A 212,194-nucleotide genomic window follows, 5' to 3' on the forward strand; every position below is an offset into this window, starting at 1 on the left:
TCTGGCAAAAAAAATTTCCGTTATAGTGTATCAAAACTATAAATGACCTGAATTTGGCTATATTCCAGGACTCTGAAGTTTCTTTAATTGCTTGAATGTTCCTTTCCACAGGAGATGTGCCTTGTGTAGTGATTCTGTGGCCTAGGTACTCCATGCTCAGTGTTTGAAAAGTGCACTTACTCTGCTTCTGACGCAGTCCCACCTCCAAAAACCTTTTTAAAACTCAACCAGGTTGCTGAGGTGCTCCTCCTCAGGCTTATCCACAATTAAAATATCATCTAAGTAGACTGCAACATAAGGAATGTTTTGTAACAGGTTGTCCATTGTCCTTTTGGGCAATCACCAGACTGGAGAACAGACCAAAAGCCAAATGAATATCCCTGATCAACCCCTTATGCATGTTGTTGGTCATATACTGATTCAAATCTTCCACTAGTAAGAGTTGTTGACATGCCTGGCTCACGTTCAGTTTTGTAAATGTCTTTCTCCTACAAGGGTTGAAAATAGATCTATCCAATTAAGCACCTAGTTTGGAAACCTGACTAACAGTGTTAGAACCATAGAAACTATTCTTTCTGGATGTATCACAGCTTTTGTATGGCTCCTGCTCAACCCAAGACCACAGGAAACTACAAAAGGTCATGAACATAGCCCAATTCATCACACAAACCAGCCTCCCATCCATTGACTTTGTCTACACTTCCTGCTGCCTCAGAAAAGCAGCCAGAATAATTAAAGACCCCCCAGACATTCTCTCTTCCACCTTCTTCTATCAGGAAAAGGACACAAAAGTCTGAGGACACATACCAATCGACTCAAGAACAGCTTCTCCCCTGCTGCCATCAGATCTTTGAATGGACCTACCTTGCATTAGTTGATCTTTCTCTACACCCTAGCTATGACTGTAACACTACATTCTCATTTCCTTGTTTATGTATGGTATATTGTGTCTATATAACACACAAGAAACAATACTTTTCACTGTATGTTAATACATGTGACAATAATAAATCAAATCAAAATCAGAATCCTGAATTACATTAGCAGCCAGACTGGACCCCAACAATATTTCTATTTTGGCATAAATATATAAGGATAGGATGTTTCACTCAAGGAGTAATTCCACTGACAAATTAGAGATTTTTAATAATAAAATAAGCTTTATTTAATAACAAGTTTACCTATATTGCTAACAAATGAAACTGTTTAACTATTACCCATTGAACAGTATTTAAACATGAAAAGAAACAACTCTAATTTCTAATGTATCACTCTTTCAGTTCCAAATAAGCAACATTCTTTTTACAGACTCAAAAATCATTTTAAATACAGTTAGCAACCATTGTCAGAAAAACCCACTTGGTTCACTAATGTCTTTTAGAGAAGGAAATCTGCCGCCCTTACCTGGTCTGGTCTATGTGCAATTCCAGAGCCACAGCAATGTGGTTGACTCTTAATTGCTCTCTGAAATGGCCTGGCAGGCCATTCAGTTGTTCAAGGTTGTTCAATCTCTCCACCACCTTCTCAAGGGCAACTAGGGATGGGCAATAAATGCCGGTCATGCAGCAATGCCCATGTCCCACGAGTGAATTTAAAAAAAAACTTGCTATAATGTGTAAACAGCCTTGAAGCTTTCAGAAAGATTTTGTGCAGCGAACGGCTTACAGACCTCTGCCGGTGAACAAACCCCAGCCAGAACCTGAAAGCTGTCAATTATCTGCTGCATAACTAGCTCCTCCCAGTAACCATATTATCACATGACCTTGCATACTTAAACCCACTTTCTGTTTTTTTTACTAATTTAATATTTTGAACAGAGTGGCAGCATCAGGTTTAAACCCACTTTCTGTTCCTTTAATCCTTTTCTTTTTGTAAACAAAAGTCCATTAGCTCTCTCCTAAGTAAACACTACATGACTAAAGTGAATAATTAACCTTAGGCTCAAGCTTTTCTTGAGCCTAACTTTTCCTAGCTTTTGCAGCTGCTCCAATTGTGGATTTAGTTGCACTTGTTTAGAATCACCATAGTCCTAAGCCCTCAGTGACTGTTCAATGTTTCAAGTTTCATAATCATTTTCAGAAGACGAGATAGTCTGCAGCTCAGTTTGTTGCTGAATTATGCCAGCACTCTGAACATTGCAAGTTTGGAGATGTTTTAGAAGACATGCTTCAGGACAGACTAGTTTGCGGCATTAATGGACAGCATTTAGTGGTGTTTACTAAGAGAAGCCATACTTATTTTTAAGAAGACAAGAAATTTCACAGGGCATGGAAATGACTGCTAGTAATACAAAATATATTCGGAAGGTCATTGGCGGCATGCAGGTGGGCACTGTACATCAAATGAAGAAATATTATCCAAGTAAAAAGGTGAACATGCTGGAATGTTTTAGGTGTGGAGGGTCACACTATGCAATTCACTACAAGTTAATGGACAATGGATGGTTTTTGTCATTGTTGCAACAAGAAGGGTCATTTAGCTATGAAGTGCCGGGGTGGTGAGAGCAAATCGAAGGCTGAGTGGAGAACCTGAAATGTAAGGAAGCCTCAGTCCATGATGTATCACTGGGAAAGCTCAGACCAGGCAGACGAGCACTCTTTCGGCATGTTTAATATGAGTGAGGGGCATGCAGAGTCTATTTATGCTACAGTGGAGATCGATGTACAGAAAATCAAGACGGAGGTGGACACAGGAGTGTCTGCATTGATAATGAATGAAGAGATCTATAGGGAGACATGGGATTCAAAGCAGCCCTTACTCAGGCAGGGATCAACCTTTGGACGTACAGCAACGAGGCTGTACCATTGCTTGGAGCATTTGAGATGGACATTGCATTTAACAGCCAAGAAGTATGAGCATGGTACCTGGTGGTAAAACAGCATGGTCCTAGTCTACCAGGGTGTGACCGGCTCAGGAAAATTCTGTTGAACTGGGGTAAGATAAAGCACACAAAAGTGACAGAGAATGTCATTCAGAAATATCCTGAGGTTTTCAAAGACAAAGTGGGTACATTGCGCGGCACGGCAGTTAAACTGGGGAGGCGATGCCCTAGTGGTATTATCGCAAGACTATTATTCAGCTAATGTTCTGTGGACTTGGGTTTGAATCCCACCAGGGCAGATGGTGAAATTTGAACTCAATAAAAAATCTGGAATTAAAGGTGTAATGATGACCGTGGCACCACTATCAATTGTCGGAAAAATCCATCTGGTTCACTAATGTCCTTCAGGGAAGGAAATCTGTCATCCTTACCTGGTCTGGCCTACATGTGACACAGCCATATGGTTAATTCTCAGCTGCCCTCTGAACAAGGGCAAGTAGGGATGGGCACTAAATGCTGGTCCAGCCAGCAATGCCCATATGCGACATATGAATAAGAAAAATTGTTTGTAGATCTTCAGGCTACTCCTCGTTTTTTCAAACTGAGGACAGCGCTCTGTGCCACGAAAGGCAAAATGAAGGAGGAGTGGAGAATAAGGTGAAATCCTTTTCTGCGTGTTAGATCAACCAAAAGATGATGCCACCAGCACCACTACCTCCTTGGGAGTGGCCTGATCATCCTTGGTCGAGACTTCATGTGGATTTTGCGGGCCATATGTTTTTGGTCATCCCGGATGCACATTCTAAAGAGGATAGAAGCACGCATCATGAGCAACATTACAACTTCTGTTCCAACAGAGAAGCCACACTAAGGTTTTGCAACTCATGGGTTACCGGATTTTCTTGTTTCTGATAACAGTACAATATAGAAACGTCGAAGATTGGAGCAGGAGGAGGCCATTTGTCCCTTCGAGCCTGCTCCACCGTTCGTCATGATCATGGCTGCTCATCCAACTCGATAGTCTAATCCTGCTTTGTCCCCATAACCTTTGATCCCGTTCGCCCCAAGTGCTATATCCAGACGCCTCTTGGATACATTCAATGTTTTGGCATCAACTACTTCCTGTGGTAATGAATTCCACAGGCTCACCACTCTTTGGGTGAAGAAATGTCTCCTCATCTCTGTCCTAAATGGTCCACCCTGACAAATCCTCAGACTGTGACCCCTGGTTTCTGGGTGAGTTGTTCCAACAGTTGATGCAATGGAATGAAATACATGCTGTGCGTACCATGTCTTTTGATCCAGCTTCAAATGATTTAGCAGAGCGAGCTGTTCTAACACTGAAGGAAGGATTGAAGAGAATGGCAAGTGATATTTTAGGTATCAAGCTCTTGAGGTTCTTATTTCAGAATCATATCACAGCACAAACAACTGTGGGACTATTATTAGCTGAATTATTGATGAGTTGAAGACTGAAGTTTCATTTGGATCTGTTACATTCAGATCCAAGAGTGGGAAGGAGACAAGAAAAGCAGGAAAGACATGATTATTATGCTAAGATGAGATGATTTAATGTGAATGATTGTGTTTGTATCAGGAATCTTAGCAATAACCAGCATTGGCTATTTGGAGTTATCCTTAACTCCAGGATAAGGATATTATTAAACTAGAAAGAGTGCAGAAATGATTTACGAGGATGCTACCAGGACTTGATAGTTTGATTATAAGGAGAGGCTGGATAGACTGGGACTCTTTACGCTGGGGTGTAGCAGACTTAGGAGTGATCTTATAGAGGTCTACAAAATAATGAGGGGCTGTCTAGATCAGCTAGGTAGTCAACATCTTTCCCAAAGGTAGGAGTGTCTAAAACTAGAGGGCATAGGTTTAAGGTGAGAGGGGAGAGATATAAAAAGGTCCAAAGGGGCAACTTTTTCACACAGAGGGTGGTGAGTGTCTGGAACGAGCTGCCAGAGGTAGTAGTAGAAGTGGGTACAAATTTGTCTTTTAAAAAGCATTTAGACAGTTACATGAGTAAGATGGGTATAGAGGGATATGGGCCAAATGCATGCAATTGGGACTAGCTTAGCGGTTTATAAAAAAAGGGCCTTTTGGACAAGTTGGGCTGAAAGGTCTGTTTCCATGCTGTAAACCTCTACGATTCTTAACAAAAGTGATGCAGTGTCTTTGGGAGTGAAATTGAACATTGAAAGAGTTGTACACCATGACTCAGTGACAGCAAAACTTCCAGATAACACAATAGAAGAAAATGCTGCTGTGGAAATTCAACAAGAAGGAGTTGCTGTTGTACCAGGACTTCCAGTGGACTTTGCTTGTGGAGAGGGGCACTCATGCACAGATACTCAACCTACTCCTGTGCCCATACATTCAATTTAACTAAGTCGAGCATCACTAGCATTGATGGAATCACCTGTAATACTGCACAGATCACAGTGCACAAGCAAAGCTCCTGAATAATTGTTGTATAATTAAGGCATCAGTTTCATTGTATTTTCATTGTAACCTCAAGTAGGTTTGAAATTAAGGGGGATTGGGGGAGAAATGGGAGAAAGGTTATAGAGTCTTATTATTATGCATCTTATTTAAATCCATTGCTGATGTCATCTGTAAGTGTGTGATGTCAGTTGCTATTGCCACCTATGTATCTTCTCTTCCTTGTCAGTCTCTCAAGGTCGAGGGTGACTTGCTTCCACTCCAGGGAGGTGGGTTCTGCAGTGGTTGAATAGTCCAAACCTGGAGCTGCAGACTCTGCCATGGTTCGGAGATGGCTGGGACGCTCTGGATTCTGCGCTCTCTTTCTGCTGTTCACATTTGATTTCCACATGTTCCACCCGGTGACCCTCAAGGTGATTGACACCTTCACAATTGCTCCTTTTCCAGTTTGTGTGTTCTAATGCAAGCGATGCTACTTGATGACGGGGATGTTGCATTTATTTAGGGAGGTTTTCAAAGTGTCTTGTCGTGTTTCCTTTGCCCTCCTAGTGATTGCCTGCCATTGCGGAGCTCAAAATCGAGCACTTGTGTCAAGCATGCGGACGCCCACATCAGCTGGTTGAGTGTCTTAGGGTTGGATTAACAGACCTTCCAGTTGAGTCCTAATTTGATGTCAATTATCCAAAGAAGTCACTGATATATAAAGGGGCTTCAGGTTGTTGATGGAGAATTTTTTTGTGAAGTTGGTAGTTTATGAAGAAGCTGGACTCGTGTCTCCTTTACTGAGCTGCAACCTCGAGACTCAAACGGAATGTGAGCAGTGCTTCAGTACTGGATATTGGCCTGAGAGAGGATGTTCAGATTGGCACGTCTATCCTGCCAGTGGATTTGCAGGATTTTGCAGATGCAATATTGGTAATATTTCTCCAAGGATTTGAGGTGTCTGCTGTACGTGTCCATGTTTCTGATGCATACAGAGAGGTGAGGACCACGGCTGCGCTGTAGACCGTGAGCTTGGTGCTGTATTTGAATTCCCAGTCTTCAAACACTTGTGTCCCCCAGGCATCTGAAGTTCCCCAGGTACATTGAGGTTGATGTTGGATTTCATTGTCGATGTCTACCCCGTGCTGAGAAGAGGCTTTCGCGCTGTGGAAATGATCCACGTTGTCCAAGGACTCACCTTGGATCTTGATGGTTAGGGGGTAGTTTTGCGTAGCAGGAGCAGACTGGGAGAGAACATTTGTTTTCCGGATGTTCAATCTGAGGCCCATTCTGAGGGTGGCATGGTAGCACATTCGTTAGCACTGCTGCCTCACAGCGCCAGGGACCCGGGTTCAATTCCCAGCCTCGGGTCACTGTCACTGAGGAGTTTGCACGTTCTCTCCATGTTTACGTGGGTTTCCTCCGGGTGCTCCAGTTTCCTCCCACACTCTGAAAGATCTGCTGGGTAGATGCATTGACCCGAACAGGCGCAGCAGTGTGGCGACTAGGAGATTTTCACAGTAGCTTCATTGCAGTGTTAATGTAAGCCTTACTTGTGACTAATAAATAAACTTTAACTTTACATTCTCTTGTGTGCCTCAGTGGATGTGTCGATGATGGTTTAGAGCTCGGCCTGTGAGTGTGCGCATGCACAGGTGTTATCTGTGTACTGCAGTTCGATGACAGAAGTTGGGGTGGTCCTGGTTCTGGCCTGGAGGTACTGGAGGTTGGACAGTTTCCTGCTTGCTTGGTAGGTTAGCTCCACTCCAGCAGGGAGCTTTGAGGTGATGGGAGGAAGGTGAGAAGAGCATTGGTGTGATAATGCAGCCCTGTTTGACCCCAGTTTGCACTCATATTGGGTTTGTTGTGGTTCCACTGATGAGGATCAGGGCTTGAGTGTTATCGTGGAGCAGCCAGAGAGTGGCAACGAGTTTCTGCTGGCAGCCAGATTCGAAGAGGATGTTCCACAATCCTTCATGGTTAACAGAGTCAAAAGCCTTTGTGAGATCAAGGAAGGCCATGTGCAGAGGTTGATGCTGCTCCCTGCACTTTCCCTGGATTTACTGAACACTGAAGATCGTGTCCATTGTGCCTCTTGATGGGTGAAAGCCGCACTGAGACGCAGGGAGGAGCCCTTCAGCCACTGGGAGAAGGCGGTTGAGGAGAATTCTCACAGTGACCCTTCCCGTGGTGGAGAGAAGGGAAATCCCTCTGTAATTTCTGCAGTCGGTCCAGTCTCCTTTCTTGAAGGTGGCCACGATTAAGCCGAATTTGAGATCTCCCGGCATGTTCTCTTCCTTCTTGACAAGGGCGATGAGGCTGTGGATTCTTGCCAAGAGTCCCTTTTCCGTTTGGGACTTCTCCCTGTCCCTTCTGCCTTTCCCCTGCCTGGGACACTGACCTGTAATAGCTCTCTGCTCCTGAGTTTGCACACTGTGTTTCTTTTTGCACATGCGCATTGGGCCAAAAGAACTCAGAAGTGCAGAACTGCACATGTGCAGCCTATTCCTGGTCTGCACATGTTGGGACTTGGAGTTCCCGAGCTCTGTTTCTCCAGTAAGATAAGTGCAGCTTTTATAACAGCTTACAGAGTTTCTAGATAATCCCCTTGGCATATGGAACCAATTTGAGCCACAAAATCCTTCAAGACTTTGAACTTCCTCAAGTAGAATTCTAGCTTCTGTTCTTCCAGGATTTAGTCATTAATTCTCATCTGACAGCAGCTCTGAAACAACTCCATGGACACGATCTTCACCAAAATTCCACATTTCTGCAGAACCTCATCAACTCAGCTCATGACATTCTTGATGGCGTTGATCTGCCCAACACACCTAAAGGAAAGTAAATTTATTCATTAGTTGCAAGTAGGCTAACATTAACACTGAAATGAAGTTACTGTGAAAATCCTCTAATCGCCACACTCCGGCGCCTGTTCAGGTACACTGAGGGAGAATTTACCATGGCCAATGCTCCCTTTGGACTGTGGGAGAAACCGGAGTACTCAGAGGAAACCCACACAGACACGGGAAGAATGTGCAGACTCCACACAGACAGTGATCCAAGCCGGGAATCGAACACAGGTCCCTGGCACTGTGAGACAGCAGAGGTAACCACTGTGCTACCACGCCACTTACTTTTACCCTAACTGTGACAACCAAGAGTGCTGTAGGTTGGACTGTGGGAATACATTAGAAAACACTTCGCTATTGTGGGAGCAATATTCAAGTCTTGAACAGTCATCATTTTATATAATGCTTAAAAAAAACTAAGCATTTTGGAGGCAGTTTAACAATGGAAGAGATGTGTGAGTCATATTTAAGATCAGAGGAGATGAGTATTGCAGATGAGAAAGATTAACAGTGAATCAAGAGGGAATGGCATGGTAGCACAGTGGTTAGCACTGCTGCCTCAAAGAGCCAATGACCTGGGTTCAATTCCAGCCTTGGGTCACTGTCTGTGTGGAGTTTGCAGGTTCTCCCCATGTCTGTGTGGGTTTCCTCCAGGTGCTCCGGTTTCCTCCCACAGTCCAAAGATGTGCGGGTTAGGTTGATTGGCTATGCTAAGTCGACCCTAGTGTCGGAGGGATTAGCAGGGTAAATGTGTGGGGTTACAGGAATAGGGCCCGGGTGGGATTATGTTTGGTACAGACTTGATGGGCCGAATGGCCTCCTTCTGCACTGTAAGGATTCTATAATCTATGGATTCCATGATTAAGAGGAGATGACTGTTGGTTAGACCCAGAAGAGACTCGGAAAAAAACCTGTAAATAATTAAAAGAAACAAGGGCCACGATCCTCCGGTCCAGTAGGGCTCACTACCACTGCCAGAGAGAATGGAGAATTTGGTGCTCAGCCAAATCACAGCAGCGGGACTGGATAATCCCAGCCGCGGGCAATGTTGGAGAATTCCAGCCACAATTTTATTGCCTCATTGAAAAGAATGGACAAGATCAAGGGTTTTAGACTCCTGAGGCATTAAAGGCTGCTTTGCGCGGAGATGGAACCTCTATAAGCTGGACAGGTTGCACTGCAACAGGACAGGGACAAGTATCCCGGTAGGGTATTTTGCTAGTGCAGCGGGGGGGGAAGGGAGATGGTAACTTGAGAGTGGACTGGAAAGGGAGAAAAATAGAAGTAGAAAATGTGAGGCAGAAAAATAGTAAGCATGTTTAGAAGGCAGGAGAAAGAAAGGCTAGAAAATTAGACAGTGAGGGAGTTTGGCAGTGCTAAATGGTATATATTTCAAAGCTATAAGTGTCGGAAATGAAGCGGAGGAGTTGAGAGCACAGATTGGCACGGGGGAGTTATGATATAGCTTTTACTGAGACATGGCTGAATAAAGCACAGGAAGGCAGCTTAACATTCCTGCTTACAGGGTTTTCAAATGCAATAGTCAGGAGGATAAAAAAATGAGGGATGTTAATTGAAGAAATAATAATAGCTGTGAGAAGAGACGATATGAGAGAAGGATCATCAAATGAGGCACGAGGGATACGGATTGAACGGAAAAAGGGAATTATACTACTTCTGAAACACTTCCCTCCCCCATCCCCAACGGAGGTTTATGGAAGAACAAATGTAATTTGTTAATATTAATATCAATTGTGTAATTTTTAGTCACTGGAAGCATTCCTTTGCTTAGATTGTGCACTTAGGTCCTCAAGTGGGGCTTGAACCTTCAAACTTCTGACTTAGAGATGAGTTGTACCAATCCAAGCAGGTGCTGTCAGGTCAAGGTCATACATCTTTAGCATCATGGAAGGGATATCATCAGGGCAGAATCCAGAAAACAAATTCTCTTGGAAATCTAATGTGTCCATCGAAATCATAGAATGGTTCAGTGCAGGAGGCGGCCATTTGGCCCATCGCGTCTGCACCAACCACAATCCCACTCAGGCCCTATCCCTATAACGATATGCATTTATCCTGGCTAGTCCACCTGACACTAAGGGCCAATTTATCATTGTCAATCCACCTAACCCGCACATCTTTGGAGTGTGGGAGGAAACCAGAGCATCCAGAGGAAACCCGTGCAGACACAGGGAGAATGTGCAAACTCCACACAGACAGTGACTCAGGCCGGGAATCGAACCCGGGTCGCTGGCACTGTGAGTCAGCGGTGTTAACCACTGCGCCATTGTGCTGCCTCATGAAGGTAGAGAATAGAGTCATAGAGTCACAGAGGTTTACAGCATGGAAACAGGCCCTTCAGCCCAACTTGTCCATGCTGTCCTTTTTTTTAAACCCCAAAGCTAGACCCAATTGCCCGTGTTTGGCCCATATCTCTCTATACCCATCTTACCCATGTAACTGTCTAAATGCTTTTTAAAAGACAAAATTGTACCCGCCTCTACTACTACCTCTGGCAGCTTGTTCCAGACACTCACCACCCTCTGTGTGAAAAAACTACCCCTCTCGACATGTTTGTATCTCTCCCCTCTCACCTTAAACCTATGCCCTTTAGTCTTAGACTCCCCTACCTTTGGGAAAAGATGTTGACTATCTAGCTGATCTATGCCCCTCATTATTTTATAGATCTCTATAAAATCACCCCTCAGCCTTCTATGCTCCAGAGAAAAAAGTCCCAGTCTATCCAGCCTCTCCTTATAACTCAAACCATCAAGTCAAACCATTGCAATGGAGCAATGGAGGGAGGTTTTAATTAAGAAGATTAGAATTGGAGATGAAAAGTGAGGTCAAGACATGAGCAGGTTAGCTTCGCTTCTAGGAGAGCTCATAAGAGATTAAAAATGAGACAAAATGGTAGTTTTCATTTGGTATTCATTGTTAAGTCACTGAGGAGGACTGGATGTTTTTCAGTAAAGTTGCCTGTATTGCTGTAATAGTTTACTTGGCGAGGTTACAGATAGTGATAAGGTAGGCTTGGTTATTTCAGACTTGAGGAGAATTTTTTTTTACCAGAATCTGTAATATCCGCACATGAATGCAGCGCAAAAGAGGAAGAGTCATGCAGAGACTAACCATGCCAGTTCTAGAAGAGCCCACCAGCACAGAAAGAATGCAGAAAAGTGAAAGCAGAAGTCAGGCGTGAAAAAGAGTGTGTGATTTGTTGACAGCTTAAAACAAATATGACACTACAACTAATTACGACTGAGTTGAGGAGGAACTTCTTGACCCAAGGGGTTGTGAATCTGTGGAAATCCCTGCCCAGTGAAGCAGTCGAGGCTACCTCATTGGATGTTTTTAAGGCAAGGATAGATAAATTCTTGAACAGTATAAGATTTAAGGGTTATAGTGAGCAGATGGGTAAGTGGAGCTGAGTCCACAAAAAGATCAGCTATAATATTGAATGGCGGAACAGGCTGGAGGGGCCAGATAGCCTACCCCTGCTCCTAGTTCTTATGTTCTACTGCTAAAATTCAAAAGAACTCAGTAATGAATAAATAGCTACGGCGTAAGAGTTAGAATTGAAGTGTTGGAAAAAGATAATGATGAAAGGTCTGGGGATGGGATCAGAAAGTATCAAAGAGGTGCCACACATGCTGCAGAGTTACGGGATACATTAACAGGAGGTAGCAGATATTGCCGTGAATCACAGAGTCCTATGGTGCAGAAGGAGGCCATTCGCCCATCGAGTCTGTACAGACCACAATCCCTCCCGGGCTCTCCACCATAACCCCATGCATTTACCCTAGCTAGTTCCCCTGACACTAAGGGGCAATTTCGCATGACCAATCCACCTAGCCTGCACATCTTCAGACTGTGGGAGGAAACCGGAACACCCGGAGGAAACCCACGCAGACAAAGGGAGAAGGTGCAGTCTCCACGCAGACAGTGACCCAAGCCAAGAATCGAACCCGGGTCCCTGATGCTGTGCTAACCACTGTGCCACGGTGCCGCCCCAGTGGTATTTGTTTCTGATGATATTTGCAATGCAATTGATGTTTATGATGGAATGAAAAATCAAGGGTAGTTGATTGTCACTTCTACAGCAGGATAAGGTAGCTGGCAGAACCCAAAAGTAAGCACTTCTCCTCCCCTCCCCAAGTTCATCCCCATTGTCCTCATTCTCCACCCTGCTCTACAACATGTTGAGCTGCTGAAGTATGAATTGTTTAAGGTCCAAACGATAATTCAAAGGCAGCAATCTCATCTCTGAGTGGAAAGTTTGTGGCTTCAAGCTAACATCAGCACACAATCCGTGTCAATCTACTACTGATCAGAGCGTGGCAATGACCTTACCTTGTTAAGAGAATTGCCAGTAAAAGCTGTGATATTGATTGCGGTATAAATGGTAACACTTTGCTGGTTGAACTCCTTGTGAGCTTTCTATAAAATAGCTTGAACCTAAAGACTAGTGTGAAGTGTTTCTTCCACCACAACTACTTATCATGAGTAATGACCCTGACTGACACTTAGCGAGCAGTACTTAGAGAGTGCTGAATGGTTGGATGAGATATTTTGAATCTCTGCGTTAAGCTGTGGGGAGCACAGCAGTTAGCATTGCCATGGGTAGTACTGGGGCACAGTGGTTAGCACTGCTGCCTCACAGCACCAGGGACCCAGGTTCAATTCCTGGCTTGGGTCACTGTCCGTGTGGAGTCTGCACATTCTCCCCACATCGGTTTCCTCCCACAGTCCAAAAGACTTGCCAGTTAGGTGCATTGACCATGCTAAATTCTCCCTCACTGTACCTCAAAAGGCTCTGGAGTGTGGCAACTAGGGGGTTTTCACAGCAGCTTCATTGCAGCGTAAATGTAAGCCTTACTTGTGACATTAATAAATAAACTTTACTTTAAGCTATGGTCTCATCTAAATTAGGGAGAATTTGAAGATGAACAAGAGTGTCTCTCGTTAATGTTTATCTCTTAAATAAGAATACAAAGACAGATAACATGGTCATTTATCTCATTGTTGACTGTAAGACCTTGCTGTAAAGATATTGGCAGTTATGCTTTCACCTAATGATGGTGTTAATAATTGAAAATGTTCTTTGAGAGGTGAAGTAGTTTAGTATCTCCTTAAGGACTGGTAATTGCTCATATAAATGCACAATATTTCTTTATTTATTCCTTGAATCTTAAAGTTTCTTTTATTGTCACAAGTCAGCTTACATCAACATTGCAATGAAATTACTGTGAAAATCCCCTAATTGCCACTCTCTGGTGCCTGTTCAGGTACACTGAGGGAGAATTTAGTACGGCCAATACACCTAACCTGCACATCTTTCAGACTGTGGGAGGAAACCAGAGCACCTGGAATAAACCCACACAGACACAGGGAGAACGTGCAAACACCACACAGAGTGTCCCAAACCAGGAATTGAACCCAGGTCCCTGGTGCTATGAGGCAGTAGTGTTAACAACTGTGCCACCGTTTCACCTACAAATCTCACGATGGTGCTTTGCAGTACAAAATGAGTAAATTTTCATCTTGTAGCTTGCTATCCTCGGAGGAATCCAGCTTAACATCCATGAAGAACAGAGGTATGCCCTGACAACAATTGAAAAAATATGTAATTATCTGTGTCAATAGCTGATTTGCATATCCTGCACAGACAGAAAGACTAATGAAGAAGTGCTGGAAATGGCTGCAGAAAAGAGGAACCCAGTGCGTAACAGCAAAGGGAGAAAGATGCAATTCTTTAGTCAAAGGGCAACACAGTGGTTAGCACTGCTGCCCTCACAGCACTAAGGACCCACATTCAATTCCAGCCTCGGGTCATTCTTTATGTGGAGTGCACCTGCATCACTTTCCAAATAGGCACAGCAAAGCAGGATGAGAATGGGTGGCACAGTGATTAGCCTCACAACCCCAGGGTCGTGGGTTCATATTCCCGCCTTGAGTCACTGCACATTCCTCCCCTGGGGAACCAGGTGTTCCGGTTTCCTCCCACAGTCCAAGGATATGCAGGTTAGGTGGATTGGCCATGCTAAATTGCCCATTGGTGTCAGGGGGATTAACAGGGCAAATGTATAGAGTTATGGGGATAAGGTCTCGGTGGGATGTGGTTGGTACAGACTCGATGGGCTGAATGGCCTCCTTCTGCACTGTCAGTATTCTATGAAATCATTCTCAGCCTTTTGGCTAAGACCAAGCGTCAGATCAATCCCAAGATGGGGGTGCGATGCCTTCTCTCGTCAGCTTGGATCCTGTGGGAACCATGGATTGGATTTTGAATTTGGTTTTTGGAGCAAGCAAGGAATTGGATTTGTGTTTGCCCGGTCCATTGGCTTGGGAAATAAAAATTAGAGCTGATAATAGAGATGGAGAGAAGGTTAAAAAAAATTTAGGAGAGAGGGAAAGCAGAGGAGAAAATGAATGATGGATAAAATGGACTGGATGCTGTTGACTTTTGCGGAAATGTACAAGGGCAGCCCAGGATAGACAGAGGTGGAGATACATGGGAACCAATCTTCTAGAATTAATGAAGGAAACAAATCTACAGGTGAGAGTAAATAGTAATTGTGATTCCACTTACCAATGTTTTTGTTCCGGTATTAAGTCCCACTGACCATTCAGAGGTCAAAAATAAAAAGCTGGGCTTGTGCCAAAGTGGGAAAGTGAATTTTGAACTGCAGCTGCAGTTATATTACTGTCCAGCAGATGTTGCTACTTCATTTAGAAAAAAAACATTTTCACCTTTGGAGGAATTGTACTTCCACAAGGTCAGAACAGATCATTCTCTTCACAAATCAGTTACCAGCTGCAAACAATACCTATATGTCAGCAGATTCATTCGGTAAACATTTGGGCATATTCAGAAGGTCATCACAGATAGCTGTCAGGTGGTTCTGGAATCACTAACAGGATATAATATATCTCTGAGGGCATGGGACAGAAAACGTGACAGAGAGTGACTACACTTTAAAAGACATAGAAACAGAGAAGATAGGATCAGGAGGAGGCTATTTGGCCCTTTGAGCCTCCTTCACCATTCACCACAATCATGGCTGATCATCCAACTCAGTAGCCTAATCCTGCTTTCTCTCCATAACCTTTGATCATAAGAACATAAGAAATAGGAGCAGGAGTAGGCCGTCTAGCCCTTCGAGCCTGCCCCGCCATTCAATAAGATCATGGCTGATCTGAAGTGGATCAGTTCCACTTTCCCGCTTTCTCCCCATAACCCTTAGTTCCCCTGTCTATCAAAAACCTATCTACCCGTGACTTAAATATATTTAGCGAGGTAGCCTCCACCACTTCAACAGGCAGAGAATTCCAGAGATTCACCACCCTTTGAGTGAAGAAGTTCCTCCTCAACTCTGATCTAAACTGCACCCCCCCCCCAACTTGAGGCTGTGTCCTCTAGTCCTGCTATCCTTTCTAAGTGAAATCACATTTACCCCAAGTGCTATATCCACCCCCCTCTTGAATACATTCAAAGTTTTGGCATCAACTACTTCCTGTGGTAATGAATTCCACATGCTCACCACTCTTTGGGTGAAGAAATGTCTCCTCATCTCCAATCTAAATAGTCTATCCTGAATCCTCAGACTGTGATCTCTGGTTCTGGACTCCCCCATCATCAGGAACATCCTCCCTGCATCTACCCAGTCTAGTCCTGTTAGAATTTTATAAGTCTCTGTGAGATCCCCCCTTCGTTCGTATAAACTTCAGCAATAACAATCCTAACCCAATCAATCTCTCCTCATACGTCAGTCCCGCCATCCCTGGAATCAGCCTGGTAACCTTTGCTGCACACCCTTGAGAGCAAGAACGTCCTTCCTAAGGAAAGGAGACCAAAACTGCCCACAATACTCTAAGTGTGGCCTCACCAAGGTCCTGTATAATTGCAACAACACATCCCTGCTCCTGTACTCGAAACCCCTCGCAATGAAGGCCAGCATACCATTCGTCTTCTTCACCACCTGCTGAACTTGCATGCTTACCTTAAGTGACTGGTACACAAGGACACCCAGGTCCCGCTGCAGACTTCCCTCTCCCAATTTATAGCCATTCAGGTAGTAATCTACCTTCTTGTTTTTGCTTCCTGATGAATAACCTCACATCCAAACTATACCGCATCTGCCATTGATTTGCCCACTCACCCAACCTGTCCAGATCATGGTGAAGGATCTCTGCATTCTCGTCACAGTTTACCCTCCTAAAAGGACAGGTGGTGGAGGGGGAAGATATGGATGATGTGGGTGATTATGTTGAAGACTGCAGAGAGTTTAAGTAGGATAGGGAGATCATTGTCACAGAGAATGCCATTGGTGACTTTGACTAAAGTGGCCTCAGTACTGTGGTCTGATGGAAAACAGACTGAAAGCCATTTAAATACTGTGGCTCCAAGAGTGTGACAGAGGCTAGGAATTCTACAGAGAGTAACTCACCTCCTCAAAGTGTGTCCACCACCTACAAGGCACATGTCAGGAGTGTAACGGAGTACTTCCACTTGCCTGGATGAGTGCAGCTCCATTTCAAAGCCTTATTAGCACCCCATCCACCACCTGCAATGTTCATCCTCTCCACCAGTGACATACAGTGGCAGCAGTGCATTGCTGCAACTCATCAAGATCACCTTGACAGCACCTTCTAAACCTGTGACCTCTGCCACTAAGAAGGCACAAGGAAAAGGGTAGCAGATGCATGAGCCACCATCACATTCAGGATCCCCCCCAAGCCATACACCATCTAGACTTGAAATTACATCGCTATTCCTTCACGTCATTGGGCCAAAGTCCTGGAACTCCCTTGCAATGGGTAACACGGTAGCACAGTGGTTAGCACTGCTGCCTTACAGTGCCAGGGATCTAGGTTCAATTCCTGGCTTGGGTCACTGTCTATGTGGAGTCTGCATGTTCTCCCTGTGCCTGCATAGGTTTCCTCCGGGTGCTCCAGTTTCCTCCCACAGTCCAAAATGTACAGATTAGGTTGTTTGGCCATGTTAAATTGACCCTTAGCATCAAGGGAATTAACAGGGCAAATCTGTAGAGTTACGGGAATAGGGCTTAGGTGGGATGTGGTTGGTACGGGCTGAATGACCTCCTTCTGTACTGCAGGGATTCTATGAAGTATTCTATGAAATCATTCTCGGCCTTGTGGCTAAGATCAAACGTCAGACCAAGCATAAGATGGGGGCTCAGTGCCTTCTCTTGGCAGCTTAGATCTTGTTTGTCTCTCTTGTGGGGACCATGAATTGGATTTTCCTTCCACAGTCGGAAAGACTGTTTTAGGTAGATTGGTTGGGCTAAGTTCTCCCTCAGTGTACCCAAACGTGCGCCATAGTGTGGCAACTAGAACATTTTCATTGTAACTTCATTGCAATGTTAACGTAAGCCTACTTGTGACATTAATAGATAAATTTTAAACACTGTGTGTTTACCTACACCATATGGACTGCAGTGGTTTAAGAAGGTAGCTCACCTTCAAGGACAATTAGGGATGGGTAATAAAGGCTGTTTCAATCACTGACACCCACATCCTGTGAACATCTAATTTTAAAAAGTGCAGACTCGCAGGGGCAGTGAGACCAAAAGCAGGTGCAGCTAGGCCAGGCTGAAGGAAGGGACTGCTTTTGGGTTAACCACCCAGTGTAGGGCTGCGGGGGATAGAAGCCACATTCGAGGAAAGAAGGGTGGAGAAAAGTTGGAGACCGCAGAATCACCAAAGTGAACCTTACAATGGAGGAGTCCATTCAATTATGTTCAGAGGGTTAAGTGAAGGGGACTCTTTGTTTAAAAGGACACAGGGAAGATTCACCTGAGTGAAACAGGGAGAAAGAATCCAATTATTACCAGAAGGAGTTGGACTTTAAATTACGGCCTGGATTTTTCGGGTAGGGGAAAATTCCCAGCTGAGCACGCCCACCTCAGGAAAATGCACACAAAGGTAGGATCAATGTTGTTGGGTGCCAAGTCCAGGCTGGATTTAGGCCAGCTGACCTAGAAAGAAGTGCAGAAGCAGCCATGGGGCTTCCAGGTTTAGAGGCAGGCCCTTTACAGGCTCACCTTGGTACCAATGGGCCCTGTCCCAATGAAACAAAACACAAAGGTCCTCTAACCCTAGCCCATCACACCCCCTTCACCCTACAAAGCCCCTCCATGCCACTCCCTGCCCCCGATGTCAAGCTCTGTCCTTCCACTAACTGCCTACTGCCCTTCATGCCCCCAGTGCTAAGTTCTACCCTTCTACCCACCCCCTCAGCTCCCCATGCCCCGTACTCCCAAGCTCTAGCACTCCCATGTCTATTGACCCACTGTACACTTTGTAGAATGAATGGACATCAGCACATAGTGACATGTGTTTTAAAAATGTTTTGCAAGAATGTAATCCATTGGTTCTCCTATCATTGAAACAATACTGTGCTACAAACTAATGAAATTGTCAGTCGTCCAGTCCCTTTGAAGTTTCAAAAACCACAAACCCTTGAAACCACTTAACATGCGTTATCAAACATTGTGAAATTGACTGCAGAGCTCAAAGAGCCTGAACTGTCAATCAAACATGGTTTCCACTGGGGAGCAGATGTTTTAGTATTATAACTATTACAATATGTGAGGAACTGTTAAGAAGTTAAAGGAGGGTATATTTCCTGTAGTTTAGTGCATTAGTTTCCCAGTTTCCTGGGGCAGCACAGTGGCCTAGTGGTCAGCACTGCTGCCCAGTGCCAGAGACCAGGGTTCAACTCTGGCCAGTCACTGTCTGTGTGGAGTTTGCACATTCTCCCCATGTCCGCGTGGGTTTCCTCCAGGTGTTCCGGTTTCCTCCCACAGTCCAAAGATGAGCAAGTTAAGTTGATTGGTCATGCTAAATTGACGTTAGTGTCAGAGAATTAGCAGAGTAAATGTGTGAAGTTACGGGAAAAGGGCCTGGGTGGGATTGCAGTCGGTGCAGACTTGATGGGCCGAATGGCCCCCTTCTGCACTATAGGGGTTCTATGATTCTACTATGTAGTGTTTAACCTATATTGATTTTAATTTGTTTCTTAGTGTAAAAGTCTTAGAACATGAAATACTGTCAAGAACATTAGAACACACGAAATAGGAGCAGGAGTAGACTGCACAGCCCATTGAGCTTACTCCACCATTCAAAATGGTCTTGGGCTTCAACTCCATTTTCCCACCTGCACCCTATATGCCTTAATTCCCTGAAAGACCAAAAATCTGTCTATGCCAGCCTTAATTGTATTTGACCATGGAACAGCCACAACCCATGCTAATATATTATCCGCAACTCTGTGAGCCTTTATTTTGTCTATTGACCTTTGGTGCAGCATCTTCCAGAATGCCTTTTAGAAATCAGAGGCCGAATGCCCGTGACCGCTGAAGTGCTCGCCAACAGGAAGGGAACAGTCTTGTCGCGCCACAGCAATAAACCACACCGACCTCCTCAGAAGACAAACTCGGGACACGGTGGACAGAGTACCCTTCGTCGTCCAGTACTTCCCTGGAGCAGAGAAGCTACGACATCTTCTTTGGCGTCTTCGACATGTCATTGGTGAAGACGAACATCTCGCACACCCCCACACCCCTACACCCCCACATCCCCACACCCCCACTTCTTGCCTTCAAACAACCTCATGATCTCAAACAGATCATTGTCTGCAGCAAACTACCCAGCCTTCAGGAGAACAGTGACCACGACTCCACACAACCCTGCCACAGCAACCTCTGCAAGACATTGCCAGATCATCGACACAGATGCCATCGTCTCACGTGAGAACATCATCCACCAGGTACATACTCTTGCAACTCGGCCAACGTTGCCTACCTGATACGTTGCAAGAAAGGATGTCCTGTGGCATGGTACATTGGGGAGACCATGCAGACGCTACGACAACGGATGAATGAACACCACTCGACAATCACCAGGCAAGACTGTTCCCTTCCTGTTGGGGAACACTTCAGTGGTCACGAGCATTCGGCCTCTGATCTTCGGGTAAGCATTCTCCAAGGCGGCCTTCACGACACACGACAGCGCAGAGTTGCTGAGCAGAAACTGATAGCCCAGTTCCGCACACATGAGGACAGTCTCAACCGGGATCTTGGGTTCATGTCACACTACCTGTAACCCCCATGACTTGCCTGGGCTTGCAACATCTCACTTAATGTCCTGTCTGGAGACAATACACAACTCTTTAACCTATGCTTAATGCTATCTCCACTCACGTTGTCTGCACCTTGAAGAATTGATTAGCTGTAAAGATTTGCATTCTAATCAGTATTCTGTAAACTGTGTGTGTCTTTATATGCTCTGTTTGTGACCAGACCTCTCCACTCACCTGACAAAGGGGCAAACCCCCAAAGCTAGTGGGTTTACCATCAAATAAACTTGTTGGACTTTAATCTGGTGTTGTGAGACTTCTTACTGTGTTTACCCCAGTCCAACACCAGCATCTCCACATCAGTTTCTTTCACTCAGAGAGTGATGAGTGTCTGGAACAAACTGCCAAAGGTAGTAGTGGAGACGGGTTCAATTTTGTCTTTTAAAAAGCATTTAGACAGTTACATGGGTAGGATGGGCATAGAGAGATATGGGCCAAAGGTGGGCAATTGGGACTAGCATAGTGGTTAAAAAAAAGGGTGGCGTGGACAAGTTGGGCTGAAGGGCCTGTTTCCCTATCTCATTGAGACTTATAAGATGATGAATGGGATGGATAGGATAGAGGTGGAGAGACTCTTCCTGCTCAAAAAAGACAGTAGGACTAGGGGGCACAGCCTCAAGATAAAGGGGGGGCGGTTTAGAACGGAGTTGAGGAGGAACTTCTTCACTCAAAGGGTGGTGAACCTCTGGAATTCTCTGCCCGTTGAAGTGGTGGAGGCTGCCTCGCTAAATATTTTTAAGACGTGGGTTGATGGGTTTTTGATAAGAGAGGGGATTAAGGGTTATGGGGAGAAAGCGGGAAAGTGGAACTGAGCAGCGACAGATCAGCCATGATCTTATTGAATGGTGGGGCAGGCTCGAAGGGCTGGATGGCCTACTCCTGCTCCTATTTCTTATGTTCTTAACTCTATGACTATGACTCTGCCCTCTTGCTGCTATTTATTATGTTGAATTCATAGGCAGTGGTGGATATCACTATAAATGTGTTTCTTTATATGACATGCCCCCTGTAAATCCTACCTCCAACTACCTGTCATCACGAAGGAACTCACCCTTTCTAAGTTTTGTCAGTAAAAGTGTAAGTAAAATTATCAAACTGTTATACATTGCACATTGATGTGCTGCAGATTTCATCGAATTTCTATCCTCGATTCAGATTTTTACCACATTTGTGTTCATATATGTGGGACTGAAGTAATGAGACATTCCATGTAGCTAACAATGGTTCTGTATTCAGAGCATTTTACTGTCTACTTTGACATCAGAACAACACTTTGTGCAGCACTTCAATGACACTGACACAGACAATACGTCTGTTATTTATTGCATTACTTTTCATAACTAGAAAATGCTATCAATGCATTCCAGTTCAAGTTAATCATGTTGTTATTATGTGTGCGAGTTTTGGAATATACGTCCCTTGATTGTTGCTGTAGCTAAGTTGTGATCTTCATTCCAAACGTGTAGGAGTATCAAAATTTGAACAATGTATCATTGGTTAATACTTCCTTTGAGGATTGCAGCATTATTGAAGTCAGAAATATAAATCAAAATGACTTGTTTTAGTCGTTTGGAGAGTAGAAATGTAGAGAGGAGAAACATGCATTTGAGATGAAGTTAGTCTGTTCTGCTATTTATATCCCACAAGAGTCTCCACCCTTTCCATTTACTTCATCTCAGTTTTACAGCATATCCTACAATTCCCTTTCCTCTCACAAAGTTGACTAGATTTCTTGTGAAAGCATCTAAGTTATTATCTCAGCCACTACTTGTGATAGTAAGTTCTACATTTTAACCACTCTCTGAGTAAAGAAGCCTCTCCTCATTTTCATTGTAATTATGGTCCCTAGTATTAGATTCTCTCCCCAAATACAAGCATGTCCGCTACAACTCTCACCAACTTTTACAGATGCGCCATAGAAAGCATTCTTTCTGGTTGTATCACAGCTTGGTATGGTTCCTGCTCGGCCCAAAACCGCGAGGAACTGCAAAAGGTCGTGAATGTAACCCAGTCCATCATGCAAGCCAGCCTCCCATCCATCGAATCTGTCTGTACTTCCTGTTGCCTCGGAAAAGCAGCCAGCATAATTAAGGAGCCCACGCACCCCGGACATTCTCTCTTCCACCTTCTTCCGTCAGGAGGTCTGAGGTCACGTACCAGTTTCTTCCCTGCTGCTGTCAGACTTTTGAATGGACTTACATCGCACTAAATTGATCTTTCTCTACACCCTAACAATGACTCTAATATGACATTCTGCACCCACCCCTTTCCTTCTCCATGAAAGTTATGCTTTGTATAGCGTGCAATAAACAATACTTTTCACTGTATATTAGTACATGTGACAATAATAAATCAAATCAAATTCAAATTAAAAGTACCTGTCTTTTTTTTGTTATTCATGGCATTTGAATAGCAACGTCTGTTGTGCAGGAGTCCTTAATGAGCCGCCTGTAATGCTGTAGCTATAGGTTGAAGACCCTTGGACTGAGGTCCAAGTGGTGTTTCTATTTTGTCTCTCAAAGTGCACCACCTTACATTTTTTGAGGTTAGAGTTCATTTGTCACTTCCTTCACTGACATGTCTGCAAATTTTCTAACCTTGTCTTATGTTCCATTCTTCCCTTGTGTTAATTATACCTCAACCCCAGAGTTTATCATCTGCAAATTTTGGTTGAGTTCCTTGCCCCATATCCAAATCATATATGCAAATTAAGAATAATAGTGAACTTCCTGGAAAACTACCTTCTATATTCTTCCAATTTGAACAAAGAATATTACAGCAAGGATGCCCCAGGACTGAGATGATTGCCCACTAACAACCACAACCACCTTCCTTTGTACTCGATCTGACTCCAACCAGTGAAGAGCCACCCACTGATTCCATTCACTTCAGTTTTGCTGGGGTTCCTTGGTGCCTTACTTGATCAAATATTGCCTCGGTGCCAAGGGCTGTCACTCTCACTCTGGATCTTGGTTCTTTTGTCCATGTTTGGTCCAAGGCTGTAATGAAATCAGGAGCTGAGTGACCCTGGCAGAAACTAAACTGAATGTCTGTAAGCAGGTTATTGCTGTGTAAGTGCCACTTGTCAACGACACTTTCCACCACTTTGCTATGATCGAGAGTAGATTGATAAGATGGTAAGTTAGCTGGGCTGGATTTGCTCTGCAGGACATACTGTGCAATTTTTCCACATAGTTGTTTTCCACAACAGCCATTGTTGTGGTTGTGTTGGGACAGCTTGGCTAGGAGCACAGCTAGTTCGGAGCACATGTCTTTTGTGCTATTGCTGGAATGTTGTCAGGGCCTTTGCACTATCCTGTGCCTTCAGCTGTTTCTTGATGTCACGTAGAGTGAATTGAATTGACTGAAGGTTGCTATCTGTGATGCTGGAGATGTCACCTAAAGTTTATTTATTAGTCACAAGTAAGGCTTACATTAACACTGCAATGAAGTTACTGTGAAATTTCCCTAGTTGCCACACTCCAGCGCCTGTGCGGGTTAATGCATCAAACCAGCACTTCTTTTTGTAGCAGGAAACTGGAGCACCCGGAGGAAACCCACTCAGACACGGGGAGAATGGGCAAATTCCACACAAACAGCCTTCCAAGCCAGGTCCCTGGCGCCGTGAGGCTGTGGTGCTAACCACTGTGCCACCATGCCTCCCCACATCTGCCTGCAGAATCTAATAGCTGTAAGTTGGCTAAACTCTAAAAGATTAAGTAACCTAGTCATTTTCAGGTGTCGACCTACCTGGTTTCCACCGACCAAGAAGAGCTAAGTCGAATATAGAGTGTCTTTCCTATTTGTTTCCCTGTGTCAGGTTCTTCTATCTCTCCCTATCTGTTAGGACAGTATATTTGCACAGGCACAGAAGAATGGCCCATTGTGGCTGTGATGCCCACCAACATTAGGTGACTTTAACTGGAAGCTCTTCCAAAGTACTTTTTGTCAATAAATTATCGGTTTGATATGTTGTGTTTGTCAGAATTATATCAAGATTTTCTGACCTTAGTGCTTGCAACATAAGGGGGTGAAAAGGTTTCTCTGTGATGCAACTAACCACAATTACTCATCGCAAGTTAATAGTGTGTAGCAAAATTACACATTTACTTCACAGCCTGTGGAGGTTGAATACACACTCATGAAGTTATATTATGAAGTAACCGCAGAGAGCAATGGTGTTGCCAGCTGAAGAAACCTTCCAAGAGGGTCCAGGTGAAGGCTGGGATGAAGGCATTTTATCTGAATGCACGAAGCATTCGGAATAAAGTGGATGAGCTGGTGGCGCAGATCAGCACAAATGGATATGATCTGGTGGCCATTACAGAGACGTGGCTGCAAGGTGACAGGGACTGGGAGCTGAATGTCCAGGGGTATCAAGTGTTTAGGAAGGATAGGCGGGAGGGAAAAGGGGGGGCGCGTAGCTCTGCTGATTAAGGATAGCATCAGGGTGGTAGCAAGGGATGATATTGGAGCCAAGGAGCAGAAAGCGGAATCGTTGTGGGTAGAGATTAGGAACAGCAAAGGGAGGAAGACGCTGGTGGGTGTCGTCTATAGACCCCCAAATAATGATCTGGAGGTGGGGCGGGCTGTTAACGCGCAAATAAGTGCGGCGTGCAGGAATGGGATGGCCGTAGTTATGGGTGATTTCAATCTACATATAGATTGGTTGACCCATGTTGGACGTGGTGGGCTCGAGGAGGAGTTCTTGGAATGCTGCTGGGATAGTTTCCTGGAACAGTGTGTGTTGGAGCCGACGAGGGAGCGAGCTATCTTGGATCTGGTGTTATGTAATGAGGCGGGTAGAATTAGGGACCTTGCGGTGAAGGATCCTCTTGGGGAGAGTGATCATTGTATGGTGGAGTTTCTGGTGCAGATGGAGGAGGAGAAAGTGGGTTCCCGGACGCGCATCCTTTGTTTGAACAGAGGGGAGTACGGTAGGATGAGAGAAGAATTGGCAAATGTAGACTGGGGGAGCGCGTTGGAAGGTAGGTCTGCTGAGGAGCAGTGGAGGATCTTTAAGGAGATCTTTCTTGGTGCTCAGCGGAAATTTATTCCGATGGTCAAAAAGGACAGTAGGAGGAGAGGTAATAAGCCGTGGATAACGAAGGAGGTGAAGGAAAGTGTTAAATTAAAAGCGGAGGCGTTTAGAGTAGCAAAGAGTAGTGGGCGAGAAGAGGATTGGGAGAGGTTTAAATGTCAACAAAGATTGACAAAGAAGATGATAAAGAAGGGTAGGAGAAACTATGAAGCTGGGCTTGCGCTTAATATAAAAAAGGATAGCAAGAGTTTTTATAAATATATAAAAAGGAAGAGGCTGGCTAGGGTGAACGTTGGTCCCTTAGAGGATGAGAAGGGGGACTTAGTGGTAGGGGATGGGGATATGGCTGAGGTCCTGAATAACTTTTTTGTTTCTGTCTTCACGGAGGAGGACGTGAATAATTTGCCGGGTGTTAGAGATGGAAAGGTGGTAGGACTGGAGGGTCTTAATGACATTTCTGTTACTAGAGAGGCGGTGCTCGACAGACTGGAGGGGCTGATTGTGGACAGGTCGCCAGGACCGGATGGAATGCATCCGAGGGTTCTGAAAGAAATGGCGGAGGTGATAGTAGATGCCTTGGTGGTTATTTTCCAGACGTCGCTGGATTCCGGGGAAGTGCCGGAAGATTGGAAAGCGGCTAATGTTACGCCGTTGTTTAAGAAGGGTGCCAGGCAAAAGGCAGGGAATTATAGGCTGGTTAGTTTAACGTCTGTTATAGGTAAAATGTTAGAATCCGTCATCAAGAAGGAAATAGCGAGGCATCTTGAGAGGAATTGCTTGATAGAGCAGACGCAGCACGGTTTCATTAAAGGGAAGTCATGTCTGACAAATTTACTGGAGTTCTATGAGGATGTGTCTAGGGTGGTGGATAGAGGAGAGCCGGTGGATGTGGTCTTTCTTGATTTTCAGAAGGTGTATTGCAAGTGCGAGGTGGTCCACTTTGGTAGGAATAATGGTAGGAAGGATTATTACTTACGTGGCGAAAAACTGCAGCAGGCGACGGTGCAGAGGGACCTTGGGGTCCTTGTGCATGAGTCGCAAAAACCCAGCTTGCAGGTGCAGCAGGTGGTCAGGAAGGCGAATGGGATGCTGGCCTTCATAGCGAGGGGGATTGAATATAAAAGTAGGGAGGTCTTGCTGCGGCTGTATAGGGCATTGGTGAGGCCGCAGCTGGAGTACTGTGTGCAGTTTTGGGCGCCGTACTTACGCAAGGATATTTTAGCCTTGGAGGGAGCGCAGAGGAGGTTTACTAGGCTGATGCCGGAGTTGAGGGAGTTGAGCTATGAGGAGAGGCTGAATAAACTAGGCTTGTACTCGTTAGAGTTTAGAAGAATGAGGGGAGATCTCATTGAGACGTATAAGATGATGAATGGGATGGATAGGATAGAGGTGGAGAGACTCTTCCCGCTCAGGAAGGATAGTAGGACTCGGGGGCACAGCCTCAAGATAAAGGGGAGGTGGTTTAGAACGGAGTTGAGGAGGAACTTCTTCACTCAAAGGGTGGTGAATCTCTGGAATTCTCTGCCCGTTGAAGTGGTGGAGGCTACCTCGCTAAATATTTTTAAGAAGCGGGTTGATGGGTGTTTGATAAGCGAGGGGATTAAGGGTTATGGGGAGAGGGTGGGAATGTGGAACTGAGCCACGACAGATCAGCCATGATCTTATTGAATGGCAGGGCAGGCTCGAAGGGCTAGATGGCCTACTCCTGCTCCTATTTCTTATGTTCTTATGTTCTTATGTTTTCAAAGCCATGGCGAGGAAGAAATTAGACATAAAGTGGATTCTTACATATTACTACATAGAATGTGCAGCACAGAAAGAAGCCTTTAGCTTCAACATCTATGCCTACCATTGATTGCAGCATATAACTGTTCCCACTCATGAAAGGATCAAGAACCAAAAGACACAGATTTAAAGTAATCAGCCAAAAGGAGCAAAAGCATGAGGGCAGTAGGGCAGCACAGGGGTTAGCACTGCTGCCTCACAGCCAGGAACCCGTGTTTGATTCCTGGCTTGGGTCACTGTCTATGTAGAATTTGCATGTTCCCCCATGTCCATGTGGGTTTCCTCTGAGTGCTCTGGTTTCCTCCCACAGTCCAAAAATGTGCGGGTTGGGCTGATTGGCCGTGCTAAATTGCCCCTTAGTGTCAGGGGCATTAGTGGGGTAAATATGTGGGGCTATGGGGATAGGGCCTGGGTGGGATTGTGGTCAGTTCAGACTCGATGGGCTAAATAGCCCCTTCTGCACTGTATAATTCTATTAGCATTGTCTTTTTATTCAATTCTTCTTTGTGTCTTTGTCCGGCTTGCCTCTAAACATACCTATACTATTCACCTACTCTTTTGACTACTCTTTGTGGTAGCAAGTTTCGCAATCTAGCCACTCTTTGGGTAAAGAAATTTCTCCTGGTGATGATCTTATGTTTAAGGTTTTTGCTTTCCCAACAAGTGGAAACATCTTCTCTGCAATTATCAGGTCATCAGAAACATTTATATTCCAATCTGCTTTAGAACAGTTTGAAGCTCTTTACCAGAAATGAACAACTGATTCCCTTTTGTGTACAGAATTATCTTCCCCAACACACACATTGCAGGAAATCTGGTTCTGAAATGCAAATACAAGATCAGAAAGGTACTACTGGAATAAATATCACACTGAATTCAAATAAAATGACAGTGTAAGCAAATGACATATTCACAATTTAACAATGCATCATGTGCTGTTGGAACAATTAACATGTTGTTGCTGTGTTTTTCCACCCTTTTTGTGTTGGTTCTTCTGGAATTAGCTGACAGATAAATACCCAGCGATTTGTTGTGAAGAGGGCAGCACTGTGGCGCAGTGATCAGCACTGCCACCTCACAGCGCCAGGGACCCAAGTTCGATTCCTGGCTTAGGTCACTATCTGCGTGGGGTCTGCACATTCTCTCTGCGTCTGTGCGGGTTTCCTCCCAGAGCCCAAAAATGTGCAGGCTAGGTGAATTGGCCGTGCTAAATTCTCCCTCGGTGTATCCAAACAGGCGCCGGATTGTGGCAACTAGGGGATTTTCACAGTAACTTCATTACAGTGTGAATGTAAGCCTAAATTTGTTCACCACAAGTTTATTTTATTTATTAGTCACAAGTAGATTTACATTTACTGTGAAAATCCCATAGTCGCCACACTCCGGCACTTGTTCGGGCGCACTGAGGGAGAATTTAGCATGGCCAATGCACCTAACCAGCAGAGCTGAAATAAATGTATTTCCAGTATTTTAATACATTTAATCAGTGTAAGTAGTCAGCAGCATTGCAATGTCTTCTCATATGTTCATTCAAGACAAGTGACTGTTGAAACAAGCTAATTAAACCCACAAGGTATGGCTTTACATAATTTGACAGATGTAATTTCTGACATGGATGTGTGGGCTGGCTTGTGACACGTCTTAAACAGCATGGGCAAATTTGGAAAGTGGTGGGTAGGCGGGTGAATTTTAAACCTGTTGACCTGCCCCGCAGATAATGTAACAGAGGAATTTGAGTGTGGATTATGTGCTGAAGATGCGTGACAGCATTTGTAGCAAGGGACACTGTCACCAGCCTTGTCAGTGCTGAACAGAAACCTCATCCATCACTGTCAGCAGCTCATTAGTAACACCCTAGTGTAAACTCCACAGGTCAACAAGTTAGCGATCAATTCACAAATGTCAACAAATATGCTGAAAAAATGTCAAATTCCAACAAATGAAGAGGTAACGCTGAGTACCTATCCTGTTCACATTTCGTGTGTACCCCACTGAGGGAGCAGCTCTGTGTTAGTACACAGCCTACGTACAAAAGCACAATACATGCTTAGTTATTTTTAGATGCTAAATCCCTGGGGATATAAACGTCCTTGCTCTAGATTGGTGAAAGATGTTTGGTTTGTTGACCTGCTGATAATCCAACAGACAAAGGAGACATTTCAATGGTGACTGGTATGAGGTGGTAATGAAAGCAACAAGATCGTTCTCCCGCAGTACAAACCATGAACATATGACATAAAATTTGAGGCCTAGACATTTAATGGCACAGTGTCTGTTTTTCAGGAGCAAAATAGGGATCTAAGCAATGAAGGAAGTGGCCCGTTACTGGCCAAAGCTGCCAGTCTACTATTTACTTATTATTTAATATTGTCACAAGTAGGCTTACACTAACACTGCAATGAAGTTACTGTGAAATTCTGCTAGTCACCACACTCCAGTGCCTGTTTGGGTACACCAAGGGAGAATTTAGCATGGCTGATGCACCTAACCCACACAGCTTTTGGAGTGTGGGAGGAAACTGGAGCACCCGGAGGAAACCCATACAGACACGGGGAGAATGTGCAGACTCCATACAGAGAGTGACCCAAGCCAGCAATTGAACCCGAGTCCCTGGCACTATGAGGAAGCAGTGCTTGCCACTGTGCCGCCCCTAACCATTTTGATTAAGTCAGAAGAAGTAGTATCCAGAGCTCACATATCAGACAGGCATTAGACCCCATATGTATATATACAAATAGGAGCCCAACTTTATTTCCAGCCCCTTTTTGTAAAATTGGACTGCCCAAATGCAGTTGCTGCTGGACTGAACTGTGTCAGGTAATGACAGCCTGACCAGTGGTCCATAACGGGACCACATGAGGTCACCGCAGAATAGATAAGTGTTTTTTCAAAAAGCACAGGGTTTCCTCCGGGTGCTCCGGTTTCCTCCCACAGTCCAAAGATGTACAGGTTAGGCAGGTTGATAATGCTAAATTGCCCCTTAACGTCAGGGGGACTAGCTAGGGTAAATGCATGGGGTCAGGGCCTGAGTGTGATTATGTTTGGTGCAGACTCGATGGGTAAAACGCCTCCTTCTGCACTGTAGGATTCTATGATTCTCAGTGAGGCTGAGGTAGGAGAAGTGATCCCTGTTGTGTGTGGCCTCCTCCCGAAAATTTAATTTTGTTTATTTGCACTGTATCCAGTTGTCCCAGTTCAGTTTGAATTAAGTTAATATTTTCTACAGACTTAGTTAAAGAATAAGGACACCTGCGAAGTGTGATACATAGAGCAGTGAAGTTGGGAGTATGGCTCACACTGGGGTACACTTTCACCTGCACTCCAAACCGGGAGAACAGTTATAGGTTTTTCAGGCAAGTGTCTCCAATTATTTTCTATCCATTTATATAAATGGAAATGATAGAGAGGTTGCAATCCCTAATTCTCAATGTGTGTCTGGCCTTTCAAAACTCTTTGCAGGAATGATGAAGAGGAAAATTTGCCCAACAATAATTTGCATGTTCAGTTTTTTTTATCCATTCATGGGACATGGGCATCGCTGGCTAGGCCAGCATTTATTGCCCATCCCTAGTTGCCCTTGAGGGACAGTTCAGAATCAACCACATTGCTGTGGCTCTGGAGTCACATGTAGGCCAGACCAGGTAAGGATGGCAGATTTTCTTCCCTAAAGGACATTAGTGAACCAGATGGGTTTTTTCCAACAATCGACAATGGTTTCATGGTCATCAGTAGATTCTTAACTGGAGATTTTTTTAAACTGAATTTAAATTTCACCATCTGCCGTGGTGGGATTCAAGCCTGGGGCCCTAAAACATATGTATATATATATGTATATGTATATATGCTCCAATTCTACCACCCCAAACAGCCCTGATTTTATTTGTCCTGCCATTAGTAGCTATGCCTTCAGTTGCCATGGACCTAACTTCTGAGATCGCCATCCTAAATCTCTCTGCTTCCCTTCCTCTCTCCCCCATTAATTACTCTATAAAACCTACCTCTTTGATCATTTTTGATTGCCTGTTTTAATTCCTCTTGATATGGCTTGGTTGTCATAGTTTGTTTGATAACCGCACTTTAGTGAAGCACTTTGGTTGTTTTACTGTGTGAAAGGTTCTGTACAAATGCAAATTATCACTGTTATTACAAGGCAGTAACACGTCTAATATTGTAACAATACCCAGGAACAATGATAATACCATAACCTAAACAGTTTATTTAATGCCATCAGAACCTTTATGTTACAACATATGGTTAAATAACATCGCAGACTTACAACCGGATGGGTGGTTTGAGACTCCCACTGCCATCATCGCTGCACGCTGTGTAAAACAGAAATTGAGGGGCCTCAGAGTAGGTTTGATACCCACTATGTTGAATGTCTTTCAGACATCAGTTCAATTAGAGGGATGTCCAATGTTTATGGTCATTGGCCATGACAAATACGATGGCATAGTGGTTAGGACTGCCACCTCACAGCATCAGGGACCTGGGTTCCATTCCAGCTTGGGTCACTGTCTGTGTGGAGTTTGCAGATTCTCCCCGTGTCTGTGTGGGTTTCCTCCAGGTATTCCGGTTTCTTCCCACAGTCAAAGATGTGCTGGTTAGGTTGATTGGCTGTGATAAATTGACCCCAGTGTCAGGGGACTAGCAAGATAAATGTGTTAGTGGGCCTGGGTGGGATTTTGATTGGTACAGACTTGATGGGCTGAATGGTGTCCTTCTATACAGTAGTGAGTCTATGACCAGGAAGGAGGTCACAGCCACTCTTAAGGGCAATGGGGCATGGGGCAGAGCAAGGTGACCCGTACAACAGTCAAAAACAAAACTTTGTGCAGCGGGCATTGTTGGCACTGGGTGCGATTCTTAAGTAAATGTTGCACAGCTTTGAGTTGCTCTTTGCCAGAGAATGTCGATGGCTTAAAATCTGACCATGAACGTGGTGTTGAGATCTTAACGAAAAGGAGTTGTTTAATCCTGACATGTATAGATGAGAGAGGCAGGGAAGGAGGGAAAGAACGGCCCCACGTTTTGATGATGACTCTCTTGGCATCCTCCTCCAGGCTGTTTTGAACAGCAGACAGGAAGAGCTCTCTGTAACCCATTCAGCCTAGGAATTGACTTGGTTTATTATTGTCACATTATTACTATACAGTAAAAAGTATTGTTTCTTGCACACTATACACACAGAACATACTGCTCATAGAGAAGGAAAGGAGAGGGTGCAGAATGTAGTGTTACAGTCATAACTAGGGTGGAGAGAAAGATCAACTTAATGCGGGGTAGGTCCATTCAAAAGTCTGACAGCAGCAGGGAAGAAGCTGTTCTTGAGTCAGTTGGTATGTGACCTCAGACTTTTGTATCTTTTTCCCGACGGAAGAAGGCAGAAGAGGGAATGTCTGGGGTGTGTGGGGTCCTTAATTATCCAACTGCTTTGCCGAGGCAGCAGGAAGTTAAACAGAGTCAATAGATGGGAGGCTGGTTTGCATAATGGATTGGGCTACGTTCACCTTCGTTTGTAGTTCCTTGTGGTCTTAAGTAGAGCAGGAGCCACACCAAGCTGTGGTACAACCAGAAATAATGCTTTCTAGGATGCATCTGTAAAAGTTGGTGTGAGTCATAGTTAACATGCCGAATTTCGTTAGGGAGGAGGTGGCCGCAGAGGTCAGCAGCATGGGCATTGAACCTGGAGGCAATGCAGAAAAAGACTGAATGACCTCTTGAGATTAGCAAGCGTGAGCAAATCCTCATTAGATATATTATTAGGGCAGGAAGCAACAGGGAAGATTTGAAAATGTGTCTGGTGAGGATTTTCGCGGTCCAAAGCAGCGGCAATACCACTATTTGTGGCCCAAAGCCTCCCTGGAGGTGTTGTTGTGGTTCTGGGGTGGGGGATAGGATGCAGGGAAGTGGAGGGTGGCAGAAGGCTTTCGACATGAGAAAGGTTTGCAGCGCCCAGGCTGACCAGCATTGCGCAGATCGTTCATTCCTCTCTCACCTTGGAAGCGGGTTGACATTAAGTTATCCAAGAGTGATATTCGTTGCACTGTTACATCCACAACTCAATGGAAAGAAGCAGGACTGGTGGTGGAGTGCCCAATCTGGCAATCCATAGGCTACAGCAGGAGGGGAAAGACCTGTCCATCGGCAGAGGTGAGATTGTTGGAGGCTGGTGATGTTGAAAGGGCTGAAACCAGATCAGGGACACGGAGAGGGAACAGGCGTAGGGGTGGGAGGGATGGGGGTACTGATATCTGACATAGAATCCCTACTGCACAGAAGGACCCCCATCAAGCCTGCACCGACGATCTCACCCAGGCTCTATTCCCGTAACATCACATATTTACTCTGCCAGTCCCAATTGAAACTAGGGGCAATTTAGCATGGCCAATCAACCTAACCCACACGTCTTTGGACTGTGGGAGGAAACTAGAACACTCGGAGGAAACCCACGCAGACATGGGGAGAATGTGCAAACTCCACACAGACAGTGACCTAAGCCAGGTATCGAACATGACTCCCTGGCACTGTGAGGCAGCAGTGCTAACCACTGTGCCACCCCAACATGTTTACATGTATAGTATGCGTGGTTTATGCATTTAAGGGCAGTGGAGCTTTCTGTGGAAACACTGAATTTATTATAATGTGTCATAGTGATACTAGGTTGATTGGCATAACATATTGTCCCTAAATTATTCTCCCCTGAATCTGGTTTCCAATGGGGGTACCATAAGCATAGACACGGGTCGAGGGAGGTGTAGGAAAAATGCATTGTTAATATGGCGGCGTGGGCTCGTTGGGCCGAAGGGCCTGTTTCCCGTGCTGTGTTGTTCTTTGTTCTTTGTTTAATGGTGTTGAACATTGTGACACTAATAAATAAGCTTTTGCCCTACATTGTTTTGGGCTGATTAGGTGCTCCTTATTGTTTCTGATCCTTTTCCTACCTGAAAAAGGTCATTGTTCCACCTCTTTGTACTCTCAGAAGGACAATCTGAGGGTACACACCTTCCAAACTCACGACCACTTCCATCTAGAAGGACAAGGACAGCAGATACGTGGGAACGCCACCACCTGCAAATTCCCCTCTACGCCACTCACTGTCCTGACTTGGAAACATATCACTGTTACTCCGCAGTCACTGGGTCAAAATCCTGGAATTCCCTCCCTAACGACATTGTGGGTCAGCCCACAGCACATGGACTGCAGTGATTCAAGAAGGCAGCTCACCACCACCTTCTCAAGGTCAACTAGAAATGGGCAATAAATGCTGGCCCAGCCAGTGATGCCCGTGTCCCACGAATGAATAAAAAAAACCTCATTCGGGTCAACCTTAACATTGGGAAACTCAGTTGCTGTTCTTCAAATAGTGCAATGGGATCTTTGATAATCCGCTGAGAAGGCAGACAGGGTCAGAGCACTCACTCGGTACCGCATTAAGGCAGCCTAAACTTGAGTCTGTAGAGTGACGCTTGATCCCAAACCCTACGATTCAAACAAGACTGAAACAGAGTAAAAATATGGCTAGAACAACATGAAAAGAGAAGGAAAACTTTCATTTTTTTCTTTTCTGGAAAGTTCTATGATATTCAAAATTTAAATTACTCTTTATTGCAATACTTTAACCCCACCCACACAGTTCCCCTGCCCACTCACCCCCACCACCCCCCCCCCCCCACCACCACTTCCTGGTCTGATGTCTGCAGTTCAGATCGATGATAATGAGGATCATTTAATCTGCCAAGCTCTTCAATCGATTTATAAGCATAAAAAATCCAAATGAAGCATTAAAATATTAGTGTTCTTTCATAATGGCATCAATGTAAGAGTTCAAATAAATTCAAAGACCATGTTAATGCAACATCCGTAGCTGAACATTGAAAGGGTCATTTATTTGCTTAAGCCAGGCAGAATGGGCCATAAAGAACATAAGAACTAGGAGCAGGAATAGGCCATCTGGTCCCTCGAGCCTGCTCCACCATTCAATAAGATCATGGTTGATCTTTTCGCGGACTCAGCTCCACTTACCCACCCACTCACCATAACCCTTAATTCCTTGTACTGTTCAAAAATGTATCTATCGTTGCCTTAAAAATGTGGTTGAATAGTTCTATGATCTATTCTATGAGGTAGCCTCAACTGCTTCACTGGACAGGGAGTTCCACAGATTAGGACAATACCAGCTATGTAGGGCACTATGCTTTAATAAGTGTGTGGCTTTAACCCAGGATGGTGATCTAGTTTGAAAATGGCTTTTAATATATCTGGTTTTTCGTGAGCACTTTTTGTTTTCAATAAGATTAGCGAGGCCTAGGTGTTTTGTTTGGAATATTTATTTTAAGAATATTTGTACTGACAGTGGACTGACTTTCCGAAAGGATACTGCAGCATGGAAACATCACACTGTACACAACAAAGGCATCACAATCCAGCTGAAAGCAATGTTAGAAATAATATTTCTGCTTCTGCTTTGAGTTTCTTTGTAAAATGTTGTGGGAGGGAGGAGGAGGGGAAGTGGGGGAGCTTGGTGTTTTTTACAGATGACATATGGAGTGCATGCCTTCCTTTTCACCTTCTTGTCTCATCTCTTCTTGTATCTTTTTTTTCATTTAAAGCGATGCATTATATAAATCACAGGCGAGGCAGTAGGCAACAGCACAGGAAAACACTTAGCAAATATAAGCTATAACTTTTTTTTGTTTAAAGAGTATCCAAACAGACAGAAAAATATATACAGTAAGAAAGTCCAAAAGGCTTCCTGCTGTGTGCAGGAGGCACAGAATCAGAGTGGGCTTCTTTTGGTCTATATGAAAGCAAACTCCTGCAGATATCAAAACAGTCCAGCTCAGCCCATCTCCGACTTCTTCAGGAATGAAATGGACCATCGCTGATGCTGACCCTTCTCCCTTATGTTCTTCAACCTGCACCGAAAAAGTCACGCATTGCACCTAATCATCTATATCTTATTCCTCTCCCCTCCCCACCACGCTTTGTTCCTCTTACAGATTCCAGCAATGAACCAGCCAGCATTAGAAACTGAAAAAGGAGAAAAGAAAACAAGTTAAAAGAGAAATATCTGCCAATATGTTGGGGGAGGGCCTAGGTCTCCCTCTGTCACTAAGTCAGATAAGAGTCAATGGAATCAGTCGACAATGGCTTTCCAGAAGAGATGTTGGACATCCCCATCCCTGGTACAAGGGACGATTCACCACAACTTGTTTCTAATAAGAGAAATATAGCCTCACATCCGCAGAGGGAAACATTTCAGCAAACGGAATTCTACAGAGACGTTAAGACACAATACAGAGATCCGGCACTGGAACACAAGAGTTAACGGCAGCAGCGTGTGACTGGCAGCTACCTGCAAACATGCTCAGAACAAGGCTGGTCACAACCACTCCACATTTAGTTAAAAAGAGCATTGTGATGAGCAGAGATGATTGTGGAATTCACACACCCAGACAGAGAATGGGAATGACCCCGGTGCGCACCAAAGCAAAAAAGAATCTCAAGTTTGTTAAATATTCACAGTTTGCTCCCTCATTCCCGACACCGGTTTTAAAAAACATTTTCCTTTCGCTGAGCCGATGCACATTCGTCTCCCACGCTTCACTCTGATTGGCAATCAGTGTTGGGGTTTGGCTGGAGGTGGTAATTCAGTGTAAACAGCCACTGCCCTGCTGTCTTTACTCGATCACCATGCAGCGAGGCAGGTGCTGCGAATAATATTTGAAAAGCTCGGGTGTAGCGCCAGGGCAGTTGGTGAGTTCCAGCTCCTCCAAGTCTTGCAACTGAATCAAGCCCGAGAGGCCAGCGGTGGTGAGCAAAGGACACCCTAGCAAGACAAAAGAACATCATTATGACCTGACTTAAAAATGCAAACGCGCCACTTGCATGGGAAAATATTTGATAGGATTGATTTTGATTTAATTTGATTTATTATTGTCACATGTATTAACATACAGTGAAAAGTATTGTTTCTTGCACGCTATACAGACAAAGCATACCGTTCATAGAGAAGGAAACGAGAGAGTACTGAATGTAGTGTTACAGTCAAAGAGTAAAGAAAACTACAGCACAGGAACAGCCCCTTCGGCCCTCCAAGCCTGCACTGACCTTGCTGCCCGACTTAACTAAAACCCCCTACCCTTCCGGGGATCATATCCCTCTATTCCCATCCCCGTAGTTAGGGTGTAGGGAAAGATCAACTTAATGCAAGATAAGTCCATTCAAAAGACTGACAGCAGCAGGGAAGAAGCTGTTCTTGCATAGAGTCATGGAGGATTGCATAGTCATAGAAGTTTACAGTCATAGAGGATTGCGTTGAGTCATAGAGGTTTACAACATGGAAACAGGCCCTTTGGCCCAAATTATCTTTGTCCTTGCCAACCCTTTTTTTATAAGCTAGTCCTAATTGCCCACGTTCGACCCATATCCCTTTATATCCATCTTACCCATGTAACTGTCTTTTAAAAGACAAAACTGTACCCGCCTCTACTACTACCTCTAGCAGCTCGTTCCAGACACTCATCACCCTCTGTGTGAAAAAAATTGCCCCTCTGGACCCTTTTGTATCTCTCCTCTCTCACCTTAAACCTTCTAGTTTTAGACTCCCCTACCTTTGGGAAAGGATGTTGACTATCTAGCTGATCTATGCCCCTCATTATTTTACAGACCTCTATAAGATCACCCCTAAGTCTCCTATACTTCAGAGAAGAAAGTCTCAGTCTATCCAGCCTCTCCTTAAAACGCAAACCATCAAGTCCCGGTAGCATCCTAGTAAATCTTCACAACTGAAGATGAAACTGTTAATCCCAAAAAGAGGACATTATAATCTGCTCATAATCTCTTTTTTTGCGTGAGTTATGTAGCCTAGGTATAAATGGCCTCATTAAGTAACCTATTAATATAAATTAGTTCCTTTTTTTCCTGTTTTTCCCTTTTTATGGCCATCCTTTCAGAAGCCAGTGGAATATAATACCATGGTTACTCACTGTCCCCTGATACTTCACTTAATTGGCCATTCTTCACACTTGAGCCGACAGAAAAAAGCCTATTGGGGTGGCACAGTGGTTAACACTGCTGCTTCACAGCGCCAGGGACCCGGGTTCGATTCCCAGCTTGGGTCACTGTCTGTGTGAAGTCTGCATGCAGAAACCCCCGTGTCTGCTTGGGTTTCCTCTGGGTGCTCCGGTTTCCTACCACGGTCCAAAAGAGGTGCTGATTAAGTGCATTGGCCGTGCTCCCCCAGTGCACCTGACCAGGTGCCGGAGTGTGGCAACTAGGGGATTGCTCCGGGAGGTGACACCCAGCAGTGCTATCACTAGACCATTAATCCAGAAAAAGTTCTAGAAAATCTATTGATATCGTGCGCATAAAATCAAGACCCAATCATTCAATATGGCGGGTGATAGGCACATGCACATGTGGTATGGTGGCATAGTGGTTAGCACTGCTGCCTCACAGCCCAGGGATCCGGGTTCGATTCCCAGCCTGGGTCACTGTCTGTGCGAAGTCTGCTTCTTCTCCTTGTGTCTGCATGGGGTGCTCCGGTTTCCTCCCACAGTCCAAAAGACCTGCTGTTTAGCTGCATTGACTATGCTAAATTCTCCCTCAGTGTACCTGAACAGGTGTCAGGTGCGGCGACTAGGAGATTTTCACAGTAACTTCATTGCAGTGTTAATGTAAGCCTACTTGTAACACTAATAAACTTTTTTTTGTTTACATCCAATTCGATCCAATCAAAGTCGAATTCAGAGTCTCAGCAAGTGAGACATTCCCGATCCAAGCTGACAAGACAGGCCTCCCACTTCCTGTCTGGGGCTTGATCTATATGATCCAAGTTGAGCAGGCATTGCATCCTCTCCAAGGCTTAATCTCATTTGCATCTTAGCCAAAAGGCCAAGACGCCACTTTAAAAAATTGCCTCAAATGAAGCCTCAATGTAATCTCATGACTTCAACCAAGTGCAGGATGTCGATACTACACTTGATCTTAGTCAAAAGACCGAAACCTAACTAACTCACACCATAAGTGCACAACCCACTATACAAATAAAAGTTTGTGTGTACCATCTGGGACCCAAACCTTAACATAAAAAATAGGAGCAGGAGGAGGCCTTTTGGCCCATCGAGCGTGCTCCACCATTCATCACGATCATGGCTGATCATCCAACTCAATAGCCTAATCCTGCTTTCTCCCCATAACCTTTGATCATAGAACAGGCCTTTTGTTTATGCAAATTGGGTGCATAACACTTGTCTGAAACCCCCATTAAAGTGTTTTAGTCACTGATTTGAAGCAGGGACCATTAACAGAACCACAGGAACTTACAGGCAGGTTTTTTATACTTGGATAATTTGAATACAGGAGATGCATGTGTGTTCCTCAAGTTCCACTTAACTCTCTTGATCGCAGGCAAACACCACTTGCCTTCTCCCACTTCCTACCACCACCTTGTCCCACAGCCACTTCCAGACAGGGCATTCTGCCTCGGCTAACGTTCAAATTCGTTTACCTTCATTCTTCCAGGGATCTACTCGCTGCCTCTGTGGCCACGTCTGGTGACCGCAGTTTGCCAATGGTACAGAAATTGGGACAGTGGGTCATTCGGGGCAGTCCTGCTACCAGCATCATCACATACGTACAGTACTTGCTGACTTGGAGCATGCCATCATTCAGCAGCTGTTCCTTACGTGCGCTGTGCATCTCAACAGCTGCAAGCCTTTCAAACTCACTATCTCTGCTTCCCCCTCCCTTCTCCCCTCCAGGCATGCTGTACTGTTTTGGTGTTTGGGAAGAATGTGGCACATGATGGTGATTCCTCAAGAAAGATGTCATTTTCCTGAGGCTTCCTCTTCAGCAGCTTGCTGATCAGGTTCACCCAGATTTATTTCTCAAAGAAAGAAGAGTAAAATAGAGTTCAGATGGGTTTAAGAGGCTGATTATTTTTTATTCATTTGTGGGATGTGGGTGTTGCTGGCTGGCCAGCATTTATTGCCCATCCCTAATTGCCCCTTGAGAAGGTGGTGGTGAGCTGCCTTCTTGAATCGCTGCAGTCCATGTGCTGTGGGTTGACCCACAATGCCATTAGGGAGGGAATTCCGGGATTTGGATCCAGCAACTGCTAAAGAACGGTGGTACATTTCCAAGTCAGGATGGTGAGTGGCTTGGAGGAGAACTTGCAGATGGTGGTGTTCCCATGTATCTGCTGCCCTTGTCCTTCTAGATGGAAGTGGTTGTGTGTTTGGAAGGTGCTGCCTAAGGATCTTTGGTGAATTGCTGCAGTGTATCTTATAGTTAGTACACACTGCTGCTACTGAGCATCGGTGGTGGAGGAATTGGGTGTTTGTGGATGTGATGCCAATCAAGTGGGCTGTTTTGTCCTGGATGGTGTCAAGCTTCTTGAGTGTTGTTGGAGTTGCATCCATCCAGGCAAGTGAGGAGTATTCCATTATGTCCCTGATTTGTGCCTTGTAGATGGTGGATAGGCTTTGGGGAGTCAGGAGGTGAGTTACCCACCACAGTATTCCTAGCTTCCGACTTGCTCTTGTAGTCACTGTATTTATGTAGTGAGTCCAGTTGAGTTTCTGGTCAGTGGTAACTCCAAGGATGTTGATAGTGGGGGATTCAGTGATGGTTACACCATTGAATGTCAAGGGGCAGTGATTAGACTGTCTCTTATTGGCGAGAGTTATTGCCTGGCATTCGTATGGCATGAATATTACTTGCCACTTGTCAGCCCAAGCCTGGATATTGTTGTATTTGAACATGGACTGCTTCAGTATCTGAGGAGTCGCAAATGGCGTTGGATGTTGTGCAATCATCGGTGGACATCCTTACTTCTAACCTTATGACGGAGGGGACATTATTGATGAAGCAGCTGAAGATTGTTGGGCCTAGCACACTACCTTGAGGAACTCCTGCAGAGACATCCTGGAGCTGAGATGATTGACCCTCCACAACCACAACCATCTTCCTATGTACCAGGTATGTCTCCAGAGATGTAAGGCTTGACGGTGCTGATTCACCTTTTGCTGTTGTCTGAAAGTGCGGTTACTTGGCAATCACTCTCTGCTGAAAGGAGTCTTGTCAGTCTTGCCATCTCCAAAGCTGTCACTCTTGCTGTGCCCCAGATTTCTGTTGCCTCCTGCTTCATTTGGATGAGGGCCACAGTAACAGGTGTTCCTCCATTGCTCGCATCTCTTTACCTTCTGTCGTGTCCTGTCTGCTCCTGCAGGTACCCAGAAGGGAAGTTTGATGTTTCTGCATGTAATGCATAAGCTGACTTGGACAGTATGGTTGCACAGTGGTTAGCGCTGCTGTTTCACAGCACCAGGGACCCGGGTTCAATTCCCGCTTGAGTCACTGTCTGTGTGGAGTTTGCACGTTCTCCCCACGTCTGCGTTGGCTTCCTTTGGGTGCACTGGTTTCTTCCCAGAATCCAAAGATGTGCAGGTTAGATGGATTGGCTACGCTAAATTGCCCCTTAGTGTCTCAAAATATGTAGGTTAGGGGATTAGCAGGGTAAATACATGGGGTTACAGGGATAGGGCCTGGGTAAGTTAAAAATGGTGGGGTCAGTGTAGACTCAATGGGCCGAATGGCCTCCTTCTGGACTGCAGGAATTTTGTGTGCACCACAATAACAAAGCTAGGAGGAGTAGTGGGATTGCTGCTAGGAGATTGGGAAGGTGTAATTAATCTTTGGAAACAGAAGCCCCTTCACCAAATTCCCTTTATTTACAATGCCAACAGCAGTACACAGAGTGCTATCGGTCAGCAGTCTACTTCAGGAGTGCCAGAGGAACTGACACTCCTGGTTAGATACAAGGAGAAGACTCCCTGATTGGCCCTCCCTCCTTAATCAGGGAGTCCGTACCCCAGTAGGCCAACCTCAGTGGCCCGATTGAAATCATTGCAGAATGTTTGGAGAGGGAAGTAAATGGGTTGAACGTGAACTGACAAAGGACTCATGAGAGGAGTTGGTAGTTTTACAATTGATGTGAGTGGAAGCAGTAGAGGTCGCAGTGATCCCAACTCCAGGGAAAGGTGAGATCGAAAGGAGGTGCCTTGTGTTTGCTTCTGAGGGATGGGTTGCAGGAGTGATCTCTGCTGCTGCAAGTGCTGGAAGAGAGTAGGTGCAAGAGATGTTTAAAGGAGTGGCTGGACTGATCTTTGCTATACTTGTGAGATCATTAAAACCTTACAGAATAGTACCCAAGTGTTTGTGATGAAGTCCTCGCGATGGATCTGATCTGTGATTTCTAGCTGCACTTTCCTCACCAAATTGTCAGACACTTTCTTCCTATGTTGTTGTGAGACCCTTCTTGTCTTTACTTCAGTTAATAACATCTTTAGGGAGGCACCTGAAACTCAGAACTGCCGTTTCCCTCCATGCTTGTTATTTGACAGCTCCAAAAAATGCACAATTCAAAATCTTGATCTTGATATATAATGATACCCCTTTCTGGGTAAGTCATTCCTATAACTGTCAGGAATAATTTACCCATTCCTGATAGTTATGGAATCAGGAATTCATATTCCTGATATGCTCTGCCTGTTTTCCAAATTGTAGTTATCCATTTTTTATTCATTCATGGGACGTAGTCAAAGCTGGTTGCCCAGTACTTATTACCCATCCCTAGTTGCCTGAGGGCAGTTGAGAGTCAAACACATTGCCATGGCTCTGGAGTCACATGTAGGCCAGACCAGGTAAGGACGGCAGATTTCCTTCTCTAAAGGCACATTAGTGAACCAGATGGGTTTTGCCAACAATCGGCAATGATTTTGTGGTCATTAGTAGATTTTTAATTCCAGATATTTTTAATCAAATTCAAATTTCACCATCTGCCGTGGACGGATTCGAATCCAGTCCTACCATGAGTTTCTGAATTTATAGTCTAGTGATAATACCACTAGGCCATGGCCTCCCCCTATAGAAGCAGAGCAAGGTGTGCTCTGTAATAAACTCTAAATGTGACCTGGTGGTTTATTGTTTCACATTGTCATCCCTCAAGTGGAGCATACAAATATCCTTGTTTTTTTTCATTATGAAGTAGGTCACCTGAATAGAAATTTGGAGAAAAGTTCCTTTCACTAAATTGCCAGATATTGAAGTGGTTAATAAAACTGAGATTACTCACCTGCTAATGAAAGTAATCGTAAGCTCCTCATTCCGAAGAGATGTTGTAAACCAAAATCTTGTACCTGTGGAAAGAAGGATATGAATAAGTTATTCACCCAGATATTATTTCATAAATATGAATTGCATCGGCGTCTATTAGTATGGGGTAAGAATGAGCTAACATGAGAAATGTGCAGGTAATGTCAGGAAGCTCATTTAAAAAGAGCACATTCAACAAGAAAACTGACAACACTTCCTGTATCCTATCTGGTGGTGTCGCATCATGAGATGGTTTCCAATCCATCAACTCTCCTGCAGGTTTGCAGTAAATAAGGTATTTTGCATGGGTGTTTATTTTTATTTTTTTTATTCAATTATAGAATCATGGAATCATAGAATTCCTGCAGTGCAGAAAGAGGCCATTTAGCCCATCGAGTCTGCACCGACCTCAATCCCACCAAGCCCCTATCCCTGTGACCCCACATATTTACTCTGCTAGTCCCCCTGACACCAAGTGGCAATTTATCGTGGCCAATCAACCTAACCTGCACATCTTTGGACTGTGGGAGAAAACCAGAGGAAACCCACGCAGACACGAGGAGATTGTGCAAACTCCACACAGACAGTGACCAAAGCTGGGAATCGAACTCATGTCCGTGGTGCTAAGAGACAGCAGTGCTAATCACTGTGCCACCGTGCTGCCCACTGTGCCACTGTGCTGCCCTCTGTGCCACTGTGCCGCCCCATGGCATATGGCTGTCACTGGCTGCCAGCATTTATTGCCCATCCCTGGTTCATCTAAATCCAGATGTTTGGAAATAGCCTTTATTTATGGAGCAACATTTCTGCAAGTTCTTTCTTTCAATACCTGTCTATATTGGTATTATGCTGCCTGCCTGCTTTTTCCCCAACACTGTTTACAAGGCAAATATACTGGGCACATTAAATTACTGAAAATTCTGTGCTTACATTGATTCTGTCAGTGTGCACTTTGCTTATTACTGAATCTATCAACTTGGAAATTATCTGTATTAATACTCCCACTCTCAATGTTGCACCTTTTAATATTGTTATCACTTGTCTTCATTAACACAAGTACTAGGCGCACTGCCAACAGCATTGTACTATACATTTGTACATATCTTTCACCGTGAACACGGTACATTAATCATATCACAGATCATTAATTCCGACAGTGCTCAATCTTACTATGGTTAACAAATTGACTTTCTATGGCTTTTCTATTAGTTACCATTATATGAAAATAACTGAATGTGTGAATATCGTAATACTCACCTGACAACACCATCTCAGGTACAGACTGCGCAGGGAAGACATTGTAGAGAGATAGCCAAGCCCAGTGTCAGTGATCCGCACGCATCTACAATATCAATGGCATGTGGAATGGTTAGAAGGGGTGAAGGGAACAAACACAGCAGCAGCATTCAAGTGAGATTGACAAGGAACTATAATTAAGTATGATTGACAACTAGCCATTGTCAAATCAGATCACTATTCAAATGGAATGGAATGGTTTTCAATATTCAGAAGTACTGCGACATGTAGAATTCAACTTGATTCAGTTCAGAGGAAAGTGCAAGTCTCATATATTAATCAAATGATTCTTAAATACAGTAGGCAATAAGCCTGACAGAATTGCACAATAAGCATTCTGTTCGTATGTCACTTGCAATAAAATAAAATGCGGCAAAAAGGATTAAATGGTTCTTCGATATTAACATTCTGGGCATTGTCGAACTGCTCCGTCTGGACTCAGCCACTGGATTGCGGATGCATAACTGAAGTAAAATCGAGTAGAAACAAAGTTTACTTATTCATCACAAGTAAGGCTTAGTCACACTGCACTGAAGATATTGTGGAATTCCCCTAGTCACCACACTCCGGCTCCTGTTCGGGTACACTGAGAAAGAATTTAGCACGGCCAATGCACCCAATCAGCACAATCTTTCGGACTGTGGGAGGAAACTGGAGCACCCGGAGGAAACCCACACAGACATGGGGAGAATGTGCAAACTCTGCACAGATAGTGACCCAGATTGGGAATCGAACCCGGGTCCCTGGCGTTGTGAGGTAGCAGTGCTAACCACTGTGCCACTGTGAGTAGCCCTTCCATCTAAAAACTAATGCTGTATTATATTCTGCAGTCTGACAGGTGCAACATAGCAGGGGGGTGCCTCAATGTTGCTTGCAATTGCTGCAGTCGCCCTTGTTCTCCCAGTCGCAATCATCCAGCAAAATGGAGAGCATTCCATTATGTAACTGATTTGTGCCTTGTAGATGGTGGACAGACCTTGAGGATTCAGAGGTGAGTTACTCACCCCAGAATTGTAAGCCTGTGATCTTCACTGCGTCCAAACAATTTAATCTCCAGGCGAGAAAATCACACTTGCGGCAGGAAACAAGCAATTATTCATAGAATCCCTACAATGCAGGAAGAGGCCATTCGGCCCATCACATCTGCACCGACCACAATCTCGCCCAGATCCTATGCCCATAACCCCACACATTTACCCTGTTAATTCTCTTGACTCCAGGGTCAATTTAGCTTGGTCAATCCACCTAACCGCACATCTTTGGACTGTGGGAGGAAACCCCATGCAGACACGGGGAAAGTGTGCAAACTCAACGCAGACAGTGATCCAAGGCCGGAATTGAACCTGGGTCCCTGGCGCTGTGGGTCAGTGGTGCTAACCACTGCGCCACCGTGTCATCCTTAGGAAATTAGAAAAGATTCAGGGCAATGGTTTGTGTCAGGTATCATTAAGCAACAAGGTGGATTGCAGTCCTTCTCAATACAATGAAGCAGTGTTTATTCACCAGTGCCATCCACAGTGAACCAACGTGACTGACTCATGCCCAACACATGAGATTCACAGGCCCTTTCATCATTTTTTCCCCTTTCCTCCATCTGTTAAGTTTCCATTTACAAATGATTGTGTTTTTAAGATTCCGCATTAAAGCCATGGTACACACGCAAGCAAAATACTGTGAATGCTACCAATGTGAAACCGAAACACTCCACAGATGGTGAGAGAAGCAGGGTTAATGTTTCAGGTTGATGATCAATTCTGAAACTCCTTCTCTTTCCCACAGATATTGTCTGTGTTTCCATTAATTGAACTGAGGATCGTTGTTCAACATCAGTGACAAGTTTCCTATCCTGCAAAACAGAAAATAAGAACCAATATATTTGTGGCGGGACCTCCGGTGGCAGATGGCGATGTTGGGGGAGGGCAGAAAGTGGTTGATTCCTGTGGGTGCCTCCCTGCAGAGAGCAATGTTTGCGATGACATGAGGGAGAAAGACTAATCTGGGGCATGTGAGTGGCAGGAGTTTGAAGGCCCTGAGGGTTTATGAAGGAGCTTGGAAGGGAATTGGAAATCCTTTGATTTGATTTGATTTGATTTATTATTGTCACATGTATTGGGATACAGTGAAAAGTATTGTTTCTTGCCCACTATACAGACAAAGCATACTGTTCGTAGAGAAGGAGAGGAGAGAGTGCAGAATGCAGTGTTACAGTCATGGCTAGGGTGTAGAGAAAGATCAACTTAACGCGAGGTAGGAATAGTGTATTGTGAGAGAGTTTAAGAGAGTTAGAATAGAGTTTTAGAAGCGTAGAATGGGCACAGCTTGCAAGAAGTCATCATGCTCCGGCGCCATCTTGTGTAAAGGCGCCACTTTAAATATTTCCTTCAAGGAATACTTTCCCATGCAAAGGAATTTCTTTTTGGTCTAATTATCAAAGCTCCCAGAAAATAAATGTTGTTTCATATTTGCAAGGGGTTGGGGGGGTACAGTGTAAATGTTGCATTGATTTATAGATTTGAGAATAGCTACCTGGCAGAGATGACCTCAAGATATCAACACAGATTGATGAGAAAGCAACAGGAGGAAGTTGTTATTCTATATTTACTATTTCATAATCTGTTGGAAATCCCCTGCAGATAAAAGTTGAAAATCTAGTCGGTGAATCAGAGAAATAACACTTTCATATTCACTCATTAGATCCCTCCAACTCTTCATCAGATAACTTGACTTTTTAAATTATTATTGATTCGTGGGAATGAGCGTCGCTGGCTGGCCAGCAATTATTGCCCATCCCTAGTTGCCCTTGAGATGGGGATGGTGAGCTGCCTTCTTGCAGTCCATGTGTTGTGGGATGACTCACAATGTCGTTAGGGAGGAGTTCCAGATTTTGACCCAGACACTGCAAAGGAATGGCGATATATTTCCAAATCAGGACAGGGAGTGGCTTGGAGGGGAACTTGCAAGTGGCGATGTTCCCATGTATCCATGTGTTCCCATGTATTTTTTTCCAAGGGAAGCCACTAGGTGCAAGACCCATAACTTCCCTTTATTTATCCTTCCTCTTACTCGTTGGTGGTTGGTGGTATCTTCTTAAAGACAATTCCTGATTAATTCTAGTCAAACCAACTGGAAGCACCCAAGTCTGAGAGGCCTCAGGAGAGAACGCGTGAGAGAATAGGGCCGCAGCCAAGTGCTGGGCAACAGAAAAAGCCTAAAAAGCCTCATCGGTAACTGCATTGAGGAACCAAGGCCCTGCATAAGACAGAAACCTGGAGCCGTCAGCAGTGAATATTCTCTGTTTCTTTTTTGCAGTCCGTATGCTTAAATCACACGTTTCATCTGTTTAATTGTTCAACTAAATTTTATACAGTTACAGGGGTGTTGTGGATATTTTACAAATGATATGTGGCCAAAGGGACCGCCTAAGATGGCGATTTACAAAGCATGCCGGGACAGTTGGCCAAATACAGTAACAGACAGGTTGTAGCCTCAAAAGACAAAGATAACCAGGTTCCAGCTCCAGACTACAGAATACACAGGAAATAGGCCATCCCAAAGGCAATGGACACTCTCTATTCAAACGTACTTGTTTACTAGACAAAAGGGAGCCTTAACCTCTTATTTGGGAGGGAGGTATGTGACCTACATGCCTCCAGCATCTACAGGCATGGCCATTGGGTACATATCCAGAGATCGGTGTAGCAGCACCTGATTGCACTCTGACTGGTGATCAAACCCTGATCGATTGGTTGGTAATAATTAAGAGACAGCCCAAAAGGCACATAGGGAGGAAACACAGGACCACCCAGGAGAGATCAGTCTGGAATATGGGAGCTTTAAGAACAGCTTCTTCACTGCTGCTGTCAGACTTTTGCATGGACCTACCTCGCACTAAGTTGATCTTTCTCTACACCCTAGCTATGATTGTAACACTATGTTCTGCACTCTCTCCTTTCCTTCTCTGAATGGTATGCTTTGTACAGCGCATAAGAAACAATACTTTTTACTGGATACTAATACAAAAATCAAAGGTTATACGGGAAAGGTGAAGGGTGAGGTGCTGAGAGTTGACGGTAACAGAGGATAGGTCAAGGATGATGGAGAAAAGATCAAGGATAATGGATGAGAAGCCAGGGTGACTGATGGGCAGTTCCAGTGTGCTGGGGGGATGACCAATGAGTCATGGTGGGAAACTGTAAGGTGAATAATTCAGTGGCGGGGGCTTGCTGGGGTGGGGTAGATATAAGGTCTAACTCCTTTAAATTCTCTAACAGTGGTCTTTCTCTACACCCTAGCTCTGGGTGGCATAGTGGCACAATGGTTAGCACTGCTACCTCAGAGCGCCAGGGACTCAGTTTCGATTCCCGGCTTGGGTCGCTGTCTGTCTGAAGTTTGCACATTCTCCCCGTGTCTGCATGATTTTCCTCCGGGGAGGGAGGAGTGCTGGAATGGGGTGGGGGCAGAGGGGAAAGAGTATCACCAAAGGTAGGGTAAGCACGATAAAGCACCACACCAGACAGGTCCAGACACCATCATTGCTTCCAGATTCCAGCTAGAGTAATCTTACAAAAGGTCCGTGTGTAGGTGTCAGCAGATCCAGAGATTAAAAATCCTCACAAACGAATGCTGCTGAATGGGGGAAAGATGGATGCTGATTTCGGGTGCCATTCGGCCCCACTGGGTAGCAGCGGAGCTGGCGACTTCCTGGCCGTCCCTGTCACGTGATTGGCCAAGCCCCTCGTCTCTGCATATCTAATTGGCTGGCTGCCATGTGACTGCATGTGCCCAACTGCTCCACCTCCAGGTGGCAGTGCTGTGCACTTTCAGTCCTACCATCGGAATCCTGAACATGAGAAGATTTCACCCAGAGTACGCATTTAGGGTTATCTCGTTTGTTGCTGCCTCCTATTTATCGCTTGAGAAGCAGCAGGTTACAGAATGGCTTTCTTATATCGGGCACGTCTCAGTACTCCATGCGGAGAAATCAATTCACATAATGCTGAACATAGAATCATAGAATCCTACAGTGCAGGAGGAGGCCAGTCGGCCCATCAAGTCTGCACTGACCACAATCCCGCCCCCAGGCCTGATCCCCATACCCTATGCATTTACCCTAGCTACTTCCCCTGACACTCAAGGTCAAGATAGGACAGCGTGATTGGCACAGACTTGGAGGGACAAAGGGCCTGTTCCTTTGCTTGTACTATTCTTTGTTCTTTGGAGCCTGTGAAATGTTGCAGGGAATACACAGGCAGCACTTTTGGCACATTTGCTGCTTGCATCTCTCCGGCCGGTCTGTTTGGAACAGATTTGTTTCCAGGCTGCTCCTGTTTCTGCTTCTATAATTATCAGGAGTTGACCTTGAAACCCATCCACAAACACACTTCGCCTGAGAAAATGAGCCATTTTGTTGCTCCTTACACTGATTAATTGAGTGCTCAGCAGCAGACACTTCTGTCACACGATAGTAAACACAACTTTGATGAATGGGCTCAGGTTCCTGTGTGATTTATCCCAATAATTCTGACCAGTAATCCAATAATTGCTGTTTCTTCCTGCTCCTGCCCATTCTCTTTAGGAAAAGGACTGAGGAGGAGAGTGTTTTTGGCATTGAAGCTGGACAGGCTTTATCACAGGAACTTAATTATGTTTTTTAAGCGTACTGGTAAAAGCAATAGCTGTGCCGAGGAAACAAACATTTCAGGATTATTGATCATAAAACAATAATGTCTCATGAGTTTTTGCAAAGTAAAGCATGACATTATTGTAAGCCAGGTGCCAGAGTCGATAAAATTGATATTGAGACACAGAGAGAATACAGTCGACTTGAAGCTGTTTCATGCTACTTGCATGACCCACAGTACTCTTACCCCCGGACCCAGTTTCATCGATAACGGCACGGTGGCACAGTGGTTAGCACTGTTGCCTCACAGTGCCAGGGACCCGCGTTTGATTTCTGGCTTGGGTCAGCGTCTGTGTGGAGTTTGCACTTTCTCTCCATGTCGGTATGGGTGTCCTCCGGGTGCTCCAGTTTCCTTCTACAGTCCAAAGACGTGCAGGTTAGATGAATTGGCCATGCTAAATTCTGAAACAGGCGCTGGCGTGTGAATGTACGCCTACTTGTGACGAATAAATGTAAACTAAACAATCACTTTTATCCCTCTATTTCCCAGCTGTTCACGTGCCTATCCAGATATATCTTAAATGTGGCTAATGTATCTGCCTCAACCACCTCACTTGGCAGTGCATTCCAGGCCCCCAACACCCTCTGTGTAAAATACTTCCCCCGCACATCTCCACTGAACCTTTCCCCCCCTTACCTTGAACTCGTGCCCCCTGTAACTGTCATCTCTGCCTTGGAAAAGGCTTCCAACTATTCACCCTATCCATACCCCTCATAATTTTATAAACTTCTATCAGGGTGCCCCTCAGCTTCTGTCTTTCAGGGGAGAACAATCCCAGTTTATTCAATCTCAATTTCGGAGTGGCGTATCCAAAGCTCGTGCTACCAGATAACCTGTTGGACTTTAACCTGGGGTTGTGAGGCTTCTTACTGTGCCCACCCCAGTCCAACACCGGCATCTCCACATTCAATCTCCTTCCATTCAGGAAAGCTCATTCCAGATATTAATTCAGAATACACCTTTCTGCCGTTCAATTGCATCTTCAGCCACTACCAGAACTGCTTATATTTCTCTGATAAATCACTCTCTCTGACATAACATAAGAACATAAGAACATAAGAAATAGGAGCAGGAGTAGGCCATCCAGCCCTTCGAGCCTGCCCCGCCATTCAGTAAGATCATGGCTGATCTGTCTATAACGCACCAGCTTCTTACAGTAATATGCTGCGCCATACTCTCTAATAAAACATGATTCTTCCATGTACCATTCACAACATCTAATATAACATAGGGCCCGTTATAATGCTCACTTAAACAATCAAATAGGCATACACTCCATTTCCAAGATGGCGCCAGAGTGAGGCGATTTCTCGCAAGCTGTGCCCAGCACGCCTTCTAATTCTATCTTTTACTCTCGTTCTATGCTTCTAAAACTTCATTCTGTTTTAAACTCTCTGATCTTTCTCTACACCGCAGCTCTGGGTGACACGGTGTCTGCGTGGGTTTCCTCCATGTGCTCCGGTTTTCTCCCACAGTTCCAAGGGTGTGCACGTTAGGTTGTTTGGCCATGCTAAAATGTCCATTAGTGTCAGGGGGAGTAGCAGGGTAAATATGTGGGGTTACAGGGCCTGGGTGAGATTGTTGTCGGTGCAGACGCGATGGGCTGAATGAACTCCTTTTACACTGTAGGGATTCTATGATGACTGTAACACTACATTCTGCACTCTCTCATTTTCTTCTCTATGAATAGTATGCTTTGTCTGTGTAGCATGCAAGAAACAATATTTTTCACCGTATACCAATGCATGTGACAATAATAAATCAAATCAAATATAATAAACACCATCTTACTGTGATAAATGTTTATAATTTGTGAGTTTAATTAATTTATTTCAATGTGAATTATATTTTATTTAATATTCAATTGTGGAGTGACTTTGTCAATAAACATTAATTTCTTTTTAAATGTTTTCCCTTTGAAGAGTTGAATATACACAAAGAGTATCAACGTTAAAGAAAGGAGTGAACTGTATGAAGAATAGGAAGAAAAATGTGCATTTATACAGCACTTTTAACGACATCAGGTGACACGGTGGCACAGTGGTTAGTACTGATGCCTCACAGCACCATGGACCCAGGTTCAATCCCGGCCTTGGGTGACTGTCTATGCAGAGTCTGCATGTTCTCCCCATGTCTGTGTGGTTTCTTTCAGTGCTCCGGTTTCCTCCCACAGTCCAAAGGACACACTGGTTAGGTGCATTGGCCATGCTAAATTGTCCCTCAGTGTACCCCAACAGGCGTTGGAGTGTGGCGACTAGGTGATTTTCACAGTAACTTCATTGCAGTGTTAATGAAAGCCTACTTGTGACACTAATAAATAAACTTTAACCTGGCTGTCCCAAAGCAATGTACAGCCAAAGAGAACTTTTGAAATGTAGTCTCTATTGTAACATAGGAAACGTCAAAGTCCACGTGTGCACAGTAAAACCTACAAGCAGCAATGAGGTGAAAGACCAGAGAATCTATTTTAGCGGTATCGGTTTAGGGATAAATGCACACCGGGGAGACTTTTCCTATTCTTCTTTGAAGCATCCCTGATTCTAGTCTAATGGCACTCCTTCAGAGTAAGGAAAGTGCTTGCCATGGAATCCTAGAGTAGAGATCGAGAGAAAAAGAGAGTGAGAATGAGAGGGAGGGTAATAGCAGTGCAAGGTAGAGGAGGTGGTAAAGGGAAAGTAAAAGGCTAAGGGAGAAACGAAAAAAATCCAAAATCACACGCCATGTCGGCAGTCAGTTATTAGTCAGTCAGTCGGTCAGTCCATGGTCAATGAAAGGCTCTGACCCTTCTTAAGCTTCCTTCTTGCTCACGTGTCATCACCCTGTTTCAACACCAGCTACACATTGGTGAAACAGAGCTTGCCATCATGGGTGGTCTAGTGCACTCCCTTACCAGTTGTTTGCGGGGGGGGGGGTGCAAAGCCAATCTTCTTCAGTCCATAATGGGCACATGCACCGAGCCTGTCATTTGCACTCAGGTTCTCAATGCCAGCTACTGCCCTCAGAACAACACCTCTTTTGTTGCTTCTCCCTCTCAACATGCACACTGTGCTAAACTGCCTGACACACCTTTGGAACTCTTCAAGAGGGAAGACATGAACCTTTTCCCATTCCTTTTGTAGGAACACAGGTCAAGGGTTAACCTCAAAGAATGGTCCTCTTTAACTTTCTGCTGGGACCTTAGGTTCTCTGAACTGAAGGATCTTCTGGTTCAAGAAAATCACCAGATCTTGTTGCTGGTGTTGGTTGTCCTTGGACTGCCCATAACTGAAGTAAGAAGACAGAAACAACTATTGTCCCATTTCTGTGAACAGGTTGAGCCTGCATCTTTTGCTTCTTGGGGAAAACCACACGAACATAAAAGTAGTGAGAGTTCTCATAATGAATTTTCAATCCAATTTCAGTCAGATATCCTAGACATTATGGAGGAACCATTGCTAATATGGCAGAGGGCACACGTGGTACAGATTGAGTGCGTGTATACCACCTGCCATATTGGAGCATTAATAATCCATTTTAAACCCACTAAACAAGCACAGCAAGATACACTTTCTGGTGTTCCTGGACCAGGTACATTCTGCCTTTATCGATGAAACCAAAGGAAGATGGGGGAGATGTCATAGAGGGGAGGATCGCATAGAGACTTCAAATTCTAACAGGACTAGACAGGGTAGATGCAGGGATGATGTTCCTTCATGGTGGGGAAGTCCAGAACCAGGGGTCACAGTGCGAGCATTCAGGGTAGACCATTTCAGAGGGAAGTGTGGTGACATTTCTTCACCCAAAGAGTGGTGAGCCTGTAGAATTCATTATCACAGAAAGTAGTTGATGCCGAAACATTGAATGCATTCAAGGGGCAGCTGGATATAGCACTTGGGGCGAATAGGATCAAAGGTTATGGGGAGAAAGCAGGATTAGGCTATTGAGTTGGATGATCAGCCACGATTGTAATGAATGATGGAGCAGACTCAAAGGGCTGAATGGCCTCCTCCTGCTCCTAGCTTCTATGTTTCTGTATTAAGAGCCTTGTAATTACACAGGATGAGTTAGTGACAGAAACATGTATTGATTATTCACAATATTCTTTACTAACAATGGCACTTACCAGCTTTAGCCATTTTGACTCAGCAACTAATAACTAATGTAGAGGTCAGTGGAACACACATTATTGTAGAACTTAAGGAATTATTGTTCGCATTATGTTCACAGAATTATCAAATACTACAGTGCAGAAGGGACCCTTTGGCCCATTGAGTCTGTACTGACGCATGAAAGGTCCTGACCTGCACACCTAATCTCAGTTGCCAACACTTGGCCCATAATCTTCAATGTTACAATGTGCCAAGAACTCATCCAGGTACTTCTTAAAGGATGTGAGGCATCCCCCCTTCACCACCCTCCCAAGCAGCGCATTCCAGACTGTAACCACCCTCTGAGTAAAATAATTGTTCCTCAAATCCCCCCTAAGCCTCCAACCCCTCACTTTTAACTTGCATCCCCCCTGTAGTTGACCTTATTGTATTAAAGGGTGTACAGTCTAGAATCTTCAGGGAAATGAAAATAGCTGAGGCTCTGTTTAGTGATCTAAAGGATAGTATAAACTTGAACTGAGTCTAATTTCCTGGAGCAGAGTGAAGGTTATCTTATTATCTCTAATCCCTTGTCAGTTATACCGTTCCCCCTCCCTGGCAAAGTATGCACAACCTTGGATTAATTTTCAAACATCAACTCGGGTTCACTGCCCTCATCTTCTCCACCATCAAAACATTGCCCACCTCCACCTCATACCAGCCTGTCAAAGCTGAAACCCTCATCTGGACTCGTCACCTCTCGACTGGAATACTTACACTAAATTCGGAATATCGATCAGCCGCTCTTGGTGATTGGCACCTTGTTGGCCAGCACATCCAATTACAAATCTTTGTCCTGGTCTTCAAGTTCCTCCACAGCTTTGATCCCTCTTACTTTTGCCACATTCATAGAATCCTAACAGTGCTGAAGAAGGCCAGTCAGCCCATTGAGCATGCACCAACCACAATCCCACCCAACCCTTTTCCCCGTAGCCTCACATATTTACCCTACTAATCCCTAAGGGGCAATTTAGCATGGTCAATCAACCTAACCCGCACATCTTTGGACTGTGGGAAGAAACCGGAGGAAACCCACGCAGACGTGGGGAGAATGTACAAACTGCACACAGAAAGTGACCGAAGCCAGGAATCAAACCTGGGTCCCTGGCGCTGTGAGGCAGCAGTGATAACCACTGTGCCACCCATCTTACTCTTACCTCTGCCACATTCTCCAGCCTCGCATCACTCCTGTATTCCTTAGCTCTTTATCTCCGTCCATCTCTCCTTCCTCTACCCCAGTTGTGTTGGCAGAGATTACAGTCACGTCAGCCATATTTCCTAACTTTCTGTCAGCTCTGCTAACCTCTCTCCCATGGCTTGTTGTCCGTTTCCCCTTCTCTGTCAAGTGCTTTGGAATATTTTGTGTTCCCAAATAAATGCAAATCATCATTGTCATGGTTACCTTGGTATGCAAAATGCAGTAAAATATGGTTCAAAGAATTATGGGCAAATTATCTTTGCTTCTCTCTTGGGGAAAATGACGAACAACATTTATTGGAAAGCCATGAATATTCAAACTCCAAAGCTTAAGAGAAGCAGCCAATGTGGATTTAGTAAATTATTCTGATAAGTGTACTAAAATTAATCACTTAAAAATACTTGAAGCTTGAAGCATGTCGATGTAAATTGAGTACACAACTAAGGAATCTCAAACAAATAAGACTACAGATCGCTAGAATTTATTCCCTCCCTCCAGAAGCAACAAAGGCAGTGGGATTGGGTAGCATGCATAAGAACATAAAGAACATAAGAAATAGGAGCAGGAGTAGGCCATCTAGCCCTTCGAGCCTGCCCCGCCATTCAATAAGATCATGGCTGATCTGTCGCTGCTCAGTTCCACTTTCCCGCCCTCTCCCCATAACCCTTAATCCCCTCTCCTATCAAAAACCCATCAACCCGCGTCTTAAAAATATTTAGCGAGGCAGCCTCCACCACTTCAACGGGCAGAGAATTCCAGAGATTCACCACCCTTTGAGTGAAGAAGTTCCTCCTCAACTCCGTTCTAAACCGTCCCCCTTTTATCTTGAGGCTGTGCCCCCTAGTCCTATTGTCTTTTTTGAGCGGGAAGAGTCTTTCCACCTCTATCCTATCCATCCCATTCATCATCTTATACGTCTCAATGAGATCTCCTCTCATTCTTCTAAACTCTAACGAGTACAAGCCCAGTTTATTCAGCCTCTCCTCATAGCTCAACCCCCTCAACTCCGGTATCAGCCTAGTAAACCTCCTCTGCACTCCCTCCAAGGCCAAAATATCTTTGCGCAGGTGCGGCGCCCAAAAATGCACACAGTACTCCAGTTGCGGCCTCACCAATGCCCTATACAGCTGCAGCAAGACCTCCCTACTTTTATATTCAATCCCCTTCGCTATGAAGGCCAGCATAAGTCAGTGCGAGTTGTAATAGGAGTTCAAGGAGAGGCCCAATGGCACAGTGGTTAGCACTGCTGCCTCATAGCGCCAGGGACCCAGGTTCAATTCCCGGCTTGGGTCACTGTCTGTATGAAGTTTGTACATTCTCCCCGTGTCTGCATGGGTTTCCTCCCAGAGTCCAAAAAATGTACGGGTTAGGTAGATTGGCCATGCTAAACTGCCCCTAGTGTCAGGGGGATTAGCAGGGTAAATATGTGGGGTTACAGGAATAGGGCCTGGGTGGGATTATGGTCAGTGCAGACTCAATGGGCTAAATGGTCTCCTTCAGCACTGTACGGTGGCACAGTGGTTAGCACTGCTGCCTCACGACGCCAGGGACCTGGGTTCGATTCCTGGCTTGGGTCACTGTGTGTGTTGAGTTTGCACATTCTCCCCGTGTCTGCATGGGTTTCCTCTGGCTGCTCCGGTTTCTTCCCACAGTCTGAAAGATGTGCTGGTTAGGTGCATTAGCCATGCTAAATTCTCCCTCAGTGTACCCAAACAGGCGCCAGAGTGTGGTGACTAGGGGATTTTCACAGTAACTTCATTGCAGTGTTAATGTAAGCCTACTTGTGACACTAATAAATTAACTTAGGGATTCTGAGTACATAAGCCAAGTGGCGGAACAAATTTAATTAAAATAGCAAATGCAGCATCAGCGTGCGGTGGGGGGGGATATCACACATCAAATTGGTGGCACAGTGGTTAGCACTGCTGCCTCACCGTGCCAGGGACCTGAATTCGATCCCCACCTCGGGTCACTGTCTGTGTGGAGTCTGCACATTCCCTCCATGTCTGCATGGGTTTCTTCCGGGTGCTCCGCTTTCCTCCCACAATTCAAAAGATGTGCAGGTTAGGTGGATTGGCCATGCTAAATTGCGCAGGGGGACTAGCTAGGGTAAATGCACGGGGATGGGGCCTGGGCGGGATTGTGGTCGGTGCAGACTTGATGGGCCGAATGGCCTCCTTCTGCACTGTAAGGATTCTGTGACTCTACACTGTGAAATAACGAAACTTGCTGGTTGGACCCTGACCAACGAGCCATCTCGACACTCCAAGATTACACTGTTTTTGCTGTTGTTGTGAAACCACTGCTAGGACTGGAGCCCGGTGTCAGATAGGATCCCGTAAATAAAATGTTTCTTCCCTCACAGTGGCGCTCTCCCTTCCAATGTTACTGCAACAAGAGCTCTGGTTCCCAGTGGTGCCTGAATGGAACACGTTTCTGGGTTTTTGAACTAGCTGAGGAGGATGGTGGGCTGGAGAGGGAAGGAGCAGTAAGGGCAGGAACATAACAGGAGAGCGTGAAGCTAAAACCTTGTTTACAATTTCATGCATCCCATTCCTGTGCTCCTGAGGGCAGAATTTAATCACTGACTGAACACATTGTATTCTCTAAGGAGATAATTATTACCAACATTATTCAAAATACTAACCTTTTGTTGTTAGTGTCTTTTATGTCCCAGTTTGCTCATATGGGAAGGCTGGGCACAGCCCTTTCACATGAACAACCAAACAGAATAGAAGGGGCACACACAAATCCTGACTGCAGGGGGCACTCAAACCCTATTCAGTGACAGGAGCCATGAACAAGGGGGTGCTGCTTGCTGTGACTGGCACGTGGCAAATGCTGGGATTTTATATCCTTGCGTTTTTGTTTTCCATATAACACAGAACAAAGTCTCCATGAGAATCAGGGGAACCAGAATAACGAAAATAGACCCAAAGGAATTGAATCTTGCAATTAAACTATCCAAACGATCTGAAGGCGTGCCCAGTTAATATCAGAATATTGACGTCCACATTTCCTTAAATTTATGATCCCTCTTAATTCTCCACTTTCATTATTTACCTCCACAATTTCTTTTTTTAGATCCCCAGTCACATCCACATCCTGCTTTCTGGCTGTGTGCCATTCCCCAGTGGATGAAACAGACAGATGACCTGCATCAAATTCTGTATCAACGTCGCTCACACACTGGTCCAGAAGGAATACCAGAGCGCATTTTGACACACACATTTTTGTCTACAAGCTCACCTTAATTACTCACCACCTACCAATGATAGCCTCGAAAAGATTGAGAACTCACTGTGCACAGAAATTTGGGCACAGACCCAGTTTCTATCACTCCAATGTGCTGTCACAACTGTGCCATCTTCCCTCTAGAGTCCTTGAAGGTTCTCTTACAAAACAAGGCAAAGCAAACATATGCAAACATTGCATTTAATCCTCCGGAGTCATTTCTTTGTTACCAAATGTTCTGCTTCTCTCCTTCCCCTCCCAGAGGTCCCCAACCATCAAAGATGCTCATCTTTAGCTAATTCAGTTCATTGCATGCAAGAGCACGAAATGGCTGTGTTAACCGGACACAAAATCCCCAAAACAGACCTGTGCTCCTGAACTTGAGCCAATCTATTACAGTAAATCTATGTTTTGTATTTTTTTTGCCTCCTCTACATTTTCAGCAACGGATTGCAAAATTCAGATTGCAATAAATCTCCACAACCAATTAGAAACAGGGGTAGCCATTGATGTGGAGATGCCGGCGTTGGACTGGGGTGGGCACAGTAAGAAGTCTCGCAACACCAGGTTAAATTCCAACAGGTTTATTTGGAATATGAGCTTTTGGAGCACCGCTCTTTCATCCACTCACCTGAGGAAGGGACAGCGCTCCAACAGCTCAAGATTCCAAATAAACCTGTTGGACTTTTACCGGGGTGTTGTGGGACTTCTTACAATCAGAAGCGGGTCCTCCAAGTCAAGTCAATGCAAATCAGGTGCAAACATGTACCAGGAAGGCAGAAAAGCAAATCTTGGGCATTGCTGGTAAGGTCAGCACTTGTTGGCAATCCCTAGTTGCCACAGAGAAAGTGCTGGGCACATTCCCAGGTATCAGAAGGCCCATTTACAAAAAGCATGATAAACCCAACCCAACCAATTACCATCCTATTGCCTCTCCCAATCATCAATGAAGTGGATGGAAGGAGTTCCACCTCTGAATTATCAAAGCTTCTTCGCTACCTACATGACACAAGTCAGGACTGTGATGGAATATACACCATATTTGGATAGGTGGAGCTGCAACATCATTCGAAAAGCTCGACACCATGCAGGACAAAGCATTTGGTTTGATTGGTACCCAATTCACTTGCTTAAATATGCACTCCCTTCACCATCAGCCTAGTATGGCTGTCACATGTCCAACCTACAGGATGCACTTCATTCAGCATGTCAGCAAGATTTCCTCTGCAGCATATCCCAACTTCATCATCTAGAAGATCATCACTTGGGTTCATGTCACTCTACATGTAACCCCCACCATGTGGCCTGGGTTTGCAAAATCTTACTAACTGTCCTGGCTTGAGACAATTCACACCTCTTTAACCTGTATTTACCCCTCTCTTCACTCGCACTTCCTGTACCTGTAAAGACTCGATTACCTGTAAAGACTCGCATTCCAACCATTCTTCACATTCCAATCTGTAATTATCTTGTAACTGTGTCTTTGCCTCTATGTGCCGTGCTTGTGAACCCACCTTTCAACTCACCTGATGAAGAAGCAGCACTCTGAAAGCTCGTGATACCAAATAAACCTGTTGGACTTTAAGCTGGTGTTGTGAGACTTCTTACTGTGCCCACCCCAGTCCAACGGCGGCATCTCCACATCACACCTAGAAGAAGGGCAGCAGTTGTGTGGGAACACCATTATCTCCTCCCAGTTCCCCAAGTCACACATCATCCAGTCTTGAACAGATTTTGTCATTGGGTCAAAATCATGGAATTCCCTACTTTGCATCGCAGTTGTGGAGTATCTTCAGTACATGGACTTCAGTGTTTCAAGAAGGTGACACACCAGCACTTTCTCTATGGCAACTAGGGATTGGCAACAAATGTTGACCTTCCAGCAATGTACAAGAATCAATTTTTCTTCTGTCTTCCTGGTATCTGTTTGCACCTAATTTGATTTGGTTTTTTGACTTGATTTGATTTATTGTTATCACATGTATTAGTATACAGTAAAAAGTATTGTTCTTGCATGCTATACAGACAAAGCATACCGTTCATAGAGAAGGAAAAGAGAGAGTGCAGAATGTAGTGTTACAGTCGTAGCTAGGGTGTAGAGAAAGATCAACTTAATGTGAGGTAGGTCCATTCAAAAGTCTGACGGCAGCAGGGAAGAAGCTGATCTTTAGTCGGTTGGTATGTGACCTCAGACTTTTGTATCTTTTTCCCGATGGAAGAAGGTGGAAGAGGGAATGTCTGGGGTGTGTGGGGTCCTTAATTATGCCAGCTGCTTTGCCAAGGCAAAGGGGGAGTGTAGACAGAGTCAATGGATGGGAGGCTGATTTGTGTGATGGATTGGGCTACATTCACTACCTTTTGTAGTTCCTTGCAGTCCTGTGCAGAGCAGGAGCCCAGACCAAGCTGCGATACAACCAGAAAAAATGCTTTCTATGGCGCATCTGTAAAAGTTGCATCGACTTATAACTTAGAGGACCTGTTTCTGCTTGGTTCTGGAGATTCATTACAGTCTGAATTTTGCAATCCGTTGCTGAAAATACAGAGGAAGCAAAAAGAAGAAAAAAATCCAAATCATATTTTTTTCCTGCAATGCGACAGCCATGCAATGGGGGCGTGAATGTTTGAAAATCTGGCCTTTCACTTTGACAGTAGATGTATCCGGGTTGTATAAATAATTCAATTACCTTTCAGTCGCTGCCTGTAACAAAGCCAAACATTTTCATCAGTCTATTTGTGCTTCCAGTTTCAGTGCAATAGCTGGGAAGCAAATTTGCCCATAAGCTCGATAGTCAGCTTTGATCAGTAGTGCAGAATGGACGTGTACAGATGTAGGGGCTACTGCAAAGAGGCACCTGCAGGTTCTGCATGGGGAGTTTGTTCTCACTGGAACGACGGAGGTTGAGGAGCAACCTGATAGAAGTCTACAAGATTATGAGGGGCAAGGACAGAGTGGATAGTCAGAAGCTTTTTCCCAGGATGGAAGAGTCAGTTACTAGGGGGCGTAGGTGTAAGGTGCGAGTGGCAAGGTTTAAAGAAGATGTACGAGGCAAGTTTTCTATACAGAGGTGGTGGGTGCCTGGAACTTGCTGCTGGAGGAGGTAGTGGCAGCGGATACAGTAGTAACTCTTAAGGAGCTTCTTGACAAAAACATGAATGGAATGGCAACAGAGGGATGTGGTCCCCGGAAGGATAGAGGGTTTCAGTTAAGTTGGGCAGCATGGTCGGTGCAGGTTCGGAGGGCTGAAGGGCCTATTGCTGTGCTGTAATTTTCTTTTGTTCCAGGCACCCACCACCCTCTGTGTAAAAACTTACCCCACACATTTCCTTTAAACCTTGCCCCGTTAGTTGCTGAAAGGTTTTGAGGCACATTTTCTCGTTGGCTACCACGGGGGTAGAACCATCTCGTCCACTCATTTCTCACTCCACCTGAATCCGGTTTAAAGAATTTTAGCACGATTTGGTTGTATTTCTCTGACCAGAGTTCCCTTTGATTTGATTTATTATTGTCACATGTATTAGTAAACAATGAAAAGTATTGTTTCTTGCACGCTGTACAGACAAAGCATACCGTTCATAGAGAAGGAAAGAAGCGAATGCAGAATGTAGTGTTACAGTCATAGCTAGGGTGTAGAGAAAAATCAACTTAATGTGAGATAAGTCCATTCAAATGTCTTATGGCAGCAGGGAAGAAATTGTTTTTGAGTCTGTTGGTAAGTGACCTCAGACATTTTTCATCTTTTTCTCAAAGGAAGAAGGTGGAAGAGAGAATGCCCGGGGTATGTGGGGTCCTTAATAATGCTGGCTGCTTTTCCGAGGCAACAGGAAGTATAGACAGAGCCAATGGATGGGAGGCTGGTTTGTGTGATGGATTGGGCTTTATTCTCGATCAAAGAACAAAGAACGAAGAAAATTACAGCACAGAATCAGGCCCTTCGGCCCTCCAAGCCTACACTGACCGCACTGCCCGACTGAACTAAAACCCCCTACCCTTCTGGGGACCACATCCCTCTATTCCCATCCTATTCATGTATTTATCCAAATGCCCCTTAAAACTCACCATCATATCTGCTTTCACTACCTCCCTAGCAGTGAGTTCCAGGCACCCTTTACCCTCTGTATAAAAATATGCCACATACATCTCCTTTAAACTTTGCCCTTGCATCTTAAACCTATGCCCCCTAGTAATTGGCTCTTCCACCCTGGGAAAAAGCTTCTGACTATCCACTCTGTCCATGCCCCTCATAATCTTCTAGACTTCTATCAAGTCGCCCCTCAACCTCCGTCATTCCAGAGAGAACAAACCAAGTTTCTCCAACCTCTCCTCATAACTAATGCCCTCCATACCAGGCAACATCTTGGTAAATCTTTTCTCTATCCTCTCCAAAGTCTCCACATCCTTCTGTTGTGTGGCGACCAGAATTGAACACTATATTCCAAGTGCAACCTAACTAAGGCTCAATAAAGCTGCAACATGACTTGCCAATTTTTAAACTCAATGCCCCAGCCGATGAAAGCAAGCGTGCCGTATGCCTTCTTGACTACCTTCTCCACCTGCGGTGCCACTTTCATTGACCTGTGTACCTGTACACCCAGATCCCTCTGCCGATCAAAACTCATAGTGGTTCTGCCATTTGCTGTGTATTTCGTATCTTTATTAGATCTTCCAATATGTGCATTACCTCACATTTGCCTGGATTAAACTCCATCTGCCATCTCTCCGCCCAAGTCTCCAACTGATCTATATCCTGCTGTATCCTCTGATGGTCCTCATCTCTATCCGCAAATTCACCAATCTTTGTGTCGTCCGCAAACATACTAATCAAACCAGTTACATTTTCCTCCACATCATTTATATATATCGCAGACAGCAAAGGTCCCAGCACTGATACCTGAGGAATATCACTTGTCACAACCCTCAATTCAGAAACACACCCTTCTACTGCTACCCTCTGTCTTCTGTGACCAAGCCAGTTATTTATTCACATTGCCAGCTCACTCTGATCCCATGCGATTTCACCTTCTGCACCAAGGCCTTGTCAAAGGCCTCACTGAAGTCCATTTAGACAACATCCACTGTCCTATCCTCATCAATCATCTTCATCACTTCCTCGAAAAACTCAATCAAGTTAGTGAGACATGACCTCCCCTTCACGAAACCATGTTGTCTCTCGCTAATATGTCCACTTATTTCTAAGTGGGAGTAAATCCTGTCTCAAAGAATCCTCTCCAATAATTTCCCTACCACTGACATCAGGCTCACCGGCCTGTAATTACCTGGATTACTCTTGCTACCCTTCTTAAACAAAGGAACAACATTGGCTATTCTCCAGTTCTCTGGGATCTTCTCTGTAGCCAGTGAGGATACAAAGATTTCTCTCAAGGCCCCAGCAATTTCCTCCCTTGCCTCTTTCAGTATTTTGGGGTATATCCCATCAGGCCTGAGGGACTTGTCCACTTTAATGTTTCTCAAGAACCCCAATACCTCCTCCTTTTTGATCTTAACATGACTCAAACTATCTTCACATCCTTTCCCAAATTCATCATCCACCAAGTCCTTCTCTTTGGTGAATACTGACACAAAGTACTCATTTAATACCTCGCCCATTTCCATGCATAGATTCCCTCCCTTGTCCTTAAATGGACTAACCCTCTCCCTGGCTACCCTTTTGCTCTTTATGTATGTATAAAAAGCCTCAGAATTTTCCTTAATCCTGGGCAGAACAGGAGCCATACCAAGCTACGATACAACCAGAAAGAATGCTTTTTATGCTGCATCCATAAACATTGGTGCGAGTCGCAGTGGACGTACCAAATTTCCTAAGTCTTCTGAGACAGTAGAGGCGTTGGTGGACTTTCTTAACTATACTGTCGGCATGGGGGGGACCAGGACAGATTGTTGGTGATCTGAACACCTAAAAATTTGAAGCGCTCGTCCCCATTGATGTAGATAGGGGCATGTTCTCCACTACACTTCCTGAACATAGAACATAGAACACTACAGCACAAACAGGCCCTTCGGCCCTCAAGTTGCGCTGATCATATCCATACCTACCAGGCCTATCTATACCCCTCAATCCCATTAAATCCCATGTACTCATCCAGAAGTCTCTTAAAAGACCCCAGCAAGTTTGCCTCTACCACCACTGACGGCAGACGATTCCACTCACTCACCACCCTCTGAGTGAAAAACTTACCCCTGAAATCTCCTCTGTACTTGCTCCCCAGCACGTTAAACCTGTGTCCTCTCGTAGCAACCATTTCAGCCCTGGGAAATAGCCTCCGAGAATCCACCCTATCTATACCTCTCAACATCTTATAAACCTCTATCTGGTCGCCTCTCAATCTTCGTCTCTCCAGGGAGAAGAGACCCAGCTCCCTCAACCTAACCTCATAAGGCATGCCTCACAATCCAGGCAACATCCTTGTAAATCTCCTCTGCACCCTCTCAATAGCTTCAACATCCCTCTTGTAGTGAGGCAACCAGAACTACGCACAGTACTCCAAGTGGGGTCTGACAAGGGTCTTATAAAGCTGCAGCATTATCTCCCGACTCCTAAACTCAGTCCCTCAATTAATGAAGGCTAGCACACCATACACCTTCTTGACCACCAATGATGGCTATCCCCTTCATTTTGTTGACTTACCTCTGGTGAGGGAAATGAAAGTGTTTTAAATTCTCCCAGTTTGCTCAGTGTGATTGATTGAACTAGACAAAGAAGACCTGTTAAATTTTCAATTGCCCGAGGGCCAGATAGTTAAGATTCTGATGCGAGGGTAGTGTGGCATTTCTGGCATCCAACATTGCCTTGCAGCAATGACACATGATAGGTTGCAAGACGTATTTCCATCATTTTCATTGTTTGGTAATACACCCAACTACCGATGGGCAGTGTACATATTCCATATGCAACATTGCCTCCAGCAGGACTTCAAGGAAGGAGCTTCAGATGTCCACACTCCGGTGTAACAGGACGATATTTGGCCCTGCTAACTGTGATGTGAAATCAGTGACAACAGCCAACATTAACATTCAGTGGAAACACTTCCAATCTCATTTTTCTCGATCAGAAAGCAGTTGACTGACAGTTGTGCACCAACCTGAATCCACTTTAAATGGGCGCTACCTACTCCTTTACAGACATCGGGGGGAGGCTGTTAAAATATGCAAATCATGATCTATATGGGCAGCATGGTGGCACAGTGGTTAGCAATTGACCTGGGTTCAATTCCCAGCTTGGGTCAGTGTCTGTGCAGATTCTGCATATTCTCCCCGTATCTGCATGGGTTTCCTCAGGGTGACCAAAGCCCAGAATCGAACCCGGGTCTCCGGCACTGTGAGAACATAAGAACATAAGAAATAGGAGCAGGAGTAGGCCATCTAGCCCTTCGAGCCTACTCCGCCACTCAATAAGATCACGGCTGATCTGTCGCGGCTCAGTTCCACTTTCCCGCCCTCTCCCCATAACCCTTAATCCCCTCTCTTATCAAAAACCCATCAACCCGCGTCTTAAAAATATTTAGCGAGGTAGCCTCCACCACTTCAACGGGCAGAGAATTCCAGAGATTCACCACCCTTTGAGTGAAGAAGTTCCTCCTCAACTCCGTTCTAAACCGCCCCCCCTTTATCTTGAGGCTGTGCCCCCTAGTCCTACTGTCTTTTTTGAGCGGGAAGAGTCTCTCCACCTCTATCCTATCCATCCCATTCATCATCTGTGCTAACCACAGTGCCATCGTGTTAATAATTTTTCAGTGATTCCACTTGGTAGTCACCATTTATACAGCACTAAACTTTAGTATAACAATGAAACAGTTGTGAATTACAAAATGTTTTCTGCTGCCTGATTCGGGTAAATGGATCTCCACCTGTAAAACAACACTGCATTCCTTCATTGAGAACAATCTTTGCCGTTCAGTCATGTTCAATGTTGTACACTGCACAAGTGGGAGGCATAAATTTCCTAAGCCAATGTGGGGAGAGAGTTTTGAAATAACTCCTCAGAGTCCGGGGTCCTTTCACCAGATTCCCTTTATTTGCAAATTCTATTCCGCTGCAGGAATGCTCCAGGTACACAGTCAGAATCCGGAGCGCCGGTAGCCCTGACATTCCAATTTCCATATAGAGGTGAGGCTCCCTGATTGGACAGGCAATCATGACCTCAATCAGGGAACTCTTTCTTTCCCCAATCAAATAAACAAAATCAAATTAACTTTGGGACAACTCAAAAAGGGGCAGCTCCTTAAAAGGAGGGAGAACCACCCGAAACAAAAAACAAAGCAGAAAGGAAACTCAAAACATCAAATTAAAATGTGATTAACGGGGTCAGTAATATACCCCAGTCCCTGCGGTGCCCAGCGGGCATGGAAGGTTTCAACACTACCCTCAGACACTGCATGCTCCCTTTCCAGGGACACCCAGCCGCAAATATAGCCACGGTAAAGAGGCAGACAGTCGGGTTGGATGATCCCCTCGATCGCCCGCTGACTGGACCTCTGATGGCTCGCAGGAGCAGGTTCACAAAGAGGTTCCCCCCCCCACTCCCTCCGCACTGGGTGCTCATAGATCAGGAGCATGAAGTGCAAACAAAACATCAACAAAACGTTTTTGATGAAACAGAAAAAGTTGTGCAGCCTATAACATAAAAGACCTCAATCAGGGAGTTCATACTCCAAGAGGCCAATCACATGGGCCTCCTTGAGATCATTAAAAGTTCCTCCTCCCTAACCCAATTCTTCTCTGCCCTGGAAATGCCGCCACTGCCTTTATGTCGCACAAACCAGCCAACCGACTCTGCCCTACTCTGCCACCGCAGCACCGTGCCCCAACTGTTGGTATTTGCAATAGTTTGCTCCGGGGTTCCACCCTGTGAATAACCCTAATGCAGAGCAACACCATCTTTGCTGCAGAAAGCCACCTCCCTCCCTGTTGCTTGGCGCTGATGTGGCCCTGCAACACTCTGACCAAATTTTACCGGCATGCCCAACACTTACCCCCAACATCCCCCCCAATTCTCCGTTGGCCTCAGATGGGATCGTACGAACCTTGGGCAGACATGCCAATAAATTCTACCCTCTGATTCAGCGCTTATGCGTGTAGTGCTCTATCTAGGGGTGGCGTCAGCAACAATACAGTCTAATTTTAGCGGAAGAGACCAGTCTGAAAAAATTGCTCAGTTGAGAGTGTAGAACTTTTGAGGAGTACCAACTCCTCAATCCTAGGAGATCACCTAGAGAAATGGACAGCGAAGTGAAGAGTGAATGTTTATCCACAACTCTAAGTGGCTGAAAACAGTTGCAAATCCTGTCTGTGAATGACTCCCTAACCAACTCCATAAAATGTCATGATATTGCTGAAAACTCTATTGGATGAATATCATAGTCAATGGTGTTACCATTACTGAATCCCCCATTGTCAACATCCTTGGGGTTACCATTGACCAGAAAGTCACCTGGACTCACCACATAAACACAATGGCTACCAGAGCAGATCAGAGACTAGAAATACTGCGGCGAGTAACGCACCTCCTGCCTCCCCAAAGCCTGTCCTCCACCTACAAGGAACAAGTCAGGAGTGTGATGGAATACTCCCCACTTGCCTGAATGGCTGTAACTCTGGAAGCTTGACGCCATCCAGAACAAAGCAGGCTGCTTGATTGCTACCCCTTCTACAAACATTCAATCCCCCTACCACTGACGCTCAGTAGCAGCAGTCTGTACTATCTAAAAGATGCACTGCATCAATTCACCAAAGATCCTTAGATAGCGCCTTCCAAACCAACGAACACTTCCATTTAGAAGGACAACAGCAGCAGGAACACCACTACCTGCAAGTTCCCCTCTAAGTCACTCACCATCCTGACTTGGAAATATATTACTGTTTCTTCGCAGTCTCTGGGTCAAAATCCTGGAATTCCCTCCCTAACAGCACTGTGGATCAACCCACAGCACATGGACTGCAGCGATTCAAGAAGGCAGTTCACCATCACCTTCTCAAGGGGCAACTACGGATGGGCAATAAATGCTGGCCAGCCAGTGGCAACCATGTCCCAAGAATGAATTAAAGAAATGTACAAATGTGGCAAAATTACAATTGTCATAACAGAAGTCACAATTTCTAAAATAACCAATGATAACCATGGCTAAAACCTTACATTCTGAGGATGGGCTGTGTCGAGTAGACTACATTTCTTTTGAGTATGGAAAATAAGTGGGTGATCTAATGGGTATGATCAAAGTGATTTAAACAGTTGATCATTTAGGCAGAGAAACAGCATTTCCTCTGATGAGAATGTCCAGGATGAGGGGAAATAACCTTAAAATTAAAGCAGGGCCTTTTGGGGTGTTGTTAGAAAACACTGAACTCTCTCCCCCCAAATAAAACTACTGAGACTCGGAAGGAAGAGATAGAGAACCACCCCATGTCCTACCAATGACTAAAAAAAACTTCAAAGAACTAAACCAGCTAAATTGAATTGAGTTACGAATCAGCTACGATCTAACTGAATGGCAGAATGGGCTGAATGGCCTCGGTATTGCTAAATAATGGGAAAGGATGAATGCTCTAACTCACTTCCCTTCATGAAAAGATTGATTAATTGTCCTTTCTCTATCAAACCAAATTTGTGTGCACATTTCTGAAGGAGCAGTTGATGGCTAGTGCTGCATTACAGATGGAAATTATGCTTTCTACTTTCTGACCCAACTCAAATAACTCATTTTAATTGAATATGCAATGTCCACATTAAGGGAAATTTTTGTCTTTTCTCATGACCTCTGCTACTTCTCTGCAAAACCAAGCCCAGCCTCCACCGTTTGAATGGCGCTCTGAGGAATAAGAAGTTTATATTCTGGAAGACAGTTCTCATTATATTTGGTGGCAAATTTGTAGAACAGATGTTTAATTATGCTTGTTATCAGCAGAATGGAAGTTACTTTAATAACGAGTTAACAGAGGAAAGAACGTCCTCATTATAGACCCTTCATAGATGTGTGCGGGTTGAGTTAAGCTTCTGCATGGAAGTGTTTCTCTTGGCAAAATTAATCCCTCCTCCGCAGTGTGTGGCCTCCATGCTCACCTTAACAGATTGAATCCAAATTACATGCCTTCTCTTTGAAAAGCTTCTACCTGTTGCTGTACAGCTCAAGAAAATATACTTACTTTAAAAAATATTATTAACACATACTTGGCAGGACAAAGTAAGCTGAATCCCTTGTCTTTAATTCACTGGTGAGGACCTCAAAGATGTCATGGCTCAAATCCTTAAATATTTCAGGTTGCAAACCTATAGTAAGGCCATTCAGCCCCTCAAGCCTGTTCCATCATTCAACTAAATCATGACCGATTGTCTATCATAATGCTATTTCCCCGTGTTATCTACATATGCCTTGCTGTCACTGGTATAGAAGTTTATGAAGTTATAAAATCATGAGGGGTATGAATAGGGTGAACAATTGGAAGCTTTTTCCCCAGGGCAGAAATGACAATTACAAGGGGGCACAAGTTCAAGTAAGGATGGGAAATGTGCGGGGGAAGCTTTTTACACGGAGGGTGGTGGGAGCCTGAAATGCACTGCCAAGTGAGGTGGTCGAGGCAGACACGTTAGCGACATTTAAGACTTATCTGGATAGACACATGAACAAGTGGGGAATAAAGGGATACAGGCGGTTGGTCTAGATAGGACTTGATTGGCACAGGCTTGGAGGGCCAAAGGGCTTGTTTTTTTGTTGTACTGTTCCTCGTTCTTTATCCAGAAATCTATTGATCTCTGTCTTGACTCAGGGACTGAGCTTCCACAACCTCCTGAAACAGAAAGTTCCAAAAATTCACTCCCCTCTGAAAATGGAAATTCCTCCTCAGCTCAGTCCTAAATGGCCTAAATGGTTATTCTGGGACAATGTCCACTGGTTCACCAGCACCCCCCTCCTCTCCCAGCCAGGGAAAACATCCTTCCTGCTTCTACCCTATCTAACCCATTTAGAATTGCATAAGTTTCAATGAGATCACCTCTCATTCTTCTAAACTCTACAGGATACAGATCCAGTCTCCTCAATCTCTCCTCATAGGATAGTCATGGCATCCCAAAATTAATCTGGTGAGCCTTCGTTGCGGTCTCTCTATGGCAAGTATATCCTTCCTTAGGCAAGTAGATCAAAATTGTACACAATACTCCAGATGTGGTCTAATCAAGACTCTATATAATTTGATTTGATGTACTGTTGTCACATATATGAGTATACAGTGAAATGTACTGTTTCTTGTACACTATACAGACAAAGCGTACCGTTCATGGAGAAGGAAATGAAAGAGTGCAGAATGTAGTGTTACAGCCATAGCTAGGGTGTAGAGGAAGATTAACTCAATGAAAAGAGTTAGAATGAAATTTTAGAAGGATAGACCAAGAGTAAAAGATAGAATTAGAAGGTACACCGGGCACAGCTTGTAAGAAGACACCTCGCTCTGGCACCATCTTGGATGTGAAGACATATTTAGTGCTGTACTCGAATTCTCTTGTGATGAAGGCCATCATACAATTTGCCTTTCAAATTGCTTGCTGTATCTACATGTTATCTTCCAGTGACTTGTGAACAAAGACACCCAGGTTCCTTTTGAATCAACACTTCCTAATCTCTCCCTATTTAAAAAGTACTCTGCACTTCCATTTCTCCCACTAAAGTGGTTAAATTCATACTTACCCATATTATATTCCACCTGCCATGTTCTTTTCCACTCACATGATTATCTTTTGCTTGTAGGTCAGAGAGTGTATCATCTAGGAGACACATTCTGTCGCAAATGAGCTCTGTTCTTTGGGATATTGTACAGTGCTGGAGTTTTGATTGCATAGTTTAAAGTGCCCCTTGGGCTGTACTTATAGGACACCAATCTCTCCTGTTGGGACACTTCACATTACAGCACTGGTAAATCATTCTATTTAAGTTTATTTATTAATGCCACAAGTAGACTTATGTTAACACTGCAATGAAGTTACTGTGGAAATCCCGAGCCGCCACACTCCGGCATCTGTTTGGGTACACTGAGGGAGAATTTAGCACCTAACCAGCACATTTGTTGGACTGTGGGAGGAGACCGGAGCACCCAGAGGGAATCCTCGCAGACACGGGGAGAACATGCAGACTCCGCACAGACAGTGACCCAAGTAGGAATCAAACCCGAGTCCCAGGCACTGTGAGGCAGCAGTGCTAACCATTGATCCACTGCTGGGTGATTCAGGAATTACTTTCCCTGACGTGGATTGTCCCTGCGACTTTGTGACCTGATAAGCTGAACTTTGTCTTTTGTCCCAGGTTGTATTTTCTCCATTTAGGATGGTTCCTTATTGTCCACATGGCTCAGACAGTCAAAACTAGCTGGATTGTCTTGACCAGGGTAAGATTATGTTTTGCTTGTAGGTCAGAGAGTGTATCATCTGGAAGACACATTCTGTCGCGAACGAGCTCAGATTTTAAATCTTCATATTCACACCCTCTGCCATCTGGCAGAAATGAGAAATTTCTCTGGGCAACCGGTTCCCCAGGAGTCTCTTCTTAAAGTAAGAAGTCTCAGAACACCAGGTTAAAGTCCAACAGGTTTATTTGGAATTACGAGCTTTCGGAGCACTGCTCCTTCATCAGGTGCGAGGAGGTCTATTCACACCTCTTTAATCTGTGATTTTCCTTCTTTCCACTTGCATTGCCTGTACCCAAAAAGACTTGATTACCTGTAAAGACTCGCATTCCAACAATTATCTTGCAAATGTGTCTTTCTCTATATATTGCCATGTTTGTGAACCCAACTTTCACCCGACGAAGGACCAGTGCTGCAAAAGCTCATGATTCCAAATAAACCTCTTGGACCTTAACCTGGTATTGTGAGGCTTCTTACTGAGTCCAGCTCAGTCTAAGGCCGGCATCTCCTCATCATTCCTTCTTAAATTTAGCTCTTTTGAATATTTTGCTGTTTTTGTAAACAAAACTGAAATTTGAAGACATTTTTAGATCCTTTGATGTTTATTTCAACTTGAGATTCAACAAAATATTGGAAAGACAATATTCCAAGGAATATTCCTGAGTATTCCCTGGAATATTCCAGGGAAGAGATTCCCGGGAACCAGTTGCCTCCTTCATTTCTAATCTCTGCTGGATTATAGAGGGTGGCACAGTGGTTAGCACTGCTGCCTCACAGTGCCAGGGACCCGGGTTCAATTCCTGCTTGAGTGCAGAGTTTGCACATTCTCCCGTGTCTGCATTGGTTTCCTCCGGGTGCTCTGGTTTCCTCCCACACTCCAAAGATGGATTAGGTTAGGTGGATTGACCATGCTAAATTGGCCCTTAGTGTCAGGGGGACTAGCTAGATTAAATGCATGTGGCTATGGGGACTGGTCCTGATTGTATTCGGTGCAGACCCGATGGGCCGAATAGCCTCCTTCTGCACTGCAAGGTTCTATGACTCTGTGTGAATATGGAGATTTAAAGTCTGAACTCACTCGCGACAGAATTGGCATTGCAGATGATTCACTCTCTGATCTGCAAGCAAAAGATGATCTCACCCTGGACAAGACAACCTGACAAATTTGGCAGATGACTCAACAATATCGTGTCATGCAGTGATGTCATCTGCAACTGACCTAATTGAACAAAGAAGTGTGTTTACCCGTTCTGCTTCTGATTTTTTTATATAGACCTGAGGCAATGCTGTATCTTAAAAATCTTTTCTTCCAAAGACGCCAATTTTGTGACTAGTCTGGGCCACGAGTGAGACCCAGTGGAGTTGGAAGTGTGGATTTGTGATCTATGTTGAAATTTTTGAAAGCATACAAGATTAGAGACGTAGAAACTAGAAGCTGGAGTAGGCCATTCGGGCCTTCGAGCCTGCTCCGCCATTTAGTTTGATCATAGCTGATCATCAAATTCAATATCCTGATCCCTCTGTATCTCTGGATCCCTGTAGCTCCAGGAGATGTATCTAATTTCTTCTTGAAATCACACAATGTTTTGTCCTCACCTACTTTCTGTGGTAGTTAATTCCAAACATTCATCACTGTCGGGGTACTAAGAGCTTACAGACTTCCAACAAGACATTTCCGTTCACTGAAGAACAATGGGTGTTCCGTGCTTGCCCATTTTGGCAAACTGTGCAAAATGGTGGAGGCGCTTTGAAGCATAGAACCCCTACAGTGCAGAAGGAGGCCATTCAGCCCTTCTAGCCTGCACCAACAACAATCCCAGACCAGGCCCTATCCCCACAGGTTTACCCTGCTAATCCCGCTAACCCTGAGGGAGAATTTGGCATGGCCAATCCACCTAACCCGCACGTTTTTAGGACTGTGGGAGGAAACCAGAGCATCCGGAGGAAACCACGCAGACAAAGGGAGAACGTGCAAACCACACACACACAGTGACCCACGTCGGGAGTCAAACCCAGGTCCCTGGCACTGCGAGGCAGCAGTGCTAACCACTGTGCCACCCAGGAAGAAGAGTTTCAACAATGGATTGATTAACTGCCGACTTGTTTTAATCAGCAGTGTAACTTGGCAAGTGAGGAACCACAGGCTTGCTGTTCAAGGAATCAGACGGTCACAAGGTTCCTGAATTGAATAGATTAATTATTAATTTGATTTTCTTTCTGCTCAACTCAGAAGCCGCATATTGAGACCCAGAGAATTGGGATTAGCAACGGATTTCTTTCAAATAGTGCTTCTGACTGTCATAGTGAAAGGGGATTCTCAGAACTGGGTGGCACGGTGGCACAGTGGTTAGCACAGAGCCTCACAGTGCCAGGGACCCGGGTTCGATCCCTGGTTTGGGTCACTGCCTGTGCAGAGTTTGTATGTTCTCCTCATGTCTGCATGGGTTTCCTCTGGGTGCTCCGGTTTCCTCCTACAGTCCAAAGATGTGCAGGTTAGGTGCATTGGCCATGCTAAATTGCCCCTTAATGTCAGGGGGACTAGCTAGGGTAAATATGGGGTTGTGGGTATAGGGCCTACGTGGGATTGTTGTCAGTACAGGTTTGATGGGCTGAATGGCTTCCTTCTGCACTGTAGGGATTCTATGACTGGCCATAAGCGGGAAACTATAAAAATGTAGCTTACCCTTGCAGACTATGAACTCTGCTTGCTGATGCTGAACTTCAAAGGGAGATTTAGTGGAATTGTCGACAGAAAAACATTTGTTTTTTATCTTCCGGGGGTGCAAAGTCCATTTCAAAATGAGAGTCTTGAAAGGAAGGTATTAAAATACAAAGTGCTAGACTTAAATCAACAGTAATTCTGCTCAGACAATGGAAATTACCAACTAGCTACATGGATGCCAGCAGACACCTATGGAGGTCAAAACAACCCCATCTCCTGTAGGTTCCTACTATCTCAAAATGTGTCAAAAGTTTCAGAGATGAAAGACGGAACTGTGATTATTTGTTCGACAACACTGATCGCAAGATATGCTAATCAAATTCCTTTCTTAGAATATACAAACACTGATCGCAAGATATGCTAATCAAATTCCTTTCTTAGAATATACAAACAGGAGGCTTAAGAACTAGTTTTGCCAAGCCAGTCAGAGGGAAGTCATTGATGCCTTCTGGAAGACCTGCATTCGTACCATGACTAACCTTTTGAAACACTTCATAATGATGGATGTCAGAGCCACGGGATGATAGTCATTAGGGCATGCTGCCAGGTTCATCCAGGGCTTCCAGGGTGGAAGACGTGGTCTCGCTGACCTCTTGCTCAGAACGGGGATAGAATACATTGAGCTCATCAGGGAGGGGTGCATTGGTGCTGGCGATTTTTACATGCCTTCATCTTGTAGCCTGTTATGTCTTACAGACCTTGCCATAGTCAGTGGGAGTCCGTGTGGCTAATCTGGGACTCTAGCTTGATCTGGAATTGTCTTTTGGCATCTGTGTTGGATCTCCTTAGATTGTATCTGGCTTTCTTGTATAGGTCAGGGTCGCCTGATTTGAACGCCTCAGACCTGGACTTCAGCAAGCAGTGGATATCCCTGTTCATCCATGGTTTCTGACTGGAAAGTCATTGATGTCTTTCGGAAGCAGTAAGAAACCTCTCTCTCTCTCTCTCTCTCTGACATTTAGATTTTCTCCAGCAAAGCGCGATTATCTGAACTTCAATTCAACTCCAGGTTTTAAAGGAAACCAGTTAACTACGAATGGCCACAGCGTCAACAATCTATACCTCAGCGACAAGCAAAGAACTCGATCAACTATCCTTTTAATTTTTATTTGGACTCTAACTTCTGATATGTGTGTGTGTGTGTGTGTGTTGTGTGTGTGTGTTGTGTGTGTGTGTGTGTGTGTTTTCACATCTTTTATTTATCTTGCATTTAGTAACTAATAAACTTGTCATTTCTTTGACTCAGGAAAACCAGGTTTGATTGGATCCTTACTGAGAGGGGAAAATAAATTAAATAAAAACGTTTGTTGTGACCAATCAAGGAGGAATAAAGGGGAAACCAATTCACCCCTCCTCATCCAAGCTCAACACCACCTCAGTAAATTTCCAGATGGCAGGGCAGGGGCAGGCAGTTGTGACGGAGTTCCATGGAACCCCACAATTTTACCAACCCTGACTCACTTCGTTTCTATCTGGTGTGAGCCTGTAAAATACTGCCCAAGGTGTCAATTTTTTTTTCTTTTATTCATTTGTGGAACATGGGCATCACTGCCCGAGATGCTCTTGAAAAGGTGGTGGCAAGCTGCCTTCCTGAAACGTTGCAGTACAACTGAGTGGCTTGCTAAGCCAATTCAAAGGGCTGTTGAGAATCAACCACATTGCTATGACTCTGGAGTTACATGTGGGCCAGACCAGGTAAGGATGACAGATTAGTGAACCAGATGGGTTTTTCTGAAAATTGACAATAGTTTCATGGTCATCAGTAGATTTTTAATTCTGGATTTTTTTTTAATTGAATTCAAATTCCACCAGCTGCTGTCCAATCAGGACAAGCTCAAGAATATACTACCAAGTTACCACCAACACGTCTCCTGTTCCGCCGGAGGCCCAAACATCCCAGACCACTGCTACACAAATATCAAACATTCCCACCTCTCTATCACCCACCCACACTTTGGTAAATCAGATCACAAGTCTGTGCTCCTGGCTTATAATCAAAATCTCAAGCGGGAGAATCCATCAAAGAAAGTCGTGCAATGTTGCTCTGAGGAATCAGATGATCTCCTACAGGGTTGCTTGGAGTCAGTGGACTGGTCTGTATTTAAAAAGTCTGCAGCCAGTCTGAACAGGTACAGTAACTGACTTCATTAGTAAGTGTGTAGAAGACTGTGTACCAAAGAAGCAAATCCTTGTGTTTCCCAATTGGAAACCATGGATGAACAGGGATATCCACTGCTTGCTGAACTCCAGGTCTGAGGTGTTCAAGCCAGGCAACCCTGACTTATACGAGAAAGCCAGATACAATCTAAGGAGATCCATCAAAGATGCCAAAAGACAGTACCGGACCAAGCTAGAGTCCCAAGTTCGCCATATGGACTCCTGCCCACTGTGGCAAGGTCTTTAAGACATAATAGGCTACAAGATGAAGGCATATAAAAATGCCAGCTCCAACGCACCCCTCACTGATGAGCTCAATGCATTCTTCCCCTGTTTTGAGTAAGAGGTCAGTGAAAGCATGCTCTCCACCCTGGAAGCCCTGGATGAATCTGTATCTGGGGTCACCATTGCAGATGTCAGAGCAGCTTTCTTGAAGGTCAACCCACAGAAAGCGACTGGCGTGGATCAGCTAGCGAGGATATTCACAGACATCTTCAATCTCTTTTTACAACAATCTAAGGTCCCTATCTGCTTTAAGAAGACAACCATCATCCGGGCATCAAAGAAAAACCAAGCAGCATGTGTTAGTGACTATTGTCCGGTGGCTCTGACATCCATCATTTATGAAGCGTTTCAAAAGGCTAGTCAAGGCATGAATCAATTCCAGTCTCCCAGACTGCCTGGATCCACTACAGATTACCTACTACCGCAACAGATCCACAGCAGATGCCATCTCCCTGGCCCTGCACTCAAACCTGAAGCACGTAGATAACAAGGACACCTATGTCAGATTCCTATTTATTGACTACAGCTCAGCCTTCAACACCATTATTCCAATGAAACTCTCTCCAAATCCGTGGGCATTGGCTCTCCCTCCGCGACTGGATCCTGAACTTCTGAGCCCACAGACCACAATCGTTAAGGATAGGCAACAATACCTTCTCCACTATCATCATCAACACCGGTGCCCTACACAGCTCTGTTCTCAGCCCCCTTTTATACTCCTTATATATTTATAACTGTGTGGCCAAATTCCCATCCAACTTGATTTTCAAGTTTGTGGGCGACACCACCATAGTGGGTGGGATCTGAAACAATGATGAGACAGAGTACAGGAATGAGATAGAGAATCTGTTGAACTGGTGCGGCAACAATAATCTCTCCCTTAATGTCAACAAAATGCAGGAGATTGTCATCGTCTTCAGGAAGCGTAAAGGAGAACATGCCCCTATCGACATCAGTGGGGACAAAGTAGAAATGGTGGACAGCTTCAAGTTTTTAGGTGTCCAGATCACCAACAACCTGTACTGGTTCCCCCATGCCAACATTATAGTTAAGAAAGCCCACCAACGCCTCTACTTTCTCAGAAGAATAAGGAAATTTGGCATGTCAGCTACAATTCTCACCAACTTTTACAAATGCACTATAGAAAACATTCCTTCTGGTTGTATCACAGCTTGGTATGGCTCCTGCTTTGCTCAAGACTGCAAGGAACTACAAAATGTTGTGAACGGTAGCTCAATCCATCACGCAGACCAGACTCCCATCCATTGACTCTGACTTCACTTCCTGCTGACATGGCAAGGGCGCCAGCAGAATTAATGACTCCACACATCCCGGACATTCTCCCTTTGACGTTCTTGGGTCAGGAAAAAGATACAAAAGTCTGAAATCACACGCCAACCAACTCAAGAACAGCTTCTTCCCTGCTGCCATCAGACTTTTGAATGGACATATCTCGCATTAAGTTGATCTTTCTCTACACCCTAGCTACGACTATAATACTACATTCTGCACTCTCTCCTTTCCTTCTCAATGAACGGTATGTTCTGTCTGTACAGCACGCAAGAAACAATACATTTCACTATATGCTAATATATGTAACAATAATAAATTAAATCAAATCAAATTCCATGCAATAGTCACTTTTGTAGGAAAGCTATGTAAATACAGAAAAATATCATAGAATCCTTACAGTGCAGAAGGAGACCATTCAGCCCATCACATCTGCACTGACTACAATCCCACCCAGTCCCTATTCCTGTAACCCTGCTTATTTACCTTACTAATCCCCCTGACACTAGGGTCAATTTATCATGGCCAATCAACCTAACCAGCACATCTTTGGACTGTGGGAGGAAACTGGAGCATCCAGAGGAAACCCACGCAGTCACGGGCAAAACATGCAGACTCCACACAGACAGTGACCCAAGCCAGGAATTGAACCCGGCTCCCTGGCGCTGTGAGGCAGTAGTGCTAACCACTGTGCCACCGTGCTGCCCACGTTAAACCTCTTTCCAATCTCTTCCCATTGTACAGAATTGCAATGGAAATCAGTTTTTCTGGGGTTTATGAAGAAAGAACAAAGAATATTACAGCACAGGAACAGGCCCTTTGGCCCTCCAAGCCTGCACCAACCATGCTGCCTATCTAAACTAAAACCCCCTACCCTTCAGGGGACCATATCCCTTTATCCCCATCCTATTCGTATACTTGTCCAGATGCCTCTTAAAAGTCACCATCGTATCTGCTTCCACTACCTCCCCTGGCAGCGAGTTCCAGGCACCCACCACCCTTTATGTAAAAAACTTGCCTCGTACATCTCCTTTAAACCTTGCCCCTCGCACTTTAAACCTGTGCCCCCTAGTAATTGACTTTCACCCTGGGAAAAAGCTTCTAACCATCCACTCTGTCCATGCCCCTCATAATCTTGTAGACTTCTATTAGGTCGCCTCTCAACCTCCGTCGATGCAGTGAGAACAAACCAAGTTTCTCCAGCCTCTCCTCATAGCTCATGCCCTCCAGACCAGGCAAAATCCTGGTAAATCTTTTCTGTACCCTCTCCAAAGCCCCCACATCCTTCTGGTAGTGTGGCGACCAGAATTGAACACCAGAATAGTGCGGCCTAACTAAGGTTCAATAAAGCTGCAACATGACTTCCCAATTTCTAAACCCATTGCCCCGGCCAATGAAGGCAAGCATGCCGTATGCCTTCTTGACTACCTGAATTTGACGTTACAGCACAGGGTTAAACTTGCTTCACAAAACACTCATATATTACTGCTGCAGTCTCTCTCCAGGAAGCTGCAATAGCCAATTTTTCAAGAAATTCTGCTATTAATTTGGAATTAGTTACTAATAATGACACTTTTGCAGCATTGCCGAATTATCGAGTAAGCTTTAGCTTTGCAGTGCCACTTCTCTCAATAATAAAATCTATTCAAATCTCAAATTGTTTGAAAACGGAATTTCGTACGATCTGAAAAATCATCTTGATAACTGAAGAATAAGATCTTTCAGAAACTCGAGTAGGTTTTTCAAGCAAGGGATTAAGTCAGGAGTTCTGGTGAAGGTGTTAACCTAATGGCGGCAGGGTGGCACAGTGATTAGCACCGCTGTCTCAGAGCACTAGGGACCCGGGTTCAATTCCTGGCTTGGGTCACCGTCTGTGTGGAACATAGAACGTAGAACATTACAGCGCAGAACAGGCCCTTCGGCCCTCGATGTTGCGCCGACCAGTTAAAAAACAATGACCCTCTAACCTAAACCAAACCCTTTCCATCCATAAACCTATCCACGGATCTCTTAAACGCCCCCAAACTAGGCGCATTTACAACTGCAGCAGGCAGGGCATTCCAATCCCTCACCACCCTCTGGGTAAAGAACCTACCCCTGACATCCGTCCTATAACTACCCCCCCTTAATTTATAGCTATGCCCCCTCGTGCTAGCTTTCTCCATCCGAGGAAAAAGGTTATCACTGTCCACCCTATCTAAACCTCTAATCATCTTATATGTTTCAATAAGGTCCCCTCTTAGCCGCCTTCTTTCTAACGAGAACAACCTCAAATCCCTCAGTCTCTCCTCATATGACCTCCCCTCCATACCAGGCAACATCCTGGTAAACCTCCTCTGCACCCTCTCCAAAGCCTCCACATCCTCCCTATAATGTGGGGACCAGAACTGCACACAATACTCCAAGTCCGGCCGCACCAGAGTTTTGTACAGTTGCAACATGACGCTGCGGCTCCTAAATTCAATCCCCCTACCAATAAACACCAAGACACCGTATGCCTTCCTAACAACCCTATCTACTTGATTCCCAACTTTCAGGGATCTATGTACACATACACCTAGATCCCTCTGTTCATCCACACTATTCAGAGTCTTACCATTAGCCCTATACTCTACACATCTGTTATTCCTACCAAAGTGAATTACCTCACACTTTTCCGCATTAAACTCCATCCTCCACCTCTCGGCCCAGCTCTGCAACTTATCCAAGTCTCCCTGTAGACTAAGACACCCTACCTCACTATCTACCACACCTCCGACTTTGGTGTCATCAGCAAATTTACTAATCCACCCAACTATACCCTCATCCAGATCATTTATAAAAATTACAAACAGCAGTGGCCCCAAAACAGATCCCTGAGGCTCACCACTCGTAACTGAACTCCATGTCGAATACTTACCATCAACCACCACCCTCTGTCTCCTATCCGCCAGCCAATTCCTAATCCAATTTCCTAGATCACCCTCAATCCCATACATCTGCAATTTCTGCAGAAGCCTTCCATGGTGAACCTTATCAAACGCCTTACTAAAGTCCATATATACCACGTCAACTGCCTTACCCCCATCCACCTCTTTGGTCACTTTCTCAAAAAACTCAATAAGGTTAGTAAGGCACGACCTACCCTCCACAAAACCATGCTGAATATCTCTAATCAATTCATTACTCTCCAAATAACCATAAATCCTATCCCTAATAATTTTTTCTAAAACCTTGCCCACAACAGAAGTAAGACTCACCGGTCTATAATTCCCGGGGAAGTCTCTGTTCCCCTTCTTAAACAATGGGACAACATTCGCTAACCTCCAGTCTTCTGGCACTATACCGGTGACCAACGACGACCTGAAGATCAGAGCCAGAGGCTCTGCAATCGCCTCCCTTGCCTCCCAGAGAATCCTAGGGTAAATCCTGTCCAGCCCAGGGGACTTATCTATTTGCAAACCCTCAAGAATAACTAGCACATCCTCCTTATCAACTGCAATACTGTCCAGTTTACAACCCTGTAACCCAGTGTTCTCCACAGCTACATTTATGTCCCCCTGCGTGAACACCGAAGAGAAATATTGGTTCAATGCCTCTCCAATCTCTTCCGGTTCCACACATAAATTCCCACTGCTGTCTCTAACTGGCCCTAATCTTGCCCTAACCAACCTTTTGTTCTTAACATATCTATAGAACGCCTTAGGATTCTCCTTAATCCTATCAGCCAATCAGGGAGTTTGCACATTGTCCCTGTGTCTGCATGGGTTTCCTCCCACATGTGCAGGTTAGGTGGATTGGCCATGCTAAATTGCCCCTTAATGTCAAGGGGACTAGCTAGGGTAAATGCATGGGGTTATGGGGATAGGGACTGAGTGGGATCGTGGTCAGTGCAGACTTGATGGGCTGAATGGCCTCCTTCTACACGGTAGGGATTCTGTGATTTTAATGTACTGTCTTAAATGCTGACTGTATCTCCTCTTCAATTCCAATATTCTCCATTTTATTCTATTAACTTTTAATGCTCGCTCTTCTATTTCTATAAGAATATAAGAAATTGGAACCTAAAATAGTGTTGATCATTTTACATTGAGTGTCTGACTGCATCTCTCTAAAATTTAGTGCCACAAGCTTGTGTAGCTTTTGCGGGTAAGTAAAAAAGTGCATTTAATGCTTAATGTGTATCAGTTTCACTGACCTTTGCTGACCTGAGGTCAAATTCACTTCTAGGTGAAACAAGATCGGCCCTAATGGTGGAAGCATAATAGAAATCAATAGCATCTCAGTGAAGTGAGGAAGCATGGGCCCAAGAACTGCACAGGCTCAAGCTGCGATGTAATTTTAACCCAATGCATGGGACAGGAATCCCAAGGGATCAGGTGGAATGCTGGGATTACACTCCATCTGATATTATTCTGCATTGATTTTAAAGTGAACAAGTGAATGAGGAACATCAAACCAGTGGTATCCATACCCTCAAGTTCTCGATGGACAGGTTAAATTAAAATTGGCTCTATTAAGATTCCATATACCTTCCTAAGGGGTTAGTTTCTGATGTCTGATCTACCAAAGAACAAAGAAGATTATAACACAGGTACTGGCCCTTCAGTCCACCAAGCCCATGCTGACACGGGCTTGGTGGGCTGAATCCCTCTATTCTATCCCTCTGTTCACTTCCCGTTCATGTGTCTATCGAGATACATCTTGAACATTATTAAAGTGCTGCTTCCACCACCTGCACTGGCAGTGCGTTCCACCCTCTATGTGAAAGCATTTCCCTGCATATCCCCCCTAAACATACCACCTCTCACCTTAAACCTGCGCCCTCTTATAGTCAGCCCTTCCACCCTGGGGAGAAAGCTTCTGACTAGCCATGCTGACTATGCCACTCATAATTTTGTAGACCTCTATCAAGTCACCCCTCAGCCTCTGTACCAGTCACATTAATCTTGCAAGTCAAGCAGAAAGCACTATCTGCACACTTTGATTGGAATGGTATATCTCTTTTGTCTCTGTGTTACGACCGTTAGCTCCAATGATTCATGTACTCTATTTCCGAAAGCTGTTTCATTCTTGGTTATAATAAACACAGAGTTTTATTTCCCAGTAATCAACTGCAAACTCAAATGGCACCAGCCTAATGAAAACATATTTGGTAAACCTTTGTCAATTTATTTACAAAGGTACAACATAATGAAATGATGTAAAACACTATACTGTTTCATCGAATTCTCCCTGTAATGAAAACAATGTATTCTTATCTCGACTGTCACTAACCTGGAATTTAATTGTAAATAATTGTATTTTGTGCGCTATTTCACAAGGAATCTTTACAGTCTATTTCTGCTACACCCAGGGAAGAAAGAAACCTCCAAAATGAAGATAGAATTAAACCTGTCCTGAAAAATCCTAAGTAAAAATAATGGCTACACAGGAGAAGATTGCTAGTGTAATCTCATCACAGCATTCAGAGAGTTAATGTAAATGCCAGCTGGATCCTTGAGGAGATTACATTCTCGCAATCATTTTCAGATAGCCATTATTCTCTCAGTAATCTACATTCTGACAATCAACTACAGATTATTTCTTTCAGAACCTGCAAGATTGATATCATGACTGCTAATCTTGACCTGAGTCCCTTGATTAGAAATCTACTCTCTAATACCGTTATCCATTATCCCATATCTAATGAAAGCGGTAGAATGTTTTACGCTAGCTTTGAGTCAGGGAACTGATTAAAAGGTGAGGCAAAATCTAGTATCTGATCAGCTTTCTATCCTTAGGTCCAGTGTGAATCATGTCTTTGACCGTTAATTAGCCAGATTAAATTTATTTTAAATCTATTTAGGTTTATTTATTTATTAGTGTCACAAGTAGGCTTACCTTAACACATTGATTTGATATGATTTATTATTGTCACATGAATTATTATACAGTGAAAAGTATTGTTTCTTGCACGCTATGTAGACAAAGCATACTGTTCACAGAGAAGGAAGCGAGAGAGTGCAGAATATAGCGTTACAGTCATAGCTGGGGTGTAGAGAAAGATCAACTTAATGCAAGGTAAGTCCATTCAAAAGTCTGACAGCAGCAGGGAAGAAGAGTCAATTGGTACATGACCTCAGACTTCTGTATCTTTTTCCCGATGGAAGAAGGCAGAAGAGAGAATGTCCGGGGAGTGTGGAGTCTTTAATTATGCTGGCTGCTTTGCTGAGGCAGCGGGAAGTGTAGACAGAGTCAATGGACGGGAAATGAACTTACTGCGAAAGTCCCCTAATCGCCACACTCCAGCGTCTGTTCAGGTATACTAAGGAAGAATTCAGCATGGCCAATGCACCTATCCAGCACATCTTTTGGATTATGGGAGGAAACCAGAGCACCCAGAGGAAATCCACGCAGACATGGGGAGAAAGTGCAGACTCCACACAGACAGGTCAAAAATCGAACCTGAGTCCCTGGCGCTGTGAGGCAGCAGTGCTAACTACTGTGCCACCATTCAACCAGAATTAGATTATTGATCTGCGGTTGCACAGTGGCTAGCACTACTGTCACACAGCATCAGAGTTCCAGGTTCGATTCCTGGCCTTGGGTCACTGTTTGTGCGGAGTCTGCACGCTCTCCCCGTGTCTGCGTGTGTTTGCTCCAGGTGTTCCAGTTTCCTCCCACAGTCTGAAAGACATGCTGGTTAGTTGGATTGGCCATTCTAAATTGTCCCTTAGTGTACCCGAACAGGCACCAGGACTGTAGAGGATTTTCACAGTAACTTCATTGCAGTGTAAGCTTACTTATGACACTAATAAATAAAGTAATTACCCGGCTATAATTGTTGAGTTGTCCAGCGAGTAAAAGTTTAAGGGACATGTGTACATACAATAGGATACAAGCAATGTATTGGCAGGAGGGTATCATTTATATGCTAATTGGTTACCATCCTCTCGAGAAGATTCCTTGTTGTGTGCTAGGATTAGAATTCCAGGAAAAGCATGATCCATTTGGGTGGGATCACTGATCAATCACTTGTCTGCCCAACACATGAAACAGGTTCCTATTATTCTCCAGGAAAGCTGCTGCCAGTATGACCTCATTCATTGCGAAACACGATCATACATCATTATTTCATCAGCCATCACCAGACAGTTTCACATTTCCAATTAAAGTTAAAGTGAGAGTACAGAGGCAGACTAACTGCCTGCCTGCAAACACAATTCCACCACAAGGAGGACCTCTGCAGCTTCATGAACATCAAAGGAGGACAATACTTAAAGGATACATAGAAATGAGGGTGGCATGGTGGCACAGTGGTTAGCACCGCTGGCTCACAGCGCCAGGGATCCAGGTTCAATTCCCGGCTCCGGTCACTGTCTGTGCAGAGTTTGCACGTTCTCACTGTCTCTGCGTGGGTGCTCCTGTTCCCTCCCACAATCTGAAAGATTTGCTGAGGAGCAGTGTTAATGTAAGCCTTACTTGTGAGTAATAAATAAACTTTACTTTTCCTCCAAAAGACGTGCTGGTTAGGCCCATTGGCTAAATTGTCCCTCAGTGTAGATGAACAGGCGCCAGAGTGTGGCAACCAGAGGATTTTCACAGTAACTGTTAATGTAATTGTGACACTAATAAATAAACTTTAACTTTAACTTCTGAGTGCCCAGTAGGCTTGTCAGGAAATCAAATTTGTGTTGAAGAATACAATTAAATAAATCCCCATGCTTGAATTGTGGCACAGAAAACATTATGATTATTTTGATATTATTATCACGTTTTGATCGTGGCTGGTCATCGAATTTAATATCCGGACCCCCCCTTCCCCCAGTACCTCTTCATCCCTTTAGCCCCGAGAGCTATATCTATTTTTCTTCTTTAAATCACACATTTTGACCTCAACTGCTTTCTGTGGTAGTGAATTCCACACATTCACCATCCTCTGGGTGAAGAAATTTCCCCTCACCTCAATCCTAAAAGGATTACCCCTTATCCCCAAACTATGAATTCTAGTTCTGGACTCCCCCATCATCAAGAGCATTCCTATTTGTGACATTCATAAATAAACTTTAAACTTTCTTGAATCTATCCTGTCTAACCCTGTTAGAATTTTAAAAGTTTCTATGAGACTCCCTCTCACCCTTCTAAACTCCAGTGAATATAATCCTAATCAATTTAGTCTCTCCTCATATGATAGATAGACCTGCCATCCCAGGAATCAGCCTGGTAAACCTTCGCTGTTCTTCCTCTATAGCAAGGTCAGGTAAATAGCTTCGTGATCTCATGTTTTTCTGAGTTGGAGAATATACAACATAATGAAAAAGGCTGGTGCTTGTAGGGCTGTGTGACAACATGAGTGTGGTACCAGTCCCTTATGGATCCTATATTTGATGATCACCAGAGTAACACAAAAGCACAGAAAATATGAATAAGAAGGTCAAGTTCTTCAACAAAAATAAAACTCATAAAACAAAGAACTCGTATGTACCATGTTAAAACTACCTTTAATTCCTAGTATTCCAAATCTTGTTATTGAATCCACTACACAAAATTGTATTATCCAACAGTTCCCTAGGAATTCTTGAAGCTTCCCTCAAATTAATATCACTTTACTAACCCCATAGTAATTACAAAGTTATCTAGAGTCTATAGCTTCTACAGAACTGTGTTGTTTTATAGTTTCACTTATGTTTTAATAAATTGTTTAAGATTAGAAATGAGAAGTTAAAGTTTTTATTCGTCACGAGTAAGGCTTACATTAACACTGCAGTGAAGTTACTGTGAAATTTCCCTAGTCACCACACTCCGATGCTTTTTCAGATCAATATACCTAACCAGCACATCTTTCAGGATGTGAGAGGAAACCAGAACACCTGGAGAAAACCCACGTAGACATGGGGAGAACATTCAGACTCTACACAGACAGTGACCCAAGCCGGGAATCGAACCTGTGTCCCTGGCGCTTTGAGGAAGCAGTGCTAATCATGTGCCACCGTGGCGTCCATGTATATGTTCCAAAATAGTGTCCTTTACTTCCTGAGTACTTGCATATCAGTTCAGGTTACATGTATTAAGTTGTATTTTATTGGTAAACGGAACTCTCTTTTAGCTGACATTTTTGATTAACCAGCAAGACCCATTCCCCGTGCAGACCGTATGATAAAGATCCATGCTAAAAGTGACCTCTAGCAAGATAGACAAATGTGATAGCTGGACAAAAGATTATCGCTGTCTCGATCCAACCTCCTGTGCAGCGTCTGCACTATGTACCACGATGACTTTCAACACTGCCTTTCAACTTGAAGAACTGAAACCTTGCTTCTTTTCTTGGATAGAGAACGCAACAAGACAGCCAGTTAAAAACTAAAAAAGCGGCTAGCTTTAAAGCCTGAGGTCAAATCCAGCTGAGACTAAATGGAACTGTCGGGGAAATTGTAACCACTACTCACTGGATGGATTCCTGGTGGACAGTTAAAATCACCACTGGGACTCACTCACTGATGGCCCACAGTGATCCTGCAGCAGCCTTCGATTTTAACCTGCTCTACTCAGGGGGCAGCAAAGACAGTTAAAAACATAGAACAATAGAACGCAGTACAGGCCCTTCGGCCCTCGATGTTGCGCTGACCAGTGGAACCAATCTAATGACCCTCTAACCTAAACTATTAGCTGTGTCTTGTTGATAGATATAGTGAAACATTCACCTTTGTCCGCTCTGTCCATTTCTCTAAACTGTCTGTGCTTTATATGCTCTGTCTGAGGCCAGAACTCTCCATTCACCTGACGAAGGGACTAACCCCGAAAGCTTGTGAGTATATTATCAAATAAATAGCACCTGGCAGAAGTCAAGTGTTTAAATGTACAACTCAGGCCCTGACTCCTAACCCCACAAGGTGTAACCATCATCATACCAAATTTAATTTAAGCAACGTTGGGATACAGTGGGAAGATGGAGTTAAGATGGAAGATCCAGTGGTGATCGGATTGACTGACAGAGCAATAAGAGCCAAGTACCTTACCCCAGCTCCCATTTCCTCCATTCTTACTGCTATCTGTGATCATGAGATGCGGTTATTATCTTGGTCATGTGGTTCAAACTCTCAATTTGATTGGAATCAGGAATTAACCAATAAAATTATGTCAACCTGAAAATGTTACGTTTTGAAAATCAATCCGAATGATAGAACTGCAAGCGCCCAAAATTTAACGGTCTTTTTTTAATCATTTTACTTGGGCGGCACGGTGACACAGTGGTTAGCACTCCTACCTCACAACTGTAGGGACTTGGGTTCAAATGTGGCTTTGGATCAGTGTCTGTGGAGTTTGCACATTCTCCCTGTGTCTGCGTGGGTTTCCTCTGAGTGCTCTGGTTTCCTCCCACGATCCAGAGATGAGTGGGTTAGGTTGATTGGCCATGCTAAATTGACCCTAGTGTCAGGGGATTAACAGAGTAAATACTGGAGGTTACGGGAATAGGACATGAGTGGAATTGTGGTTGGCACAATTGATGGGCCAAATGGCCTCCTTCTGCACTGTAGGGATTCTATGAAATTGGGGAAGCAAGAGGATTTTTGACAATATCAGTCAAATGCTATCTTCACCATAGTGGGAGAGAGCTGAGACTGTTGGTCTCAATGAGGCACTGTCTGAAACCACTCCAGAAACATTAGTATTGTTGGTTACTGTGCATGTGTTCATTAACACTATGAGGAGAGGTTGGAGAAACTTGATTTGCTCTCACTGGAACAACAGAGGTTGAGGGGTGACCTGATAGACGTCTACAAGATTATGAGAGGCATGGACAGAGTGGATAGTCAGAAGCTTTTTCCCAGGGTTGAACAGTCAATTACTAGGGGGCATACATTTAAGGTGCAAAGTTTAATGGAGATGTAGGAGGCAAGTTTTTTACACAGAGGACGGTGGATACCTGGAATTCGCTGCCGGGGGAGATAGTGGAAGTGGATACAGTGATGACTTTTAAGGGGCATCTTCACAAATATATGAATAGAATGGGAATAGAGGGATATGGTCCCTGCTGTTCAGTCGGACAGCATGGTCGGTGCAGGCTTGGAGGGCCGAAGGGCCTGTTCCTGTGCTGTAATTTTCTTTGTTCTTTGTTTTAACACTGGCGAAGACTACTTCCCTTGCTGTTCTGTTAAACATCAACTGGGGGGGGGAACGGTGATGTAAGCATTTTTTCTATATCTACAGAGCTGGTGTTTCATTTTTATTATTGCCCAGGGGCTAAAGCTACTGCTACTGTCAGCATCATGATACATGACCAGCTCCCCATGTGGGCCCAATGCACCATTTTATTGCCAATTTCAATAAAGATGATTGGTGACTTTCTTTGATTTTGCCTCATGTAATACAAGCTCCCAGCAAAGCTGTGGCAACTATTGCACTTTATGTTCCACCACAAGGACTTGATGCTCAGTCACAAGGGTAGAATCTGATCCCCAACCCATCACAAGAACAGAATCTGATTCTGCAGCCTCATCGAAAGGCTACAAAGCCATCTTTATCTTCTCATCACATGAACTGACTCACATTTTTTAATTAACCAATCTGTTTCTTTACTTCTGTGTCAGCCAGCATCACATGGCTGGATTATAGCAAACCAGAACGAGAAACAATACTGAGACCCTTCTCTTTGCTTCAGAATGGGCTGATTTGACAAAACAGAACAGAGATTACAATTGGCACTGTTCTTCTGTGAGACTTGGAGTATTAACAGTGCAGCAAAAAGCAACACAGAGAGGGACAAATGTATTTAGTAATTACATGGCAATCACCATAATTCCTACCCTAATGAGTGTAACATCTCACACTATTTATTCCCAAACAGCAAAGAAAATTACAGCACAGGAACAGGCCCTTTGGCCCTCCAAGCCTGCGCCGACTATGCTGCCTGATGTAACTAAAACCTCCTACCCTTCAGGGAACCATATCCCTTTATCCCCATCCTATTCATGTATTTGTCCAGATGCCTCTTAAAAGTCACTATCATATCTGCTTCCACTACATCCCCCAGCAGCAAGTTCCAGGCACCCACCACCCTGTGTAAAAACCTTGCCTTGTACATCTCCTCTAAACCTTGCCCCTTGCACCTTAAACTTATGTCCCCTAGTAATTGATTCTTTCACCGTGGGAAAAAGCTTCTGACTATCCACTCTGTCCGTGCCTCTCAAAATCTTATGGACTTCTATCAGGTCGCCCTTCAACCTCCATTGTTCCAGTGAGAACAAACTAAGTTTCTCCAACCTCTCCTCATAGCTAGTGCACTCCATATCAGGCAACGTCTTTTCTGTATCCTCTCCAAAGCCTCCACATCCTTCTGGTAGAGTGCGGCCTATCTAAGGTTCTCCAAAAGTTGCAACATGACTTGCCAATTTTTAAACTCAGTGCCCCGGCTGATGAAGGCAAGCATGCCGTATGCCTTCTTGTCCTATTTCATTGCAAAATTTAATAATCACATCTATTAGGAAAATATAGAATTAGGAACAGGAGTGGCAAATTCAGCCCTTCGAGCCTGCTCTGCCATTCAATTGGATTATGACTGATCTTTCCCTGGTCTCAAATCCACCTCCCCCCATCCGTTCCCCATGTCCCCTTTTTAATTAAAAAATAAAATTATTGATGGAAGAGGTCTAAGCTTCGATGCGAAGATGCTGGCGTTGGACTGGGGTGGGTACAGTAAGAAGTCAGTAAGCCAAGTTCCGCACGCATGAGGACAGTCTCAACCGGGATCTTGGGTTCATGTCACACTACATGTAACCCCTACCATTTAGCCTGGGCTTGCAAAATCCTACTAACTGTCCTGGCTTGAGACAATTCACACCTCTTTTTAACCTGTGACTATCTGTCTGTCCACTCGCATTGTCTGTACCTGTAAAGACTTGATTATCTGTAAGTTTCAACTGAGGAGTTTTGCTATGATTCCACATTCACATTCCAAGTAGTGGAGATATGTCAGTCCAGATGGAATATGCCTCTCAACCTTCATTGAAACATAGAAACTAGAAGCAGGAGTAGGCCATTTGACCCTTCAAATCCACTCCGCCATTCAATATGATCATGGCTGATCATCAGATTCAATATCCTGATCCTCCTTCCTCCCATTTCCCTTGATCCCTTTAGCCCCAAGAGTTATATCTAATTTCTTCTTGAAATCACACAATGTTTTGGCCTCAACTACTTTCTGTGGTAGTGAACTCCACACATTCGCCACCCTCTGGGTGAAGAAATTTCTCCTCACCTCAATTCTAAAAGGTTTATCCCTTATCCTCAAACTATGACCCCTAGTTCTGGACCCCCACCATCAAGAACATTTTTTCTGAATCTACCCTGTCTAACTCTGTTAGAATTTTATAAGTCTCTATGAGATTCCCCTCTCACTTTTCTAAACTGGAATGAATATAATCCTAACCAACTTAATGTCTCCTCAAATGACAGACCTGCCATGCCAGGAATCAGCCTGGTAAACCTTTGCTGCACTTCCTCCATAGCAAGGACATCCTTCCTCAGATAAGGACACCAAAATTGAAAACAACACTCAAAGTGTGGCCTCACCAACACTCTATACAATTGCAGTCAAACATCCCTATCCCTTTACTCAATTCTTCTCGTTGTGAAAGTCAACATACCATTTGCCTCTACTGCCTGCTATACCTGCACGCTTACAATGAGCAACTGGGCAACGCCCATCGTACCTGTCATGATACCAGATGGTTGAGTTCATATTTGTGGTGTTTTTAAAATAACCATAAATCAAGTTGTGTGCTGAACAATATCTGCTTCCTTTAATTGAAGACTTGTTTGCTGGCTTATCAAGTGGGCAGAAATTCAGCAAGTTTGATTTTTCACAAGCATGTTTACAGATGAATGTAGCCACTGAATCACAACCGTTGCTTATCATTGTTCCTCATACGGGTCTCTTTCATTAAAAAAGATTGCCTTTTTGGCAGTCTGCCCTTTCAAAGATCAATGGATCAGATTTTAATTGCCTCTCTGGTGTACAATGTTATCTGGGTGATATTTGAATTATAGCATCCAGTGAACAAGAATAATTTAGAAGCAACATTGGAATGTTCCCAAGCATATTGTCTGTGAATCAAGAAAGAGAAGTGTGACTTTTTCTAGATATCAGCCTAGTATTTGGGTCATGTTATTGATAGTAAAAGCCTGCATAAAGCACCTAAAAAAAGGACACTATTTTAGAAGCACCACGTCCGATGATTTGACCCAACTGAGGCTCTTTCTAGAGTTAGTAAATTATTATGATAAATTTGTCTCTAATTTAGCTACATTATTAAAGCCATTGCATAATTTATTACATGTGAAACAGTCCTGGGATTGTACAACAGCTTATGAGAGAACATACAAGGATGTTAAAGATGTTTTGCAAGAGCCTAAAGTATTGATTAATTTTAATCAGTAAATGAATGGTAATATCTATTCAAATGGTGTATGATTTGGAGGGGAATTTGCAAGTGCTGGAATTCCGATGTACCTGCTGTCTCTATTCTTCTAGGCAGGATTGGGAAGCGCTGTCAAAGGTGCCATGACAAGTTGCTGCACCACATCTTGTAAATAGTACACCTGTGAACATATAAAGGGGTGTATGGCATATGGGCTGCTTTGTCCTGGATGGTGTCAAGCTTCTTGAGTGTTGTTGGAGTTTCACTTATCCAGACTTATCCAAACCTGCATCTCGTAAAAGGGGTGGACAGGTTATGGGGAGCCTAGACAGGAGTCCCTCACAGCAGAATACTCAGTCTCTGACATGTTCTTGTGGTAACTGCATTCATATTGCTGGCCCAGTTATGTTCCTGATTAATAGTGACCGCAGGATGTTGATGGTGAGGGGGTTAGTGAGTAACAAAGGGAAGATGCCCCACTAAGAAACCTTGAACACAATTTTGTGTAAAATTCATATGTAAAACTTTATGTGCGTATATCCATTATAGGAATACTACAGGTTCAACAAGAGTAAAGAGCGTCAAACAGAGGAGAAGCTATTTTGCTTTGAGAATATTTCATTCTGTTGCACATTTCCAAACTGAAGGAGATAATAGAGTGAAACTTTCAAATAAGAAATGATTAATGCTGAAAAAAGAAAAATGCTGTCAAAGCTTTCTGTTTTGTACTTATCAGGACATATTCACAAGAGTACCAATTCCAAAGGGAACAAGAATTTTACTGCATGAGAAGAGAGTGTTGACTGGTTGGCATGTGGACTCGGCAGAGGTTTTGCCATGGAGTATGCACTAAGTAACAGTTAACTGCCAAGCTTCTGTTTAAATTCTGTTTAAAATGCAGGTCATCCCTGACTGGTCAAGTTATTGCCATCGAGAATGAACCAGGGAATGGCTATCTCACAACTTCTTGTTTAGTTGATACTTACGTTCAGTGCCAACAAGCAACAGTAAGAAATTATTAAACAAAAGTTCTTTATTCAGCTTAGTTGGTAAATATTATAGGTGCAATACAGGGCTATGGGCCAAGTGTTGGCAGATGGGATTAGGTGGGAGTTCTGGTGTTTCTAATACGTTAGTGCATTCTCAATGGGCCTCTTCTGCACGCTATGATTCTATGATTCTATATACTGGATAACCTTACTGTAACACTTAATTATAGATCTTCCTCTTATTTTTGTATAAAAATGAAAATGTATAAATTAACAATTCTCTACAAAATGTTATAATTAGTTGCGCTGTATTCAAAGAGATGAACACAATTAAAAAATATGAGGCAGTTGAATACTAATTATGCATGACATATTGTTAATTATTATGCATGTAAGCTGTGTGCAGTTGTTCTAATCATCAACATTTTTCCAAGAACTGGGTTGATTTCTGCAAGGAATCCTCATTCAGTGAATCCCCACAAAGTAACAGTCAGAGTTTGAAGCGTATTAGACTGATGGACCAAAAGAATGCTCTGAACAGCGATGTCTTGGACAATGGGTGGAATTTAACAGTTGCCTCGGTGGGTTTGTCTACCAGCTGGATGCCAGTATTAATCTTGTTCCAGCCACTTCTGAGAACCTCATCAGGATTAGTTCCCAGTCAAGCTGTCAGCTGTCAGGTTTTTCTGGGTCCTGCAGGGGAATTTCCTGCTTCCAAGAGGCCAGCCAGAGTATTGTTTCTTGCGCACTATACAGACAAAGCACACCATACGTAGGGAAGGAAAGAAGAGAGTGCAGAATGTAGTGTTGTAGTCATAGCTAGGGTGAAGAGAAAGATCAACTTAATGCAAGCTAGGTCCATTCAAAAGTCTGATGGCAGCAGGGAAGAAGCTGTTCTTGAGTTGTTTGGTGTGTGACCTCAGACTTTTGTATCTTTTTCCTGACAGAGGAAGGTGGAAGAGAGAATGTCCGGGGTACGTGGGGTCCTTGGTTATGCTGGCTGCTTTTCCAAGGCGGTGGAAAGTGTAGACAGAGTCAATGAATGGGAGACTGGTTTGCGTGATGGATTGGGTTACATTCATGACCCTTTGTGGTCTTGGGCAGAGCAGGAGTCATATCATGTATGTCATATATGATATGTCTCCTGTTACTAAACAGCACTGCAGTCAGCTTGGCTCTTTGACAATATGCTCCAGAGCTTCTTGATGGAGGCATCCTAATGCCTCTTCCTTCATCTTCTGAAATTGTGACATTTTCCTGCACCATCTCATCGGTGAGCTTATCTGTGGAAAGATAAAATAACTAACATCATCAGAATTTGAACCTTGTATAGCTTTCCAATATCACAACAGCAATATATTCTAGGTGATTGACTACACGTAATTAACAAGAAATGATCAGTTGACTTTAACCGCATATTCTTAGTAAATATAAGTGATTATACATATTTTACAATGAAAATATCCATCTTTATTGAAAAGCAAGGCAGAACTTAGTTCACGACTTACCAGATCTTTCAGTGGCACTGTGGCACAAAGGTTAGCACTGCTGCCTCACAGCACCAGGAACGCAGGTTCAATTCTGGCCTTGGGTCTGCATGTTCTCCCCATGTGTGCGTGGGTTCGCTCCAGTTTCCTCCCACAATCCAAAGATTTGCGGGTTAGGTTGATTAGCCATGATAAATTGCCCCTTAGTGTCGGGGGGGTCAGCAGTGTAAATGCATGGCGTTACGGGGATAGGGCCAGGATCAGTACAGACTCAATGGGCTGAATGGTCTCCTTCTGCATTGTAGGGATTCTGTGATTTAACAGCCTTTGAGGTAAGGATTACATCATAGTCACGGTGCAAATGGATGATCAGGGCAATGATCTGCTCAAGCCTTGTGAGCAAATATCCTGGGCGGCCTTTTATTGTTCAATGATGTTGGTTTGATCTTTCTGAATGGTTAACATCATTGATTTCCTCCTAACAATCAATAGCATTTCCTGTCTTCAGAGCAATGATTCCCTCTTTAGTAATGCTGAGCTGTGCCTTAGCAATGGTCACGTGCTCTGGATCAAGCAGCATTGACTCTTAGAAAAGGCTCTTTCTCTGTATCTGATTATCGGGGATTATTCCCCGTCTCACTCCATGCTGCAGCATGACCCATGTATCATTTTGTACACGTCTTTACTGAGACAGATCACTTATGTAGGTTGGGTGGCTTATTTGCATAGATAAAACTATTAAACTTGTATAAATGAGCCAACATCTGTTCAAAAGGTTGCCATTTCTTTCAACCGCCTGCTGAAGGCAGACGAACCAAAACTGGGTACATTCTCTTTCTGGTGTAAAACACTCAAAGTGTTTGGCATTCTTTGCTAATTCGTTTAAAGTGTCTAATAGATTTAAAACATCTCCGATGGTCTGCAGTAAGTTAATTAGAAGAGATACGGAGAAACAAACTCGCTGATCCATCTGTGTGTGTTATGTTGTGGATAGAATCATAGAGTCACAGAGGTTTACAGCATGGAAACAGGCCCTCTAGCCCAACTTGTCCATGCCGCCTTTTTTTTAAACCACTAAGCTAGTCTCAATTGCCCATGTTTGGCCCATAGCCCTCTATACCTATCTTACCCATGTAACTGTCTAAATGCTTTTTAAAGGAGAAAATTGCACCCGCCTCTACTACTGCCTCTGGCAGCTCATTCCAGACACTCACCATCATCTGTGTGAAAAAATTGCCCCCCTAGACCTTTTCTATCTCTCCCCTCTCACCTTAAATCTGTGCCCTCTAGTTTTAGACTTCCCTACCTTTGGGAAAAGAAATTGACTATCTACCTTGTCTATGCCCCTCATTATTTTAACAACCCCTTAGCTTCCCATGCTCCAGAGAAAAAGGTCCCAGTTTATCCAGCCTCTCCATATAACTCAAACCATCAAGTTCCACTAGCATCCTGGTAAATCTTTTCTGTACTCTTTCTAGTTTAATAATATCCTTTCTATAATAGGGTGACCAGAACTGTACACAGTATTCCAAGTGTGGCCTTACCAATGTCTTGTACAACTTCAACAAGACATCCCAACTCCTGTATTCAATGTTCTGACCAATGAAACCAAGCATGCCGAATGCCTTCTTCACCTCTCTGTCCACCTGTGACTCCACTTTCAAGAAGCTATGAACATGTACCCTTAGATCTCTTTGTTCTATAACTCTCCCCAACACCCTACCATTAACTAAGTGAGTCCTGCCCTGGCTCGATCTACCAAAATGCATCACCTCGTATTTATCTAAATAAAACTCCAGCTGCTATTCATAATAGGATGAGCAGAACTGTACACAGTATTCCAAGTGCGGCCTTACTAATGTCTTGTACAATTTGAGCAAGGCATCCCAACTCCTGTATTCAATGTTCTGATAGTCAAAGGGGTTTGGATGTTTAACTTCCTGGTGTACATGACAGTAAATAGTAAGACATAAGACATTGAAACAGTAGCAGCGAGTATACAAGCACCCAATGCTCCTCTGTAATAAAATTAGAAACCGAAATCTAAGTCCATTTTGAAACAGTTTGTGAATATGAATATTTGTCAGCTTTTCCGTGTATTGTGGTTGTTGTTCCTCGTTTTCTTTACCAAGCCCAGAATCAGCCCCCCTAACTCTTCAAGTTCCCCAATCCACAATTGAGCTTCACAGACAACAGCAATTGTAAACCATTAAGCAAAAAAAAAGGTCCTGCAGCGACAATAGATACTAACATAGTCAACCACACAGACATGTGCCCACACAGGGTGAATCATGGGACAAAGAAATAACAAATGGGGCCAGTTATCTGTTGTTTTTTTGTCCATTTATGGGATGTGGGCATCATTGGCTGGGCCAGCATTTATTGTCCATTCCCAATTGCTCCTTGTGAAGAAGGAGCCTTCTTGAGCCTCTGCAGTCCATGTGGTGTAGATACACCCATAATCTTGTTAAGGAGGGAGTTCCAGGATTTTGCCCCAGCAACTGTTGTGGAAATCAAATTGTTAAAATTAAGGTTCCATAAAACTCTGCCAAGCAATGGAAAATGCTCATCCGCATGCGGGCCTTCAATGGGGTCAGTGCTTGCATATTTAGCACGAGCAGCTAATCTTCACCTGCATAAGTACCGTAAACATTCTGTTTTCAGCCTTCACCAGAGGGTGAGATGGACAGAAATAAAGAGCTGAAGAGCACAGGAGCGACGCGAAGCTGGAGAATGTGGCAAAGGTAAGAGTAAGATGGGTGGCACAGTGGCACAGCATTTAGCACTGCTGCCTCACAGCGCCAGGGACCTGGGTTTGATTCCTGGCTTGAGCCACTATCTATGTGGAGTCTGCACGTTCTCCCTGTGTCTGCGTGGGTTTCCTCCCACACTTCAAAGATGTGCGGGTTAGGTGGATTGGCTATGCTGAAATTGCCCCTTAGCGTCAGGGGGACCTAGCTAGAGTAAGTACATAGGATTATGGAGATAGGGCCTGTGTGGGATTGTGGTCAGTGCAGATTCGATGGACCGAATGGCCTCCTTCTGCACTGTAGGGATTCTATGAGTTTCTAGCGATAATACCATTAGGCTATCATCTCCCCTTAAACTCTTAACTCTTCACTGCCCCTCTGAAAATGGCCTAACGATATTTAGGTCATTTTCAGTGCAATAAGGGATGGAAAATAAATGCTGACCTTGCCAGTGACTCCCACATCAAATCAAAGAAGTTTTGAAAAATTCATTTAGAGACTTTTTTTCACCAGAAGTTAAAGCCCCCACAATCTGTTGCGAGGGTGAACCTTTACTCTGTGCTGATTCACATTTACTGAATGAATCATTTGAGACCCCGACTTAATGCGTTTTACTTTAGCCCATCAACTGCCCACATTATTACATCCAACGCAGATTTAGCCTTTGGTCTACCTGTCCAATATCAGCTCCTCTAGCTTGTGCAGATCGCAAGCAATGTACTCCAGCGCCATGTCGGTGATACGTGGGCACCACGAGAGGTCCAGGCTGCGCAGCTTCCGCAAGTTCTCCGCCACCAGCTCCACCCCGTCGTCGGTGATCTTGGAGCAGCCGGAGAGGCTGAGGGTGGTGAGGTTGGGCAGGCTGTGCACCATGTTCACCACGCCGTGGTTAGTGATCTCCCAGCAGGAGTTCAGGCGCAGCATGTGTGTGGTGTACCCTTGCTTGGCAGTGAAATAGGCCATGGCCGTGTCCGTCACATGATAGGCCTGCAAGTTCAGCTCAGTAAGGTTCGGCAGCAGCTGTGAAATGGCAGCGATGGCGTCGTCCGCTACGTTGATACAGTCACTGACGCTCAGGGAGGTAATCCGTGCGTTAAGGCTGGACCAGAGGCCGGCTTCTGTGAAGTCATTGCAGCCCGAAAGCTCCAAGTGAGCGAGTCCTTGCATCTGCTCCAACATTACCTGGAGAACAGAGAGAGCGGAGAGAGTATGAAATACTTTAGCAACAATTCCTTACCTGCACACCCCCAATCACTTCAAATTAGCACTGCACTTAAAAGTTTACTTATTCGTCACAAGTAAGGCTTACGTTAGCACTGCAGTGAAGTTACTGTGAAATTCCCCTAGTCACCACACTGAAATTTCCCTAGTTTCCATATTGTAAATCCCCTAGTCGTTACACTCCGGCACTGAGGGAGAATTTAGCATGGCCTAACCAGCACATCTTTCACACTGTGGGAGGAAACTGGAGCACCTGGAGGAAACCCACGCAGATACAGGGAGAATGTGCAAACTCCACACAGACAGTGAACCAAGACTGGAATTGAACCCAGGTCTCTGGCACTGTGAGGCAGTAGTGCTCACCATTGTGTCACCTCATTTCCTCTGAATTGAGATGATTACATTTCCCAAAACGAATTCTTTTCCTGGTACCTGAGTCAACCATGATCAGCTGGATCAGTGAAGGTGGTAACATTTGGAATTCTGTGTTTCTGATTCAGAAAGCTCTTGTGTGATCATACTCAGGGCCGTCGTCCTGTCTTACTTTAAGATTTGGGTTGATTTATTATTGTCACATATTGGGAAAAGTATTCAAATGAAGGTCAGAAAACTTAGGGATTAGTTTCCAATGTGTGTAGAAAAACTAACATTTTGTTTCTTACATTTAAGTTTAATCATCACTGTTCAGGTAATGTGTACTTTTCAATCCATTTCTAAATTGCATTAATTTACACAGACATAAATGCATTTGAAATTCATAAATAACTGAATCCACAAATTTATTTGTGAATCAATTTATAAAATTTCTAGAGCGTGGGGTGGCACAGTGGCACAGTGGTTAGCGCTGCTGCCTCACAGCTCCAGAGTCCCAGGTTCGATTCACTGGTTGGGTCACTGCCTGTGTGGAGTTTGCACATTCTCCCCGTGTCTGCTAGGGTTTCCTCCGGGTGCTCCAGTTTCCTCCCACAGTCCAAAGATGTGCAGTTTAGGTGTATTGGCCAAGCTAAATTGCCCCTTAGTGTCCAGGATGTGTAGGTGAGAGGGATTAGTGTGGTAAATATGTGGGGTTAAAGGGATAAGGCATGGAATTGTTGTCGGTGAAGACTTGATGGGCTGAATGGCCTCCTTCTGCACTGTAAGGATTATATGAATACGTATGATTGTATTCTTGATTTAAATCATTTGGTTTTCCTTGTGAAAATACTTAATCAATACTGTCTGTTGTCACATTCCTTTATGTTAATTAACAATGGATCTGATTTGACAGCAGAACTTCAGAAAGTCTACTGTCTTATATCATGGCTGGTCTTTATGCCTTTTCATTATTAATATGAGTGGAAATGTTAGGAAAGCTCAATATCTCTAAGTTATCTTCATGCAAATATCCATGTCCAGTGCTTACAGTTAAGCTCTAAGCACATTACAGATTAATCAACTGCTCCATGTATTATAAAGAGATTATGAAAAATGACAGGCAGAGTCTTTACAACAGATGGCGTCAATACGTTCGACACTAGCTGAGAAAGTGGTTATGGCAGGAAAGTGACCAGCTGTCAATTCCTACTATAATATGTATTCATAGCTTAGAAAAAGATAATGGAATTCAAGTGCATTTTACGGCTTCTGCATGAGATGTCTGATAACGTTGGTGAAGATCTTGTTTGATGCATGATCCTCCAGTTCCTCAGCAAAACCGGTTGTCCACAATTTGCTTTCATGGTCCAGTGACACAGGTGCTAGCCCTGCAGCCTCACAGCGCCGGTGTCCCAGGTTCAATTCCGGCCTCAGGTGATTGTCAGTGTGGAGTTTGCACAGTCTCCCCGTGTCTTGTGTGGGTTTCCTCCGGGTGCTCCGATTTCCTCCCACACTCCAAAGATGTGAAGGTTAAGTGGAGTAGCCGTGCTAAATTGCCCCTTAGTGTCAGGGGGATTAGTGGGAGAAATACCTGGGGTTACTGGAACGAGGCCTGAGTGGGATTGTTGTTGGTGCAGGCTCAACGGGCTGAATGGCCTCCTTCTGCACTGTAGGATTCTATGACCCTGATTTTACCAGCGCTCCCACCCCGTTCGCAGAACGGCATTATCCATTGGCCTCGGGCATGATCTCACAAGCCTTGGGTGGACATGCCGATAAAATTCCGGCCTATGATCCTATGACTTAATTCATCTGAATTATTGATTACATATTTTAAATAAATATGCAATTGGTGAAGTAAAGATTAGTGGAATTTTCTTCAGCAAAAGTTACGTACAGGTGTCTAACTGTAAGGCAAAGGCAACCAGAACTGTATGCGCCTTATAAAGCAGGTACCTTTGATTGGACAATTGCTTTCTTCTTCTGCAGACTTCTATTTAATATCTCCCTTTTACACTAGGAACTCCTTCAATTGCACAGGTTACGGGGGCTGCTCCTAACTAATCTGATGTGGTTACAGCCAATTCAACAGAGGTTGACATTTCAGATCGACCTGGGTGTCATGGACTAGCCGAGAAAGGTTGGTACCCGTTAAACAGCATCAGTCTCCAGCGGATCTTTCTATCCGAGGGCATCCCTGGATCAGAAGCTCATGCGATCTCAAGCAATGCGAATCTACAAGAAGTCACTGAAGCTTGCCCTGCTGTGAACAGAGGTCTCCAGTGAAAGGTCTCAATAAAGTTATAGACATGTGGATGGTCATTGTATTGAAACCAGAAGAGAAAATGCTGGAAAATCTCAGCAGGTCCGGCAGCATCTGTAAGGAGAGGAAAGAGCTGACGTTTCAAGTCCAGATAACCCTTTGTCAAAGCTAAAGGTGGGAGATATTTATACTGCAGGGTGAAGAAATGAAAGATGAGTCATAGCCACAGAAACAAGGGGAAAGGCTGCTAATGGCAGTCCGCAGAGAGAATAAAGATGTGAATGGCCAAACAGCAGAGAAGCTGTAAGCTGTGACAGATGAACTTGTGGGCGGAGTGGGACAGAGGTAGAGTGTAGAAAATGGGAAGGAGGGAGAAAAGGTAAGGGAAGGGGGATGAAGTAGGAGGAAAAAGTGAGAGGGGGAAGAAAAATAAAGAAAGATAATAAAGAAATAAAAGGTAGAGAACAGTAAAAAAAATCAAATAAAATAGAATGAAAATAAAGGGGCCAAGGTGAGGTAAAGCAAATCATGTATTGAAAATCTCCCAGGCTTGCTGATGCTTTTAGGTATGATATTATGACATCTCATTGATAAGGTCCAATACACTGTAAACTATAGACATCCTTCACTATATTACTTCAGTTATGGGGTGGCATGGTTAACACTGCTGCCTCACAGTGCCAGGGATCTGGGTTCGATTCCCAGCTTGGGTCACTGTCTGTGTGGAGTTCACATGTTCTCCCATATCTGCGGGGGTTTCCTCTGGGTGCTCTGGTTTCCTCCCACAGTCCAAAAGGCATACCGGTTAGGAGGATTGGCCTTGCTAAATTTTCCCTCGGTGTACCCGAACAAGAGTGTGGTGAGCAGGGGATTTTCACAGTAACTTCATTGCAGTGTTAATGTAAGCCTACTTGTGACGAATAATGAATAAACTTTAAACTGGTCGCAAAAAAGTAACATAGGAATCTACATGCACAATTATATTTTATGTACTTCAGCTGAAGTCAAGGAATTATTTTATGTATAGTGCTGTGTTTAGCAGTGAATGTTTTGTTAAGAAAAGTATAAACACTTGCCTGCTGGAACTAGTTAGAAGAACAAAATATCAAGCACAAATGGTACCTGACCCAATTTCTCCAAGTAGTGAAGCAGTGCAGTGGTTTAGAAAAGGATTATTTCTCAGAGCTTTCTTTTCTCTTTCTCTGTTTCTGGTCAATCACTCGCAAAATGCAAACAGCTGTGAAACATCTGTTTGGGGCGTCGTGGCTGGCCTGCAACATCTGGATTGTGAGAGGCTGCCGCCATGGCACATTTTATTCTGTTAATGGCACTGCATGAATGCAAGTTGCTGTTGTTATTCACAGCGCAATGGAGGAACGCGACAATCAGGAAAAGGGATGGTGCATGTTTTTTGTTTGAGGACCTTTTGTGACGTTGCTCATGCTAAATCAGAAAACAGACTACCTTGCCGATCAGGGGCGTTACAGCACATGATTTGATTTGATTTATTATTGTCACATGTATTAGTATACAGTGAAAAGTATTGTTTCTTGCGAGCTATACAGACAAAGCATACCGTTCATAGAGAAGGAAAGGAGAGAGTGCAGAACGCAGTGTTACAGTCATACCTAGGGTGTGGAGAAAGATCAGCCTAATGCGAGGTAGGTCCATTCAAAAGTCTGATGGCAGCAGGGAAGAAGCTGTTCTTGAGTCGGTTGGTATGTGACTTCAGACTTTTTTTCTATGAGCCGTGTAAAATGTGTGTGTTGCCACAGCAACCCAGACTCCCTGACTGGGGAAGTCCAGAACTAAGATAGTTTGAGGATAAGGAGTAAACCTTTTAGGACTGAGGTGAGGAGAAATTGCTTCACCCAGAGGGTGGTGAATGTGTGGAATTCACTACCCCAGTAGTTGAGGCTAAAATATTGTGCAATTTCAAAAAGAAATTAGATATAGCTCTTGGGGCTCAAGGGATCAAGGGATATGGGGGGAAGCAGGGGATTAGGATATTGAATTTGATGATCAGCCATGATCAAGATGAATGGCGGAGCAGACTCAAAGGGCTGAATGGCCTCCTCCTGCTTCTACTTTCTGTGTTTCTATGAGCTATAACACAGCACTGCCAATATTCATTTTATGGGCACATAATGGGTGTATGTAGGGTGAATTTCCTTCCTACATAGACCTGACAGATCTCCCGAAGAATGACTACATTACTGCAGTGAATGATGGAACGCACAGACCTACATGAAACAAAGGCAGTGTTCAACGATACGTCAGCCTTGAAACCTGACTGCAGCCAGGGCCAAAGTGATCTCACACAGTCAATGTGCAGATTTGACTTTGATTAGCACATTCTCCAAGGACACAACCCCGGAGGACATTCCACTGGGTTACACTGACTTTTCTCCCCAGTGTCCCCTCGTTCCAAATCGGTCAAACCCCCAGTGCAGAATGTTGGGGAATTTCAAGAACATCTTACTTCCAACACAAATCAAGTTGCTGTAATCTTGCACCGGTTAAAAAATGTCTCTTGGAAGCCAAATCATCCCAAAAACCGGTTGAGCCCCTCACTTGCAGGTTGCTGAAGAGGTTCAGCTGCTTGTTTAAGTACAGAGACAATTGTAGATTCATTTGAAAAGCTTTATTATCTAATTTATTATAAGATGACTAATGTACACACATATAACTGGCAAGTGGTTCTGTATAGTTTTCTCAGTCATTTTCAGGTGTAAGAATTAGATTATTCACATGTAGCGAATGAGACACTTGGATTAAAATTGCTTATTTTCAGTTTCATTGATAAAACTGTGGTGTAGGCTGCGCGGTGCAGTAGTAGCACCCCTAACACTGGACCAGGAGCTCCAGGTTCGAGTCCATGTTGTCCACAGATGTGTTCATAACGCAGTTAAATGAGCTGATAACCACAGAATCATAGAATCCCTGCAATGACGAAGGAGGCCATTTGGCCCATCGTGTCGGCACCAACCATAATACCACGCAGGCTCTATCCCCATATCCCCATGCATTTACCCTAGCTGGTCCCGCTGACACTAAGGGGCAATTTACCATGGCCAATCCACCTAACCCGCACATCTTTGGACTCAGTAAGAAGTCTCATAATATCAGAGTTAGGAATCACCGACCTTCAACTACTTGCCCCGGTCTTCTCAAGCCCACTTTCCTTCAGATCTGATCTCAACAGCTTTCTCTTTAACTTGTAATAAACTGCTCTGCTCCTTACTTTTAATTTTATTCCACAAGACCTACTTCAGATTCCATCCTTGTACCTTAACTAGACTGCCTTCTTGGGGGCTCTTTCTGTCTTACTCTCTGGTTTTGGACCTTCTTCTTGATTTGGGATCTGCTCCCTATCTCCAACACCACCCCCACCCCCGTGTCCTGCTCCTTTAGACATCCTTTTTGTGAATGGCGCGCCTCTTCCCAGTCACCTGACCTCCTTTTTGAGCTGTTTGATTTCTGATCTTCTGCGCAGATGCACAAGCCCAGTTTGCTGCTGAAAAGATAACCAAATGATAACCAAGGCCAATTACCGACCCGAAGGTGGTGGTAATGGACCAACTGCAGATGTGTGGCCATTCCTCAACCAACGCTTCTATGGGAACACTGAGGCCTGCTGGGAACTGGAGATTCCCACCTCCAAACTCACAATACAATATAGTCCAAAAATGTGCGGGTTAGGTCAATTGGCCGCGCTAAAATTGCCCCTTAGTGTCCTGAGATGCATAGGTTAGAGGGATTAGCAGGTAAATGTGTAGGGATACGAGGGTAGGGTCTGGGTGGGATTGTGGTCAATGCAGACTCGATGGGCTGAGTGGCCTCTTTCTGCATTGTAGGGTTTCTATGATAAGGTCAAAAAAACTATTTGGGGGTTCGTCATTCTTATCAAAGTGAAATCTGCCAATATCACACATCAGACTCGTAATAACAGCTGTTCCAGAATGTTTTATTCTAAGTTTTTTTTACTCCGTCCTTGAAGTTACAAAGCCAATGCTCAGAGTGGACTGGGCAAATCCAAATAAGGGGTGGCACGGTGGCACAATGGTTAGCACTGCTGATTCACAGCGCCAGGGACCAGGGTTCAATTCCCAGCTTGGGTCATTGCTTGTGCGGAGTCTGCACAGCTCTCCCGTGTCTGCGTGGGTTTCCTCCGGGTGCTCCGGTTTCCTCCCACAGTCCGAAAGACGTGCTGATTAAGTGCATTGACCCAAACAGGCACTGGAATGTGGCGACTCGGGAAATTTCACAGTAACTTCATTGCAGTGTTAATGTAAGCTTTACTTGTGACTAATAAATGAACTTCAAATCCAGTCCTTCCTTGCTCCAAAAACCAAATTCAAAATCCAATTAGATCCAATTCATGGTCCCTGCAAGGGAAGGGATACAAACAAGATCTAAGCTGACAAGAAAAGATATTTCACCCCATCTTGGGCTTGATCTGACATTTGATCTTAGCCAAAAGGCCGAGAAACTATTCCAGATTGTTATCACATTAGCAACAAATAGGAGAAAAAAAAATTGAATCATTCTGTAGGATCCCCAGGGTAACAGATCCCAATACACATTACAGCATCTAAATGTACCCGTCTCGCACTAACCACACTGAAGACTCCTTGTAAATGATGACGATTAAGAAAGGTCCCTTAGGTTTTGATGTTATTAAGAGTTAAGAGGTTAAAAGCATGAGCAGATGGTTAAACGCTAATGTGCCTGACATGTGTATGGGATGCCCAGTCTCATTGGCTGTGGGATCTCCATTGATTCTGCTGTATTTTAATCCTCTTTAAGAAGCGGTGAACAATTAGGACATTTTATAGAGATGATCATTTAACATTTTTTCCCATCGAAGACAAAGAAAATTACAGCAGAGGAACAGGCCCTTCGGCCCTCCAAGCCTGCACCGACCACGCTGCCCGACTGAACTGAAACCCCCTACCCTTCTGGGGACCATATCCCTCTCTTCCCATCCTTCCCATATATTTGTCAAGACCCTTTAAAAGTCACTATTGTATCTGCTTCCACCACCTACCCCGGCAGTGAGTTCCAGGCACCACCACCCTCTGTGTAAAAAACCCACCTCGTTCTGCATTGTAAGGATTTTAAGATGATTCCAAATGCAAGTTTAAAAAAATGAACTAAATGTGGACCGAAAGTCACGCTAACGGGACATAAAGCCTGAGGCGAGTGAAACTCTGCACTTAGAGCACGATTCTCCTATAAAATACAGGTGGAGGCACAGAAGAAACAGACTGAAGCAAATGTCCCAGTGGGATTTGTACAGTCTTTAATCCCAGTTATTTTTCAAAAATGCTATCCATCTTTGAGCACTCTAGCAACTGGTCGCCCTTTTACTGCACTAATATCAAAGCCCTGGTAATGCTGTCTCTGGAAGGCAACCAACTTGGCTGTGGAAGGAAAACGATTGATTTATTTGAGCTGTTTCCTGCTGCTGGAAGCTGGGAATTAACAGGGTGGAAGAGTTTGCTGAAAATAGATGGAAGAATGAAAATGCAGAGGGATAGTGTCCAGATGCATAGATGCATTAAGGTGAAGGACAATGAGAGAGAAAGAAATAGAATGATATGCTAATAGGGGTAGATGAACCAGCCTCCTATCCATTGACTCTGTCTACACTTCCTGCTGCCTCAGCAAAGCAGCCAGCATAATTAAGGACCCCATGCACACCCGACATTCTCTTTTATCCCGTTGGGAAAAAGATACAAAAGTCTGAGGTCATGCGCCAACAAGAATAATTTCTTCCCTGCTGCCATCAGACTTTTGAATGGACCTACCTCGCATTAAGTTGATCTTTCTCTACACCCTAGTTATGATTGTAACACTACATTCTGCATTGTTTCATTTCCTTCTCTATGAATGGTATGCTTTGTCTGTATAGTGCGCAAGAAACAATACTTTTCACTGTATCCCAAGACATGTGACAACAATAAATCAAATCAAATCAAACAGTGAAGGATAAACTGTGAAGAACAAATGGTGAGGAGCAAAGACGCAGGTTTTCAGTTGGGCCAACTGCTTCTGTGCTTTGGAATCCGATTGTATTGATCACATCTACAATGAGAATATTGACTTGTCTTTATAGCCATTGAAATGGCAACAATCGTTGGTGTTGGTCGCATGGCCTAATGGATAGGGTGGCTGACTTGGGTGTGAATTGTATTGTAATCAGAAGATTGCTGGTTCAAGTCTTAAGGGAGGCACAGTGCTTAGCACTGCTACCTCACAATGCCATGGACCCGGGTTCAATTCTGGCCTTGGGTCACTGTCTGTGTGGAGTTTGCACATTCTCCCCATGTCTGTGTTGGTTTCCTCCGGGTGCTCTGGTTTCCTCCCACACTCCGAAGCTGAGTGGGTTAGGTGCATTGGCAGTGCTAAGTTGTTCCTTAGGCCGGAATTTTACTGCCCTGCCCACCATGGGAATCGAAGTGGACGGGCGGCAGACTGTGGAAAGGTCCATTGACCTTGTGCGAAATTTTACGGTTTTGGGACAAGCGAGGCCTCAAAATCCTGCCCTCAGTGTCGGGGGGACGAGCAGGGTAAACGTGTGGGGTTACAGGGATAAGGCCTGGGTGGGATCGTGGTCAGTGCAGACTCGGTGTACTGTAGGGATTCTACGATTCTATGATCAAGCTGGCAGTTACTGATTAATTATTCTGCAGGAATGAATACATCCTAAGCAACTCTAGCCTCATACCCCAGATGGTTTCACATTCCAAGTGACACTGTTTTCTCCATCATTTGATGTTCCACCTTCTTGTTAACAATAGTTAAAGGCAAAGTATGATTGCATTTGTGCAGCTTCTTTCTATTGTCAGGTTTAATAAGCCTTGATGCCAAATATCTCAAAATCCCTGCAGTGCAGATAGCGGCCATTCGGCCCATAGAGTCTGCACTGACCACAATCCCACCCCTATCCCCATAATCCCACATATTTATCCTGCTAATCCCCTTAACGTTAGGGTCAATTTAGCATGACCAGTCCACCGAACCCGCACACCTTTGGACTGTGGGAGGAAACCGGAGCACCCAGAGGAAACCCACGCAGACATGGGGAGAATGCGCAAACTCCACACAGACAATGGCCTGATGTTGGAATTGAACCCCAGTCCCTGGCGCTGTGAGGCAGCAGTGCTAACCACTTGTGCCACCGTGCCATCCATATCTCAATGGCATTATTAGCATTTGCTTTTAAAACCGCTCGAGTAAAATTTGACAAAACTGTTGGTTAAGGGATAAATGTAGGGCAAGAGAATTCCCCTGTTCATCTTTAGAATTCCACTTTTCATAACAACACTTAATATCCAAAATCCCCATGCAAGCATTTTTCAGGGAAAGCACCAATTACAGATATTTGGCCAGTCTTTGTTAGGCGTTGCGTCCACGTACCAATATAGCAGGACAGCCTGTACCCAATCTGCATCAACATCAATTCCACTGCTAAAGTTGAAGTGAACATGTTTCAGGCCCCAGGGTAGATGCCTCAGATGTTCGGCCTTTAATTATAATAGAATCATAGAAGCCATAGAATCTCTACACTGCAGAAGGAGGCCATTCAGCCCATTGACTGACCACAATCTCACCCTGGCCCTATTCCCGTAACCCCACATACTTACCGTGCTAGTCACCCTGACACTAGGATCAATTTAACATGGCCAATCCACCTAACCAGCACTTCTTTTGGACTGTGGGAGGAAACTGGAGCACCCAGAGGAAACCCACGCAGACACAGGGAGAATGTGCAGACTCCACACAGTGACCCAAGCCAGGAATCAAACCCAGGTCCCTGGCACTGTGAGGCAGCAGTGCTCACCACTGTGCCACCGTGTTGCCCCTCAACATAACCCACACATCTTTGGACATTATATTAAAGAGAGGCCTAACTCCTGTTAAAGAACCTCTCTGAAAAAGAGAGGTATAGATGCCAGAACTCCTCCTTTCAGCAAGCTTTATTATCAACTGTCCCTGCCAACTCTAGGTTAAGACAAAGATGCCTGAGTAAGGTTGACAACTCCAAACGCATTACTGAGGTTTCATTCAATTCCCTTTCGAAGACTACTGATCCCATATGGGAGGTGATGGCCTTGTGGTATTATCACTAGCCCATTCATGTTTTGGGGAACCGGGTTCGAATCCCGCCACGGCAGATGGTAGAATTAGAATTCAATTAAAAAAATCTAGAATTAAGAACATAAGAAGTAGGAACAGGAGTAGGCCATCTAGCCCTTTGAGCCTGCCCCGCCATTCAATTAGATCATGGCTGATCTGAAGTGGCTCAGTTCCACTTTCCCACTTTCTCCCCATAACCCTTAATTCCCTTGCCTACCAAAAACCTATCTACCCGTGACTTAAATATATTTAGTGAGGTAGCCTCCACCACTTCAACGGGCAGAGAATTCCAGAGATTCACCACCCTTTGAGTGAAGAAGTTCCTCCTCAACTCCATTTTAAACTGCTCCCCCCCCCCCTACCTTGAGGCTGTGCCCTCTAGTCCTACTGTACTTTCTGAGCGGGAATCTACTGATGACCATGAAACCATTGTCAATTGTCAGAAAAATTTATCTGGTTCACTAATGTCCTTTAGTGGAAGGAAATCTGCTTTTCTTACCTGATCTGGCCTACATGTGACTCCAAAGCCACAGCAATGTGGTTGACTCTCAATTGCCCCCTGAATTTGAGCGGCACAGTGGTTAGCATTGCTGCCTTACAGCACCAGGGACACTGGTTCGATTCCTGGTTTGGGTCACTGTTTGTACAGAGTCTGCAGGTTCTCCCCGTGTCTGCGTAGGTTTCCTCCGGGTGCTCTGGTTTCCTCCCACAGTCCAAAGATGTGCTCGTTAGGTTCATTGGCCATGTTAAATTCTCCCTCCGTGTATCTGAACAGGCGCCAGAGTGTAGGCGACTAGGGGATTTTCACAATAACTTCATTGCAGTGTTAATGTAAGCCTACTTATGACAAATAAATAAATTTTAAATAAACTAAAATGGCCCAACAAGCCACTCAGTTCAAGGGTAACTAGGGATGGACAATAAATGCTTGCCCAGCCAGCGACACCCACGCCCCACAAATGAATAAAAACAAAGTATCCATCACCCTATTAGATAGTGCAGTCTAAATCCTAACTGCTCATTCCTTAAGTAAGTGTTTCCTGCTGTCACCTCTGATTCTTTTGCCAAGCTTCTTCAATCTCTGCTCTCCAGTTATCAGCATTCCAGCCATTGGAAACAGTTACTCTTTATTTAATCAAATAAAGATTTTGAACACCATCAAATCTTCCTTTAACCTTCTCTGCCCTAAGCAGAACAACCCCAATTGTAAAATTACAGTCCAAGAGTTAGGGGCATTGGTCATGCTAAATTCTCCCTCAGTGTACCCAATCAGGCAAGTCTGAAGTGGAATTACAATGGAAAAGACAAGAAGAAATAAAGAAGGTTTTCAGGATGGCCTACTTTCAGGCCTCTTGTTGGTGCTCTTGTAACACTCGCCACTCATTATTATGGGTGGCACAGTGGCACAGTGGCTGCTGAAGTATTTTGTCTTGCACTCATCAGGACAAATGTAAGAATGCCAAATTTCAAGTGATCACAATACTATAAGACGAAAGGGTGTTGATTGATTGACAAGTGGATTCTAATTTTATGGGTGGCATGGTGGCACAATGGTTAGTACTGCTGCCTCACAGCACCAGGAACCTGGGTTCGATTCCCAGCTTGGGTCACAGTCTGTGCGGAGTCTGCACGTTCTCCCCATATCTGCATGGGTTTCCTCCGGCTGCTCCCATTTTCTCCCACACTCCAAAGATGTGCAAGTCAGGTGGCCATGGAAATTGACCCTTAGTGTCAGTGGGATTAGTGGGTAAAATACTTGGGATTATGGGTTTAGAGCCTGGATAGGACTGTGGCCATTGCAGACTTGATGGGCTGAGTGGCCTTCTTCTGCGCTGTAGGGATTCTGTTCTATAGGGTAAATAGATTTTGGAAAGAGAGACATGGAGTACAAAAGACAGAATATTGCGCTAAATGTTTACAAAAGTCTAGTTTGGCTCCAGTTGGAATATTGGCTGGAACCTCCGGGCAGTTCACACCAATGGGATTGTCTGCTCCCACTGATGGCACAGCCATGCCACGTTTCTCAAAGTTTGCAGATGATACAAGTTGGGTGGGAGAGTGAACTGTGATGAGAATGCAGAGATCCTTCAGGATGATCTGGACAGGTTGGGTGAGTGGGCAAATCAATGGCAGATGTGGTATAGTTTGGATAAATGTGAGGTTATTCACCTTAGAAGCAAAAACAAGAAGGCAGATTACTACCTGAATGGCTGTAATTGGGAGAAGGGAGTGTGCAGCGGGACCTGGGTGTCCTTGTGCACCAGTTGCTGACGGTAAGCATGTAGGTGCAGCAGGCAGTAAAGAAGACAAATGGCATGTTGGCTTTCATTGCAAGAGGTTTTGAGTACAGGAGCAGGAATGTGTTGTTGCAATCATACAGGGCCACACCTAGAGTATTGTGTGCAGTTTTGGTCTCCTTTTCTGAGGAAGGATGTTCTTGTTCTCGAGGGAGTGCAGCAAAGGTTTACCAGGCTGATCCTGGGGATGGCGGGACTGACGTGTGAGGAGAGAATGACTAGGTTAGGATTGTTTTTGCTGGAATTCAGATGAATGAGGGGGGGATCTCATAGAGACTCATAAAATTCTAATAGGACTAGACAGGGTAGATGCAGGGAGGATGTTCCTGATGGTGGGGGAGTCCAGAACCAGGGGTCACAGTCTGAGGATTTGGGGTAGACCATTTAGGATTTGATTTGATTTGATTTATTATTGTCATATGTGTTAACATACAGTGAAAAGTATTGTTTCTTGAGCGCTATACAGACAAAACATACCATTTATAGAGAAGGAAAGAAGAGGGTGCAGAATGTAGTGTTATAGTCATAGCTAGGGTGTAGCGAAAGATCAACTTAATGCAAGGTAAGTCCATTCAAATGTCTGACAGCAGCAGGGAAGAAGCTGCTCTTGAGTCGGTTGGTACGTGACCTCAGACTTTTGTATCTTTTTCCTGAAGGAAGAAGGTGGAAGAGAGAATGTCCGGGGTGCGTGGGGTCCTTTACAATGCTGGCTGCTTTGCCGAGGCAGCGGGAAGTGTAGACAGAGTCAATAGATGGGAGGCTGGTTTGCGTGATGGATTGGGCTACATTCACGACCTTTTGTAGCTCCATGTGGCCTTGCACAGAGTAGGAGCCCATACCAAGCTGTGATACAACCAGAAAGAATGCTTTCTATGGTGCATCTGTAAAAGCTGGTGAGAGCTAAACGTTCTCCTTCTGTGCTAAACTATTCACTGTTGTTGACTGTATGACTTGCAGTTTCTAACGACTCCAGCCAATTTTCCCATCTCCAATATGTTTTATTACTAATAAATGGAAAGCAAATGGAGAAAGGAAACACATTTTTTATGACCTTATGATTTTTCTCCTCACAGTGGCGTCCAGAAGAATAATCTTCCATCCCTAAAAAATACAGAGGGGTTGGTAACGCCTAAGCCAAGAACTAATTTTGGGAACACTCCAGGTCCCTCTCTTCTAGCTGATGCGTGTTGCATGCACAAAGCTGAATCTGGGGCCAAATCCAATTCCCTCTCAAAGTTCATGGGGCTAGTTATCTTGCAATTGTGCTTCAGAGACTGGATGACTGCCGAGCGATGTGTTGCAGAGTTGACCCTGCTGTAAAATGTGGGATTATCTCCTTCACAAACTCAGTGTTATGCCAGGAGCACTGCTCCTCCAGGGGACAGAGAAAGAAACTGGTTCAGCAATCTTTAAAATGACTCAGTTACAAGGGGGAGAGCTGCAACAATTGTGCGAACCCGTAAGCGTCAATCATTAAGTGTACCAAACGTCAGCTTATGTATAAAGAAGTCTTACCACAGATTTTCTGCAATTTCATAAGAAAGAACCAACTACAGGAGCTGACAGAAAGGATTAGTCCATGGGAGCAAAAATGAAAAGCACAAAGTTTGAGAGAGAATGCCATCCTCTTTGGAGATCAAATGCGACAAAGTAGAGAAAGACCACTGAGAACATATGGGAGCTAATCCCAAAATAATGTTGTCCAAACCACGTGGTGGGGTTGGGGAAAGAGGGGGGGAGTGTTTGTGGCACTGAGTGGTACCTCTCTCAACATCAGCAAACCAGAGCAGGGAAAGCTCAATGATCTGACAAGGGCAGAAAAGGTGTTTCATTGCCATTGTCCCTTTACACTATTGAGTATCGTAGGCATCAACACACTAACCAACCTCTACTGTTACTCAGTGCACACACCCTCCTTCACTATGAAACGTGCTTCACAGGGTATTTAACATGTGAAGCCAGCCCAGCTGATAAGACTCTCGCAACATTTACAGATGCACTATAGAAAGCATTCTTTCTGGTTGTATCACAGCTTGGAATGGCTCCTGCTCTGCCCAAGACCGCAAGAAAGTACAAAAGGTCATGAATGAAGCCCAATCCATCACACAAACCATCCATTGACTGTCTACACTTCCTGCAGCCTTGGCAAAGCAGCCAGAATAATTCCACGCATCCGTCAAGGATATTTTGGCCTTGGAGGGAGTGCAGAGGAGGTTTACTAGGCTGATGCCGGAGTTGAGGGGGTTGAGCTATGAGGAGAGGCTGAATAGATTAGGCTTGTACTCGTTAGAGTTTAGAAGAATGAGGGGAGATCTCATTGAGACGTATAAGATGATGAATGGGATGGATAGGATAGAGGTGGAGAGACTCTTCCCATTCAGAAAGGACAGTAGGACTAGGGGGCACAGCCTCAAGATAAAGGGGGGACGGTTTAGAACGGAGTTGAGGAAGAATTTCTTCACTCAAAGGGTGGTGAATCTCTGGAATTCTCTGCCTGTTGAAGTGGTGGAGGCTGCCTCGCTAAATATTTTTAAGACGCGGGTTGATGGGTTTTTGATAAGAGAGGGGATTAAGGGTTATGGGGAGAGGGCGGGGATGTGGAACTGAGCCATGACAGATCAGCCATGATCTTATTGAATGGTGGGGCAGGCTCGAAGGGCCAGATGGCCTACTCCTGCTCCTATTTCTTATGTTCTTATGTAACATTCTTTCTTCCACCTTCTCCTGTCGGGAAAAAGATACAAAAGCCTGAGGTCATATACCAATCAACTCAAGAACAACTTCTTCCCTGCTGCTGTCAGACTTTTGAATGGGCCTACCTCATATTAATTTGATTTTTCTCGAAACCCTAGCTATGAGTGTAATGCTACATTCTGCTCTCTTTCCTTTCCTTCCCTATGAATGGTATGCTTTGTCTGTATAGCATGCAAGAAACAATACTTTTCACTATCTATTAATAAATGTGAATAATAAATCAAATCAAATCAAAATCAAATCAAAGACTAACTTATATTGATCCTTTCCAAACTTTAATAGGGTGCCATCAGAAGACTTGCCACTTGGTAATGTGGCTTGGATCAACACCAATGGTCGGGACCCTGAATCACCATAAGTAACACCACAGGCAACCAGTTAAATATTATTAATATTCATACTTGGTAGAAGGGCCCACAACTACTTCAAGTTCATAGAAACATAGAATCCCCACAGTGCAGAAAAAGGCCATTTGGCCCATCAAGTCTGCACCAGCCACAATCCCATCCAGACCCTATTCCGGTAACCCCTCATATTTACCCTGCCAATCCCCCTGACACTAGGGTTAATTTAGCATGGTCAACCCACCTAACACGCGCATCTTTGGAGTGTAGGAGGAAACCGGAGCACCTGGAGAAAACCCATGCAGACACGGGGAGAACTTGCAGTCTCCACACAGATTATCCGAGGCTGGAATTGAACCAGAGTCCCAGGCACTGTGAGGCAGCAGTGCTAACCGCTGTGCCACCATGCCACCCTTACTATAAAAAAGTCATTTTAGAGTAGGTTCCTACAGTTGGATCATTCCTCTGAAATTGCAAAAAATCTCTGGCCGAGTAAGATTTTTCACTTGTTTGAGCTGTTGTTATGGTGAGGGATTTCAGTGCTGTTATGGAATGACAACAGTAAAGTATTTCAATGGCCAGCTCCAGGCAAAAGGGCCATGGTTTCTCAAAGGGAGTGAAAATTAAATAACCATTTCTAGGAGCTGGAAACGTGACTGTTACCACCTTGGCTAGTACAGGTTCCACAATAATACTTCTTTCGGAGCAGCACAGAGACACACTGCCTAGCACTGCTGCCTCGCAGAGCCAGGGAGCCAGGTTCAATTCTCAGCTTGGGTCACTGTCTGTGTGGACTCTGCACATTCTCCCGGTGTCTGTGCGGGTTCCCTCCGGGTGCTCCGGTTTCCTCCCACACTCCAAAGAAGTGCGAGTTAGGTGGATTGGCCATGCTAAATTCCCCTAGTGTCAGGGGATTAACTAGCTAGGATAAATGCGTGGGGTTATGGGGATAGGGCCTGGGTGGATTGTGGTCAGTGCAGGCTCCATGGGCCGAATGGTCTCCTTCTGCACTGTAGAATTCTATGATTCTTTCCCAGAATGTGCAAGGCCAGAATTTGTTGTCCATCCCTAATTAGCCTTGTGACTTCCTACTTTTCAGAAGATTGATCATTTTGGGTCTCCTCAGTCTGCCCCAAGGAAGATGGGTTATTTAAAAGGGTTTTTTTTAAATTTGATCACCAGTTGTGGGTGTCGCTGGCTGGGTCAGCATTTGTTGCCCATCCCTAATTGCCCCTTGAACTGAGTGGCTTACTCAGCTATTTCAGAGGACACTTAAGAGTCAACCACATTGCGGTGAATCTAGAGTCGCATGTAGGGCAGCTTTGTACAATGGTTTCATGGTCATCATTAGGCTCTTAATTCCAGATTTTCTAATTAATTCAAATTTCACCATCTGCCATGGTGGGATTCGAACCCAGGTCACTAGAGCATTACCCCGGGTCTCTGGATCACAAGCCCAGTGACAACACCACTGCCTCCCCATGCAATAGCCAGGCCTGTGGATCTCACCCAAGCGAGCTGAATGGTCTGCACTGAGGATCTCCTCAGAGTACAATCTGGTCTACTCCAAGGCTGGCCTCCAGAAAGTCTACATCTACAAGGCCTTTGCCTATTTGTTTTATTCAATCCAGTCTAGATTTGTCACCTAAGCCAAATTTCAAGTATGATGGAACATTTGATTTGATTTATTATTGTCACATGTATAAGCATACAGTGAAAGGTATTGTTTCTTTTGTGCCATACAGATAAAGCGTACCGTTCATAGAGAAGGAAACGAGAGAGTGCAGAATGTAGTGTTATAGTCATAGCTAGAGTGTAGAGAAAGATCAACTTAATGCAAGGTAGGTCCATTCAAAAGTCTGATGGCAGTATGGAAGAAACTGTTCTTGAGTCAGTTGGTATGTGATCTTAGACTTTTATATCCTTTTCCCAATGAAGAAAGGTGGAAGAGAGAATGCCCGGGGTGTGTGGGGTCCTTAATTATGCTGGCTGCTTTTCTGAGGCAGTGGGAAGTGTAGACAGAGTCAATGGATGGGAGACTGGCTTGCGTAATGGACTGGGCTACATTCATGACCTTTTGTAGTTTCTTGTGGTTTTGCTCAGAGCAGGAGCCATACGAAGCTGTGATACAACCAGAAAGAATGCTTTCTATGGTGCATCTGTAAAAGTTGATGAGAGTCGTAGCTGACACGCCAAATTTCCTTAGTCTTCTGAGAAAATAGAGGCGTTGGTGGGCTTTCATAACTATAATGTCGGCATGGGAGGGACCAGGACAAGTTACTGGTGATCTGGACACCTAAAAACTTAAAGTATGATGCAAGTCTGATGTGGGCTGGCCCCCGTTGTAGTTTCTGGGTGGTGCTAATTTCAATATTCTGGGCCTGACATTGTGAGGGGCTTTGTTTAATGAATTCTGTTGAAGGGTGCAGGGACGGGCATGCTATTGCAGGATTGAAAAGTTGCAGCAGTTTAATTGGGACCAAAGCCAGAATTGTTTCATCAGAGATCTGACGAGGTTCACACGAGTCCACTTGGTTTCAAAACATCCTGAAATGTAATATCCTGCACAGATCCAAGTGTGGTGTTGCTCATGGTGAGTCTGGGCTTTGAGCGGTGATGTTATTCTAATTTATGAAAGAAACTGTAGGTGTACTTTCACTTGAAACTGTTGCCTCAGTCAGAAGTACAAAATTACCGAGGTGGCAGAGAGTGACAAGAACACTGTCTGCAGCTAAAAGTATAATAAACCTACCAGTGCAGGCAAGATAAGGGCAGTGTGCCACATCTTTCAGAAATGCACTGTGATCAGCATGGCAACCACTTGCAATGACCTAACCCCCTCATATTGGGTGGGATTTTACGGCCTCACTCGTTCTGAAGCTGTACAATCCCACTTGAGGTCGACAGAGCATCCCATTGCTCCCCCACCCCCTTGCCCGCTCCAAGTTCTGTGACAGGCAGATAGGTAAAACTCTGACCATTGTGTTAAAAGTATTTGGATTCTTTTATTAACCTTTGGCAAAGTGGGAGTAGTCACATCTTGAACCTCGCCTGGAAGTGCTCCTTCGCTCACCGCCACGTACAAAATGACCTTATTCTTATTAATGGGCTTACATTAACACCGCAGTGAAATTACGGTGAAAATCCTCCAGTCGCCACACTCCGTGTTCGGGTACACTGCGGGAGAATTTAGCCAATGCACCTAACCAGCACATCTTTTGGAATGTGGGAGGAAACCGGAGCACCCGGAGGAAACCCACAAGGAGAACGTGCAGACTCCACATGGACAGTGACCCAAGCCAGGAATCGAACCCGGGTCGCTGGCACTGTGAGGCAGCAGTGCTAACCATTGTGCCACTATGCCGTCCCCTGAAAGCCGCTCATGGAATTCAATTGTTTTGCTGCCTACACCAGCCATCCACCTCCTTCCAGGTAGCAAACTGAATTTTGCTGCATGTGATGGGAAATAAACTCCACTCTCATTTGTTCATTAAAGTTCACTTTCCATTTAGGATGGTGCTGTCAAAGGAGCCTGGGTGATTTCCTGCTGCCTAGAGGGTACACACAGCTGCCACGGTTCATCAGGGAGTGAATGGGACACCGATCGAGCAGGCTGTTTTCTCCTGGCTGACGTCGAGCTTCTTGGGTGTTGTTAGAGCTGGACTCATCCAGGCAAACAAGGAACAAAGAACAGTACAGTACAGGAATAGGCCCTTCGGCCCTCCAAGCCTGTGTTTAGGCAGGTAGTTTAGCCTGCCTAAACAAAAAGTGTATGCACTTACGGAGTCTGTATCCTTCTATTCTCGTCCTATTCACGTATTTGTCTAGTTGCCCCATAAATGCCACTACTGTAGCTGCTCTCACCACCTTCCCAGGCAGCGCATTCCATACATTCAACACCCTCGGTGTAAAACACTTGCCTCGCACATCTCCTCCAAACTTTTCCCCATGCAACTTAAACCTATATCCCCGAGTACTTGACTTTTCTACCCTAGGAAAGAGCATCTGACTATTACTCCATCATACTCCTGAATTGTGTGATGAAACTGTAGATGTAGATGGTGGATAGTTTCCGGGAGTCAGGAGGTGAGTTACTTGTCACAGGATTCCTAACCTCTGACCTGCTCTTGTAGCCACAGTATTTATACGGCTAGTCCAAATGACTTTCTGGTCAGTGGTAACACTGAATACTGGGGGATTCAACAATGATAATGCCATTGAATATCAAGAGGTAATGGTTAGATTCTGTCTTATTAGAGATAATCGTTCCCTTGCAGTCGTGTAGACAAATGTCACATCACTTATCAGTCCAAACCTGAATATTTTCCAGTTCTTGCTGCATTTGGATATGGACTGCTTTAGTATCTGAGAAGTCACGAATGGTACTGGACATTGCGCAGTCATCAGCAAACATCCCCACTTCTGACCTTATGATGGAAGGAAAGTCATTGATGAAACAGCTGAAGATGGTTGTGCCGTGGATACTAACCTGAGGGACTCCTGCAGTGATGTCCTGGAGCTGAGATGATTGACTTCCAATCAACACAATCATCTTCCTTTATGCCAGGTATGATTTTAAGCAGCACGATCCATAGCTCCAGGATGCATGTAAAAGTGTATGTTGCCTCAGCAACTGAGATTTCTTGGAGGGGGCCAGTTGGCTCAGTTGACCAATGGCTGGTGTGGATCAGATTGGTGCCAACAGTTCGATCCCCTTTCTGGCCAGGATGGATTCCAGACCTACCTCCTTCCCCCTATTCATGGTGGAATTTTCCATTTGTTTAAGGGAAAGGCGTCCCATAATAGAGAAGGAAGAGAAGTTATAAGCTGTGTGCCCCCCATACCTGAAACCTTTGCAAGGAAGATAGTTTGTAAATTCAGGGTTCAAGGCCACAGAGGGAGTATGAGGTGGAAGGTATTTGAGGCAGGTGACAGCAAATTTGTGATGGCATTTCAGCCTACTGTATGTTCTCTGTATATTCTGTCAGCAAATAACCCCACAAATTCTTCATCTGACATGTGAATTCTGCTGGTCAATGGTCATTTTAAATCTCTCTTCCAATTTACTTCTTTCACTTGGTCTTCATTTATTGATGTGGAGATGTTGGCATTGGACTGGGTTGAGCACAATAAGAAGTCCCACAACACACCAGGTGAAAGTCCAACAGGTTGAAGTCCAAGGTGTACTGTACCTACTCCAGTCCAAAGCCAACATCTTCACTTCATGGCTACCATCGACTTTGCAAACCGCAGTCTCAAATTGGAGAGGCTGTCCAAGAAGATTGGGCATATTGACACAGATTTCAAGTTTCTGCAAACTTGTTAGAAGGCTGACCTCGTAACCCCACATATTTACCCTGCTAACCTATAAATTTGGGACACTAAGGGATAATTTAGCATGGCCAATCCACCTACCTGCATATCTTTGGAGTGTGTAAGGAAACTGGAGCACTTGGAGGAAACCCAAGCAGACACAGGGAGAGCATGCAGGCTCCACACAGACAGTTGCCCAAGACCAGAATTGAACCCTTAGAGCTGTGAGGCATTAGTGCTAAGCACTATGCCATCCTGCTGTCCCTGAAGTATTGATTTTGATTTTGATGATCAGCCATGATCATAATGAATGGTTGAGCAGACTCGAAGGGCCGAGTGGCCTGCTTCTCCTTCTAGTTTCTGTGTTTCTATGAACATCTGCCAATGGGCCATCAGTGCCAGTTTCCCGGGTTTCTGCCAGTCTCCTTCAGGAACAGAATCCCAGCGGAATCTGAGGACCTATTGCCAACGTGCCTGCCAGTAAAGTGGTGCAAATGACAGAACTCATACCCAGCACCTCAAACTTTACGCTCTCTTGAGAAATTCCACTCGCTCAGAATAACAAATGAGGCCCTTCTTCACAGGGACCTGGGTTCAATTCCGGCCTCGGGGTCAGTGTCTGTGTGGAGTTTGCACGTTCTCCCCGTGTCTGCATGGGTTTCTTCCTGGTGCTCAGGTTTCCTCCCATAGTCCAAAGATACTGATGGGTTAGTTGGATAGGCCAAGATAAATTGCCCCTGGGTGTCAGGGGGACTAGCTAGGGTAAATGCATGGGGTTATGGGGATAGGGCCTGGGTGGGATTGTTTTCGGTGCAGACTCAATGGGCCGAATTGACTCCTTCTGCACTGTAGGGACTCTAAAAAAAATGTTCTAATTAGTTTCGGGAATCGCTCTAAGCGCTGTACTGTCCCACACTTGATTAACTGGGTAAATAATTAAAAACATCCAATTGTTTGCGGGAAAGCATTTTCCTTTGGTTCCTATTAAGTGTATGGCACGATAAAGGTCTGTCCACGTGAGCTTAATCAGTTAAGTGAAGCAAGATTTGTCATGTCATCTATAGGGCAGCACAATGAAGGCATGCAACTCAATACAGCAAATGTCCAATCCAATAGTATAATGTCTGGTGTGTATTCAGCCCAGTGTACGTGCAATCCAAAAGGGAGCTAATGGGAGTCTTGAGGCTGCGATTACTATGGATTTGAGTTGGCAGTGGTACAAGAAAGTCACTCTTTTGAACTTTACAATGTAGCTGTGGTTCTTGCATCTCGATTCAAGGCTTATAATCTAGCTTTATGATCTAACTTTCCTCAGTGCAGATTGTCAAACTATCAGTCATTCTGATGCCTTTTTTTTCCCTTTTTGCCGTTCGTTTTTCATTTTCCACCCTTAAGCTTATTGTCATAAGTAACCTCAAATTTATCTCCACTCCTGGCAGCCCAGTTATTCATTTAACCATCGACTGTTTTCCATTTCAATACTATATAAGTCATACTATTTCTTCACTCTTTCTTTGGTGTTTCCGTTCGCCTGCTCCAGCTCTGACAAAGGATCAATGCTGGAAATGTTAATTTATCTGCTCTTTCTCCTGATTCTGCCTGACCTGAATGTGGTTTCCAGCATGTTCTGTTTTTATTTCAGATTTGCAGCATCTGGAGTTCATTGCCTTTTGTTTATACGATAAACTTTAGCCTGATTTTTGTTTTCATCTCTTTAATAAGAAACGATACACTGGCCCTGATATTCGAATGGAGACTTTCCCAGCCCAACTCCAGCGGGAGACCAGCAAGGTCCCCAGAGAAAGGTGCACGTGGCCACTCTCGGCTATTGATGTTTGTTTCCCCGGCATTTCTGGCTGCTTCTCGTCAGAGGTAGCACCGGATGGATCCCCTGTGGATGCTGTGGGCATGTCAGTGACATCAGGGGAACTGGCTTAAAGAAAACAATCTTGGAGGAAGTTGAATTAACATGCATTAACACGGCCACAAAAATATTCGCAGATATTTGCCTTATCCCTGCTCGAGATAATTCAGATCCTTGCCACGAGGAACCAGAGATGATGTGCCTCAGAGCAGATTTCATTCAACAGGATTTTGTTTGTCTAACCTAGAGCAGTTTAGGGTGGCACAGTGGTTAGCGCTGCTGCCTCACAGCGCCAGGGACCCGGGTTCAATTCCAGTCTCGGCTCACTGTGTGTGTTCTCCCCATGTCTGTGTGGGCTTCCTCCAAGTGCTCCAGTTTCCTCTCACAGTCCAAAAGACGTGCAAGTTAGGTAGATTGGCCTTGCTAAATTTCCCCTTAGTGTCAGGGGGATTAGCAGGGTAAATATCTGGGGTTACGGGAATTGGGTCTGGGTGGGATTGTGGTCGGTGTGGGCCAGGTGGCCTCCTTCTGCACTGTAGGGATTCTATGATAATTATCACAGCGCCAGGGACTTGGATTCGATTCCCAGCTTGGATCACTGTCTGTTTGGAGTCTGCATGTTCTCCCCGTGTCTGCATGGGTTTCCTCCGGGCGCTCCGGTTTCCTGCCACTGTCCAATGACATGCTGGTTAGGTGGATTGGCCATGCTAAATTCTCCCTCAGTGTACCTGCCTGAACAGGCGTCAAAGTGTAGCGACAAGGGGATTTTCACAGTAACATTATTGCCGCATTAATGTAAGCCTGCTTGTGACACCTATAAATAAGCTAAACTAATTGGAGCCAATGTAAGATGACTTGCAGGACAATTGGCTGTGTTTGAAACGAGGACTACGTGACAACAATCCAGTGGATAAGATTCCCATCACAATGCGTGGGACCACCCTGTACCAAATCTACTTCAAAGCCACCACCTAAGAGACAACTAAATTAAATCCATAAAAGCTGATTTGAGAATGCTAAACTTCCAGTGCAGACAGAATGGGCTGAATGGCCTCTTTCTATGCTGTAAACTTCCTATGGCTCAATGGTCCAGACGACTAAAATATTTTAGAGTCTGTTCAAACCGCCTGGTATTGTCAAACAGCTACAGGTCGATACATGTCTTTCATAACTAAGATGAGAAGACTTTGGCACAGTAATCCTGTTACTGGAGAATAGGAGCAGGAACAGGGAACCAGTGAGAAGTTCCCTATTCCTTCTCTTTCATTTTGCCTTTTCCCCTTTCTATCCATTGTGGGTGCTGTTGATAGTAACACTATGTCAAACAGTCAAGCATTGGGTTAACCCGGAGGAAACCCACCAAGACACGGGGAGAACGTGCAAACTCCAGACAGACAGTGACCTGAGGCTGGAATTGAACCCGGGTCCCTGGTGCTGTGAGGCAGCAGTGCTAACCACTCTGCCATCCTAACAGTTAAGCAAAGGCCTAGACTAAAGATACGGGGCTAGGTTTTCAGGGAGACAGAGATGGAGGTGGTTATGTGTGTGGTAGGGTGGGACTTGGAAAATTATGGGGATATCGTTGGAATAGACCCTCCCCCAATGCATTCCCCCTTCCTAGGGAAAGGTTCCAGAAGTGAGTGAAGGGAAAAGTCATGACTTTCAAGATGCTAGCAAGGTTGGGGGCCTACTATGCCACAAGGGCCATATTGGGGATCATTTTCCAAAGAGGATAGAACTTTTCCATTGTTGGATCATTCCCCATCACAAGTGGGGCCTGCCAACTCACTAGAGGTGGTCCCTCACTAGAGGTGGCAGCAGACCAAGGAGGCTAAGAGAGCCAGAGGTTTCATGCCCGAATAAAGTTTCTACCAAGACAAAAGATATCCCCCTCCACACTGATGGCCCTTGGGAACTCTGTGATCTAACATTTGCAGAAGGCATCAGACAGCGTGACCATATTGCGAACTGTTCTGATGAGTGCAAGATGAAAAATTTTGACCACAGTAATGTTTATTTAAGGTTTATTAATAAATTATTAGTGTCACATGTAGGCTTACATTAATACTGCAATGAAGTTATTGTGAAAATCCCTTAGTTGCCACAGGTGTTCAGGTACACTGAGGGAGAATTTAGCATTGCCAATGCGCCCTAACCAGCACACCTTTCAGACTGTGGGAGGAAACCGGAGCAGCCGGAAGAAACCCAAGTAGACATGGGGAGAATGTGCAAACTCCACACAGACAGTGGCCCAAGCTGGGAATCGAACCCGGGTCCCTGACGCTGTGAGGCAGCAATGCTAACCACTGTGCCCCTGGCTGCCCCAATGCTTAACTGTTTGACATAGTGTTGCTACCAACAGCATGGGCAGAGAGGAGAAAATGCAAAAAAAAGAGAAGAAATGGGGAACCTCTCACTGATTGCCTACTCCTGCTCCTAATTTGAAAGTTCGTAGTAACCAGAAGTGACGGTGAAGTTCCCTCCAATATTCTTGAGCAGTATGGTGGCACAGTTGAGCGGCACAGTGGCATAGTGGTTAGCACTGCTGCCTCACAGTACCAGGGACCCGGGTTCAATTCCAGCCTTGGGTGACTGTCTGTGTGGAGTTTGCACTTTCTCCCAGTGTTTGCGTAGGTTTCCTCCCACAGTCTAAAGATGGACGGGTTAGGTTGATTGGCCATGCTAAATTGCCCCTTAGTGTCAGGGGGACTGACTAGAATAACTGTGTGGGGTTACAGGGAAAGGGCCTGGATGGGATTGTGATCAGTGCAGACTCGATGGGCCGAATGACCTCCTTCAGCACTGTAGGGATTCTATGATTTGTCCTTTTTATTCTTAACGTTGATCAATTATATCCGAACATTTTCACTAAGTGTTTGGTTTCTCTCACTGAGTTTATACCATAACAGATGGAATTTTATCTTCCTTGGACTTCCAATCGCAGTTTGAATTTTAATGCCTGTCCCGATACATTGAATACATTTTATTGTTGGGAGTTCTCCTTCTGGCAGTGGTTGCTGTCAAACTCATTTAATTTAAAAGAATGACACTAATTTGCTGTGTGTAAGACTGCAATGGTTTGATGTTGCCATTGTGCCTGTAGCATGAATTAATATAGGAATCTATGTAACTGTTTGTCCTGACCACGTTAAACATCATTAGGATAATGAAACTCACGTGTGTAATTACACCACAGTGTTGATATAAAGGGAGTTTCAGCTTTACACTACACTTGCCCAAGGTGAATCTCAAGTAGAGGGGAAGCAGACGGTTTCTTCCAGAATCTTACTACTCCTGCATCATCTTCAACCCTAATTCTTCATCATATGGTTGCACAGTGGAATTACAGTGCAGAAGGTGGCCATTCAGCCCACCGAGTCTGCACCGACCACAATCCCACCCAGGCCCTATTCCCAGGCATTTACCCTAGCCAAACCCCCTGTCACTAAGGGGCAATTTAGCATGGCCAATTCACCTAACCCCCACATCTTTGGATTGTGGGAGGAAACCCACGCAGACATGGGGAGAATGTGCAATCTGCACACAGACAGTGACCCAAGCTGGGAATCGAACCTGGGTCCCTGATGCTGTGAGGCAGCAGTGCTAACCACTGTGGCACCGTGCTGTCCGCCTGTGGGAAGCAAAGCACCTACAGTCCAGCAGAAGTATAAACGCACCCTAAAGTCAGGCTATTACTGGGTCACAGAAACATAGAAACTAGAAGCAGGAGTAGGCCATTCAGCCCTTCTAGCCTGCTCTGCCACTCATTTTGGCTGATCATGGAATTCAAAATCCTGATCCCCCTTCCCCCCATATCCCTTGATCCCTTTAGCCCCAACAGCTATATCTAATTTCTTCTTGAAATCAGACAATATTTTGGCCTCAGATACTTTCTGTTGTAGTGAATTCCACACATTCACCACCCTCTGGGTGAAGAAATTTCTCCTCACCTCAGTCCTAAAAGGTTTACCCCTTATCCTCAAGCTATGACCCCTAGTTCTGGACTCCCCCCACCATCAGGAACATTCTTATCCTCATTGGGATGTGGGGAGGGAGTGGGATATGGAAAGTTGGATGGGTTAGTGAAGGTGACGGGCCCATAGCCTTCCTACCTTCTGACCCTCAAGCAGATAATTAAGGACCAATTGAGGGTTTCTTCCCAGGTAAGGCACCTGGCCATATGGAGAGACCACTAACCCACCTCCCTGCATGCTCAGTTGATGCAGAGCACAGGGCCTTCCAAACAGGGCTGCTGCAATGTACTGAGAGTGACATGGTGGTACCGTGGTTAACACTGCTGTCTCACATCACCAGAGTCCCAGGTTCAATTCCAGCCTCAGGTCTGTGTGGACTTGCCCATTCTCCCTGTGTCTGCGTGGGTTTCTCCCGGTTTCCTCCCACAGTCCAGAGATGTGCGGGTTAGGTTGATTGGCCATGATAAATTAATACTAGATTCAGGAAGATTAGCAGGGTAAATACATGGGATTGTGGGATTAGGGCCTGGGTGGAATTGTGGTCAGTACAGACTCAATGGGTCGAATGGCTTCCTACTGAACTATAAGGATTCGGTTCTATGATTCTATGACAGACCATCCAGTTGAAAGACACTCAGTTCACAGCCAACAAATCCCTCCTCCTCTTTTGCCAGGGCCCAGCGAACTCCACCATCTCAATTGTACTCCAGGGCTTCCACCGTGTAGATGACTCAGAACTGGCTGCACTCCCTACAGTGGCCATTGCTCCCAGTGGCGCTGCTGAGACTGAAGAGCTGCCAGCCCTCTGGTTGGCTGACAACTCTCGGAGGTTATTGGACACCCTTGCTTAATAAGACAGAAGGCAATTAATTTGCTAAGCCCCATTTGGGGCTTCTATAATCAGGGAAGGCCGAGGCAGCCTCAGATGCTGCATTTCTCTGTTACATTCCTGGCCTAAATCTTTGAAAGGAGTTCAGTCGGGCTAATGATCGATCCACCTTGGGGGGAGGCAGGGGGGTGGCTCCATTCACTGCAGGATGAGTGGCCAGAAATAGGAAATTTGGCATGTCAGCTACGACTCTTACCAACTTTTACAGATGTGCCATAGAACGCATTCTTTCTGGTTGTATCACAGCTTGGTATGGCTCCTGCTCTGCCCAAGACTGCAAGGAACTACAAAAGGTCACAAACGAAGCCCAGTCCATCACTCAATCTAGCCTCCCATCCGTTGACTCTGTCTACCCTTCCCGCTGCCTCAGAAAAGCAGCCAGCATAATTAAGGACCTCATGCACCCTGGACACTCTCTCTTCCACCTTCTTCCATCGGGCAAAAGATGCAAAAGTCTGAGGTCACGGACCAACCAACTGAAGAACAGCTTCTTCCCTGTTGCCTCGAATGGATCTACCTTGCACTGAGTTGATCTTTCTCTACACCTAGCTATGACCATAACACTACATTCTGCACTCTCTCCTTTCCTTTTCTATGAACGGTATGCTTTGTCTGTATAGCGAGCAAGAAACAATACCTCTCATTGTATACTAATGCATGTGACAATAATCAATCAAATCAAATCAAATCACTGGGGGAATGTGATAACTGAGATTTGTCATCATCGGGGCAGAGTGAACCCTAAAAGAAATCAGTTTAAACACTGGGGTTATTTTTGAAAAATATCAAACCAAACTCTTAATGATAAGACTTTCCCGGCCACATTCCAGCTTCCCCAAGATTTCCACCACGATGTTTGTCTCCCCCTGCTCCAGACTGGCCCCTTTACAGCAATCGCCTCTCAGGATGGGTGGAATTTTACAGCCTCTCCTGCCAGCAAAGTAAGTGAAGTTTTCAATGGTCCACTGCAAGAGAGCCATAAGATTCCAACCATGGAAACCTCTGACCTCTAACCCTAACCCCAACCTTAACACTAACCACTAACCCTAACCCCAACCCCAACCCTAACCCTAACCACTACCCCAACCCTAACCCTAATGCAGAGAGAATGGTTCAGCAATTCTGTGTTACGTTGCATGATATTTATCCCTGAGCTTCACCGAATAGACTTGGACTGTCAATCATCAATGCTTCCAGTAGCAGCTCCATTTCTTATTGAACTTCCCCACTTCATGTTATCAGTCCTATGGTACCCTAATTCCAACTCCAGCCCTAACTCCAACCCTAACCCTAACTCCAACCCTAACCCAACCCTAACCCCAGCCCTAACCCTAATCCTAACCAATAGCCCTAACCCTCAGCCTAACCCTAACTCTAACTTTAGCCACCAACAACAGCCCAAAACCTAACTCCTAACCTGACACAATGATAGCCCTAACTTCTAACCCTAACTCAATGCTGGCCCTAACTCCGAACCCTAACACAACGATAGCCCAACTCCTAACCCTAACACAACGATAGCCCTAACTCCTAACCCTAACACAACGATAGCTCCAACCCCTAACCCTAACTCTAATCACTAATGCCAGCCCCATCAAACATGATTAAATGAAAAAAAACTAAAACTATTCCAAATTGTCACACACAAAGTTAGGGTTTGAAAAGCTGTCTTTTACATATGCAAATAACTGTGTTTAATCGATCTAATCGATGAATCTCATGCCCATGATTTTCATGTCTACAGTATACTCAACACAGCACAAAAGGGATTTTTACAGACTCGCTCATTCCGAAACCATAAAATCCCGCCCGAGGTCAGTGGACCTTTCCATTTTCTGTCTGTCGCCCGCTCCGATTCCCGTGGCAGCTGGGGTGGCAAAACTCTAGCCAGCCTTTTCAGAATGTGTGAAAGCTATGAGAAGCGTATGGAAGCCCTTCTTGCATAGTTCAGCTCAAACTATTAATATCTGTCCTAGTTCTGAGGAGAAAAAGCAATCTGAGCCTCCATGTGGAAGATTACCATCACGGAACACTAAGGGGAATAGCTCTGCGTGGGCGTAAATCCAAGTAGCATGATAAACTATCAGGAGCAATGTTCAAATATACAAAATAGCAAGGGACAGATAGCACCTCCATGGCAACATAATTAAAACCATAAAGTCATCGCTGATTTCAAAATACCAAAAAAGGGTTTAATAATTCATAGATTGCTTCACTGGAAACCTTTTACAGGGTGTGTTAAAGACAGCATTCAGTAAACCATGGTATGTGGATAAAAGATAGGGCTAAATATAATAAAGAAAAATAATAAACTAAAATTTTCCAAATTTTCACACAGATTAGGATTTTAAAAGCTGCCTTTTTCATACGAGAATAGGTCTGATTAATAGATCTGATTAATTAATCTTATGCCCATGATCTTCATCTCTACAGTGCAGGCACACTCAAGTGCAGGAGTGTATATGAATGTACATTCAAATATAGCACAAATACAGAGCAATACCCAGGGTTGGGCTGACAAGTGACAAGTAACATTCGTACCACATAAGTTCCAGGCAATGACCACCTTCAACAAAAAACAATCTAACTATTCCCCCTTTGACATTCAATGGCATTACCATCACAGAATTCCTCCACCGTCAACATCCTAATGGTTACCATTGAACAGCAGCTGAACTGAACTAGTTATATAAGTACTGTGTGTACAAAAGTGGGTCAGAGGCTCAAAATCCTGTGGCAAATTACTCATTTCCTGTCTCCTCCCAAATCCTATCCAAGGCACAAGTCAGAAGTGTAATGGAATAATCTCCACTTACCTGAATGTGTGCAATTCCAGCATCCAGAACAAAGCAACCTGCTTGATTGGCACCCCATCCACAAACATTCACTCCTCCTACCACTGGCACACAGTGGCTGCTGTGTGTACCATCTACAAGAAGCACTGCAGGAACTCACAAAGAGTCCACACTCTTTCCAAATCCACAACCATTACCATCTAGAAGGACAAGGGCAGCAGATACGTGGGAACACCACTACCTGCAAGTACCCCTCCAAGCCACTCACCATCCTGAATCGGAAATATATCGCCATTCCTTTGCGGTCGCTGGGTCAAAATCCTGAAATTCCCTCCTTAACAGCAATGTAGGTGTACCTACACCACATGGTCTGCAGTGGATCAAGAAGGCAGCTCACTGCCACCTTCTGAAGGACAATTAGGGATGGGCAATAAATGCTGGCTTTGGCCAGAGACATGATGTGGAGATGCTGGCATTGGACATGGATAAACACAATAAGAAGTCTCACAACACCAGGTTAAAGTCCAACAGGTTTATTTGGTATTAAAAACCACAAGCTTTCGGAATGCTGTTCCTTCATCAGGTGAGCAAAGCTCTCCACTCACCTGACGAAGGAACAGCAATAAACCTGTTGGACTTTAACCTGGTGTTGTGAGACTTCTTACTGTGTTTAGCCAGAGACACCCATGAATGAATATTTTAAAAATTACACATGAATAGACAATGTCAAGTTGCATCTGTGTAGCTCCTTTAATGCAATTAAAACATCCCCAAGGTGCTTCCCTGAAACATTTTCAGGGAACATATGACACTGAGAGATACACGGGGATATCAGGACTGGTAGCCAAAAGCTTGCTCAAAGGAGAAGCTGTTAAGGAGTGAGTTAAAGAAGAAGAGAGAGATGATGTGGTGGAGAGGTTTAATGGAGAAATTCCACAGTTTAGGTTCCTCAGCATCTCAACACATGGGCCCCAATTCTCCGGCCATTCACGTCCCGCCACTGCTGCCAGAGAGGACAGAGAATTTGGCGCTCAGCCAAATCTTCATTCTCTGCAGTGGGACTGGAGAATCCTGCTGGTGTGCCCGGCTGGAGAATTCCAGCTATTATCATTATTGACAGGGCAATGAAACAGTGCACACATAGCAAGTTGTAACCAATTCCAAAAAAAAGAAATGAGCTGGAATTTTACCATCCTGCCAGCCACGGGAATCGGTGCAAGCAAAGGGTGGACCATGGAAAGGTCCTGTAACCTCGGACTGGATTTTACGGTTTCAGGACAAGCGAAGCTGCAAAATCTCGCCTCATGGTTTCCAAGGTTTGAATGTTACTTTTTGCATAACATCTCAAATGGAAAGTATTTCAAAAGTTTAACAAAATGTATACTGTTTGAAACTGGGGAACATCTTTGGTTTCAGCAAGAAAACCTTCTTGCGGTGAAATCTCAGCAGTATTTCCTCATTGTTTTGGAGTCTCTAGTGTAAGGGTTTAAATTGTCCATTCATCTTTTATGAGGGCCACTTGCAAACCAGAAGACTAAGGAAATTTGGCGTGTCAGCTCCGACTCTCACCAACTTTTATGATGCACCATAGAAAGCATTCTTTCTGGTTGTATCACAGCTTGGCATAGCTCCTGCTCTGCCCAAGACCGCAAGAAACTGCAAAAGGTCATGAAGGTAGCCCAATCCATCACACAAACCATCCACTGATTCTGTCTACACTTCCCGCTGCTTTGGAAAAGCAGTCAGCTTAATTAAGGACCCCACATACCCGACATTGTCTTTTCCACCTTCTTCCATCAGGAAAATGATACAAAAGTCTGAAGTGACGTACCAACTGACTCAAGAACAGCTTCTTGCCTGCTGCCATCAGACTCTCAAATGGACCTACCTTGCATTAAATTGATCTTTCTCTGCACCGTAGCTATGACTGCAACACTAATTCTGTACTCTCTCCTTTCCTTCCCTACGCTTTGCTCTGTATAGCACACAAGAAACAATACTTTCCCCTTTCCTTCTCTATGAACAGTATGCTTTGTCCGTATAGCATGCAAGAAACAACACTTTCACTGTATATATGACGATATCTATGACAATAATGTATGACATATTCATACATGTGACAATAATAAATCAAATCAAAAACCACTGTGCAAAAATGGACCGACTGCAGACAGAGTTGTGAATCATGATTAAATATATGCCTGGAGGTTCCATCACGTGGCTTTCCTCCACACTCATACCATTAGTCACCAACACGTCCATCCTTGTGACGCACTGACTTCAAAGAGTTTAGAGTTTAAAGAGTTTAAAAACTCTTTTTTATTGTTTAAAAGAGGCATTCAAGTCAGGCGACTCTGACCTACACGAGAAAGCCAGATACAATCTAAGGAGATCCATCAAAGATGCCAAAAGACAGAACTGGACCAAGCTAAACTCCCAGGCTAGCAACACCAGCCCCGGCCGACTATGGCAAGATCTGCAAGACATAACAGGCTACAAGATGAAGGTATGTAAAAATTACCAGTTCACCAGATTCTCTATCTCATTCCTGTACTCTGTCTCGTCATTATTTGAAATCCGACCCCCTACGGTGGTGTCGTCAGCAAACTTGAAAATCAAATTGGAGGGGAATTTGGCCACACAGTTACAGTCATAAGGAATATAGTAGGGGGCTGAGAACACAGCCTTGCATTAAGTTCTCTGTACCCTAGCTATGATTGTAACACTACATTCTACACTCTTTTGTTTCCTTCTCTACGCTTTGCTCTGCATAGCACGCAGGAAACAATATTTTTCACTGTATGTTAATAAAGGTGACAATAATAAATCAAATCAAATCAAAGAAAACAGCAGAAAGAAACAATCTTTTTTAACGATGAAAGAAAAATACTGCGGATTCTGGAATCCAAAAAGAAACAGAAAATGCTGGAAAATCTCAACAGGTCTGACAACATCTGTGGAGAGAGAATAGAGCCAAGGTTTCAGGTCAGCTCTGATGAAGGGTCATCCAGACTCGAAATATTGGCTCTACCCTCTCTTTAGAGATGCTGCCAGACCTGCTGAGATTTTCCAGCATTTTCTGTTTTTTAGTATCCTTGTAAATTTTTTTTTCTCAAGGGATTGCAAACAAATCTCACCAACTTTTACAGATGTACTATAGAAAACATTCTTTCTGGTTGTATCACAGCTTGGTATGGGCTCCTGATCTGTCCAAGACCACAAGAAACTACGAAAGTTCGTGAATGTAGCCTAATCCATTATGCAAATCAGCCTCCCATCCATTGACTCTGTCTACACTTCCCAATGCCCCAACAAAGCAACCAGAATAATTAAGGACCCCACGCACCCCGGACATTCTCTCTTCCACCTTCTTCCTTCGGGAAAAAGATACAAAATTCTGAGCTCATGTACTAACCAACTCGAGAACAGCTTCTTCCCTGCTGCTGTCAGACTTTTGAATGGACTTACTTCACATTAACTTGGTCCTTCTCTACACCCTACCTATGACTGTAATACTACATTCTGCACTCTCTCCTTTCCTTCTCTATGAACAGTATGCTTGTCTATATAGCACGCAAGAAACAGTACTTTTCACTGTATGCTAATATATGTGACAATAATAAATCAAATCTAATCTAATCAGAAAACCTCTGTGCAAAAATGGACCGACTGCAGACGGAGTTGTGGATCGTGATTAAATGTATTCCTGGAGGCTCCGTCACATAACTTTCCCCCACACTCAAACCATTAGTCACCAACACGTCCATCCTTGTGACGCACTGACTTCCTACACCAACTGGAAAGCAAAAAGCACCCAGTTGGATGATGCCTGACTATCAGCCTCATTATGGATATTTTTATATCCTGTAAGGAGAAAGATTCAAAGAGTTTAAAGAGTTTAAACACTCTATTTTTATTGTTTAAAAGAGGCGTTCAAGTCAGGTGACTCTGACCTACACAAGAAAGCCAGATACGATCTAAGGAGATCCATCAAAGATGCCAAAAACTCCCAGGCTAGCCACACCGATTCCTGCCGACTATGGCAAGGTTTGCAAGACATAACAGGCTACAAGACGAAGGTATGTGAAAATCACCGGTTCACCAGATTCTCTATCTCATTCCTGTACTCTGTCTCATCATAGTTTGAGATCCGACCCCCTGTGGCAGTGTCCTCAGCAAACTTGAAAATTGAATTGAGGGGAATTTGACCACACAGTTACAGTCATAAGGAGTATAGTAGGGGGCTGAGAACACACCCTCGCATTAAGTTGATCTTTCTCTATGTTCTAGCTATGACTGTAACACTACGTTCCGCACTCTCTCGTTTCATAGAAATCTACAGTGCAGAAAGAGGCCATTCGGCCTATCGGGTATGCATCAACCACAATCCCACCCAGGCCCTATCCCCATATCCCTACATATTTATCCACTAATCCCTCTAACCTAGGCATCCCAGGACACTAAGGGGCAATTTAGAATGGCCAATCAACCTAACCCACACATCTTTGAACCATGGGAGGAAACCGGAGCACCCAGAGGAAACCCACGCAGACACAGACAGAATGTGCAAACTCCACATAGACAATGACCCGAGCTGGGATTTGAACCTAGGTCCCTGGAACAGTGAAGCAGCAGTGCTAACCACTGTGCTATCGTGCCGCCCTTTCCTTCTCTATGAACGGTATGCTCTGTCTGTATAGCACACAAGAAACAATACTTTTCACTATATGCTAATATACGTGACAATAATAAATCAAATCAAATCACTTCCAATCAGCTTGTCCTGGTGTCTGAGATTCCAGGACAATCCAGGAAGGGCAGCGACCCAAACTTCTAGATGAACGACGCAGTCATGCTTCAACTCCTGGGCACATTGCCGTGGACAGAGCAGGTCAGCCTCAGGTTAAAAGGCAGCAAACAATTCATAACTGAGCAATAAAGGCCACACACACTCATCAGCTCAGACTATCTACATAACATTTGTAGATTCCAAACAGTGGAAGAAAGGCAATTGAATCTTTCACAAAAGTACCTGCATGAGATGAGGTCTCACCTGTAATGATGCAGTTTTGGTGTCCTTATCTGACGAAGGATATCCTTGCTATAGAGGGAATATAGTGAAGGTTTACCAGGCTGATTCCTGGGAGGGCAGGTCTGTCATATGAGACCATGAGATATAGGAGTAAAATTAGGCCATTTGGCCCATTGAGTCTGCTTCGCCATTCAATCATGGCTGATAGGTTCCTCAACCCCATTCTCCCGCCTTTCCCACGTAACCTTTGATCCGCTTACCGATTTGTCTGTGTGGAGTTTGCACGTTCTCCCTGTCTCTGCATGGGTTTTCTCCGACTGCTCCGATTTCCTCCCACAATCCAAAGATGTGCGGGTTAGATGGATTGGCCATGCTTAGTTGCCACTTAGTGTCAGGGGGATTAGTAAGGCAAACACTTGCGGTTATAGGGATGGGTGGGATTGTGGGATTGTGGTTGGGGCAGACTCGAAGGGCCAAATGGCCTCCTTCTGCATCATAAGGATTATATGATTCAATCAAGAATTCATCTATCTCTATCTCAGTCTTAAATACACTCAATGACCGGGCCTCCTCTGTGTCAATGAATTCCACAGGTTTACTACCCTCTGGCTGAAGAAATTCCTCCTTACCTTGGTTCTATTGGGCCGTCCCTTAACTCTGAGGCTGTGCCCTCGGATCCCAGTCTCTCCCTCTAATGGAAACATCTTCCCCACATTCGCTCTATCCAGGCCTTTCAGTATTCTGTGAGTTTCAATGAGGTTCCCCCCTCATCCTTCTAAATTCCATTGGGTACAGACCCAGAGTCTAAGTCAGTTTGGATTATATTCACTGGAATTTAGAAGAGTGAGAGGGGATCTCGTAGAAATTTATAAAATTCTAACAAGGTCAGACAGGGTAGATTCAGAAAGAATGTTTCCAATGGTGGGGGAATCCAGAACTAGGGGTCATACTTTGAGGATGAGGGATAAACCTTTCAGAACTGAGGTGAGGAGAAATTTCTTCACCCAGAGGGTGGTGAATGTGTGGAATTCACTCCCACAGAAAGTAGTTGAGGCCAAAACATTGTGTGATTTCAAGAAGGAATTAGATATCGCTCTTGGAGCTAAAGGGATCGAGGGATATGGGGGAAGGGGGGGATCAGGATACTCCGATGATCAAAATGAATGGTGGAACAGACTCGAAGGGCTGAATGGCCTACTCCTGCTTCTAGTTTCTACGTTTCAATGTGTAATCATCTGTACAGATGGAAGAAAAATGACAATTCATTTATTTGCTAGTGTCACAAGTTGGCTTACATTAACACTGTAATGAAGTTACTGAGAAAATCCCCTAGTAGCCACACTCCGGTGCCTGTTCGGGTACACTGAGGGAGAATTTAGAATGCACCTAACCAGCACGTCTTTCGGACTGTGGGAGGAAAGGGGTAGCATGGGCAGTGCCAGCTTAGAGGGCCGGAGGGCCTGTCCCTGTGCTATAATTTTCTTTGTTCTTTTGAAACTGGAGCACCCGGAGGAAACCCACGCAGACATGGGAAGAACATGCAGACTCCACACAGACAGCGACCCAAACCAGGAACCAAAACCCAGTTCCCTGGCCCTGTGAGGCAGCAGTGCTAACCACTGTGCCACCCATACAACAACTTAGATTTATATAGTATCTTTAATGTAGCAAAATGTCTCCACATCCTTAAACAGTGCGGCAATGGGACTATATTAGCTGGCAGACATTGGCCGAGTTCAATGCCAGACGGCATTATGGTGCAGGGGCCCACAGACTGGCAAAGAAATCCACACCCCTTGTCAGAACTGATGGTCGGAAATGCCAAGAGCAGAGGGTCATAAACAGGGGAAATCAAGCGTGAGGACAGCTGCCGGAGTTTGTAGCTATACCGCACAGATGCGTGAGGAAAATAAAGGAGTTAGAGAAGATATGGAAGTATTTAAACAGTTGAATTGAGAATGGGAGGCAGGCACGTTGTGTACTGCCTCTATCCTGTCCAGCACTGGCATAGAACATTTCCAGAATTCTTCATAATTCTAGTTTGGTGGATTTTTTTTGAAGTCACATCATTAATGGACGAATATTCTTCTTGTTAATTAGGATCGGAACATCAGTAAGTTTGACATCAAGGGTTAAAAATATACTGGGCAGGATTTTACCGCCTCGCTTGAGCGAGACGGGAAATTTCCGCCCAAGGTCAACAGGCATTTCCTTCAGCCTCCCTCACCCACTCCGATTCCCCACGCACCCCAAACATTCTCACTTCCACCTTCTTCCGTTGGGAAAAAGATACAAAAGTCTGAGATCACATACCAACCAACTCAAGAACAGCTTCTTCCCTGCTTCCCTGAATGGACTTACCTCTCATTAAGTTGATCTTTCTCTACACCCTAGCTATGACTACAACACTACATTCTGCACTCTCTCCTTTCCTTCTCTGTGAACGGTATGCTTTGTCTGTATACCGCGCAAGAAACAATACTTTTCACAGTGTCCCAACACATGTGACAATAAATCAAATCAAATCAAATCAAAATTCCGTGGTAGGCGGGGTGGTAGAATTCCAAAGACTGGAATTAACGCTTGCTAGTTTACATACCATTTTGCTGATTTTCAACCCTATGCATTATATCTCCCGCTAAACGGAACAGCTAATGAAAAGGAAACTCGCTTACTCATTGCAAAGTGTAATTTGAAAGCATTTAAGCAGTTGAATTAAGAATGGGAGGCAAAGAACAAAGAACAACACAGCACAGGAAACAGGCCCTTCGGCCCAACAAGCCCCCGCCGCCATTTTAACATTCAGTGAATGCCTCATCTACCTTCTTCTACCTATGACTTTTCGGGTACCTATGATGCAGGCACAGATGTTCATGGAGCTGAGTTGGTTTCCACAGAGTGGGGAATGCTGGCTGAAAGCTGTACTGTGCATGGCGGGAGAGAGAATCTACTCCCTTAATGGCACAGATGACACTCCCCCCCAACCCCGCCCCCATCGCCTGGAGTGTACGCACCACAGGAGGAGATGGTAGGGGTAAGGCAGCAAAAGAACACAGAATCCTACAGTGCAGAAGGAGGCCATTCGGCCCATCGAGTCTGCACCGATCACAATCCCACCCAGGCCCTATCCTCCTAACCCCAGGAATTTACTCTGCAGAGGCAACACAGTGACACAGTGGTTAGCACTGCTGCTTCACAGTGCCAGGGGCCCGAGTTCGATTCCCGGTTTGGGTCACTGTCTGTGCAGAGTTTGCATGTTCTCCCCATGTCTGCCTGGGTTTCCTCCGGGTGCTCCGGTTTCCTCCAACATTCTGAAAGACGTGGTGATTAGATGCATTAACCTGAACAGACACCGGAGCGTGGCAACTTGGGGATTTTCGCAGTAACTTACTTGCAATGTTAAGGTAAACCTACTTGTGACTAATAAATAAAATAATCCCCCGACACTAAAAGGAAATTTAGCACAGCCAATCTACCTAACCCGCACATCTTTGGAGGAAACTGGAGCACCTGGAGGAAACCCATGCAGACACAGGGACAAGGTGTAAACTCCACACAGTCACCCAAGGCTGGAACTGAACCCGTCTGCCTGATGTCATGAAGCAGCAGTGCTAACCACTGTGTCACTGTGCCGCCCTGAGCCATTACATTGCCCAAGGAGGTTACAATTAGGACTCCAGCAACTCTGGAGCCTTGCAACCTGCCAGCAAGCCTTTCACAAGGGAAACTCTTAGTAAAAGCAATGAATTAAGTGCTAAACATTTAAAGCAAAGCACAATCACAAAGTGGTATCCCTATACCAACTCCAGTTGCCTAAGTTTGCACAAAAATGGAAGAAATAGCTTGATTGGTCTTGATTAGAACACTTGGGACCATAAATCTAGGACAATCACTGATAAATCCTGTAGGTTATTCAGGAGAAACTTCTTCAGCCAGAGACTACGTGAATATGGAAATCACTACTAGGCAGCATGGTGGCACAGTGGTTAGCACTGCTGCCTCACGGCGCTACAGACCTGGGTGCAATTACCGGCTTGGGTCACTGTCTCTGCGGAGGCTGCACGTTCTCCCCATGTCTACATGGGTTTCCTCTGGGTGATCCGGCTTCCTCCCACAGTTGTGCTAGTTAGGTGCATTGACATGAACAGTCACCTAGTGTGGCAACTAGAGGAATTTCACAGTAACTTCATTGCCGTGTTAATATAAGCCTTAATTGTGACTAATAATTAAACTTTGACTTTAACATGAGAGGTAATTGAGGTGACTGGCATGGATGCCAGTTGGCCCCCAAACTAACCTGTAAATTGTCTCACAATCCAACCCCCCAGATTGGCCAACACCCACTGAGCAACTATCAGATCCTCAATGTCTGACTCTCTCCAGCTCCCCATCCCGTCATCCCTGATTCATGTTTTAACCTCCAATTTTTATCTTCCTCTGCACGTGCCCTCCTCCTCAAAGTCCCGATTCACCTTTGGGCCACCCCATGGCCACCTATCTACCCGGCAGCCAGCCAACCTCTCTGTATGGCTGGCTAGTGCCAGGAAACCATTATACCTGCCCCGCTGCTAAACCCAGCAAGGCCTCCGAGAGGTCCATTTTTCCAGATTTTCCATCTGTTAAGTTTCCCTCCTTCCCCGTCCTGCTTACCCCTTGTTATTGTAGAATCCCCACAGTGCAGAAGGAGGCCATTTGGCCCATCAAGCCTCCCCGACAACAATCTCACCCAGACCCTGTAACCCCACATATTTACTCTGCTAATCCCCTCGAAACTGGGGTCAATTTAGCATGGCCAATCAACTTAAACCGCACATCTTTGGGCTGTGGGAGGAAACTGGAGCACCCGGAGGATACCCATGCAGACACACGGAGAACTCCACACAGTGACCCAAGCCGGGAATCGAACCCTGATCCCTGGCGCTGCGAGACAGCAGTGCTAACCACTGTGCCACCATGCTGCCCGTATTTACAGGTTAGTTTATTGCTGGGGCAAAAGTTGGTTACAACTTCCCACTTCCATCTGCAATACTTAATAAGTCTCCTAACTTGCAAACATGGACATACAACTCATTAGTCCTTCATCCAAGTCATTCATAAACATTGCAAAGAGCATTAATGACATTTGCCTGATGTGGACCCTTTCTCCATCATATCTAGGTCTGTTAGTACTTGTTTCATCTCATCCAAGTTTCTAATACACAATCATTTGCACCGTCTGCAAGCAAGCAGAGAAGTTTCCAATTCCATCATCTTAGTCATTAATAAAGATTGAAAAGAGGAATGATTCCACCAATCCCTGCAAAACTCCACTAATAACTGATCTCTGTACAGAACTGTTACTGAACAGGCGGCACAGTGGTTAGCACTGTTGGTGCATAGTGCCAGGAACCTGGGTTCGATTCCTGCCTGGGTGGCTGTCTAGTTGGAATCTTACGCAGAACGGAATTCTCCATTGGCCTCGGACAGGATTTTACGAGCCTCACCTGAGCGAGATCGTAAAATATCGCCCTCTGTGCGGGTGTTTGCACATTCTCCCCATGTCTGCGTGGGTTTCCTCCACAGATGTGTGGGTCATGTGGATTGGCTGTGCTAAATTATTAGCAGGGTAAATATGTGGGGTTACGGGGATACTGCCTGGGTGGGATTGCTGTTGGTGCAGGGTTGATGGGCCGAATGGCCTCCTTCTGCATTGTAACGATTCTGTGATCCCATTGTCAGCAACCTTTTGCCTTTAAGAGTGCAATTAATTTGTTGTCCCCCCATCCCCCCCAATCCTGCAGGACTTATAAATTAGCCTGTTTGAGAGATAGCACTTACCAAAAGCTTTTAAAGCTCCAAGTAAACAGTCAACTACACTGCCTTCAACCCCCAATTTAACAACTTCCACAGAGAAATCACCCGGATCCAGTAAAAGATGTCTGTCTTTTCCAAGGAGTCATGTTGGAAGCCTCTGATTGTATCTCTCTGTCCATGTGGTCAGAGTGTACCTCTAATGATCCCTTCCAGCAACATCCCGATCACCAGAGTCAAAGTAATTCCTCTCTAATTTCCTGGTAATGACTAATTGCCCTTTCAGAATGTTGGCACAACATCAGCCTCCCTGCAGTCCATCACATCAAGCTGTGACTAACAAACTGTTCAAGCCAATGGCTCACCGAGCACAGCTCCTAATTATCTCAGAGTCTTCTCAGACCTCGTATTCTTTCCAGCATCAAATCTGTATCCAAATTGACACTCATAACTGTACGTTCCAATAATGATAACCCAGCCTTGTACCCACTGAAGGAAAGGCTTTTAAATGAACCATTTAAAAGCTCGGTCACACTCTGAAAGTTTGCTTCAATCTGCCCTAAGGATTTTACTCGGCTGCCCCAATGCAGTTTTTAAATCCCACTGGCTCCTAGCACAGATAAAAAAAAATTGAGATAAAAATAATATCTACCCCTGTTGCTCTGAAAGTTATTTGCTTCCAGAAGTAATTTTATTTAAGCCTGACTTGGTCTTACAGCCTACCCAGTCAATATAGATATGATGTGGAGATGCTGGCGTTGGACTGGGGTAGGCACTGTAAGAAGTCTCACAACTCCAGGTTAAAGTCCAACAGGTTTATTTGGAGTCACGAGCACTGTTTCTTCATCATTCACCTAAGTTTGTTTAAGTTAAGTTCATTTTATTAGTCATAAGTAGGTCTATATTAAAATGGCAATGAAGTTACTGTGAAATCTCCCCAGTCACTACAATCCGGCGTCTGTTCGAGTCAACATGCCTAATCAACACGTCTTTCAAACTGTGGGAGGAAACCGGAGCACCCGGAGGAAACCCACGCAGACACGGGGAGAATGTGCAAACTCCACATAGACACAGAGCCAAGCCGGGAATTGAAACCAGGTCCCTGGCGCTGTGAGGCAGCAGTGATAACTACTGTGCCACCGTGCTGTCCGACCTGATGAAGTAGCAGCACTCCGAAAGCTCATGATTCCAAATAAACCTGTTGGGCTTTAACCGGGTGTTGTGAAACTTCTTACAGTTAATATAGGAGTAAGTGTAGTCCATTTGGCCCACTGAACCTGCTCTTCCACTCAATTAGATCGTGGCTGATCTAATCAGTGCCATTTTCTTGTGCTATCTATCCATTTCTGTTGAGCACGTTCAATGCTTGAGATTCCACAGCTCCTTGGGGTACAGAATTCCAAAGGTTCACCACTCTCTGAGTGAAGAAATTTCTCCTCATCACCATCTTCAATGCTCTGCACTTTATTCAGAGACCATATCCCTGGTTCTACAGCCAGGGGAACCATCCTATCTACACCTGTAAAAATATTGTAAGTTTCAATGAGATCACCTCTCATTTTACTAAACTCTGAACAATACGGCTCCAGTTTCCTCAGTCTCGCCTCGTAGGACAATCCCGCCATCCCAGTAAGGAGCCTGGTGAACCTCCATTGCATTCTCTCGATGGCAGGTATTTCCTTCCATAGGTAAGGACATCAAAACTGCACACAATACTCCAGGTGCAGTCTCATCAGATTTCTATACAATTGGAGCAAGAAATCTTTACTCCTGTATTCAAATCCCCTCACCGTGAAGGCCAGTATAGCACAGCGGTTAGCACTGCTGCCTCATAGTAAGAAGTCTCAGAACACCAGGTTAAAGTCCAACAGGTTTATTTGGTAGCACAAGCTTTTGGAGCATTGCTCCTTCTTCAGGTGAGTGCAGAGTTGTGACAACTGGTGCCAAATGTAGGCCAGACTAGGTAAAGATGACAGATTTCATAGATAGAAGGAGGCCATTTGGCCCATCGAGTCTGCACCGACAACAATCCCAGCCAGGTCCCATCCCTGTGACCCCATGGGCAGCATGGTAGCTCAGTGATTAGCCTTGCTGCTTCACAGCTCCAGGGACCTGTGTTCGAATCCTGGCTCGGGTCACTGTCCCTGTGGACTTTGCACATTCTCCCCATGTCTGTGTGGGTTTCCTCCGGGTGCTCCGGTTTCCTCCCACAGTCCAAAGATATGCGGGCTAGGTTGATTGGCCATTCTAAATTCCCCTTTAGTGTCCCGGGATGCATAGGTTAGAAGGATTAGTGGGTAAGTATGTAGGGATATGGGGATAAGGCCTGGATGGGATTGTGATCGGGGCAGACCTGATGGGCTGAATGGCCTCTTTCTGCACTGCAGGGATTCTACGATTCCATGATTCTATTTTCAGTCCTAATACCCCTGATACTAAGGGGCAATTTGCAATGGCCATTCAACCTAACCCACACATCTTTGGAGTGTGGAAGGAAACCAGAGCATCCGGAGAAAACCCATGCAGACACAAGGAGAATGTGCAAACTCCCCACAGTGACCCGAGACTGGAGTTGAACCCGGGTCCCTGGTGCTGTGGTGCAGTAGTGCTAATCACTGTGTCACCATGCAGCCTAGTTCTGAAGAAATCATATGCAGTGGAATTCTTCCCTGAAGGATAGGTGGGCTTTCACAACAATTGACAACGATTTCATATTCATCAGTAGCCTTCTAATTCCAGATTTTTATTGGATTCAAATTTCCCCTTCTGCTGTGGTGGGATTTGAACCTGGATCCCTAGAGTGTTACCCTGGGTTGCTGGATTACTAATTTAGTAAAAATACCACAACATCACCACCAACACCTCCCATGCCTTTGCTCCAATGTTGGTGGCTTTGTACAGGCTCCAAGTTGTGGCATTTCCTCTCAAAACCTCTTTGCTTCTTGGCCCCACTCACTTTCTTTAAGATGTTCCTTAAAACCTACCTCTTTGACCAAGCTTTAAGTCACGTATCTTGACATCTCCTTCCATGGCTTGGTGTCAAATTTTGCTTAATAATCGCTCTTGGTGTTTGCCTTGGAATATGTTACCATGTTGTCTGTGGTGGCGTTGTATATACATACCCACATGTATAAGTTGATAGACCAGCATGAATCATGAACCCACATGGGTGAGTTTGTAAATCAGAGTCAATCACTGTTAATCAAAACCCCTATAGTTGAAGGTGTATATCAAGGACAATCATAGACACAGGCCGATCATACACAACACCAGTGTCAAACTCATGTCAAACTAGTGAGCTGTTATCCCAATAGCCGCCCCTATTTGGAGTTTGTACTGGTCTTCTCTTGATCAAGCAATTCCTCTAACTGACTAGCCCAGGGCGGATGGTCAAAACTTATAGTGCAGGAAGTCACAGTGGGTCAAAATATAAAAGAGAACACAAGGTAACTCAGAGAGTAATGATTAGTCTTTAGTATTAGTAAAGAGATAGAAAATCGGTGCGATGACAATAATCTCTCCCTCAATGTCAACAAACAGAGGAGATAGTCACCGACTTCAGGAAGCAAAATGGAGGACATGATCATCAACAACCTGTCCTGGTCCCCCCCATGCTGACGCTATAGTTAAGAAAGCCCACCAATACCTCTACTTTTTCAGAAGGCTAAGGAAGTTTGGCATGTCCGCTGTGACTGTCACTAACTTTTACAGATGCACCATACAAAGCATTCTTTCTGGTTGTATCACAGCTTGGTATGGTTCCTGCTCTGCCCAAGACCACAAGTAACTACAAAATACAAAGGGTCATAAATGAAGCCCAATCAATCATGCAAACCAGCTTCTCATCCATTGACCCTATCTACATTTCCTGCTGCCTCGGAAAAGCAATCAGTATAATTAAGGAAGCCACGCACCCCACACATCCTCTGTTCCACCTTCTTCCATGAGATAAAGATACAGAAGTCTAAGGTCATGTGTCAATCATCTCAAAAACAGCTTCTTCCGTGCTGCTGTCAGACTTTTGAATGGACTTACCTTGCATTAAGTTGATCTTTCTCTACACCCTAGCTATGACTGGAACACTACATTCTGCACTCTCTCCTTTCCTTCTCTACGAGCTATGCTTTATCTATATAGCACGCAAGAAACAATACTTTTCACTGTATGTTAATACATGTGATAATAATAAATCAAATTAAATCAAATTATTGGTGCAACATTTTTTGCATCAACTCTGTGGAAAGGCCCAAAATGAAATTCTGATCTCTGAATCTCTTTTGATGATCATAAAATAAAACATATTCTCACACCAATCAGATAGTTATTTTGGTAACACACTGACATTGCCTAATCGGACTTTAGATAATACATGTAAAACAATTACAGCACAGGGCCACAGGACTGCTCTGCCCAGGTCTCAATGATATTTCAAAACTTAAGATTTGATTCAAATATATTCCACATTTCATTGCCAAATGGAGACGCTATAAAAGACCATGGGATAATTAAGTGTTTTAATCACACATAGCAGCATTCACTTCAGAGGAGCGACACAGCGGCACAGTGGTTGGCACTGCTGCCTCACAATGCCGGGGGCCCGGGTTCGATTCCCGGCTTGGGTCGCTGTCTGTGTGGAATCTGCACGTTCTCCCCGTGTCTGCGTGGGTTTCCTCCAGGTGCTCCGGTTTGCTCCCCCGCAGTCAGAAAGTCGTGCTGGTTAGGGTGCAGTGGCCATGCTAAATTCTCCCTCAGTGTGCCTGAACAGGCGCCAGAGTATGGCGGCTAGGAGCGGTCTAGGGGATTTTCATGGTAACTTCATTGCAGTGTTAATGTAAGCCTACTTGTGGCACTAATAAATGAACTTTTGATCAGGGCTGCAATGCATGTTTTGTAACAAGTCACTCCATAATGTTTTCCTATATACAGGAGTAAGCACTGGAGAGATGCACACAAGATGGGGACATCCATTGTTCAGGTCTGAACGTAAAAAGGGCCACACACACAGATTATGTCCCATATTTGAAACTAATTACTATTTGGAAATTCTTTTTGAAGAACTTCACAGGTATTTTGTTGAATCATTAAGCATTGGGTATTAAAGGATTTCCTCTCATTTTTCTCCACAGCTGTTGACCCTCCCTAGTTGTGAGGTAGGTGACTGGTTCATCTGTGTATTATTATCTCTGTATATTTACATTTCACACAATATTAAGCAGGAGGCTGAGAAGGTAATGAGGTCATAATTTAAGCTGACTCAAAGTTTATTTATTAAGGTCATAAGCACACCTACATTAACACTGCAGTGAAGTTACTGTGAAAATCCCCTGGTCGCCACACTCCAGCGCCTGTTCGGGTACCCAGAGGGAGAATTTAGCATGGTTAACTCACCTAACCAGCACATCTCTCGGAGCACCCGGAGGAAACCCACGCAGACTTGAGGAGAATGTGCAGCCTCCACACAGACAGTGACCCAAGCCGGGAATCGAACCCGGGTCCCTGGCGCTGTGAGGCAGCAACGCTAACCACTGTGTCACCATTCAGGTGTTGTCATTAATCTTAAAACCAAAATTTGAGTAGTTGACAGGAATCATTTGAACAACAAGGTTAGGCTAAAACAAACCTGTATTCACTGGCTGTATAGAATCCTACAGTGCAGAAGGAGGCCATTCAGCCCATCGAGTCTGTGCCGACCACAATCCCACCTAGCTCTATCCCAATGCATTTACCCCAGCTAGTCCCCCTGACACTAAGGGCCAACGTACTTAATCTGCACAACTTTGTGACTGAGGGAGGAACCCGGAGGAAACCCGCGCAGACACGGGAAGGATGTGCAGACTCCACAGAGGCAGTGTCCCAAGCCGGAAATCGAACCCAGGTCCCTGGTGCTGTGACGTAGCAGTATTAACCACTGTGCCACTGCTTTACACTACATTGCTCAGTGGGATAGCTATCACAGTCTGGATAAAATGGGAACCACACAGTAATGATAGACTAAGGTGATGATGGAATGATAATAGTTTAAGACTGAAGGACTATAATTGTTGCACTGTAAAACTGTCACATGATTCACAGGGTATTATAACAAATAGATGGATGATTATAACTAGTGTCTCTTTAAAATGCTGAAGAAAAATGTTAACAATTGAATATCTGAACAAAGCAGAAGTTATGAAATCTAGGGATGGAATTTGGCCATTTTGTGGCAAAGTGTCACCATTGGCAGGAAAAGTGGGTGTAGCGTGCCATCAGCGATGGTAGGTTTTCCTACCATATTTTTACACTGATGGAGAGAAAAAAAATATAAAAAAATATAAAAATACAACATAACACTGGTGGGGTGAGCTCTGATTGAGCTCCTGGCATGCAACTTCAGATTTTTGAAAGACACTCTAATGTAAAAGAATAAAAATAGAAACATCTCCAACCACAGAATACCCTCATTGTGGAAATCATACCCCCCCTACCCCCGTCACTGGGTGCCGGAGCAGTGCCTGGGATAAGTGTCAGGGTACTGCTCAGGCATGGCCCTCTACCACTGGGCACCCATGGAATTCTATCCCCCACCACCGGGGCAAGGTGGCAGAGAGGTGAGCACTGCTGCCTCACAGTGCCAGGGACCTGGGTTTGATTCTTGGGTCACTTTCTGAGTGGAGTTTACACATTCTCCATGTATCTGCGTGGGTTTCCTCTGGGTGCTCCTGTTTCCTCCCACAATCTGAAAGTTGTGGTGGTTGGGTGCATTGGCCATGCTAAATTCTCCCTCAGTGTACCCAAACAGGTGCTGGAGTGTGGCGGCGAGGGGATTTTCAAAATAGTTTGATTGCAGTGTTAATGTAAGCCTACTGGCAACACTAATAAACAAACTTAAACTTTAACTATCACGGAGCCCACAGCCGCTTACAAAAATGGAACCCTGGGCAAATTACTCTCCCCATGGGACACCCCTCTAGCACTGGAGGAAGTGCTTGGGGTAAGTGTCAGGGTACTGCCCTGGTATGACCCAGTCCCTGCTAGGGACTGTACTCACCCTCACTCCAATAGGTTCTAATCACCAGGTGTACATTGTGGAGGCCTGCCGTGATTCAGGTCAACATGAATGGACAATTTAATGTAGCGAGATTACCATGCATAAAGGGCTGATAATGATATTTAAATATATGCACATTGGAATCCAACATGTTTTCCCAGCATTTTAACATAGAAATATTTAAACTAGAAGCAGGACGAGGCCATTCGGCCCTTCAAGCCTGCTCCGCCATTCATTTTGATCATAGCTGATCATCAAATTCAATATCCTGATCCCCCCTAACCCCCCATATCCCTTGATCCCTTTAGCCCCAAGAGCTATATCTAATTTCTTCTTGAACTCAGACAACGTTTTGGCCTCAACTGGTAGTGAATTCCACAGATTCACCATCCTCTGGGTGAAGAAATTTCTCCTCACCTCAGTCAAAAAAAGGTTTACCCCTTATCCTGAAACCATGACCCCTAGCTCTGTGCTCCCCCCACCATTGGGAGCATTCTTTCTGAATCTACCCTGTCTATTTCTGAGGTGGAGGGGGGGGTGGTTTCAATAATATTCAAGCATTTTATGTTCATCTTAAGCACCAAGGTTGAATGGCAGTTTTCAATTCAGCAAGAAGCTGTTACTAAAATTATAGATACACAGCAGGGACCACAGGGAGCGGGGGGCTGGCGGGGGGGGAACAAATCCTTCTGTGCCCTTCAAATAACAAAATCATAAATGCATTCTTTATCTAAACAGGTTTAAGATTTCCTTGCACATGGAGCAAAGAGGAAACCTTACCCAATGCGAGGTAGGATATAAAGGGATATTGATTTGATAAGTGAACCTAGAGGATGTCAGGTTTGTAATGTAGGACCTGATGAACTAATGCATCAATAATGCAAGGTTTCAAGCAATGTTAGATTTGTGGCATCGGGTCCAACAAATATTGGATTGGTAGCATAGGACCTGTTAGAATATTCAGTTTCCAATGTGAATCTGAAGCACATAGGAATTTGAGAGACTTTGATTTGATTTATTATTGTCACACATATTGGAATATTGTGATAAGTATTGGCCAGAATTTTACCACCCCAGCCACCATGGGAATCGGAGCAGGCAAGAGGCGGACATGGGGAAGGTCGGGATTTTACAGTTTCAGGACGAGGAAGGCTATAAAATCCCACCCTTTGCTTCTTGCGCGCTATACAGACAAAACATACTGTTCATAGAGTACATAGAGAGGTGACAAAACATACTGTTCATAGAGTACATAGAGGGGTGGCACAATGGCACAGTGGTTAGCACTGCTGCCTCACGGCGCCAGGGAGCCAGGTTCAATTCCAGCTTCAGGTCACTATCTGTGTGGCGTTTGCACGTTCTCCCCATGTCTGCGTGGGTTTCCTCCAGGTGCTCCGGTTTCCTCCCACACATCAAAGATGTGCAGGTTAGGTTGATTGACCATGCTAAATTGACCCTAGTGTCAGTGGGATTAGCAGGGTAAATATGTGGATTATGGGAATATGGTTTGGGTGGGATTGTGATCAGTGCTGGCCCGTTGGGCCGAATGGCCTCTTTCCGCACTGTAGGGTTTCTAGAATTCGATGAGGGAGGAGGAAAGGAGAGGGGGCAGAATATATGTTACAGTCATACCAGGGTGCAGAGAAAGATCAACTTAATATGAGGTAGGTCCTTTCAAGAGTCTGATGACAGCAGGGAAGAAGATGTCCTTGAGATGATTAGCCGACCTGTTAAGATCTAAGAATCTCAAAATCCTGAAGGATCTTGAGACATAATGACTCTTGAATTTGAGGAACGGGATTTGAAGGAATGTTGGATGCATGGAGTAGCCCCTTGCAGTTAGGCACGATAAAACACAGGGAAAAAAACACTGCGGCTGAGATATTACAAAGTCTGAATCAATTGGATGGAAAGTTACCTATTAATCTCAAACAAGAGAATATCGTCCTGGGCAGAAGCTTATTTACAAACACACCTGTACATTAAAATTCAGAAAGAGTGAGGAAATCACAAATTTAAAGTAGAAGATGATCACACAAAAGAATGAAATAGAACGTAACTAAAATACCAATCACGAAAGTTTATTTATTAATGTCACGAGTAGGCTTACATTAACACTGAAATGAAGTTACTGTGAAAATCCCCTAGTTGCCACACTCCAGTGCCTGTTCAGGTACATTGAGGGAGAATTTATTACAGCCAAAGCACCTAACCAGCACGTCTTCCGGACTGTGGGAGGAAACCAGAGCACTCGGAGGGAACCCATGCAGACATGAGGAGAACGTGCGGACTCTGCACAGACAGTTACCCAAGCCACGAATCAAACTTGGGTCCCTGGCGCTGTGAGGTAGCAGTGATAACCACTTGTGCCACCGTGAATCAATAAACGATTCGAGCCCAATTATCATCGACTTTATTTTAAAGTGCCTTTTAAATCATTTTTGATTTGCATTGAGCTTAATAAGTCGGGGAAGAGGATTTTATCACCAGAAGAGTTCTTTTCCCAGCTTTTAATGGAAAAAGTAATTTACATTAATTTGCAATTTAACAATAATTGATAACCAGCTAAGCAGTTGTTCCACGAGCATTTTGATTGTTTGCAGCTTGTTCAGTTCTGTTCCGTTATGTATGCGTTTGTCAGAATTTAAAATAATCCTGTTTCATAACATAAGCATTCATTTTTGGGGAAAATACATCATTAGGTGTTAATTTTAACTCTACCCGCTCAGCAGGATGCACTCGGCATACAGTTAAAATCACCAAAATCCACTGGCAGCCCACACCGATGTGAATATCCCATCATGAACTTTGTGCTAAGTCTCACAACACCAGGTTAAAGTCCAACAGGTTTATTTGGAATCACGAGCTTTCAGAGTGATGCTCCTTCCTCAGGTGAGACAAGGTCTATTCACACCTCTTTAACCTGTGATTACCCTTATTTCCACTATCCGTACTTGTAAAGACCTGATTACCTGTAAAAGCTCACATTCCAACCATTATCTTGCAGTTGTGCCTTTGTCTATATGTGCCGTGTTTGTGAACCCAACTTTCACCTGAGGAAGGAGCAGCGCTCCAAAAGCTGGTGATTCCACATAAACCTGTTGGACTTTAACCTGGTGTTGTGAGACTTCTTACTGTGCCCACCCCAATCCAACGCCAGCATCTCATGATCTTTGTGATGCCACTATCTGTCCGAACTCCAGGAGTCAGCTGTAAAGGAACAATGCTATTGTTGCACAAAATAAAGTCAAACAAAATCACAAGCCTGTGGTGAACATAAGTTTAAAGTTTATTTATTTATCAGTGCCACATGTAGGCTTACATTGACACTGCAATGAAGTTACTGTGAAAACCCCCAAGTTGCCACACTCCGACGCCTGTTCAGGTACATCTGGCAGCCAGAGAGAGCTGGGAAAATAAGGGAGGGGACGCAATTCTCCCCTCTCACTGCGCTGCTTTTGTAACGCAGTGGGCCGGGACACTCGAGGGGAGGCTGATTCTCAGACTCCCAGCTAAACATCACAGCTTCCGGGCGTCCCCAGTAACCGGATTTCCAAGTCTGTCAGCTCCGTGCTAGAAATCGACGCGGAGCTGAATAATTTATTTAAATCATCAAGTCCATTGATTTTAAATATCATTAGTGGGCCCGGGACTGAAATCTCCGGGCCTGATAATGTCTCCTTCTCCCCTGGCCCCCACCGTCCTCCCCACCAGGAGTGGTTCACTCCACCAGAGTTTAGTATAACTTCCCACTTGCGCTAAGCTGATGGCCCAACTCTGCTGGAGCGAAGAGGGGGAAAATCAAGCCCCCCCCCCCTCTTCAGAGGAAGTGCCCCCTAGGCATTGACACTTTGGCAGTGCCAGCCTGGCCCCCTTGCACTGCACAAAGGGCAAAGTACTAATGCCCAGGGAGCACCTTGGCACTGCTCCATGGAAATCGGGCAATGCCAGAGAAGGGGGGATCTAATGGGGTTGGGGCCTGATGGTGGCGGGGCCCTGGGGGTGATCAGTGGGGATGGGGGGATCGCACTACTCTGCACTCTGGCTGAGTGACAGAGGGAGGGAGGCCAGCTATCAGGGCTGGCCATCGAGGAGCAAGGGGGGAGTGGGGGGGGGTCACCCTGCTCAGCGGGGTCAGGACTGAAGGGGGGGCATGGAGTTCAAGGCTGCCAGTGGGGAGGAAGGGATCAGTGGGGGAATCAGGAGATCGGGGCTACAGGGGTGGTGGGGAGATCAAGGTGGGTTGGGGGTGGTCGTAGGATCGAGGCTGGCTTGGATGCATTTGGGAAGCTAGCGATTTGGCCATGGGTAGCTCAGAGCTTGGAGGGGCACCGATAGGGGATCATGGGGTTGGCCAGCAACTGGGAGGTGGGGAGTGCAGGGCCATTGTGCATGCGCTGATCTCGGCGCTAACAGATCGGCGCATGCGCAGTGGCCCACTCAGCAGTATGCTGCCGGTCTTTCCCATGGGAATAGGCCCCGCCCACAGGTTTTAAGCACGATTCAAGCTGAGGTGCTCTGCAGTGCGGAGCGTGAGACTGTGGAAGATTCGTTCTGAAATCCCGCTGAAAAAACCAGCAGGATTTACTCCAGTTTTCACACAAATTTCAACACTTAGAATTTTTTTGGGAGAATTGCCCTCTGAACTCTCAAATCTTCTGTTGACCTCATTATCAATCCTTAACTCCTCTCCATTATCAATCCTTAACCCTCTGCATTACCAATCCTTAACCCTCTGCATTATCAATCCTTAACCCCTCTCCATTATCAATCCTTAACCCCTTTCCATTATCAATCCTTAACCCCTCTCCATTATCAATCCTTAACCCCTTTCCATTACCAATCCTTAACCCCTTTCCATTATCAATCCTTAACCCCTCTCCATTATCAATCCTTAACCCTCTGCATTATCAATCCTTAACCCCTCTCCATTATCAATCCTTAACCCCTCGCCATTATCAATCCTTAATCCCTCTCCATTACTTCTTAACCCCTTCATTACCTCCTTTATTACTGTCAAACCATCCTCCTACCCAGCTGTATAACAGTGCCATCCTGGTCACTCCAAAGATGTGTGGGTTAGGTTGATTGGCCCTGCTAAATTGAGCATTAGTGTCAAGGGGATTGGTAGGATGAATGTGTGGGGTTTACAGGAATAGGGCCTGGGTGGGATTGTTGTCAGTGTAGACTCAATGGGCTGAATGGCCTCCTTCTGCACTGTAGGGAATCTATGAGAAAGGATCTTATATAGGATTCTGTCCTCTATAAACTAACCATCTGCAATGAAAACAGATCCTACACCAATCTCCCAAATGTGAACATGGCGTTGAATTTATTTACAAACAGAGGATTGAACTCAGAGCCTTTGATGTTGAAGTCCTCCGCCTGTAATGTTTTTTTCATCAGAAGATTTCCCCTCCTTGCACTTTGTCAGAGCTGCTGCAGAGTTGCTGTCACTCAGGCGGAGGTCTTTGAGAAAGCAACGGCCCTTAATTCCTGATTGTATGAGCCCTGGAGGCACAGTTGCAGTTGGCAGCACTTTGACTTCTGCAGACTGGCTGAATGGGTTTTTTGATACAGTTTTGGGGATTAACTGGGGGGTGGTAAGGGATCAAACATGCTGACATCCTGAGAGACAGTAACATGCCACACTCCCATTACCTCACTGTCCCTCCAATGGGGATGGGCTCATCACTGCTACTTCTCTGCAAGACGGAAAAGTGGAGAAGATGAATGGCCTCTTGACCCCTGTCCACTTTTCCACCAAGATGGCTCTCTGCCTCTGTAAGACAAAAGGCCAAGGTGGGGTGCGGACTTGACTGCAGAATCTACAAGACAGTCACCTGAGTTTCCCCAGAAGCTGCCAAACATGCAAATATGGACTCATGCTGCAAGGTCCTGGATGCAGTGTCTTGGGAGGTGGCCATACCATTCTGGTTAGATTGAAGGGTGCTGTAAGATGGCACCACTAAGGTCAGAGAAGTCCTCCACATGTTCCAAAGTAGAGAGAACTTGGCAGGATCTTCAAAATCTCATACAATTGTTTGAATGAGGCAAGCAGCCTTCTGTTCAATGCTGACCCAGCAGAGAACCTCACAGTTCAGCAAGCTGTCTCCTGGACTGTTCCTGCCATTAGTGCCCACTTATGAGCATGAATGCCAGGTTCACCGCCACATACAGACCACCCTAACTCACTCTCTAATCTGGGCAGAGTGCCAGTTTCTGTGCTGCTGATTGGGTGGGGTGGAGTGCTTGGTGTTGCCCTCTTGGAGAGATCCTCCTCCTCTCTGAGGTGCCATCTTTGTGGGTTCGAAGCTGTGGAGGAAACCTGGAAGAAAGAGAAAAAAGAGAAAGAGAAAAACATGCGCATTCACAGTGTAAATTAATGTGTTGAAGTTAACTCAGTATGTGTTTGTCCAGCGCTTAATGAAGGAAGTAATTATCAGAGACTCTGTCCGGTGAAACTCCAGATATTGATATACCCATTGCACACAGCTCCACCAGCCCCACAGATTTCACAAGTTGTGCTCCCAGATTAGAAGGTCACTGGTCCTCCCCCAGTCTTGCTCCCTGAACCATTTCTTTCCTGCACAGAGAGAGAGGAAGAGTGAGAGATAATGAGCGGGCAATGAAAAGGACAGTGGAGAGATGCAGGGCTGTGCAAAGACATAAGAGGTAAACAGGATGAGATGGCGTTGAATGGGCTGCGGATTTGCAAAGTGTGAAGTGAGGAAGGGATCATGGTTGAAAGTAAAAGCTTAAGATGTATTTATTAGTGTCACAAGTAGGCTTATATTAACACTGAAATGAAGTTACTGTGAGAATGCCCTAGTCGCCACACTCCGGCACCTGTTCAGGTACATTAAGGGAGAATGTAGCATGGCCAATGAACCCAACCAGCACGCCTTTCGGAATGTGGGAGGAAACCGGAGCACCCAGAAGAAACCCACGTAGACACGGGGAGAATGTGCAGACTCCACACAGACAGTGCCCCAAGCCGGGAATCAAACCTGGGTCCCTGACGCTGTGAGGTAGCAATGCTAACCTCTGTGCCACCCTGAAGTTGGTGAATATCCAGGCTCTAATCAATGGGAAGAGAAGGTTGTTCAGAGTTGGTGTGAAAGACATATGGACGACATGAGCGTATGTCTGCGACAGCATCTTTGACCCTGCGTTGGGTGACACGGAACATGACAAAGATGGAAGAATTGTTGATAGTGTTAGGAGAAGGGTGTGAAGGAATGCTGCCACGTGTTGTGGAGAATAGTATAGAGCATTAGTGTAGAGTGTAGAGTAAATGAAAAGTTGTACTCACTCTTGCCACTCCTGCAGGTCAGTGATGTGCTTGAGTCCCGATCCTGGGAATGATAATCTTGGAGCTCACGACCTCTGAACTCTCCCTCCATGCTTTATGGACACAGTGTTTGTCCACCATCCCGATATTGCCGGGGGACTCTCTCTTCCTTACTTCAATCCACGGAAGCTTCTGAAGACTTGTTGTTGTGACTGAGAGGTGAGAAGGATCTTTGTCCGGCATCTTGGAAATGACCAACAGCCACAAGGGAAGCAACTTCCCTTTAAGTGGCCCATTCCTGCTTTAAATAGATGCCTGGCTGATCCGTAGGAAATGGCTCCCGGAAAGCGGATGCATTGCTGATAAGCCGGTTCAACGGGAATCCCACCAGTCAGATTATAATGAAGCGTCACGGGTTAAAATATCCAAGGTCTGTGACTACAGATACCCCCCCAAAGCCTGGAATTAAGCTCGGGACCTAAAAATATTACTGGAATGTTTGTTCTAAGCATTTGTCTACAGCAGAGTCAATGTTAGCATCTTCCATGCTAGTTTCATGCTGGGATGGGTCTATTTTGGGGAGATTGCCTTCAATTCAGCATAGCTATTTTTCTCTGTTAGAGTTTTTTGTAAACAGCAGCTTTGAGCAGCAAATTGTTTTGGGGAGAGCCTGCATTCGCCAGCTGAACATAGCTACTTTTACTGATGCACCATAGAAAGCATTCTTTCTGGGTGTATCGCAGCGTGGCATGGCTCCTGTTCTGCCCAAGAAACTGCAAAAAGTGGTGAATGTAGCCCAATCCATCACGCAGACCAGCCTCCCATCCATTGACTCTGTCTACACTTCCCGCTGCCTCAGAAAGGCAACCAGCATAATTAAGGATTCCACGCACCCCGGACATTCTCTCTTCCACCTTCTTCCATTGGGAAAAAGATACAAAAATCTGAGGTCACGTACCAACCGACACAAGTACAGCTTCTTCCCTGCTTTTGAATGGTCCTACCTCACATTAAGTTGATCTTTCTCTACACCCGAGTTATGACTGTCACACTACATTCTGCACTCTCTTGTTTCCTTCTCTATGAATGGTATGCATTGTCTGTATAGCATGCAAGAAACAATACTTTTCACTGTACACTAATACATGTGACAATAATAAATCAAACCAAATTATTTGAAATGTAATTTCCAAACATCTCCTGAATAAAGAGTAGCTCAGCAGAATCAATGACACCACATACAGGCTAACTACAAACAGAAAGAAATGTTTCAGCCGTCAACAGAGTTTTGGTGTTTTCACTTATTGTGTGTATCTCTTAGAAAGACGCTTTTCACCAGCCCCCTCCCCACCCCTTACCCCTCCCCAGCCATCTCACTACTCTCTGCCTCCCAACAGCCAAAACATGCCAGGACCAAATGGATGAAGGGTCAACATTTAAGGAAGCGGGAGCCTGGCTGTCATATGTACTTATTGTCTATTTTCAGGGATAATTGTTTATATGACTCACTCTCTATATGGCCCATGGGAGACTACCTTGAAGGAAATGAGAATCTTACTCTGGACTGGCAAGATTTAATTGACCAGATCAGTGAATTCAGGAGTGGGGATGTCTTACTGAAGTTGTACAAGACATTGATAAGGCCCCACTTGGAATCCTATGTACAGTTCTGGTCACCCTATTATAGAAAGGATATTATTAAACTCGGACGAGCACAAGAAAAGATTTACCAGGATGCTACCAGAACTTGATGGTTTAAGTTATAAGGAGAGGCTGGATAGATTGGGACTTTTTTCCCTGGAGCGTAGCAGGCTGAGGGATGATCTTATAGAGGTCTATAAAATAATGAGGGGCATAGATCAGCTAGCTAGTCAATATCTTTTCCCAAATGTAGGGGAGTCTAAAACTAGAGGGCATAGATTTAAGGTGAGAGGGGAGACATACAAAAGGTCCTGAGCGGCATTTATTCACACAGAGGGTGGTGAGTGTCTCGAACGAGCTGCCAGAGGCAGTAGTAGAGTTGGGTCCAATTTTGTCTTTTAAAAAGCATTTAGACAGTTACACAAGCAAGATGGGTACAGAGGGATATGGGCCAAAGGTAGGCAATTGGGGCTAGCTTAGTGGTTAAAAAAGGGGCGGCATGGAGAAGTTGTGCTGAAGGGTCTGTTTCCATGCTGTAAACCTCAATGACTCTATTAATGCCGGGGAGCAAAACTCTACCACAGAGTAACCGGGATCAATATTAAATAGGAACATTGCCAACTCACCTCGAGTCCTGCGTCAGTGATGGTTGATCTTTTCAGGCTCACAGACCTCACACCTTTCTTGGACAGAGGGTAGTTATCTATAAACTCGCAAATGTCCAGGTCGGAGACTCCAATCAGGCAGAATGAATCAAAGCCGCGGATAGCAAATCCTTGCAGGTTGACAAACTCCTTCTCCCCATTGAGAAGGATATTGTACAGCTCCTTTGCATGAAGGATGGGCGTGATGCCTTCCCAGAACTTGACCTGATACAGGACCTTTCTCCATATTTTACACACCTGTGCCAAAACACATCTCTCGCAAGAGGAAAAGTACCAGAAAAGCCGATTAATGATCTTCTCGTCCAATATGGGCAATTGTCCTTCCATTGAGGAGATCGATAGTTTCCTTTTGGACCCTGATGGCTGGCATGTACTTGGCAAGGTCTTGTTAGAGTTTGGTTCCACCAGTGGAATCGTGTCAGTCACTCCGCACAGGGACGAGGAAGGCACGTGGGCTGCCTGTGCCAGTGAAGCCAGTTCACTGTGGTTCGGTAGAGGTGGCGGTAGCACTGTCGGAATGGAAGAGGACTGGCACAGTCGGTTTTTAGCGGCAGGGGTTCCTTTGGTGATACTGGCTGATCCTAATCCATTGGACTGGGCTGGAATCTTGACTAGTCCGTTCCTAGGCATGCAGGGAGGCTTGATGTCACTGGAGTTATGTGTAGACATTTCTCAAATTCACTGCAGGCAAACCAAGATCATAGGTCAATACATGAGAAGTAATTACTAAAATACATAGAAATATTAAAAAGCTGCAGTGCAGAAACTGTCTACACTGCCCAAGCAGTCCATGTTAGTATTTACCTCCATATGAGCAGGTCACATTTACCTTCTCTGTTCTCATAGTCAAATAGCAACATAGGAATTTTTTTTTATTCATTTGTGGGACACGGGTGTTGCTAGTTGGCCAGCATTTATTGCCCACCCCTAGTTGCCCGACGGCAGTTGAGAGTCAACCACGTTGCTTTGGCTCTGGAGTCACATGTAGGCCAGGCCAGGTAAGGACAGCAGATTTCCTTCCCTAAAGGGACACTAGTAGGAGCGGGAATAGGCAGTTCACCCTTTCAAGTCCACTCCGCCATGTAACACGATCCATGGCTGACCTTGCCCTGGTCTCAGCTCCACTTTCCTGCCTGTTCCCCATAGCCCTTTATCCCACATTTTCTCAGAAACATATCTATGTCTTTCTTGAATCTGTTGATTGATTCTGCCTCCATTGCGCTCTGAGTTCCACAGATTCCCAACCCTCCGAGAGAAGTCGTTTCTCTCCATCTCAGTTTTGAACCCACCCCCTCTCACTTTATATCTATGACCTCTTGTTCTGGACTGTCCCACAAGGGCGAACATCTGTTTAGCGTCCATCCTATCAATTGTCTTTAACATTTTATATACCACAATCAAATCCCCCCCCTCCCCTCTCTTCCCCCACGCCCCATTCTTCTGAACTCCAGTGAGTACAAGCCCAAGCTATTCAACCACTCCTCATACAACAGCCCTTCATGTCCGGAATCAATCTGGTGAACCTCCTCCAAACTGCCTTCAGTGCCACCACATCCTTCTTCAAGGAAGGAGCTCAAATCTTTTTACTTCTACCATCATTTCATAGAATCAAAAAACCAGAGAATCCCTAATGTGCAAAAAGAGGCCATTCGCCCATCAACTCTGCACCAACCACAATCCCACCCAGGCCCAATTCCCTTAAATCCACGTATTTGCCTTGCTAGACCCCTGACACTAGGTGTCAATTTAACATGGCCAGTCCACCTAACCCACACATCTTTGGAGTGTGGGAGGAACTGGAGCACCCAGAGGAAACCCACGCAGACACAGTGAGAACATGCAAACTCCACACAGACCGAGGCCGAGGTAGCAGTGCTAACCTCTGTGCCACCATGCCACCCTATTCAATGTACTACTTAATCTTAGCTTGACTTTTGTCTTGCCCACTAACTGCGGAATTCTACACCCTCACAACTCTCTGTACAAAGGAGTTTCTCCTGCTCTCTGTTTCAAATACTCCAAAGTTAGTCTTGTATCCATGGCCTTTCATTTTTGGCTCCTCGACTACCAGAAACAGGAACTATTGTAATGATTTGATCTATCTACCCTGTCCTATACGTCCATCATTTAAATATTTCTATCGTAATCATCCTGGAATCTACATTGATCTAACAAAAATGCCCCAATTCCTTAACAAAATCAGAAAATGCTGGAAAAACTCAGCAGGTCTGACAGCGTCTGTGGAGAGAGAAACAAAGTTAATATTTCACATCACATATGGCCCTTCCAAGAAACAAAGAGAATCAACTGGCACAAAGGTTGCGGGGAGAAAGCAGGATTAGGCTATTGAGTTGGATGATCGGCCATGATCTTGATGAATGGTGGAGTAGACTCGAAGGGCCAAATGGCCTCCTTCTGCTCCCATCTTTTATGTTTTTATGTTAATTTCTCAAGTTATATTTGTACTTCCACGTACCAAGGAGCACCCCAATCAACAGAATGGTACACTCCCTAAAGCATCAACATTCTAGTAGTCTAGGGCGAGTAGTAACTGTCATTTTATCTGAGCTACATTATCTTTGATTCAACAATGATTTGCAGCACTATATTTCCAAGATGGTGCCCAAGTGTGGTGACTTCTTCCAAGCTGTGCCCAGCATACCTTCCAATTCTATCTTTTACTCTCGCTCTATGCTTCTCAAACTTCATTCTAATGCTTTTAAACTCTTTAATTGCTTTAATTCAATGTCTTCAGCTTCTTCCCTGCTGCTGTCAGACTTTGGAATGGACCTACGTTGCATTAAGTTGATCTTTCTCTACACCCTAGCTATGACTGTAACACTACATTCTGCACACTCTCCTTTCCCTCTTTGTGAATGATATAGCACGCAAGAAACAATGTGATAATAATAAATCAAATCAAATCTTCCATTAGTCTGAGGTGAGAATGACTGCCCGTGACATAAAGACAACATTTGACTGAATGTGGCATCAAGGAACCCTAGCAAAACTGGAATCAATAGCAATCGGGGAAAAACTCTCTGCTGGTTGGAGCCATACCTGCCATAAAGGAACAAAAGTTGTGGCTGTTCAGGGTCAATCGTCTCAGCTGCAGGACATCTCTCCACGAGTTCCTCAGGGTAGTGTCCTAGGCTCAAACATCTTCAGCTGCTTCATCAATGACCTTCCTTACATCATAAAGTAATGATGTGGGGATGTTCACTGATGATTGCACAATGTACAGCACCATTCACAATTCCTCAGATACTGATGCAGTCCATGTCCAAATGCAGCAAAACCTGGACAATATCCAGGCTTAGGCTGACAAGTACCAACCCTCCCTACCTACACCTCAAGACTGAAGTTCAAGAAGGCAGCTCACCAACACCTTCTCAAGGACACAGTAAGAAGTCTCACAATGCCAGGTTGAAGTCCAACAGGTTTATTTGGAAGCTTTTGGAGCGCTGCTCCTTCATCAGTTGAATGGAGAGGTAGGTTCACAAACACAGCATATATAGACAAAGGCACAATTGCTAGATAATTACAGATTGGAATGTGAAGAATGTTTGGAATGCGAGTCTTTACAGGTAATCAAGTCTCATGGTTTTGTGAGGGCAATTAGGGATGGGCAACAAATGCTGGCCTAGCCAGTGACGCCCATATCCCATGAATGAATTAAAGAAGTGCACAGAAAATGAGGTTTTCCTTACTTCATGGCTTTTATATTCTATTAATCTTGAGATAAAATGTGGAATTCCATTAATTTTTGTTAACAGCCTGGACTACTGCCTTTATTGATCTGTGAACTTTTACTGTGAATAGAATTAGTTTGATTTTTAATGCTTGAACCCATAGCTCATGGCTGGAGAGTTCAGCAGCAGGTCAGGAACCCAAGTACATTTTGCCGCAGTTTTTTAACTGCAATAGTAAGTCAGTATTATCACGCTGACTCTCTCAGCATCCCGGCCAATTAGAACTGAACGTATGATTGAACCCATAGCAGAATGGTTAAGCCTCATCATTAAAAGATACCGAGTGGGTGACAGAATGAATCCATTCTGCAAGAGAGAAAGACACACACACACAACTTTACTGACAGAGTTCCAACATGGAAAGCCTGTCCTCTCAGTTTCCTGAAACATCTCTGTAGGACGTGTTGCAAGCCATATGGACTCACAGAGAAATATTGTTCCGCTCAGTTCTGGGGCGGCATGGTGGCACAGTGGTTAGCACTGCTGCCTCACAGTGACAAGGACCCCGATTCGATTCCCGGCTTGGGTCACTGCCTGTGTGGAGTCTGCACGTTCTCCCCATGTCTGCGTGGGTTTCCTCTGGGTGCTCCAGTTTCCTCCCACAGTCCAAAGATGTGCGGTTAAGTTGATTGGCCATGCTAAATTAACCTTAGTGTCAGGGGGATTAGCAGGTTAAAAATGAGGGGTTACGGAAATAGGGCCTGGGTGGGAATGTCTGTCAGTTGTCAACTCGATGGGCTGAATGGCCTCCTTCTGCACTGTAGGGAATCTATGATTCCTTGATCAGCTGAGGGGAAGAGGTCAGCCTCAGAAGACAAAGCATGTGACTGAAGTGGTGAGAAGCAGGAAGTGTACGCCCTCATTCGTGGATAGAGTGCCGCAAAAGGCTCAATGACCTTGTCAAGACGGGAAAGGTAAGTGGCATTCCTGATTCAAGAGCTAACCCCCTCAGCCTGAAATCCCAAACCTTCTCCTGTACAGCACACCTCAATCCAACGCATTTTGCAACTCCACATATTCCTCTCTCTTTAAAGTAAAAAAGTTTATTTGTCATAAGTAGGCTTACATTAACACTGCAGTGAAGTTACTGTGAAAATCCCCTAGTCGCCACACTGGTTCCAGATTTCCAGAATTCTCCATTCACCTGACGAAGGGGCAAACCCCGACAGCTAGTGAGTTTACCATCAAATAAACTTGTTGGACTTTAACCTGGTGTTGTGAGACTTCTTACTGTGTTTACCCCAGTCCAACGCCGGCATCTCCACATCAAAATCAAGAACTCATGGAGAACAAAGAATAAAAAAAAACTACAGCACAGGAAAGGCCCTCCAGCCCTCCAAACCTGCACCAACCATGCTACCTGATTGAACTAAAACCCTCCACTCTCCTAGGGCCATATCTCTCTATTCCCATCCTATTAATGTATTTGTCTAGACGCCCCTGAAAAGTCACTATCGTTTCTGCTTCCACTACCTCCCCCGGTAGCGAGTTCCAGGCGTTCACCATTCTCTGTGTAAAAAAAACTTGCCTTATACATCTCCTTCAAACATTGCCCCTCACACCTTAAAACTATGCTCCCTAGTAATTGACTCTTCCATCCTGGGAAAAAGCTTCTGACTACCCATTCTGTCCATACTCCTCATAATCTGTAGACTTCTATCAGGTCGCTCTCAGCCTCCGTCGTCCCAGTGAGAACAAACCAAGTTTCTCCAATCTCTCCTCACAGCTAATCTTGATGCATAATGGTTTCCTGCCAATATATAACCAGCTTAATTTGTAACTATGAACATTGCTGTTACACATGCTTCTGGTTTGGACATCTTTAATCATTTCTGTTTATTGCAAACATGTCAACCCTCACTCATATGGCAAACGGTTTGCTCATGAGAGTTTAGAAATTTCACCTATTTTACATCACTCACATTTAATGGATTTGCATTCTAACTCGTGCTTTACGTTCGTAGATCTCACTGCAAATGCTGACAGGTTTGAGGAGATTTACTGTCCAAAGGAGCTAACAGGCACCAAGGATACAAAGAATCGTAGAATTCTTACAGTGCAGAAGGAGGCCACTTGGCCCATCAAGTCTGCACTAACCATAATCCCAATCCCCATCTATTTACCCTCCTGATCCCCCTCACACTAAGGGGCAATTTAGCATGGCCAATCAATCTAACCCACACATCTTTGGACTGTGGAAGGAAACCAGAGCACACGAGGAAACCCACACAGACACGGAGAGAAGGTGCAGACTCTGCACAGACAGTGACATGAGGCCGGAATTGAACCTGGAGCACCCAGAGGAAACCCACGTAGACACAGGGAGAACGTGCGGACTCTGCATAGACAGTGACCCGAGGTCGGAATTGAACGCAGGTCCCAGGCGCTGTGAGGTAGCAGTGCTAACCAGTGTACCACCGTGCTTTCCCTCCTCATGGCTGCACTTTCCCTGATATTCATTTGTCCCCGGTAACTCTCAGTTCTCCAATGATATCATTCACAATAAAAAAACAGAAAATGCTGCAGAATCTCAGCAGGTCTGACAGCCTCTGTGGAGAGAGAATAGAGTCAACATATCGAGTCTGGAGGCCCTACCCAGGTTTGAAATGTTGGCTCTATTCTCTCTCCACAGATGCTGTGAAATGTGATGAACTTCTCAAGCATTGTCTGTTTTTGTTTCAGATTCCAGCATCTACAGTATTTTGCTTTTATATCATTAGCAATCATTGTTTAAGCAATTTTTATTTTAAAAAAAGGATTGAGGCTAAAAGCACTCTGTGTAACTGTTAAAAAGGGGTCTAAATGACAACATACCTACCTTTATCTTGCATTAAGTTGATCTTTCTCTACACCCTAGCTATGACTGTAACACTACATTCTGCACTCTCTCCTGTCCTTGTCTATGTTTTGTCTGTATAGTGCGTAAGAAACAATACTTTTCACATAATATACGTGACAATAATAAATCAAATCTAATCAAAAACATGTCATCAGTTCAGACCAGGTGATTTGATTTGATCTATTATTGTCACATGTGTTAGTATACAGTGAAAAGTATTGTTTCTTGTGCGCTATACTGACAAAGCATGCCATTCATAGAGAAGGAAAGGAGACAGTACAGAATGTAGTGTTAAAGTCATAGCTAGGGTGTAGAGAAAGATCAACTCAGTGCGAGGTAAGTCCATTCAAAAATCTGATGGCAGCAGGGAAGAAGCTGTTCTTGAGTCGGTTGGTATGTGACCTCAGATTTCTGTATGTTTTTCCTGAGGGAAGAAGGTGGGAGAGAGAATGTCCAGGGTGCATGGGGTCCTTAATTACGCTGGCTGCTTTTCCAAGGCAGTGGGAAGTGTAGACAGAGTCAATGGATGGGAGGCTGGTTTGCGTGATGGATTGGAGTTCATTCACAACTTTTTGTAGTTTCTTGCAGTCTTGGGCAGAGCAGGAGCCATACCAAGTTGTGATACAACCAGAAAGAATGCTTTCTATGGTGCATCTGTAAAATAGACTCATAGTCTGGTGCTGAGCTGGAGGGTCATTGACTTTCATTACGGCAAGACTTTATTACAGATGCAACTTTACTGTTTCAGTGTCTCAAACAGGATGAGTTTCTAATGCCACACAGAATCAGGCACTGACAAGCCGTATCCATAAATTAAGATTGTGCAGTTGCCAAGAAAAGGGCTCAGTTCTGGAATTAGAGAAGGATTGGGCTTCAAAGGAATTAAACAAAGCTCTCTCGTATGCCTGGAACCAAACAACAGCATTTGAAGGTAACTGCAAGGCTGGAAGCTCCAATTTCACTGTACAGGGGAGGTGGCTAATGGGAATCCGTCTGTCAATTCTGCCCTTTGTAGCATTAATTTTCTCTCTTCCACAAAAAGAGAAAGGTTAAAAATGACGGCAAATACCGTTCATGTTAGCTGTCACTTGGAATGACGGATACGTGAGGTGCCCGAGGACAGAAATCACTTCCATGATACTAAACCTTAGTTAGACCACATTTGGAGTATTGTGTGCAGTTCTGGTCGCCACACTACAGAGTGGCACAGTGGTTAGCACTGCTGCCTCACAGGACCAGGGACCCGGGTTCAGTTCCCAGCTTGGGTCACTGTCTATGCAGAGTCTGCACGTTCTCCCTGTGCTTGTGTGCATTTCCTCCAGATGCTCTGGTTCCCTCCCACATTCCAAAGATTAGGTAGATTGGCCACGCTAAATTGTCCCTCAGTGTACTCAAACAGGCGCCGGAGTGTGGCAACTGGGGGATTTTCAAAGTAACTTCATTGCAGTGTGAATATAAACCTACTTGTGAATAATAAACTTTATTTTACTTTAGAAGGACGTGGAAACTTTGGAGAGAGTGCAAAGAAGGTTCACCAGGACATTGCCTGGTCTCGAAGGTGTTGAATAAGGAGGAGAGGTTGAATAAACTAGGATTGTTTTTATTTGAAAGATGGAGGCTGAGGGGAGACCTGATAGAGGTCTACAAAATGATGAGAGGCATAGACAGGGTGGACAGTCAGAGGCTTTTCCCCCAGGGTGGAAGTGTCAATTACAAGTTCAAGATGACAGGGGCAGAGATGTGTGGGGATGTTTTTCCTTGCAGAGAGTGGTGGGTGCCTGCTACGTGCTGCCAGAGGAGGTGGAAGCAGGAACATTGACAACATTTAAGAGAGATCTGGATGGGTACAGAGGGAGGGTTTGGAGGGATACAGACCGAGTAAGGGCAGAAGGATTTTTTTTTTAGTCTAGTTCAGGCATCATGATCAGTACATGTTTGGAAAGCCGAAGGGCCTGTTCTGGTGCTGTAATTTTTCTTTGTTCTTGCGATGGCAAAGGGGCTGATACATCATCTGCCAGACTTTGGGAGCACCAATCCCTCTGGCAGTAATGGTGTCTGTGCAGGTGCAAAGGACACCACAAGGTTTCCACCCTCTCCCCCGCCCTCCCCTTAACCAAACAGGGAGGTAGACCACCAGGAGACATAGAGCAGGCCCCACACCAGCATTCACATTTGTTGTTCATTGAAATCTGAGCCTCCAGCATTTCTTCATTCACTGGCTCATCATTGAGTAGATTGTGTTTAAATTTAGAAATCAGTGTTTCAAAACATGTGGATCCAGTGCAAACAATTACGGCCATTGTCTGTTCACGCTCCTTACTGAACACGGCTGACCCTCAGGCTAAATAGATGATGATCGAGGGTGGGGTGTTTTTATCTGATGGGTTTTTCGAATGCCTTGCATTCCAGCGAGTACTCTATCTTTATAAAGCCTCTGCACTCTTGGCAGCTTTCTCTGTCAGCTGCCACTCCTCCAGACCACTTGTGAACAACCTTCTTTCTCTCTCCGACCAAGGTGCTCAGTGCTGACATAAAGATAGGAGATAGCCTGATACAGGGCAGAGGAGGGTTAAGACTGCATTTGGAAACAGTAAGGGAGACAGGAGTGAGAGTTTAACATGTAAATATCCAAGCACTGGAGGAATTGAGCCAAGCGGAAGGATGGTACTGGTTTAAATGCACAAATTTGCATTTATTCATTGCCTTACAGAACATCTCAAAATGCACCATAATTCAGCATGTCCACTACGGCTCTCACCAATTTTTACAGATGCACCATAGAAAGCATCCTTTCTATCACAAGGAACTACAGAGGGTCGTGAACATAGCCCAGTCCATCACACAAACCAGCCTCCTTTCCACTGAATTCATCTACATTTCCTACTAGCTGGAAAAACAACCCACTCAATCAATTACCCCACACACCCCAGGCATACTCTCTTCCACATTCTTCCATTAGGAAAAAGATACAAAAGTCTGAGATCACGTACCAATCGACTCAAGAACAGCTTCTTCCCTGCTGTTGTCAGACTTTTGAATGGTCCAATCATATATTAAGCTGATTTTTCTCTGTATCTGCAACACTTTACTCTGCACCCTCTCCTTTCCTTCTCTACTCTACGAATGTTAAGTTTTGTCTGTGTAGCATGCAAGAAATAATACTTTTCACTGTATATCCCAATACATGTGGCAATAATAAATCAAATCAAATCATTACCGGGGAGAGTATAGTCATAGCATTTGGGTCCAAATTTGGTGCAAGAAAAACATGCCCCCTGTAGGCTTCAACTAAGGGTGGCACAGTGGTTAGCACTGCTGCCTCACGGCACCCAGGACCCAGGTTCGATTCCCAGCTTGGGTCACTGTCTGTGTGGAGTCTGCATGTTCTCCCTGTGTCTGCGTGGGTTTCATCTGGGTGCTCCAGTTTCTTCCCTCAGTCTGAAAGATGTGCTGGTTAGGTACATTGGCCATGCTACATTCTCCCTCGGTGTACCCGAACAGGTGCCCGAGTGTGGCAACTAGAGGATTTTCACAGTAATTTCATTGCAGTGTTAACATAAGCCTACTTGTGACACTAATAAATAAACTATAAACGACATATTCATCCATTTGCATTTTAGTGTTCTACTTCCCAGCAGAATAATAAATTTCAGACCACCATAGCAGCAACCCTGAGTTAAGGGAGGGGGACACGGATCAGACAATAATGGGTTGCCAGGACTGTGGAGTCAGCAGGAGATCCCCAGTTCCACTTTGCCCCACTCTGTGTGAGTTGCATTCTGTTCCTTCAACAGGCAGATACATTAATTTGGCAGAAGTAAGGGGCCTAATGATTGTTTCAGGCTTCCATTTGGACACATTAGCCAACCATTGCAGCAGCAGAGGAGGCTGCACACATTATGATTGGCCTTCCAATTCCCTCAGAGTAGATCCAATGTCTGGCAAACCAGCTGGAAAGCAAACTCCCCTGATAAATTACAAGAAGCATATCTATCATAACTTAGCACTGCTCCAATCATCCACCTCCCTGTCCCTCTCCCTGCTCCCCAATCCTTTTGGCACAGTGCATTTACCGTATCAAATGCCACTCTCTACCTCTGCACAGATGTAGACCCAAAAGGTATGGGCTTTGTGTCAAAATTCACTCTTTGTTGCACTGAATTATTTGTCTTATTCTATACATAATGTGCATGGCTGCATCAAAAGGATTTTTTCACTCTTTAACTGAGTTATGAACTAAGTGATTTTTTTTAATGATGTAGCGAAGATTGGGCCTATTGACCCATGCAATAATGTGACTTTGGCATTTCCCATCCTCTAGGTACTCGTGATTTTTCTGAATGAGTTTAATGTGCACCGCGTTCATGACTGTTGTGAGATAAAATAAGCTCAGCCTTCTACAATGCAAGCTATTTAACCAAAGCCAGCATCACCCCAAGTCCACATACATGCATATTTTCATTGGATAAAGAAAAGTTGATGGGACGATGATGGTATTGAATGTTTTAAGATGCAGAAGAAGTTTTCTAAATTTCAGTGTCACGCCTAGGTAACTTGTGTTGGAATCAGTGGGCTGACGAATGGCAGATGGAGTTTAATTTAGATAAATGTGAGGTGATGTATTTTAGTAGATTGAACCAGAGTAGGACTTACTCAGTTAATGATCAGGCATTGGTGCGAGTTATAGAAAAAGATCTAGGGGTACAGGTTCATAGCTCCTTGAAAGTGGAGCTACAGGTGGACAGAGTGGTGAAGAAGACATTCAACATGCTTGATTTCATTGATCAGAATATTGAATACAGGAGTTGGGACGTCTTGTTGAAGTTGTACTAGACATTGGTAAGACCACACTTAGAACATAAGAACATAAGAAATAGGAGCAGGAGTAGGCCAACTAGCCCTTCGAGCCTGCCCCGCCATTCAATAAGATCATGGCTGATCTGTCGTGGCTCAGTTCCACATTCCCGCCCTCTCCCCATAACCCTTAATCCCCTCTCTTATCAAAAACCCATCAACCCGCGTCTTAAAAATATTTAGCGAGGTAGCCTCCACCACTTCAACGGGCAGAGAATTCCAGAGATTCACCACCCTTTGAGTGAAGAAGTTCCTCCTCAACTCCGTTCTAAACCGCCCCCCCTTTATCTTGAGGCTGTGCCCCCTAGTCCTACTATCCTTTCTGAGCGGGAAGAGTCTCTCCACCTCTATCCTATCCATCCCATTCATCATCTTATACGTCTCAATGAGATCTCCCCTCATTCTTCTAAACTCTAACGAGTACAAGCCTAATTTATTCAGCCTCTCCTCATAGCTCAACCCCCTCAACTCCGGCATCAGCCTAGTAAACCTCCTCTGCACTCCCTCCAAGGCCAAAATATCCTTGCGTAAGTACGGCGCCCAAAACTGCACACAGTACTCCAGCTGCGGCCTCACCAATGCCCTATACAGCCGCAGCAAGACCTCCCTACTTTTATATTCAATCCCCCTCGCGATGAAGGCCAGCATCCCATTCGCCTTCCTGACCACCTGCTGCACCTGCAAGCTGGGTTTTTGCGACTCATGCACAAGGACCCCGAGGTCCCTCTGCACCGTCGCCTGCTGCAGTTTTTCTCCACGTAAGTAATAATCCTTCCTACCATTATTCCTACCAAAGTGGACCACCTCGCACTTGCCAACATTAAATTCCATTTGCCATTTCCTGGCCCATTCGCCCAGCCTATCTAGATCCTTCTGTAGACTCTCACCACCCTCCGCACAATTTGCCTTTCCACCAATTTTGGTGTTATCAGCAAATTTCGACACCCTACACTCGGTTCCCTCCTCCAGATCATCTATATAAATGGTAAATAGCTTGGAGTACTGTGTACAGTTCTGGTCACCCTGTTATAGAAAGGACAACTGTGACGAGGATGCAGAGATCCTTCAGCATGATCTGGACAGGTTGCTGATACTGTGCATTGGACAGGTTGGGAACAATGGCAGATGCAGTATAATTTGGATAAATGTGAGGTTATTCACTTTGGAAGCAAAAATAAGAAAGCAGATTACTACCTGAATGGCTGTAATTGGGAGAGGGGAGTGTGTAGCGGGACCTGGGTGTCCTTGTGCATCAGTTGCTAAAGGTAAGCATGCAGGTGCAGCAGGCGGTAAAGAAGGCAAATGGTATGTTGGCCTTCATTGTGAGAGGTTTTCAGTACAGGAGCAGGAATGTGTTGTTGCAATTATTACAGAGCCTTGGTGAGGCCACACCGAGAGTATTATGTGCTGTTTTGATGTTCTTGCTCTCGAGGGAGTGCAGCAAAGGTTTACCAGGCTGATTCTGGGAATGGCGGGACTGATGTATAAGGAGAGATTGACTAGGTTAGGATTGTTTTCACTGGAATTCAGATGAATAAGGGGAATCTCACAGAGACTTGTAAAATTCTAACAGGACTAGACAGGGTAGATGCAGGGAGGATATTCCCGATGGTGGGGGAGTACAGAACCAGGTGTCACAGTCTGAGGATTCGGGGTAGACCATTTAGGAGATGAGGAGACATTTCTTTTCCCAAAGAATGGTGAGCCTGTGGAATTCGTTACCATAGGAAGTAGTTGATGCCAAAACATTGAATGTATTCGATAAGGGGATGGATATAGCACTTGGGGTGAATGGGATCAGAGATTATGGGGAGAAAGCAGGATTAGGCTATTGAGTTGGATGATCAGCCATGATCGTGATGAATAACGGAGCAGACTCAAAGGGCCAAATGGCCTCCTCCTGCTCCTATCTTCTATGTTTCTATGGCTTCAGGAAACCCGAGAGATTGAGACAAGATTAATTAATCCAGTCATATTCTCCTCCATGCCTTAGGCTCCATTGATGAGCACATCCAACCCTCTACTGGAGCTTGCAGTCTGTCTGCACATGAAGGAACTCCAGATCAACAACATTAGAGCCCTGTGAGCATTATCCTTTTCTTTCAAAACCTAGTCTTCAACTGTCCAACTCTGCAGAGATCCTTATATATGTGTCCTGTGTTTGTATGCTGGGGATTTTTAAAGGGGTTAGATAGTAATATTTCCAGATTACAACTGTGTGTCAACCAACTCTTGCAACTTATTTTAAAAAATAAGTTTTGCTTCGTAATAAATTATTTTGAGTTTATTGAAAGAAGCTGAGTTAAAATTTACTTTATTCCGGGTCTAACAGTAGTGCAGGTAGATAATTGGCCATTTTGGTGAGTGAATTAAACTTTTAAACTGATGATTCTACCTGTGAAGTGTGGTGCTGTATGAACTGTGCGCCCCTCCCATCCTGCTCATAAGCCTTGCTCAGTTAGAAATGAGTCTCTTGTTAACATTGCTCTGTTCAATTAACTCTTGGGTTTATTTTTCCCACAAAAGAAAATAGACAGCATCATAAAAGTGATAAATACAGATCTAGAGTCTAAACTAACTATTCAGTGAGGAATCCATTCACTGCTCCAACTGGGAGCGAACAATACCTGGGATAGATAGCATTAGACTGAGCAAACCTCTATTTCAGCTGGATCTGAACCTGAGGGTATGGTTTATTCAAAAGGAACTATGGTTTGTTAATGAAGAAATAGGTTTCAAATTGATCTAAGTACACCGAGTTTTACTTTTATTGTTCATGGGATGTGGGCATTGCTGGCTAGGCCAGCATTTATTGCTCCATCCCTCATTCATAGAATCTCTGCAGTGCAGAAGGAGGCCATTTAGCCCATCAAGTCTGCATTGACGACAATTCCACCCAGGCCCCATTCTCATAACTCCATATATTTACCCTGCTAATCCCTCTGACACTAGGATCAATTTAACATGGCCAATTAACCTAACCCGCACATCTTCGGACTGTGGGAGGAAACCAGAGCACACAGAGGCAACCCACCCAGACACCAAGAGAACGTGCAAACTCCACACAGATAGTGACCCAAGCCAGGAATCGAACCCGGGTCCCTGGTGCTGTGAGACAGCAGTGCTAACCACTGTGCCACCATGCCACCTTTGAGAAGGTGATGATGACTTGCCTTCTTGAACTACCGCAGTGCGGTAGATGGAGCAACACCCACAGTGCTGTTAAGAAAGAAGGACCAGGATTTTGATACAGTGATAGTGAAGGAATGTCAATACCATTCCAGATGAGAATGGCTTGAAGAGGATTTTGCAGTTTGTGGTGTTCCCATGCATCAAGTGTCCTTGTCCTTCAAGGTAGTAGAGGTCAATGATTTGGAAGGTGCTGTCAAAGCAGCTTTGGTGAGTTGCTGCAATGCATATTGTAGATGGCACACACTGCTGCTACTGTGCATTTGGTGGTGGAGGGAGTGAAGATTTAAGGTCCCAATTGACTGATATTGGAGCTGCTCTCACCCAGCCAAGTGGTGAGAATTCCATCACACCCTGACCTTTTTCGTGCATTGTAGATGGCGGACAGACTTTGGAAAAGTGGGAGTAAGTTCCGCACTGCAGGATTCACGTAGCTAGTCCAGTTCTGGTGAGTGGTAATTCTCAGGATGTTGATCGTGGGGGGATTCTACAACGATAATGCCATTGGATTTCAAAGGGAGATGGTCAGCTTTTCTCTCTTGTTGGGAATGGTCACTTGTGTGGCATGAATGTCACTTGCCACTTGTCAGCCCAAGCCTGGATATTGTCCAGGACTTGCTGCATTCAGACATGGACATGGCACTGAGACAATTGAAGCCGAACAACTTTAGTGACTCCAACCGGCAGAGGGATTTTCCCCGATTCCCATTGGCTTCAGTTGTGCCAAGGGTCCTCGATGCCACATTTCATCAAAAGCTGCCTTAATGTCAAAGGCAGTCACTCTCTCCTCACCTCTGGAGTTTTTTTTTGTTCATGTTTGAACCAGGGTTGTAATGTGGTCATTATAAACCTGGATGTGGTCAAGAAGGCATATGGTGTATTCGCCTTCATTAATCGAGGGATTGAGTTTAGGAGTCGGGAGGTAATGCTGCAACTTTATAGGACCCTTGTCAGGCCCCACTTGGAGTACTGTGCGCAGTTCTGGTCGCCTCACTACAGGAAGGATGTGGAAGCTATTGAGAGGGTGCAGAGGAGATTTACAAGGATGTTGCCTGGATTGGGAGGCATGCCTTATGAAGGTAGGTTAAGGGAGCTAGGTCTCTTCTCCCTGAAGAGACGAAGGTTGAGAGGCGACCTGATAGGGGTTTATAAAATGTTGAGAGGAATAGATAGGGTGGATTCTCGGAGGCTATGTCCTAGGGCTGAAATGGTCGCTACGAGAGGACACAGGTTAAAGGTGCTGGGGAGCAGGTACAGAGGAAGTGTTAGGGGTAAGTTTTTCACTCAGAGGGTGGTGAGTGAGTGGAATCGGCTGCCATTGGTGGTGGTAGAGGCGAACTCGCTGGAGTCTTTTAAAAGACTTCTGGATGAGTATATGGGATCTAATGGGATTGGGAGTTACAGATAGTTCTATGGCCTGGTAGGTATGGATGTGATCGGTGCAACTTGTGGGCCAAAGGGCCTGTTTGTGCTGTAGTGTTCTATGTTCTATATGCTAAATGGCCCCGGTGAAAGCCAAGGTGAATATCAGCGAGGAGATTATTGTTCAGTAAATGCTGCTTAATAGCACTGCCGATCATCCCCTCCATCACTCTACTCATGATCGAGAGTGGATTGATGGGGCAGTTGGGTTTGACCAGGTTGGATTTGTCCTGCTTGCTGTGTGAAGGACATACCTGGGCAGTTTTCCAATTGACAGCTAGATGTAGTGTTGTAGCTGTACTGGAACAGCTTGGCTAGGGGTGCAGCAAGTTCTGGAGCATATCTTCAGTAACATTGCCAGGATCACTAGCCTTTACAATATCCAGTGCATTCTGCCATTTCTTAATATCACATGGAGTGAATTGAATTGACTAAAGGCATCTGTGATATTGGAGATCTTGAGGGACCCAATTCCAGGACATTTCAATTCCAGGACATCACTGCAGGAGCTCCTCAGTGTAGTATTCTCAGCCCAACCATCCTCAGCTGCTTCATTGACCTGGGTCCCTGGAGGTACGGTGTCACAATGGTTAGCACTGCTGTTTCACAGCACCAGGGACCCAGGTTCAATTTCAGCCTTGGGTGACTGTCCACATGGAGTTTACACATTCTCCCCGTGTCCTCATGGGTTCCCTCCAGGTGCTCTAGTTTCCTCCCACAGTCCAAAGATGTGCAGGTTAGGTTGCTTGGCCATGCGAAAATGACCCTAGTGTCAAGGGATTAACGGGGTAAATATGTGGGGTTACGGGGATAGGGCCTGGGTGGGATTGTGGTCAGTGCAGACACAATGGGCCAAATGGCCTCCTTCTGCACTGTAGGGATCCCATGATTCTATGATCAATGACCTTCTTTCCATCACAAGATCAGAAATAGGGATGTTCATGGATGATTGCACAATGTTCAGCTCCCTAGATACTGAAGCAGCCCATGGCCAAATACAGCAAGACTTTGGCAATATCCAAGCTTGGGCTGTTTGGCAAGCAAGTAATTCTGTGCTGTAGCTTCATCAAGTTGACCCCTTATGTTTTGGAATGCCTGGCACTGTTCATGGCATCCTTTTGTGCATCTTTCATTGAACCGCCTGGCTTGGTGGTAACGGTAGGATGGGGGATATACCAGGCCATGAGGTTACCGATTGTGGTTGAATATAATTCTGCTGCTGCCAATGGCCCACAGTGCCACATGGATGCCCAGTCTTGAGTTGCTAGATCTGTTTGAAGTCTGTCCCATTCAGCACGGTGTGGAGCCACAGTAACAATGGAGAGTATCCTCAATGTGAAGGTGAGACCTCACCTCCACAAGGACTGTGCGGTCCAACCTCAGGCTAAAGGGGCGATCCTTTAGAACAGAGCTGAGAAGGAACTTTTTCAGCCAGAGAGTGGAACTCTTTGCCACAGAAGGCTGTGGAGATCAGGTCATTGAGTGTCTTTAAGACAGAGATAGATAGGTTCTTGATGAATAAGGGGATCAGGGGTTATGGGGAAAAGACAGAAGAATGGGGATGAGAAAAATATCAGCCATGATTGAATGATGGAGCAGACACGATGGGCCAAGTGACCTAATTCTGCTCTTACGTCTTATGGTCTAACCAATACTGTAATAGACAGATACATCTGTGGCAGGTAGGTTGGTGAAGGTGAGGTCAAGTATGTTTTTCCCTCTTGTTAGCTCCCTCACCGCCTGCCACAGACCCAGTTGAACAGTTATGTCCATTAGGACTCGGTCAGCTTGGTGTTTAGTGATGTTACTGAGCTGCTCAGAGATGGATACTGAAGTCCCCACCCAGAGTACATTCTGTACCCTTTTCACCTTCACAACAAGTGGTGTTCAACATGGAGGAGTACTATATATTCCTGTATATTAAACAAAATCTCTTCAGAGCTTAAGAGTTTGTTTCTCAAAAGAAAAGGGGGCTAATTTCTGTGTTTTTGTCATGCGTACTATTCTCAACCTGAGCCTAAGGGTTTCAGTCTTGGAGCCAGAGACTTCTGGCACATTTAGCATGAATTACATTTAATAAATTGCCAACTTCAGCTCGGAATATGGTTGTACAGAGATATTGAGATGTGGCACCATGAAGAAGGTTAAACACAAGGGTAAAATCTTTAAACTGTAGACGTTGGTGATCTGGGATCTAATGTCAGCATAAGGTGATGAGTGGAGGCGATTGGTGTAGGATTTCATATGGGAAACAAGGTGTGAACGAACTCAAGTTTTTTAGCAACAATCATTTAACACACCCAGATACCTACTGCCTTATACAGGGTGGCACGGTGGCACAGTGGTTAGCACTGTTGCCTCACAGTGCCAGGGACCCAGGTTCAATTCCCAGCTTGGTTTACTGTCTGTATGAGTTTCTTCCAGGTGCTGTGGTTTCCTCACACATTCCAAAGATGTTAGGTGGATTGGCCATGCTAAATTGCCCCTTAATGTCAGAGACATTAGCAAGGTAAATACATGGAGTTACTGAGACAGGGCCTGGGTGGAATTGTTGTCAGTGCAGACTCAATGGGCCAAATGGCTTCCCTCTGCATTATTGGGATATATCGGATTCTATATATATACATAATATATATAGAGAACGTACACACACATATAATACCAATCACCATTGCTTTATACATAACACAATGCCAGTCACCTTATGTCATATATATAACAGTAGCATTGTTATGCTTCGTTACGCTTCTGTGGTCAGATATCAGTTGAACATAACCTGACATTGCCATATTGACAATGTGATTGTGACGAGGAGCTCAGATGCCCACATAATACCATCCCTGGCACTTCACACTGAAGGGAACGCTGAAAGCTCTGCACCTTCTCCAGCTGATGCCTCCCTGCCCTGACAAAGTGGTGACAGTACAGCCTCACACAAATATAAGTCTGACATTGTGTCACCCGCTTGATATCAGTGTACTCTATTATAGGCTGCCTTATGTGGTGCAGATGTCCCCTGAGATGCAGATGTGATAGCATGGAGTCCACACGCGTTAGTGTAGCCTTCACTTTGATGTGGAAAAGCTTCCAGTTCCAGCTATTGTCTTTCAGTAGCAGATGGTACCTCTCTGCGACAGTCTGTCTGGTGAAGTAAAAGTGGCCAAAAGACAGGCCTCCTTTGTCATACAACTGTAGATTCAAACAGTACATGTTGAGGCCAATCTGCCCGATGTGCCCGTGCTGGCTCTTTGAAAGAGCTATCCATTCAGTCCCAATCTTTTCCCATAGCCTGGCATTTTGTGATTCTTTTCAAGTGCATAAAGTCACCGAGCCACAGAGCAATACAACATGCAAACGGGCGTCTCGGCCCAACTAGTCCATGCCAACCATAGTGCCCTCCTTGCTAATCCCAATTGCCGTGTTTGGCCCATATCCCTCTAATCCTTTCCCATCCAAATGCTGTTTAAATGTTGCTATTGTACCTGCTTCAAACACTTTCTCTAGCAGCTCATTCCATACGCGCACCACCTCTGCATGAAGAAGTTGCCCCTCAGGTCCCTTTTAAATCTTCCCCCTCTCACCTTAAACCTATGTCTTCGATTCCTTTCACTGGGAAAAGGCTGTGTGTTCATCCTATTTCTGCGCCTCATGATTTTATGCACCTCAATAAGGCCATCCCTCATTCTCCTACATTCCCAGGAATAAAGTCCTAGCCTGGCCAACCGCTCCCTGTAACTCAGGCTCAGTGGTCCTGGCAGCATCCTGGTAAACCTTCTCTGCACCCTGTCCAGTTTATCAATATCTTTCCTATAACAGGGCAACCAAAACTGGACACAATACTCCCAGTGCGGCCTCACCAACAACTTACACAACTTTAACATAATCTCCCAACTCAGTGCCCTGACTGATGAAGGCCTGTGTGCTAAATGCCTTCTTCATCACTCAGTTTACCTGTGACACCGCTTTCAACAATGTACTTGTACTCCTAGGTTCCTCTGTTCCTCAACACTCCCCAGGGCCCTACCATTTACTGTAAAAATCCTAGCCTGGTTCCAAAATGCAACATCTCACACTGATCTGTATTGAAATCCATTAGCCAATCCTCGACCCACTTCCCTAACTGATTAAGATCCCTCTGTAATTTTTGATAACCTTCTTCCTCCTCATTTAGTATCATCCACAAACTTACTAACCGTTCACAACCAAATCATTTGTATAAATCCCTTTTAAAGTTATGATTAAATCTACTTCCATGTCCAAGTATGTATAAAAAAGTTCAATTAATGCGAGTCCCAGAACACTGGTGGCTGTTTTTGTTAGCCATTCACCGGTACGATACTGTGAGAAAGCAACCCCTCACCCCTACGTACACACACTCACTTACAAACACACTCACATGTACACTCACACACACACACACATTCACACACACAGACATGCAATGCAGACACATGCACACACATATATACACACACACAGATATACGCACACAGACACCTGCACAGACACACAGACACGCACACACAGGCACACACATACACACACAATCACACACACATTGTCATGCTCATCACTTTGTATGATGCTATTTAAAATGGCAATAAAAATATTGAAGGAAAGCATTGTACTAAAATACAAAACTTGTCAACCGCCCGGAAAAACCAACCAACTTTCAGAGCAAACTGAAGCAACATCGATTTATAACTACACCACTGAAAAACACTCAAACGAAATGTCCTTTAAAGAAGATAACTTACTTAAGTGAACCAGATTCGAGAACGCCTCATGTGCCTATGGATAAAGTGATACACGTGCCAGGGTCAAACATTTACCCAAGGCTACAAATGTTTGAGCCCAACTGAAAATGAATAATGTGTTCTAATCAGGCTCAAACCCAGCGCTAATTTATCATTCAGATCACAAGCTGGCTTGCACAGCAGGATGACAGCAGAGAGCTTGGGACAGACTTTCCAAATTGTGCCCTCCACGAGTGACATTCTACACCTTGGTGGGAGCCTCAAGAAATTGGGGCACAAAGACAATTACTATTAATCGGCTTACCTTAAATCTTTATATCATAAACGTTTCCTCACATAACTTTTCCTCACGGAATATAAATTGTGATTTTCAAATTAGTTAAGTTGCATAGTACAAGTGAAATCCATGAGTGGAATTGAGGTGATAGCACCAGGGTTAAGAAGAGAGGGGTTATGATCTTTTGTTCCCTCCTCCTCCCAAATACACTCTTAATTTAAATTTGATTTTTTTTCCCTGTTGGGAGGGAGGAAAATGAGTGCCATTTGATCCTATTGAAGGATCAAATGTTTAAAGATCAAAGATTTAAAGATTATGTATTAGTGCCATAATTAGGCTTACATTAACACTGCAATGAAGTTACTGTGAAAATCTCCTAGACGCCACACCCTAGGCACCTGTTCAGGTACAGTGAGGGAGAATTTAGCACCTAACCAGCATGTCTTTCAGACTGTGGGAGGAAACTGGAGCACTGCAGACAAAACCCACGCAGACACAGGGAGAACGGACAAGCACCACACAGACAGTGACCCAAGCCAGGAATTGAACCCAGGCCCCTGGCACTGTGAAGCAGCAGTGCTAATCACTGTGCTACTGTGCCGCCTATGTGAGATAAAAGTTAAGTTTATTTATTAGTCACAAGTAAGACTTACATTAAGACTGCAATGAAGTCACTGTGAAACTCCCCTAGGTCACCTGGGCAGCAGGTTAGCATAGTGGTTAGCATTGCTGCTGCACAGCACCAGGGACATCGGCTCAATTCCCAGCTTGGGTCACTATGTGGAGTTTGCACATTCTCCTCGTGTCTGTGTGGGTTTCCTCCGGGTGCTCCAGTGTCCTCCCACAGTCCAAAGATGTGCTTGATTGGCCATGCTAAAATTGCCCTTTAGTGTTCTGTGATGTGTAGGTTAGAGGGATTAGTGGTTAAATACGGAGGGATATTGGGGTAGGGCCTGGGTAAGATTGTGGTCGGTGCAGACTCGATGGGCCAAATGGCCTCTTTCTGCACTGTAGAGTTTCTATGATTCTACCGCACTCATGCAACTGTTCGAGTCAATGCACCTAACCGTCATATCTTTCAGAATGTGGGAAGAAACCGGAGTACCTGGTGGAAACCCTCGCAGGCACGTGGAGAATGTGCAAATTCCACACAGACTGTGACCCAAGCCGGGTATCAAACCCAGGTCCCTGGCACTGTGACGTAGCAGTGCTAACCACTGTGCCACCGCACCACCCTTGTGAGATAGGGGAGAATGTCAGGGTGTCATTCGTTATTACTGGCCTGTCCAAGGTCGATTTGTCTCTTACTGGTGCCTTTTCTTGTTAAATACCTAATGTGGCGAAAGTACATTTCTGTGCATGTTACATGATGAATTTTTCAGCAATCTGGGAGTAGCACATGTAGATTGCGGACTGAAATGGTCCCAGTGACACAAGTACAGACTTGTTAAGATGAGCCAGCGGTTCAAGTAGGCAGCTCCCCACCATCTCCTCAAAGGCGACTAGGGATGGGCAATGAATGCTGATCTGGCCAGCGACACCCACGTCCCATTAATGAATTTAAAAAGAATCACAGGACGGATCTGGTGACAAACAGAGGGCAGGATTTTCCAGCCGCGCTCAACCCCGACTGGAAAATCCCACCCGTGTTCAACAGACCTTTGCACAGTCCTGTCCCACCCGCTACAATTTTCGTGGCAGGCCGAACAGGAATTTCTGACACTGACTCTTTCGGAAAATATGGTAATAACTTTGCCTTTTTGTCATCGTGAAGGAAAATCACAAGAAGACTGCACAGTGGTTAGCACTGTTGCTTCACAGCGCCAGCGACCTGGGTTCGATTCCCACTTGGGTCGCTGTCTATGTGGAGTTTGAACATTCTCCCCGTGTCTGCGTGGGTTTCCTCCAGATGCTCCAGTTTCCTCCCACAGTCCAAAGATGTGTGAGTTAGGTGGATTGTCCAGGCTAAATTCTCCCTTAGTGGCAGGGGGACTAGCTAGGGTAAATGCATGGGTTACAGGGATAGAGCCTGGGTGGGATTGTAGTCGGTGCAGACTCTATGGGCTGAATGGTCACTCTCTGCACTGTAGGATTCTATGACTCTATGCAGAATTCAAGGAAATAAGAGGGAAAATGTAACATTCTGGTTAAAAATTAACATCAGAATGCTTTGGGCTACATATCAGTTCTGTTTTTGATCTGACAAAGCAAGAGCCCAACTCACAATCACATCTGGATTAGTTTAGTCTCAATTCTGATTGCCATGTACAGGGTTTAAGGAAGTTTAATTTTCATTTATCCTTTTGACTCATGTATGTATTTCCCATTGGCATATCAGTATGGTTGAAGGATGATTTGCTCTTTCATTGGAGAAATGCCTTCTTTCACGGTAATGAATAAACTACGGCAATATGTGGGTTTTGAAACCTCTAGGCAGCAAACAAAAATTATTAACCAGTTATCATCCATGCACAATAATGATCCTTTGCAGGTAACAATGTTTGAATGTTGAAGCTTGTTCATCCAGCAGTGGATTACACAATTTTATACCGATTTTGTCTTTTATTCTTGAATGAGATGTATCTGTAGCTGTCAGGCCAGCACATGTATCTCATCCCTAGTTGCTCTTGGACTGAGCAATCCCTCAGTTAAGAGTCAACCAGTCCATCACACAAACCAGCCTCCCATCCATTGATTCTGTCGAGACTTCCCGCTGCCTCAGCAAAGCAGCCAGCATAGTTAAGGACCCATGCATCCCACCTCTCTCTTCCACCTTCTTCCATCAGGAAAAAGATACAAAAATCTGAGGTCTCGTACCAACCGACTCAAGAACAGCTTCTTCTCTGCTGCCATCAGATTTTTGAATGGACCTACCTCACATTAAGTTCATCTTTTTCTGCACCCTAGCAGTGACTGTAACATTACATTCTACACTTTCTCCTTTTCTTCTCTATGAACGGCATGCTTTGTCTGCATAACATGCAAGAAATAATACTTTTCGCTGTAAACTAATCCATGTGACAATAATAAATCAAATCAAATCAAAAAACAACCACATTGCTGAGGATCTAGAGTCACATGTAGACCACGCTGGGTAAGGAGGGCAGATTTCCTTTCTAATGGACATCAGAGGGTTTTTGTGACAATGCAATGCAAGTTTCATTGTTGCCTCTTCTGAGACTTCTGAGACTGAGGGTGGTACAGTGGCACAATGGTTAGCACTGCTGCCTCATAGCACCAGGGCCCCGGGTTCAATTCCAAACTTGGGTGACTGTCTGTGTGGCATTGCATGTTCTCTGTGACTGCATGGGTTTCCTCCAAATGTTCTTATTTCCTCCCACAGTTCAAAGATGTGAAGATGGATTGGCCATGCTAAATTGCCCTTTGGTGTCAGGGGATTAGCAGAATCATGGGATAGGGCCTGGATGGGATTGTGGTTGGTGAAGATTTGATGGGCCAAATGGCCTCCTTCTGCACTGTAGGATTCTATGAATGCAGTTTTACCCTGGTGTGACATGCAGGAGAAATTTCATGACAAAAACAAATTCCTGGACAATAGTTGCAGAGGAACTATACAGGCATAAAGGAAATACTTTATAGAAGGAAGCGTTCAATACTGGCAAACACTAACAAAGATACAAAAACAAACATAGTCAATCTGAAAATAATAAGGCAGTGAAAAATATATCACACAGCCTAGGAAGGGAAAGAAAGTATGTTGTAGGAAGAAATTTCCAAGGGGAAAGTAACATTGCTTCAACCTTACATTTAAAAGTAAAAGATAGGCTTGTTACCATGGTGAGTACTTGTGGTGTAATATTTTGATGGAGGATTTATCTAATGTTAGGAATTCATTGACTATCCCCATGGATGTTTGTGGATCAGATGATAAATCTCAGTTTCTGCCTGTACTGTCTCTGTTGTACATTACCTATCTCCATTAGTAAGTCTATTGCCTGTACAGTATGTGCTGTAGGTTACATGTCTCCATTAGAATGTCCATTGCCTGGACAGTACCTGTTGTACATTACGTGCCTCCATTACCTTCTGCAATTAAAAGATCAAGCCCTTCTGCTCCATTATGACATACCCACTGTTCTGGGACAGTATTACAGCTATTCAATTCCAGCTTTTCTCTGATGGTGCTTAAATGCATCACTTCTTCAAAGTCACTCAATCTAGTTCCAATCTGGTGTAAAGAATCCATTAATCATATCTTAAAATATAGCATTGGTTCCCCATTGATGTCTTCAACCAAACATTTTCTTCTCTTTTGTTGCTAGGCAGCATTTAGTTCCAATCTAACCAGGGGCCAGTAGCAATTGTCACTTTCTACTTACATCAGTCAACCATAATTCCAATCTATGTTACAGCAATGACCGACTCAGAAAAATGTTCACTGTAAAATGACCAAAGGCACAGACATGATGTAAATCTGTTGAGAACGCACACTGAACAAGCTCCAGATTTGCAGAAAGCTTCCATGAAAGCCATTCAGTTGATTTAAGAACATAAGAACATAAGAAATAGGAGCAGGAGTAGGCCATCTAGCCCTTCGAGCCTGCCCCGCCATTCAATAAGATCATGGCTGATCTGTCGTGGCTCAGTTCCACTTTCCCGCCCTCTCCCCATAACCCTTAATCCCTTCTCTTATCAAAAACCCATCAACCCGCTTCTTAAAAATATTTAGCGAGGCAGCCTCCACCACTTCAACTCAATACTATGAGATGTTGTGAGAAAGGCAGCAAACCTCTATCTCAGATCAGGTTCTTCCCCAAGAATTCCAGGAAACTCCCAGTGACAAATCTACTTTAGAGGGACAGTATGACTGACAACATTTAAGGGAGAAACATAGGGGTGTACCTATAAGACATAGGAGCAGAATTAGGCCACTTGGCACATCGAGTCTGCTCCGCCATTCAATCATGGCTGATATTTTACCTACCCACTAACAGGGGGTGAAAACCCCTTCCCTTTATATAGCCAAGAAATGCAAGTGATTCAATACCAACTTAATTCTCAAATCAAACTGAGGTCTGTTCAGAACTTGTTTCAAATCGGTCAGCTTGACAAAGGATCCAGATAGAGCCCCCCGCAGCAAAGTAAAACAACAGATTTCTCAACACCCCAGTCCCCTTCCCACCCCTCCCCTGGCTCCCCCTCTTCCCCCACTCCCAACCCCTCCCCCCTGCTCCCACCTCCTGACCCTCAAGAGCCCTGAGCGGGAAACATAATTGAAGGCTCATGAGGGGGAATTGGCAAATTTGGGGGAGGAATCCTATTGAGCAGATATCTCACATTCTGGAAGGCAGGCCCTGATAATACAAGATGGATTTAGTTTCACAGCTTCATCAAGTACCTCCTGCATTGGCCCATAGTCAGTTTCAGAGGTGACTCTCATGGGCCTCAGTCACGCTCATTCTAACGAGGCTCCTCACAGCTTTCCTACCTGATTCTGGACATATCCTTGGAAGAAATTAAAGAACTTCCGGGGCAGGGGAAATTGTCTGAATAAGATATCAGTACTGGTGCAATGCAACTGATTTCAGAATATTAAAGGATTGCATAAGATATCCCGCCTGAATTTAGGAAAGAATATTCTCACACTCCCTCCGGCTTCTCTCCCTCTTTATAGTTTCATGATGCTTGAGCTGCTTTCATTACATCTGACTGTTTAAACACAGGGACGTTAACATAAACATCACAAACACACTCATACATACACAAATGCACATGAACTCAAACATGCTCACACACACACACACACAAATGCACTCAGTCACTCACATGTTCACTCACATGCTGATACACACTCACTCACAAAGACATCCTCTCATACACACACAAATACAAACTCTGTCACATGCATTCAGTCTCACATACACAAACTCATACCCTCTCATACACACATCCTCTCATATACACATGTACAGACACACATTCTCATATACACAAACATGCACCCTCTCACACATACACACCCTCACACACAAATACATCCTCACATACACACACCCTGTCGCACACACCCTCACACATACACCCTTACAAACACACCCTCACACACGCTCATCCACCCACACAGTCACACACCCTCACACACACACACACACCCTCTCTTGCACACACACACTCGTACTCACACACACACACCCCTCATACACAAACACACACACCCTCTCTCTCACACAGACCCTCACACTCCCTCTCACACAGACACACTGATTCTCACAAACAAACACACTGATTCTGTCATACACACAAACAAAGCAGTCCAATCTCTCTGCTCCTGCAGCCTTCCGCCTGCTCCCCACAGCCTCTGTGTGATGGACCTGCGGACATGTAAACTTCCATCTCCCTCCAGCCTCTCCCTCTATCCAAGCCAGAGAGAGAAGGCAGTTTGTTTTGCTTGCCGCTCTCACCTGGAGCCGGCTCCGGTGTCCAGTCCCAGGGACACCAGGCGCTGACAGTTCCCATACTGCAGCTAAAAATAATCCGAGGAGGCATCGCTACAAGTGCTGATGGCAGAGAATAAGTGGAGCCCTGGGCGGAACAGGAATGAGTTCAGACTCTTCCCCTTCAACACCCCACCCCACACACTAATCCAACAACATACTCAGACACACCAAGAGTTGTGTTGAATTACAAAACACCCACTTTATCAATGGAACTCCTGCAACTAGAATTATTATATCACCTCCACCAATAGTACAGCATCCTTTATCTACAAAGAATGAAGAGATGAATTTGGGAAGAAAAATAAGTAATATTTAGCAAACAAACGCCTCTGTTAATCTCCCTCCCTGTATTTATTTACAGAATATGTTGGCTATGTGTTATTTTATATTTGTAAGCAGTCTCTCCCCCCCCCCCCCGTTGCCGTGTTTTTATTTTAATTTCAGAAATATATTTCATTCATAAATACTCTGAAATAAACCATTGTAATTATTAGAAATGTCGCTTCTGCAAAGTGCCAAAAACATCCTTATTTACAATACTTTACGGCGCTCAGTTACAAGACATTGCATTCACTACAGATCAGTGTTAGTGTGATTGAATGATTAGTGGAGAGGGGGGGGGGCCCATCGCCTTAACCCTGACCATATTCAACTCACTCAGTGTTCAGTGACTTGGTTACACCCAGGGGAAAGGGGGGAGGAGGGCGTGTGAAGGGAGGGGGGGATAGTATCTGATGGATTAAATTATTCCCCAGTGTCCCTTCTCGATGTTGCTCTTTTTTTATACAAAAGGGACACACAAAAAGCACACAGCATTTCAGCCTGGGCTGGATACATTAAGGGGCGGGGGGGGAGAAAATAAATGTCCCGGGTGAAGGGAGTGGCAACTTTGTGTCACCCCCTGCAGAGGGGAAGTCGTGTTTCCAAATGTGGTTGACATTGTGGAAGGGTCAGTCACCCTTCCCCCCACCCACCACGCCCCCCCCCCAACACCCCAGTCAACCATCCAGATGCTCAGCACACACCAGCTTCTGAATGGGCGTGTTCAGAGCTGCAATTGCCATCTGCTCGCTATCTCTCGATCTTTCTCCCTCACCTCCCTCACTGTCTGTTCAGTCCCAAACACATCCCCCTATTGCTGATCACTGGGACCCCCCCCCCTCTCCCCCACTCCCCCCACCCCACCGATCGCATCCATTGGAACATGAAATCCGGGAAGACTGCGGCAGGACTGCGGTGTTTTTTTTTGGTGCCGTGTGGGTCTCTCTCTCTCTTTTTCCTCTTCCCCGCCCATCGGCTCCAAGCTGCAGATCCCCACGTCAGACTGAACCGTTTGGAGGATATTTTTACCGCTCGGCTTTCTGGAGACGGAGGGGCTGTGACTCAGTCTGAGCACTCGCACACTCTCACTCAGATTCAATTACAGCCCCTTAGACTTGCACTCACATACACCCAACACAAAGTTATATAGGCTCAACATGCAACCCAGACTCATATACACTCAAAAATATATACACACCCAGTCACATTCACCCCAGACTCACTTACACTCCAGAATATATACACCCACAGACTCACATACAGCCCAGACTCATATACACTCAAAATATATACACATCCAGACTCACATACAACCCAGTCTCATATACATTGAAACATATACGCACCCGCAACCACACATACAGTCCAATCTCATATACACTCAAAAGTATGTACACACCCTCAGTCTCATATCCACTCAAAAATATATACACACCCAGATTCACATACAACCCAGACTCATGTACACTCAAAAATATATACATTCACAGACTCATCAAAACCCCAGACTCATGTCTAACACCAGAGTCATGTACACTCAAAATATAGACTCATATACACAGCCACAGACTTATTAATACTCCAGAGTCAGATACACCCACAGATTCAAGTGCATCCAAGGACTCATTTACACTCCCAGACTCAGATACAACCTCAGGTTCAAACATACCTAACTTATAAATATGCCTAGATTCCTACACAACCCCAATCTCATTTAATCCCCAGACTCATATATAACCCATGTGCATGAGCATCCCCCAGACTTATATATACCTGACGAATACACAACCCAGGCTCATATACAACCCCAGGCTTATATATATACTCCCAGGCTCATATATACCTGACTCATATAGACTCCCAGACTCATACACCTGATTCACATACATCCCAAACTCATAAGTTTAAAGTTTAAAGATATTAATGTCACAGGTAGGCTTACATTAACACTGCAATGAAGTTACTCTGAAAATACGTAGCCGGCACACTCTGGCAGCTGCCGGGTACATCCAGACTAATATACGCACTCAAGTTCAAATACAACCCCAGACTTATACACAGTCCCAAACTAATATACACCAGAATCATATACATTTCAGACCCGTGGCCACACCAGACTCATAAACATGGTGGTACTACCACCATGCTAAATGGATAGATTTCAAACAGATCTAGCAACTCAAAACTGGGTATCCATTAGGCAATGCAGGTCATTAACAGCAGCAGAATTGTAACTCACCACAATCTGTAACCTCACAGCCCCAGCATATTCCCCACTCTACCATTACCATCAAACCAGGTTCAGTGAAGAGTGCAGAAAGGCATGCCAGGAGCAGCACCAAGCATACCTAAAAATGAGGTGTCAACCTGGTTAAGCTACAACACAGGACTATTTGCGTGCCAAACAGCATAAACAGCAAGTGCTGGACAGAGCTAAGTAATCCCAAAACCAATGGATTTGATCTAAGCTCCGCATTCCTGCCACATGTGAATGGTGGTGGACACTTAAACAACTCCACAAATATCCCCATCCTCAATGATAGAGGAGCCCAGCACATCAGTGCAAAAGATAAGGCTGAAACATTTGCAACAATTTTCAGCCAGAAGTGCCGAGTGGATGATCTATCTCAGCCTCTTCCAGAGGTCCCCAGAATCTCAGATACCAGTCTCCAGTCAACTCGATTCACTCCACATGATGTCAAGAAACAGCTGAAGGCACTGGATCCTGCAAAGGCTAGGGGCTCTGACAATATTCCAGCAATAGTACTGAAGACTTGCGTTCCAGAATTTGCCACACATCTAGCCAAGTTGTTCCAGTACAGCTGTAACACTGGCATCTACCCAGCAATGTGGGAAATTGCCCAGGTAATTTGTGTACACAAAAAGCAGGACAAATCCAACCAAGCCAATTACCGCCCAATTAGCCTACCCTCGGTCATCAGTAAAGCGATGGAAGCAGGCATCAACAGCATTATCAAGCAGCACTTACTCAGCAATAACCTGCTCACAGATGATCAATTTGAGTCACTCAGCTCCTGATCTCATTACAGCTTTGGTTCAAGCACTTGGCCGAGTGTGGCATCAAGGAGCCCTTGCAAAACTGGTGTCAAGGGAGATTGGAGGAAAGAGCTCCACTAGTTGGAGTCACACCAAACACAGGGGAAGATTGATGTGGTTACTGGAGACCAGTCATTTCAGTAGAAGTTTCTCGAGGTAGTGTCCTAAGCCCAATCATTTTCAGCTGCTTCACCAATGACCTTCTTTCCATCAGAAGGTCTGAAGTGGGGATGTTCGCTGATGACAACACAATGTTCAGCATCATTCGCAGTTCCTCAGATACTGAATCAATCCATGTCCAAATGCAGCAAGACCTGGACAATATCCAGGCTTAGGCTGACAAGTGGCAAGTAACATTTTCACCACGCAAGAGCCAGACGATGACCAACTCCTTCAAGAGAGAATCTAACCATCACCCTGACATTCAATGGCTAAATCTCCCACTATCAGACTCATATACACGCCAAGACTCAGAAATACTCTCAGACTCATATACACACCCACAGACTCATATGCACCTGAGGCTTTATATACACCACAGACTCATATACACTCCCCCAGGGTCAAATACACCACAAACTCATTTCCCCACAGACTCATATACAGTTCAGACACATAAATACACCACATATTTATATACAATTCACCAGACTCAAATACACCCCCAGACTCATATATATCTCATTACCATTAACCAGAAACTGAACTGGACCAGCCATATAAATATTATGACCAGAAGAGCAGGTCAGAGGCTAGGAATTCTGCAGAAAGAAAATCCCCTAAGTTTTGTCCCCTATCTACAAGGCACAAGTCAGGAGTGTGATGGAATACTCTCCACTTGCCTGGATGATTGCAGCTCCAACAACATTCAAGAAGCTCAACGCCATCCAGGACAAAACAACCAATTCATTTGCATCCCTTCCACAAACATTCACTCCCTCCACCACCGACTTACAGTAGCAGCAGCGCAAACCATCTATAGATACACTGCAGAAGCTCAGAAGGCTCCTTAGACGGTAACTTCCAAACCACAATCACTGCCATCTAAGACAAGAGCAGCAGATACATGGGAACACCATCATCTGTAAGTTCACCTCCAAGTCACTCACCATCCTGACTTGGAAATATATTGGCCGTTCCTTCACTGTTGCTAGCTTAAAAGCTTGGAAGTCCCTCCATAACGGCACTGTGGGTGTACCTACACCACATGGACTGCAGCAGATCATGAAGACAAGTCACCACCACCTTCTCAAGGGCAATTAGGGATGGGTAATAAATACTGGCCTCACCTTAAATTAATTTTAAAAAACCACCTCTGACTCATATATACCCAAGACTAATATGCACCTGACTCCTATGCATCCCAAAAGCAGATACTTTGCCAGATCCACATCCAACCCAGATTCATTTACCTCAGTCATACATACCAGATGCATATACTCCCTCAGACTCAAATACACTCCAAGACTCAGAAATACTCAGACTCATATACACACCCACAGACTCATATGCACCTGAGGCCTTATATACACCACAGACTCATAGACACTCCCCCAGGCTCAAATACACCCCCAAATTCATTTACACCACAAAATCATTTACCCCACAGACTCACATACTCTTCAGACACATAAATACACCATATATTCATATATAGTCCACCAGACTCAAATACACCCCCAGACTCATATATATCTCATTCTCATTTACACCATAGACTCATATACACCTCAGGCTCATGTACACATCCGCAGACTCATATATTCCTCAGACTTAAATACACCCTAGCCTCATATACATCTCCGGACTCAAATACACCCCCAGACTCAAATAGTCCCCAAGACTCATATACATCCAAGACTCATATATACCAGAGATCATATAGTGTCCAGACTGACTGACATACCCCTAGTTTCATATACATACCTTCAGACTTACATCCACCTGAGACTCATACGTAACCGACTCATATACACCCTTGATTCATACATACCACCAGACTCATATCATACACACCACAGACTTATATACACATCCAAACTTATATGTACACTCAGTCTCATTTACAAACCCTGAGACTCATATAAACTTCCAGACTGAGATAAATTCCCCAGATTCATATACACATCCAGACTCATGTTCATCCCAGATATATACACACACACCCAGACTTTTGTCCACAGCCACACACTCATTTTAGCTCCTGTCTCATATATACCTCAGGCACATATACGCCCACACTCATATACACATTGCCAGACTAATATACACAGTCCAAAGCTCATATACACATTCAGATCTCACGTACAATCCCAGACTCATTTGCGCCATAGACTTATATACATCTTGGGTTCATACGCACCTCCAGACACATATTCATATCAGGCTATATATACTTCCATACTCATATACATACCCCAAACACAAATCCACCTCAAATTCATTTACACCCGAGATTCATATACACACCTCCAAACTCATATACATAGCCTAAAATTCATTAATACATCACCAGAATCAGATACACACCCCAAACATATACACCCCCAGACTCATATACACATCCCCGATCCATTTACACTTCTGACTCATATACACCTCAGACACATTTACATTCCTGACTCATATGCACACCCAGATATCATACACAACTCATTTACATCCCAAACTCATTTACACCCAAGACTCATATACACTTTGGACTCATGTAGACCTCAGACTCATATACATCTCTATGCTCATATACACATCCCAGACCCATATACACTCCAGACTCTCATATACTCTCCTACACTCATACACACTCCCAGATACCTATACATCTCAAGATGGTTTAATGAGAACAGCAATGCATGAGCAGAAACAGGCATACCTAGAAATAAAGTGTCAGTCTAGTGAATATACAACATAGGGCTACTTTTGTGGCAAGGAGCATAAACAGCAAGTAATAAATAGAGCTACGTGATCCCACAACCAATGGATCTGCAGTTCTGCCACATTCAGTCATTAATGGTGGTGGACTATTTTACAATTTACTAAAGGAGGAGGTTCCACAAATAACCCTTCCTCAATGATGGAAGAGCCCAGCGCATTAGTGAAAAAGACCAGGCTGAAGCATTTGCAATAATCTTAAAACAGACATGTTGAGTGGATTATCCCTCTCTTCCTCCTCTGAAGTCCCCCAGCATCACAAATGCCAGTCTTCAACCACATGATATCAAGAAATGATTGCAGGCACTGGATACTGCCAAGGTCATGGGCTCTGCCAATTTTCCAGCAATAATATTGAGAACCAGTGCTCCAGAACTTGCCGTGCCCCGAGCCATGCTGTTCCAGTAGAGCCACAACACTGGCATCTACTTCTCATTGTAAAAAAAACTGCCCAATTATGTCCAAACACAAAAACCTGGACAATTCCAGCATGACCAATGACTGCCCCATTAATCTACTCTCAATTATCAGTAAAATGATGGAAAGGGTCAACTACAGTACTATCAAGTAGCACTAGCTTAGCAATAACCTGCACACTGATGTTCAGTTTGGGTTCTGCCAGGGTCACCCAGCTCCTGACCTCATTATAGCCTTGTTCAAACATGGACAAAAGAGCTTAAATTCAGAAGTGCAGTGAGGGTCATTGCCCTTGTCAGCATTTGACTGAGTGTAGCATCATGGAACCGGAACATAACTGGAGTCAATGAGATCGGGGTGGGGGGGGGGGGGGAAACCCTCTGCTGGTTGGAGTCATACCTGGCACAAAGGAAGATGGTTGTGGTTGTTGGAGGTCAATCAACTCAATTGCAGGACATTACTGCATGAGTTCCTTAAGGGTAGTGTCCTAGGCCCAACCATAGAAACATAGAAACTAGAAGCAGGAGTAAGCCATTCGGACTTTCGAGCCTGCTCCGCCATTCACCTTAATCATAGCTGATCATCAAATTCAATATCCTGATCCCTCCTGCCTTCCATATCCTTTGATCCCTTTAGCCCCAAGAGCTATATCTAATTTCTTCTTGAAATCACACAATGTTTTGGCCTCAACTACTCTCTGTGGGAGTGAATTCCACACATTCACCACCCGCTGGGTGAAGAAATTTCTTCTCACCTCAGTTCTAAAAGGTTTTCCCCTTATCCTCAAACTATGACTCCTAGTTCTGAACATTGGGAACATTCTTTCTGAATCTACCCTTTCTAACTCTGTTGTATAAGTTTCTATGAGATCCCCTCTCATTCTTCTAAACTCCAGTGACCGACTTAGTCTCTTCTCATGTGACAGACCTGCCATCCCAGGAATCAGCCTGATAAACCTTCGCTGTTCTCCCTCTATAGCAAGGACAACCTTCCTCAGGCAAGGACATCAAAACTGCACACTATACTCCAGGTGTGGTCTTACAAATGCCCTATACAATTGCAGCAAAACATCCCTATCTCTATATTTAAATCCTCTTGCTATGAAGACAAACAAACCATTTGCTTTCTTTACTGCCTGCTGTACTTGCACGTTTACTTTCAGTGCACGAGGACTCCAAAGTCTTGTTGAGTACCCAGTTCTCTCAATTTACACCCATTCAAGTGATAGTCTCCCTTCCTGTTATTGCTCCCAAAGTGGATAACCTTGCATTAACCCGCATTATACTGCATCTGCCATGCAGATGCCCACACACTCAGCCTGTCCAAATCATGCTGAAGCATCTCTACATCCTCTTCACAGCTCACCCGCCCACCCAATTTTGTATCATCTGCAAATGTGGAGATAATACATTCAGTTCCATCTTCCAAATCATTCATATATAATGTGAACAGTTGGGGTCCCAGCACAGATCCTTGCAGAAACATACTAGTCACTCACTGCCAATCAGAAAAACCTCCATTTATGCCAACTTTTTGCTTCCTATCTGCTAACCAGTTTTCTATCCAATACAAAATATTGCCTGCAATTCCATTTTACAAAGCAATCTGTTATGTGAGACCTTGTTGAAAGCCTTCTGAAAATCTAAATAAATCACATCCACTGATTCCCCTTGGTCAACTCTACTAATCACATCCTCAAAATATTTCAATAGATTAGTCAAGCTGACATAAATCCATGCTGACTTTGCCTGATCTTCAGCAGCTTCATCAATGACCTTCCGCGTATCATAAGGTCGGATGTGAGAATGTGATGATTGCGCAATGTTCAGTACCATTTATGACTCCTCAGATACTGAAGCAGTCAAAGTCTAAATGCCACAAGACCCGGACAATATCCAGGCTTGGGCTGACAAATGGCAAGTAACATTCATGCCACAGAAGTATCAGGAAATGACCATCTCCAACAAGAGAGAATTTAACCATCACCCCTAAACATTTAATGGCAAAACCATCACTTAATCAATATTCTGGGGGTTACCATTGGCTAGAAACTGAACTGCTCCAGTCTGTGGCTAAGAAAGCAGGTCAGTCAGAAGCTAGGAATCCACAGGGAGCAACTCAACTCCTAACACTCCAAAGCTGGTCCACCAGCTAGAAGGCGCAAGTCAGGAGTGCGATGGGATACTCTCGACTTGCTGAATGGGTGCAGCTTCAACAACACTCAAAACACTCAACACCATCCAAGACAAAGCAGCCCATTTGATTGGCATCCACTACACAAGCATTCACTCCCTCCATCACTGATGAACAGTGCCAGCAGTGTGTACCATCTACAAACTACACTGCAGAAACTCACAATGCTCCTTAGGCCATAAACTACCTTACCCATGACTGCAACTATCTAGAAGGACAAAAGCAGCAGACAACTATGATTTTGATTTGATTTGATTTATTATTGTCACATATCTTGGTATGCAGTGAAAGGTATTGTTTCCTGCGTGCTATACAGACAAAGTATACCATTCATTGAGTACATACTGGAGAAGGATAGGAGAGGGTGCAGAAAGCATAGTAGGAACAGCAGTCCACCTGCAAGTTCCCCTCAAAACCACTCTCCATCTTGACTTGGAAATACATCACCATTCCTTCACTGCCACAGGGTCAAAATCCTAGAACTCCCTCCCTAACAGCACTATTGGTGTACCAACAGCACATGGACTGCAGCAGTTCAAGACAGTAGCTCACCACCACCTTCTCAAGGACAATTAGGGATGGGCAATAAATGCTGACCTTGCCAGCAACACTCACATCCTCTGACTGAATAAAGAAAACCCAGACTCATATACACCCAAGATTCATATACAACCTTGATTCTTATACATTCCACTCATACATACTATTAGATTCATTTACACCCAACACTCAAATCATCCCAGACACATATACACCAAGACTCATATAGACCAGGCATATATGCACCCCTAGTTTTATATACACCTCCAGACTCATATACATCACTATATTTATATATATCCCCAGATATACATACACAGGTCCAGATTCAAACATATTCCCAAATTCATACACAATCACAGACCTATATACCTCGTCTAGCCTATACTTACATGCACATTCCCATACCAAAACACCCTCCCAAATCCACACATGCCCCAGAACCTTACAGACGCCCAAACTCATACACAGTCACAGACTCATACACACCCAGAATAATCAGAACTCCTGCACACACCAGCACACTGTGAGTGTTTCACTTGAACGCTGACATCTACACAACATTTATTTTCAATTGCAAACGTGATTTCACGCATATAGTCATATAAAGTCGCACACCATTTCGCAGATGCATATGAACACGTTGCTGCCACGTAGGCTTTCACGGTGAGACGTACACTTCTATTTTGTTGGAAATCCTCTGTGTATCTGACACATTCTTTCAACTGACCCTTTCCATTTCTCCTTCGTATATAGGCCAGCGCACAGTCTCACGTTTACACAACGCATCTCCTCTTAACTCACTCACTCACTCACAGACACTGGCACGTTATTATTTCTCAGTAACCAGCCGAGTACGCCCTCCCTTTCTCTCTCTCTCTCTTTCTCGAGCTCCTTACAGTATAATCATCTCTTGCCCCGTCAGCATGAATGCCCCGGTATATTCATAGATCTTCTTCTCATCTTTCAATATCTGTTCTCTTTTTACTTGCCAATTGTCTAATTAATCTTTCTTTCACGCACCGTCTCGATCACAATCTTAGAATTTACTGAACAATATTGCCCAGAGGAATAATAAAGCGGGGCTAAAAAAAATTTAAATCTCACCGAATTCTGAATCTGTCAGTTTGGCGAGGACTCGGTTTCAGTTTAACTGAGCGGTGACATATATAAATATTCACAGGCCTTGAATGTATCAAGGCCCCTTTCCACGCTCAAACGCTCATCAAAAATTCTGATTCCAGACACAGGTCACTCTAGTCGGTTTTCCGTTTGTCCCAGTTCCCTTCGGGGGGCAGGGGGAGGGGGGTGGGCTCGACTCTCTTCCCAGTCAATTTGGGATCATTCTGATCGCCGTGCCAGTCTTGCTGAAGTCCGCAATCATGCCAACCTTTCAATAAATTCAAGAGGAGGCGGCCAGTGCCCAGAGGAGTTCGGAGAGGGCGTGGAGAGAAGGGGGTGGTTGCCTGGAGATGTCCCTCTCCGGTCGCTGTGTAAGTTGAGGGGGAGGGTCACAGAGAAGCACAGACACGCCACAAAGCTCGGAATATGGCTGAAAATTTTCCAAATTCCAATCACAAGGGCTGAGGAGCAGCAAGGAAGCCAGCCAAGAGCCTCCCTGAACGGCGAGTGGATCAGCACCGCGGAGATCAGCACCGCGGACAGCGCCTCGCTCACACATACACAGCGGAGCTGGTTCAGCACCATGGACAGCGACCATCGAGCCAGAAACTCCAGCAAACTGCCCAGCCAGCACCACCACGCCCTGGGAAGCTGTGTTTGAACAGCGCTCGCCGACTGATGATTGCACCCAAGACAAGCCACTGAACTGAGTCGAGTCACTGGGAAAGCCGAGGCGCCGCTATGCCTGGATGGATTACAATCCCTCTCCTCCCCGCCCACCCACCCCCCGGCTGAACAGTGGAGATTAATGGATCATTTGTTGCGAGAGACGCTTTGACCTTTGCTTGGCAGACGGTGCCAGATGCCCGTATAACCCGTGATCTTCACAGAGCCGCCGATGTGCCGACCTCATCACCGCCAGATCTAGTTATTAATTCATGCCTTGAGTTAATTATGAATCCAACAGGCAGAAAATCAAGCCCAACATTTGTGGCATCAGAAAATAGCAGGAAAGCAGTGAAACACATGACCTCAGGGGACTGACTGTCAGCGAATTTCAATTCTCTTCAAAATGGTAACATGAACGTTAAAAACAGGCCGGTGACTCTCTGGAAATCTAACTAGCGCCCCACTTCCGTCTCTAGCCCATCCTAATTAACCGGAGAGGTCTGAATCATAAAGCAGGAAGACTATCCATTTGATCCCTAGGCCGTGTGCCAAGTTGTCTAATACTATTTGCCTCAGCCAGTGAGAATCCTTAACATTTAATAGCATTACCATCACTTAATCCCCTATTATCAAGATCTATTGGTTACCATTGACCAGAAACTGAACTGGCCCATTCCGTGGCTACAAAAGCAGGCCATTCAGAAGCTAGGAATCCACAGGGAGTAACTCAACTCCTAACTCTCCAAAGCCTGTCCACCAGCTAGAAGCACAAATCAGGAGTGTGATGGGATACTCTCCATTTACTGACTGAGTGCAGTTCCAACGATAATCAACACCCTCCACTGAACGATAAGGAAGTGAGACAAGTCTTCCTGATTCCTTATCAAAATGATGTGTTAGACGAATGTTGGAACTTGGCTCAGGTATCATGCCCCAGCCCATTAGACCGCCAGCAACTTCTCAAGGGTGATGTCTGACTAATGGCCCCTCGGATTAAGGGTGCCTGGGGAGCTGTCCTCCAGAAAGGAAACATTAGAGGAGATGAGCTCGTGACAAGTAAATGCAATTGAATGATGATGCATGTGAAATCTAAGTGTGTTGGGAAAGGTTCGGCCATTCCAGTCTGTAGGTGCAGGTTGGGGGTGGAGATGAGGAGGTTGTCCACTTTGAACAATGATGCAAAAAAACGAGCCATTCAGCCCCTTTTTATACTGGAGGTTTCTTATTTAAAAAGAGTTCAGGAGACCTGATGTGGGGATTCTGTGAGTGCCAAAATAATAGAAAGATAAAGTTTCATAGAATCCTTATAGTGTAGAAAGAGGTCATTTGGCCCATCGAGACTGCAGCAATTACAATCCCACCCAGTTCCTATCCCTGTATTCCCACATATTTATCCTAGCTAATCCCCTGACACTAAGAGTCAATTTTCCATGGTCAATCCACCTAACTCACACATCTTCGGACGGTGATAGGAAACCAGAGCACTCAGAGGAAACCCATGGGGAGAATGTGCAGACTCCACAGGCCGGAATTGAATCCAGGTCCCTGGTGCTGTGTGGTAGCAGTGCTAACTACTGTGCCACCATGCCGCCCTTATTTAAAAGTTGTCACTGGTGTTTGAATTTAATGGTGCTGAGTTTTCACTGTCTGCCTCTCACTAACCGAAATGAAGTTGGCTTGAGGAACAAAGCAGAAATCACATTGTTCTATGCATGGCCTGTTGGTTTTAAGTTTCTTGTTTTCGCTTATTTTGTCTTCAGATCATTTCAGTGGCTGTGACCAGCTGATTCCAATAGTTATTCAAATCAGCTTCAGTCCACTGAGCATCAATAGAAGCAACATAGAAATGGGAACAGACCCTATCCAGCCCCTTACACCTGTTCCTGCATTCAGTTAGATCATGGCAGATCTGTACATCTTCATTCCACTTGTCCACCTTTTTCCCATGTCCCTTTAATTCCCAATAAATGGGCAGCACAGTGGTTAGCATTGCTGCCTCACAGTGCCAGGGACCCAGTTTCACTTTCCGGCTTGGGTCACTGCCTGTGAGGAGTCTACACATTTTCCCCATATCTGTGTGGCTTCCTCCGCGTGCTCTGGTTTCCTCCCACAGTCCAAAAGACATTCTGGTTGGAATCATAGAATCCCTACAGTGCAGCAGGAGGCCATTTGGCCCATCGAGCCTGCACCGACTACAATACCACTCAGCCCCTATTCCTGTAGCCCCACATATTTACCTTGCTAATCTCCCTGACTCTAAGAGGGAGTTTAGCATACCCAAACAACGTAACCCACACATCTTTGGACTGTGGGAGGAAATCGGAGCACCCAAAGGACACCCACCCAGACACGGGGAGAATGTACAAACTCCACACAGACAATGACCCAAGCCAAGAATCAAACCTGGGTCCCTGACAGTGTGCTAACCACTGTGCCACTGTACCACCCCATGGTATTAGATGCATTAAGAACATAAGAACATAAGAACTAGGAGCGAGAGTAAGCCATCTAGCCCTTCGAGCCTGCCCCGCCATTCAATAAGATAATGGCTGATCTGAAGTGGATCAGTTCCACTTTCCCGCTTTCTGTATTGGCTGCGCTAAATTCTTCCTCGGTGTAGCCGAACAGGTGCTGGAATGTGGCGACTAGGGGATTTTCACAGTGACTTCATTGCAATGTTAATGTAAGCCTACTTGTGACGCTAATAAATAAACTTAAAACAAAATACAGATCGATCTCAGTTCTGAAATTAACTAATTACAATGGAAGTTGCGTTATTACCGTTGTCCCCTTGTTAAAAATGGTATATTTCAAAATCAGGGTAAAATTATTGGAACTTAATAAAAGAAAGATTCTCGAGCATATTAATATGAATAAAACGGCTCCATAAATATACTTAAATTGGAAAAGGCTGGGTTCAAATAAAGAGAATGTGGCCTATGGGAGTTGAAGCGATTTTATTAAAATAAGAACGATTACGATACATTTCCAGAAAGTATGTGATTGTTGTTTCTTGCATTCTATGGATTTTAGCACTCGAGATAAAGCCTCGGTTCCAATCAGATTTCTGCTTGTTGGGTCCTGCCCTAGGAACAACATATTGAAAGGGAGCTGTCCTTTCAGCACCTCCAGGCTTTCATTTTCGGTCCGTGGACTGTAATTCAGCCCCGTCCACTGACTGACTGGTAAACAGGGCCCCTGATCGAAAAAAATGTAGCACTTAAGATGGGAGTGTGAAGGCACACTAATCTGACCTCCCCCATGCAACACTAAGATTATTCGATAAACAGACCTGCTCAGACCTATCACTTGAAGGAGAGCAGACTGAAGAATTCACGGAACAGTACAGTAATTAACCAGCAACCTTCACCAAAAGCTGCATGAATTCTGAAACTGTGAAAAATATTCGCCGCATACCATATCAGCCAGGGACCTTGTATTGGTATTTCCACAGGTGCCTCAGTCTATTGACACAATAGGAATGGGGGTAGCAACACACAAACTCAAGGTCCATAAAGGTTAACTGAGAGAAACCCCATCACACTAAAAACACACACGCACACACACATACACTGACCGACTGTCCAATATTTAACGCATTGATCATTAAAATGTTTTTTTTCCAATTCAATAAATCACATTATTTGACCCAGTGATAGGTGTCCAGATTTCAGTTCCAGTTGGATTCTCACCGTCAGCTCTGACTGATGTTGCGATCTGGCACCTGAACTGAAACAGCATGGATTAGTGCCCTGTTCCCTGCCTGTGTCCCGCGATGGGGGCGGAGGAGTGGGGGAGGGGGTGTTGCTCACTCTCAACCTCAATGCCAAACCATGGGACAATTTGGGAGACCATCTCCCATCCAATATGAACGAATAAGGAAACAAATACACAAGGAAGAAAGGGTTTACTCACAACTCAACTGCCCACATGTTCCCTCACACTCTCCATGTCATGCACCTTGACCCTCACATAAACACAGCCTATCAATCTTCAGGCATTTATTCACATGGTCAGATATTCATTCTGGAACACTTCGTCACTCACACACTCCTGTTCCCCTCTCTTCGTCACCTACTCTCACACACATACATCCTCACTCCCTACAACCTCATCCCTATAAACTCTCTGTCGCCCGTGGAGACTGAACTATACATCTCACTCCGCTGTCTCATGCACACATGTACACGCATTCCCTGTCTTACATTCCACACAAGCATAAACACACACACACACACACACGTTCTCTCCTACCACACCATAGTGCATAGAATTACATAACGGAAAAAGCCCGTTCGGCCCAACCAGTCCGCGTTGGTGCTTATCTGCTCCAGAACCAGTGGTTCTAATCCTATCTGCTTCTGCTGCTCCCATTTCGCTCATTCCCCCAATCCCCCTTCATTCACTAACCCAACCTACTCAATGTTGGCATCATTCCGCCGTCAATTCTTCCTACATTTCTCGCCCACTCATTCTCTCCCACACACGGGCATACATTCTCAGGCATGTGTATCCTACTCTGACATAAACACCTGTCTAGCACATATATCATCTACTATTCTCTGAATTAAATTCTCACACGTAATACCTTTCAGACATACACACTCTCTCTGACAGCCATTCTCACACATTCACTCTCTAACACGCATAGCATTATCTTATTCAATTCACTCTTCTGCATATCTCACACACACACACGCACACACACAAATACACAAACACACATATACACACACAGATACACACATAGATACACACACACAAACACACAGACACAAATGCACAAACAGACACGCGCACACACAAATACACATGTACTGATACACACAAATACACACACAGATATACACAGACACACAGATACACACATAGATACACACACAGATACACAAATAGACACACACGGAAACACACAACTACACAAACACATACATATAGATACACACAGAGATACACAAACACACACATACAAACGCATAGATACACAAACACACACACACAAACACATACACACAAACACACAGATACACAAATACACAGAAACACAAACACACACAAACAGAAATAGAGAGAAACACACAAACACACGCTAGCTATCTCATTCCAACACTATCTTCCTTGTACCTAACATTGCAACATGCTCTGCCACATCACATCTGCCAGGACCAGGTTTCTGCGCACCCTGGGCAGGGTCGCGGTTTATATACCATTAAACCAGAAATGAACATCTGCCCTGCAACACAACGCCAGGAAAGTGACAAGCATGATTTCAGCAGGCAACCCTCTTACCGTTCAGAATTGTCCCTGCTCCATTGTTTCCTCGGTGTGCTCCCCGGAGAATGTGGCGAATATTTATTATTTAAAATTTTTAAAACCAGTCCCTCGCACTGTAACCGCCCCGAGCTCTCTCTCTCTGTCTGTCTCTATGTCACGCACAACGCCAGCAAGAAAGGCGTCTCCGGAATCCAAAACAAGCCTTTCCTCTCCCGAGAATCAGAGAGGAGGAGGAGGAGAGAGAGAGAGACAGGGGAGAAAAGAGAGTGGATTCTGAGATGGCTGAGGAAGGAAGGTCGCTCTCTTGATACCGAGGGAATCCTGTATCCTGAAGCTTATGGAGTTGCCTGGCGAGGGAGCCCAGAGCCGGGGGAATGAGGCAGCAGCAAAGCCCAGTTATAACCATTCAGAGCTGGAGCACAACTCAGTGGCGTCAGCCGCACATTTCTTCCGGTTTCACGCTCCCTTCCCTTTTATTTAATTCATTTTCTTTCCTCCGATACATCGCTTTAACCCTTGGGAGAGATTCCAATCGATAGCACAGAGCACTTTCCTCCCGCTTTCCTCCCCTTGTCTGTCTCGTGTGTTCACAGCTCTGGGATCTTCCTCTCCCCCTTTTCCCCCTACATGAAATCACCAGCACGAAATTACCAGTAAACCTCCAGGGGTGAGGGTGCGGGGGGGGTGGGGGGGTGAGGGTGCGGGGGGGGGGGGGGGGTTGGGGTGGGGGGTGAGGGTGGGGGTGAATGAGGGATGAGGGTGGGGGTGAGAGGGTGAGGGGATGGTAAGGTGAGGGTGGGTGGGGGTGAAGGAGGGATGAGGGTGAGGGTAGGGGTGGGGGAGAAGATGGGGGGAGGGTGAGACACCTTCTCCAATTTTTACAACACACTTGTTATAAATACGAATTTTCTGCTGCTTTTTTTTGGGGGGGGGCAGTTTTCTTCTAATCAAGATCTGTCCATTTGAAAAGCAAGTCTGAAAAGAATGGGACAACCGAGATAGAATCATAGGCCATTCGGCCCATCATATCTATGCTGGATCAGAGTGCCACTCCCCTACCTTATCCCCCCTTTTCTACACACCCACCTTACCCCCTTTGCCCACCACCCATCTTATACACCTCCCCCACCACCCATCTTACACCCCTCTCCCCACCACCCACCTTACCCCCCTCCCCTCACCACCCACCTTAGCCCCTCCCCTCAGCCCTCAGCTTACACCCTTCCCTTCACCCCCCATCTTACACCCCTCCCCCACCACCCACCTTACACCCCTACCCCCACCACCCACATTACCTCCCTCCCCTCAGCCCTCATCTTACACTCCTCCCCTCACCCCCATCTTACACCCATCCCCCACAACCCCTCTTACACTCCTCTGCCACCACCCACCTTACCCCTCCCCCACCCACCCACCTTACACCCATCCCCCACCACCCATCTTACCCGCCCACCCCCCACCTCACACCCCTCTCCCATCACCTAACTTACCCCCCTCTGCTCACCTTCCCCTCACCCCCTCTCACCCCTCACACCTTCCCCTACATACCTTGCCTTCACCCCCAACTTTCCCCCAGGTCCCTGCCTTTCCCCCACAGTCCTGCAATCTTAGTGTATGCAAATAATGATCCAATTCCCTTTTGAAAGTTTCAGTGGACTCTGCCTCCACCACACTCTCAGATAGTGCATTCTAAGTTCACTTCTTCCCTGGTGTCATCTTTGCTTCTTTGGCTAAGCACCTAACACTTGTGCCATCTGGTTCTTGATCCTTCCAACAATGAGAACTTTTCTCCCCATCTACGCTGTCCAGGGCCCTCAAGATTTTGAACACTTCCATCAAATTCCCTCTCAATGTCCTCTCCAAGGAGAACATTGCCAACTTCTCCAATCTAGCCTTGACAAAGGAATATCTGGACTCAAAACATGAGCTCTTTTCTCTCCTTACAGATGCTGCCAGACCTGCTGAGATTTTCCAGCATTTTTTCCTCTGGTTCTTCACATAAAGTCCAAAGATGTGTAGGTTATGTGGATTGGCGAAGGTAAAATTGTCCCTTAGTATCCAAAGATGTGTAGGTTAGGTGGATTGGCAAAGATAAAATTGCCCCTTAGTGTCCAAAGATGTGTAGGTTAGGTAGATTGGTGAAGGTAAAATTTCTCCTTAGTGTCCAAAGATGTTAGGTTAGGTGCATTGGCCATGCTAAGTTACTCCTTAGTTTTCAAAGATGTGTAGGTTAGGAAGATTAGCCATGATAAATGTGCAGGGTTTTGGGAATAAGGTAGAGGAGTGGGCCTGGGTGGGATGTTCTTTCAGAGAGTCAGTGCAAACTTGATGGATTGGATGGCCTCTTTCTGTACTTTAGCCATTCTATGGTTCCATTGTTCTGTGATTCCTTGGAATCATTCTCATGAATCTTTTTTTTGGAGCCTCTCCAATGCCTTCACATCCTTCCTAAAGTCTGGTGTTCTGAACTGGACTCAGTCTAATGCACTGGAGACATGGGTTCAAATCTCAATAAAGGAGCTAGTGGAATTTAAAGTTAATTAATAAAATCTGGAATTGAAGGCCAGCCTCAGTAATGGTGACCATGAAATTATCCTTGATTGTCGGAAAAACCCATCTGGTTCACTAATGTTCTTTAAGGGAGGAAATCTGCCACCCTTACCTGATCTGGCCTACATGTGACTCCAGAGCTACAACAAGGTGGTTGACTCTTAACTGCCCTTTGAAATGGAAATTAGAGATGGGCAACAAATGTTAGCCTTGCCAACAATGCCCACCTCCCAATGGATGCATAACAAAAAATTGAGGCCAAACCAATGTTTTATACAAGTTTATCGTAACTTCCCTGTTTTTGAACTCCAGGTTCCTAATAAAGTAGCACAGGAATCTTTTTAGCCCTCTGAGAAGAAGGACTTTTGAGGCCCCGTGATGATTTCCCATGTGCTGAGTTTCTGATCTCTACCTTGGCACCAGCAATGGGCACCATTTGTTCTGTTTATTCCCCACAGAAGCAGGACTGAAGAGCCAGACCAAGTAGCATCTTCAGAGGCCTGTGAACATCTTGCTTGTGTTTTGTCTTACACCAGGAATGGTTCATGGGATCCAGGCAGAGGGCCGGAAATGGAGGAGAAGATGGGGAAGGGATAGAAACTTGAATTATTTTAAGGAGGGCACCCTGACATCAGTGGCACAATGGTTAGCATTGCTGCCTCACAGCACCAGGGACCCAAGTTCAATTCTTTGGGTGACTGTATGTGTGGAGTCTGCACATTCTCCCCGTGTCTGCAAAGGTTTCATCCGGGTGCTCCGGTTTCCTCCCACAGTCCAAAGATGTACAAGTTAGGTGGATTGGCCATGCTAAAGTGCCTCTTGGTGTCCCAAGGTATATAGGTCAGGGGGATTAGTGGTGTAAATATGTGGGGTTACAAGGTAAGCCTGGACATCAGTCAGTGCAGACCCAATGGACCGAAAGGCTTCCTTCTGCACTGTAGGAAGTCTACGATTCACTACAGCTGTTGACTCTATCAAGGTGCCAACTATAAAATGCAAAATTAAAATAGATTTTAAATCAGTGTAATATTCCGGCTACCTTGCCTGTCCTATTTTAAGAAGTCTCACAACACCAGATTAAATTCCAACAGGTTTATTTAGTATCGCAAGCTTTCGGGGCACTGCTCCTTCATCAGGTGATAGGCCACTCAATGAAGGGGCAGCGCTCTGAAAGCTTGTGATATCAAATAAACCTGTTGGACTTTAACCTTGTGTCGTGAGACTTCTTACTGTGCCCACCCCAGTCCAACGCCAGCATCTCCACATCATGCCCCACTTTATTTATGGGTGGGAACAGATTGAAGCCCCACTGGTTGTAGGAGCATCAGAGGTAGGCGAGGAACAGTGCTCTTTTTGAATTGATATCCTTTTTGATGTGTTTATAGTGATTCACCATAACACCTTATATGGTTCAGATGTTCAGCAGCACAGGAGAACGTTAGCAGAATGTGAGGCTCTCAGTTGAGTTCTTCAAGGACAAACATTCCCCAAGAATGTGGAAATCATACATTTTGTTATGTTAGTTGCATGACAATGATCACTCCACGTCTCTTCAACAGTGTTGTCTTTTCTGTTTGGATCCCAGTGCACCTCCGTTAGGTTGAATGCCAGGGACCCAGGTTCGATTTCAGCCCTGGGTGACTGTCTGTGCGGAATTTGCATTTTCTCCCCGAGTGCTCCAGTTTCTCCCCACACTCCAAAAATATGCAGGTTAGGTGGATTAGCCATGCTAAATTTCCCCTTAGTGTCCGAAGATGCATAGGTTAGAGGGATTGGCGGGATAAATGTATGGGGTTACAGGTATAGGCAGTGAGTGGGCATGGGTATGATGTTCTTTCAGAGAGTCGGTGCAGACTCAATGGGTCACTTGGCCTCTTTCTGCATTTTGGGGATTCATCGATTCAATTGGATGAACCATACTGCTCATTGCCTTGGTATCTATTCCTTCACTTGTTCCTTGAGTGTCGGAGTCATTGACAAGGCCAGCGATTATTGCTTATCCAAGTCCAGCAGGTAATTGGAAAGGCAAATGGAACGTTGGCCTTTATTTCAAAGGGAATGGAATGTAAAAATAGAGAAGTCTTTCTCAAACTATACTAGGCACTAGTTAGACTGCACTATGAACAGTTTTGGTCCCCTTATCTAAGGAAAGATGCACTGGCATTGGAGGCAATCCAGAGAAGGTTCACTGAGTTGATCCTGGGTACAGAGGGATTTTCTTAAGATGGGAGCTTGAGTATGTTTGGCCTTTACCAATTGAAGTTTAGAAGATTGAAAGGTGACCTTATTGAGACGTACAGGATTCTCAGGGGGCTTGAGTAGATGCTGACAGGTTGTGGGAGAGTCCAGGACCAGAGAGCATAACTTCAGAGCAAGGGGTTGCCATATAAGACAGAATGAGAAGGTATTTCTTTCCTTAGAGAGTAGTGAATCTGTGGAATTCTTTACTGCACAGAGCTGTGGAGGCTGGGTCATTAAGTATGTTCAAGGCTGAGATAGAGAGATTTTTATTCAGTGAGGGAATTAAGGATTGTGGGAATAAAACAGCAAGGTGGAATTGAGATCAAATATCAGATCAGCCATGATCTCATTATATAACAGAGCAGACTCAATGGGCCAAATGGCCTACTTCTACTCCTATGTCTTATGATCATAAGTGCCTTTGTGAAGTTGATGTTAAGTCACCTTTATGACCAGCTGCAGTCCATGTGGGATTGACAGTGTTAGGGAGGGAGTTCCAGGATTTTGACCCAGTCACAGTGAAGGATTGGTGATATAGTTCCAGGTCAAGATAGTGAGTGACCCATACTTGACCCCATATCAGGGCTACATGAACAAATCTCCCCTCATAATTTTCATGAAGGTTTAGTTTGGAGTTAGCCATCCTAAATACTAGAAACTATTTAAAACACGCCCTTTTCAATTAACTGCCACACTTAATTCTGCATCAAGTCTCAAGATTGGCCCTTCTTAAGCCTTTGATGTTTTCATCATTTATTAACAACCTTTCTAAATATGTTTATAGAGAGGAACAATCAGAGAAATTCTCATCCTGGATAAGCAGTTCATTAGCCTTTCCTATCATTACTTCACACATATTTGCACTTTTGCCAAAGGCATCAAATGGGTAAAGAAAATAGCCATTAGTGTCCAATTTACCAGCAGTCCAGCACTTCAGCTGTAAGAAATGGATAAGATTACCAACAATCATTCAAATATAGGATCATAGAACAGCTTTTGACAAAGGATCATCTGGACTCAAAGCATCAGCTCTTTTCTCTCCTTACAGATGCTGCCAGACCTGCTGAGATTTTCCAGCATTTTCTCTTTTGGTTTCAGATTCCAGCATCTGCAGTAATTTTATAGAATCAGAGAATCCCTACATTGCAGAAGAAGGCCATTCAGCCCATCGAATCTGCACTGACAATACCATGATGCTGAGATGCCAATGTTGGACTGGGGTAAGCACATTGTCTGTATCTTTAAGACTTGATAACCTATAAAGACTCACATTCCAACCATTATTTTGTAAATTGAGTTTGTGTCTTTATATGCCCTGTTTGTGAACACAACTCCCACTCACCTGATGAAGGAACGGTGCTCCAAATGCTTGAGCTACCAAATAAACCTGTTGGACTTTAACCCAGTGTTGTGAGGCCTCTCACTGACAATACCACCCAGGCCCTATCACCAGAACTCCACGTGTTTACCCTGCTGATCCCCCTGACACTAAGGGGCAATTTAAAATAGCCAATCAACCTAACCCGCACATCTTTGGAGTATCCTCAAACTTAGCAAAGTGCATCTCAACTCATAGATATAAGGTTATATCTAACCTTACTGATTTGGAAATCCAGTAGCTAATCTACTGGACAATCAAGTTCCATCCTTCCACTGCTCTCTCCCAGTTTCCCAGTGCCCGTCTGTGGCAACACAATGACCCGGTCATCCCTTTTTCAGATCTTTGCCTCTCTGGGTCTGTTGTTTTGTATTATGGTAGCTGGCTGATCTACGGCTCACCTCGACGTTCCAGTTAAGACACCGAACTTGTAATACGACAGAAACATGACAAAACCACCACAGGTTTCTGAAAGAATATTCCCAATGGCGGGAAGTCCAGAATGAGGGGTCACAGATTGAGAGTAAGGGATAGTGAACCTTTTAGGATTGAGATGAAGAGAAATATCCTCACTCAGAGACTGGTGAATCTTTGGAGTACACTACCACAGAAAGTAGTTGAAACCAAAATGTTGCGCGATTTCAAGAAGAAATTAGATAGAGCTCTTGGTGCTAAAGGGATCAAGATATGGGGGGGGAAGGTGGGATCAGAGCATTTTTCATTATTCATTCATGGGACATGAGCATCGCTGGCTGGCCATCATTTATTGCCCATTCCCGAGGGCAGTTGCGAGTCAAACACATGGCTGTGCCTCTGGAGTCACATGTAGGCCAGACCAGGTAAGGACGGCAGATTTCCTTCTCTAAAGGGCATTAGTGAACCAGATGGGTTTACCCGACAATTGACAAAAGGTGAAGTTGTATGGGATCAGAGGTGAGCTGGCAAGGTGGATACAGAACTGGGTCCGTCATAGAAGACAAAGGGTAGCGGTGGAAGGGTGTGTTTCTGAATGAAGGGCTGTGACATGTGGCATTCCTCAGGGATCAGTGCTGGGACCTTTGCTGTTTGTAATATATATAAATGATTTAAAAGAAAATGTAACTGGTTTGATTAATAAGTTTGCGGATGACATAAAGGGTGGTGGATTTGCAGATAGAGATGAGGACCATCAGAGGATACAGCAGGATATAGATCAGTTAGAAGATTGGGCGGAGAGATAACAGATGGAGTTTAATCCGGACAAATGTGAGATAATGCATTTTGGAATGTCAAATAAAGATAGGATATATATAGTAAATGGCTCTTAAGAGTATTGATAGGCAGAGGGATCTGGGTGTACAGGCACACAGGTCAAAGAGGTAATGCGGGTGGAGAAGGTAGTCAAGAACGCATACAGCATGCTTGCCTTCATCGGCCAGGGCATTGAGTTTAAAAATTGGCAAGTCATGTTGCAGCTTTATAGAACCTTAGTTAGGCTGCACTTGGAATATAGTCTTCAATTCTGATCACCACACTACCAGAAGGATGTGGAGGCTTTGGAGAGGGTACGGAAAAGATTTACCAGGATATTGCCTGGTATGGAGGGCATTAGCTATGAGGAGAGGTTGGAGAAAATTGGTTTGTTCTCACTGGAACGACAGAGGTTGAGGGGCGACCTGATAGAAGTCTACAAGATTATGAGGGGCATGGACAGAGTGGATAGTCAGAAACTTTTTCCCAGGGTGGAAGAGTCAATTTCTAGGGGGCACAGGTTTAAAGGAGTTGTACGAGGCAGGTTTTTTACACAGAGGGTGGTGGGTGCCTGGAGCTCGCTGTTGGAGGAGGTAGTGAAAGCAGATACGATAGTGAGTTTTAAGGGGCACCTGGACAAATACATGAATAGGATGGGAATAGAGAGATAAGGTCCCCGGAAGGGTAGGGGGTTTTAGTTCAGTTGGGCAGTGTGGTCGGTGCAGGCTGAAGGGCTTGTTCCCGTGCTGTAATTTTGTTTGTTCTTTGTTTCATGGTCATCAATCGATTCTAATTCCAGGTAATGTTTCTTTTTATTGAATTCAAATTCCACTGTCTGCCGCAGCAGGATTCAAACCCGGATCCCCAGAACATTCATTGAGTTTCTGGATTAATTGTCTAGCGATAATGCCACTAGGCCAACACCTCCCCTAAAATATTGATTTTGATAATCAGCCATGATCAATATAAGTGGCAAAGCAGGTTCAAAGGGCCAAATGTCCTGTCCCTGCTTATTGTTTCTATGTTTCGACGTTCTCTGACTTTAGCCTTTACCCACGGTAGGATATGATACATAACTCACCTTTCTGCCATGGAGGTAACGCTCTGTTCCTGATTCAGGTTGACCTTGTAAGCGAAACCATCCCAAACAAATATCAGAATTTTACCGCCTTGCCTGCCCGAGACTTGTAAGATCCCACCTGAGACCAACAGAGAGTGCTGTTCTGTGACCCTCGCCCGCCCCGATTCCGGCCAAAGAATCTGGTGGCAGAGGTTGAGCAAGGATTCGAACCTGTGTTCCACCAGATCAAGACACAAGACTAGGTCACCTGACAAGGCACCTTCAGAGGAACTGGAAGCTCCTCATTATTATATCTCCAATCTTTCAATAGCTCCCTTCCACTTGCTTCATAGCCTATTTGGAGCCGTCCAAGTTTGGGGGAGGTGGTGGGGTGGTGGTTTTGTCACTGGGTTAGTAATCCAGAGATCAAGGGTAATGCCTCTGGGGACCTGGGTTCAAATCCCAGCAGGGCAGATGGTGAAATTTGAATTCAATAAAAATCTGGAAATAAAAGTCTACTGATGACCATGAAATCATTGTTGATTGTTGCAAAAACCCATCTGGTTCACTAATGTCCTTTAAGGAAGGAAATCTGCCGTCCTTACCTGGTCTGGCCTACATGTGACTCCAGAGCCACATCAATGTGGTTGACTCTTAAATGCCCTCAGGGATGGGCAATAAATGCAATGCCCACATCCCATAAATGAATTTTTAAAAAACACAGCAAAGCAATAATAATTCATTTATTACTGAATTCACCTGAGCAAATTCTGTAGGAGTTTGTAGCAGTCTGACAGGTCTCTGACTTGTTAATGATTGCGTGGGTGGGGGCCAGTTTTCTATGTGTGAGCAAGGGCAGCAACATGTGGGGATGTTAGTGCCTATTAAAAAGGATGAAGCTTCGTGTGTAGTGTGATAACCCACTTGGCTCCTGTGTCCTACATTCCCCAACCTGACATCCATATCAGAAGTAGCAGGTATTGGAAATCCAGGTACTGAACGCTCTCTAACGTGACGTGTTGCCAGCCTATCGCTAACCATTAGTGTTCCGGGCTCGCAAACACTTCCAGGATCTAATTTGTACTTTGCGTCTGAACCCTTGGCAAGAACATTGAGAAATCTACATATTCGTGGGTAGAACCTGCACGCCTTCATGGCCCATACTCCCAGCTCGGGTCACTGTCGGTGTGGAGTTTGCACATTCTCCTCGTGTCTGCGTGGGTTTCCTCCGGGTGCTCTGGTTTCCTCCCACAGTCCAAAGATGTGCGGGTTAGGTTGATTGGCCATGCTAAAATTGCCTGTTAGTGTCCTGGGATGCGTAGGTTAGAGGGATTGGTGGTAAATGTGCAGGGATATGGGGTAGGGCCTGGATGGGATTGTGGTCGGTGCAGACTCGATGGGCTGAAGGGCCTCTTTCTACACTGTAGGGCTCTATGATGTCTCTGATATACTCCTTCCTCGTTCTGTTCATATAAATTGGACATCTAGTATTGATCAGTTGTGACTTTGAATGAAACCTTATTCAAAGAATTAGCTAGTAAATTTAAGCAATGCTTTCAAATTCTTTTTGTTTTTTGTTTGTGGCCAGTTCTGTGCCTGAAGAACGCAGCTTTAGCTCCTTGGTGGCAAAGATTATCTTTTACATAGAAACTAGAAGCAGGAGTAGGCAATTCGGCCCATCGAGCCTGCTCCACCATTCATTATGATCATGGCTGATCATCAAATATCATGATCCCCCACTTCCTCCCATAT

The 212,194-nt window shown here is 44.7% G+C and overlaps 1 protein-coding gene across 3 annotated transcripts; it reads right to left on the reverse strand.

Annotated features, from left to right (window-relative positions):
• Positions 1 to 35,372: 35,372 nt before the first annotated feature.
• On the reverse strand, positions 35,373 to 202,340 carry fbxl16 (F-box and leucine-rich repeat protein 16). Of its 3 annotated transcripts, none has more exons than XM_080206150.1 (6): positions 201,999 to 202,340; positions 157,873 to 158,592; positions 98,923 to 99,431; positions 44,511 to 44,595; positions 43,234 to 43,297; positions 35,373 to 36,924 (listed from the first exon to the last, which is right to left on the reverse strand). In XM_080206150.1, exons 2-6 carry the CDS (start codon positions 158,578 to 158,580, stop codon positions 36,776 to 36,778), a joined length of 1,515 nt encoding a protein of 504 aa, XP_080062276.1. In that variant the 5' UTR covers positions 158,581 to 158,592; positions 201,999 to 202,340; the 3' UTR covers positions 35,373 to 36,775. The 3 variants fall into 3 exon arrangements, with proteins under 3 accessions (XP_080062276.1, XP_080062277.1, XP_080062278.1); XM_080206151.1 differs by lacking the exon at positions 201,999 to 202,340 and adding an exon at positions 196,026 to 196,362; XM_080206152.1 differs by lacking the exons at positions 35,373 to 36,924; positions 43,234 to 43,297; positions 44,511 to 44,595 and adding an exon at positions 97,921 to 98,000.
• Positions 202,341 to 212,194: the final 9,854 nt, after the last annotated feature.

Source organism: Carcharhinus amblyrhynchos, chromosome 18 (genome assembly GCF_965287045.1).
Source record: "Carcharhinus amblyrhynchos chromosome 18, sCarAmb.v2.hapA, whole genome shotgun sequence".
NCBI classification, from domain to species: Eukaryota; Metazoa; Chordata; class Chondrichthyes; order Carcharhiniformes; family Carcharhinidae; genus Carcharhinus; species Carcharhinus amblyrhynchos.

Bases quoted from the DNA above. Each gene is read 5' to 3' on its own strand.
- fbxl16 (XM_080206150.1), bottom strand. From the start codon at position 158,580: ATGTCTACACATAACTCCAGTGACATCAAGCCTCCCTGCATGCCTAGG. The intron at 99,432-157,872 runs GTGAGTTGGCAA...TCTGTTCTCCAG, and splicing joins TCACTGACGCAGGACTCGAG to GTAATGTTGGAGCAGATGCA. The intron at 43,298-44,510 runs GTGAGTATTACG...TTCTTTCCACAG, and splicing joins ACCTGAGATGGTGTTGTCAG to GTACAAGATTTTGGTTTACA.